This window comes from Oncorhynchus keta, unplaced genomic scaffold (genome assembly GCF_023373465.1).
Source record: "Oncorhynchus keta strain PuntledgeMale-10-30-2019 unplaced genomic scaffold, Oket_V2 Un_contig_6954_pilon_pilon, whole genome shotgun sequence".
Classification (NCBI taxonomy): domain Eukaryota; kingdom Metazoa; phylum Chordata; class Actinopteri; order Salmoniformes; family Salmonidae; genus Oncorhynchus; species Oncorhynchus keta.
The window spans coordinates 1-275,319 of record NW_026289165.1 but is presented as its reverse complement, the minus strand read 5'-3'; the positions used below and the strand labels follow the sequence as shown (position 1 = coordinate 275,319).

Below are 275,319 nucleotides of genomic sequence, written 5' to 3'. Positions count from 1 at the left end.
CAGAAGGTTATTGTGACAGGTATGAACAGAAGGTTATTGTGATGGGTATGAACAGAAGGTTATTGTGACAGGTATGAACAGAAGGTTATTGTGACAGGTATGAACAGAAGGTTATTGTGACAGGTATGAACAGAAGGTTATTGTGACAGGTATGAACAGAAGGTTATTGTGACAGGTATGAACAGAAGGTTATTGTGATGGGAACAGAAGGTTATTGAACAGAAGGTTATTGTGATGGGTATGAACAGTTATTGTGAACAGAAGGTTATTGTGAGGTATGAACAGAAGGTTATTGTGACAGGTTTGAACAGAAGGTTATTGTGAACATGAACAGAAGGTTATTGTGATGGGTATGAACAGAAGGTTATTGTGACGGGTTTGAACAGAAGGTTATTGTGACGGGTATGAACAGAAGGTTATTGTGACAGGTATGAACAGAAGGTTATTGTGACAGGTATGAACAGAAGGTTATTGTGACAGGTATGAACAGAAGGTTATTGTGACAGGGGTATGAACAGAAGGTTATTGTGATGGGTATGAACAGGGGGTTATTGTGACGGGTTTGAACAGAAGGTTATTGTGACGGGTTTGAACAGAACCTGACATACATGTTATTAGGGCTATGTTATTAAAGGGCCGTGACTGTGCTGTCAGTTACCTATACATGCTATTCACATTTTTAGGTTGTTCAGGTTCAATGATCCAGAGGGATATCAAAGAAAGACTAGATTTATTAACCACAATGGGTGTTGCAGCTTCAAGACAAGATACAACGTCACAAGCACATATATCTATAACCTCCGTCTAGGCCCCCTTTCCCAAACAGACTCCCCCCTTCTGTGTCTAGGATGAACAATCAATCTCTGTGTTGTAGACCCAATCAGAAGTGGGTCTACACCACATTTGGAGGGACAAGATGCTGATGTTCACGTCTTCCTTCCTCAGGACCAGCTGTCTGCTGACATGTATAACTTCTCCTCCAAGGAGGGCGACTACGCCCGATACTATGTTATTGTGAGTATCCTTCATCCTGACTATATCATAACATTGTCATTTCCTTCAGATCACATTTTACCCACATTAGCTCACCATTTGAAATGTTAATTTACAGTAGGGTAGTATTGGATTGAATAACTTTCTTGACCCCCAGGGAATTTAATGTGTGGCATTTGGAATAAATTAAATGTGATACAATATAAATGTGTGTGATGCCATGTGAATGTGTGTGATGCCATGTGAATGTGTGCGATGTCATGTGAATGTGTGTGATGCCATGTGAATGTGTGCGATGTCATGTGAATGTGTGTGATGCCATGTGAATGTGTGATGTCATGTGAATGTGTGCGATGTCATGTGAATGTGTGATGTCATGTGAATGTGTGCGATGTCATGTGAATGTGTGCGATGTCATGTGAATGTGTGTGATGTCATGTGAATGTGTGATGTCATGTGAATGTGTGTGATGCCATGTGAATGTGTGTGATGCCATGTGAATGTGTGTGATGTCATGTGAATGTGTGTGATGTCATGTGAATGTGTGATGCCATGTGAACATGTGATGTCATGTGAACGTGTGTGATGTCCTGTGAACGTGTGTGATGTCATGTGAATGTGTGTGATGTCATGTGAATGTGTGTGATGTCATGTGAATGTGTGTGATGTCATGTGAATGTGTGTGATGTCATGTGAATGTGTGTGATGTCATGTGAATGTGTGTGATGTCATGTGAATGTGTGTGATGCCATGTGAATGTGTGTGATGCCATGTGAATGTGTGTGATGCCATGTGAATGTGTGTGATGCCATGTGAATGTGTGTGATGTCATGTGAATGTGTGTGATGTCATGTGAATGTGTGTGATGTCATGTGAATGTGTGTGATGCCATGTGAATGTGTGTGATGTCATGTGAATGTGTGTGATGTCATGTGAATGTGTGTGATGTCATGTGAATGTGTGTGATGTCATGTGAATGTGTGTGATGTCATGTGAATGTGTGTGATGTCATGTGAATGTGTGTGATGCCATGTGAATGTGTGTGATGTCATGTGAATGTGTGTGATGTCATGTGAATGTGTGTGATGTCATGTGAATGTGTGTGATGTCATGTGAATGTGTGTGATGCCATGTGAATGTGTGTGATGTCATGTGAATGTGTGTGATGTCATGTGAATGTGTGTGATGTCATGTGAATGTGTGTGATGCCATGTGAATGTGTGTGATGCCATGTGAATGTGTGTGATGCCATGTGAATGTGTGTGATGTCATGTGAATGTGTGTGATGTCATGTGAATGTGTGTGATGCCATGTGAATGTGTGTGATGCCATGTGAATGTGTGTGATGTCATGTGAATGTGTGTGATGCCATGTGAATGTGTGTGATGTCATGTGAATGTGTGTGATGTCATGTGAATGTGTGTGATGCCATGTGAATGTGTGTGATGCCATGTGAATGTGTGTGATGTCATGTGAACGTGTGTGATGCCATGTGAATGTGTGCGGTGTCATGTGAACGTGTGTGATGCCATGTGAATGTGTGTGATGCCATGTGAATGTGTGTGATGCCATGTGAATGTGTGTGATGCCATGTGAATGTGTGTGATGCCATGTGAACGTGTGTGATGCCATGTGAATGTGTGTGATGCCATGTGAACGTGTGTGATGCCATGTGAACGTGTGTGATGCCATGTGAATGTGTGTGATGCCATGTGAATGTGTGTGATGCCATGTGAATGTGTGTGATGCCATGTGAATGTGTGTGATGCCATGTGAATGTGTGTGATGCCATGTGAACGTGTGTGATGCCATGTGAACGTGTGTGATGCCATGTGAACGTGTGTGATGCCATGTGAACGTGTGTGATGCCATGTGAATGTGTGTGATGTCATGTGAACGTGTGTGATGTCATGTGAACGTGTGTGATGTCATGTGAACGTGTGTGATGCCATGTGAATGTGTGTGATGCCATGTGAACGTGTGTGATGTCATGTGAACGTGTGTGATGCCATGTGAATGTGTGTGATGCCATGTGAATGTGTGTGATGCCATGTGAATGTGTGTGATGTCATGTGAACGTGTGTGATGCCATGTGAACGTGTGTGATGTCATGTGAACGTGTGTGATGTCATGTGAACGTGTGTGATGCCATGTGAACGTGTGTGATGTCATGTGAACGTGTGTGATGTCATGTGAATGTGTGTGATGTCATGTGAACGTGTGTGATGTCATGTGAACGTGTGTGATGTCATGTGAACGTGTGTGATGTCATGTGAACGTGTGTGATGTCATGTGAACGTGTGTGATGTCATGTGAACGTGTGCGATGTCATGTGAACGTGTGCGATGTCATGTGAACGTGTGTGATGTCATGTGAACGTGTGTGATGCCATGTGAACGTGTGTGATGTCATGTGAACGTGTGTGATGTCATGTGAATGTGTGTGATGTCATGTGAACGTGTGTGATGTCATGTGAACGTGTGTGATGTCATGTGAACGTGTGTGATGTCATGTGAACGTGTGTGATGTCATGTGAACGTGTGTGATGCCATGTGAACGTGTGTGATGTCATGTGAACGTGTGTGATGCCATGTGAACGTGTGTGATGTCATGTGAACGTGTGCGATGCCATGTGAATGTGTGCGTGTCATGTGAACGTGTGCGATGCCATGTGAATGTGTGTGATGCCATGTGAATGTGTGATGCCATGTGAATGTGTGTGATGCCATGTGAATGTGTGATGTCATGTGAATGTGTGATGTCATGTGAATGTGTGATGTCATGTGAATGTTTGTGATGCCATGTGAATGTGTGATGTCATGTGAATGTGTGATGCCATGTGAATGTGTGATGTCATGTGAATGTGTGTGATGTCATGTGAATGTGTGTGATGTCATGTGAATGTGTGTGATGTCATGTGAACGTGTGTGATGCCATGTGAACGTGTGTGATGCCATGTGAACGTGTGTGATGCCATGTGAACGTGTGTGATGTCATGTGAACGTGTGTGATGTCATGTGAATGTGTGATGTCATGTGAATGTGTGATGTCATGTGAATGTGTGATGCCATGTGAACGTGTGTGATGTCATGTGAACGTGTGTGATGTCATGTGAACGTGTGTGATGTCATGTGAACGTGTGTGATGCCATGTGAACGTGTGTGATGTCATGTGAACGTGTGTGATGTCATGTGAATGTGTGTGATGCCATGTGAACGTGTGTGATGTCATGTGAACGTGTGTGATGTCATGTGAACGTGTGTGATGCCATGTGAACGTGTGTGATGTCATGTGAACGTGTGTGATGCCATGTGAACGTGTGTGATGCCATGTGAATGTGTGATGTCATGTGAATGTGTGTGATGTCATGTGAATGTGTGTGATGTCATGTGAATGTGTGTGATGTCATGTGAACGTGTGTGATGCCATGTGAACGTGTGTGATGTCATGTGAACGTGTGTGATGCCATGTGAACGTGTGTGATGTCATGTGAACGTGTGTGATGTCATGTGAACGTGTGTGATGTCATGTGAATGTGTGTGATGTCATGTGAATGTGTGTGATGTCATGTGAATGTGTGTGATGTCATGTGAATGTGTGTGATGTCATGTGAATGTGTGTGATGTCATGTGAATGTGTGTGATGTCATGTGAATGTGTGTGATGCCATGTGAATGTGTGTGATGTCATGTGAATGTGTGTGATGTCATGTGAATGTGTGTGATGTCATGTGAATGTGTGTGATGTCATGTGAATGTGTGTGATGTCATGTGAATGTGTGTGGTGTCATGTGAATGTGTGTGATGTCATGTGAATGTGTGTGATGTCATGTGAATGTGTGTGATGTCATGTGAATGTGTGTGATGTCATGTGAATGTGGTCATGTGAACGTGTGTGATGTCATGTGAATGTGTGTGATGTCATGTGAATGTGTGTGATGCCATGTGAATGTGTGTGATGTCATGTGAATGTGTGTGATGCCATGTGAACGTGTGTGATGCCATGTGAACGTGTGTGATGCCATGTGAATGTGTGTGATGCCATGTGAATGTGTGTGATGCCATGTGAATGTGTGTGATGCCATGTGAATGTGTGTGATGTCATGTGAACGTGTGTGATGCCATGTGAACGTGTGTGATGTCATGTGAACGTGTGTGATGCCATGTGAACGTGTGTGATGTCATGTGAATGTGTGTGATGTCATGTGAATGTGTGCGATGTCATGTGAATGTGTGTGATGCCATGTGAATGTGTGTGATGCCATGTGAATGTGTGTGATGCCATGTGAACGTGTGTGATGTCATGTGAATGTGTGTGATGCCATGTGAACGTGTGTGATGTCATGTGAACGTGTGTGATGCCATGTGAACGTGTGTGATGTCATGTGAACGTGTGTGATGCCATGTGAACGTGTGCGATGTCATGTGAATGTGTGTGATGTCATGTGAATGTGTGTGATGCCATGTGAATGTGTGCGATGTCATGTGAATGTGTGTGATGTCATGTGAATGTGTGTGATGCCATGTGAATGTGTGCGATGTCATGTGAATGTGTGCGATGTCATGTGAATGTGTGTGATGTCATGTGAATGTGTGTGATGTCATGTGAATGTGTGTGATGTCATGTGAATGTGTGTGATGTCATGTGAACGTGTGTGATGCCATGTGAATGTGTGTGATGTCATGTGAATGTGTGTGATGTCATGTGAACGTGTGTGATGCCATGTGAATGTGTGTGATGTCATGTGAACGTGTGTGATGCCATGTGAACGTGTGTGATGTCATGTGAATGTGTGTGATGTCATGTGAACGTGTGTGATGTCATGTGAACGTGTGTGATGTCATGTGAATGTGTGTGATGTCATGTGAATGTGTGTGATGTCATGTGAATGTGTGTGATGCCATGTGAACGTGTGTGATGCCATGTGAACGTGTGTGATGTCATGTGAACGTGTGTGATGTCATGTGAACGTGTGTGATGCCATGTGAATGTGTGTGATGCCATGTGAATGTGTGTGATGTCATGTGAACGGGTGTGATGTCATGTGAACGTGTGTGATGCCATGTGAACGTGTGTGATGCCATGTGAACGTGTGTGATGTCATGTGAACGTGTGTGATGCCATGTGAATGTGTGTGATGCCATGTGAACGTGTGTGATGTCATGTGAACGTGTATCAGTTGGTAGAGGCCCAGGCTGACTACCACAGGAGGTCTCTGGCTGCTCTGGAAGGAGTCCTGCCGACCATACAGGCACAGAACGGTAAAGGAAACCTTAATGAATCAAAACCTGTTAACAATTTTCTTGATAAAATACAGAAAATTAATGTTTTTCCCCTGCAAGAATAAATTCAGCTGAATGTTGATTCAAAATGCTTTCTCACTTGATGCAATGAATGTTCTGACTGCATCACCTTGGTCAGATATGTTTTTCCTCTAACCAGTAGTCTCTTTAATTTCAAAGCCACTATTCACAAAGCACAGCCAACTGTTCATGTCATGTTAAGTAGGATACCGAGTCTGATAAAGGTTTGTTATAAAAAGAGAAAATCTTAAGTGACTTTACTGGTGTCGGTTTGTTAAGTCTTGGCTCTTCATTTCCTTAGCAGTAAAACAAAGAGGTGCTAATGAGCAGTTTTTCTCTGACTTAATGAAATAGGAATTAGATTGAATAAGGTTCAATTAGATTTGAGTGAAAATGGCTCTATTGTCTTAAAAACATCTACAGTCACATCTGGGCCGGTATCCGTCTGTCTGTATAAAGCTGATTCATTATGAACTGAAAGGCTCAACTGATCCTAGATCAGCAGTCCTACTCTGAGCGCTTTTTGAATAGAGGCCCTGGTCTCACTCTGGAACAGATCAATTAATGACATGTGCTAAAATGCAGTTGGTTATTAGTGAGCAATCGGTTCATCTGTTAGTCGTGCTCTAAAATGACAGGAATAACCTAGCAGTCAGAACAGAATCTTTGTTTCCTCACATACGGTTCATGATAATGAAACTGACCTACGCTGGCGGCCATGTTGTGCCCTGTGTACAGACTCATGGATGGAGAAGCCTGCGTACGGCACGGCTCTGGAAGAGCACCTGAAGAGGAGTAACCGTGAGATCGCCCTGCCCTTAGAGGCCTGTGTCATGATGCTGCTGGAGACTGGCATGAAGGAGGAGGTAACCATCACCATGACGATGATGAGGAAAAGAATGGACTAGCGCTGGGATCAACTGGATCTATTCTTGAGTGGATGGTCAGGGGGCCAGAATAGAATTACAAATCATTTGTAGACTGCAAATTGACCGCAAGAATTGCCATTTCACACACATGCTGAGTAAGAGCCTACGGTCTGGTACTGATGACATCTGTGGTCTGGTTCTTTGGTTGGTTAACCAGCCTCGTGCCTTGGAGGGAAGTTTTCAACTGGAACGCTTTCGTTTATTTTTATACAGTCAGAACTGTTGTTGCAAATATCTTTCGCTCAACCTCAGACTCGTATCTCTAGATGTGATATGATGGTATCTATTTTCTCCCTCCTTCCTTGTCTCAGTCATACCCAAACCAGACGGCCTTCTCTAATTTTAGAACAGAAAGTAGACATCCATTTCCCCCTCAAAGAGCTTCTCAATTCAATGCAAGTTGACTGTGGTTAGTTTGTTGAACCAGTTCTAATTTTCTATGAAGAAAAAAACATTTGTAAACTTTAATACTTTAAAAGTGTATCTCTCTCTTCTCAGGGTCTGTTCCGAATCGCTGCTGGGGCCTCCAAACTAAAGAAGCTGAAGGCAGCGCTGGACTGTTCCACCTCCCAGTTAGAGGAGTTTTACTCCGACCCCCATGCTGTAGCTGGTATGACCCATTTCCCTTACATAACTCATTAAAGTTGTTTTCGTTCCCCTTTACTCTCAGTCTATGCAGGGGTTGAATTTGGGGGTGCAGAGTGGAAGACAATACAATCTGCAATCTTTGGATTTGAGACCGTATTCAGTCCAGTGGGAATGGTGTATATTTGAGTTGAAAATTATCATGTATCCTGCTATGCCCTCCGACGAGCCATCAAACAGGCAAAGCGCTAACATCGGGCTAAGAATGAATCGTACTACACCGGCTCCGACACTCGTCTTATGTGGCAGGGCTTGCAAACTATTACAGACTACAAAGGGAAGCACAGCCGCTAGCTGCCCAGTGACATGAGCCTACCAGACGAGCGAAATCACTTCTATTCTCGCTTCGAGGCAAGCAATACTGAGGCATGCATGAGAGCATCAGCTGTTCCGGACAACTGTGTGATCACGCTCTCCGTAGCTGACGTGAGTAAGACCTTTAAACAGGTCAACATTCACAAGGCCGCGGGGCCAGACGGATTACTAGGATGTGTACTCCGGGCATGTGCTGACCAACTGGCAGGTGTCATTTTCAACATGTCCCTGATTGAGTCAGTAATACCAACATGTTTCAAGCAGACCACCATAGTCCCTGTGCCCAAGAACACTAAGGCAACCTGCCTAAATGACCACCAAGTCCGTAGCCATGAAGTGCTTTGAAAGGCTGGTAATGGCTCCCATCAACACCATTATCCCAGAAACCCTAGACCCACTGCAATTTGCATACCGCCCAAACAGATCCACAGATGATGCAATCTCTATTGCACGCCACACTGCCCTTTCCCACCTGGACAAAAGGAATACCTACGTGAGAATGCTATTCATTGACTACAGCTCAAGATTCAAAGCCATAGTGCCCACGAAGCTCTTCACTGAGCTAAGGATCCTGGGACTAAACACCTCCCTCTGCAACTGGATCCTGGACTTCCTCACGGGCCGCCCCCAGGTGGTGAGGGTAGGTAGCAACACATCTGCCACGCTGATCCTCAACACTGGAGTCCCTCAGGGGTGCGTGCTCAGTCCCCTCCTGTACTCCCTGTTCACCCACGACTGCGTGGCCAGGTACGACTCCAACACCATCATTAAGTTTACAGACGACACAACAGTGGTAGGCCTGATCACCGACAACGACGAGACAGCCTATAGGAAGGAGGTTAGAGACCTGGCTGGGTGGTGCCAGAATAATAACCTATCCCTCAACGTAACCAAGACTAAGGAGATGATTGTGGACTACAGGAAAAGGAGGAGGTTGAAAGCTTCAAGTTCCTTGGTGTCCAAATGGCTACCCGGTGTGTGTGTGTGTGTGTGTGTGTGTGTGTGTGTGTGTGTGTGTGTGTGTGTGTGTGTGTGTGTGTGTGTGTGTGTGTGTGTGTGTGTCCCAACCCCTCTTTACACTGCTGCTACTCTGTTTATCATATATGCATACTCACTTTAACCATACCTACATGTACATGCTACCTCAAAAGCCCGACTAACCAGTGTCTGTATATAACCTCACTAATGTTATTATTCACTGTCTGTTTACTGTTGTTTTTTATTTCCTTATCTATTGTTCAATTAATACCTCTTGTTTACTTGGAAATTGTACTGTTGGTTAGGGCCTGTAAGTAAGCATTTCACTGTTAAGGTCTACAGCTGTTGTATTTGGCGCACGTGACAAATACACTTTGATTTGATTTTAGGAGGACAGTCCCATTACTTCCAAAAGCACAATTGAACCCCATTCAGTTCATGTACTATAATGAACCATATTTGTGGTTGTGTTGTCTCTGTCTAGGAGCCCTGAAGTCCTACCTCAGAGAGCTGCCTGAACCCCATTCAGTTCATGTACTATAATGAACCATATTTGTGGTTGTGTTGTCTCTGTCTAGGAGCCCTGAAGTCCTACCTCAGAGAGCTGCCTGAACCCCTTTTGACCTTCTCACTGTATGATGAGTGGACACAAGCCTCCAAGTAAGAATACTACATATCCACCTGTACGCAATGATTCACTGTCCACAAATACACTGGAGAATATACTCATCACACTCTGCAGTGAAACACTTTTCAAGACCATTCACTAGGCACAAAACAGAAGAAAACGGACCGAAACGCGGATTTGGCAAATAATGAATCATTTTTTGCGTTTTCCGTTGCAAAGCGTTTTGCTATGGTGTGTCCTAATGAATACGACCCAAACCCAACAAGTGTTTATTATAGAGACTGTGAAACATTGTACCATCTTATTTGGGTATGTAATGTTGTGTTGTACAGTGTGTCTGACCCAGACAGGAGGCTTCAGGCTTTGTGGGTGGCATGTGACGGTTTGCCAAAGAACCACAAGGCCAACTTCAGGTGAGTGTCAATGTTGGAAACATAATCGTCCACCATTGGAATTCTATGCTCCCAAAAGTGATTTATTTATGAGATGCACACAAGATCTATGGTTCAATACCCCATTGGGATTTTGTTTGCAGGTATCTGGTAAAGTTCCTAGCCAAGCTGGCCCAGGACAGTGAGGTGAATAAGATGACTCCCAGTAACATTGCCATAGTGCTGGGACCCAACCTGCTCTGGTCCAAGACTGAGGGGTGAGGAATACACATCCATTCCATGCATCAAAAAGAAAGGACCAAGGCACTCTTCATATAATTCATAACACTTCCTGTATGGCATGTTCAATGGAAACAAAGATAACACATTTAAACTCTTTGTTTCCAAGTGCCTTGGTCCTCCTTTCTTTTTGATGACCCATTTACCCCTTTTACCAAAGAGCACCTTCTCTCTACAAAAAGCGACCATTGTGTACCTTAGCTGTGCTTCCCTGTCTACTTATTTCTACAAATCCATCCCTTCATTTGAGGTAAACAATTAGCATTGGTAGTGTTGTACAGTAGTTAATTTAGCTGGATGTTTCATTGATCTTGATGTCTGTCTCTCCCCCTCTGTCCTCAGGACTCTGGCAGAGATGGCTGCTGCTACCTCGGTCCATGTGGTGGCCATCATAGAACCCATCATCCAGCACGCTGACTGGTTCTTCCCAGATGGTAAGAGACCTCTACTTGAACCTGGGAGGGATTGTGTTACAGAAAGTCTTTATCTAAGTGACTATGTTACTCCTAAGTTACTCCTAAGTTACTCCTAAGTTACTCGACATAGAACAGGAAATTCCCGTTGTCTTGTTTGCTGACCTCTGTGTTTCACTTCTCACCAGACGTGGACTTTAACGTGTCGGGCATGTTCGTGGCCATGACCCCTGAACCTGACCCAGGCCCTTTCGAGAGGCGACGCCCCGGAAACCTGGTGGACGGGGACACTCCCCGCAAAGACAGGTACCTGTCCTACCCCCGTAGCAGCCCCCGTCCCAGCCCAGGTTTCAGCATCCATGCCCGGACACTGACCAGGCAGGAGTCCAGAGGGGCAGCGGCCGTCTCAGCCCTCTATGTAGTGGCTGACGAGTCCATCACAGTCAAGGAAACGCCCGCTGGGGAGCAGGAACAGCCAATACCACTGCCTTCTTAATAAAGTCCAAGCTATACCCTAGGAGACAGTTTGTGAATCCAGAATCCCAGTTTGTGAAAGTCCATTCCAATGTGTTTGTGTGTGTTTTAACACTACAGTATTACCGATATGTAAGATGATTGAAGAAACAAACCAATAAAACGTGTGTTTAAACCGAGGCCAGCGGTGAACGTGATGAATAAGCACACTTTTATTCACCTAAGAATTGTTCTTAAATTTAACACATTGTTTCAGGAGATATAAGGATTAACCCTCACTTGTCTTGAATTGAATCACACTTTTATCAAGCTGTGTCACCATTCTGAAATAGGAAACAATGTTTAACACTTTGAACCCCTTATATGCCACCTCTATTAAAGCCTAGGTTTTAGGTTACTGGTTGTGTGTTTTGTCACTCTATTCTGTTGTCAAGCTGTAAGAAATGGAAGGAGCTCAAAGTTCACTAGTTCAAAGCTCACTTGAACTAGAATCATGTGATCTCTGCTTCAGTAAAGGCCTTTGGTTAATACCTCATTCTTCTCTCTCTCTCTCTCTCTCTCTCTCTTTGGAGTGGTCTCTCTTTTAACTGTCTTTCTGTCAGTCCCTGTCTCTTTGTCTGTCTCTGTCATTCTGTCTCTCTCTCTCCTCTCTGTCTCTCTCTCTCTGTCTCTCTCTCTCTGTCTCTCCTCTCTGTCTCTGTCTCTGTGTCGGTCTCTCTCCTCTCTCTCTCTGTCTCTGTCATTCTGTCTCTCTCTGTCTCTGTGTCTGTCTCTCTCCTCTCGGTCTCTCTCTCTGTCTCTGTCTCTCACCTCTCTGATGTTGTCATCGGTGTGTCTTCACCCCTCACTCTCTCCCCTCTCCCCTCTGTATAGCCCCGCTCCTAACAAACTGGGCGACCCCACCCCCACCCCACGTAGAGCTGCCACTCTAAATAGAAAACAGCACCATCATGCTTCTTCGCCCGCCTTCCAGCCCCCTCTACCACCGCCAGAGGCTGGAGGAGTCACCCAGACCCAGCCTGTGGCTGAGCCCCAGACCCAGGAGCAAACTCTGTGTGGGAGTACGGAGGCTGGCCAGCCTGGCCTGGCTGGGGGGGGTGGGGGTCAGGGTGGGGCACCAGAGGTCCAGGTGGCCACAGGGCAGCAGCCTCTGCCTCTTACCCAGCACAGCGCTGAGGAGAATAGGTAAGGAGGAAGCAGAAACTGAGTCCCTCCCCTCCCGTCACCAATCAGCCAAACAGAAACCAGAAGGTTACGCGCCGCCCTGCTGTCGATCCTGATTGATCAACCTACTCACTCTGTCATTGACCTTTGTGTTTGCTTGTCCCATATTGTTCTATGCAGGCTGATACTGTGTGTTGTAATCACAACCAATGAAATCAAGTATGCTGTAAATCAAACCGACGTCCCAAAGCCAATGATTTAGCTGTTTGTTGAAAGGCCTCTCCTAGTGATCCAGGAAGCAGCTTTGTTATTGGTGCTTGTCTATTGTCCTATCCCTTCCCAGACAGGGTGCTGGTCCTGCTCCCTCAAGTGTCTGCCTTCCTACCAGCCTTCCTAAATATTTGTCTGTCCAGACCGTTCATGTGGCTGTCTGTTGGTCAGCCCTCCCCCAAGCATGCATACCTGTCTGCTTTGGCGTTTCATGTAGTTGTCTAATGTTTGCTTTGTGATTGTCCCAAACTCTTGACTCACAGCCCTCTGGTTTATCATGCTGGTATCATCCCAAGCAGGCCTGGTACTCCTGCTCTGGTTATCCTCAATGCAACTTTTACTTTCCTTGAATGAACTTCCTGTGTTTCCTTTAGTGTTTTTGCATCTGTTTTGTGTCAGTTGGAAACACACTGTGATTTGAGAGATGTAATTGTCTTTAATCTTTCCATGTTTTGATTTGACTCATATAACTGGCTAATTGTCACTGTAATTGTTCTTTATACATGATTGCCAAGGAAGTGACTAACCCTGACCTGTGATGCAGTTTTTGCATGTCATCACTTTGCATTGAGACCTGGTTTGTAGACTGACAGGTGACAGTGGGTTTGTCCTCTATCTCTACAGCCCTGGCCATGACCCCACCACCACCCCCACTCCCCTGAGGAACGGGGGCTCCCAGCTCACCGTGGGGACGCCCCACTCCCAGGCAGGATGCAGGGGTCCTAGCCCCCACATTGGACGCAGAGGTGAGAGAACACACTCTGACCACCCAACCACACCTCTCTACACCCTCTGGTAGTTTCCACTTAAGAGACTGACACAACGTACTACAAATAGTATATCCCATTTAGCAGACACTTTCATCCACAACGACTTACAGTCATGCATGCATACATGCCGGGAATCGAACCAACTTCCCTGGCGTTGCAAGCACCATTTTCTACCAAGTGAGCTACAGAGGACCACAATAGCATCAATCAAATCAGACAGAAAGCTCAGACCTTTTTAACTCACATACTTATCAGTGCTTTGATCAGTGTGATTTCATAGTTTAAAGCCATGGTTTTATTTTGTCTTCCCCAGGTACTAAGAAGCAAGCCCCTGCCCCACCCAAACAGGCCAACCCCTTTGTAGCTAAAGACTCCACCCTTGGCCACAGTCCCGCGCCTAACAACCCCTACCCCCTCATCGCTCCACGACGCCACTCTGGTAAAGAAACCCCCATCCACGCCCCCAGCCACCCTCCCCCACAGCCCCCTCAGTCTCAGGGGGAGTCAGACCCCTCTCCACCCCACACCCCCACACCCCCTAGCACCCCTCCTCACGATGGTCCAACCTCCACCCCCTTCACCCCTCTATCGTCCTTCCACTCTGGCTCCCTCCCTCGCCCCACCAGGCCGGCTCCGAAGCCACGCTCCCGACCTACAGTTCCCCCGCCCCGTCAGCCACCCACCAATGACGACAGCAACGGGCCCAGCGGCTCTGCCTCCAAGGTCATCACCGGTAAAGTTACAGTCCATCCTTTCCGAATCCAAACTACTCATGACTATAATGGATATTAAACTGTCATGACACAAACTTACTTGGGTACGCTTGTTGGCCAGTATACCTTACAACAGAGGACTCCATCCAGCTCTCAATATGTGCTGTGTGAGTCATAGGTGATAGTCACAGCCCATATCCTATCAGAGATATGATATATCGTGTGGTAAAGAAGGAAACATACTCTGGTGAGAAAGGACGTCTCTAGAAGGTATGACACACAGTCTAAAATGCAGCCAGAGAAAGGAAGGATGGAGGGATGACTAAAAGAAGGATAGAGTTTCAGTCTATTATTCACCAATCAGCTCCTTCATTAGCTTCACATAATAATCAGAGCTGGAAACTCATCTCAACAGAGGAGTGTGTGGGTGTGTGGGTGTGGGGATGTGTGGGGGTGGCAGTTTTCCTGGTAGGAACTCTCAAGGTTTCAAGCAGAGCAGGAGGCTCCCTGGCTGACTCAGACACGGTATTGCAGTAGCACATACTGATGTACTGTTGGCCCTATACACACACACACACACACACACACACATCCTGCACTAATGGAAATGTCCTTGTTTGCCAAACGTTCCATTATATGCTCAGAGTCTAAATCAGAAAAAAAGGTTGCTGTTCAACATTGTAGCCAGGAATTTGTCTCAGTGTATGATACTGTCTCTGGACCTGTGCTAACAGCATTCATTTACTTTCAAATCATTTAAAATATTACATGACATTTCATAACACTTTTCACAACACATTAAGTGTGTACCCTCAGGCCACTAATATTATATTATACTGTATGTTATCTATGCATTCTTTCTTTAGTCGAAGGACATTTTGAGAATCTCTTTTTTTCAAGCTCTGGCTAAGTCTGTTTCAGACATAGTTACACACAAAGCACTACATAAAAAGTGTATGCACAAATGTATTAGATATTAAACAGTGACACAAAGCAAACACAACAGGGCGTCTTCCTACTGTATTAACGCAGTTAACTGTCCAACTGCCAATGAAATCATATGCTGCTGACAATGCTAGCTAATCGAGCATTGTGTGATTTCATCAGGACTCTCACAGAGAGAGAAATGTAACAATGAAAGGTGTTTGTTCACTTGGATTCTGGTCTCACTGCCTTTAGTATTGCCTCACGCACACCATACACTGTAATTGTGGTGATTTAATTTAAAATGCATGATGGGTAAATATTGGAATATTGCAGATGTGTGAGCTGCCGCCCTGCCTGTGAGCTGAGATTGAGAGGCAGGTAATGGTAAGGATATGATTGGCTGACGCTCTGAGTTGCAGCCCCTTGCTCTCCGTGTGTGTGCGTACGTGCTCGTGTGTTTGTCTGCATGTGTGTGCGTGTCTGTGTGTGGTTGAGCCCAATGCATTAACCCTGCTTGCCAATAGTAAATAACATGCGTGTGATTCCCACCCCGTTGTGCCATGGCTGTGGTTGAAGGCTACTTACAGCTACCCTTGTTATTAACTAACCACTCTTAACACCCCTGGGATAGTCCAAGAGATGGTCCAGTCTGATACTGACGGTGCAGTCGGTACTCTACTTCCTATTTCTTATCTAAGTCAAATACACTGCTCAAAAAAATATAGGGAACACTAAAATAACACATCCTAGATCTGAATGAATGAAATATTCTGATTAAATACTTTTTTATTTACATAGTTGAATGTGCTGACAACAAAATCACACAAAAATGATCAATGGAAATCAAATTTATCAACCCATGGAGGTCTGGATTTGGAGTCACACTCAAAATTAAAGTGGAAAACCACACTACAGGCTGATCCAACTTTGATGTAATGTCCTTAAAACAACTCAAAATGAGGCTCCGTAGTGTGTGTGGCCTCCACGTGCCTGTATGACCTCCCTACAACGCCTGGGCATGCTCCTGATGAGGTGGCGGATGGTCTCCTGAGGGATCTCCTCCCAGACCTGGACTAAAGCATCCGCCAACTCCTGGACAGTCTGTTGGTGGATGGAGCGAGACATGATGTCCCAGATGTGCTCAATTGGATTCAGGTCTGTGGAACGGACAGGCCAGTCCATAGCATCAATGCCTTCCTCTTGCAGGAACTGCTGACACACTCCAGCCACATGAGGTCTAGCATTGTCTTGCATTAGGAGGAACCCAGGGCCAACCGCACCATCATATGGTCTCACAAGGGGTCTGAGGATCTCATCTCGGTACCTAATGGCAGTCAGGCTACCTCTGGCGAGCACATGGAGGGCTGTGCGGCCCCCCCAAAGAAATGCCACCCCACACCATGACTGACCCAGCATTCAAAAGTGACCAAAACATCAGCCAGGAAGCATAGGAACTGAGAAGTGGTCTGTGGTACCACCTGCAGAACCACTCCTTTATTGGGGGTGTCTTGCTAATTGCCTATAATTTCCACCTGTTGTCTATTCCATTTGCACAACAGCATGTGACATTTATTGTCAATCAGTGTTGCTTCCTAAGTGGACAGTTTGATTTCACAGAAGTGTGATTGACTTGGACTTGGAGTTACATTGTGTTGTTTAAGTGTTCCCTTTATTTGTTTGAGCAGTGTAATAGAAGGCCTGGACATTAACTTTAGAATGAATCTGCATAAAAGCAAATAGTTGTGGGATATTTGAAAATTCATGTCCAGACCATCTAAATGACTGGATTTGGCTTCATTTCTTTGAAGCACTCCAGAACCCAGGTGATGCACTTCTAGCATTTCAGAGTAACATATCAACAATACTCTCCAAGTAACTCTGTTATTGAAATCACATTTCCCACATCGGAAAATGTACGAACTGTGACTAGAACGTGGCATTCAACTTCCCTGTCATAGTCAAATGTATTTCCTTTTTTATTATATATATATTTATTTTACAATATGACAAATCCTTGGTGTCTTTTCTCCAGTATGCAAAAGTGGCATTCACCTTTCCTGTCATAGTCAAATATATTTCCTTTTATTTGTATTTTTATATATATATTTTACAATATGACAAATCCTTGGTGTCTTTTCTCCAGTATGCAGAGTTTGTGTGCTTTCCTTAGGTTTGAGGTGTGGATCTGGTCTGTTCGGTGACTGATGGGTGTGCCTCTGTCTGTTCTGTAGAGCTTCTTGCTGCAGACTGATAGTGGTGTACTACAGGGTTAAGGTCAATTGCATCAATTCGGGAAGTGATCTGAAATGGAAAAATCATAATTGAAAACGATAAATACCACTTCTCAATTCTTGAACTGGAATTTTAATTTATCTCCTGAATTGGCTAATAAATACCACTTCTCAATTCTTAAACTGGAATTTTAATTTATCTCCTGAATTGGCTAATAAATACCACTTCTCAATTCTTAAACTGGAATTTAAATGTATCCCCTGAACTGAATTGCCTGAATTAAAATGTAATTAATCCTAACCCTAGTAGGCTGTGTTTTGCCTGATTGATCACTTACATGTCAATCTAAATGTCTTCTGTAGATGCCAGCCTGAACTTGAAGGGGATTGGCCGAGCCCTTATCCCTGAAATTATGGTGGACATACAAGGGGAGAGCTCTGCTGGTCATGAGCCCTCCCCCTATCCAACCCCACCCTTGGACCCTGAGATCCAATCAGAGAGCACCAGTCTGTGAAAGGGGAGGGATCACTCCAACTGACATCACCAAAAAACATTCTGCCTCTGCCCAATTGGCAATATGCTAGCCATTCAACCAATCGCCATAGTCGGAGTCAGCTCTGAGCCTCTACAGACTGGTCCATACAAACTCCCTGCTCATCAATCCAGTGAGAAATAATGTCTGCAACAAACAACCCCTAGCCAACATTACTCACTACAACAATACAGGGACTAGACAACCTTCTCTTACTCCATAATCCAAACTCAACACTGTTGGCACACACCACCCAACACCCTCAAAACCAACACCCTTCCATCCATAAACCATCAAAAGTATTGGAACTGGACCACAGGATCACCCCATGTTCATTGAACCTTCGTTCTGCTAAACATGATAGGAAGTTGGCCTGCAGCTAGAGATGCCACTGTAGCTTTCTATTGAATCAACCAAGCCTGTACTGGGACTGGACAATATATATATATATAACCACTGAACTCCAAGTCTGGCGAAGCTGTAATGTTATGACCCAGTACCTGGAAGCATCTGATCTGAATATACTGTTTCATCTTTGGATCCATTGTAGAATGTTGACATTGAATTGAGGCTGGGTGGGAGGCTAAGCTTGTAAACCTAAAAGCTCAGAACTTGTATGTTTGTATGATGTAACTTTCCTCCCTGTGGTACATTGTATGGTGGTTGTAGGAATATTTTTTTAATGGAAATTGCTCATTTGTATGTCCTCAATGCATTACCTAAGATTGTCTACAAAACTGCAATTTTGCCCCATTTGAGAACTTTCTTTAATGGTTTTTAATGGGCCAAGTAATACAAATGTAATGCAGAAAGTGCCATTGATGAGCAAATATACATGGTGAGCCCAAAGAATCCTATGAATTGCCATACTTCCTTTGATGAGAGCTCTCAAGGACCAAAGATGCCAGTTGATGAATAACTACATTTGGTGAGTGTGCTGCTTTGTGTTTGTAATATAAATGTTTTAATAGTTGCCAAGGACCAAATAAGTATCAATGAGGAGTGCAGTTGAATGAACTGCATTCGTGTCATACGGTGTCTTCTCCACTTCCAATATTCACCCTGTTTCATTTGTTGTTTTTAACCTGTCTTACCGCAATATACTATAGGACTGTGTTTTATTCAACAGAGCTGAATTCAAACAAAACAGTCACCCCTGCCAAAAATGTGTATACCAATCACAGGTTTCCCCTTTAAAAGAAACGTTATATAAGAAAAGTGATTGGATATTCCCTGCCACAGATTTTTTTAATTTGAGAAATGATTTGTTTTGATATCCGTTTTGATTTAATTTAGCTCAGGAAATGGACAAGCAACAGAACAATATCCCAGGTTTTATTTTATTTTATGGTTACTATTCAAATTTAGGATGTTATGTTGACAATCTTTAGTGGGTAACCTGGCTTCTCACTCTGCTTGTGATTATTGCCTTTTCCCCACTTCATTGCATGTTTTGAATGTGATTTGCATTGCTTTTTTTCTGCCCGTGTCTTTTCAACCTGAAAATGAACAAAGATTTTCGATAATGAGTGAATGGATCCTCCACTGTTTGTTCATATTAAAGGAAAATAGTTTTGGGTATTATTACTCTAAATAAACTAAACATGAATTAAAACAGTAATATCCCATGTTTATTCATGTCAGCTGAATACTGAATGTATACTGTATATTCTAATCTAATGGAATGTCTACTCTAAGAACTATAATAAATGTAGCATATTGAGAGGCATCATGCCCATTTAAACACTGCCAATCAAAACTATACATTGCTGCCATATAGTAAAGATACAAATTGGCTGAATGAACTGGCATAAATAGAATAATATACCAGTTTCATGAGGACAAAAATGTTGACAGCTGTGCCATACAGGGTGCAACATGAATAGGAGATTTTCGATGTACCAATTCCATGGCATAGGGTTTATGAACTGGTACAAAAAACTACACTTGAGTCAATACTTAGTTTTTCAATTTAAATTATTATATAAAATTCTTGCCACCAACAGAATGCCATATATATGGAGCATACAACAATCTCAGCTCTGTAGATTTTGTTGCGAAGAGGCAGAATCACTAGATCATTTGTTCTGGTATTGCCCCTATGTAGCTTGGTTCAGGAACGGTTAAAAAATCACAATATGCACTTAAAATGAACCTTACAACTAGCAGTGTTGGGTGATCTGGAAAGCCTTAGTCAGTCAATAAATAATATAATACTCGTAGGAAAGGTTTATCTTTAGCTCACAATCTGTGCATAATATACGATTAGAAAGATTCAGACATTTTGAAAAATAAATCACAGCACAATTGAAAAATATATGGCACATTGAAACCAAATGAGGGTGGTCTATGGTGATCGGTGGGATGGGCTGAGAGTGGCTGAGTGGTGGGATGGGCTGAGAGTGGCTGAGTGGTGGGATGGGCTGAGAGTGGCTGAGTGGTGGGATGGGCAGAGAGTGGCTGAGGGGTGGGATGGGCTGAGGGGTGGGATGGGCTGAGAGTGGCTGAGAGTGGCTGAGGGTTGGGATGGGATGGGCTGAGAGTGGCTGAGGGTTGGGATGGGCTGAGAGTGGCTGAGGGTTGGGATGGGCTGAGAGTGGCTGAGGGGTGGGATGGGCTGAGGGTTGGGATGGGCTGAGGGGCTGGGATGGGCTGAGAGTGGCTGAGGGATGGGATTGGGATGGGCTGAGAGTGGCTGAGGGTTGGGATGGGCTGAGAGTGGCTGAGGGTTGGGATGGGCTGAGAGTGGCTGAGGGTTGGGATGGGCTGAGAGTGGCTGAGGGTTGGGATGGGCTGAGGTGGCTGAGGGTGGGATGGGCTGAGGGAGGGGCTGGGACCTGAGGTGGCTGGGGGTTGGGATGGGCTGAGAGTGGCTGGGGGTGGATGGGCTGAGAGTGGCTGAGGGTGGGATGGGCTGATGGGCTGAGAGTGGCTGAGGGTGGGATGGGCTGAGAGTGGCTGAGGGTGGCTGAGGGTTGGGATGGGCTGAGAGTGGCTGAGGGTTGGGATGGGCTGAGAGTGGCTGAGGGGTGGGATGGGCTGAGAGTGGCTGAGGGTTGGGATGGGCTGAGAGTGGCTGAGGGGTGGGATGGGCTGAGAGTGGCTGAGGGGTGGGATGGGCTGAGGTGGCTGAGGGTTGGGATGGGCTGAGAGTGGCTGAGGGGTGGGATGGGCTGAGGGTTGGGATGGGCTGAGGGGTGGGATGGGCTGAGAGTGGCTGAGGGGTGGGATGGGCTGAGAGTGGCTGAGGGTGGGATGGGCTGAGAGTGGCTGAGGGGTGGGATGGGCTGAGAGTGGCTGAGGGGTGGGATTAAAGAGTGTGTGGTAATGTATTATTGTTATTGACTGCTTTATATGAAAGTAACATGTATGTCAAATGTAGGAGGGGTGGAGGGGTTTTAAAAAAATGATACATTGCTATTATACAATAATAAATAACAGCTTTGCTGTGACACTACAGCAGCTCTCCGATGATGCTGCAGCAATGGCCAAGCACCACCTGTCCCTGCCAATATCATTGGCTGTTGAGAATTCCTCACTAGGCCCAGTAGCCAATGATAAAGACGGCGATGGAGAGGCAGATGATGAGGTTGGCGTCGACCACGTGGCTAAGGCATGGGTCCTCTTCCAGAGAGCTAGCGGGGTGGAGAAGAAGAGGGGGTTGTGGGGCGCTGTCACCCTCCTTTTGCCGCTCCATCCCACACAGCCAGTAGAGGGCGGCCTTCAGCCTGGACTGGCTCCTCACACTGGCTTCTGAGGAGACTGGGGAGAGAGAAGTGTGGGTATATGCGTATGAGCAGTGTTTGACTTGGACTGGAACACACCTGTACTGGCGCCTCAGTTTTGAGTACCGGCATCTTATAGAATATTGCTGTCTTAAAAATATCCCTGCACCTAAATATAAACAGTACTGGCACCCAAAATGAGTGCTGGCACCTATTTCAGTCCACTTCAAGCACTGGGATTGTGAGTATTGTATGAATCATGGTCCATAGTATTGTTGAAGCAACATACCAGTATTAACCTACTGCTACCTAAAAAGGGACAACACTACCCACCTTTCCTCTGGAGGTGTGTCTCTCCGTTAGCCTTCTCCTGCTCTCTGACTTCTATCTCCTGCTCTGCACTCTCCTCGGTCTCTGTAGCACTAGTCACAGTCTCTACTGTCTCTAAAGCTCCACTGCTCTTCTCCACCTTATCAAATCTGGTGAACCAGGTGAGGCGGCTGATCTGTTCCGTAGCAACAACAACACAGACACAGCAACGGTTAGTGATAGGCCATATCGTGCTCACATTTATTACACTGTCTATCTCAAGTTTATATTTGATTTAGACAGTACTGTAGATGCAAATTCTTAATTTATCACAGTGTCGTTGAAATCAATAGGTTGATTTGTTCAAATACACAATTGCCATCACAATCACTATCAAGATACTGTATTTGAGCTCTGGTTTAGTAGCACTCCCCAGCCTCCCCTCACCTGCTCTGGGCGGGGTTTCTCCGTGGCCAGGCTGACCCCCACCACCACCACCAGGGTGAGCAGAGACAGCACGGTGGAGAAGTAGAGGTAGTGGACATGTTTCACCACATCAGGCCTGCTGTCCTCCTGGTAACACAGTGGTGAGGGATAGATAAAGTCTAGGGCCATCCTCACACCACCCACCAGTAGGCCCAGGAACAGGCCCCAGAAAGCCCCCTGCAGAACACAAAGGAGGGACATTTCATCTCTACATCATCTTTCAATACATCAGACTTTTACTGCAATCTGATTGCAAATTGAGTAGCATTTCATTCCTGTAGGTGAAAAACCAAGTATTTTCAGATGCAAACACTTACTTTCACTACAGACACCTTCACTTCACACACCTTCACTACAGACACCTTCACTTCACACACTTTCACTACAGACACCTTCACTCCACACACCTTCACTACAGACACCTTCACTTCACACACCTTCACTACAGACACTTTCACTACAGACACCTTCACTTCACACACCTTCACTAGACACCTTCACTTCACACTTCTTCACTACAGGTACCTTCACTACACATACAGTACCAAACGTTTGGACACACCTACTCATTCAAGGGTTTTTCTTTCTTTGTACTATTTCTTACATTGTAGAATAATATTGAAGACATAAACTATGAAATAACACATTGAATCGTGTAGTAACCAAAAAAGTGTTAAACAAGTCAAAATATATTTTATATTTGAGATTCTTCAAAGTAGCCACCCTTTGCCTTGATGACAGATTTGCACACTCATGGCATTCTGTCAAACAGCTCCATGAAGTCACCTGGAATGCATTTCAATTAACAGGTGTGCCTTGTTAAGTTAATTTGTGGAACAAGTGCTTAGCATATGTGGGAATCTCAAATATAAAATAGATTTGGATTTGTTTAACACTTTTTTGGTTACGACATGATTCCGTATGTGTTATTTCATAGTTTTGATGTTTGATGAAAGAAAAACCCTTGAATGAGTAGTTTGTGTCCAAACTTTTGTACCTTCACTAGAGACATTTTCACTACACACACCTTCACTACAAATCCCTACAGACACCTTCCCTACAGACACCTTCACTACACACAATTTCACTACACACACCTACATACCTTCACTACAGACACCTTCACTACACACATTTTCACTACAGACACCTTCACTACAGACACCTTCACTACAGACAGCTTCACTACACAAAACTTCACTACAGACAGCTTCACTACACATACTTTCACTATACATACCTCCACTACGCACATTTTCACTACGCAAATTCACTACACACTACATATACCTTCACTACACACATTTTCACTACACATACCTTCATTACACATACCTTCATTACACATACCATCACTGCACATACTTTCACTACAAATACCTTCACTACACACACTTTCACTTCACATACCATCACTGCACATACCATCACTGCACATACTTTCACTACAAATACCTTCACTACACACATTTTCACCAGACACCTTCACTACAAACCTTCACTATAGATAATTTCACTACAGACACCTTCACTACACTACAGACACCTTCACTACCTCACATACTGTACTCTGTATTCTTCCCCCCAACACACACACAAGCACACCTTCTCATTGGTCCTCTTCCAGAAGCATCCAGTCAGGAAGACGATGGAAACAGGGGGCTGGAGATAGGTACTGATGGACTGGATGTAGATAAACAGCTGTCCTCCCTGACTGGCCTGGACCACAGGGATCCAGAGCACTGACACCACCACCAGAACCAGCACAAACATCCTGAGGAGGATAGTGTATGTGTACCTTCCCACGAGCATGTGTATGCATGAGTATGCATGAGTATGTGTATGCATGAGTATGTGTATGCATGAGTATGTGTATGCATGAGTATGTATGAGTGCATGTGTATGTATACCTTCCCACGAGCATGAGTTCCCACTCGGTTGCTCGGGGCCGGACATGCCTCCACAGGTCCATGGTGAAGATGGTGCTGGAGCTGTTGAAGATGGAGGTGAGGGAGGACATGAGAGCAGCAATCATCACCGCCATCATCAGACCACGCAGACCTGGAGAGCAAGAGAGAGAGAGAGAGACAGGAGTATGGAGAGTGCACACATGGAGAGAGACAGGAGTATGGAGAGTGCAGAGAGAGAGAGACAGGAGTATGGAGAGTACACACAGAGAGGGAGAGAGAGACAGGAGTATGGCGAGTACACAGAGGGACAGAGACAGGAGTATGGCGAGTACACAGAGGGACAGAGACAGGAGTATGGAGAGTACAGAGAGAGAGAGTATGGAGAGTACACAGAGGGAGAGGGAGAGAGAGACAGGAATATGGAGAGTACACAGAGAGACAGGAGTATGGAGAGTACACAGAGGGAGAGGGAGAGAGAGGGAGTATGGAGAGTACACAGAGAGACAGGAGTATGGAGAGTACACAGAGGGAGAGGGAGAGAGAGACAGGAATATGGAGAGTACACAGAGAGACAGGAGTATGGAGAGTACACAGGGAGAGAGAGACAGGAGTATGGAGAGTACACAGAGGGGGAGAGAGAGACAGGAATATGGAGAGTACACAGAGAGACAGGAGTATGGAGAGTACACAGAGGGAGAGGGAGAGAGACAGGAGTATGGAGAGTACACAGAGAGACAGGAGTATGGAGAGTACACAGAGGGACAGGAGTATGGAGAGTACACAGAGAGACAGGAGTATGGAGAGTACACAGAGGGAGAGAGAGAGTATGGAGAGTACAGGAGTATGGATGGAGTACACAGAGAGAGTACAGGAGGAGTATGGAGAGTACACAGAGGGAGAGACCGGAGAGGAGAGACACAGAGAGACCGGAGTATGGAGAGTACACAGAGAGACAGGAGTATGGAGAGTACACAGAGGGAGAGGGAGAGAGACAGGAGTATGGAGAGTACACAGAGGAGAGGGAGAGAGACAGGAATATGGAGAGTACACAGAGGGACAGAGACAGGAGTATGGAGAGTACACAGAGGGATAGGGAGAGAGACAGGAGTATGGAGAGTACACAGAGGGACAGAGACAGGAGATGGCGAGAAACAGAGGGACAGGACAGGAGTATGGAGAGTACACAGAGGGAGAGAGAGAGTATGGAGAGTACAGAGAGAGAGAGAGTATGGAGAGTACAGAAAGGCAGGAGTATGGAGAGTACACAGAGGGAGAGGGAGAGAGAGACAGGAGTATGGAGAGTACACAGAGAGACAGGAGTATGGAGGGTACACAGAGGGAGAGGGAGAGAGAGACAGGAGTATGGAGAGTACACAGAGAGAGAGAGACAGGAGTATGGAGAGTACAGACAGAGAGAGAGAGAGACATGAAGAGTATACACAGAGAGAGAGAAAACGGGAGAGAGAAAGAGGGAGAATGTGCATGTGTGTTTGAAATTTCAACGACATTTTATTTTCCTGTCAAATCGTCAGTTGGCAACCCATCCCTTATGGGATTAATTGACACAAACAAATATTTCAATAATTCACTGTGATAATTCACTGATAATTGTTCTCTTCCATTGTTCTCTGCAGTACGCATCGCATGAAGTGTGTATGTGTATATTTAAAAGAGACAGAAGCCCTGTTTATACCTGCCTCTAACATGCGTCCTTCAATCTGATCTTGTCCTTATATTGTTTGTTTACACAATCAATACAATCAGATCTCAATGTAACTTTTAATCAGGCTGTGTCAGAACAGGAGTGATGGAAGTCCACAGAGGGCGGTGACAGGATTGTCCAGCGTCACAGAGGGGAGTTTTTGGTATGGGCTTTACTAAGTTCATCGAGATGAAGAGTATACACAGAGAGAGGGCCGGACGCCTGCAGGCTGACCTGGTCTTCAGTTGAACAGTATACACAGAGAGAGAGAGAAGGAGGGAGAATCATTCTCCTCCGACAGTTGGCAACCTGGTTTCTGGGATTAATTGGCAGGTGTTAACAAATGGTTTGGCAATCATGTTTGGAGGACACATGATAATTGTTCTCTTCCATTGTTCTCTGGAGCTGCAGCGATGAGACAAGATGAATTGGATAAGATGAAAATTTAAAAGAGACAAAAAACACAGAAGCAGGTCTAGACAGTGGAAGAAACAATCTGATCTTGTCTTATATTGTTTGTTTACACACAGCAGGTCAATCAGATCTCAAGAAACAATCAGGCAGGTCTAGAGAGTGGAAGAAACACACAGCAGGTCTAGAGAGTGGAAGAAACACACAGCAGGTCTAGAGATTGGAAGAAACACACAGCAGGTCTAGAGAGTGGAAGAAACACACAGCAGGTCTAGAGAGTGGAAGAAACACACAGCAGGTCTAGAGAGTGGAAGAAACACACAGCAGGTCTAGAGAGTGGAAGAAACACACAGCAGGTCTAGAGAGTGGAAGAAACACACAGCAGGTCTAGAGAGTGGAAGAAACACACAGCAGGTCTAGAGAGTGGAAGAAACACACAGCAGGTCTAGAGATTGGAAGAAACACACAGCAGGTCTAGAGAGTGGAAGAAACACAAAGCAGGTCTAGAGAGTGGAAGAAACACACAGCAGGTCTAGAGAGTGGAAGAAACACACAGCAGGTAAACTGCGGGGTGTTGGGTTGAGCGGGCAGAGAGTGACACAGAGACAGGGAGGCTTTAGTCCACAAAAACATCTATACTAAGACAGAAAATAAATATAACAAAGAAAATCACTTAGGTTTCGCTCGGTCCTTCTTTACTTTTGCTTGGTGTCGGTCTCTCCCCGTTCTCCCCCGTGGTGTGCCCCCGGGCTCCTTTTATTTGGCCTCCACGGCTGGTTGGCACGTTCCTCTAATTACCTCCACTTAGAGCTGTCTGTGTCGGGGTGCCCAGCTCTCGTATTCCCAGCAGAGGGACCCAACGTCGCCTCACGTACCTCCCCTCTATTACCACCCCCCGGGGTAGACGTCCTGGGATACCACAAGGTGTTTGTGTGTACAGGAAGTGACAAAGACAGATGGAGATATACAACATGTTACAGAGAGAAGAAAAGTTCCTCACCTGAGGGCAGTAGCTTCATGACCAGTTTTGCGTAGGCGATGTCTGAACAGCCCACTGGGTTCCCACACACCTCAGTACACACCTCAGGGTCACCACACGCCACCTCGTCTAGACGCAACAACAACGCTGCTGTAAATATACTGTCTCTCCTTTGTTTGATAGTGGTATCAGCAGGTTTTACCTAGGTACAGTATCCTCTCTAGAGTTACTGCCAAAGCCTTGCACTTAGGACATTGTACCTGGGTAGAGTATTCTGCTGATCATGCCGGGCAGGACCATCATGAAGAAGGGCAGGATCTTGAGGTAGGCAGCCAGCAGGGAGCCTCCTTTAGCATGGAGCAGGTTCTTAGCAGCCAGGGAGCGCTGCACTATCACCTGGATACAACACAACACAGAATCAGTGACTGGAACTGTTGACAGAGCAGCTGAATGTGTCTCCCAAGTGTATAGAGCACTTAAACAATCCATCTGTTTTATTATTAAGGTGAATCAAAACTCTCCTGCCAGTGATGCAACAATGCCAATACGGTGATTTACAGTTCAAGTTAGATGGTGTTCTGAAGCCTAGTGTTTCCATTCCCCTTTAAGGTGTATCAATGCTGATACCTCAGATCTTCTCCTCTTGGCCATCTAGTGACTGTCCCTAAGCAGTGTCACTGTTACCTGGTCTGAGCACCAGTACCACATGGAGGGTATGGACATGCCCAGGAGGATGCCCGGCCAGGGCAGGTCAGAGGTCACAGGGTCACGGAACAGGTGGAAGGCGTCGTCCCGGGGGATGCCACATGTGGTGTTAGGGTCGCGGACAGAGGGGATGGCCGTAGCATACCCCTCTAGGAGGGCGTTCCAGCCCCCCACCTCAGCGAAACCTCCACAGGAGTAGGGCAGAGTTAGACAGTTAGGCAAACTGTACTGCACTGCCCTGTATTGTAGTGCCCTGTACTGTACTGCCCTGTACTGTACTGCACTGCCCTGTATTGTACTGCCCTGCCCTGTACTGTACTGTACTGCCCTGTACTGTATTGTACTGCCCTGCCCTGTACTGTACTGCCCTGTATTGTACTGCACTGCCCTGTACTGCCCTGTATTGTACTGCACTGCCCTGTACTGCCCTGTATTGTACTGCACTGCCCTGTACTGCCCTGTACTGCCCTGTACTGTACTGCCCTGTAATGTATTGTACTGCCCTGCCTGCCCTGTACTGTACTGCCCTGTACTGCCCTGTACTGCCCTGTATTGTACTGCACTGCCCTGTACTGCCCTGTACTGCCCTGTACTGTACTGCCCTGTACTGTACTGCCCTGTACTGCACTGCCCTGTACTGTACTGTACTGTACTGTACTGCCCTGTATTGTACTGTACTGCCCTGTACTGCCCTGTATTGTACTGCACTGCCCTGTACTGTACTGCCCTGTATTGTACTGTCCTGTACTGTACTGTACTGTACTGCCCTGTACTGCCCTGTATTGTACTGCACTGCCCTGTACTGTACTGCCATGTACTGCCCTGTATTGTACTGTACTGTACTGCCCTGTACTGTATTGTACTGTACTGTACTGCACTGTATTGTACTGCACTGTCCTGTACTGTACTGCCCTGTACTGTACTGTACTGCCCTGTACTGTACTGTACTGCCCTGTATGTACTGTACTGCCCTGTACTGCCCTGTACTGTACTGTACTGCCCTGTACTGTACTGCCCTGTACTGTACTGCCCTGTATGCCCTGTACTGTGTATTGCCCTGTACTGCCCTGTATTGTACTGCTGTACTGCCCTGTACTGTGTACTGTACTGTACTGCCCTGTATTGTACTGTACTGCCCTGTACTGCCTGTATTGTATTGTACTGTACTGCCCTGTACTGCCCTGTATTGTACTGCACTGCCCTGTACTGTACTGTACTGCCCTGTACTGCCCTGTATTGTACTGCACTGCCCTGTACTGCACTGCCCTGTACTGTACTGCCCTGTACTGTACTGCCCTGTACTGCCTGCCCTGTACTGTACTGCCATGTACTGCCCTGTATTGTACTGCACTGCCCTGTACTGTACTGCCCTGTACTGCCCTGTATTGTACTGCACTGTATTGTACTGCACTGCCCTGTACTGTACTGCCCTGCCTGTACTGCCCTGTATTGTACTGTACTGCCCTGTACTGCACTGCCCTGTACTGTACTGCCCTGTACTGCCCTGTACTGCCCTGTACTGTACTGCCCTGTACTGCACTGCCCTGTACTGTACTGCCCTGTACTGTACTGCCCTGCCCTGTACTGTACTGTACTGTACTGCCCTGTATTGTACTGCACTGCCCTGTACTGCCCTGTATTGTACTGTACTGTACTGCCCTGTACTGCACTGCCCTGTATTGTACTGTACTGCACTGCCCTGTACTGTACTGCCCTGTACTGTACTGTACTGTACTGTACTGCCCTGTATTGTACTGTACTGCCCTGTACTGCCCTGTATTGTACTGCACTGCCCTGTACTGCCCTGTACTGTACTGCCCTGTACTGTACTGTACTGTACTGTACTGTACTGTCCTGTACTGTACTGCCCTGTACTGTACTGCCATGTACTGCCCTGTATTGTACTGTACTGCCCTGCCCTGTACTGTACTGTATTGTACTGTACTGCCCTGTATTGTACTGCACTGCCCTGTACTGCACTGTACTGCCCTGTACTGTACTGCCCTGTACTGCCCTGTATTGTACTGCCCTGTACTGTACTGCCCTGTACTGTACTGTACTGTACTGCCCTGTACTGTACTGCCCTGTACTGCCCTGTATTGTACTGTACTGCCCTGTACTGTACTGTACTGCCCTGTATTGTACTGTACTGTACTGCCACTGCCCTGTATTGTACTGCCCTGTATTGTACTGCACTGTACTGTACTGTACTGTACCTGTACTGCCCTGCCCTGTACTGTACTGCCCTGTACTGCCCTGTATTGTACTGTACTGCCCTGTACTGTACTGTACTGCCCTGTATTGTACTGTACTGTACTGCCCTGTACTGTACTGCCCTGTACTGCTGCCTGTATTGTACTGCCCTGTACTGCACTGCCCTGTACTGCACTGCCCTGTACTGTACTGCCCTGTATTGTACTGCACTGCCCTGTACTGTACTGCCATGTACTGCCCTGCCCTGTATTGTACTGTACTGTACTGCCCTGTACTGTACTGTACTGCCCTGTATTGTACTGCACTGCCCTGTACTGCCCTGTACTGCCCTGTACTGTACTGCCCTGTACTGCCCTGTATTGTACTGCACTGCCCTGTACTGTACTGCCCTGTACTGTACTGCACTGTACTGTACTGTACTGCCCTGTACTGCCCTGTATTGTACTGCACTGCCCTGTACTGTACTGCCCTGTATTGTACTGTACTGTACTGCCCTGTACTGTACTGCCCTGTACTGCCCTGTATTGTACTGCACTGCCCTGTACTGCCCTGTACTGTACTGCCCTGTACTGTACTGCCCTGTACTGCCCTGTATTGTACTGCACTGCACTGTACTGCCTGCCCTGTACTGCCTGCCCTGTACTGTACTGCCCTGTACTGCCCTGTACTGTACTGCCCTGTACTGTACTGCCCTGTACTGCCCTGTATTGTACTGCACTGTACTGTACTGCCCTGTACTGTACTGCCCTGTACTGTACTGTACTGTCCTGTACTGTACTGTCCTGTATTGTACTGTACTGCCCTGCCCTGTACTGCCCTGTACTGTACTGTACTGTCCTGTACTGTACTGTACTGCCCTGTATTGTACTGTACTGCCCTGCCCTGTACTGTACTGTACTGTACTGTACTGCCCTGTATTGTACTGCACTGCCCTGTATTGTACTGCCCTGTACTGTACTGCCCTGTACTGTACTGCCTTGTATTGTACTATACAGGGTGTAAACTATACAGAGAGTGAAAAACATGAAAATCAATAACTGAGGAAATCTCAAATGTAGTTGGAAAGTTTTTCTGATTAAAGACAAAGTATTTATCTTTGAATCATACACTGAGTATAAAAAACATTAGGAACACCTGCTCTTTCCATGACATAGTCTAACCAGGTGACAGCTATGATCCATTATTGATGGCACTTAAATCCACCTCAATCAGTGTAGATGGTAGTAGGTGTCAGGCGCACTGCTTTGTGTCAAGAACTGCTGGGTTTTTCACACTCAACAGTTTCCTATGTGTATCAAGAATGGTCCACTTCCCAAAGGACATCCAGACAACTTGACACAGCTGTGGGCAGCATTGGAGTCAACATGGGCCAGCATCCCTGTGGAAAGCTTTCAACACCTTGTAGAGTTCATGCCCCAACGAATTGAGGCTGTTCTAAGGCAACTCAATATTAGGGAGGTGTTCCTAATGTTTTGTATACTCAGTGTATACAGTAGCCACCGATCAACACAGCACCAAAGCAGAGACTTACTGAAGCCCATGAGGGTGAGTGCTCCTATCAACATGATGCCAGTCTGGGCAGCGTCTGTGTACATGACAGCAGCCAGACCACCTGAAACAACACAGCACAACACTGAACCAGGCTGTCTGTTTGAACTGGTAGACTTTAGGAAAAATATGATTGTTTTGGGTGTGAGAGAGAGAGTGAGAGAGAGAGAGAGAGAGAGAGAATAGCATGGTACCTGTTACAGTATAGAGAGCAGTGATGAGCAGAAGCACCACCACAGCTACATAGATGTTCCACTGCAGGGCCTGTTGAATAAACACAGCCCCAGCATACATATCCACCTGCACACACACACACATGACGCACACACAGCAGCGGAGCAAGCGGTCTCAATTCATTCAATAGATTCACGTCCAAAACAATGTTGTATTGAGAAAGTAAATAGCTGATGAGATACATAGACGTGTTTTGACTTTACTTACCGATATCTTTGTGAAGATGTAAATGAATAAATACAAAATAGCTATGAATAATTGTATTCGCTTCCCCCCGAATCGCTTCTGCAAGTATTCAGGCATGGTTGTCACCTGCATGTTAGGGATACAGGGAAACAGACAGAACATGAATGATTGAACAAGTTATCACCACTGTCATCTAAAGTATCTCAGTACACAGAGAGGGAAGTGTTGTGTCTCAGTACTCAGAGAGGGAAGTGTTATGTCTCAGTACACAGAGAGGGAAGTGTTATGTCTCAGTACACAGAGAGGGAAGTGTTATGTCTCAGTACACAGAGAGGGAAGTGGTGTGTCTCAGTACTCAGAGAGGGAAGTGTTGTGTCTCAGTACACAGAGAGGGAAGTGTTGTGTCTCAGTACTCAGAGAGGGAAGTGTTGTGTCTCAGTACACAGAGAGGGAAGTGTTGTGTCTCAGTACTCAGAGAGGGAAGTGTTGTGTCTCAGTACACAGAGAGGGTGTTGTGTCTCAACACAGTGTTGTGTCTCAGTACACAGAGAGGGAAGTGTTGTGTCTCAGTACACAGAGAGGGAAGTGTTGTGTCTCAGTACACAGAGAGGAAAGTGTTGTGTCTCAGTACACAGAGAGGGAAGTGTTGTGTCTCAGTACACAGAGAGGGAAGTGTTGTGTCTCAGTACACAGAGAGGGAAGTGTTGTGTCTCAGTACACAGAGAGGGAAGTGTTGTGTCTCAGTACACAGAGAGGGAAGTGTTGTGTCTCAGTACACAGAGAGGGAAGTGTTGTGTCTCAGTACACAGAGAGGGAAGTGTTGTGTCTCAGTACACAGAGAGGGAAGTGTTGTGTCTCAGTACACAGAGAGGGAAGTGTTGTGTCTCAGTACACAGAGAGGGAAGTGTTGTGTCTCAGTACACAGAGAGGGAAGTGTTGTGTCTCAGTACACAGAGAGGTGTTGTGTCTCAGTACAGTGTTGTGTCTCAGTACACAGAGAGGGAAGTGTTGTGTCTCAGTACACAGAGAGGGAAGTGTTGTGTCTCAGTACACAGAGAGGGAAGTGTTGTGTCTCAGTACACAGAGAGGGAAGTGTTGTGTCTCAGTACACAGAGAGGGAAGTGTTGTGTCTCAGTACACAGAGAGGGAAGTGTTGTGTCTCAGTACACAGAGAGGGAAGTGTTGTGTCTCAGTACACAGAGAGGGAAGTGTTGTGTCTCAGTACACAGAGAGGGAAGTGTTGTGTCTCAGTACTCAGAGAGGGAAGTGTTGTGTCTCAGTACTCAGAGAGGGAAGTGTTGTGTCTCAGTACACAGAGAGGGAAGTGTTGTGTCTCAGTACACAGAGAGGAAAGTGTTGTGTCTCAGTACACAGAGAGGAAAGTGTTGTGTCTCAGTACACAGAGAGGAAAGTGTCTTGTCTCAGTACACAGAGAAGAATATTCAAATAAACTCCTCGCCTGTAATGGGGTATTTGAGTGCTGAAATACTTGGCTCGATATTGCATATAATTTCAGTAGGCCTACTTGGGTGTGATATTTCAGTAGTACAGACAGTGGTCTGACAGAAAGGTGTGTGTTGACCTCTCACCCCGGAAGCGATATAGATGGGGAGGAAAAGCCAACCCAAGAGCAGCACCATCAGCATCCCCTGCCAACCAGAGACATCGATACTTGTGATTTATGCAAAGCTTAGTATGAAAAAAGTAATATTTTAAAGTTTGCATTAAACCATATGCCCTATCAAAAAACATGTGCAGATGTAGGGTCTTAATTAATCCTGTAGCAACACGAAATGTGAATTATTGTGTAGATTGTTATGTAGAGGTTGATACATTTTTTGTGATGGAAAAATCAAGTCTGAAATTTCTAAGTGGAAATTCCAAACTTCAGAAGCCTTTTTAAACCTAAATTGCCTGCATTGCAGGAACGTTCTCCTGCAACAGGGTGAGCAAATGAAGATCCTGCATCTGTAATAGAGATCCACATCCAGTTTCTAATGAATTCTAATGTCCAGATGTATAGTCTTACGTTCCACTCATATGCCACAGCACTGATGCCCGCTGCTGCTCCTGAGCCTGCCAGGCCCATGAAGTGGCCGCTACCCACATTACTGGCAAACAGAGAGGTGCCCACCTGCAGAGAGAGAGTGTCAGAGAGATAAAGAGAGAGAGAGAGAATGTGTGAGTGACAATACAACAATGTCTGACTTCAAGCCAACCCCATTGTAAAGTATTCATATCTTCCCATATAACATCTCAGTTCCACCCCAATAACATTACAAGGACTGCTTTGTTTCACCATCTGGTTTGGTCCTGGACTATTCAGAACAAGAGGAATAAATCAACACTGGTTCCTCTTGGTATCAAACATCTGGAATCAATTCAACATACTGAGTGGATGTCATTTGTGTGTCGTTTCCATAGCAACATCTCTGTTTCTTTTCACTCACCGGCCACCAGGACATGCTCTTTCCTGCCAGGAAGTATCCATCCACCGTGCTCCGCTTGGTTTTCCACATGGACTGGAAGGGAAGGACTGACTGTTACACACATTCTCTATTCAGACTTTAATGTGTGCTGAAGTAGAGTGCTGAATTAGTGTACTGAAGGAGTGTACTGAATCAGTGTGCTAAATTAGTGTACTGAAGGAGTGTGCTGAATTAGTGTACTGAAGGAGTAAAGGAGTGTGCTGAAGGAGTGTACTGAATTAGTGTACTGAAGTAGTGTACTGAAGGAGTGTACTGAATTAGTGTACTGAATTAGTGTACTGAATTAGTGTACTGAAGGAGTGTGCTGAAGGAGTGTGCTGAATTAGTGTACTGAAGGAGTGTGCTGAAGGAGTGTGCTGAATTAGTGTACTGAAGGAGTGTGCTGAATTAGTGTACTGAAGGAGTTTGCTGAAGGAGTGTGCTGAATTAGTGTACTGAAGGAGTGTGCTGAATTAGTGTACTGAAGGAGTAAAGGAGTGTACTGAAGTAGAACAATTCTACTTTTAAATTGAGATGCAAGAATATACTATAGAGCAACAACCAAACAAATCCCAATAGAACACATGCCATGTTTCAGTCAATCTCACCAGAGCTACTGATGTCTCTGGAATAAATCAAATCATTTACAAATGGAATCCGAATCCCTATATAGTGCACTACTTTTGGCCAGCTACATAGGAATAGGGTTCCATTTTGGATGCCATTAGGGTGCCTTTTCCCAAATTTGCTCCTACTTACCCAGAGGCCCACAGCCAGTACAAGGAGGAAGTAGACAACGAGCACCACAATGTCTATGGTGACCAGGGTGGGTACACCTAAACCTGGGGATTGGGAGGGGGGCACGGTGGTCCCCTGAGTGGTAGCCATACTTGGGTCAAAGGTCACTGGAATTCTCAGGGAGTGATTGCGTAGTCTGCTGGTGAGGGAAATGTAGTCATTGTTGATTCTAATCATAATAGAGCCTCCAAACACTACATTCACTAGATTCACAGAATTACCTTATTTACATAAGTATTCTGACCCTTTGCTATGAGACTCGAAATTGAGCTCAGGTGCATCCTGCTTCCATCGATCATCTTTGAGATGTTTCTACAACTTGATTGGAGTACACCTGTGGTCAATTCAATTGATTGGACATGATTTTGAAAGACACACACCTGTCTATATAAGGTCCCACAGTTGACAGTGCATGTCAGAGCAAAAACCAAGCCATGAGGTCGAAGGAATTGTCCGTAGAGCTCCCAGACAGGATTGTGTCGAGGCACAGATCTGGGGACGGGTAACAAAACATTTCTGCAGCACCAAATGTCCCCAAGAACACAGTGGCCTCCATCATTCTTAAATGAAATAAGTTTGGAACCACCATGACTCTTCCTAGAGCCAAACTGAGCAATCGGGGGAGAAGGGCCTTGGTCAGGTGACCAAGAATCATAGCTTTCACCTTGATTCACCAAAAAGGACAACCATCTCTGCAGCACTCCACCAATCAGGCCTTTATGGTAAAGAGGCCAGACGGAAGCCACTCCTCCTTCCAACAGGACAACCCTCAGCACACAGCCAAGACAACACAGGACTGGCTTCAGGACAAGTCTCTGAATGTCCTTGAGTGGCCCAGCCAGAGCTTGGACTTGAATCAGTTAAAACATCTCTGGAGAGACCTGAAAATGGCTGTGCAGGGACACTCCCCATCCAATCTGATAAAGTGTGAGAGGATTGGGAGGAACTCCCCAAATACAGGTGTACGAAGATTGTAGCTTCATACCTGAGAAGACCCGTTGCTGTAATCGCTGCCAAAAGTGCTTCAACAAAATACTGAGTAAAGGGTCTGAATACTTATGTAAATGTAATATTTCAGTTTATTTTATAATGTTGCAAAAAAAAGTAAAACCTTTTTTTGCTTTGTCATTATGGGATATTGTGTGTACATTGGGGAGAAAAAAAACATTTTAGAATAAGTCAAGGTGTCTGAATACTTTCCGAAAGCACTGTACACATACATATACAGGTTTTACGCTATACTCACTGGACCCTGACCGGATTTGATACATTATCCTCATTCATCGTCTCAATTTGTCGGGGCATGGATTCTACAAGGTGTTGAAAGCGTTCCACAGGGATGCTGGCCCATGTTGACTCCAATGCTTCCCACAGTTGTTTCATGTTGTCTGGATGTCCTTTGGGTGGTGGACCATTCTTGATACACATGGGAAACTGTTGACACAAGCCGGTGCTACTATACCTCGTTCAAAGGCACTTCAATGTTTTGTCTTGCCCATTCATTCTCTGAATGGCACACAAACACAATCCATGTCTCAAGGTTTAAAAAGCCTTATTTAAGTTGTCTCCTCCCTTTCATCTACACTGATTGAAGGGGATTAAACAAGTGACATCAATAAGGGATCATATCTTTCACCTGGATTCACCTGGTCAGTCTATGTCATGGAAAGAGCAGGTCAGTACAGGTGCATCAACGCTGGGACTGAGAGACTGAAGAACAGCTTCTATCTCAAGGCCATCAGACTGTTAAACAGCAAACACTAACTCAGAGAGGCTGCTGCCTACATGGAGACCCGATCCCTGGCCACTTTAACAAATGGATCACTAGTCACTTTAAACAATGACCCTTTAAATAATGTCACTTTAATCATGTTTACATGTCCTACATTACTCATATGTATATACTGTATTTTATACCATCTATTACACCTTGCCTATGCCGCTTGGCCATCGCTCATCCATATATTTATATGTACATATTCTCATTCACCCCTTTTAGATTTGTGTGTATTAGGTAGTTGTTGGGGAACAGTTAGATTGCTTGTTAGATATTATTGCACTGTCGGAACTAGAAGCACAAGCATTTTGAACACTCGCATTAACATCTGCTAACCATGAGTATGTGACAAATAAAAAGAGATTTTTGTATTTAGATTTTGTTAATATTTTGTATAGTCAGTGTATGCTGAGAAGCTCCACGGTGTAAAGTGTTATCCAAAGACCAACTAACTACAGTCCATGTTTTAATTCCCTCACACCATTCATATAATATCCTCACACCAAACATTAACTCAAGGACAATAGTCACCTTGCGTTTAAGTGTACTGAACCCTACAGTACTTACCTGTCAGCTTGTAGTCAGACTCAGGGTTTAATTCCAGTTGGCCGGTCCTATAGCAGTTCTCATGGTGGATGTTGGTCTCCTTTCTGACCAGGGGATCAAACTCCACTGTCTACTTATATAAGACAACACTAGCTGGTTAAAATGTAAACGTTTTATTACCAGTGAAGTAAGAGTGTGTGTGTGTGTGTGTGTGTGTGTGTGTGTGTGTGTGTGTGTGTGTGTGTGTGTGTGTGTGTGTGTGTGTGTGTGTGTACACTGAACTAGTAAACATACTCATGTGCAGATTTGACACTTTGTTCTGCTAAATTATAAGTTTAGTTAGATCTGTCACTACACTGACCACATCTCTTCAGACTCTACAGTACTAGCCTTTTGCTCACAATTCCTCATAGCACTCTTATCAATTCCTCATAGCACTCTTATCAATGCAATAGAGACAACAATCTCACTGATTGATCGCACAGACATTTCCACTACTAAATCACTTGCATATCTCAGGTTGTTAAAAACTGTTGTTGGGTCACTACACTGACCACATCTCTTCAGACTCTACAGTACTAGCCTTTTGCTCACAATTCCTCATAGCACTCTTATCAATTCCTCATAGCACTCTTATCAATGCAATAGAGACAACAATCTCACTGATTGATCGCACAGACATTTCCACTACTAAATCACTTGCATATCTCAGGTTGTTAAAAACTGTTGTTGGGTTCTAATTATCAGAATAAGAACTCGATGGACACTATGAAAGCTTAAACCAGGTTTATTCTTCCCAAAGGATCGAACAGCTGAACAGACAAAAACATATTCACACAAGCACTTTAACCCTTTCTCCTATGCTGAGTCTCCTCCTACACATCTGAACAGCCAGTGCATCTCTGTTGCAAGACAGAACCTTAGTGATATCTGTTCTTCCTCACTTCATCTGACCTGACCTCTGCCCCAAAATGTAAACATTGTGTCCGGATATTATACATTATACATTACCCTCTCTCCCTCAGTGACATATCCTGACATAATGTGAACGTTATACATTACCCTCTCTCCCTCAGTGACATATCCTGACATAATGTAAACGTTTTACATTACCCTCTCTCCCTCAGTGACATATCCTGACATAATGTAAACGTTTTACATTACCCTCTCTCCCTCAGTGACATATCCTGACATAATGTAAACGTTTTACATTACCCTCTCTCCCTCAGTGACATATCCTGACATAATGTAAACGTTTTACATTACCCTCTCTCCCTCAGTGACATATCCTGACATAATGTAAACCATATACATTACCCTCTCTCCCTCAGTGACATATCCTGACATCATGTAAACGTTATACATTACCCTCTCTCCCTCAGTGACATTTCCTGACATAATGTAAATGTTATACATTACCCTCTCTCCCTCAGTGACATATCCTGACATAATGTAAACATTATACTTTACCCTCTCTCCCTCAGTGACATATCCTGACATAATGTAAACATTTTACATTACCCTCTCTCCCTCAGTGACATATCCTGACATAATGTAAACGTTATACATTACCCTCTCTCCCTCAGTGACATATCCTGACATAATGTAAATGTTATACATTGCCCTCTCTCCCTCAGTGACCTATCCTGACATAATGTAAACGTTATATATTTCCCTCTCTCCCTCAGTGACATATCCTGACATAATGTAAATGTTTTACATTACCCTCTCTCCCTCAGTGACATATCCTGACATAATGTAAACGTTTTACATTACCCTCTCTCCCTCAGTGACATATCCTGACATAATGTAAATGTTATATATTTCCCTCTCTCCCTCAGTGACATATCCTGACATAATGTAAACGTTATATATTTCCCTCTCTCCCTCAGTGACATATCCTGACATAATGTAAACGTTATATATTTCCCTCTCTCCCTCAGTGACATATCCTGACATAATGTAAACGTTTTACATTACCCTCTCTCCCTCAGTGACATATCCTGACATAATGTAAACGTTTTACATTACCCTCTCTCCCTCAGTGACATATCCTGACATAATGTAAATGTTATACATTACCCTCTCTCCCTCAGTGACATGAATAAGTATATTTCATAAGTCAAGAAATCAGAACCCAACACTGTATTTAGGAAAAAGACAGTCATTCAGGGTAATGTTCTTATACCAGGCTTTTTATTTGTCAGCGTTGGCTGTTACAATACAAAACCTAGACTTATCCGAGAGCAACAACTTCCAGAACACATTGCTGAATATGTATAGCTATCCAGACGACAAAGTCAGACATTAAGATCATACCGTTAGAAAACAAATGATGGCAATAACTTATCGACATGTTCTGAATAACATTATAAGCACGTCTTCTTACATCTGCCTTATCTTATTCATTTAAAATGATCCACATTAGTTCTAAAGAATGTCCTATTTCTCTCATGTAACGAATGTCTGAAAAGCTGGAGACCAGTGTTGCTTTAATTGAATATGTAAAATGACAAAGATATGTTAAAACAAGGTTTGATGAAGTTAAGTATTAACATCCTATGACATTAAAGTCCCTAGAGTTAATGTTTAAGGGATGGTTCAGCCATATTACAAAATTACATATTGGTTTCCTTACCCTACAAGCAGTCTATGGGCAAAGTATGACAGCAATCCATACTTTAGTTTAGTTTCCCTGACACTACTAACATTTTAGCATTTGTGGCACAAATCCCAATCAAGTCACAGGACTGATGTTATAATTTTCACGCATCATGTTCATATCATCTACTGTATAAGTGACTTTGTTGAGCTTCACAATCAATTTAAGATACTTTTGGATTATTTGGACATGATGCATGAAAAATGCTAATATCGGTCACATGACTTGAATGGGATTTGAGTCACAAATCCTAAAACATTAGAATGTGGGAACAGTGCCAGGGAACAGTGCCAGGGAACAGTGCCAGGGAACAGTGCCAGGGAACAGTGCCAGGGAACAGTACCAGGGAACAGTGCCAGGGAACAGTGCCAGGGAACAGTGCCAGGGACCAGTGCCAGGGAACAGTGCCAGGGAACAGTGCCAGGGAACAGTGCCAGGGAACAGTGCCAGGGAACAGTGCCAGGGAACAGTGCCAGGGAACAGTGCCAGGGAACAGTGCCAGGGAACAGTGCCAGGGAACAGTACCAGGGAACAGTGCCAGGGAACAGTGCCAGGGAACAGTACCAGGGAACAGTGCCAGGGAACAGTGCCAGGGAACAGTGCCAGGGAACAGTGCCAGGGAACAGTACCAGGGAACAGTGCCAGGGAACAGTGCCAGGGAACAGTACCAGGGAACAGTACCAGGGAACAGTGCCAGGGAACAGTGCCAGGGAACAGTGCCAGGGAACAGTGCCAGGGAACAGTGCCAGGGAACAGTGCCAGGGAACAGTGCCAGGGAACAGTGCCAGGGAACAGTGCCAGGGAACAGTGCCAGGGAACAGTGCCAGGGAACAGTACCAGGGAACAGTGCCAGGGAACAGTGCCAGGGAACAGTGCCAGGGAAACGTAACCAAAGCTTGGATTGCCGTCGTACTTTGGCCATAGACTGCTTACAGGGTAAGGAAACCAAAATGTCATTTTTCTCATTTGTGTGAACAATCCCTTTAAGTAATGTGCTTCAAGAAAGTAGTGTGTCTGTCCCCTCATTGAATTCTAGAGGTTAAAGTGAAGGTGCAGTATGCAGAAATGATCATGAAAATGTAACAAATCCTCCTACTGTTCATAATAGAACACTGCCCGTTTACAGCAGGTCAGTATCAACACAATCAGAGACGAAGAGGAACAGATAGTTAACAGCACAAATGTGTTTTCATTTTCATAACAGTCCTTTTCTTTCGTAGTAATGAGTATCCACTGGATATGGTACAAGACACACTTCATTCAAAATGAATAACTTGTAAATACATTCAGTGTGGTGGGTGGCTTACAAAAATATGGAACAGGTAAATAATTTTAAAAATGTAAATTATTGGAAAGCATTTCATAATTGACTACTTAAATATGTATATCCTGTATTACATATATCATTACAGTTATATTTTAGTGGTACAATATATAATACACATTTAATTCTCAAATCAGACACATTGACACAGACATTCAGTCATCTCTTTTAACTGCTGAAGTATCAAATACATGTTTTTAGCAATAATAGTTTAAATCTGTATGTCTCTCAAAACGATCCAGTATTCTGTTTACCATTGCTGATCATGTTCTGTAGACTTAATCTTTCTAGCCTATAATTGTATCATACATTCATATACAGTATATCAGACAGCTGGGTTCAAATAGTTACTGATGTCAGTCTTTCCTATTCCATTTCATGAATCTTTGCATTTCTATAAATGGTATAACATTTCTATTTACAAATATATAAAAAGCAAAACCATTGATCCAGTATAGCTTAATTTGTCTGTTCCAGAGGAACACTCTATAGCCATGAAATATACAAAGTTTGAGGTGTTAAACTAGCTGGACATTCAAACTACACTGTCACGTATTAAAGCCCTGTATGCTCAACTCTGCAGACAACCTAATTCCCACAATATACATTTCTTGTATTACAAAAATTGAAATACTATGAGTGAGTTTGTGTGTTTGTGTGTGTGTGTTTGTGCATGTATGCGGATATTCGCATCCGCTCCTGTCCGTGTGTGTGTGAGCGAGAGATAGAGAGTGTGTGTGTGCCTGCCTGTATGCCTGCCTGCCTGTATGCCTGCCTGCCAACCCTTCTTCCTGTCTCTCTGATCACCAGGCCAGGGGTGAGGCCATTCTTGGGCTCCTGGGACTCCTAGGAGGGTTCTCATTGGTCTGGTTCTCACTAAGAGCTCTCTGAAAAACAACAATAAAACATTGTCAGACAAGACAAAAACATGCAGTACCATTATTACTACCGTCTTGATAACACTTCTTGATAGCACTACATACTTGTCTATTTCAGAGGTCTCTTTCAAACTCTAGGCGGTTCACCTCAAACTTGGCGAGGAACTCAGTGAATATCCCAAAGAACGACTCTGTGTTGGTGGCTTGGCTGTCCTCTCCGAAGAAGGAGGCTGTCTTGGACCACTCCTCCATGGCCCTCTGCTGCAGGGACTCCAGAGACTGTAGTGCTGGGTGGATGTTCTCCAGGAAGCCCTGCTCATAGGGAAGTCAAGGATACAACAGCCAGAGGTAGGAGCTACAGTACATATTGGTGGTGGATGGGGTGAGAGACCCCCATGTAAAAGGCTATTTTACAGTATGCATACTCTCACACCTGTAATGAATTATGTAACGAATCTCTCTCTCTCTCTCCTCCCCCCCCTTTCCCTCAGGTTAGTTGTGAAAGATACACTCATGACTGCAGCGAAGCGGTCATCTGCTGTAGCAGGCATTTTCTGGCAGGCAGATCGGATGTCCTGGATAGTGGTGTGAAGGTCGTTCAGGTCAGATGTGATGGTCCTCTGGTTCACTACAGAGAGTGAGAGAGTGAGATGGGAGAGAGAGAGAGAGAGAAAGAAAGAGAGAGCAGGGGGAAGAACAAAGGTGGAAGAGTGCTTATGGAAAACAGGATTACATATTTAATCTATTCATTTACACGCAATAGGTAAACATTACATGAAACACTACACCCGACACACAGAAGAAAATGCACACATGAAGAAACTGCTACTCAGTTTACCTTTGGCTGCCAGGGGAACCGTGGTGAGGTCCTTGGCAAAATCCAGGACGTTGGGAAAGTGAAGATACAGTGACTTGACAAGGATGTGCAGAAACGTAGATTTCCCATCCACTGTTTTTGTGGTGCCGAGCTCCAAGAAACAGTAGTGCATTAGTAACAGTGTCCGTGGGTTAACAACAGGGAAGTAACAACAGTTAAGTAAAGAAATGTCATAGGAATACAGGCCAATATCCATGAGGAGCTCACCTCAGTGAGGAAGTTGATCTTAAACCCGGTGGTTTTGTTGCCAGTCTTAGGCTGACCGTTGTTCAGATAGTTCCCCATTGCCAGCACAAACTAAGGAAACATTTGACACAGTTGGCATATAGCTTGTATTTAGTTTAGGATTGAAACTGCAACATTACCACTTTAAGGCTGAACATTACCCACAAAAACACTATATTTTCCACTCAGGGAATAAATCTGAAATTGCTGTTTAGGTGTTTGGGCTACTGCCGATCCTTAACCTTCCTGGTGTATCTGTGGCTCAAGCTAAAACGTTGGTAAAGCCAAACAAATGCATTTCCATTCTTAGCACCGAATGAGACTGTTGTTGGTTTTATCTTATCAGAATCATGCTGGCGGGTGACAAGTTGAAGACGTTGCATTGCTCTTCCTAGTGATTGTACATGTCAGAGTGCATAACTGTGTACCTCCAGTATCTTGGCCAGTTTCTTGCTGGTCTTGAGCTCCATGGAGGCGTTGTAGATGCAGTCGTAGCCGACCCTCATCTCCTCTGTCTTCTCCTGCAGGGTGCTTTTGAAGTGAAGGCTTCTCAGACGAGTCTTGTACTCTGGTACTGACAGCATCTATGACATTATATATATATATATATATATATATATATATATATACATACATACATACACACACACACACACACACACACACACACACACACACACACACACACACACACACACACACACACACACACACACACACACACACACACACACACACACACACACACACACAAAATTACAAATGAGGAAACAGAAAACCAGCAACAACACCTACACTTAACCAAACACTCATTCTATGACTGTGAGCAACCAACAAACCCTACTACTTCTATTACTACTACTTCTGCTGCTACTACTACTTCTATTACTACTACTACTACTTCTATCACTACTGCTACTTCTGCTGCCACTACTACTACTACTTCTATCACTACTACTACTGCTGCTGCTATTACTACAACAACATCTACTACAACAACTACTACTAATTATACTACTACTAATACCACTACTACTACTACTATTACTACTACTACCACTACTAATACTAGTACCCAATTTTCATACTTGGCTAAAAGTAAAGATACCTTAATAGAAAATCAGTTAAAGTCTAAAAGTATTTGGTTTTAAATGTACTTAAGTATCAAAAGTAAATGTTGTTGCTAAAATATACTTAAGTAACACAAATGCTTAGTTTGTAAATGATGAGTGTTGGAAGTGCCCCTGACTATCCGTAAACAAACAAAAACAAGAAAATGATGCCGACTGGTTTTTTAAATGTATTTATACTTTAACTTTGAATTTTGAGACTTGAGTATTGGTGGATTCTGGGTACTAACTCCTAAACTTTGGATAGGGTTAATTATCAGGTATCCTATTGAAATATTGAGTGCTTAGGTTTAGAGGGTCTACACCAGAAGTTAATGGTTGTCTGTAGGAGGAAGGTATATAGTGTGTGCGATTAAGCTTGGAATGTGCTGAGTGCAGGGAAAGTGATCATGTGGCAGGCATTGACAAGGGGAGAGAGCCATGGATTAGTGATGAAGGGGTTCGAGGTCAGGTGAGGTCACGTTAAGGGAGAAAGAAAAGTTTATCAGTAAAGATACAATGTTGGTTCAGATGTGTAGGAGGAGACTCAGCCAATGAGGAAGGGTTAAATATCAGTGCTTGTGTGAACAATGTCTTTGTCTAATGCAGCTGTATTGATCCTCTAGGAAGAATAAACTTAGTTTGCGCTTTCATAGTGTCCATTGTGTTTTTACTCTGAGAATTAGAACCTAACAGTATCAAAAGTAAATGTCATTGCTAAAATATACTTAAGTATCAAAATTCAAAGTAAAAGTGTAAAGACACTTCAAATTCCTTATATAAAGTAAACCAGACCAGAGGCAGTAGGGATGACCAGGGATGTTGTGTGTGTGAATTAGACTATTTTCCTGTACATAATTTTCTTTGGGAATGTAGTGAAGTAAAAGTAAAAGTAGTCAAAAATATAAAGAGTAAAGTAAAGTACAAATATACAAAAAACGACTTGTAGTACTTTCAAGTATTTTTACTTAAGTACTTTACACCACTGAGTACTACTACTCCTACTTTCACCCACAGTATACCACAACAAAACGACACAAATACATCCATAAAGATCCCCCAAACTTTGACTGTACGTTTGTCTATTCCTGGTGTAACTCTGTGTTGTTTGTGTCGCACTGCCTTGCTTTATCTTGCCCAGGTCGCAGTTGTAAATGAGAACGTGTTCTCAACTGGCCTATCTGGTTAAATAAAGGTGACATTTTTTAAATTTAAATTGCTGAGCCTTCTCCCTGCAGTCTAGGCCCAGTACCTGTAGTACAAACTGGTCAGGCTCGCTGAGTTTGGCTGGGTCCTCGCTGTACTGTTCATACTGCTTGACCTCCTCTGCATCGGGGGCGTACAGCAGCAACTGCTTAATGTGGGTCGGTTCCAGCCGCTCTGTGGCCATGGTCAGCAGCACCTGGCGTAGTTCGCCCGGGGAGAGCTTCAGGTGGGCAATCAGGATGGCTGGAGGTCAGGGGTCAAGAGATCAAAGGGACAAATATCCGAGGCCACGGTAACGGTGTAACATAGTCTCATGGTTTCAGTCAACACAGACTATATTAGAACAATAACATAAGATCTGAAGTGCAGTGTAACACAGCCTGGATCAATGTAGCGTCCTCCTCACGTTCTCCACTCTCATACTTACATGCATTGTAGGCCTTCTTATGGGACAGAATCTCAACTACGTCTTTCTTCTTGAAAGTCTCCGACTGAGGGGCTGGGTCTGGAAGAGAAACTGACACAGAACATCATGTGGGAAACATGAGGGAAACAGAGAAACATGAGAAGAGGCAGAAAGACAAAGTGATTGACACAGAGAGGGAGAGGCAGAAATGAAGAGGTGAAGACAAAGATCAAGGGAGAGAGAGACTGCTAAGGAGCAGAAAATGTCCATATCAGGATTTTCAATGTACTGTATTTCTAAATACATCATTTCAAGTATTGGGCTTAAATGGGTCAGTGAAGTGCCTATGGCGGTAACACTGCTGTCATTCGTCAGAGGGACCACTGATCAAAAGCAAATCAAAACCATGGTGGGCTTCACACACATTGCTATGAAGAAGTATTCATATTAGACACACTAGGCATGAACTGACTGGTGGTGGTATGTACATGGTTTTGTGGAAGGAACCTCCACACATACAGTATGTGCAAACATACTGTATGCACACTAACATATGCATTATGCATGTATACACACAAACAGCCACGTTCACATACACACGTGGGCACATTATACTCACTGGGGTTCTTTTGTGTCCCAAAGTGCAGTTCCAGATCCAGATACTTCACCATGTCATTCAGTTTGTCATAATCCGAATCCTCCCCCAACTGCAACATCCAGATTAAAAACAGGCATTATGTATATTATGCACCGTCTACTCATTAAGTTCGAGCTAATGCTTGTCATTTCAGAAATTGACTGCTTATTTTTTTTTTTACAGAACTGTTGTAAGTCAAAAAACCTGACCCAACCCTGACTAACTCACCTGTTCTAACCTTGACTACATACCTGTCCCAACCTTGACTAACTCAGCTGTCGCAACCCTGACCAACTCACCTGTCCAAACCCTGACTAACTCCAGTCCAAACTGTGGCTGACATACCTGTCCCGATCCTGACTAACTTACCTGTCCCCATCCAACTTCACCTAACAAAGTTCACCTTTCCCACCCTGACTAACACACCTGTCCAAACCCTGACTAACTCCAGTCCAAACTGTGGCTGACATACCTGTCCCAATCCTGACTAACTCACCTGTCTCAATGCTGACTAACTCCTCTATCCAATATGTGACTAACTCACCTGTCCCCAGATGGTGCCCTCAGAGTTCTCCACCTGTTCCCAGCGCAGCCTCTTTACACTCATATGATTGGAGTCCATCCTCGGAAGGCCTGGGCGAGGCAGCGGAGGAGGGGTTCCAGGAGGGGGCAGGGGCGGAGGAGGAGGGGGCTCCTGTTTCCCCAACTGGTCCAAGTTATTCTGGGACTGGGAATGCTGATTGGGCTGAGGTTGGGGCTGGGGTTGGTGGTGGGAGTGGGAGTGGTGGTGAGACTGGGATTGACTGAATAGCCGCTGAGAAGGCTGGGACTGAGGACGACCCTGGTTGGAGGGGTGGACCTGGTGGGTTTGGTGGGGCTGGTGTTGGGGCAGAGGCTGGAAGGTGGACAGGGTGGGCTGGTGGGGTGGAAGGGGCTGGAAGGTGGACAGGGTGGGCTGGGGGTGGTGGCGCTGCTGGATGGGCTGGTGGATTAGGTGGATCTGATGGAGCTCTGGCTGAGTGGGCTGGGGAGGGACCTGGTGGTGGATGTGCTGGATCTGGGGAGTGTGGTGGTAAGTCTGCTGGATGGAGTGGGGACGCTGGGGGGATGGCTGGTGAGTGCGATGAGACTTGAGAGATTGACGAGTCTGTTGACCCTGGTGGCTGGCCTGGGAAGATGGGTGAGTCTGATGGCTCTGAAGAGACTGGTGGATCTCCTGATCCAGATGTACGGGTAGTGATACAGGCTGATCTTGGTGGATCTGATGAGCTTGGTGAAGGAGCTCCGTGGATGAGAGGTGCTTCTGGATCTGATGAGCTTGGTGAAGGAGCTCTGTGGATGAGTGGTGAGGTTGGTGAAGAAGTTCCATGGAGGAGTGGTGCTGCTGGACCCGATGAGCTTGGTGAAGGAGCTCCATGGACGAGTGGTGCTGCTGGTCTTGTTGAGCTTGGTGAAGGAATTCCATGGAGGAGTGGTGCTGCTGGACCTGCTGAGCTTGGTGAAGGAATTCTATGGAGGAGTGGGGCTGCTGGACCTGCTGAGCTTGGTGAAGGAGCTCCATGGAGGAGTGGTGCTGCTGGACCTGCTGAGCTTGGTGAAGGAGCTCCATGGAGGAGTGGTGCTGCTGGACCTGATGAGCTTGGTGAAGGAGCTCCATGGAGGAGTGGTGCTGCTGGACCTGCTGAGCTTGGTGAAGGAGCTCCATGGAGGAGTGGTGCTGCTGGACCTGATGAGCTTGCTGAAGGCGCTCCATGGATGAGTGATGTGACTGTGTATGAATACTCTGATAGATTGCCTCCGAGTACTGACTCTGTTGATCTGGATGGACAGGGGAATGGGCTGGGGGATTGTGAGGTGATGTGGCTGAGTGAGACTGACGTCGGCTCTGACGACGAGTCTGTTGTTGAGCTTGGTGCATCTGGTAGAGTGAGGGTTCTGGGTGGTTTGGGAGGTCTGGATGGGTGTGGGCTGCCTCTGGAGAGGGGAGGGGGGGCAGGGACTGGTGAAGCTGCTGCAGAGGGTGTGCTTTGTGCGAGGACTGGGCAGGCAGTGACTGGTGCCCCTGGTAAATACTTTGCTCCTGGTACGCTTGTTGCTCCTGGTATGATTGATGCTTCTGTAACGCTTGTTGTTCTTGATGTGCTTGTTGCTCCTGGAATGCTTGTCGCTCCTGGTGCGCTTGATGTGCTTGTTGCTCCTGGTAAGCTTGTTGTTCCTGGTACGCTTGTCGCTCCTGGTGCGCTTGTTGTGCTTGTTGCTCCTGGTAAGCTTTTTGTTCCTGAAACGCTTGTTGCTTCTGGAATGCTCGTTGCTCCTGGTATACTTGTCGCTCCTGGTACGCTTGTTGCACTTGTTGGTCCTGGTAAGCTTGTTGGTCCTGGTAAGCTTGTTGGTCCTGGTAAGCTTGTTTCTCCTGGTACGCATTTTGTTCCTGCATTGCAGAGTGGGCTAGCAGGTCCTCCCGGGTGGGAAGCACTTTGTGAATGGACTGGCGTTTGGGCGGTGGGTTGGAGCGAGGAGGAGGGGGCGGAGGTGGCCCTTGGTGGCGGCGGAAAGGCAGTTGTATTCTGGGAGACTGTTCAGGGGTGGCGGTATAGCTTGGGGGTAGAGGAGGATCATTGAATTGGATGGGCGGAGGTGGCGGGGGAGTCATGGGGGGAGGTGGTATGTGTTCGGAGGAGGAGGAGTAGGTGAGGGAAGAGGCGTCCTCTCCGCTGCTGCCCTGGCACTCGCTGGGGCTGCTCAGCTCAGGGGGTATTATGAAACCCCCATCTCCATCTTCATCATCCACCTCCACCTCCTCATCCTCGTCCTCATCCTCATCATCTGGGAAGCTCATCTGGACAACATCCTGGCATTACCACCAATCACATAGATTCATTAAGGCTTGGGCCATTGATCCAGTGTAATTTATAGTCTTATGTGCTTTACGGTAGAGTTTCTTAATGGAAACACACAAATTATATATACTAAAAACAGAAAAACAAACTTTTAAGTGAGAAGTAGGCATTGGCCTGAAGCCGAAAAAGAAATGCACATGAGCACCACAATGCCTACTCCACCCATGCTCTACCAAGGTTTTCCAGCATATAGCTTTGACCTACCACAGTATCTACAGTATATTGGCCTATTGTAATTCAAACAATGTTTATGCAGGTTGCTTAGAAAAAAAACATTTCTCTGGTTTTTAAACCAGAAGGTAATTATAGAAAATTATACAGCATTTCCACACTCAAAAGGTGTCTTTCGAAAATGTAACTTGCAATTCAAATGATTAAAAAATAAGTGTTTTGTCTCACATAATTTGTTGTCCTGGGTCTGGTGTCAGTCAATCCAGAAAATTGCAAGAACTTTTAAACACGAGCAATGGCCATTGGACTGGTGGAAATCTGTCCTTTGGTCTGATGAGTCCAAATTTGAGATTTTTGGTTCTAACTGCCGTGTCTTTGTGAGAGGCAGAGTAGGTGAATGGATGATCTCCGCATGTGTGGTTCCCACCATGAAGCATGGAGGAGGAGGTGTGATGGTGCTTTGCTGGTGACACTGTCAGTGATTTTTTTTAGAATTCAAGGAACACTTGACCAGCATGGCTACCACAGTATTCTGCAGCGATACGCCATCCCATCTGGTTTGCGCTTACTGGGACTATCATTTGTTTTTCAACAGGACAATGACCCAACACACCTCCAGGCTATGTAAGAAGGAGAGTGATGGAGTGCTGCATCAGATGACCTTTTTCTTAAAAGTTCATTTGTGGAATTTCTTTCCTTCATAATGTGTTTGAGCCAATCAGTTGTGCTGTGACAAGGTAGGTGGGTGTGTGTGTGGGGAGGGGGGGTATACAGAAGATAGCCCTATTACAGAAGATAGCCCTATTACAGAAGATAGCCCTATTACAGAAGATAGCCCTATTACAGAAGATAGCCCCATTACAGAAGATAGCCCCATTACAGAAGATAGCCCCATTACAGAAGATAGCCCCATTACAGAAGAAAAACCCTTGAATGAGTAGGTGTTCAAAAACATTGGACCGGTAGTGTATGTGGGAACTCCTTCAAGACTGTTGGAAAAGCATTCCAGGTGTATCTGGTTGAGATAATGCCAATAGTGTGCAAAGCTGTCATCAAGGCAAAGGGTGACTACTTTGAAGAATCTCAAATATAAAATATATTTTGATTTAACACTTTTTTTGTTAATACATGATTCCATATGTGTTATTTCATAGTTGTGATGTCTTCACTATTCTACAATGTAGAAAAGATAAAAAATAAAGAAAAACCCTTGAACGAGTAGACATGTCCATACTTTTGACTGGTACTGTATATACACACACTGAGTATACCAAACATTAGGAACAGCCCCATTAGGGATGATAGCTTTCACCTGGATTCACCTGGTCAGTTTATGAAATTGAAAGAGCATGTGTTCTTAATGTTTTGTATACTCAGTATATTTACAGTATATCACAAAAGTGAGTACACCCCTCACATTTTTGTAAATATTTGAGTCTCCGGAGGGAGGGGATCATGCTCTGCTTCAGTATGTCACAGTACATGTTGGCATTCATGGTTCCCTCAATGAACTGTAGCTCCCCAGTGCCAACAGCACTCATGCAGCCCCAGACCATGACACTCCCAACACCATGCTTGACTGTAGGCAAGACACACTTGTCTTTGTACTCCTCACCTGGTTGCCGCCACACACGCTTGACACCATCTGAACCAAGTAAGTTTATCTTGGTCTCATCACACCACAGGACATGGTTCCAGTAATCCATGTCCTTAGTCTGCTTGTCTTCAGCAATCTGTTTGCGGGCTTTCTTGTGCATCATCTTTAGAAGAGGCTTCCTTCTGGGACGACAGCCATGCAGAGCAATTTTATGCAGTGTACGACGTATGGTCTGAGCACTGACAGGCTGACCCCCCACCCCTTCAACCTCTGCAGCAATGCTGGCAGCACTCATACATCTATTTCCCAAAGACAACCTCTGGATATGACGCTGAGGACGTGCACTCAACTTCTTTGGTCGACCATGGCGAGGCCTGTTCTGAGTGGAACCTGTCCAGTTAAACCGCTGTATGGTCTTGGCCACTGTGCTGCTGCTCAGTTTCAGGGTCTTGGCAATCTTCTTATAGCCCAGGCCATCTTTATGTAGAGCAACAATTATTTTTTTCAGATCCTCAGAGAGTTCTTTGCCATGAGGTGCCATGTTGAACTTTCAGTGACCAGTCAGTATGAGGGAGTGTGAGAGCGATGACACCAAATTTAACACACCTGCTCCCCATTCACACCTGAGACCTTGTAACACTAACAAGTCACATGACAAAATGTGTCATTCTCCCAATACTTTTGGACCTTAAAAAGGTAGTGGAGTGGGATTAGTGTGGTGTGTGAAGAATCCAATACTTTAACCTGTACATGGTACATATATATTTTTTAAGTATCTTTATTTAACTAGGCAAGTCAATTAAGAACAAATTCTTATTTTCAATGACGGCCTAGGAACAGTGGGTTAACTGCCTTGTTCAGGGGCAAAACAACAGATTATTACCTTGTCAGCTCAAGGATTCGATCTTACAACCTTTCGGTTACTAGTCCAACGCTCTAAGCACTAGACTACCTGCTGCCCCAAATCACATTATTGTGGGAGCACCTCCTCTAAGAGTATGAATTAGAATGTTTGAGAAGGTTTGAATACTAAGAAACCTGCAAACACGTTCTTTAAAGTACAATAGACTAGCTACAGTAGTAGGTCAAAGCTGTGTGCTGGAAAACCTTGGTAGAGCATGGGTGGAGTAGGCATTGTGGTGCTGGAAAACCTTGGTAGAGCATGGGTGGAGAAGACATTGTGGTGCTGGAAAACCTTGGTAGAGCAATGGGTGGAGTAGGCATTGTGGTGCTGGAAAACCTTGGTAGAGCATGGGTGGAGTAGGCCTTGTGGTGCTTGTGAATTTCCTTTCTTTTTCGGCCTCAAACCAATGCCTACTTCTCACTTAAAACAGATTTTTGTTTTTTTTATATATATATGCATTTTATTGCATGACATAAGTATTTGATCACCTACCAACCAGTAAGAATTCCGGCTCTCACAGACCTGTTAGTTTTTCTTTAAGAAGCCCTCCTGTTCTCCACTCATTACCTGTTTTAACTGCACCTGTTTGAACTCGTTACCTGTATAAAAGACACCTGTCCACTCACTCAATCAAACAGACTCCAACCTCTCCACAATGGCCAAGACCAGTGAGTTGTGTAAGGACATCAGGGATAAAATTGTAGACCTGCACAAGGCTGGGATGGGCTACAGGACAATAGGCAAGCAGCTTGGTGAGAAGGCAACAACTGTTGGCGCAATTATTAGAAAATGGAAGTTCAAGATGACGGTCAATCACCCTCGGTCTGGCCTCCCGGGTGGCGCAGTGGTTAAGTGCGCTGTACTGCAGCGCCAGCTGTGCCATCAGAGTCCCTGGGTTCGCGCCCAGGCTCTGTCGTAACCGGCCGCGACCGGGAGGTCCGTGGGGCGACGCACAATTTGGCCTAGCGTCGTCCGGGTTAGGGAGGACTTGGTCGGTAGGGTGTCTCATCGCGCACCAGCGACTCCAGTGGCGGGCCGGGCGCAGTGCGCGCTAACCAAGGTTGCCAGGTGCACGGTGTACCCTCCGACACATTGGTGCGGCTGGCTTCCGGGTTGGATGCGCGCTGTGTTAAGAAGCAGTACGGCTGGTTGGGTTGTGTATCGGATGACTTTCAACCTTTGTCTCTCCCGAGCCCGTACTGGAGTTGTAGCGATGAGACAAGATACTACAACAATTGGATACCACGAAATTGGGGAGAAAAAGGGGTAAAATTCAACAACAACAAAAACTTTTAAAAATCACCCTCGGTCTGGGGATTTCACCTCGTGGGGCATCAATGATCATGAGGAAGGTGAGGGATCAGCCCAGAACTACAGTTCTGGACAGTTCCAGGACCTGGTCAATGACCTGAAGAGAGCTGGGACCACAGTCTCAAAGAAAACCATTAGTAACACACTATGCCGTCATGGATCAAAATCCTGCAGCGCACGCAAGGTCCCCCTGCTCAAGCCAGCACAAGTCCAGGCCCTTCTGAAGTTGGGAGATGGTCATGTGGCGTGATGAGACACAAATAGAGCTTTTTGGTCTAAACTCCACTCGGCGTGTTTGGAGGAAGAAGAAGGATGAGTACAACCCCAAGAACATCATCCCAACCGTGAAGCATGGAGGTGGAAACATCATTCTTTGGGGATGCTTTTCTGCAAAGGGTACAGGACGACTGCACCGTATTGAGGGGAGGATTGATGGGGCCATGTATCGCAAGATCTTGGCCAACAACCTCCTTCCCTCAGTAAGAGCATTGAAGATGGGTCGTGGCTGGATCTTCCAGCATGACAACGACCCGAAACACACAGCCAGGGCAACTAAGGAGTGGCTCCATAAGAAGCATCTCAAGGTCCTGGAGTGGCCTAGCCAGTCTCCAGACCTGAACCCAATAGAAAATCTTTGGAGGGAGCTGAAAGTTCGTATTGCCCAGTGACAACCCCGAAACCTGAAGGATCTGGAGAAGGTCTGTATGGAGGAGTGGGCCAAAATCCCTGCTGCAGTGTGTGCAAACCTGGTCAAGAACTACAGGAAATGTATGGTCTCTGTAATTGCAAACAAAGGTTTCTATACCAAATATCAAGTTCTGCTTTTATGATGTATTAAATACTTATGTCATGCAATAAAATGCTAATTAATTACTTAAAAATCATACAATGTGATTTTCTGGATTTTTGTTTTAGATTCCGTCTCTCACAGTTGAAGTGTACCTATGATAAAAATGTACAGACCTCTACATGCTTTGTAAGTGGGAAAACCTGCAAAATCGGCAGTGTATCAAATACCTGTTCTCCCCACTGTATATACACACATATATATACACACACGTGTATAAATATATACATATAAATATATATATATATATATATATATACAGTAGAAGTCAGAAGTGTACATACACCTTGGCCAAATACATTTAAACTTTTTCACAATTCCTGACATTTAATCCTAGTAAAAATTCCCTGTTTTAGGTCAGTTAGGATCACCACTTTATTTTAAAAATGTGAAATGTCAGAATAATAGTAGAGAGAATGACTTATTTCAGCTTTTATTTCTTTCATCACGTTCCCAGTGGGTCAGAAGTTTACAAACACTCAATTAGTATATGGTAGCATTGCCTTTAAATTGTTTGACTTGGGTCAAACGTTTTGGGTAGCCTTCCACAAGCTTCCCACAATAAGCTGGGTGAATTTTGGCCCAGTCCTCCTGACAGGGATGATGTAACTGAGTCAGGTTTGTATGCCTCCTTGCTCGCACACGCTTTTTCAGTTCTGCCCACAAATTTTCTATGGGATTGAGGTCAGGGCTTTGTGATGGCCACTCCAATACCTTGACTTTGTTGTCCTTAAGCCATTTTGCCACATCTTTGGAAGTATGCTTGGGGTCATTGTCTTTTTGGAAGACCCATTTGCGACCAAGCTTTAATTTCCTAACTGATGTCTTGAGATGGTGCTTCAATATATCCACAAAATTTTCCTTCCACTTGATGCCATCTATTTTGTGAAGTGCACCAGTCCCTCCTGCAGCAATGCATCCACACAACATGATGCTGCCACCCCGTGCTTCACGGTTGGGATGGTGTTCTTCAGCTTGCAAGCCTCCCCCTTTTTCCTTCAATAACGATGGTCATTTTGGCAAACAGTTCTATTTTTGTTTCATCAGACCAGACGACATTTCTCCAAAAAGTATGATCTTTGTCCCCATTTGCAGTTACAAACCGTAGTCTGGCTTTTTTATGGCGGTTTTGGAGCAGTGGCTTCTTCCTTGCTGAGCGGACTTTCACGTTATGTCGATATAGTACTCATTTTACTGTGGATATAGATACTTTTGTACCTGTTTCCTCCAGCATCTTCACAAGTTTCTTTGCTGTTGTTCTGGGATTGATTGATTGCACTTTTTGCACCAAAGTACGTTCATCTCTAGGAGACAGAATGCGTCTAGTTCCTGAGCGGTATGACGGCTGCGTGGTCCCATGGTGTTTATACTTGCGTACTATTGTTTGTACAGATGAATGTGGTAACTTCAGGCGTTTGGAAATTGCTCTCAAGGATGAACCAGACTTATAGAGGTCTAGAATTTATTTTCTGAGGTCTTGACTGATTTCTATTGATTTTCCCATGATGTCAAGCAAAGAGGCACTGAGTTTGAAGGTAGGCCTTGAAATACATCCACAGGTACACCTCCAATTGACTCAAAGGATGTCAATTAGCCTATCAGAAACTTCTAAAGCCATGACATAATTTTCTGGAATTTTCCAAGCTGTTTAAAGGCACAGTGTATGTCAACTTAGTGTATGTAAACGTCTGACCCACTGGAATTGTGATACAGTGAATTATAAGTGAAATAATCTGTCTGTTAAAAACTGTTGGAAAAATTACTTGTGGCATGCACAAAGTAGATGTCCTAACCAACTTGCCAAAACTATAGTTTGTGAACAAGAAATTTGTGGAGTGGTTGAAAAACGAGTTTTAATGACTCCAACCTAAGTGTATGTAAACTTCTGACTTCAACTGTATACATATATATATAAGTAATCACTAAGTCATGCAAGACAAGCAGCTTGCTGTCTTTGTCAAACATATCATAATCAACCATATAATGCTCTATACAGATGTGCATCTATACGACCCTACCTCCTCGTAGTCGTTTTCGGGTGACAGGAAGTCGTCTACAATGGCGACCCTCTGACCCAGCTGTTCGCTCAGTGCGTCCAGGAACCGGTCGGTATCAGAGGAGCGCGGCGGATGAGAGAAAGTGTAGCGCCTCTTATTGAGACGGGCGTGGGAGGGTGGGCTGGCAGGGTAATCGGGGGGCGAGGGAGGGGGGCTGTCTAGGCTGATGTAGGGGTTGGACTCGGCACTGGTCTGGGAGGTGAGACCTGGGGGATAGAACTGGACCGGGGCAGGGGGGCTAGGGAGGGGCTCCTGCCAGGCGGAGGGAGGTGGTGGGGGGCCCTTACGGCTACCTGTGGAGAGGAACAATGACATCACTAGTCCTGTAGAGAAGAACATTACATTTACCATTACATTGATCTAACTATTCTATTGACCAAGGGTTGTAGATCACGCCAATTCACAATACATGGTCTATTCATTTCTGCTGTTCTAACTATTTGTTTGGATGTTTTTATACCCAGTAGCTACCTGTGTTTGTGAACATATTCACACTCCACTGACTAACAGAGAGATATAGGTGGACTCAACTCAAACTAGAAGACTACATGTGTCAGGCTGCAATTCACATTTCAACCTGTTTGTAATGATGTTATTTTAACCAGATTTCAACCTGTTTGTATTGACGTTATTTTAACCAGATTTCAACCTGTTTGTAGTGACGTTATTTTATCCAGATTTCAACCTGTTTGTAGTGACGTTATTTTAACCAGATTTCAACCTGTTTGTAGTGACGTTATTTTAACCAGATTTCAACCTGTTTGTAGTGACGTTATTTTAACCAGATTTCAACCTGTTTGTAGTGACGTTATTTTAACCAGATTTCAACCTGTTTGTAATAATGTAATATTTTTTTTACCCCTTTTTCTCCCAAATGTCCTGGTATCCAATTGGTAGTTACAGTCTTGTCTCATCGCTGCAACTCCCATACGGACTCGGGAGAGGCGAAGGTCGAGAGCCGTGCATCCTCCGAAACACAACCCAACCAAGCCGCACTGCTTCTTGACACAATGCCCACTTAACCCGGAAGCCAGTCGCACCAATGTGTCAGAGGTACAACTGGCGACCGTGTCAGCGTGCACTGCGCCAGCCCGCCACAGAAGTCGCTGGTGCGCAATGGTGACAAGGACTTCCCCTAACCCAGAAGACGCTGGGCCAATTGTGCCTCGCCCCACGGGTCTCCTGATCTCGGGCAGCTGCGACAGAGCCTGGACTCGAACCCAGAATCTCTAGTTGCACAGCCTTAGACCGCTGCACCACTTGAGAGGCCCTAATGACGTAATTTTAACCAAATTTTCCTGGATGCGTCATGATTAACAACACTTCAAGTAAAGTGTTACCGGTTGGAGTAGATACCTGTGTTAGCGTGCATGGACGGAGAGCCTGCGTGTTCGAGGACCTCCAGCTCTACCAGACTGTCCGCCGGAGGAGGAGCGCGAGCCTTCAGAGACTTGGACCTCTTCCCTGAGTACACGTTCTCCAGCTCAGCATACACCGCAGACAGCTAGACAGAGAGAAGATATGCCCTTTCATAACGACTCAGATAGACGAGATAAAAGCCAGAAGATAAGAGGAAGGAGGAAACAACCTAGATCAGTGGTCACTAGTCCTAGTTCCCAAGAGCCAATGAGTGTACAGGCTTTTGTTTCAGTCTGACAGTGACACACCTGCTTGAATTAATGAGCCACTCACTGGGTTCTTGAGTAATTGAAGCCAGTGTGTTTTATAGTGCTGGACCAGAGGAAAAAGATGCAGACCTGGACTAGTGAGCACTGTTTTAGTCATCCTTATTCTAATATATCCCATTTAGCAGACGCTTTTGTCCAAAGCGACTTACAAGTCGGCTGGGGCCACTACTTTTACATATGGGTGGCCCCAGCGGGAATCGAACCCACGACGCTTGGCGTTGCAAGCGCCATGCTCTACCGACTGAGCCACACAGGACCACTTCTCTCAGTCTCACTTGGGTACCCACGTTGGTGAGGTTGTTGGGGGTCTCTGGGAGGGACGTCCCGTCTCCTGACTGTCTCTCTCCTGGAGCCAGCCTCATCCCCATCTCCACTGGATCAGTACGGATCCCTACAGGAAACATGCTGCATTAGGTTTCAGGCATTCCAAAAAAAGATGTCTTTCTCCATACCCATTCACTTGACTGGGTAGGTTTAAGCAAAAGCTCCACCTAGTGTCAGAAATATACATTTCATGCTACTTCTGACAATACTGATGATGATGGTGATAATAATGACGATGATGATGACGATGATATTGCCACTGATAATAATGATGGTGCTACTTCTACTGGTGACGAAGATGATGATGAAGGACAAAGACAAACGCAAGTACCCATCCCCAGGTGAGTGCCGATGATGAGGTCGTCAGAGCTCCGCCCACGCATGCTGGCCCTGTAGGCGGTTCCTGTCACTCTCATGGAGCTGCTACGGCGATGGGGCTCGGGGGCGGGCTCTGGCTCAGGTGGGGGGGCTGGCGCTAGAATACACACAGCGTGTGTATGTCAGTGTACACACACACGCAGACATACTGGCACAATCACAAATTTATGTTGTCTTTCACATCTACACATACACCCACCAAAATCACAAATGTACACGTAGATATCACATTTACTCACATAAGCACACACACAACCACACTTCCCACAACCCACCTGCAGCCTTGTAACCGAGGAAACGTGAAATCTTGCTCTGGCAGTGCTCCTGCTCTTCGTAGGTCAGAAGCTGGTAGACAAACCGCCAGATCACCTGCTTGGCTGGCGTGTCCAACACCGGGAACACGTCCACAATCAGAGTGTCAACATTCCTGTCGCCACGTAGGAGGGGGCAGGGTTAGGGTATTCTGGCTGTCTAATAATTGGTCATGCTAATACAGTGGTCTTACAGAACATTGCATAAAGAGAAAATGATGGTAACTTACTCTAGACAGCGTAATTATAGGGCTGAAGTTTCTGTACCATGTTCTCTCAAACCAGTAGGTTATCTCTTCTTTCACTCTCAATCTCTTAACATATTTAGTTTCTTTCTCTGATTTCTCTCACTTTCTCTCACTCTACCTCCCTTCCTATCCTTCCCTCCCCCTCTATCTCCCTTCCTATCCTTGCCTCCCTCCCCCTCTATCTCCCTTCCTATCCTTCCCTCACTCCCCCTCTTCCTCACTTCCTATCCTTCCCACCCTCCCTCTCTACCTCCCTTCCTATCCTCCCCCTCTACCTCCCTTCCTATCCTTCCCACCCTCCACCTCTACCTCCCTTCCTATCCTTCCCTCCCTCCCTCTCTACCTCCCTTCCTATCCTTCCCACCTCTCCCCCTCCCCCTACCTCCCTCCCTTCCTATCCTTCCCTCCCTCCCCCTCTACCTCATTTCCTATCCTTCCCTCCCTCCTCCTCTACCTCCCTTCCTATCCTTCCCACTCTCCCCCTCTACCTCTCTTCCCCCTCCCCCTCTACCTCCCTCCCTTCCTATCCTTCCCTCCCTCCCCCACGACCTCCTGTCCTATCCTTCCCTCCCTCCCCCTCTACCTCCCTTCCTATCCTTCCCTCCCTCCCCCTCTACCTCATTTCCTATCCTTCCCTCCCTCCTACCTCCCTTCCTATCCTTCCCTCTCTCCCCCTCTACCTCCCTTCATATCCTTCCCTCCCTCCCCCCCTCTACCTCCCTTCCTATCCTTCCCTCCCTCCCTCCCCCTCACCTTCCTTCCCTCCCTCCCCCTCTACCTCCCTTCCTATCCTTCCCTCCCTCCCTCCCCCTCACCTTCCTTCCCTCCCTCCCCCTCTACCTCCCTTCCTATCCTTCCCACTCTCCCCCCCCCTACCTCTCTTCCCCCTCCCCCTCTACCTCCCTCCCTTCCTATCCTTCCCTCCCTCCCCCTCTACCTCCCTTCCTATCCTTCCCTCCCTCCCTCCCCCTCACCTATGCTGGAAGAAGCTCTCCAGGGCCTTGCAGATGGTGTATCTCTCCTGGATGGTGAGCAGGTGCTCCAGCTGCTGCCCGAAGGTGCGCCCCTGGACCCTGATAGAGGGAGGCAGGATCTCAGCCACCCACTGCAGGGAGTTGAGCACTGGGGAGCGGGGCACGCCTCCACCCGGGGACGCCCTACCTGGCCCTCCTGGCTGCTCTGGCTCAGGTAGCGTGAAGGTGGGGGGTCCTTCCTCCACGACCAGGGTGGGCATGGCACCGCTGCCCTGTAGCATGGAGACGACCTTCTCATGGGAACAACTCCTTCAGACACATATAGAGATACAGAGATAGTGTCATTAAACTACAGACTCTCGACCATGATCACTACTACGCTCTTAGAAAAAAAGATGCTATCTAGAACCTAAAATGGTTCTTCGGTTGTCCCCATAGGAGAACCCTTTGAAGAACCTGTTTTGGTTCCAGGTAGAACCCTATTGAGTTCCATGTAGAACCCTTTAAACAGAGGGTTCTATAATGAACCCAAAATAGTTCTACATAGAACCAAAAAGGGTTCTGCCTGGAACCAAAAAGGGGATTCTCCTATGGGGACAGCCAAAGAACCTTTTTGGGAAAAAAATTTCTAAGAGTGTACTATACATCCCTATACAGTAGCATGGACACCGCATTCTAATGGACACAATAAAACGCCCGGAAACAAAACCTTTTATTGAAGTCTCTATATAACAGTATCTAAGGCTCTGGTCCCTACCACAAACTACCACTGCAGAGGAAACTACTCTGCTGTTTATCCACACTCTAAGTTATTAACCCTTCAATACAACACAGCTGTCAGGTAATGTTTGTCCATTTATCTATTAAAGGACTACACTACAACAGTGTGAGATATGAACACTGGTTTCAAAATCCAAATCCACACAAAGCATGCAGTTAGCTACATGAGGTCAAAAAAGAGCTCTAGCCTGAATTAAATACAACAAGTGGAGGTTGGCTTGACAACATACATACAAACAAACATAAAGGAACCAGTATATCATTTGTTTCTATATAAAACGATTAAGCCTCATTTAGAATGCTGTCTAACCGCATGTCAAGTCCATTGAGGAACAGGATGCGGTCTCCAGGTTTGAGCCCCGCCTTATCTGCTGGACTCCCTAGAGAGAGAGAGAGAGAGAGAGAGAGAGAGAGAGAAAATATAGGCTACAGAGTCTGTGGTCTGTACTCAGGGATGGACCTCCAGAAAGCCAGTGAACCCTGTGGCAACACAATGTCTACACAGCAATATGACATTTTTTTTCTTTACCTTTACTTATAACTAGGCAAGTCAGTTAAGAACAAATTCTTATTTTCAATGACGGCCTAGAAACAGTGGGTTAACTGCCTGTTCAGGGGCAGAACGACAGATTTGTACCTTGTACCTTTCGGTTACTAACGCTCTAACCACTAGGCTACACACACTGCTCTAAGCAACCTACCTGGGATGACTGAGTCGATCCAGACAGGTGCATGGCCCCTGAGGGTGAATCCAAAACTTAGGTTCCCTTTGCAGACTCTCACCGTCCTGCAGTACAGATAGAAACACAACACACATGAATTGATATGGCCTTGGTAAGATGTCTCACTCACCCTAATCCTTGGTAAGATGTCTCACTCACCCTAACCCTTGGTAAGATGTCTCACTCACCCTAACCCTTGGTAAGATGTCTCACTCACCCTAACCCTTGGTAAGATGTCTCATTCACCCTAACCCTTGGTAAAGTGGTTCACTAACCCTAACCCTTGGCAAAGTGGTTCACTAACCCTCACCCTTGGTAAAGTGGTTCACTAACCCTAACCCTTGGTACGGTGGTTCACTAACCCTAACCCTTGGTAACTAACCCTAACCCTTGTGTAGTTCACTAACCCTAACCCTTGGTAAGGTGGTTCACTAACAACCCTTGGTAACCCTAACCCTTGGTAAAGTGGTTCACTAACCCTAACCCTTGGTAAAGTGGTTCACTAACCCTAACCCTTAAAGTGGTTCAATAACCCTTGGGTTCAAAGTGGTTCACTAACCCTCACCCTTGGTAAAGTGGTTCACTAACCCTAACCCTTGGTAAAGTGGTTCACTAACCCTTGGTAAAGTGGTTCACTAACCCTAACCCTTGGTAAAAAGTGGTTTCACTAACCCTAACCCTTGGTAAAGTGGTTCACTACCCTAACCCTAACCCCCTGGTAAAGTGGTTCACTAACCCTAACCCTTGGTAAAGTGGTTCACTAACCCTAACCCTTGGTAAAGTGGTTCACTAACCCTAACCCTTGGTAAAGTGGCTCACTTTGGTAAAGTGGTTCACTAACCCTAACCCTTGAAAGTGGTTCACTAACCCCCTTGGTAAAGTGGTTCACTAACCCTAACCCTTGTGGTTCACTAACCCTAACCCTTGTGGCTAAACCCTAACCCTTGGTGGTTCACTAACCCTAACCCTTGGTAAAGTGGTTCACTAACCCTAACCCTTGGTAAAGTGGTAAACCCTAACCCTTGTGGTTCACTAACCCTAACCCTTGGTAAAGTGGTTCACTAACCCCCTTGGTAAAGTGGTTCACTAACCCTAACCCTTGGTAAAGTGGCTCAAACCCTAACCCTTGGTGGTTCACTAACCCTAACCCTTGGTAAAGTGGTTCACTAACCCTAACCCTTGGTAAAGTGGTTAACCCTAACCCTTGGTACCACTAACCCTAACCCTTGGTAAAGTGGTTCACCCTAACCCTTGGTAAAGTGGTTCACTAACCCTAACCTAACCACTAACCCTAACCCTTGGTAAAGTGGTTCACTAACCCTAACCCTTGGTAAAGTGGTTCACTAACCCTAACCCTTGGTAAAGTGGTTCACTAACCCTAACCCTTGGTAAAACCCTAACCCTTGGTAAAGTGGTTCACTAACCCTAACCCTGGTGGTCTCACTAACCCTAACCCTTGGTAAAGTGGTTCACTAACCCTAACCCTTGATAACACTAACCCCTTGGTAAAGTGGTTCACTAACCCTAACCCTTGGTAAAGTGGTTCACTAACCCTAACCCTTGGTAAAGTGGTTCACTAACCCTAACCCTTGGTAAAGTGGTTCACTAACCCTAACCCTTGGTAAAGTGGTTCACTAACCCTAACCCTTGGTAAAGTGGTTAACCCTAACTAACCACTAACCCCCTTGGTAAAGTGGCTCACTAACCCTGGTTGGTTCACTAACCCTAACCCTAACCCTTAACCCTTGGTAAAGTGGTTCACTAACCCTAACCCTTGGTGGTTCAAACCCTAACCCTTGTGGTTCACTAACCCTAACCCTTGGTAAAGTGGTTCACTAACCCTAACCCTTGGTAAAGTGGCTCACTAACCTAACCCTTGGTAAAGTGGTTCACTAACCCTAACCCTTGGTAAAGTGGTTCACTAACCCTAACCCTAACCCCCTAACCCTTGGTAAAGTGGTTCACTAACCCTAACCCTTGGTAAAGTGGTTCACTAACCCTAACCCTTGGTAAAGTGGTCACTAACCCTAACCACTAACCCTAACCCTTGGTAAAACCCTAACCCTTGGTAAAGTGGTTCACTAACCCTAACCCTTGGTAAAGTGGTTCACTAACCCTAACCCTTGGTAAAGTGGTTCACTAACCCTAACCCTTGGTAAAGTGGTTCACTAACCCTAACCCTTGGTAAAGTGGTTCACTAAAGTGGTTCACTAACCCTAACCCTTGGTAAGTGGTTCACTAACCCTAACCCTTGGTAAAGTGGTTCACTAACCCTAACCCTTGGTAAAGTGGTTCACTAACCCTAACCCTTGGTAAAGTGGTTCACTAACCCTAACCCTTGGTAAAGTGGTTCACTAACCCTTGGTAAAGTGGTTCACTAACCCTAACCCTTGGTGGTTCACTAACCCTAAAAGTGGTCACTAACCCTAACCCTTGGTAAAGTGGTTCACTAACCCTAACCCTTGGTAAAGTGGTTTACTAACCCTAACCCTTGGTAACGTGGTTTACTAACCCTAACCCTTGGTAAAGTGGTTTACTAACCCTAACCCTTGGTAAAGTAGTTCACTAACCCTAACCCTTGATAAGGTGGTTCACTAACCCTAACCCTTGGTAAAGTGGTTTACTAACCCTAACCCTTGATAAGGTGGTTCACTAACCCCAAACCTTGGTAATGTGGTTCACTAACCCTAACCCTTGGTAAAGTGGTTCAATAACCCTTGGTAAAGTGGTTCACTAACCCTAACCCTTGATAAGGTGGTTCACTAACCCTTGGTAAAGTGGTTCACTAACCCTAACCCTTGGTAAAGTGGTTCACTAACCCTAACCCTTGGTAAAGTGGTTCACTAACCCTAACCCTTGGTAAAGTGGTTCACTAACCCTAACCCTTGGTAAAGTGGTTCACTAACCCTAACCCTTGGTAAAGTGGTCACTAACCCTAACCCTTGGTAAAGTGGTTCACTAACCCTAACCCTTGGTAAAGTGGTTCACTAACCCTAACCCTTGGTAAAGTGGTTCACTAACCCTAACCCTTGGTAAAGTGGTTCACTAACCCTTGGTAAAGTGGTTCACTAACCCTAACCCTTGGTAAAGTGGTTCACTAACCCTAACCCTTGGTAAAGTGGTTCACTAACCCTAACCCTTGGTAAAGTGGTTCACTAACCCTAACCCTTGGTAAAGTGGCTCACTAACCCTAACCCTTGGTAAAGTGGTTCACTAACCCTAACCCTTGGTAAAGTGGTTCACTAACCCTTGGTAAAGTGGTTCACTAACCCTAACCCTTGGTAAAGTGGTTCACTAACCCTAACCCTTGGTAAAGTGGTTCACTAACCCTAACCCTTGGTAAAGTGGTTCACTAACCCTAACCCTTGGTAAAGTGGTTCACTAACCCTAACCCTTGGTAAAGTGGCTCACTAACCCTAACCCTTGGTAAAGTGGTTCACTAACCCTAACCCTTGGTAAAGTGGTTCACTAACCCTAACCCTTGGTAAAGTGGTTCACTAACCCTAACCCTTGGTAAAGTGGTTCCCCTTGGTAAAGTGGTTCACTAACCCTAACCCTTGGTAAAACCCTAACCCTTGGTAAAGTGGTTCACTAACCCTAACCCTTGGTAAAGTGGTTCACTAACCCTAACCCTTGGTAAAGTGGCTCACTAACCCTAACCCTTGGTAAAGTGGCTCACTAACCCTAACCCTTGGTAAAGTGGTTCACTAACCCTAACCCTTGGTAAAGTGGTTCACTAACCCTTGGTAAAGTGGTTCACTAACCCTAACCCTTGGTAAAGTGGTTCACTAACCCTAACCCTTGGTAAAGTGGCTCACTAACCCTAACCCTTGTGTGGTTCACTAACCCTAACCCTTGGTAACACTAACCCTTGGTAAAGTGGTTCACTAACCCTAACCCTTGGTAAAGTGGCTCACTAACCCTTGGTAAAGTGGCTCACTAACCCTTGGTAAAGTGGTTCACTAACCCTAACCCTTGATAAGGTGGTTCACTAACCCTTGGTAAAGTGGTTCACTAACCCTAACCCTTGGTAAAGTGGTTCACTAACCCTAACCCTTGGTAAAGTGGTTCACTAACCCTAACCCTTGGTAAAGTGGTTCACTAACCCTAACCCTTGGTAAAGTGGTTCACTAACCCTAACCCTTGGTAAAGTGTCTCACGCTTTAGGGAACAGACTGGTGAAATGACATGGAACAGAACATGTGAAAGTGATTGAAAATGGACAGCTGTAGCCATGTGTCATTGTGTCCCCCAACCTGCACCCCCACCCTGCCTCAAAATATGGCTTGTTACCATAGAAACTCCTCTGGGTAATACTTGGGATTAGTATATCATCTAAAAATGAGGTTGAATTGTCTCATTTAAAACCCATTAGAGTTGATGGAGGGTCTGCAGTAAACACTCTCCATTTCAGGTGTAAACAAATTGCAGTTGGAAAGTAATAATGAGGTTACAACTACTCTACCTGCTGTACTGAAATAGATATATCACTTCAGTGATTGGATTCATATAAAAGGAACATTTTCAGAGATTGTGTCCCAAATTGCAGCCTATTCCCTATTTATTGCACTACTTTTGACCAGGGTCCATATGGCTATAGTCAAAAGTAGTCCACTACATAGGGAATAGGGTACCATTTGGTACACAATCAGAGTCTTGTACACTAGTTACTTTATATCCACAGCCAGAGTGAACAGCCCGCCCTGCATTCACATAAACATAGACCCTCCATCCCCCAGGGATAATGTTGCTTCATTACTTGTTTGGCTAAGTTTGGCCCACAGAAAAAGATGGGCATTCCGTGGAATTATTTGTATGATTTATTTATTTAGTCTGTTTGTTTCTCTCTCTAAGTATTTATAGTCTACCCTAGAGCATTAATATTCAGTGTTGTAGTGTTAGAGCAGGAAGCCAGCATCAAGGCACTTTCTATTCTTAAAAGAGTGACACTACCTAGAACTTTCAGGTATTCACCCTTACGGGAAACAGCACATCAATTTCACATGAACATGTGAAGTGTTCCAAAAACACGTGTTCATATAATGACATGTGAGAACATGTAAGGTAACATGTGATGACACAAATCTACTCGTGAAATAATGTGGTTTTTTTCTGTAAGGGCAGGTACAGTCAAAACAAGGCTTCAAATAGACAGTGATGTGTCTATTTGAATACACTCCTACACACATGCCATGCTAGTATAGAAATCCCTGTCAAAAGTGATACATTTAGCTGTTAATGTTAGCTAATTACGTAACTGACTGGACTGGAGAGGAGAATTATCTGAAGCAGAGCTGTTTCATTAATGGCTAGAAAGGACATGCCTTGAGAATAACATTTATGTGATGTATTTCTTCAAACACATTGAATCAACATACAGTACCAGTACATAGGCTGCAACATTATAACACAGAGACTCTGTCTGGGTCATTTCTCCAGATGACTAACTGATTCCTTCTATAATACCTGATCCAACATATCAATCATCAGCCAGCGAGGGCTTATCATTATAGTCAACTAAGACTCTGTACTATCATTGGCTAAGGCGGTCAACTAAAACTCTACTATCATTGGCTAAGGCGGTCAACTAAGACTCTGTACTATCATTGGCTAAGGCGGTCAACTAAATCTCTGTACTATCATTGGCTAAGGCGGTCAACTAAAACTCTGTACTATCATTGGCTAAGGCGGTCAACTAAAACTCTGTACTATCATTGGCTAAGGCGGTCAACTAAAACTCTGTACTATCATTGGCTAAGGCGGTCAACTAAAACTCTGTACTATCATTGGCTAAGGCGGTCAACTAAGACTCTGTACTATCATTGGCTAAGGCGGTCAACTAAAACTCTGTACTATCATTGGCTAAGGCGGTCAACTTTCTGGAACCATGCAATATGGTTCGGTACGGATCTGAAGTGTGAATCAGGCTAAAGACTCTTACCTGCGAAGGGCTGCAGCGTTGCCAGCGTGCCCTGCGGTGAGTGAGGTGGTCTTCCTGAGGCCACGGATGGGGGGCATCACGCCCTCCTCAGCATGCGTTCGGGGGACAGAGCTGGCCCGGGTGGACACCAGCAGTCGCTCCGGGTGGTCCTCGCTGCGGCTTCGGCGCAGGTGGTTGCGGCTGGGGTCGCTGAAGCTCCGCCCTTTGAGCCGGCCCATCAGGCTCTGGGACACAACGTCATCGAAGCGCTCCCGGTGCTTTTTGGGGATGAAGATTCTGGCAAACATAAATAATAACTTGAAACACTATTCTGTTACTGCCAATGGTCAGACCCACAGTCAGAGACAGCGAGGATGCTAGAGACTTAGAAGAACCAGCACTGTTTCAGAGGAGAGAGAGAGAGAGACAGCGAAGGAGAGAGAAAGAGAGAGACAGCGAAGGAGAGAGAGAGAGGAAGAGAGAGAGAGACAGCGAAGGAGAGAGAGAGACAGCAAAGGAGAGAGAGAGCGAGAGAGAGAGAGAGAGAGCGAAGGAGAGAGAGAGAGAGACAGCGAAGGAGAGAGAGAGAGAGGGAGAGAGAGAGAGAGAGCGAGAGAAGAGCTAAGGAGAGAGAGAGAGATAAGAGCGAAGGAGAGAGAGAGAGAGAGACAGCGAAGGAGAGAGAGAGAGACAGCGAAGGAGAGAGAGAGAGAGAGAGGGAGAGAGAGAGAGAGAGAGAGCGAGAGAAGAGCTAAGGAGAGAGAGAGAGAGAGAGAGAGAGAGAGAGGAGAGAGAGAGAGAGAGACAGTGAAGGAGAGAGAGAGAGAGAGAGAGAGAGAGAGAGAGAGAGCGAAGGAGAGAGAGAGAGAGAGAGAGAGAGAGAAGAGCGAAGGAGAGAGAGAGAGAAGGAGAGAGAGAGAGAGAGCGAGAGAAGAGCTAAGGAGAGAGAGAGAGATAAGAGCGAAGGAGAGAGAGAGAGAGAGACAGCGAAGGATAGAGAGAGAGAGACAGCGAAGGAGAGAGAGAGAGAGAGAGGGAGAGAGAGAGAGAGAGAGAGCGAAGAGAAGAGAGAGGAGAGAGAGAGAGAGAGAGAGAGAGAGACAGGAGAGAGAGAGAGAGAGACAGCGAAGGAGAGAGAGAGAGAGAGAGAGAGAGAGAGAGAGAGAGAGAGAGAGAGAGAGAGAGAGAAGAGCGAAGGAGAGAGAGAGAGAGAAGGAGAGAGAGAGAGCGAAGGAGAGATAGAGAGAGAAGGAGAGAGAGAGAGCGAAGGAGAGAGAGAGAGCAAAGGAGAGAGAGAGAGCGAAGGAGAGAGAGAGTGAAGGAGTGGTTCTTCCTTTTCTTTGGAATCCTGTTAGCTGTCAGTGGCTCCTCCCCCTAGGGTCCAGTCCACTCTAAAGCTAGATATTTGGGGCACCACAGGCTAACAACCAGGCAACCTGTGGTGGTTCAGTAGGTGCTCCTTGGAGAACACAACAGACTATAACAGGGTGGTGAACACAGACTCAAGAGACAGACACAGAGGGTTTCAATCCAAATCCTCCAGAAGCTAGTAAACACCATCCAGTACAGCAAGCCTTGATAGAACACAGAGAGCATCCAGGTTGAGAAAAGACGGCTCAGTTGATGGTGAAAAGCTTATAAATCCCATATAATGTTCTTTACAAACACATTTAGTCCAATCAGCATAAAGGAGAAACAGTTAGACTATCAGATGAGATGAGTTCTGTACGCAGCTTGGTATCCACATAACTGATGTGAAATCATCATCAGCAGCAACTCTCTATCCATAGAATCCCCTGGGAGAGAGTTGAGCGAGGTGAGACAGCAGATAGGGGAAGAGAGGAGGTAGGTGAACAGTAGCTCTACTGAGTGATTGTCTGTTGGTGGAGATGAGGATAGTGTAGACGCTTCCCTCAGTCTCTCTCACTAGCAGCTCCAGGTGTGAACGCCCCGAAGAAGTGACAGCAGCACACAGCTACTGTACGGGAATGAGAGCAGACACAATCCCTCTGTATACCACCTCTAGAGAGAAAACTCCCCCTCTCTCCTATATTGCTATTTCCCACTCCATCCCTGCTCTCTTTCTTGCTCCCTCCCTCTCTCACACACACACACACACACACACACACACACACACACACACACACACACACACACACACACACACACACACACACACACACACACACACACACACACACACACACACACACACACACACACACACACACACACTGTCTGTCTGTCTGTCTGTCTGTCTGTCTCTCTGTCTGTCTGTCCTCCGTCCGTCCCCGTCTGTCTGTCTCCGTCTGTCTGTCTGTCTCTCGCCTCCGTCCGTCCGTCCGTCTGTCCGTCCGTCTGTCTCGTCTCTCTCCGTCCGTCCGTCCGTCTCTCCGTCCGTCTCTCTCTCTCTCTCTCTCCGTCCGTCTCCGTCCGTCTCCGTCTCCGTCTCTCTCTCTGTCTGTCTGTCTGTCTGTCTCTCTCCCCCCGTCCGTCCGTCCGTCTCTTTCTCTCCACTCTCTCTCTCTCTCCCCTCTCTCTCTCTCTCTCTCTCTCGTAAGTATTGAATTGTTTCCATCAAATTGAGCTACAATACATTAGCAGAGGAAAAACTACACAGCTGACAAACTTCAAACACAACTGTATGAAGTTCCCTCTATAGCACACATCCCACTGTTGAGAATAGAGTGATTCAACCAAGCAGAGGAAAGATTTGTCTGTTTCCAAGTTACATTATAGTTTACATAATATGTCAATTATACAGTAGATGGTCTTCAAACACAGTAATGAAGACGCAAAGATGCAGTACGACCAGTCCTTGTAAACCTATAGTGAGTTTGTTTGTAGTCCACTGTTGTCCACTACTGTTGTAGTCCAAACATTGCCAATGTGGGTGCAGGAATGAAGCACAGGAGCAGCATACACTATCTTTTTGGCACTGGAATAGACATTTTGGGATATGCCTTTACACACTATCCTTAAATAATCAGCCGCCATAGTGGTTAGAGTGTCGGGCCAGTAACCGAAAGGTTGCTGGATCAAATCCCTGACAAGGTAAAAAAAAATCTGCCGTTCTGCCCCTGAGAAAGGCAGTTAATCCACTGTTCCCCGGGCACCGAAGATGTGGATTGTCGCAGCCCCCCGCACCTTTCTGATTCAGAGGGGTTGGGTTAAATGCGGAAGACACATTTCAGTTGAACGCATTCAGTTGTACAAGTGACTAGGTATCCCCATTTCCCATGTATTTAGAATAGCTTGTATTCAGTTTTCTTGATTGCTGAGACAATTGGGTTGACACAATCTGATATGCATTAGAGCAGGTAAATTATAGAAGGAGAAATTGGCACCTAGTGTATCACACCATTATACTAGTGGATTATAATAGTCAGATAGACAATACAGACACTATAATTACATGCTTCTCAGCCAGCCAGCAGTCATCCATCCAGACAGACAGCCAGGTAGTCCTGACCCCGCCACCTTGCGTCCTACGCACACCCTGCCATGCAGCCACCAGCCAACACTTCCCTCTTGACCTCTCCACATTGTTGTTTGTGTGTGTGTGTGTGTGTGTGTGTGTGTGTGTGTGTGTGTGTGTGTGTGTGTGTGTGTGTGTGTGTGTGTGTGTGTGTGTGTGTGTGTGTGTGTGTGTGTGTGTGTGTGTGTGTCAGCTGATGTCTCAAAGTGCTGTACAGAAACCCAGCCTAAAACCTCAAACAGCAAGCAATGCAGGTGTCGAAGCACGTTGGCTCGGAAAAAAGAGTGATTAACCAGCGAAGGGGCAGATGAGGGCGCTACAGCTGAATGTTATCCTTTGTGGAGAGCTCTCCAGTCACCTAAAGAGCAAAGCAATAGTGGAGCACAACAGACATTTAGCCAACATGGAATGCAGCCTGATTAGGATCATTGGAAATGTATTAAAATAAACAGCAGGCACTGTGACTGGGAGATGTGCGGCTGGTTGAGGACAGGTGTTTGTGTGTGTTTATATGTTTGTGTGTGTGTGTGTGTGTTTGTGTGCCCCAAACTGCTCCTTAAGTATCAACACATTTAGATACACAATATGTAACACAATCAACACCAAAACTGACCCTGTCATACTCCTCCATACCTTCCACCCTGGAGAATACAGTAGGCTGGATGAGGGGTGGGATTGCTAAACATTCTTCTACAAATGGGCCCTATTTGTAGTGTTCTCCATAGTCGTTAAAATGAAAAGAATGGGCATGTTGGTGGTTTTTAATTGAGGCTGTTGTAACATTTTCATATTTATCCACAGTATGGAGTCATCAGTCACTGTCCCTGGTTGCACCAGCAACACAGGTACAGACCCCTCTCTACTGCCTCCCAAAGGAACAACCTGGCACTGCAGCAGGATAACTGAAATATGAAAAGAGGCTGAGCCCTTGACAACCTTGTACCTAGCCGGTGGGGATTCCGTTGGGGTGCCCCCACCCAGGTAGTGGCAGTGCTGGCAACACTAGCTGCAGTAACCCATGGTGAGGGGATCACACTACAACATTCAGAGATGGGTCGTTGATGGGTATTCCAGCATGACAATGACCCAAAACACACGGCCAAGGCAACAAAGGAGTGGCTCAAGAAGAAGCACATTAAGGTCCTGGAGTGGCCTAGCAAGTCTCCAGACCTTAGTCCCATAGAAAATCCGTGGAGGGAGCTGAAGGTTTGAGTTTCCAAACGTCAGCCTCGAAAGCCTTAATGACTTGGAGAAGATCTGCAAAGAGGAGTGGTACAAAATCCCTCCTGAGATGTGTGCAAACCTGGTGGCCAACTACAAGAAACGTCTGATCTCTGTGATTGAGAACAAGGGTTTTGCCACCAAGTACTAAGTCATGTTTTGCAGAGGGGTCAAATACTTATTTCCCTCATTAAAATGCAAATCAATTGATAACATTTTTGACATGTGTTTTTCTGGATTTCTTTGTTGTTATTCTGTCTCTCACTGTTCAAATAAACTTACCATTAAAATTATAGTCTGATCATTTCTTTGTCAGTGGGCAAACGTACAAAATCAGCAGGGATCAAATACTTTTTTCCCTCACTGTATACTTGGCGGAGGCTTAATCAAGCTAGTCGTCTTGACTACTTACTTATATCATTCTCTCTGGCACCAAAAGTTTAAAAAGTGTTGATAGGGGACAGAATGTGATTGGATCATCACATAATTGGCATTCAATTACTCTTACAGAATTTCCACGTGGGTGAGGATATTGGAATTGAATCAAAGCCTACTAAATGATACATTGTTTAGAACTAGGACAGAATAATTTATAACTGACTTTTTCAGACATAACATAGGTACAGCAGATCCCCTTACTGTATGGGACACTTTTAAATGTGCCTTTAGAGGCCATGCAATTCAGTACTCATCTATAAAACAAAAGCAATTTAGATCAAAAGAGTCCATATTAACAAAGGAAATTGAAGGACTAACAGTACAGTTAGATAGCAATAAAAACTGTACCATAGAGGCACAGAATAAGTTAGAGGAAAAATGAAATGAAATGGAGGAACTTATTCAAGAAAGACCCAGTGTAATATATTATAAAAATAAAGCGAACTGGATGGAATATGGGGGAAATGCACCAAATTCAACATAGAAATGCTACCAAAAACAATGTATTGAAACTTGTTACAAATGATGGAGTCACGCATGATTCACCAAATTATATTTTGAAAGAGGAAGTAAAGTATTTAAAGAATATGTTTTAATTTCAGTATCCTCCATCTCCACTAACTGAAACTAATTGTGTGGATTTCTTCCTAATAATAATGTCAAATTAACATCTGTACAGAAAGACTCATGTGAAGGCCAACTTCTTGATGCAATTAAAGCCTTTAAGGCTGGGAAATCTCCAGGGCTGGATGGCATACCAGTGGGAGCATGCAAAACCTGCTTTTATATACACAGAGGACCATTATTAGCATGTTTTAACCACTCCTATATAAATGGTAGATTATCAGACACGCAACAAAATATATCAATATTACTGAAACAGGACCCAAGTGGTATATATAAAGATCCAGTCCATTTAAAAAATGGGAGACCTCTTACACTTTAGTGTTGTTATGCAAAAATCCTAGCAGAATGCTTGGCTCATAGAATGAAAAAAATATTGTCAGGTATTATTCATCCTAATCAGACAGTTTTTGATAAAGTACGACTGGAGTTTATATATAAATGCCTAGAATATTTCAATTTTGGGGAATCTCTTTTAAAATGGATTAAAGCTATGTATTGTAACCCAAGGTGTAAAATAGTAAATAATGGCTAAATCTCAGAAAGTTTTAAACTATCTAGAGGAGTAAAACAAGGTTGTCCACTTTCGGCATATCTATTTATTATTGCCATCGAAATGTTAGCTGTTAAAATTAGATCAAACAATAATATTAAGGGATTAGAAGTCCGTGGCTTAAAAACTAAGGTGTCATTGTAATGCTGATGATTCATGTTTTCTCTCCACTGCCTCATAGAGGATCTAGATACTTTTGCTATCCTCTCTGGATTAAAACCAAATTATTATTACATGTTGGATCACAAAAAAATGCTAATTTTACATTACCGTGTAGTTTACGAATGAAATGGTCTGTCGGAGATGTGGACATACTCGGTATACAAATCCCAAAAGAAAGCAATTATCTCACTACAATACATTTTTATAGAAAGTTAGCAAAAATAGATAAGATCTTGCTACCATGGAAAGGAAAATACCTGTCTATTTGTGGAAAAATCACCTTAATTAACTCTTTAATCATATCACAGTTCACCTATATGCTTATGGTTTTGCCTACACCTAGTGACCTGCTTTTAAATTATATGAACAAAAAATATTCCATTTGATTTGGAATGGCAAGCCAGACAAAATTAAAAGGGCCTATTGGTAGGAATGTCTCATCCTATGTTCAAGAATGGCCTTTCCCCCTTTATTCAGATTACACCTGCTCCCTTTTGGTTGTTTGAAAAGGAAATAATCTCCAAAATATTGCTATTTAAAAAACCTTTTGCTATTTAAAAATGTAAAAGACTAGCCTTAGAAAATTGGTTGCAATTTCAGTTTAATACACCTGAAAAGACAGAACAAATAATACAACAAATATTGTGGTTAAACTCAAATATACTAACAGATTTTAAAAAAAACATATCTTTTGAAGAAATGTTTAAAAAAGGTATAATTTTAGTGAATGATATCATAAATAGGACTAGTGGAGTTACACATTTTTTTTTTTTTTTTTTTTTTTTTTTCTACTGTGTTATTGACTTGCTAATTGTTTACTCCATGTGTAACTCTGTGTTGTCTGTTCAAACTGCTATGCTTTATCTTGGCCAGGTCGCAGTTGCAAATGAGAACTTGTTCTCAACTAGCCTACCTGGTTAAATAAAGGTGAAATAAAATAAAATAAAAAAAATAACACAGACATATGGAAATGTCTGCTCTACCCAAAATTACAACCAATTAATTGCAGGATTACCACAAAAATGGAAGAGGAAAGTAGAAGGGGAAAAAAGTAAGGAACTTGTATGTCGGCCCTGTATTAAAGAACATAAATGGTTAAAGAAAAGTGTGATAAATAAAAACATACCAATTTCATTTAAGGACCAAAAACTGACCGCTGTGCCATATAAATATCAAAATAGTTGGGAAGAGATTTTCGATGTACCCATTTCATGGCACATGGTTAATGAATTGATATGCAAAACAATGCCGGATTCAAAACTTTGGATTTTTCCATTTAAATTACTATACAAAATTCTTGCATCCAATTCTTGCATCCAATAGAATGTTATACAGTGCCTTGTGAAAGTATTCGGCCCAATTTTTCAGTTTTTGATTTGTTAAAAAAGTTTGAAATATACAATAAATGTCGTTCCACTTCATGATTGTGTCCCACTTGTTGTTGATTCTTCACAAAAAAATACAGTTTTATATCTTTATGTTTGAAGCCTGAAATGTGGCAAAAGGTCGCAAAGTTCAAGGGGGCCGAATACTTTCGCAAGGCACTGTATATATGGGGAATACAATCTTCCCAGCTCTGCAGATTTTGCTGTGAGGAGGCAGAGTCATTAGATCATTTATTTTGGTATTGTACATATGTAGCTCATTTTTGGTCACAGGTCCTGGAATGGCTGAATAATTGCAACATTTACCTAGTACTAACAGTGCAGATAGCAATACTGGGTGATTTGAAAAGCCATAGTCAATCCATCAATAACATAATAAGTATTTTAGCAACATTTTTAATTTACAATCTGTAGAAGCTATGATAATATAAAGGTTTGTGAAACATCCGAGCACAGTTGAAAAATACATGGCAAAAATAAATCTAAAATGGATGGTGTTGAGAGATAGATGGGATGGTTGAATGGAGCTGAAGGGTGGGACTAATAACAAGATAACCAATGTAAAACATACGGGGTCTGTAAAATGTATATAGGTTCAGAAATGTTGTGAAATAGCACAGTTTGAATTGGAAATCAAACTGGATGTGAATCAGAAATAGAGGAAGGACTAAAAACAAACAAAATATAACTATTGTGAAATAGATTGTGTCTGTAAAATGTGTATAAGATGTATAAACTGAAGGTTTATTGTTTATTAGTTGGGGGAAGGGTGGTAGGGTTTGCGGGGAATAATAAAGGTATATTAAAAAAAATGATGTCTATATATGTATGTGTATGTATATATGTGTATATGTATGCATATGTGTATGTATATATTTACCAAAAAATATATACAAATACAATTTTATAAAAGAGGCTGAGCACTACAGAGTTCCACATAATTTATTAGAAAGTGAAACTAAGCAAAGACAAAAACAAATAATCAATAAACTAACAACGAACCGTGACTACAGAGAACTATGTGCACTAACTCAAAGCAATATCCCACAAACACAGGTGGGAAAAACAGCTATTTAAATATGATCCCCAATTAGAGACAACGATTACCAGCTACCTCTAAATGGGAATCATACACAATCACCAACATAGAAAAACAAACCTAGAACCCCACATAGAAATAATAAACTAGACTAACCCCCAGTCACACCTTGACCTACTCTACCATAGAAAACAAGGACTCTCTATGGTCAGGACGTGACACTGTAGGCCTTTCAGCTTTTATCGAGAGGTCACACAAGACAAAATGGAGGATGAGAAATTTAGAAAAACGAAATCCAATCTACACTATAGGCCCAGGGCCCACTCCCAAGCACTTTGTCCTACCTCGATCCAACATCTTGTGCACAGGGTCTGAAAACTTTGGATAGGTGAAACAAGACAGCATCAGACCTTTCTGCTCTGAACCAAAGTTAAAGGAAACTTAAACGATTCTTCCACGTTGAGTAGGGATGTAGGCCTCTGTGATCAAGGCCTCGCTATGCCCTCAATTAAAAGCAGGTCGTGTCTATCTATAACTAAAGATGGAGGAGGGGTGGATCAAGGACGCGCCACTCTCAGGGATGAATGACAACCAGAATGTGGGAAACTTATTAAGGAAGAACAATGACAATTATCTCCTGTGAGACCCAGTTAGGAGAGATGATAAATCCGATTCACATGCTGATGTGTAGTGGGCTGTTACTGTCTACCAGGCTAGAGAGAGGAGAGCTTAGACACAGCAACTATAAATGCACAGAGTAATGGGGGGCCGTATCTTGTAATACCTTTAGCATAACACAGTGAAAAATAGGTCAATCTACAGTCAACATTATAAGGTACAGGGAGCTTTAACTATTACACATACAAGTGTTTCAATAATTGCAAACGGAATAATATCAAACTTTAATATGGACTTCAAGCAATAGAAACACTATTGTAAGCCAAGTGCACACGTTCTTAGTTGATGCTATTTTCACAATAAGGCAAAAAGTTTTGACAACAGAGAAATCACAGAAACTCTCATGTCCAAGCTTTAGTAATAACAACATCAACAAATACTTATCATCTCAGCGCTAAACAAGCTAAGAGCACAATGAAGATGAAAGCACACAGAGCACTGTACCGAAAGTGGCGGGAGATGCTCCTATCCCTCCCCATGCCTCTTCAGAGTACCAGGAAGTAGTGAAAGAGCTCTGAACGAGAAGGTAAGTAGGCGTCTCTACGTCCTTAACAAGAGTAATTAGTCCTCATGTGGTTTGAATAAAGAAAAGAACTCTCCAGGAGAAACAACGGGGAGAAGGACAGGAGAAGAGGAAGAAGGTGAGCTTGCTGCAGGGTAGGAAGCCAGCCGCCCCAAAAAGAGAGAGAGAAGAATAAAAAGCGTGGCTCTCTCTCTCAAAACATCCTCAGGACAGAGTCAGATGATACGCCTCTCTTTGTTTCACTCTACTCCTCCTCCTTTCCCTTTTCCTTGACTACTGGGCCACCCAGGGGTGGTCATGGCAACCGCTCAATTCCAAAATGCTCATGTGTGTCCAAAGTGTCACCCAAAGTGAGAATGGAAGAGACTTAGTCGTCTAGTCTCTCAGAGGACGGAGGGAGGAACGGGTGAGTAGGGAGAGAGGAGAGAAGAGTCCCTTCTGAATTACAGAGGCAGGTCAGCACAGACTGTGAGATACACTGATGAGCAAATTACGTAATGGAATGGAGAGAGAAGGATTGAGGTCTGTTAAATGAAGCAGAGAATCACACATCAATTGCAACAAGAGTAGCCAACAGCTCAGCGGTGGAATCCCCCCCAGAAAACCTACTCACAGGGGACTCTTTAAACACAATATATCAACTTTACCCACACTATTAGAGAGGACATGCAGCAAGAAAACGTCTCTGTAACTTTCCAGTTAACGAGACATATAAACAATGCTCCAATATTTTCTGACTTTCAACTTACTATTTGCCCACATAATGTCAAATAACTACCACAGAACATTGCAGGACTGTATGCAGGACTGTATGCTCTTCTCCAGAGCTGCATCGTTTGATATGTGTGACACTTGTCACCCATATGTTTTGCAGAACATTGAAGTGTTCCAGCACTTGCTAACCCATGGGTTGTTCGTCAGTTTAAGAAGTTCTGCTGGCGACTGCGTCAGAAATGGAAGAGAGAATTTATTAAAGGAAGTAGGCTGCTTAAAAATAGAACACATCCATGGGGAGAGATGGGGAGATTGGCTGGGACAGAAGCACAAGCTGGCTGGTCAAGTTTAGAAGAAGCTGGAGAGGACAGTGACTTCACCTATGAATCCGCAGGGCAAGTGCACACCAAGGCAGTGATAATCAAATAGAGAAGGAAAGATAATGAAAGATAGAGAGAGAGAGAGAGATACAGAGAGAGAGAGAGAGAGAGATAATAAAGTCTGTGATAACACCCAGTGACAGATCATCTGGGTCCACCCATTATAAACAGAGAGTTAATATTGATGAGAGGGACTGAGACAGTGGTGGAGGTGTGACGTACAGGCTGCTGTTCTCGCATGGTAATCTATGTAGGGAGGCAGTGGAGATGTAGCCTTGTACGAACCATCCTGATCTCGCAATCTCACATTCAGTTTCGTTACACAGATACTATATGAATCCGTGTAGCGAAACCGAATGTGAGCTTGCAAGATTAGAATGGTTCGTACGAGGCCAGTGGAAATACATATGTTAGTCAAATCTAGCTCATCACTGCCCAGCAAAGGTCAGAGGGATGAAAACAATAAAGTACAGCAAGCAACACAGGACAATCTACATTAGTCCAAATGGCAACAGCAGGAGCTGCAGGGTTTTAGACTATATTCCAGAGACTGAACCTCATCAGCAACCATTTACATCAATCAGGACCTCAATCTCCTCAAAACTGAGCAAAACTGTTTCACAACAAACTGGATGCTGTAGTACGATGCCATGTGAACTCAAACCTGTGCAAAGTACAGTTCAAAAGTACTATCATGACACAAGGAGAGACCCAGATGCAGACACAGGAGGCAGATGGTTGGAGTTTAAGCTGTTTAATAATCGAAAAAGGAATAGGCAAAGGCAGGCTGAATGGTCAGGCAGGCGGGTACAGAGTCCAGAACAGGCAATGGTCAAAACCGGGAGGACTAGAAAAAGGAGAATAGGCAAAGGCAGGCTGAATGGTCAGGCAGGCGGGTACAGAGTCCAGAACAGGCAATGGTCAAAACCGGGAGGACTAGAAAAAGGAGAATAGGCAAAGGCAGGCTGAATGGTCAGGCAGGCGGGTACAGAGTCCAGAACAGGCAATGGTCAAAACCGGGAGGACTAGAAAAAGGAATAGGCAAAGGCAGGCTGAATGGTCAGGCAGGCGGGTACAGAGTCCAGAACAGGCAATGGTCAAAACCGGGAGGACTAGAAAAAGGAGAATAGCAAAGGCAGGCTGAATGGTCAGGCAGGCGGGTACAGAGTCCAGAACAGGCAATGGTCAAAACCGGGAGGACTAGAAAAAGGAGAATAGCAAAGGCAGGCTGAATGGTCAGGCAGGCGGGTACAGAGTCCAGAACAGGCAATGGTCAAAACCGGGAGGACTAGAAAAAGGAGAATAGCAAAGGCAGGAGTATGGGACAAAAATGCTGGTTGACTTGAAACATACAAGAAGAACTGGCACAGAGAGACAGGAAACACTGGGATAAATACACAAGGGAAAACAACCAACACCTGGGTGGGGTGGAGACAATAACAAGGATAGGTGAAACAGATCAGGGTGTGACAGTCCCCCCCCCCCAGGGGTGCCTAGCTGGGTGCATGGTTGAACCCTCAGGAGTTCATACTGGGCATACTCCACCCAGACCAGTTGACGGCCCCAGGTAGTGGGGTTGGTTGCAACCAGGCATCTTAAGGTGGTCTCCAGGTCCTGATTAGCTCGCTCCGACTGGCCATTTGATTGGGGATGGAATCCAGAGGACAGCCTGGCTGATACCCCAATAAGGGTGCAGAATGCCTTCCAAAACTCAGATGAGAATTGAGGACCCTGGTCGGAAACCATATCCACCGGGAGACCATGGATCCAGAAGACGTGATGCACCATGAGATGGGCCGTTTCCTTGGCAGAGGGTAGTTTAGGGAGAGGGTTGTAATGAGCGACCTTAGAAAACCGATCCACCACTGTCAGAGTGACGGTGTTGCCATCAGACGGGGGAAGCCCAGTGACAAAGCCCAGAGAGATATAGGACCAGGGACGATGGTAGTGGCCGAAGAAGGCCAGAAGGAGCTTGCCGTGGAGTCTTGTTCTTGGCGCACATCGTGCATGCGGTGACGAAGGCAAAGACGTCAGGAACCATTGTGGGCCTCCAGAAACATTGTCAAAGGAAGGCTAGGGTAGGGTGGGAACCAGGATGACAGTTTAGTCTGGAGGAATGAGCCCGATCTGCACAGGACCAAAATGAGCTTTTGGTCCTGTACATATCGCTGGGACAGGATGGCCCCTACTCCAACATCAGCTGCATCCACCTCAACCACAAATTGATGCGGCGGGTCCGGATGGATGAGGATGGGTGCTGTTGTGAACCGATGCTTCAGGTCCACAAAGGCTTTGTTGACAGTAGGAGACCATTTGAACAGTACTTTGGTAGAATCCTAGGACATGTTACAACTGCACCCTGGACGCTGGTTGAGGCCAATCCACCACTGCTTTCACCTTTCCAGGATCCATCTGGACATTACCCTCAGCAATGACATATCCCAGAAAAGTGATTGTAGAGCGGTGGAACACACACTTCTCAGCTTTCACGAACAGTTGGTTCTCCAGGAGGCGCTGAAGGACCTGCCTGACATGAAGAACAAGTTCATGGGTAAGACCGGGAAAAAACAGGATGTCGTCAAGGTAGACGAACACAAAACCGTTGAGCGTGTCCTGGAGCACATTGTTTACCAAAGCCTGAAAAACAGCGGGGGCGTTGGTGAGTCCAAACGGCATTACCTGATACTCATGATGTCCGCTGGCTGTGTTGAAGGCTGTCTTCCTCTCATCCCCTTCGCATATCCAAACCAGGTGGTAGGCATTCCGAAGGTCCGACTTGGAAAAAATGGTGGCCCCCTGAAGGGGTTCAAAAGCCGAGAAGAGGAGAGGTAAGGGGTAACAATTCAAAAAAACAAAATTGAAAACAAGAAACACCTGGAGGGGTTGGAGATAATAACAAGGACAGGTGAAACAGGTCAGGGTGTGACAAGCACACATTTTAGTTGTCAACTAAACAAAATCAATCATATTTTCTTGTCCCTTTTTAAGGTAAATATACAATGTTATTTTCCATCTATCTGGTTAACAACAACCAGTAAATCTTACAGAGTGCAGACAGAGTCACAAACACAGGAAAAGTAATTATTATATCATGACAAGACAGGGAACAAGACAATCTCTGCCCAGGTCTGTGTCTACCCAGGTCTGTGTCGGCCCAGGTCTGTGTCTGCCCAGGTCTGTGTCTGCCCAGGTCTGTGTCTGTCCAGGTCTGTGTCTGTCCAGGTCTGTGTCTGCCCAGGTCTGTGTCTGCCCAGGTCTGTGTCTGCCCAGGTCTGTGTCTGCCCAGGTCTGTGCCTCTGCCCAGGTCTGTGTATGTCCAGGTCTGTGTCGGCCCAGGTCTGTGGCTGCCCAGGTCAGTGCCTGCCAAGTTCTGTGTCTGCCCAGGTCTGTGTCTGCCCAGGTCTGTGCCTGCCCAGGTCTGTGTCTGTCCAGGTCTGTGCCTGCCCAGGTCTGTGTCTGCCCAGGTCTGTGTCTGCCCAGGTCTGTGCCTGCCCAGGTCTGTGTCTGCCAATTACAGACTGGGTCACAGCTCTCTGACTAACACCTAATGAATAAAGGGATTATGGGCAATGAGAGTCACTTAATGTTAAAACAAAATATGTTTGTCTCATTTCAGTCTGATATGAGTTTCCATAACTACACGCCACTTGCGTTATGCAGTATAACATTTTTAAAGTTTTACTGGCAGATTGTAATTACAAAAATAAACAATACAATATACTGCGCTAGACAGTATCAGGCACTGCAAAAAGTACCTCAATGCAGTGGACCGCTCTCGTCCCTTGACCCCCCAGGACACGAACAATATTTCTCACATAACAATGTGGAGAATGGTCAGTGGGGAGCTATAGAAACTAATGTCATATTGTTTTTTATTTTGTGATGTCATTAAAACTGGTATAAAATAAATACTATAACTTGAAAAGTATTTACACTACAGCATGAAGTCTCCATCCTTAACGTTGTGCATATAATATGAAAACATATTAAAGTATTTTTGTTAAGATAGGAATGTGTGTGTTCGGAGGTATGAGAGAATCTATCTCCTATAAACTGTGCATAAGTAAGTAGCCATGCCCCGAGTTAGGTCGGAGAGCGTGTCAGACTGATGGAACCATCCCCTTTTGACGAGAGTGCATAAAAGGATTGCCCACAGAAATTAACATTAGACCAGGAAATGTGAGGCAGTAGCTACATGTTTGAAATGGTTGGAACTTTGAACCTCAACAAGAGATGAAGAAATAAACTCACCTTCCTTTAGACCAGAGAGACTGCAAGCTGCAGCTCATGTCCATTGTGTCCATATCCTGACTATCAACACGAAGAGGAAAACAAACTCCCCTCTCAGACATTCACTGGTACAGCTGATTAGCTGTCCTGAGTCAAACCATCCTCCTACTCTTGTCAAATCACCGTAGTACACTACTCTCATCATCCCACTGGAACCATCAGCACGGCTGACTCTTATCTTCAAATAAGCAGCTTCAGGAGAGAATGGATCAGAGTGAACTCTGCAGTTCTGTTCAGGAGAACACGATGAACAAAGGCACCCAAACGTAAATACATTCTTGATTTCTTATTCCAAACGGGTGGCGGTTCATGTGCAAACTATATGATTACTGTGAGAATAGTTCTGAAAATGTATTGACGATAAGTGTCTTTTCCTCTCTCCTTCTCCATGTCGTTGTGTAAAAACTATATTGTGTGTTAGTGTATATGTTTATTCTGTGTAAGTATTTAGTTAGCTAGTAAATAAATAATGAAACCAATTTGTGTCGTACTGAATCATAAGTACGGCTGTTTTTTTTGCAGAAGCATGAGGTTACGACTGTTCAGAATGATGATATGATACAAGGTAATGATAAATAAGATGACTGTTTATCGATGTAATATATACCTTATGGAGTTTAATTCAGGAGATGGAAACTCTTTAAACAACCTCTTCCATGATGCCCCAAATTCATAATGAGTCAGTCATTAAATTATTAATTTATTCGGGTAACAATTAAACGTAGTTAGTGGATTAAATAAATAACAGTCATCAGATCAATGAAAGTAAAGTCACGACAATGTCATCACTCAGCAAAACGCCTGTTACTCAGAGTCAGAGTCTGTAGCATAGCACAGAGCCAATATGGAACATCTTCCGAAAGAGAGGCAAAAAGAAGCAAGCAGGTTGAGCACAAGCAGGCAGCAGTGAATGATGTGGAGGGGGCAGAACAGCCAGAAAGTCGAAGTTCAGCAATAGCAGCTGAGTTAGCCACAGGTTTGTGCAGGGTTGGTGGTAGCTAACTAGCTAGTCTCCCTCAGCAGAAGGGTTGGCTAATGCTAGTAAGCTAACATTAGTGCTCAGCATCTTTAAGTGACAGAAGAGCACAGATGGAGCGAGAACAGAGGTGGGTTGAGCACACAGTAGACTGTATCACTTCAAGCTGCTCTGTAGATGATTTATTTGCACAAATTAAAACAGGTGAAATACAAACAATGAAAATGTAAAACATGGTTTACAAAGAATTTGCAGGTTAGGTGAAAAAGCCACTGAAATGACTATTAAAACATTTTTTTACAACTAGGACAGGAAAAGAGAGGAGGGTAGACAAGACACAGTAACATAAAAGACTAAGATACAGCAACAGAAGAGGGCAGACGACATTGAGAAAATGATAGAGAGCGGCAGAGGAGGGGTGAGCACACAATGGACTGTATCACTTAACCTCTCTTGGGTAGGGGGCAGTATTTTCACGGCCGGATGAAAAGCATACCCAAAGTAAACTGCCTGTTACTCAGGCCCAGAAGCTATGATACGCATATAATTGGTAGAGCTGGATGGAATACACTCTAAAGTTTCTATAACTGTTAAAATAATGTCTGTGAGTATAACAGAACTGATATGGCAGGCGAAACCCCAAGGACAAACCATCCCCCCCAAAAAATACTTCAGCCTACCACTATTTTCAATGGCGGTCTCTTTTATTAGAAGGCAAAGTCCTCCCTGATTGCAGTTCCTAGGGCTTCCACTAAATGTCAACAGTCTTTAGAAAGAGTTTCAGGCTGGTTTTTGGAAAAATGAGTTTTCTAGGTGGCTCCTATTTTGGCTGTAGTGTTTCCAAGCGCGTGGAAGAGAGTACGTTCTTTGGTATTTTTCTCCGCTAAAGACAATAACGATTCTCCGTCTTAAATTTTATTGTTTATTTACGTATTAGGGTACCTAAGGTTTGACTATAAACTTTGTTTGACTTGATTGGAAAAGTTTATTAGCAACGTTTGGGATTTATTTTGTATGCATTTTGATGGAGGGAAACTGGGTGGATTATTGACTGAAGCGCGCCAGCTAAACTGAGTTTTTATGGATATAGAGAATGACATTATCGAACAAAAGGACCATTTGTGATGTAACTGGGACCTTTTGGAGTGCCAACAGAAGAAGATCATCAAAGGTAAGGCAGTTATTATATCACTATTTCTGACTTTCGTGTCGCACCTGCCTGGTTGAAATGTTTTTCATGGTTTTGTGTGCGGGGCGCTGTCCTCAGCTAATCACATGGTTTGCTTTCGCCGTAAAGCCTTTGAAAATCTGACACAGCGGCTGGATTAACAAAAAGTTCAGCTTTATTTTGATGTATTACACTTGTGATTTTATGAAAGTTAAATATTTATAATTCTGCAGTTTGAATTTCACGCTCTGAAATTTCACAGGATGTTGGCTAGGTGGTATGCTAAACATCCCACCTGCCCATAAGAACTTGAAGCTGCTCTATGGATTCTAATTACTGCACAGCGTGCGTGCGTGCGTGCGTGCTTGTGTGAGTGAGAGAGATTGGGTACTGTGGGATTCTTTAATCAGTTTGGCTAATTGGACAGGCCAGAGTCTGTTTGAAGTTGTTGAGTGGTATGGAGGTTTTTGGCAATACATTGTAGATGTATTTGGTCCAGAGAAGAGAGTAGAGAGTGTTCCAGAGTAGAGACACAGTAGATTTGTAATTGAGTACGGGCAGTGTCTGCTGTGGGAGGTGGGAAGGTGCAAGTTATCTGTTTCTGGACCCAAGGAAGAGTTGCTGCCTTGGCAGCAGCTAATGGGGATCCATAATAAATTAAATCTCTCAATGTTCTAATCTCTCAATGTTCATCTCAAAGTGCACCAAATTAATGCATTTGGCTGTTGAAATACCTTTATTTTTTTTGGCTGGGGGAGAACGCCTCCGGACATCCCTACTGGCTTTGGGCTAAGCCCCAAATCCTACAAAACGCTCCTGATGAGGGCAGAGAAGAGAGAAGTTTTTGGGAGTAAGATTCTGCTGTGACACATACAAATGAGACCCAAACTACATTATCTTATCTGTCACATTATGTTACATTACCTCTTACCTCCCCTCCCACTGAGGGAGGGAGCAGACTAAACTCTCTCCAGTCTCCAGTCAACACTGGTTATGGAATAATAATATGAGCCTTCTGTTTTTGAAGTGGATGAGAGTGAGCTAGGAATATTCCTTGATGGTGAGAGAAACACATCGTCACTGCACAAAATGTATAAGAAGCAGAAAGCAACAAACAACGCCCATTGAGAAACAAACAACGCCCAAGCCAGGACATTCATTTATTTTGACAATTGATAACACGTAAACTAGAACCCCTACCGTTGGAAGCCTACAGTAGCTATCAACTAAGTATTAGTACCATTGTGTTCTGACAAAACAGTCCTCTCTACCAACCATCAATAGTACAGTTGTTGACAAATAGCAGCTATCTTCTAAACTCCAAACTCTATGACATTTCACCATCACAACTGGCCTCAGGGCATTATCAAGTACAGGAAGATGATAGGAACACAAAACTAATCAAACTGGCCAAAGGCTTAGTCAAACAAACCAAAATCCTACCCACACTATAAAAATAAATATATGTTTTATTGTCACATACACTAGACAGATGCAGTGAAATGTGTTTAACAGGGTCACTAATAATAGTACAGCGCCCCTGGATCAAATTAGCATAAAGTGCCTTGCTCAAGGGCACGTAGACAGATTTTTCACCTTGTCGGCTCAGGTTTTCGAACGAGCAACCGGCCCAATGCTCTAACCGCTAGGCTACCTGCCACCCCTCTACTGTATCTTATGGTGTACACAACACCTGCATAACTGTCTATTTCACAACACCTGCCCAAATCACAGTACTGACATCACTCAGATCACTAGGCAGCAGTACTCACCTGAAGCAGGTCATCATCAGCAGCATCGCTTTCTGCAGGGTTTATAAATCCAAACCAGAGGAAGGAACTGTGTGTGTGTGTGTGTGTGTGTGTGTGTGTGTGTGTGTGTGTGTGTGTGTGTGTGTGTGTGTGTGTGTGTGTGTGTGTGTGTGTGTGTGTGTGTGTGTGTGTGTGTGTGTGTGTGTGTGTGTGTGTGTGTGTGTGTGTGTGTGTGTGTGTGTGTGTGTGTGTGTGTGTGTGTGTGTGTGTGTGTGTGTGTGTGTGTGTGTGTGTGTGTGTGTGTGTGTGTGTGTGTGTGTGTGTGTCCAAAGCCTGTCACTGCAGTGTGCAGATGCAGCAGATGTGAGAGTGATTGCGTGTGCATCTCTCTACCACCAACAGCAAAGTGCCTGCAGAGAAGCTAAGAGCTGCATAGGGACTGAAAAAATGATCATAATCAACAATGAGATGCAAAAAATGTGTGTGTGTGTGTGTGTGTGTGTGTGTGTGTGTGTATAAGTCTCTCAGACACACAGAAAGTGCCTGCGCACACAAAAGTGTTTTTATTTTCTACTTCGCTATCAATGCTGAGAAGAAAGAAACGTGATATTCCCTGGGGACTTTGACAGTTTTCCTCTGTACCGGAGGGATAAATGGGCTGTGTCCCCAAATGCCATCCTATTACCTACATAGTGCACTAGTTTAGAGAAGAGCCTGGTCAAAAGTAGTGCACCTTATAGGGAACAGGGCGCCATTTGGGATGTTACCATGGAGTATGCAAACCAAACTGACATCTCCAGCCTGAGGAGGATTTCAAACAGGCAGTCCTCACCACGAGACAGCCCACTGGTGACATCTGATCAAAGTCATTGAGCTTCACCACATAACTGATTCTGTTCCTGCCACCATTCTGAGGAAAAAGTATGAGGAAAGCAGTTTTTCTATGAAATATTGATTGTTATGCAATTAAATTGCTCTTGTTCCTCCAATGCAGACCTATTGTTGTTGAAGACTACCATATCGATTAATACCTCAGCCAGGGCCTGTATTTATAAAGCATCTCTGAGTAGGAGTTCTGATCTAGAATCAGGTCCCCCCCTGTCCATATAATTCTATTCAATATGATCTAAAAGGCTAAACTAATCCTACATCAGCACACTTACTGGTCCTGGTCGATTAAACACACTAAGGTCTATTCGACTCTCCCCAAGCTCATTTCTGTGTAGTAGAACACTAAAACACAAAGGGTATTGGTAGACCACTTGAATATGATTAATTACAATGAACATTCAAAGCTCCCCCTGTGGGTAAAATCAATTGTTCTGATCCAATGCACAGTAAGTCATCCAGGTGAGCTGAACTGAACCGATCAATCTAAATGGACAAGGTGAATTATGGATTGCTCAAAGGGTTTCGTTTTCCAGGACTGCTCCATATGTTCTCACAATAGTATGAAAACATACAAATAAAAATGTGCAACTCAATCAGGTTCCATTCAATTCAATACAACGGTATTAGTCCCCTTGAGGGCAATTAGGAATACTACACCATGTGATGAAACTAATATTTTACCATAGATCATAAACATTATATACAGTATGTATATGGACATCATAGCATTTCACATGTCTGAGCCTTCCCAGTGAGCAACCTTGATGAAACCTATCCAATATCAAAGCACTAATCATATCACACATAAATACTAACACAAACTGCATCTTCAAACTCAGGTCTGACACCAAGGCTGTTCACGCACACTAAAATATGAATATGCTGTCCTGATTATATCAGATTGTTTGAAGGTCGCTGTAACTGAATATCTGTCCACCACTGTGTATGAGTCTGTACCAATGATACTGTCACTGGTAGTCTTTGTTGTATATTTTGCTATGGGTGGGTGGGTGTGATAAGGAAGTTTGTTTGAATCTGTTGTGCTCAAAGGTGTTTGTGCTTTGTGATGCTTGGCAGCTCCTTAAAAAACCCATCAGGGAGAAGAGTCGCTTGTCACTACGACAGGATGTGACTCAGAGACCTATATGACTCTCAAAGAGATTGTGTGTGCGTGCATTTGGTTTTTTTAGGGGGTGGATCAGTTTTAATATTGCATATATATTGTAGCTTCTATCAATGTAATTGTCTGCATCATTTCTAATCCACCTTATATATTTTTAGATAAATATATATATTATTTTAAATATAAACAGTACCAGTCAATAGTTTGGACACACCAACTCATTCAACTGTTTTTCTTTATTTTTACTATTTTCTACATTGTAGTTTAATAATTGAGTACATCAAAACTATGACATAACACATATGGAATCATATAGCAACCAAAAAAGAGTTAAACAAATCAAAATATATTTTAGATTCTTCAAAGTAGCCACCCTTTGCCTTCATGACAGCTTTGCACACGCTTGGCATTTTCTCTACCAGCTATTTGTATTTATTATGGATCCCCATTAGCTGCCAAAGCAGCAGCTACTCTTCCTTGCGGTCCAGGAAAATTAAGGCAGTTTATACCATTTTAAAAACATTACAATACATTCACAGATCTCTGTGTGCCCTCGGGCCCCTACTCCACCACATATACATATTAATAAGTAAGTAAGCAAGTAAGTAAGTAAGTGTTTGTGTGTGTGTGTGTGTGTGTGTGTGTGTGTGTGTGTGTGTGTGTGTGTGTGTGTGTGTGTGTGTGTGTGTGTGTGTGTGTGTGTGTGTGTGTGTGTGTGTGTGTGTGTGTGTGTGTGTGTGTGTGTGTGTGTGTGTGTGTGTGTGTGTGTGTGTGTGTGTGTGTGTGTGTGTGTGCGTGAGTGCATGCGCATGTCTGTGCCAGTATTGTGCTGCTTCTCAGTCCCTGCTGTTCCATAAGGTGTTTTTAAAATGTAATTTTACTGCTTGCGTCAGTTACTTGATGTGGAATAGAGTTCCATGTAGTCATGACTCTATGTAGTACTATGTGCCTCCCATAGTCTGTTCTGGACTTGGGGATTGGAAAGAGACCTCTTGTACATTTACATTTACATTTAAGTCATTTAGCAGACGCTCTTATCCAGAGCGACTTACAAATTGGTGCATTCACCTTATGACATCCAGTAGAACAGTCACTTTACAATAGTGCATCTAAATCTTAAAGGGGGGTGGGAAGGATTACTTATCCTATCCTAGGTATTCCTTAAAGAGGTGGGGTTTCAGGTGTCTCCGGAAGGTGGTGATTGACTCCGCTGTCCTGGCGTCGTGAGGGAGTTTGTTCCACCATTGGGGGGCCAGAGCAGCGAACAGTTTTGACTGGGCTGAGCGGGAACTGTACTTCCTCAGTGGTAGGGAGGCGAGCAGGCCAGAGGTGGATGAACGCAGTGCCCTTGTTTGGGTGTAGGGCCTGATCAGAGCCTGGAGGTACTGAGGTGCCGTTCCCCTCACAGCTCCGTAGGCAAGCACCATGGTCTTGTAGCGGATGCGAGCTTCAACTGGAAGCCAGTGGAGAGAGCGGAGGAGCGGGGTGACGTGAGAGAACTTGGGAAGGTTGAACACCAGACAGGCTGCGGCGTTCTGGATGAGTTGTAGGGGTTTAATGGCACAGGCAGGGAGCCCAGCCAACAGCGAGTTGCAGTAATCCAGACGGGAGATGACAAGTGCCTGGATTAGGACCTGCGCCGCTTCCTGTGTGAGGCAGGGTCGTACTCTGCGGATGTTGTAGAGCATGAACCTACAGGAACGGGCCACCGCCTTGATGTTAGTTGAGAACGACAGGGTGTTGTCCAGGATCACGCCAAGGTTCTTAGCGCTCTGGGAGGAGGACACAATGGAGTTGTCAACCGTGATGGCGAGATCATGTGGCATATCTTGTGGGGTATGCATGGGTGTCGGAGCTGTTGTGGGTATCCGAGGTAGTGATGAAGTCAATCTATCCTCCACTTTCAGCCAGGAGAGATTGACATGCATATTATCTGAGGCAATTGCAATTTGCAATTGCAAAGGCACCTGACCACACAACTGAACAGTAGTCAAGGTGCGACAGAACCAGGGCTTTTAGGACCTGCCTTGTTGATATTGTTGTTAAGAAGGCGGAGCATCGCTTTATTATAAACAGACTTCTCCCCATCTTAGCTACTACTGCATCAATATGTTTTGACCATGACAGTTTACAATCTAGGGTTTCTCCAAGCAGTTTAGTCATCTCAACCTGCTCAGTTTCCACATGATTTATTACAAGATTTAGTTGAGGTTTAGGGTTTAGTGAGTGTTTGGTTCCAAATACAATGATTTGACTTTTAGGAATATCCTATCCCTTGCCACCCACTCTGAAACTAACTGCAGCTCTTTGTTGAGTGTTGCAGTCATTTCAGTCACTGTAGTAGCTGACTTGTATTGTGTTGAGTCATCCTCATACATAGGCAGTCTGGCTTTACTCAAAAATGTAGATTCTTCAAAGTAGCAATATTTAGCCTTGATGACAGCTTTGCACACTCTTCTCTCAACCAGCTTCATGAGGTAGTTACCTGGAATGCATTTCAATTAACAGGTGTGCCTTGTTAAAAGTTCATTTGTGAAATGTATTTCCTTCTTAATGAGTTTGAGCCAATCAGTTGTGTTGAGACAAGGTAGGGGAGGTATACAGAAATAATCCCTATTTGGTAAAAGATCAAGTCCATATTATGGCAAGAACAGCTCAAATAAGCAAAAAGAAATTACAGCCCATTATTATTTTAAGACATGAAGATCAGTCAATGAGGAACATTTCAAGAACTTTGAAAGTCTCTTCAAGTGCAGTCGCAAAAACCATCAAGTGCAGTCGCAAAAACCATCAAGCGCTTGAAAATGGCCCTCATGATGACCACCACAGTGAACGGAAGACCCAGAATTAACTCTGCTACAGAGGATAAGTTCATTAGAGTTACCAGCCTCAAAAATTGCAGCCCAAACAAATGCTTCACAGAGCTCAAGTAACAGACAAATCTGAACATCAACTGTTCAGAGAAGAATCAAACCTTCATGGTCGAATTGCTGCAACAACAAAAACTACTAAAGGACACCAATAAGAAGAAGAGACTTGTTTGGGCCAAGAATGAGCAATGGACATTAGACCGGTGGAAATCTGTCCTTTGGTCTGATGAGCTCAAATTTGAGATTTTTGGTTCCAACCACCGTGTCTTTATGGGACGCAGAGTAGGTGAACGGATGATCTTCGCATGTGTGGTTCCCACCGTGAAGCATGGAGGAGGAGGAGGTGTGATGGTGCTTTGCTGGTGACACTGTCTATGATTTATTTAGAATTCAAGGCACACTTAACCAGCATGGCTACCACAGCATTCTGCAGTAATAGGCCATTTCATCTGGTTTGTGCTTAGTGGGACTATCATTTGTTTTTCAATAGTGCAATGGCCCAAAACACACCACCAGGCTGTGTAAGGGCTCCAAGAAGGAGATTGATTGAGTGCTGCATCAGATGACCTGGCTTCCACAATTACCAGACCTCAACCCAATTGAGATGGTTTGGGATGAGTTGGACCGCAGAGTGAAGGAAAAGCAGCCAACAAGTGCTCAGCATATGTTGGAACTCCTTCAAGACTGTTGGAAAAGCATTCCAGGTAAAGCTGGTTGAGAGAATGCCAAAAGGATGCAAAGTTTCCATCAAGGGAAAGGGTGGCTACTTTGAAGAATATAAAATATATTTTGATTTGTTAAACACTTTGTTGGTTACTACATCATTACATATGTGTTATTTCATAGTTTTGAATGAGTTGGTGTGTCCAAACTTTTGACTGGTACATTTTTAATAATATATGTTTTCCCCTAACCCTACCACCCCTCCCGTAATTTAAGTAAACTAATGGACAACACTTAGGCTTCTACTTCCAGCTCATATAGTACATACATATACATTTTACAGACACAGTATATTTTACATGAGTTATCTTTTGTTTGTTGTTATTCCCATCCTTCAGTTCCCCTCAACCCTTCCATCTCTGAACAGAATTCAATTTGGATCTATTTGCTATATATGATATTCTATTTGCCATATCTTTTTCAAATGTGCTGTGATGTTTCACAAAAAGTTTTGAACCTATATACATTTTACGGACATCCCCCCTCCCTTGTAGGGTAAGCATTAGAATAGTCTAAAGCGCCTCAATATTTGCAGCCATAGGTGACAATATCTCTCTAGGAGCTGATCTGTCGTCAGTATTGTGGAATCATTCTCTTTCTAATGACGCACTTAGTGAACGTGCTCTCTATGTGGTGTTTTGGGAAACGCATGTGACAACTTTGGCCGTTTTAGGAACAATGCATTGTTCAAATATTCGTAAGCTTATCTGGAAACCGGGCCCTTGTCTGACCCGACCATGACACAATGCCACAAAGTGGCGGCATGATAGCATGTTATAATCAGCTGATTGGTACCTGACGCTGTCAATCAGCTGCTGATGGTCCTCATTGATTAAGATGTCTGGGAGGGCTTCAGCTAGGTTCTCCACGTTCCGCTCGGCTGCGTACTGCTTCAGAACACCAAACAGCTGTTCCTTTACATCTGGCTCATCACCAAGCACCTCCTCCACCTGCAAGAAGAAGATAAACACAACTTGCTGTTGACCTCTGTGGGCTTCTGAGTGTGGAGACCTCCACAGATGGAGACGCAGACAGAGACAGAGTTGGAGACGGAAACAGACACAGGGGTGGAGACAGATGCAGAAGACAAAGATGCAGGCACACACCCCTGCCACCCTCACACCTTCTTGTTAAACTCCAGGGCCTTGTGTGCACGGTCCTGCCTGATACTGTCCCCGCTCAGTGACACCTCCCTCATACTGTGGCTGAGGCGCTTGATCCTCCGTCTCATACTGAGCACGCCCAGACGCAGTGGGCGTCCCTGTGCCACCTTGATCATGGCCGCCGCCGTTTCGTGATGCTTGACGGAGATCCCGTTGACCTCCATGACGTAGTCACCGGCCCGGAGGCCGCTGCGGCCCGCCGGGGAGTTGGGCAGGCAGTCATCCACCAAGAGGGGGCAGTCTCCCACGATGGTGAAGCCGAAACGGCCGTCGGGGCCTGGGTTGATTTCCATCTAGGAAAGGGGAAGCAACAGTCAGATTAGAATTAGATGTGAAGACAATAAACTGTCTATTTGATAACTATCTGCATGGAAAGTAATGGAGATTGTTTTGAAAGTACATGTCATTTTGCCCTAGACTTATGTGTTACCCAGCTCACAGTTCCAGATCAGTAGTAGTGATCACACTGAGGCTTAGGTAACATGCAACAACACTGTCACAACCAACTCCTATCTGCCTTTAAAAAATGTCTCTAGTGAAAAACCGAGGTCAAATGTCCACTATCTGCATCACTGAAGCCTAAATGATTTCCCAACTGTTCCAGACCTGTTCTATGCGTGACACCACTCCGATGCTGGGGGGTACAGTCTTCAGAGTCTGTGCCAGGGCCACCAGGGCCTGGGTGCTGAGAGAGGACACCTCCTGGCCCTCGATGTCCACCACCTGGTCCCCAGGCTGCAGGCCCGCCAGGTAGGCACTGCTGCCCTCAATCACAGACAGGATGTAGCTGGGGCCCGCGCCCCCCAGAGTGAACCCAAACTCCTCCGGCCAGTTCTGATTGGTAGCCGGGAGGGTCAGGTCTGGAGAGTAGTCAGGATTGGGTTGGTTACTTAAGCCTGTTATACATAGCCTGGGTGCCAGTCTGTTTCTGCTGTCTTGACAACTCCTTATGGAACATGTTTGACTTGGCAATGACAGCAATGTAGTTGACAAGAGCACAAACAGATCTGGGACCAGGATACTTCTAACACAAACACTGCTATTACGAGGGTCTAGAGTCCATGCCTTTCTCAAATACTATCCCCAAATATACCAGATTACAGACCCAGTCACATGCACGCCTCCTGCTGTGGTAGAATGGTAAAACCTCATGGGTCCTTATTTGTTTTTACACCAGTAGGAGGCGTGGCAGGAATTCAGGGACTATAATGAGAATCCAGGTTTCCCCAAATACACTGGTGGAGACCCAGGTAAGACCACGGTCAGACCTGCCTCTGGACCAGGGATCCAAAGCAGGGTCTGATAACCTGGGATGACCTGAACACACCAAAGACAGAGCCAGGTAAAACCAGGGTACCTTGATGTATTTGGGGTATAAGAGTGTAGATTATTTTAATAACAATGTCATGCAATGTCACATTATGATACCATTTAAATGGAGACTCAGCGATATGAGCAGCTGTGTGAAGAACCAAAGATACTGGAGAGTGAGTGCCATGCAAGAGGCTGCACTTGTGAGCATGCACACCACAGAGCATCTGCACATGTTCACGAGAGTTTGCGTCACTCTCCTGCAACATGATAGCTGCGTGACAACAACTGCGGAGGAGATTTGCCTCTTGCTTCGCGCTCTTTGATGTTTTGGAAGTCGTCCTGATCTGCTAATGGTACATTTGTATCGCTGAGTCTACCTTTAACTACATTGTAGTCCCTTTTCACAGTTGCTTGTCTCAGAGGCGGAGACAAGTGGCAGTGAAGACACTACTACAATGTAGCTGTACTTGACTGACCTGGGGTTGAAATACTTTATCTGGGCTTGATTGAGCTTGCCTGGCACAATGGAACCAATGGAATAGTTGCAAAACTACAAACCTTACCCATCTGGAACCCCAGGCAGGCTAAACCAAACGCTAAAAGTATTTGAACCCAGATCTGGGACTTGAAACTAGTTTAAAAGTCTTACTGATATTCATTGGATTATTCATTGGAGGACAGCCCATTTGTTGACGGAAAGCATCATCTGAATGGGCGAGAGAACCAGAGACTGAAGTGTCACAAGAATGAAATGGGTTGAGGAGGTTTTTCTGCTCTTAAGGGACATCCACAATGGTCGAACACAATGGTATCACTTTTTAACAGACACTATCATACCTCCATAGTATAACGCCCCGCTTGGAGGGTTCGAGAGTGGAACATCAACTATTGGAAAAAACTTGACTTTATTATATAATAGCAATCAATGAGAAATAACCCAATCAATAACAAATATAGTCAATGTTTCGAGAGATCAAATATTAGCACCACATAGTTTTGAGCCCACCTGTCCTCTCCGTCAAGAACACGTCAAACTGAATACGTTTCCACCATATTGATTTTACAGATCAACTTGCTTTAAGACCAGTGATCATGATGGACAGAACATGAGCAAATGATGCTGTTTTAGACTGTTGGGACTCAGCCTATGTCTGTCATAGCTTTCTGTTCTGAACTGCTGGCCCTCCCCTGGTCACTGGCCTCATTCTCATACTGCAGTCAGTGGGTGCCACTCAATACTCCACAAAATGGCTTCCTATTCTCGTCTCCTCACACTCATCTGCACTGATCTGAACAGACGCGATAGCTGAAGGCAAAGTGGCAGATCGAGGCCTATCAAAATGACTTGCTTTATCTTGTCAAGTTGTTTCAGATCAGTGCAGTTGAAGGAAAGCTGGATACAAGGAGAGGAAACATCTCTAGATTATTGAGATGTACCCATTCATTCTCCTCACTCTCTCCTGTACCAGATTGTTAACCTCCTAACACTGAAGTCTACAGCCTCAGCCTTATTCATTTAATAGGCCATATGATGATCCTATGAGGATTCATGTTTAATGAAAAGATGAATAGGTTCCATGACTAAAGCAGGCAGTTTATGCAATTTCAATGATTGAAGTGGCAATCTTTCTCTCATTCTGAAGGGGTGCATGAAGAGACACACACACACACTCTCTCTCTCTCTCTCTCTCTCTCTCTCTCTCTCTCTCTCTTTCTTTCGCCCTCTGTCTCTTTCTCTTTCTGTATCTCTCTCTTTCTGTCTCTATCTTTCTCTCTTAGAAACGAGTGCATGAAGACACACTCACGCACACACACTCTCTCTTTCTCTCTCTCTTTCTCTCACTCAGTACCAATGTGTAAAGGTAGCCTATTGTATGTGGATTTCTTAAAGTGAACAAGAAATGGATGGTCAGATCAGTTTGAGACAATTCAAAGGAGAAAAGCTGGCAACAGTGGCATCATTACATAGTTCTACACTGACTTTGCAGGGAAAATAAAAAATGATGTTATGAAAATGTACGAGCCCCGGATTATCTGAATAAAAGTTCAGAACACAGTGAGAACACGTCGTTCTATATTTCACTTTGTAAGTCTCCATGTATTGTGTTATAAAACAACTAAGTCTAAAGTAACGTGTCAAAATAAATTGGGACATATAGACCCGTGAGAAAGTACATTGGTTAAATCAAACATTTCTTTCTCCGATGTACCAGGACACGCAACCCCACCGTCGAGATTACATTTCCCACGGCCTTCTTCTCTCTTCTCCAAATCTGAAATACTTCTGAAGCCCGCGACCTAGATACACACACACAGCTTTAGTCCTTTTGTTCTCTTCTGTCTCTTCTCCTCCTCTCTTCAGAAGAGAGGGATGAAGCAGATAAGAGGAATAATGAAAATGAATGAAAGACTTACAGAAATCCTTGGAGGCACCGCGAGGTCCAGACTTGCTCTGGCGCAGCGAGAAGCGGCCTTTGCGGCTCAGAAAGCGCCTCATCTTGACGCTGGTGGTGTCTACTGAGATGTCAAAGTTTGCGAGGACACGTCCAGTCAACGGCCCAAAGTCCCCGTCTCTGGTGCCCAGTCACGCCCTTACCCTCTCTCTGGCTCCTGTACCCAGCTCCAGCACCCCCACCAAGTCCTACAACCCAAACCCTCTCTCTGGCTCCTGTACCCAGCTCCAGCTCCAGCACCCCCACCAAGACCTACAACCCAAACCCTCTCTCTGGCTCCTGTACCCAGCTCCAGCTCCAGCACCCCCACCAAGACCTACAACCCAAACCCTCTCTCTGGCTCCTGTACCCAGCTCCAGCTCCAGCACCCCCACCAAGACCTACAACCCAAACCCTCTCAAGAGGTCACATCAGCGTACAAGTAGGCTGATGTCTCCCTTTCACGGATCAAAGAACCAGAGATATGAGGCAAAAGAAGAGAAGGAGGCTGGGAGAGAGAGGAGACGGTCTGTAAGTCAGGCTCCCCATCGCAGGTAAAAATCTGCCGGCCCACAGCCCAAGCTAGCTGCTGTCGCGGAGCACCCATGCAAAAACTGGGACACTTTGTCCTCTAATGATTATTTCGTGAGAAAAGGTAGCACGAAGCCCCATTTTTCTATAAATACCTCTGCCTCTCTCTCTTTCTCACACACTCTCCTCCTACCCTCTCTCGCTCTGGTTCTTTCAGATGGGGCCCTCTCTAAGGGCTGAGGACTGACCCAGAAACAGTGAGGAGAGCCAGCCAGGGACACTTCTCACTGATTAGAGCGTGTCAACCTCAGTGTTGAGGCACTGTAGTCTATAGGCAGTAGGCACACAATGGCTCCTCAAGGTTCATCTAGGAAACTTGAGATTGAGGGAACAGGTTAAAGGTAACACCTTCCAGGTAGCATACCATCCTTACATTCCTGAGGCGAAGAAAAGGAGCAAGGCTGGTGAATGTCTATTATACCTGATGGTAACTTCCAGAACCTTGGCTGAGGATCAGCACGAGAGCAATCCTGGTTCCCTGTTAGACACTGACGTCAAGCATGCACCTCCCCCAAACTGGCTACCTGAAAGTGTGACCTGTTCAATTTCAAATCACCCGTTACAGTACTCTTGTAGATCTGAAATGATAGCAATATGGTGATAGCTCCACCTTGCACTGCAATAGGTTATGTGGACCAGCCATCACATATTGCTTACACTTATAACCTTTCCGATCTAGTGTCTAAGAGTAGGGGTGAGGTGTCAGTTTTAAATTCGGCAGTATCCCTCAGTATGAGCCCTAAGGAAACCATGTCCTATTGGTAAGTGTTTACCCCTCCGGGGCTGACTTGACCTCAATGGAATCGTGATCAGTGTGTTGCCAGTGGGAGATGCAGGCAGCAGCACTACAGGTGTGTTGTGTCCTCTGTTCTAACAGTGATCATGGCTCATGTGAAACTCTGCCAAATACATCTCTAGAGATGATCATGTTCAGCAACATACAGTATGAGGAAACTCACCAGGGAAACAAAGTGATTGTGATGTTTGAGTAGGTGTGTCTTCTATTGGACACAACGTCAGCAGAGTAAGGTTTAGTTATGAATGGCTGGATCACCATGCCAGTATGTACAATACAGCGGGCCAGAATCAATGCTTTGTTTAGTAGAGATGGGGACATCCTCATTAGGTGTCTAATAATTTACTGTATTTACTTTGCTAGCCACAGGCATGACAACAAATCCCCCATGGGGGGGACACACAATTATATGTCCTAATTCCACAACCAAAATATTTTGTACAAAATACTTCAAACGCAACACAATTGCAGAAAAATATACATCAATACACCATTGGCATTACATCATGTGAAAATGCCCTGTTCATCTTACAGTAGAAGACTATGGGGGATTTCGGACTTTGATAAGGAAAAAGCCAAAGACATGGTTATACGTTTTGTTTTATTCATATCAAGTAGCCTGATCCCATTGCATCTATGATAGTTCAAAGGACTCTCTCAGAGTAAAGGATTGTTTTATTCATATCAAGTAGCCTGATCCCATTGCATCTATGATATATCAAGTAGTCTATGATAGTTCAAAGGACTCTCTCAGAGTAAAGGATTGTTTTATTCATATCAAGTAGCCTGATCCCATTGCATCTATGATAGTTCAATCTATGGACTCTCTCAGAGTAAAGGATTGTTTTATTCATATCAAGTAGCCTGATCCCATTGCATCTATGATAGTTCAAAGGACTCTCTCAGAGTAAAGGATTGTTTTATTCATATCAAGTAGCCTGATCCCATTGCATCTATGATAGTTCAAAGGACTCTCTCAGAGTAAAGGATTGTTTTATTCATATCAAGTAGCCTGATCCCATTGCATCTATGATAGTTCAAAGGACTCTCTCAGAGTAAAGGATTGTTTTATTCATATCAAGTAGCCTGATCCCATTGCATCTATGATAGTTCAAAGGACTCTCTCAGAGTAAAGGATTGTTTTATTCATATCAAGTAGCCTGATCCCATTGTATCTATGATAGTTCAAAGGACTCTCTCAGAGTAAAGGATTGTTTTATTCATATCAAGTAGCCTGATCCCATTGCATCTATGATAGTTCAAAGGACTCTCTCAGAGTAAAGGATTGTTTTATTCATATCAAGTAGCCTGATCCCATTGCATCTATGATATATCAAGTAGCCTGATCCCATTGCATCTATGATAGTTCAAAGGACTCTCTCAGAGTAAAGGATTGTTTTATTCATATCAAGTAGCCTGATCCCATTGCATCTATGATAGTTCAAAGGACTCTCTCAGAGTAAAGGATTGTTTTATTCATATCAAGTAGCCTGATCCCATTGCATCTATGATAGTTCAAAGGACTCTCTCAGAGTAAAGGATTGTCAAGTAGCCTGATCCCATTGCATCTATGATAGTTCAAAGGACTCTCTCAGAGTAAAGGATTGTTTTATTCATATCAAGTAGCCTGATCCCATTGCATCTATGATAGTTCAAAGGACTCTCTCAGAGTAAAGGATTGTTTTATTCATATCAAGTAGCCTGATCCCATTGCATCTATGATAGTTCAAAGGACTCTCTCAGAGTAAAGGATTGTTTTATTCATATCAAGTAGCCTGATCCCATTGCATCTATGATATATCAAGTAGCCTGATCCCATTGCATCTATGATAGTTCAAAGGACTCTCTCAGAGTAAAGGATTGTTTTATTCATATCAAGTAGCCTGATCCCATTGCATCTATGATAGTTCAAAGGACTCTCTCAGAGTAAAGGATTGTTTTATTCATATCAAGTAGCCTGATCCCATTGCATCTATGATATATCAAGTAGCCTGATCCCATTGCATCTATGATAGTTCAAAGGACTCTCTCAGAGTAAAGGATTGTTTTATTCATATCAAGTAGCCTGATCCCATTGCATCTATGATAGTTCAAAGGACTCTCTCAGAGTAAAGGATTGTTTTATTCATATCAAGTAGCCTGATCCCATTGCATCTATGATAGTTCAAAGGACTCTCTCAGAGTAAAGGATTGTTTTATTCATATCAAGTAGCCTGATCCCATTGCATCTATGATAGTTCAAAGGACTCTCTCAGAGTAAAGGATTGTTTTATTCATATCAAGTAGCCTGATCCCATTGTATCTATGATAGTTGAAAGGACTCTCTCAGAGTAAAGGATTGTTTTATTCATATCAAGTAGCCTGATCCCATTGCATCTATGATAGTTCAAAGGACTCTCTCAGAGTAAAGGATTGTTTTATTCATATCAAGTAGCCTGATCTATGATATATCATTGCATCTATGATAGTTCAAAGGACTCTCTCAGAGTAAAGGATTGTTTTATTCATATCAAGTAGCCTGATCCCATTGCATCTATGATAGTTCAAAGGACTCTCTCAGAGTAAAGGATTGTTTTATTCATATCAAGTAGCCTGATCCCATTGCATCTATGATAGTTCAAAGGACTCTCTCAGAGTAAAGGATTGTTTTATTCATATCAAGTAGCCTGATCCCATTGCATCTATGATAGTTCAAAGGACTCTCTCAGAGTAAAGGATTGTTTTATTCATATCAAGTAGCCTGATCCCATTGTATCTATGATAGTTCAAAGGACTCTCTCAGAGTAAAGGGCAGCTGTACAAAAAACCCAGAGGGGTGAAAAGATGTCTTCATTCTGACAGTCTTGAGAGAATGTGAGTAAAAAGCATGGGAGTAAAAAGAGTGAATGAGAAAAGTAAAGAGAGAAGAGACAGAAGGCAACAACAACCACAGGCAAGGTGAGCAGCAAGGTGAGCAGCAAGGCTGCTTTGTCCTGAATCTGCCAGGCTGATGAATCCACTCCCGCTCCTCCATCTGGGACTCACTGAGAGCTGCTGGGTTGCCCACGGCAACTGTAAACACCAGACCCAATCAATCGATCAATAACTGAATCAACCGATCACTTCTCAACCTGCTTTTCAGTCAGGTATACAGTACACAGGAACCATTCATCCATAACAAGCACATTTTTCACATCCACAGGACAAAGAAATTAATTTTAGTTTTCTGCAGAAACTCAATTCTCAAAGATGACATACAAAGTTGTACTGAAAGTAGCATTTATTCATTCCACGCAAACGGAGCCAGTCAAGTAATAGATCACAGCATTTGGCAGTAGTGAGGCATCTGTCCGTCTACTGTAAGGGTGATGTGTAATGGAGACATATCAGCAGTAGTCCAACAGCATCAGATCACAGTCATATTCACTGGGCAACCAAGAGTAGAAATGGTCTAATAAGAAATGCTCATTTAGTTTTTTCTGTTGCCAAACGTTTTAATATGGTATGCCCTAATGAATACAATCCAGAGACTCTCACGAACAATCACTAAAGCATTTTAAGTCTATGGTCAAGCATAACAGAATATTTTATAATGAATCTGTCCAAGGTAAACAACTCCAGTCATTAGGTAGTATAATTGTTTTAATTAAGGGGGGGTATTTTATAAAGTTGACATCTCCTGGTGTAATGTCTAAGTGTAACAGAAACAGTGAACATTCTAGGGCTTTTAAGTACTTGAGCTCCTGTGACCTCACTATAAGCTTACTGTTCGTACCTTGTGATTGGTTGCGCAGTGTTGACAACCAATGACATTACAGTTAAGTGTACTAAAATGAAGGCAGCTCCACTCCTGTCCAAGTAAAACTTACACTTCAGTCCTCCTTACTTAAGACAGAATACTCTTCCAATAATTGATTGCAATCCTTACCCAATAGAAATGGACTAATACTGTCAAATAAAATGTCAAACTTTATACAAACAGAATCTTTCAACCTTATACAATGACAGTCCTCATGCAAACTGTCCATAATACAAGCTAACTCCTCAAACATAGACCAATGTTCCCATTCAAAGTCCTGAGTTCTCATAAGAAACTCTTCATAAGACATTCTGTTCTTATAAAAACACACCGTATTCATAACTCATGTAAAGTCCTGAGTTTTCATAAGACACTTCATAACACAAATCAATCATATAATGACTGTCTGGATCTCCACCTCCTCCGATGACGTAATAACAAACTCCTCCTCCTGCTGCTGTTCCATCACCTCCACCATGTCCTCGCCCCCCGATGTTGTTACCATGGTGACCGTGCCATCGGGCGTTTCCAGTGCGCCGCCTCCTGCCAGAAGGGTTCCGTCGCTGATGGCTGAGGCCAGGGTCATGGCGACCTGCGCGGTCAGGTTCTCAGGCGTCGCTATGGTGATGGTGTCGCCACAGTCGGAGATGGATGTGCCCTCCTCCATGGAGACATTGCGCACAATGATTTGGTGGCCGCCGATGCCACCACGTGATTGGTTGACGATCTGCTGCACCACCTTCATGATGTGGTTGCCCATCTGAAAGGTGGGTAGAGCGGGGATAAGTATTGAGATGCCTTAATGTCTACCTAATAGTTGATTTATCTATGTCAGGGATCATCAACTAGATTCAGCCGCAGCCCGATTTTGTCCTGAGCGGATGGTCGGGGGGCTGAAACGTAGACTGTAAATTGACCATAAAAAGTCCAAACATATGTTTAACTAAAACATAAGCATTTCAAGACCTGCTTATATTTGTATATGATGATCACGTGGGAATACTTGGGAACAGATTCCTTAAATTAAAATCACTTGGAGATGGTCTCCTGGTGTTTTTACAGTCTTATGTCTGACATTTTGAAGGGCCTCCCGGGTAGTGGTCTAAGGCAGTGCCACCAGAGACTCTGGGTTCGAGCCCAGGCTCTGTCTCGGCCGGCCGTAACCGGGAGGTCCATGGGACGACGCACAATTGGCCTAGCGATGTCCGGGTTAGGGAGGGTTTGGCCGGTAGGGATATCCTTGTCTCATCGCAGCACTAGCGACTCCTGTGGCGGGCCGGGCGCAGTGCACGCTGACCAGGTTGCTAGGTGTACGGTGTTGCGCTGTGTTAAGAAGCAGTGCGGCTTGGTTGGGTGTGTTTCGGAGGACGCATGGTTCTCGACCTCTCCCGAGCCCGTACGGGAGTTGTAGCGATGAGACAAGACAGTAACTACTAATAATTGGATACCACAAAATTGGGGAGAAAAAGGGGGTGAAAAAAAGGACGTGTCCACTGATATCAGCAACAAGTCAGTTTGGTGGAAACACCGGTGGATAATCTGCAGATTTTCTTTATGCAGATTTTATATTTGCATGAAAATCTGTCACCAATTGGATGGAAACTTGGCTTTGGTCGCATGTTAAATATATGTCTATGACCAAGCAAACCGTGAAAAGTGTTTATGTGTAGGGAGGCGAGCGTGTCGAAGCCATCAAGACATAAAACTACTAGAACACAATTTCTTGGCACCAGGAGAAATAGGAGAGCAGAGCACTGACCTGATTCTGGTTGTCTTGGATGAGAGTCACCTCCTCGCCCTGCCCCTCTTCCTCCTCCTCCTCCTCCTCCACTCCTGGGGCCTGGGGAGAAGAGACAGGACACGTGAACTACAGAACCTTCCATACATACTGACAGCATAATTTATGAATGTGATGATGCATCTAATTTCTGTGAGAAAAACAGATGAATATTCTATTAACAACTGCGTTTCCATCAGCACCTTGTCTATGTTGGTGCCTAAAGCTCTGCCAGGTCAAGTTGAAACTTTCAGTGAATTCAGCAAAAAGTCTGGACATATTACTTTCACATTTTCAGCAGTGTGAAATAGGTAATAGATCCATAAGGAGAATAACCCCCCCGCCCATCTATGAATGGTCTCACCCTAATGATGTATTCCTGGGTGTCAGCCACCACTGAGGAGAACTCCACCAGCACAGCGTGGGGGTCGTCTGACATGATGGCTGCTGTGGCCAGGCTGTCTGCAGAAACCTGCTCCTCTGAGACCAGCATGCCATCCTCCCCAGACCCCTCCTTCTGGCCAGCATAACAGCCACCTGGACCCACAAACACAATGTAATCCTGTGTAGTGCTATTTGGCTGTTTGCTTGTGTCAATTGTGGAATTGATAACATGTATCGGCTAATATGGAAAATCCATTACTTCATCAATTAAAAATCAGGGCCATTGTTAGCCTATCCAAAGTAATGTAAGTCGGGAGTACACGCATAAAGAATAGTAACACTAATATCACTGATAAGATCAATGCCAGATTCATAGAATCCGATGTATCTGACATTGATCTGAATGCTATACATGACCCAGGAGACAAGTGTTAATCATCCTGACCTTTGGCACGTAAATGGCGGTTGAGGGTGCCATGCTCGGCGAAGCCCCGCCCACACTTGTGGCACTTGAAGGGCTTCTCTCCGGTGTGATGGCGGATGTGGCGCACTAGAGAGCCCTTCTCCCTGAAGCCCCGCGAGCAGAACTGGCACACGTACGGCTTCTCCTGGGCGTGCGTCCGCTGGTGCACCTGCAAAGCATTCTGGGACAAAAGGGGATGGGGGAAAAATTATAAATTAATCGACATCTGTTAGTCAACCAATTCACTTCTGACATGCGAGAAAAATTACTGAGATAACCGTTCAAACGAAGAGGCACCCCGAAACTTGACTTATTATATTTTGCCTGCTCACGGCCTCCTTGGTTGAAATAAAAGTTGAGTATGAAAAAACCTTGGTCTTGTATCCCTTGTCACAGCTGTTGCAGTTGTACGGCCGTTCCTCCGAGTGGGCCCTCATGTGTTCCCGGACGTGTCCGATGGTCTTGTACAGCTTGCCGCACTCACCACACTTATACCGCCTCTCACTCAGGTGGACCTCCATGTGCTTCTTCAACAGGTAGCCTGTCAGGAACTCTTTCTGACACATCACACACTTGAAGGGCTTGCAGCCTGCAGAGAACACACAGATGAGCTACTGTAGGTCGTGTTCATCAGTGAACGCAACAGGTAGTCCCTCCCCTTCAGACCAGTTTCCTTGGAGACTAATGAACACGACTCAGGGAGAGAGAGAGAGACATTGGGGAGATTTGAGAAAATGTAAGAAACAGGGAATACATGATATAGACGTATCTGATTTTGAAACCTTGGCTGAATCCTCTTACCACCCGAATCATTTGATATCAATGGATTACCTATGGTGTGTGTGTTGACTAATGATGTAAAGAAACAATGGGTTATGCCGAGACTATCGTTAAAGGAAATCATTAAAAAGAAATGGAGACAGTGGTCTTACCGAGGTGACCTTTGACATGGAAGCGGAGGTAGTTGAGCGCCTTAAAGGAGCGACTGCAGTGAGGACACTTGTGACTTTTAGATGGCGGCAGATCCTCCTGCTTGTCAGATATGTCCTACATGGCAGGGCAAAGGACATACACCATGATTATCAACCTCCTGCTGTAGGTGAGAGTATACACCATGTTTATCAACCTCCTGCTGTAGGTGAGAGTATACATCACGTTTATCAACCTCCTGCTGTAGGTGAGAGTATACACCATGTTTATCAACCTCCTGCTGTAGGTGAGAGTATACACCATGTTTATCAACCTCCTGCTGTAGGTGAGAGTATACACCATGTTTATCAACCTCCTGCTGTAGGTGAGAGTATACACCATGTTTATCAACCTCCTGCTGTAGGTGAGAATATACACCATGTTAATCAACCTCCTGCTGTAGGTGAGAGTATACACCATGTTTATCAACCTCCTGCTGTAGGTGAGAGTATTCATCACGTTTATCAACCTCCTGCTGTAGGTGAGAGTATACATCATGTTTATCAACCTCCTGCTGTAGGTGAGAGTATACATCATGTTTATCAACCTCCTGCTGTAGGTGAGAGTATACACCATGTTTATCAGCCTCCTGCTGTAGGTGAGAATATACACCACGTTTATCAACCTCCTGCTGTAGGTGAGAGTATACACCATGTTAATCAACCTCCTGCTGTAGGTGAGAGTATACACCATGATTATCAACCTCCTGCTGTAGGTGAGAGTATACATCACGTTTATCAACCTCCTGCTGTAGGTGAGAGTATACACCATGTTTATCAACCTCCTGCTGTAGGTGAGAGTATACACCATGTTTATCAACCTCCTGCTGTAGGTGAGAGTATACACCATGTTTATCAACCTCCTGCTGTAGGTGAGAGTATACACCATGTTAATCAACCTCCTGCTGTAGGTGAGAGTATACATCACGTTTATCAACCTCCTGCTGTAGGTGAGAGTATACATCATGTTTATCAACCTCCTGCTGTAGGTGAGAGTATTCATCACGTTTATCAACCTCCTGCTGTAGGTGAGAGTATACACTATGTTTATCAACCTCCTGCTGTAGGTGAGAGTATACACCATGTTTATCAACCTCCTGCTGTAGGTGAGAGTATTCATCACGTTTATCAACCTCCTGCTGTAGGTGAGAGTATACATCATGTTTATCAACCTCCTGCTGTAGGTGAGAGTATACACCATGTTTATCAACCTCCTGCTGTAGGTGAGAGTATACATCACGTTTATCAACCTCCTGCTGTAGGTGAGAATATACACCATGTTTATCAACCTCCTGCTGTAGGTGAGAGTATACACCATGTTTATCAACCTCCTGCTGTAGGTGAGAGTATACATCACGTTTATCAACCTCCTGCTGTAGGTGAGAGTATACATCACGTTTATCAACCTCCTGCTGTAGGTGAGAGTATACACCATGTTTATCAACCTCCTGCTGTAGGTGAGAGTATACATCATGTTTATCAACCTCCTGCTGTAGGTGAGAGTATACACCATGTTTATCAACCTCCTGCTGTAGGTGAGAGTATACACCATGTTTATCAACCTCCTGCTGTAGGTGAGAGTATACACCATGTTTATCAACCTCCTGCTGTAGGTGAGAGTATACACCATGTTTATCAACCTCCTGCTGTAGGTGAGAGTATACACCATGTTTATCAACCTCCTGCTGTAGGTGAGAGTATACACCATGTTTATCAACCTCCTGCTGTAGGTGAGAGTATACACCATGTTTATCAACCTCCTGCTGTAGGTGAGAGTATACACCATGTTTATCAACCTCCTGCTGTAGGTGAGAGTATACACCATGTTTATCAACCTCCTGCTGTAGGTGAGAGTATACACCATGATTATCAACCTCCTGCTGTAGGTGAGAGTATACATCACGTTTATCAACCTCCTGCTGTAGGTGAGAGTATACACCATGATTATCAACCTCCTGCTGTAGGTGAGAGTATACATCACGTTTATCAACCTCCTGCTGTAGGTGAGAGTATACACCATGATTATCAACCTCCTGCTGTAGGTGAGAGTATACATCACGTTTATCAACCTCCTGCTGTAGGTGAGAGTATACACCATGTTTATCAACCTCCTGCTGTAGGTGAGAGTATACACCATGTTTATCAACCTCCTGCTGTAGGTGAGAGTATTCATCACGTTTATCAACCTCCTGCTGTAGGTGAGAGTATACACCATGTTTATCAACCTCCTGCTGTAGGTGAGAGTATACACCATGTTTATCAACCTCCTGCTGTAGGTGAGAGTATACACCATGTTTATCAACCTCCTGCTGTAGGTGAGAGTATACACCATGTTTATCAACCTCCTGCTGTAGGTGAGAGTATACATCATGTTTATCAACCTCCTGCTGTAGGTGAGAGTATACACCATGTTTATCAACCTCCTGCTGTAGGTGAGAGTATACACCATGATTATCAACCTCCTGCTGTAGGTGAGAGTATACACCATGTTTATCAACCTCCTGCTGTAGGTGAGAGTATACACCACGTTTATCAACCTCCTGCTGTTCCCAATTGACTAACTCACCACCATCTCCTCAGCCTCCATCTCCACACACTCCTCCATCACCTGGATCTCTGTCATCCTGCCCTCCATGTCCCTGACCTGCAGGACCTCTTTAGGCATCCCGTCCAGTGCCTGCTCCTCGGCCTCCTCCACCTCCTCAGTGACTGCCTCCAGGGCGATGCCAGAGTTGATGATGGCCTGGCAGATGAGGTTGTCCCCCTCGGCCACCAGGGCATCTGCCTGAGCCTGGTCCAAGATAACCTAGGGATGGGGAACCAGACAAGAAAAATGGGTCCAACGTGGCCCTAGGAAAAATGTGTAACATCCAAAGAGGTTATATTAAACATCAGAGATTTGAGATACAAAGGAAATGCTTGAGGGTGGGTTTCTCTATTTTCTTTCATCTGCACTGATGTGATAGAAATGGACAGGCATTCACAACATGGCCTTTACCTATCCTGTGATTTCAGATCACTACAAATTAACATGTGTGAGAGGAGACGAGTAAGATATTTTATAGTACTGGAATGCATCCAGATCTCCACACACCTGCTGTTCCTGCCCTTCTCCCTCTACCTCCATGTGGAAGTGGACCTCGTGGATGACTTCCTGTCCTCCACTGTCAGTCTCCACCACGCTGACCACTGCCGCCTGCGCTTCCTCTTTCTCCTGCTGCTCCACTTCCTGCTGAGCAGCCAATGAGGCGGCCTCTGCCTCTACTCCTGAAATACAAATATGACACCATCAATACCTATATATTACCTATATATTTCCCTGTCCAGCTACTTATCTACCGATAGATCCATATATTTAATCTTTCTATCCATATATTTATCTTTCCATATAGTAATCTCCCTCTTTCCATATAAACAAAAGTACACTACCGGTCAAAAGTTTTAGAACACCTATTCATTCAAGGGTTTTTCTTTATTTGTACTACTTTCTACATTGTAGAATAATAGTGAAGACATCAAAACTATGCAATAACACATATGGACTCATTTAGTAACTAAAAACAGTCTTAAACGAATCAAAATCTATTTTACATTTGAGATTCTTGAGGTTCATGCGGTAGTCACCTGGAATGCATTTCAATTAACAGGTGTGCCTGTATCCTACCATCTATCCATATATCTATCCATCCATGCATGATCCCTCAATATTTTGACAGACTGCTACCTTTCTGCTGTCCGTCCTTGCTGACGAGGATCTCCTTGTACTGGTTGAAGCGGATCTTCTCAGTGCATGGGGTGATGGACTTGAGATGTCTGGTCAGAGCCCCTGACTCCCTGAAGGAGAGCCCACACAGGTTACAGTGGTACGGGCGCTCGTCTGGGGGAAGAGAGGGAGAGAGACTGATGATGGAGATAGGAAACGAAGCTGCATGTCACATGCAGAAAAATCTCATTCTGAGCCCACCCCATTCCAGTCCACTGTACCTGTGTGACGGCGGTTGTGACGAATCAGGGAGCCTTTGGTGCGGAAGGCACTCCCACAGAGCTCACAGGGGAAATTCTTATTCTCACTGTGGGTGATCATATGGGTTCTCAGGATGTTTGTCTAGAAAAAAGGTAGACAGAAAAATAGGTTTGTTTGATTGAGCATAAACAAGGGAAGAACAAAATCGCTGACAGTCATGATTTCCAAACTTTCTTCCAGACTAGACAAGGTAGTGACAATCTGTACAGGTTCATTCTCAGATCTATATCAACAGGAAGCACAGGTGCAGTACAACTCACTGTTTTGAATGTCTTCTCACATGTTTGGCAAATGTAGCGTCCATCTTTGTTGACCCTGTAGACTGGCTTGTCTGCACCGTCAGGGCTGTGGGCCTCGGTCCCCTCTGTTTGGACAGTTGCCTTCCCTGTGCCACCCCTCTTCCTGCGACTTCGAGAGGAGTGGCCTTCAACTTCTACCTCACCTGAGAGAACTTAAGGCTGGTTAATTCAGTCCCCTCAAATAATTTAAACCATTTCAACTGGACATGAAAAGTCAAAACAGGAGGAAATTGGGTTTGACAGAATATAAAGTATTTGCCATGAGAAGAAACCATAAATCAATTAAATAATGTCTTATCAGTTACGGACAGATGATACTGGAGGGTGCCAGAGAGCAAAAAGTCAAGGAACATTGACTGACTGTTGTTGGACTTGTCTGGTTCATCTGAAGACAGTCCACTTCCATCCATTCTTGTCAAGGTAGCAGAGGTTCCATCTGGGGCAAACACCTGACCAAACAAACGTTTTGACATATCACCCCATTCATTTATGAATTCTATAATCTAAACCGAGTAGGCACCGGGTGTACAATTGCCCGGGCAAGCCTACCTTTTGGTTGTCATCTCGGGGTTTATTAACGGGCACCTGGGGTTCCTGTGCCCGCGTGCAGTTCTGCTGAAGCTTGTGCTGGATGAATGCCTCCAGCGTACAAAACTCGGACTGGCAGCGTCCGCACTTGTGGACATCTTCATCTGCAAGTGAAATGCGTGAAAAACATGCGTAGTCAAGAACAACACACTTAAAAATAAATTGTAAAACGTTCAATGTTGTTGACTGGCTAGCTAGATTGGAGGAAGATTGGACATTGACATAGGTAAGTTAGCTAGCTACTGTAACAAGTGCAGCCGCCAGCTAACTTAGCTAATGTTAGCATATTTAGCAAGCCTAGCTGGCTGGCAAGGCTAAAACCGATAAGTGTAAAGTTAAACTACAATCCGAGGATGCTAACTAACTAAATCTGACCAGCGCGACCTACACTAGTTGGCTAGCTAGGTGGATAGATAGATAGCATTGACCCGATACAGCGCAAGCAAAGATGTGGCGCAAGCTAGAGTGCACCGACCTTATTTTGTCGCCTACCAAGCAAGCTAGCTAGCAGCTAAATAAATTGAATCAATTGGAGTGGGCCTACATATATGACAATAAAAATATATGACTGTTTTTGCACGTAAACTGTCTTTACCTTCATCTCCGAGAGTTGTTTGAATTGTGACGATGTTGTTGCCGTGATCCGTTTGCTCGCTCACTGTTTCTGCCGTATTATTATTTTCTACATTCATGTCGTTTGAGTTCTCCGTCTCTGTCGCAACGCTACTAGAGAGAAAACATGGCGGATTTACGACCTCGTAGTCATAACAACAAAAGTGCAATGCGAGGGAAGGAGGGAGAAGAGACAAATCATAGGACGATTTGGATTTTGAATTATGCGTTTTACCAGATTTTGGTAAAAATTGGCCAACTCTGATGTCTGAAATTATCATGCGCAGGATTGAAATAAACATTATCAAGAATTTGCTAAATATTCCAGAATTAGAAATATTTCACGACATGTCTGCTCTACAATGTGAGTGTATTCGATAAAATATATGTCCCTGTCATTCTCTACACGAGGGCAAACTTGTCCACAGCATGGCATTGTTGCGATGCCTCATGATAGCTATTCCAACAAAGATTATGATAACAAGGCGCGTGCCTTATTTCCCACACGTCAAACAATACGTGGACAGATCAGATAAAAGTCCATTTACTAGCTTGGATGATTTAATTATGTGAGTATGGGTACAACTTCTCTCTACTCTAGTATATTCTTGCACAGAGCAGAGCGCTATCTTTTCGCAGTGCTTTTGTATTATTGCTGGGTGGGTGCGTTCATTTATAGCTCAGTGGGTAGTGTGTGTGACGAGATGACACTAGTGTAACGCGGAAGTTCGTTGAAAGTTGTCGTGCAGTTCGTGTACAGTAGACTTTCCACAACATTCGGTGTTGAAGTTCCTTTTTTTCCCGGGAATTGTAAGTGCGGAAACATTAGGACAACAAACTACATGCACGCTCTTCACGGGGTAAGGATTTATTGTAGCCTATCGCCATCTACGTGTTAATCTAAATCGTCATTGAGTTGATGCGTTGACACATGTGAAGTTGGATAGTCTACTGTTCATGCAATTCATTCATATTGAACAACAATGGCAGCGATGTAGTGGAGGCAATACGCAGGTATATGAAGTATATCCACTTTTTCCAAGTGGGAATTGCAAATAGGCTACCAATTTTTTATCCACACTGGGTGAATTTCAAAGTAGCCTAGTGTAGTGGCGGTATACACCGTAGCAATTATGTAGGCTAGTATAATATGAAATCATGCACAAAGTATACTACACAATCGCAAAGTACGTGAAGTATGTTCGCAGGGGCGCAGCACACATAGCCTAGTTATAACCGAATACAATATTTCAGGCAGGGGTGAAAGTGCAATTAATTTATTCCCGGTACGGGACCTCCTATTTCCACTCGCAACATATTGCCAGCCTCCAAACAAACAGTGGTGAATGGAAACATACATCTATTACACAAAACACCAACAATTGTAATGACATGTGGCAATTGTATTTAGGCTAGAATGTTTGCGCCCACCGCTGTCCACGCGACTCTCGTGTGTCGTCCACGCGACTCTCGTGTGTCGTCCACTCTTCTCTGCGTTGGCAAAATGTCAGTGTGCTCGTAGAACAGCAACGCATTTTGCAGAGTAGGCTGCTCACATATTCATGCCTCTGACATGCGGTTATGATAAAATGTGGTGTAATAGCCTACAGTTTCCTTGACATGTTGTTTTAGTTATTGTGATAGGCTCATGTTTGACCGGTACTGGTACGGGGTAACCCCTCTTTATTTTGCCTGGACACGGTACTGGACCGCATTACCTTCACCCCTCTTTCAGGCAGCAAGAGCGCGCAGCCGTTTGGAGCAGCTCACAGAATAACGACATCGGTAGCGGGCCATTTCCTGGTTGCAATTGATTTAATTGTGTTCAGTTAATGTGACAAAACAAGCAAGTATAGTGTACAGCATGGATGAGAAACTTTGATGGGGGTGGAAGCCACACAAAAACGGACCTCATCAAGAGGGGCCGCAGTGGCTCGTGGGTCTGCTTACCTACATCCATATTCCTTAAATTTAAGAACGGGAAATATAGCAAAAGTGCACATAGAACAGATCTATCACTCCTTAGACTTGCTTTTGATGAGAATGACAGATCTATAACACATATTTCTATGTGAATTTGGTGGGTCACCCAAAACATTATATATTGCAGCTTTAATAGAAAATGACTGAAAAGTGAAAATCACCCAGTAAAAAGATCAAATTTACTTAAGGACAGTGATGGAAACGGTACTAAACTGTCATACTTAAGTAAAAGTCAATGCTATAGGCCTACATCAAATTCCTTATAGAGCAGTGGTTCACAAACTTTTTATAGTCCCGTACGTACCCCTTCAAACATTCAACCTCCGGCTGTGAACCCCCTCTAGCACCAGGGTCAGCAGTACCCCCTCTAGCACCAGGGTCAGCTGTACCCCCTCCCCTCTAGTACCAGGGTCAGCTGTACCCCCTCTAGTACCAGGGTAAGCTGTACCCCCTCTAGCACCAGTGTCAGCTGTACCCCCTCTAGCACCAGGGTCAGCTGTACCCCCTCTAGCATCAGGGTCAGCTGTACCCCCTCTAGCATCAGGGTCAGCTGTACCCCCTCTAGCACCAGGGTCAGCTGTATCCCCTCTAGCACCAGGGTCAGCTGTACCCCCTCTAGCACCAGGGTCAGCTGTACCCCCTCTAGCACCAGGGTCAGCTGTATCCCCTCTAGCATCAGGGTCAGCTGTACCCCCTCTAGCACCAGGGTCAGCTGTATCCCCTCTAGCATCAGGGTCAGCTGTACCCCCTCTAGCATCAGGGTCAGCTGTACCCCCTCTAGCACCAGGGTCAGCTGTACCCCCTCTAGCACCAGGGTCAGCTCACTCTCAAATTGTGTTTTTTTGCCTTCCACTCACACGCTATACGATACATTTATTAAAAATAAGAATGAGTGTGAGTTTTTGTCACAACCCAGCTCATGGGAAGTGACAAAGAGCTCTTATAGAACCAGGGCACAAATAATAATATTATAATAATTAATCATTTTGCTCTTAAATTAGCCATCTTACATATAAAACCGTATTTGTTCATCAACAATTGTGAATAACTCACCACAGCTTGTTGCAATTTCGATGAGGCTCTCTTGTTCAGATATCGGTAAGTGGACTGGAGGCAGGGCATGAAAGGGATAGCTAATCCAGTTGTTTGTTTCGTCCGTTTCGGGAAAGTACCTGCATAAATGCTCTCACTCAGATGCTTCACTATATCACATTTGACATTGTCTGTAAACTTGAGTTCATTTTCACACAAAAAAATCCTATAATGATGGAAAGACCTGTGTGTTGTCCTTGTTAATGCAGACAGAAAAGACCTGTGTGTTGTCCTTGTTAATGCAGACAGAAAAGAGCTCCAACTTCTTAATCATAGCCTGAATTTTGTCCCGCACATTGAATATAGTTGGGGAGAGTCCCTGTAATCCTAGGTTCAGATCAATCAGGCAAGAAGAAAACATCACCCAGATTGGCCAGTCGTGTGAGAAACTCGTCATCATGCGGTCAGACAAATTAAAATGGTCAGTAAAGAAAACTTTAAGCTCATCTCGAAATGTAAAAAAACATGTCAATACATTGCCCCTTGATCACCAGCGTATGTTGTATAAGCGTTACATGGTCACAGCCCATATTTTTTAAATTTAAACTTTATTTAACTAATCAAGTCAGTTAAGGACAAATTCTTATTTACAATGATGGCATACCAGGGTTAACAGAGGGTTAACAGTGGGTTAACAGTGGGTTAACTGCCTTGTTCAGAAGCAGAACGACAGATTTCTATTTTGTCAGCTCGGGGATTCGATTCAGCAACCTTTCGGTTACTGGCCCAACGCTCTAACCACTAAGCTACCTGCCGCCCATAGTAATGCATAATGCATAAAATACATGATAGTTCAGGGGCCTTGCTTTAACAACGTTAACCATTTTCACTGTAGTGTCTAAAACGTCTTTCAAGCTGTCAGGCATTCCCTTGGCAGCAAGAGCCTCTCAGTGGATGCTGCAGTGTACCCAAGTGGTGTCGGGAGCAACTGCTTGCATGCGCGTTACCACTCCACTATGTCTCCCTGTCATGGCTTTTGCTTATTTGACTGCCATGTGGGTATTATTAAAAACTTGAACTTGAAAATGAACTTGAAATACTATTTTCTATTTCTTTCTGTCAGCTGAAGCACCATGGTAACAAAAAGGCTGGCCCTCAGAGCTGTTGTACTTTGTCTGGTGCTTGTTGCTGCTGTCAAACTTCTGCTTTCAGAATACAGGTGAGACATCCTACCATGGGCACAATCCTCATTCAGTGAGGTGTTTGTAGACTTAAATGATATAATATTGTGTTTTTCTTGGCCTCTTGGGTCAGCCGTTCGGTCTGTGTGCTGAGATTATTTTATTAAAACTTTCTCAAGCCTTTATTAGTCTTCAGAAGAAAATAAAAAAAGTTACTGTTTAAATCTGTCTTGTTCCAGAACTGAAAGGAAACAGAAGTTGGCCACCATGGATCCTGGCTCATTTTGGCACCAGGGGCCAAAGGTGAAGGAGGCTGTTACTGTACACAAGTCAGAGGATATAAACTCTTTGTTTAACTTGGCCCAGAAACCAGAGGTTCCAGAGCCTCCAGTAAAAAAAGAAGCAGGCACAGCACCTCTGGAAACCAGCAAAGGCCCTGCAAGAATAGTGCACCTGGATCTGAAAGGTGCTGCACCCAAAGTCAAATACATTAAGCAGGTGAGAAAAGTTCTCTCCTTGAGGTGGATCCCCCAAAAATGTTATTTGCAGGGCCTCACTCTGGATAAGACTGGTCTGCTAAATCTGCTAAATGACTGGTCTGCTAAATGACTGGTCTGCTAAATGACTAAAATGTAAATGTATTCTTTATAAGGTGTATCCCTTTCCTGCAGTCAAATGACCGAGTGACCTGATGGGTGGAATGTTGTTCATATCATTTAATAATTAATAAACATAAAAAATCCAGTGTTTCTATGTCAAACGGCTTTGTTATATTTCAGTGTTCTGTGATGTACGTATATAAAGTGTCACATTTGGATGCAAACTCCCAACGTAATACATTTCAACTCTATATCTGACGTGGTACAGGTGTCCTATTTTTTTGAAGTCCGTAACCATGTGTGTGAGGTGTATACTTTTGTTTCAAAGTAGAATTGTTTAAGACTACAAAGAAACACCCTGTGTAACCCTGATTTAGCCCACTGCAGTAAAAGGTTTTAAGATGTATATTTTAATGGAGATACTGGCATATGGGTAGTCTTGATTATATAGTATAGCATGAGAATTGAATTGAAAAGCATGCAGTATAACAGCTGTATCTACCAGAACCAAAGTCATTGTGACGGTTTCCATTCCAGATCTTCCCGCTCTTCTCCTCTCTGGGTGCTGATGGTGTTCTGCTAGAGTACGAGGACATGTTTCCCTATCATGGAAACCTGACGATTCTCAGGTCACCGTATGCCTACAGGTGAGCACCAGATGGTGATGTCTCAGTCAATTTATAATTGATAGGAAAAAACTAGGGCCTGGAGTTTTCCTTGTCAGATTGCATGTCACAAGAGAAACTCCTGACCCTAATGATAAAACTAAGTCAGAACTAGGATGGACAATTCATAGAGACCTGTATTACCGTTCTATTGGATTATTGGTGTTCTATTTAAATATGTGTCACAATGATGAACAGTCTGCTGTACAGTATATCTCTGTGTTCTCTGTTAAACAGTATGGAAGATATAGAGGAGATAAAGAGCCTAGCCAAACTCAACAAGCTGGAACTGATTCCTTTAGTGCAAGTGTTTGGACACCTCGAGGTAAGTCAGGGATAATGTGTCAGTGATGTAGTGGGGGAAGAAATAGGTGGTTACGCTGTTCACAGTGAGTAAGGTAATGCTCGTTATACTTTCAATGCATCTCGTTGGCTCATACTCGTCGCCAAACCCACTGGTTCCAGGTCATCTACAAGACCCTGCTAGGTAAAGTCCCCCCTTATCTCAGCTCGCTGGTCACCATAGCAGCACCCACCTGTAGCACGCGCTCCAGCAGGTATATCTCTGGTCACCCCCAAAACCAATTCTTCCTTTGGCCGCCTCTCCTTCCAGTTCTCTGCTGCTAATGACTGGAACAAACTACAAAAATCTCTAAAACTGGAAACACTTATCTCCCTCACTAGCTTTAAGCACCAGCTGTTAGAGCAGCTCACAGATTACTGCACCTGTACATAGCCTATCTATAATTTAGCCCAAACAACTACCTCTTCCCCTACTGTATTTATTTATTAAACAGCATTTACCCGACACTAAATGCTGCACTATTTAAACACTTGCCCCCCAACCCCCCTTCACCAAAACACGTGTAAATATTGGACTATAAGTTGTGCCTACCTGTATTATACTTATGGTAAAATGTTTATTCTACTGAGCCATTTACTTTATGTTCGTATTCTTGTATTTTATTATTTCTTATTGTTGTTGCATTGTCCAGAAGGAACCTGCTAGTAAGCATTCCATTGGACGATGTATACTATGTGTATCCCGTACATACGACTAATAAAACTTAAACTTGAAATACTACACAGCTGGTCTGTATGTATTATACTCATATTGGTTCCTCAGTCTATTATACTTATGGTAAAATGTTTATTCTACTGAGCCATTTATTTTACGTTCTTATTCTTATTTTATTTATTTTTATTTAACTCGGCAAGTCAGTTAACTCTTGGAACTACCCATCCTGGATCCGGGAGAATTGTCATCAACTACACTAATTAGCATAGCGCAACGGCCAAATAATCTTACTAGAAAATATTCATATTCATCAAATCACAAGTGAAATATAGCGAAACACAGCTTAAGCCTTTTGTTAATCACCATGTCGTCTCAGATTTTGAAATTATGTTTTACAGCCAAAGTAAGACAAGCGTTTGTGTAAGTTTATCGATAGCCTAGCATAGCATTATGTCCAGCTAGCAGCAGGAAGCTTGGTCACGAAAATCAGAAAAGCAATCAAATTAACCGTTTACCTTTGATGCTCTTCGGTTGTTTTCACTGACAAGACTCCCAGTTAGATAGCAAATGTTCCTTTTGTTCCATAAAGATGATTTTTATACCCAAAATACCTCAGTTTGTTTGTCACGTTATGTTGAGAAATCCACCGGAAATAGCGGTCCCGACAACTCCGAAAAAAATCCTAATTATATCCATAATATCGACAGAAACATGGCAAACGTATTTTATAATCAATCCTCAAGGTGTTTTTCAAATATCTATTCGATAATATATCAACCGGGACAATTGGCTTTTCAGTAGGAGCGAGAGGAAAAATGACTACCTCTGTCTTTTACTCAAGAATCTCTCTGAGCGCCCTCAGCTGGCCACTCATGCAATGTAGTCATTTACGCTCATTCTTCAACATAAAGGCATGAAACTACTTCAAAATGCTGTAGACACCTTAGGGAATACGTAGAAAAAGGAATCTGGTTGATATCCCGTTCAATGGTCAATCTTGGTGCATAGGAACACAACGGTTTCAAAATAAGAGGCACTTCCTGATTGGATTTTCCTCAGGGTTTCGCCTGCAATATCAGTTCTGTTATACTCACAGACAATATTTTGACAGTTTTGGAAACTTTAGAGTTTTCTATCCCAAGCTGTCAATTATATGCATATTCTAGCATCTGGTCCTGAGAAATAGGCGGTTTACTTTGGGAACGTTATTTTTTCCAAAAATAGGATTTATTAAGAACAAATTCTTATTTACAATGATGGCCTTCCCCGGACGATGTTGGGCCAATTGCACGCTGCCCTATTTGATACAGCCTGGATTCGAACCAGGGTCTGTAGTGACGCTTGTCACGAACCGGCTCGAAGCCCGTAACGAAAGGGAGACAACGTGGAGATAAAGAATAACAAAATATATTTATTAACTGAAGTAAAGTAAATACAATTAACAATGGTGTGTGTTTAGTCAGTAGTGTAAATGAGTGGTCGCGTGTATACATGTGATAGCGAGGGATGTTGAAAGGTGCCAACGCAAGCAAACCAAATGGCCACAAAAATGCCACAACCAAAATCTGTCTGTGTCTGCATAGAGAGTCTCCTCAATGAATGGGGAAGAGGTGCATTTATCCTGGGACACACCCGAGCCCAGGTGTGTCCCATTTCACTGACGACCCTCCCGGCTCCGCCCACTGACACCCTATTAAGGAAAACAAGAGCAAAGAGAAAGAATTGGGCAGACAGAGTGGGAGGGTCGTCACACGCCTCTAGCACTGAGATGCAGTGCCTTAGACCGCTACGCCACTTCCATACTGTTTTATTATTTCTTATTGTTGTTGCATTGTCTAGAAGGAACCTGCTAGTAAGCATTTCATTGGATGATATATACTATGTGTATTCCGTTCCTTACGACTAATAAAACTTAAACTTGAAACACTACACAGCTGGTCTGTTTGTATCTCCTGAGGCTATCGTGACCTTAAATAAGTGGATCACTTGTTTCATATTCTAACCATACCAGAAAAGCAAGAATAACTATACATTCCTTGGAATGCTCATTTTCAGTCATGACTGCACTAAGTGAGACCAGAGCCATGATCTATCTAAATATATGGCTCTGAGTGATACTATTCCATTGTATTGTGTAATGAAATTTAACGACTGTTGCCTGTGGGGTAAAAACTATGCCACAAATCTCCTCTTTAATCTGTCCTCCTCTTATTTCCTGTTGATAGTTTGTGTTGAAGCATGAGAGGTATTTCCACCTGAGGGAGGTGAGGGCTTTCCCTAACAGTCTGAACCCCCACCATCCTGGCTCTGTGGCTCTGGTCAAGGACATGGTCTCCCAGGTCATGGACTGTCACCCTGACGCACGCTGGTTCCACATGGGGGCTGATGAGGTTTGTGGGTGGGTGTGTGCGTGCGTGCATGATTTTGTGTGTGTGTGTACGCCGTGTGTTTGTATGTGTATGAACTAGAACACTACTAATGTATCTGTCTGTAGGACTTTCAGTTCAGCAGGATATTGAGATATGCAAATAAAGTACAAGTAGATTGTTATCATACCAATGAGATAGGCCTACATTTTTCATACCCCCTGGTTTGTATAGTTCCATTCATAATACAGTGTGTGTGTGTGTGTGTGTGTGTGTGTGTGTGTGTGTGTGTGTGTGTGTGTGTGTGTGTGTGTGTGTGTGTGTGTGTGTGTGTGTGTGTGTGTGTGTGTGTGTGTGTGTGTGTGTGTGTGTGTGTGTGTGTGTGTGTGTGTGTGTGTGTGTGTGTGTGTGTGTGTGTGTCTCCATGTTCCTCAGGTGAGGGGTCTGGGAGAGAGCCAGGACTCTAAAAACTGGTTACATAGCAATAAGGGGGATGTTGGGAAAATGTTCCTGAACCATGCAGTGTCATTGGCCCGTTTCATCACAGAGAGAAGGTCAGGGGTCAGAGTGATTCTGTGGGATGACATGTTGAGGAAGATCAGCCCTGCCACTATTAAAGGTGTGATGATGAGATCTCCTAGCAGTCCTATTGTACTGTGGATTGATTAAATGAATGTATGTTTTTCTAATTAGAACTGACTGACTTCAAGACACACAAGTGCTTCTATGTTATATCTTTATTTTAAAACTTTACACCATGTTTATTACAATGAATTATGCCATGTGCATTACAATGGAAATTGTTAAACCCCACTAAGTGTCTGACTAGTTGCTCTATAGCTGATTGTTCATCTGTTCATACCCCTAGAGTCAGGCCTGCAAGATCTTGCTTCCCCAACAATATGGAACTATTTGAAGAAAATGGATACAGATGGTATTGGTATGTTTATGTTTTCAGCCATTAATACTTTTTTTGTAATAATATCTTTTTTATTCAAAAATTCCACCCCAGATACAAACATACACATACGAACAACAATTTACGGACGCGCACAAGCATTGACTACAGTTAATCTGCCCAGATTCACATGCTCACACCCCAATCCCTAGTGCCTGCATCATTTTTTTCTCAAATGGCCTTAAATTGTACCAATTTGTTTTTTTCGGTCGCCCATGCTATTTAAATAATAAATCATGAGATTTTTCCATTGTGTTAATGATGGCGCATTGATTGATTCCCAAGTTTTTAGTATATGTTTTTCAAGATGAGTGATGACAGAATTGTCCAGCCCATTGTATCTCACTACACCCCCGTATGCCATATGTCTTGAGATATGCAAGCAGACGGGTTAAAAGTAAGTTGACATTGTAATACTTATAACATGCCAACTTTCTAGCTCCACCAATAACCTTTGGACTGTATAGCATTCCCAGAAAGCATTGATTATTGAGTCATATTTAGTTTTACACTTAAGACATGACTGTCGTTGCGCTGTAGAATTTGTGAATGTTGTCTCTTGTACAGTATAATACATTGTATACATTCATTTATACTGGGCTAAGTGTACATTTTAACTAAATTAACTAAATTCGTTAGGTATGCTCTGACATCCCCTCCATCTTGTGCAAACAAATCAAAAAAGGAAATGTTATTAGTCACATGTGCCGAATACAGCAGGTGTAGTAGACCTTACAGTGAAATGCTTACTTACGAGCCCCTAACCAACAATGCAGTTTCAAAAATACAGATAAGAAATAAGATAAGAAATAAAAGTAACAAGTAATTAAAGAGCAGCAGTAAAATAACAATAGTGAGACTATATACAGGGGGGTACCAGTACAGAGTCAATGTGCAGGGGCACTGGTTAGTTGAGGTAATATTTACATGTAAGTAGAGTTATTAAAGTGACTATCCGTAGATGATAACAACAGAGAGTTGCAGCGGTGTAAAGGGTGGGGGGGGCAATGCAAATAGTCTGGGCAACCATTTGATTAGATGTTCAGGAGTCTTATGGCTTGGGGTGTAGAAGCTGTTTAGAAGCCTCTTGGACCTAGACTTGGCACTCCGGTACCGCTTGTCGTGCAGTAGCAGAGAGAACAGTCTATGACTAGGGTGGCTGGAGTCTTTGACCATTTTTAGGGCCTTCTTCTGACACTGCCTGGTATTGAGGTCCTGGGTGGCAGGAAGCTTGGCCCCAGTGATGTACTGGGACGTTCGCACTACCCTCAGTAGTGCCTTGCGGTCGGAGGCCGAGCAGTTGCCATACCAGGCAGAGATGCAAATGCTCTCGATGGTGCAGCTGTAGAACCTTTTGAGGATCTGAGGACCCATGCCAAATCTTTTCAGTATCCTGAGGGTGAATAGGTTTTGTCGTGCCCTCTTCATGACTGTCTTGGTGTGCTTGGACCATGTTAGTTTGTTGGTGATGTGGACACCAAGGAACTTGAAGCTCCCAACTTGCTCCACTGCAGCCCCGTCGATGAGATTGGGGGCGTGCTCGGTCCTCTTTTTCCTGTAGTCCACAGTCATCTCCTTTGTCTTGATCACGTTAAGGGAAAGGTTGTCCTGGCACCACACGGCCAGTTCTCTGACCTCCTCCCTATAGGCTGTCTCATCGTTGTCGGTCATCAGGCCTACCACTGTTGTGTTATCTGCAAACTTAATGATGGTGTTGGAGTCGTGCCTGGCCGTGCAGTCATGAGTGAACAGGGAGTACAGGAGGGGACAGAGCACGCACCCCTGAGGGGCCCATGTGTTGAGGACGGATGTGTTGTTACCTACCCTTACCACCTGGGGCGGCCCTTCAGGAAGTCAAGGATCCAGTTGCAGAGGGAGGTGTTTAGTCCCAGGGTCCTTAGCTTGGTGATGAGCTTTGAGGGCACTATGGTGTTGAACGCTGAGCTGTAGTCAATGAATAGCATTCTCACATAGGTGTTCCTTTTGTTCAGTTGGGAAAGGGCAGTGTGGAGTGCAATAGAGGTTGCATCATCTGTGGATTTGTTGGGGTGGTATGCAAATTGAAGTGGGTCTAGGGTTTCATGGATAATGGTGTTGATGTGAGCCATGACCAGCCTTTCAAAGCACTTCATGACTATAGACCTGAGTGCTACGGGTCGGTAGTCATTTAGGCAGGTTACCTTAGTGTTCTTGGGCACAGGCACTATGGTGGTCTGCTTAAAACATGTTGGTATTACAAACTCGGCCAGGGAGAGGTTGAAAATGTCAGTGAAGACACCTGCCAGTCGGTCAGCGCATGCTTGCAGTACACATCCTGGTAATCTGTCTGGCCCTGTGGCCTTGTGAATGTTGACATGTTTAAAGGTCTTACTCACATCGGCTGCAGAGAGCGTGATCACACAGTCTTCCGGAACAGCTGGTGCTCTCATGCATGTTTCAGTGTTATTTGCCATGTAGCAGCATAGAAATAATTTAGCTCGCCTGGTAGGCTTGTGTCACTGGGAAGCTCTCGGCTGTGCTTCCCTTTTTAAGTCTGTAATGGTTTGCAAACCCTGTCACATCCGACGAGCTTCAGAGCCGGTGTAGTACGATTCGATCTTAGTCCTCTCTAGGTAGATAGTGTGGTCTACAGCGTATCACAAGATACTCTACCTCAGGCGAGCAATAGCTCGAGACTTCCTTAAATATTGTTCACCAGCTGTTATTTACAAAAATACATAGTCCGCCGCCTCTTGTCTTACCAGATGCAGCTGTTCTATCCTGCCTGTACAGCGTATAACCAGCCACTCCGTGAAGCATAAGATATTACAGTTTTGAATTTCAGTTCCTTTTAAGTCTTGGTTCCAACAGTTTAAAAATAATTCTAAGAGATTGTGAGTTGGATAGGCTCTCTGCAAGGTTTTCTATATCTTACCTATCATATGAACATCCATTTATGACTCAAATAAGATTCCCTCAAGGTTGCTCTGATGTCCAAAATATTTCAAATTGAAATTTTGTGATATGCAACTTTTAAAATGCATATATTTGAAAATATCTACATTGGTCAGTCCAAAATTGCTTTTTAATTCTGTCATGGAAATAAATGTATTTCTTGTTACCAAGTCATTTACAGTTTCTATGCCTTTAGTTTTCTATGTGGACCAATTTATTGGTGCATTCTGAAAAGCTATCCAAGGATGGTTCCATAGGGTTGAATTTTATGGCAGTGATATTGGTTCTTATAGAATCTGATTCATTTTCTTTCATATTGTTAAAGTGTTCTTAACTATGAAGTTGTTCATATTCTTAGCTTTATCCTTTGAAAATAGACACATGAAAAGATTCTGGGGATGAGCATGTGCATCTTCAATATGTACCCAGGGTACATACCCATTGTTCCTCTTTAGTAAGTTCAACTATATGTCACGAGTAAAAGCCTTGGGTAGCAAGTTGATACAGTTCCAATTCTGGAAGGTTAAACCACCCTCCGACTGAAAAAGATGTCACATTTTTATTTTATGAATTTTATTTGTCCATATAAAGCATGTTATGACCGAGTATACTTTTTTAAAGAATAGCTTCGGTGGGGCAAATGTTATTACCGATGACAGAGAATCTAGACCATTGTAAAACTGTTTACAGCTTTTGAATAAGAGAGGGAAAATATTATGTTTACCAATACCCCATTTTATTGTTTTTTATTTTGAACAGGAACATTGATATCTAGATACCTTGAGGCCGGTTTCAAGGGTATATGGTTCGCCAGTGCATTTAAAGGGGGCACAGGTATTGACCAGCGATGGACCCCTCTTGACTATCAGCTACAGAACCATCTGTCCTGGATAAAGGTCATGAACTCTATGACCAAATACCCCTCCATAACCCTCCATGGCATCCTGCTAACAGGATGGCAGAGGTAAGACATTGATTAGGGTTGCAACATTTCTGTTACTTTTCCAAAATTCCAAGGTTTTCCAGAAATCCTGGTTGGAGGGTTCCGGATTTCATGCTTATTCCTTTCTGATTCCAGGAATCTTTCAACAGGGATTTCTGGAAAACCTGGTAATTTGGGAGAAATGACCAGAATTTTGCAACCCTGACACTAATCAACCACAATTGACTCTGATACTGATGTAATGTTCAAAGTGTGTGTACTAAACCAGAGCATGCGGAAGATATACTGTATAAGGCATGATGTTATATAGTTGAACTAGATGAATTGTTGGCCCAGTAATCTAAACCAACAGGATGATCCTGTCTTTTACTGTGTGTCTGTGTTATGAAGTTCTGCACCTAAGTGTTTGAAATATTTTACCCTCCAGGTTTGAGCACCATACCGTGTTGTGTGAACTCCTCCCAGTTGGCATTCCCTCCCTGGCTATGTGTCTACAGAGCTTAAAGCATGGTAAGTGTCAGGGGAACTGTAAAATAGTAACCTTCTCGCAGTCATAAGGACAAAGATTCATCAGGAGGCAGGCAAGTAGAGGTGCAAATTTGTGTTATTTATTCTATTTGCACAGTGCTGTTGATGATGGTGATACATGTACATGTTGATATATTTGCAAATGTCTGACTTCAAAATGTCAGTATTCAAAAATAAAAAGCCTCCTAACAGGCAAAAACTAGCCTAAGCATAAAGGCACAGGTGGTAGAACCCTGCACGGGCATGAATTTTAAGCCCGAGCCCTACCCATGCCCATGATGTTCAGGACCTACCCTACCCAGGCCTGATTGCTTCTGCCAAATTTAAGGCCCGGCCTTGCCCGAAACCAGAAATCCAAAATAACTGTGAATATCCATCGCAACAGCTCCGCTTGGGCTTCTCTGCTCAATGAAGAGACATGAGACAGCAGTTAGCTGTAAGCTACTTTTCATCACTCTAACAATGACAAAACTCTAGGAACATTATTATTTCCTGTGAAATAATCTCCTGGCTTATATTTGATGAGGTTGAAGCACTTCTTACACCTTGTTATGATCTTAGTCAGATATGACTGTGCTGCGCAGCAAAGCACACGCAAATGGCTCAGCTTGAAAATGATAGTGGTCGGTTTAGTTATACCCAAGTCCTGCCTATACCCTAGCTATTGATGAAAGAACAGGCCCTATCCGGCCCTAACCAGATGTATAATGTTGGGTCCATCCAGGCTTGGGTTGGGTAGCAGAGCTCTAACAGGTGGGGTCTGCTAGGCTCAGTTGCAGCCTCCCCAAACAAATCCTCAACCAGAACTCATGAGAACATACCCAAATGGACACTTAAAGGAAGAATCCACTCAAAAACTATATTTTGGAAAATGCATCATATGATTCAAAACGTATCATCATCATGATGATGTGGCAAGTGACACTGCTTCTTGAAAATCCTATATCTTGAAAACTTGACTGCTGACAAAAAAACGTAGGGACTGTATCAACAGTAGAGTAGTGAAAAAAATACCAAAAGATAGTTGTTGAGTCGATTTCTTTCTTTAAATACAATAAACCACACCTATCCTGGCACTATGTGAGCGTGGGTGCACTCAACATTTACAAGACTGAGAAACCAGACATGTGCTCCAAACAAAAGACAATAAAGCAATTGACAGAAAACTAGTGAATATAATGACATTAACCAAAGCTTCTTACTCAGAAGTGTTGCGCAGTTTGTGAGCTCTCCAAAGAACGTGTCCACTACGGACATGAGATCGGTAAAGTATCACAGTACACCGGTCTTGTAACTAACATTATACATGCATCTGTTGGACAGGTGCATTTGATGAAAATGCAAAGATGGAGGCTCACCACATACTGGGCTGCAACATCAAGGTGGAGAAAGATATCTGGTTAGTAGTGGTCTCAGATAGTAGTAGAACAGTACTATTTAATCAAATGTGAGTCAACTGAAATACTGTTTTGTATTATGAGAAAGACCAATTGCAATTTTCTAGAGAAAGGAAAACGTACACCTGAAAATTGGTGAGGAGGTGGAATTTGGTGATTTCTCTTTTGTGTCAGAGCAAGAGTGTGGCTACATTCCTTTCTTAAGTCAACCTGTACTGTACCATGTCACATATGGTTTACTTGAAATGCCTTGCTTTGTGAACTTAACAAAACATATGTTGTTTGGTAAAGTGCTTGACCTTTCTCTCCTGTTGGTCTGCCTCTGTAGTGAGGGGAGTGGAGCCTTCTCAGGCTCTCAGATCTACCACATGGTGTTTTACATTCACACAAACCTGCAGAAGGAGGTGGATGCCCTCATGAAACACTAGTAAGCATCCATCGCTTCAATTTTTATTTGTGATTCCAGAGTATGAAGAATACAGCTTAAGTAATTAGAAGCAAAGAAGTAATTCAGATGCAAAGAAAATACCATATATTTTTCTGATGATGTCTATTCATCTGATGATTATCTCATACAGCCACATCAAAGGGGGTTTCAGTCGCTACCACAGAAAATATAATTTTGCAAATCCAAGAATTATAGGATTCTTCCAAGGTCAGCTGAAGAAGTAAGTATTGCTTTTTAAAATTCTTGATGGTTAGCCATTACCTTTCTCTTCATCATTAACGCCACAGAGCCATTATCTGGATGTATGAGAGATATTTAGCCACTTGGAGGACAATGGAATAAAAAGTGCCTCTTCTTCGTTAGTTAAACCCTTGTCTCCTCTTCCAGACTGTTGGATAATTGGGAGACGTACATAGAGAACTTCCGTATGGAGATGGAGGCGATCTACTTCCCAGACACAGTGGAGGAGTGGATGGAGGAGAATGTCAATGCCAACATGGATCTACTGAGAGAGAACGCCCGCGATGCCGAGCGAATCCTAAAGCTGAACGGACAGCCCAAGTCACTGAAGACCTTATAGTGACTGGTCTTGTACAGTCTCCAGACCTGATGCCGTTGGGTTGTAACTTTGCACATAGTACCTGTTGATGGCATGTCTAAAGGAGTTTTTCAAGACTGTGCGACTTGACCAGGAAATACTCTGGACCATAGTTATGCCCGGTGCTAGTTGTAGCTAGGCTCATATTTACATTGCAAATCATGCTCTTTGTATACAGTATGGTAGCAGCATCTGCACTGAATCTGTTTCTTTGTATGTTTGTTTTCCTGTTTGTTTATTTGTAGAGGGGAGTTCTGATGAGACTGATATTCTGTTATAACACTGTCTGTATTGCATTATCATTATAGGTTTCCTGTTTATGTTTTTTCTAGATCCTCCCTGTTGCCACATAATGATGCAACTAAGGGTTTTGCCAGTAACCATGGCATAATATGTTTTTACTGCTTGGAATTTTAGCATGAGGGCCTTGGATGGTCTATGAGTTATGAGCAGATATAAATGAATTATTAAGTGTATGCTTGAATATGAAGACTACAGAAAGGAACACTGATCCTGTTATGATCAAATTGCACTGTAAGATTCATGCAGTCTATATTATACTGCAATGTTAACATGCCTTTACATGCCTTTAGAGCGTAGATCTTTATGTTCTATTGATATGCTGCTGCACAGTCTCAGGTTTAAACACTGTCTGATTGTACAACATTGTTGAACATTGGTCATTACAAATGAATTGTGCAGTCATTACAAATTGAAGATTGTGTGTTTTGCACATATTAGTTGATTATGCTTGATTATCAAGTTTTTAACTTGATTATTGTTATTTTATTGTTAATACTTGATATTTTCTTTAAAGAGGAGCTCTGACAGTTCCCTGGATGTGTAGGTTATGGTATCATATTTCAAGTTTTGGTCACCTCTGGTTACCTTTATCATAGCCTAAAAAGTACATTGATTCATAGATTTATATGATTTGATTCTGGTATGTGAATTCTGAGAGCTTAAATAAATGGGGTTCATACGCACATGATTTATTTTCATTTAATCGCTTCGGTAAACGTGGGTACTGTTTAAAAATACCAAGTATTACATCTGATTGGTATGAGAGAAGCACATTCTCTGACGAAACATCTTTACGACACTCAAAGTAAACACAAACTGCTTTACAGCAGCACTAAACATGGTGTCCCAATTTAGCGGTGTTTTGCAGTTGACAGATCTAGATGATTTTATCACTCCTTCCCAGGTAAATAACACTTAACCATACAACAATCATGCTATTAAACACGTTTTACATAATTTTAGCATAGGTATAATGTGGTTATTTTAATGTTAATGACTCACTGGTCGCCACTCTCAGTAGCTAGTTAGCTAGCTAGCTACTGTAGTTAGCTAACCTCTAAAGTACTGGCTAGTTGTCAAATAGAGTATGATCTGTCCAACTCCAAATGCGTATATTGCGTTATTGGCATTGCTGTGTAAATTGATTGAAGCAATGGTGGTTTTCAATTGAACCCGCTTTTGTTCTTTTTTTAACCTAGTTAACTCGTAGCGGATGCTGGTGGGGGAGTTTTAGGAGGACAGGCTCATTGTAATGAATGGAATGAGATCATTAGAATGGATTCAAAGATGTTGTTTCCTTCCAGCCTCCTCTACTACCTAGTTGGTTTGCGCTCTCGCTAGGTCATCGAAATGACATGTGACTCATTTGACTAGCTAACGTTAACTAGTTAACTTCCTAGGTTGAATAACTTAGCCAAAGATGTCCACTTTTATCTGTCATCAGACACACCATTAGTTCCTTTTACTTTAATTTAATTGGTCCTTGTACTGTAAGCACGATGTGACTAAGCTAGCTAGTATTGTTTGCTATTGTACTTTCCCCCATAAACTGATTGCTACTTGCTCCCCTTGTCCTTTCTTAGGAATGTGTGAAACCAGTCAAGGTGGAGAAGAAGCAAGGCAGATCTGTGGCTAAAATTCAAATAGAAGATGATGGGAGCTATTTCCAGGTTACACAGGTGCATATGCTTCAATGTTTCCCACATAGTGACCACAGCTGGAGCTGTGATGATGTTACATTGACTAACATGTCAACTGGCATGAGCCTACTTCACTGAGGGTGAATCTCAAAACGTTCTTGTTGCTCTTCTCATCTCTCCTTCACCTGAACTTGTTCTGAAGACAGGATCGGTAAAAGCAATATGGCTGCCTTATGGGATTTGTTTTGTCAAGTACTTTCTCAAATTCATTTAAGTAGCAGATGCTACTTTTTGAGACAAACATTTTCTTTCTCACTGTTAACCTACAGTAAAATATTACTCCAACTTGTTCTTTGTGTCTCCAGGATGGTGGAAAGCAGAAGCTGGAGAAAGCTAAGATCACTCTGAATGACTGCCTGGCCTGCAGTGGCTGCATCACCTCAGCTGAGAGTGTCCTTATCACACAGCAGAGTCATGAAGAGATTTACAGGGTGCTACGCAACAACAAGGTAGTGTGTGTGTGTGTGTTGGCATCCATCTGAAGACCCACAAACAGGACCCACCAGTCATACTCAACCCAGCGTGTTTAGGGATGATGATGGTGTCTGTATCTGTCTCTTCTGTGTGTAACTAGTCTCCCTTCATCTCCCCAGCAGGCAGGTGTAGCAGAGCAGAAGGTGGTGGTGGTGTCTGTGTCCCCACAGTCCAGAGCCTCCCTGGCAGCACGCTACGGCCTGAGCAGCAGTGAGGCAGGCAGGAGACTCACCGCCTTCTTCAAGGGTCTGGGTGAGTGCGAAGGTTAAAAGATAAACCTTTGTGTATCTGTGTAATATAGGACATCGGTTTATCTGACACATTAGTGAGACACATTATATTTAAATAAAATATACTGACTGTTGTGTTTCAGGGGTTCACCACGTGTTTGACACCAGCTTCAGCAGGACCTTCAGCCTGTTGGAGAGTCAGAGAGAGTTTGTGGAGCGTTTCCATCGGAAGGAGCAAGACAAGCAGGCCCTGCCCATGCTGGCCTCTGCCTGCCCAGGTAACCAGCTGTACCTCAACACCTTAACTAGCCTCTATCTCCAGGTCAGAATCCTTCCAAATATATAATATATAAAATATATGCCATTTAGCAGACGCTTTTATCCAAAGCGACTTACAGTCATGTGTGCATACATTCTACGTATGGGTGGTCCCGGGAATCGAACCCACTACCCTGGCGTTACAAGCGCCATGCTCTACCAACTGTGCTACAGAAGGTTCCAATAGAACTTCAGAAACCAGGCCCCAATTTCACAAAGTTCATCAGATTAGAAGTGGTGGGTACTTATATTTGTCCTGTTTCACACATGTACAAGTGTGTTTTAATTTGAAATGTGTTTTTTTGCATATGCCAACTCCCTCTGAGACACCCTAGGAGAGTGTGGTCACGGCCAGAAGAGGGAATAAGAGGGGGGACAGATCATCTCCTACTCTGAGACACTTTATAAATACAGGCCCTGGTCTCTTCCAGGTTCCAGTAATAATACAGGCTTGTCTTCAGGTTCATGAATAATACAGGCTTGTGTTGTCTTCAGGTTCATTAATAATACAGGCTTGTCTTCAGGTTCATTAATAATACAGGCTTTTGTTGTCTTCAGGTTCATTAATAATACAGGCTTGTCTTCAGGTTCATTAATAATACAGGCTTGTGTTGTCTTCAGGTTCATTAATAATACAGGCTTGTGTTGTCTTCAGGTCCATTAATAATACAGGCTTGTGTTGTCTTCAGGTCCATTAATAATACAGGCTTGTGTTGTCTTCAGGTCCAGTAATAATACAGGCTTGTGTTGTCTTCAGGTCCATTAATAATACAGGCTTGTGTTGTCTTCAGGTCCAGTAATAATACAGGCTTGTCTTCAGGTCCATTAATAATACAGGCTTGTGTTGTCTTCAGGTCCATTAATAATACAGGCTTGTGTTGTCTTCAGGTCCAGTAATAATACAGGCTTGTCTTCAGGTTCATTAATAATACAGGCTTGTGTTGTCTTCAGGTCCATTAATAATACAGGCTTGTGTTGTCTTCAGGTTCATTAATAATACAGGCTTGTGTTGTCTTCAGGTCCATTAATAATACAGGCTTGTGTTGTCTTCAGGTCCAGTAATAATACAGGCTTGTCTTCAGGTTCATTAATAATACAGGCTTGTGTTGTCTGCAGGTTCATTAATAATACAGGCTTGTGTTGTCTTCAGGTCCAGTAATAATACAGGCTTGTCTTCAGGTTTATTAATAATACAGGCTTGTGTTGTCTTCAGGTCCATTAATAATACAGGCTTGTGTTGTCTTCAGGTCCAGTAATAATACAGGCTTGTCTTCAGGTTCATGAATAATACAGGCTTGTGTTGTCTTCAGGTTCATTAATAATACAGGCTTGTCTTCAGGTTCATTAATAATACAGGCTTTTGTTGTCTTCAGGTTCATTAATAATACAGGCTTGTCTTCAGGTTCATTAATAATACAGGCTTGTGTTGTCTTCAGGTTCATTAATAATACAGGCTTGTGTTGTCTTCAGGTCCATTAATAATACAGGCTTGTGTTGTCTTCAGGTCCATTAATAATACAGGCTTGTGTTGTCTTCAGGTCCAGTAATAATACAGGCTTGTGTTGTCTTCAGGTCCATTAATAATACAGGCTTGTGTTGTCTTCAGGTCCAGTAATAATACAGGCTTGTGTTGTCTTCAGGTTCATTAATAATACAGGCTTGTGTTGTCTTCAGGTCCATTAATAATACAGGCTTGTGTTGTCTTCAGGTCCAGTAATAATACAGGCTTGTGTTGTCTTCAGGTTCATTAATAATACAGGCTTGTGTTGTCTTCAGGTCCATTAATAATACAGGCTTGTGTTGTCTTCAGGTCCATTAATAATACAGGCTTGTGTTGTCTTCAGGTCCATTAATAATACAGGCTTGTGTTGTCTTCAGGTTCATTAATAATACAGGCTTGTGTTGTCTTCAGGTCCATTAATAATACAGGCTTGTGTTGTCTTCAGGTCCATTAATAATACAGGCTTGTGTTGTCTTCAGGTCCAGTAATAATACAGGCTTGTCTTCAGGTTCATTAATAATACAGGCTTGTGTTGTCTTCAGGTTCATTAATAATACAGGCTTGTGTTGTCTTCAGGTCCATTAATAATACAGGCTTGTGTTGTCTTCAGGTCCATTAATAATACAGGCTTGTGTTGTCTTCAGGTCCATTAATAATACAGGCTTGTGTTGTCTTCAGGTCCATTAATAATACAGGCTTGTCTTCAGGTTCATTAATAATACAGGCTTGTGTTGTCTTCAGGTCCATTAATAATACAGGCTTGTGTTGTCTTCAGGTTCATTAATAATACAGGCTTGTGTTGTCTTCAGGTCCATTAATAATACAGGCTTGTGTTGTCTTCAGGTCCAGTAATAATACAGGCTTGTCTTCAGGTTCATTAATAATACAGGCTTGTGTTGTCTTCAGGTTCATTAATAATACAGGCTTGTGTTGTCTTCAGGTCCAGTAATAATACAGGCTTGTCTTCAGGTTCATTAATAATACAGGCTTGTGTTGTCTTCAGGTCCATTAATAATACAGGCTTGTGTTGTCTTCAGGTCCAGTAATAATACAGGCTTGTCTTCAGGTTCATTAATAATACAGGCTTGTGTTGTCTTCAGGTTCATTAATAATACAGGCTTGTGTTGTCTTCAGGTTCATTAATAATACAGGCTTGTGTTGTCTTCAGGTCCTGTAATAATACAGGCTTGTGTTGTCTTCAGGTTCATTAATAATACAGGCTTGTGTTGTCTTCAGGTCCATTAATAATACAGGCTTGTGTTGTCTTCAGGTCCATTAATAATACAGGCTTGTGTTGTCTTCAGGTCCATTAATAATACAGGCTTGTGTTGTCTTCAGGTTCATTAATAATACAGGCTTGTGTTGTCTTCAGGTCCATTAATAATACAGGCTTGTGTTGTCTTCAGGTCCATTAATAATACAGGCTTGTGTTGTCTTCAGGTCCTGTAATAATACAGGCTTGTGTTGTCTTCAGGTCCATTAATAATACAGGCTTGTGTTGTCTTCAGGTCCATTAATAATACAGGCTTGTGTTGTCTTCAGGTTCATTAATAATACAGGCTTGTCTTCAGGTTCATTAATAATACAGGCTTGTGTTGTCTTCAGGTCCATTAATAATACAGGCTTGTGTTGTCCGCTAATACAGGCTTGTCTTCAGGTTCATTAATAATACAGGCTTGTGTTGTCTTCAGGTTCATTAATAATACAGGCTTGTGTTGTTCTTCAGGCTTGTGTCCAGGTCCTGTAATAATACAGGCTTGTGTTGTCTTCAGGTCCATTAATAATACAGGCTTGTGTTGTCTTCAGGTTCATTAATAATACAGGCTTGTCTTCAGGTTCATTAATAATACAGGCTTGTGTTGTCTTCAGGTCCAGTAATAATACAGGCTTGTGTTGTCTTCAGGTCCATTAATAATACAGGCTTGTGTTGTCTTCAGGTCCATTAATAATACAGGCTTGTGTTGTCTTCAGGTCCATTAATAATACAGGCTTGTGTTGTCTTCAGGTCCATTAATAATACAGGCTTGTGTTGTCTTCAGGTCCAGTAATAATACAGGCTTGTGTTGTCTTCAGGTCCATTAATAATACAGGCTTGTGTTGTCTTCAGGTCCAAATAATACAGGCTGTGTTGTCTTCAGGTCCATTAATAATCAGGCTTGTGTTGTCTTCAGGTCCATTAATAATACAGGCTTGTGTTGTCTTCAGGTCCATTAATAATACAGGCTTGTGTTGTCTTCAGGTCCATTAATAATACAGGCTTGTGTTGTCTTCAGGTCCTGTAATAATACAGGCTTGTGTTGTCTTCAGGTTGGATCTGCTATGCAGAGAAAACCCATGGAGAGTTCATCCTGCCCTACGTCAGCTCCACCCGCTCCCCACAGCAGATGATGGGCTCTCTGGTGAAGGGCTTCTTCGCTGGCCAGCAGGTTGGTAGGGGCTCATTGACACTAGAGTCCTGCATAGGTCTGTTTTTTGGAGCCGCACCCACCCCGCTCCAGCCACATAAAGTCTGAGCCTACCCGACATCAAGAGAGATCTTTCTGTGCAATCCGACCGAGCCGCATAAAGTCTGAGCCTACCCGACATCAAGAGAGATCTTTCTGTGCAATCCGACCGAGCCGCATAAAGTCTGAGCCTACCCGACATCAAGAGAGATCTTTCTGTGCAATCCGACCGAGCCGCATAAAGTCTGAGCCTACCCGACATCAAGAGAGATCTTTCTGTGCAATCCGACCGAGCCGCATAAAGTCTGAGCCTACCCGACATCAAGAGAGATCTTCTGTGCAATCCGACCGAGCCGCATAAAGTCTGAGCCTACCCGACATCAAGAGAGATCTTTCTGTGCAATCCGACCGAGCCGCATAAAGTCTGAGCCTACCCGACATCAAGAAAGATCTTCTGTGCAATCCGACCGAGCCGCATAAAGTCTGAGCCTACCCGACATCAAGAGAGATCTTTCTGTGCAATCCGACCGAGCCGCATAAAGTCTGAGCCTACCCGACATCAAGAGAGATCTTTCTGTGCAATCCGACCGAGCCGCATAAAGTCTGAGCCTACCCGACATCAAGAGAGATCTTTCTGTGCAATCCGACCGAGCCGCATAAAGTCTGAGCCTACCCGACATCAAGAGAGATCTTTCTGTGCAATCCGACCGAGCCGCATAAAGTCTGAGCCTACCCGACATCAAGAGAGATCTTTCTGTGCAATCCGACCGAGCCGCCTAAAGTCTGAGCCTACCCGACATCAAGAGAGATCTTTCTGTGCAATCCGACCGAGCCGCATAAAGTCTGAGCCTACCCGACATCAAGAGAGATCTTTCTGTGCAATCCGACCGAGCCGCCTAAAGTCTGAGCCTACCCGACATCAAGAGAGATCTTTCTGTGCAATCCGACCGAGCCGCATAAAGTCTGAGCCTACCCGACATCAAGAGAGATCTTTCTGTGCAATCCGACCGAGCCGCCTAAAGTCTGAGCCTACCCGACATCAAGAGAGATCTTCTGTGCAATCCGACCGAGCCGCATAAAATTGTTCCGCGAGCTGATCCGTCAACCCTGCCAAATAACATCTATTTATTTAGTGTTTGTGACTCCTGTGTAGTAGGCTAATATTCTTCTTCCCTGCATGAATGAATTTGTCTGCATGTCTATTCAACATGAATTAAGAAGAATATATATATTTTCTTCACTATGCAATGCGTCACATTGACAACTCAAATCGCTTTGTAAAAAGGAGCCTTCCAATTAACCTTCTTACCTCATGCAAGCCTGTAGCCGACATAACGAAACAAGACCTTTAAATTCAATATTGTTTAGATAATCAAATAATTGAATTGAAACTTAAAGGGATTCCCTGGTACTTTTGTATACTTTGTAGCCAGTAGTTCTGAAAGTAGCATCCACGAGCTAAAAGTGGTCCCCGATAATGGTGTACTACATCACATATTTGCAGATATGTGCTCCACGTCATTGCTCTCTCTCTTGCTCTGCTGTGTGTGATTCTTGCTAGTTGTCACTCAAATAGCGATGGGCTGGAACTTGAATTGCTAGAGGGCTGGCACCAGTGGGGGACGTTAGGGAAAATGGCACAACACAGCCTACAGAAAACAGTCGCTTTTAAACTAGGGATTTTGTGGTTAATTGAGGTAAGACAGTAATTCTGCTCATAGATTATCCATATATAAACTACACATTGACACATCCAGCCCAAAGCGGGAGGTTTAAAAAATATTGACAAGTCACTAAAGTACTTATTCCCAGAATAACTAATTTACTCGGCTGCACTTTTACCAGCAGCACTGGTTTAAACGTTATATACGAAAGTCTGAATTAACACAATAATTCACTAATAATTAACTGAATTATCATAAACATAAACAAATACCTGCTTGCACTTGTTGCAGGCTGAGCATCCATCTACCGAGTTGTTGACTGTGTCCATAATGACTCGCGCAGCACCTGTTTCCACCATTGTGTATTCCTCCATCATAACTTTCCTTTATTTGTCCTGTTACTTCAGCCATTTTCGCATGAGATAGGCTAGCCAGGGGAAGTAAACTTGGCAATGTATTCTTACGTGGGGGAAGGGAACATAAGCTCTACATATTTTTATCTACAAATAAAAATGTTTCAGCACAACACAAATAATGGACAGTTCCCTGCTGGTAGCCTTCTGTCTGCCTCACCGCTCACAGAATGGAATTCACATAATGCAAAACGACCAGCTCCTGGGTTTGTAAAAAAAAAAAGTGTTTTCTTGATTTAAAAAGCTTCTGACCTGCAATATAATTGTTCTGAACCGGAAGCCCCCCCCAAAAAAAAAAAAAAATACAATAATTCCGCCAGCTGATGATGCAGGAGTCTGACATTCAGCGATGCAGACTGCAGGGTTAAATATCTAGATGTTAGTTTTGGAATAGACTAAATGGAGTCAGGTGATGTAGAGTAACGTTTAATAGATGATGAGAATATGTGTTCATGTTGGATGAGGATTCTATCATGTCTGTATAGTAGGATGAGATCTTCTAAAGGATATGACTGACAGGTGTGTGTTGTTGTTGTTGCAGGGCCTGAACCCACAGCAGATCTACCATGTGACTGTGATGCCCTGCTATGATAAGAAACTGGAGGCCTCCAGGCCTGACTTCTACCTGGAGGAGGCTGACACCAGAGAGGTGGACTGTGTCATCACTTCAGGTAGGGAGGACATTAAACCACTATGGCAGATAGTATTCAAAGTGTCTGTGGGTTTTCTGTTTTGAATCCCATTTTTAAATGTACATTTTCTGATGTCTGTTTCTGTTTATTTCATGACAGGAGAAGTTCTGAAGATGCTAGAGGAAGAGAAAGTGTTGCTCAGCGATGTGGAGCCAGCCCCATTAGATACAATGTAAGGGTTTGAACCTCATCTTTTACGTATAAATTAATACATACTTGTGTGTCAGGAGAACTCCAGAAGGTGTGTGTGTGTGCAGCGTGCGTCAGAAGAACTCTACACTTGCTGATGTCTGCATGCACTTGTGTGCCTGCAGGTTCAGCAGTGTGTGTGGTGATGAGTTGCTGGGCCATGCAGGGAGCGGTTCAGGAGGATACCTCCATCACGTGTTCACACACGCTGCCAGACAGCTGTTTGGAGAGGAGGTGAAGGAGCTCACCTACAAGACACTCAAGTAAGTCAGTCTGGCCCTGCAGTATTAAAGCCCTGTTAGGAGCTCACCTCTGCTAATTGGTTAGCTTTCACTTAGTTGTGTCAACTGTGAAATAGTGCAGGCAAAATACTCAGTCTCTCTTCATTTCCATGAGATGTGCAGGGAAGTCTGTCTCTGCTTCCTATCAGCCATGGATGTATAGATTTGTTGAGAAGAATAACCCTGAGATTAGAGCATGTTTAAGAAACAGCGTTTCTGATTGGACAAATCCAAGTTGTCCTTCCCTGTTTGTCTGATTTCTTGCATTTGGTGCCTAATGAACACAACCCTGATTAACCTGTCCCCTTTAGGAACAAGGACTTCCAGGAGGTGACCCTGGAAAGGGACGGTGTGGTCGTGCTGCGTTTCGCCGCAACCTACGGTTTCCGCAACATCCAGAACCTGGTGCAGAAACTCAAGAGGGGAAAGTCACCCTACCACTTCGTAGAGGTCATGGCCTGTCCGTCAGGTGAGGAAAGAGGAGGCTTTGTTTGTTGGTTTACATTTGCGTTTAATATAAACACAAGATACTATATAAAAATGCATGTTTTTTTTCATCCCACATTCAAGTGGGTGGAATTGAATTATGTCTTGTCCATTGATTTATTTACTGCTATGGTTGAAGTCTCTATTCTACATCTGCACAGAAGCTACCACAGGCATCAGCTAGTGTTAGAAAGCACACTGCGTGAATTCCCCTGGGGAATGGTTCCTGTTTGTAATCACATTTTTGTGGTTCGAGTCAAAGTGAACTTGTAAAACCAGTTGTGTGTTGTCTTTCCTCACTGTGTGTGTATACAGGTTGTCTGAATGGGGGAGGCCAGGTGAAGCCCTTACCAGATCAGAACAACAAGGAGTTGCTGCAGCAGGTGGAGGATCTGTACAAGGAGGAGCGCCCTCTAGTGCCAGAGGAGGACCAGCACGTGGCAGAGCTTTACCAGTCCTGGCTACAGAGTGTAGGAGAGGAGAGAGCCAGGGAGCTGCTGCACACACAGTACCATGCAGTGGACAAGGCCACCAACGGACTCCTTGTCAAATGGTGAAGAAGAGGGTGAAAGGATGTTGAAGGGTTTCTGTAAGTGAATGGTCTGTCCTCAAGTGTCAGGGTGCATCTCAAGTGTCTAAAGTAGCCCTCTCTGTTTCATCTCCATTGAGTTTAACACAGGTTAGGTGGAAGCAACATGGCCGGTTCTTGTTGGGTATTTTCTGTCACCTGTCTTAGTTCTTTAATATCAGTAGAAATAAAGAAAAAGGCATGATGCCCATACATTTTGTCTATTGAGATGCATCCCTATTCTAGGATTATTTGAACCATTGAGTGAAATCATACAACTTGACCTTGGGTTAATGTTTATGCTCCATCTGTACTGGATGACTGAATGTAGCACTTTCCTTCACCGTCTCTTTGTCTCTCTCCTCTCTGCTTTTAAGGACCCCCCATTTCTTTTCTCTGTCTATCCATCCCTCTCATCCATCCTTCTGTCTGTGCTTAAAGGACTGTCTGTCAGATCAAATAGAGCATTATCGCCAAGTCCTTAATTACTGTGGTGGCCTGTCATTTATTTATTTGAAAATAAAAGAGAGCCGCACACTCTAGGAGCTCAGATGCAAAAATTTGATGAAGACAGCTTGGTTGTCGAAACGTTGGTAATTCAATTTTTGCATCTGAGCTCCTAGTGTGCGGCTCTCTTTTATTTTCAAGTTTTCAACTCCGCTAGCCAGCACGCTAGCCAGCACGCTAGCCAGTACGCTAGCCAGCACGCTAGCCCCAGCACGCTAGCCAGTACGCTAGCCAGCACGCTAGCCAGTACGCTAGCCAGCACGCTAGCCAGCCCAGCACGCTAGCCAGTACGCTAGCCAGCACCTTGCCTAAATAGGTGTGCGTTTATTTTTCTTCTAGATCTGTCATTTATTTATACCAACATAAAGCCTGTATACATTCAGGCTATAGATTATATACGCACAAGCTCATTCATACCAGACCACTGGCATGGTTGGACAATTATTACTACATTTAAGTGTGCACTAATTATGAATACGGCAGCAAATTCTGTTATTTCTCTTGTATGCACTGAAAAGTATTTGGACTCTTGAAATGTTTTCTAATGGAATATTTTAGAAAGATTTGAGTTTAAATGTATATCATTTCTGCCTTATTTATAATAAATCTAGGATACATATTTTGCATATTAAAATGTTAGTGTAACTTTCAAGTACGTTATTCACCATGTACCAGCACTCATTGATATACATACTGACACGATACTAAGGAACAGTTTTAGCTGTAGAAATTAGAATACACTTTCAATATTTACATTCATGTTTTCAGTGTTTTCTTCCTTTGTATGGCATGGTGAGAACAAGAGGCACATACCTTCATACGGTATGCTCTGTCAGTTAAGCAGCTAGGTTCAACCATTTAATATGGACTAAGTAATATTAGCAATGTCAAAATATATTGCTTATATATTAAACTAAATGTTTAGCAGCTCTTTTGTTATAGATATGTGGTGAAATGTTTAATACAGAATGTCAAGCAAACATCATCGTTTTACCCTAAGAATTCTGCAAGCGGGTAATAGTCATTAGGGATATGAATAGAAACAATCTGCTTTATTGCTTTTTCTGTGAAGGAGACAATGGAGCTTTTAATAAAACCTATGCATCACGAACTTCACATTGGCACTCAAAGCCTGATATGTGTGTATGTGTATATATATATGGAGCTTTTGATTAACAAAGAGCATAAGTTGTCTTATTTTCTATATTGTGAGAGATGTTAGGAAGCGCTTCAGTCTTGATTTTCTATATGTCCAGCAATCACACTAAGGTAGCCCTGGCTTCTCTAAAGGGACTATACCCCAAACCTCTGAAATATTGTCTTGAGTGAATATACCATAGTAAAGTAAAACACTTGATAAGAAACCTTTATACAGAGACAAAGTCTAAATTAATTTACAAACATTGCACATTAAGACAATCTACTTATTCAAGCTTCACCCTGCTCTTTATAGTTTGGTTTTGCTTCTGCAGATAAGAATTGTTGGGGTTTATTAAAATATTATTTTTCACATGACAGAATATCAATACTGTATTCACTCTACATCAAACTGTACATTTCAGTAATCAAACCTGATTAAAAGCTAAATGAAAACTTAATTCAAGTCAAGATTCTTGAATCAATCTTCTGCAATACACATCAAATTGTATTCTGTAAATCCAGTTTATACTCAATCTCTAGTCTTCCTCGTGACGAGACTACAATGTTTTGCTTGATGCTTGCATTAGGTCTACAAGCTAATGTACAGAATGTTGAAATGTAGTAAATACAGTATTTTATGTAGTGTAGGAAATATTTTGCCATAGTTGTTAGTAACAAGTCCAGTGCACTGGTACGCATGTAGTGGAACGGATTTCACTAGACTCCATTCTGCAGTCAGTCCTTGGGGACCCGGAAGCCATCTTTCTCCTTACGGAGACTCCTCATGGTTTCAACAGGGTCATTCTGCCCAGCATGCTCTTGCACAGACTTCTCTCTGGAATAGAAAGGAAAGAATGTCACTTCAATTATTTCACTACATACAGAGTGAGCATTGGCACTTTCATTTCCATGCTAAAAATCCTCTCCCTCATCTTCCCTGCATTCCTCTATGACACAAAGCTGAAGAGGGTACTTGTGGATTGTCTGATGCTCGTATAAGAGATCAGTGCTGTTTGTGCCCACTTGAGCAAGTGCTTTATAAAAATGTCCATCATTAGTTGTACTTACTTCACTCTCATAAAGGGGTTGAATTTGAATTCTTCAGCCACAGTGGAGGGGATGGTTGGTTCTCCATTACTGACTTTCTCCTACGGATTTAATAAAAAGCAGATTCTACATTTTCTTGATTAAAGATCACCATGGCCATGTGTTCACACACAAAATGTCCAATGCAGCTGTTTATCTCAATATCATTTCTGGGTAACAATTCAATAAATTAATGTGATTTTAATTTAAAACAATGGTCAAAAATAGCTTAGCAAAAGGGACATTTCTAAATATTTAGCTATGACTGTCTTGGAGTGATCTGAGTGGGAGGGGAAAACTGAACATTTGTTATTGGCAGAGAGGTTTGGAACCCTTTCTTATTGGTCTATTAACCAATTTACCACATGGTGATTTCACCATGGAAGGCCAAAACTCCATCCTACCAAAAACAGCAGAAATTTCAGACAATCTTTTAAAAGCAGCTCTTACACTAAGGGCATTAATCATACTTTTTTTTTTTTTTTTACAATTTCACAGTATTATTCCAACCTCAGTGAGGAAATGTATAAAACCCAGGGAAATCATGTGTTTGACTGCACTGGGCCTTTAATGAAATGTATCAAGATATACCTTTGCCCATGCTAGTTTTTTCTTGATGACCTCGTTGTCGGGCTCCACATGTCGAGCGAACTTCAGATTGTTGATGGTGTACTCATGACCACAGTAAACACGCTGGAACACAAACACACTATTGTTCCCATCTGCTGCGTGACTGTCATGTTAACACGACAGAGTTTGTCAGCACACGTGCTTGGTCACATATAATGTAATAATAACTGACCGTTTCTAACCTAGAAAAGACAGACACTGAATAGTGTTAATCCAGTAGCTGTCATTACATGTAAAGAAAGTGATCATATGTAGAAGTTAATTTAACACAGTGTGATAGAGGTATATTTACTGTTTCAGGGGGCAGACGTCCCAGCACGTCTATCAATGCCCTGTACATCTGTTCAGCTGTACCCTCAAAAAACTTCCCACAGCCAGCAACAAACAGTGTGTCCCCTAAACAGGAAGATAACAGGAAGATAACAAGGGTCAAAGGGCTGCCATGAAAACCTGCTGTTATTGTGAAGTGGAAACGTCCAGAAGCAACAACGGCTCAGCCGTGAAGTGGTAGGTAGACCACACAAGCTCACAGAACGGGACCACAGAGAAGCACATAAAAATCATCTGTAACACTCACTACCAAGTTCTTAACTGCCTCTGGAAGCAACGTCAACACAAGAACCGTTTGTCAGGCGCTTCATGAATCGGTTTCCATGGCCTAACAGCCACACACAAGCCTAAGATCGCCATGCGCAATGCCAAGCATTGGCTGGAGTGGTGTAAAGCTCGTCGCCATTAGACTCTGGAGCAGTGGAAACGGGTTCTCTGGAGTGATGAATCACGCTTCACCATCTGGCAGTCCGACGGGCAAATCTGGGTTTGGTAGATAACAGGAGAACGCTACCTGCCCCAATACATAGTGTCAACTGTAAAGTTTGGTGGAAGAGAAATAATGGTGTGGGGCTGTTTCTCATGGTTCAGGCTAGGCCCCATAGTTTCAGTGAAGGGAAATCGTAACACTACAGCATACAATAACATTCTAGACAATTAAATGTTTCCAACTTTGTAGCAACAGTTTGGGAAAGGCCCTTTCCTGTTCCAGCATGACAACGCCCAGTGCACAAAGAGGTCCATACAGAAATGGTTTGTCGAGACCGGTGTCAAAGACCTTGACTGGTCTGCAGAGCCGTGACTTCAACCCCATCGAACACCTTTGGGATGAATTGGAACGCCGGCCTCGTCGCCCAACATCAGTTCCCGACCTCACGTCATGGCTGAATGGAAGCAAGTCCCCGCAACAATGTTCCAACATCTAGTGGAAAGCCTTACCAGAAGACTGGAGGCTGTTATAGCAACAAAAGGAGGACCAACTCTATATTAATGCCCATGATTTTGGAATGAGATGTTCGACGAGCAGGTGTCCACACACTTTTGGTCATGTAGTGTACCTCAGGAATGGCTGAAAGAACCAATTTGGAAAGAATGGGGTTTTAGGATAAATGCAGAAAATAAGGTCTGAGGTTAACACAGGCTCAGGAGAGCTTATACATTTTGTTCTATGACAATATCAGTCAGTTAACATGACCTTTATGAATTATGAATTCTTTATGTGCTGTTTTGATTACTAAATGCTTTAAAATTCACAAAGGGACCTTAGCTGACATATATTATCTCATAGAACAAATCGTATAAGATCTCATAAGGCTGTGTTTACCACAGTTCTTATTTTCGGCTTTTATCCAAAACCCCTTTTAATTTCCCACGGGCTTTAGCCAACATGCCATTACTATTGCTCTCTATTACAGTAGGTGATACAGTCAAATTGGAAAGATACCAGTAGCTTACCTGTGAAGACAGCTGGAGGCTCAGTGCTGTTGTCTTTGGTCACAAGGTAGCAAATGTGGCCAGTGGTGTGGCATGGCGTAAACAAACACTTGACTGTAAGTGAACCAACCTGGCAATGAAATAGACAGGTGTTTTGTTTGAGGTCTGTTATGGTTATTCTTCTGGTAGTTACTCAGGTATAAGGCCTTACTTTGAATGTGTTGGAGTGTTTGACTTTCTTAGTGAGGGCATCCACCCGGTCATCTCCTCCGTACACAGTGAGACCAGGCACCAGCCTCACCATCTTCTCATTGCCTCCCGCATGGTCCCTGTAGAGAGAAGGAGACAACGCATGGTAGAATGGAAATCCTATAATGTCGGTATATCTAATCTCAGTGTTATTGGACTGCTCACAATGGTAATTTTGCTGAGTCATTTGCACTGAGTGATATTCAAAACAATGATTGACATCTGGACTTACCAATGGTGATGGGTGGTCAGAACTGTTGTAAGTCTCACACCGTGCTTTCTGATAGCTTCTACAACCTGAAGAGACAATCAAATTATTATAAAATTGTATATACATAATATCCTACTGTTGATCCATCAAAACAAACCTACAGCAGGCTATATTTCATTTCATACCTTCACTGGTTCAACTGGGTCTATGATGGCAGCTTCCTTTGACTCCTCATCAATGAGAAGGTACATGTAGTTGTCAGTGAGGGCTGGCAGCAGTTCTACCTTCATGTCGCTCTGCTCCACCAGTAAAGACTTCCTTATCGGGATATCAGGAGCTTCCTTGTGTAGAAGGGCTGCTTGGACGTGCGCAGGGGCTACACAATATTTACAAAAATATAAATAGTTGACATAATATTAACCAATCCATTTTCGTGAAAAATACAGTTCACATACAGGGTAAACAGACGGTAAACGTGCTTACAATGCACACAAGGGCTACGTGGTTCTTGGATAACAGCCAAGTAAAGTTTAGCTATTGTAACCCTGTCAGAGACAGCTTGTTCTCAATTTATTCAAGCTGTCATTCACATGAAAGTAAACAAGTAAGCCAGAGAACACAAAACCAAAGTACTATGGAGTAAGATCAGAATAATACATTCAAATAACTGGAATCCCATGGTTTGCAAATATTTCGATGCTGCCAAATTCTATGCATAGTAGCTAAGCCTTCAGTTCAGTCTGTGTGTGAGAGAATTGTAAGAGGAAATGCCAGACAAGGAAGGGGATGATGTAATAGCATCAGGGGCTTGCTAAGCGCTAATCAACACCAGTTAGCTAGCCCGGGACAGCTGCTTCAAAGATATATGGCTGCTTTGACAGTAGCTAGCTAGCATTTGAATATGCTGTGTAAATTACAAATATGAAAGCTAGCTAACCTTACGTTGGCGTGCCATTAGTGACAGCTCGTTTAGAAACTTTCAGGGTTGTTATGTAGCTGTGTAAAGAACCTAAAAGATCGGGATGTGAGCGAAACATACCAATTTTATACGTTGCAGCGGCTCCAAGAACGCCAAGAGTGCAGGCACTCGCTACCAGTGACCGGTAAAACATAGCCAGCAACACTGTAGCTGTTTGCTAATATCGCAATCGCATGTACAGGAACCAAACACGTTTGGTTTAAAGAGTTCCGCCTTCTTTAACGTTGACCTCCACAGATACGCCAATCGAATGCGAGGGGAGTAGCTCGTGAATATCAGCTGATAGGCTGGAGAAAGCGAACCCACGGGACCTTACGATGTCATATTTGTAATCAGGATCGAGTTTGTAATATACATGCACTGATTTAGCTTCATTGTAATATTTATATATTGCATTTCATTCGTATCGAAATATCTCATATTTTTGAATGAACTTTTATTATGTAACACGTCACCTTTTTTGTCCACTCTGGGATACCGTACGTTTGACGGGTTTGTTCAAGGAAGCTGCAGCGGGCAAAGGTCGTTTTGATGGTAAGAACTGCTTCGGAGAAGCTGTAGACTTGACAATATTTCTTTACAATGACTTCACGGAATATATCTCGATTTTGGGAGTGGGGAAAGAAGATCATCTGTGTTGGGAGGAACTACGCCGACCATGCAAAGGAGCTGAATAACATCGTCCCAACAGAGCCCGTGTTGTTCCTGAAGACTCCATCTGCATATCTGACAGAGGGCTCACCTATCCTCATTCCCAAATACTCCAACAGTGTAGACCATGAAATCGAGTTGGGGGTGGTCATCGGGAAAGGTGGCACCGCTATCCCCCAATCCTCCGCGATGCAACACGTCGCAGGGTACGCCCTGTGTTTGGATATGACAGCTCGGGACGTCCAGGATGACTGCAAGTCTAAAGGTCTTCCGTGGACTCTGGCCAAAGCGTTCAACACATCTTGTCCCGTCAGTGAATTCATCCCCAAAGAGCGTATACCCGACCCGGGAAACGTGAAGATCTGGCTCAATGTGAACGGCCAGATGCGCCAGAATGGCTGCACCTCTCAGATGATTTTCTCCATTCCCTTTCTCATCAGCTACATCAGTGAGATCATCACCCTAGAAGAGGGGGATCTGATTCTCACAGGGACTCCCAAGGGTGTATCCGCTGTGCAGGTGCACGATGAATTACATGCTGGCATAGATGATGTTGTCAGCATGACTTTTAAAGTTGGCAGACTTTGACAGATCATTAGCAAACTCTTAAAATCTCTGTTTTATGGTACATTTCTGTAATTTGCTTTTAATCAGAGCAGAGAGCTGGATGAAATGTATGGAATTACACTGGAGTCATTAGGCAGGCCTATTTCATGCAGAATGGCCACACTGATCAAGTACATTGTTGCAGTTCTGAAACCAGCAGAGGGCAGTGCTTACTCAAAGATTCGAATACAGAATTACAATGTAGCCTATTAGACAAAAAAAATGTATTGATTTTACAATGGGAAATATGATAGATACAAAACCTGAAGTGTTGTTTTGAATTTCTGGTCCAGTAGATTTCACTAAATCAGATGCTCAACAAGTGGGCCAGGTGCTGATCTTAATCTTATCCGGACCAATTGTTGTTTTCTGCTCTAGACAACAGCCTCTGCCACAGCACATCACTGTGATCACAGTTAGAATGTTCGCCTTCAAATGTCTTTTTCTCCTGTTTGTGAGGAACATTGCCCATGGTATTTTGAACTCCTGTCTACTCTGAATGAATAGGAAAAACAATCATGGGATTTTTCTCTGACAGATCCAATCGTCTTCATAGCCAAATCAGCCTGAAGAAGTAGTCACATTAAACATTTACAGCCTGTTAATTTACTTTTATCATCTCCAACATTTCACAGATGAAATTGAGTCTTCACTACAGTGTCACAGATGAGTGATGTTTGAGATGTGACTTATTGAGGGAGTTTAGGGAGGTTTTTGCTCTAGTTGTGTTGTGAGCCTGCTGCATGTTATCCCATTATAACAGTGGAGAGGAGACTGTCTTCATCCACTGGCTTTATGAGACAGCATATTACACCTGTGTTTTTTTTGGAAGTGATCAGAGTATCAGACTTCTGGCCTGAGGTAACTCCTTGTCACCCTCCATCTCCACTTGAATCTCTATCTTTTGAAGAGGAACAGACTAATGAGCTTTTCACATAACTGAGTCAAACTAACCTGAGCTTTTCTGTACTGAGCTTGCCTAATTATGTGTCCACCATAGTGACTAGTTGATATTGATATCGGAGCCAGCAAAGCTTGATTCGGGTCGGCAGGGTAGTGTGAAAATGGTATGATTTCTTTCAACCTGCAACAACTCTCAACTGGAATGTTTCTTATCATAGGATCAAACAAGCCTTTTTCATTTACAGTGGGGCAAAAAAATATTTAGTCAGCTACCAATTGTGCAAGTTCTCCCACTTAAAAAGATAAGAGAGGCCTGCGATTTTCATCATAGGTACACTTCAACTATGACAGACAAAATTAGGAGAAAAAATCCAGAAAATCACATTGTAGGATTTTTTATGAATTTATTTGCAAATTATGGTGGGAAATAAGTATTTGGTCACCTACAAACAACCAAGATTTCTGGCTCTCACAGACCTGTAACTTCTTCTTTAAGAGGCTCCTCTGTCCTCCACTCGTTACCTGTATTAATGGCACCTGTTTGAACTTGTTATCAGTATAAAAGACACCTGTCCACAACCTCAAACAGTCACACTCCAAACTCCACTATGGCCAAGACCAAAGAGCTGTCAAAGGACACTAGAAACCAAATTGTAGACCTGCACCAGGCTGGGAAGACTGAATCTGCAATAGGTAAGCAGCTTGGTTTGAAGAAATCAACTGTGGGAGCAATTATTAGGAAATGGAAGACATAAAAGACCACTGATAATCTCCCTCGATCTGGGGCTCCACGCAAGATCTCACCCCGTGGGGTCAAAATGTTCACAAGAACGATGAGCAAAAATCCCAGAACCACACGGGGGGACCTAGTGAATGACCTGCAGAGAGCTGGGACCAAAGTAACAAAGCCTACCATCAGTAACACACCACGCCACCAGGGACTCAAATCCTGCAGTGCCAGACGTGTCCCCCTGCTTAAGCCAGTACATGTCCAGGCCCGTCTGAAGTTCGCTAGAGAGCATTTGGATGATCCAGAAGAAGATTGGGAGAATGTCATATGGTCAGATGAAAACAAAATATAACTTTTTGGTAAAAACTCAACTCGTCGTGTTTGGAGGACAAAGAATGCTGAGTTGCATCCAAAGAACACCATACCTACTGTGAAGCATGGGGGTGGAAACATCATGCTTTGGGGCTGTTTTTCTGCAAAGGGACCAGGACGACTGGTCCGTGTAAAGGAAAGAATGAATGGGGCAATGTATCGTGAGATTTTGAGTGAAAACCTCCTTCCATCAGCAAGGGCATTGAAGATGAAACGTGGCTGGGTCTTTCAGCATGACAATGATCCCAAACACACCGCCCGGGCAACGAAGGAGTGGCTTCGTAATAAGCATTTCATGGTCCTGGAGTGGCCTAGCCAGTCTCCAGATCTCAAACCCATAGAAAATCTTTGGAGGGAGTTGAAAGTCTGTGTTGCCCAGCAACAGCCCCAAAACATCACTGCTCTAGAGGAGATCTGCATGGAGGAATGGGCCAAAATATCAGCAACAGTGTGTGAAAACCTTGTGAAGACTTACAGAAATCGTTTGACCTCTGTCATTGCCAACAAAGGGTATATAACAAAGTATTGAGATAAACTTTTGCTATTGACCAAATACTTATTTTCCACCATAATTTGCAAATAAATTCATTAAAAATCCTACAATGTGATTTTCTGGATTTTTTTCTCTCATTTTGTCTGTCATAGTTGAAGTGTACCTATGATGAACATTACAGGCCTCTCTCATCTTTTTAAGTGGGAGAACTTGCACAATTGGTGGCTGACTAAATACTTTTTTGCCCCACTGTAGCTTTTTTTCAGGAAAGGACTCCAGATTTTCAGGCTTTTGTAAATTCTGTCTGACTTGATTACAGTCCGTCATTTCTCAGTTTCTCAAATCCACAGTCAAATGTATCTTCTCATCTGTAACTGGCTCGCGCTGTGCGGCTCAACTGTTGTCTATAATGGCGGTAAATAAGGGCAGCGTGGGTCTGCCAGCTCTGCCCTCTCCGTAACCACGCTGTTCCAGGGGTTTTAACATCTGTTCCAGGTTGAATTACACTTCTCCCACAGGCCTCTGCTATCATGATCAATCACAGTCTCAGCCTGTCTCTCCCTGTAACCTGAGTCTGTGTGTAGTATACACCATCATCATCCCACACCTCAGAGGCATTCTATCACCCAGCCTCACAACTATATGTCCCAGCAGCCTCCAGGGGACTAGAGTTATGTCCAACTTGTTCATCATCATGGCAACTATGAAAGGTTCCGTTTTAATATGTCTTAAGAATCTCACTGTAGCTATAACTGTACCCAACTATCGTCTACGATACAGTCTGGTGAACTATGATTGGGTTATAGCATATGCATATAGGTTATAGCATATGCATGTGTACTCTTTCAGGTGCTCCTTTTTACGAGATATGATTAGCGTCATCTTAGCTTATATGTGTCTGTGGGTATTATCCTCTAGTCTCCTCTCTTAGGCTTGAACAATAGGTTCAAAGCCAAGTGTGGAGCCATGGCTTAGCATTCAGCACAGTGAAATGGCATGTTGTCATCGAGCGAGAGGCCTGAGAAGGTACACTTAACATTCTCAGGGAGTGGATTACCTGCAGTTAGACCACAGCGTGTTTTAAACCAACCCAACACTCACACACTAACACACTTCCCGGGGAAGGACTGCCCGTTCCATGATCTCGCCATCACGGTTGACAACTCCATTGTGTCCTCCTCCCAGAGCGCTAAGAACCTTGGCGTGATCCTGGACAACACCCTGTCGTTCTCAACTAACATCAAGGCGGTGGCCCGTTCCTGTAGGTTCATGCTCTACAACATCCGCAGAGTACGACCCTGCCTCACACAGGAAGCGGCGCAGGTCCTAATCCAGGCACTTGTCATCTCCCGTCTGGATTACTGCAACTCGCTGTTGGCTGGGCTCCCTGCCTGTGCCATTAAACCCTACAACTCATCCAGAACGCCGCAGCCCGTCTGGTGTTCAACCTTCCCAAGTTCTCTCACGTCACCCCGCTCCTCCGCTCTCTCCACTGGCTTCCAGTTGAAGCTCGCATCCGCTACAAGACCATGGTGCTTGCCTACGGAGCTGTGAGGGGAACGGCACCTCAGTACCTCCAGGCTCTGATCAGGCCCTACACCCAAACAAGGGCACTGCGTTCATCCACCTCTGGCCTGCTCGCCTCCCTACCACTGAGGAAGTACAGTTCCCGCTCAGCCCAGTCAAAACTGTTCGCTGCTCTGGCCCCCAATGGTGGAACAAACTCCCCACGACGCCAGGACAGCGGAGTCAATCACCACCTTCCGGAGACACCTGAAACCCCACCTCTTTAAGGAATACCTAGGATAGGATAAAGTAATCCTTCTCACCCCCCCCCCTTAAAAGATTTAGATGCACTATTGTAAAGTGGCTGTTCCACTGGATGTCATAAGAGTAACACCAATTTGTAAGTCGCTCTGGATAAGAGCGTCTGCTAAATGACTTAAATGTAAATGTAAATGTAACAATGATGTCATTCATTGCAGGGCATCAAGCCAGTGGGGTAAAAGTGAGCCAGAGAGTGAAGTCGCTCTTTGAAGAAAGGGAATACCATTGTGAAAAGAAAACACATCATTCTTTCTTTTGAGTGGAGAAACAAAAGCAATTCTGCTGTAGGGTATAGCTTCTGCATTTCTACACAAAAATAAGCCCCAAGTTAACATGACCAAATACTGACACTCACTCAGTCACACAAGAAAGGTATCAGTTACCATTTAACTTGTCTGAAATGCTCCCCCTGCGTGTGAATGCAGAGGTGAGTGTGGTGGATCTTTAAAAGATGACAGGGCTGGTAGCTGTCATTCCAGGAGCAGGCAGAGGTGAGGCACACAGGCAGGAAGGAAGGCAGATGAGTTTTGGAGGTTCATTTTACACAGACACACTACAACACCTTCATCCATCCTCAGCACTCATCAGCAACTCATGACTGGGTGGTAGGGGTAGTAGCAGGTAGTTATCTCTCCTCTCTTGGCTTGAGGACACTGAGTTCCTGCATTTGGGTTCATACAGACAGCAGCTCCCACCTTTTTTGTCGATTTCTCACCCCAAGCTCAAGCTCATCTGTAGGCTGGCGGTGATTGGTAAACAGTAGACAACTTAATTATTTTTATTGTGTCTGTTCATGTGAAGTCATTTTTCAAGTACTATTGAGAAGGTCCTATAGACTTGACTTTGAGAGTCCTATAGAGTTTTTTCATAGTCTTGCCATGTCTGCGTTTAGGAAATGACAGTTCGTGATGTTCTACTTGCGTGCTGTGCTGTGCTGTATGTATGTCACCAGACTGTACTGTGGTGTGGCCATCCTAAGAAAGCAGACGCCACAGGCACACACAGCTCGTGGAAAGAGTGAGGGAGGATTCAATATCACATGCATGACAACAAGGCACAGATATGTCCACATGGCAACGAATAGGAAACTACCGAGGAATAGATAGTATGGGATTTCATTGCTGGCAATTTGCTGAGAAAAATATTGTGTGTAAGTTTGGATTGTTTGTGTGTGTAAGTTTGGATTGTTTGTGTGTGTAAGTTTGGATTGTTTGTGTGTGTAAGTTTGGATTGTTTGTGTGTGTGTACGTCTGTATGTCTGTCAGTCTAGGAAACCAATAGTTACATAGTTTATCTTCTTGTCCGCTTCATAAATGTCCTAATTAATGATGGAATCTTTGACTATAGTTGATCTCACACATGGAAGTAATTACTTTGTGTTCAAGTCAATCCATCATAAATAATGTATAAGTGGGTGGTTGGGTTTAATAAAACCATGGAACATATCAAGAACCAATTAGTGCTTTATATAGACATGGCAAAGCTTTACCATAGACTTATATAAAACTTGTCCTATACCATGGTACTTATATACTGACTTATGGCAGAATGGAGTCCTTGGCAGCTGAAATTGAACCGTGTAACATAACAGGTGTGCACTTCATTAAGGCTTAGCACGGTAGCACCTGAAAGGGGGGTACAATGTGGTGGATCTTTCTGTAGAAAGAGTTCTACATGGAACCCAAAAGGGTTCTATCTGGAATCAAAAATGGTTCTTCTATAGAACCCTTTTGGGTTCTAGATAGCACCTTTTTTTCTAAGAGTGTAGGGCTCATCGTCTCTGAAGGTACTATGCTATCAATTGAAGACATATTCAACGGTGCACTAGGTAGTAGATGTATATTTTGAGGCAATCTCTAGTCTTAAATAATTCGGTGATATCATTGTGCTTTTTAGATGTTAAGTGATATAGATTCAGTTGTTAGTGAAAACAGAATGCCTGGAAAGTGGTGACTGTCGACAGTACTGTAGAAAATAATTTATTTAAAACCCTGTCATAGTTTCAAGTGTGAAGTTTTCTCCTCCAATTGATAATAGCAATTTAGCTCTGCACCTTGCCATTTCTGGGTGTCTGCCATCCAATGAAATGTAATTGTGTGATTTTTCCAAAAAAGACCCAATAAGCTAATTATAAATGACTGGCAACTTGGATGCTAAGTGGTATTGAAGCAAGAGTTTTGTCCTGAAATAGTATGAAGTCCCATTGTAAAAATTCCTAATCCCCATCTCTAAAAAACATTTCCTGAAACAGGCTTACTCACCACCGGTTTAAAGTTAAACCATTTTGACCCAAATGACTCTGAACAATTAAAGCCAGAGTCACTCTTTTAACAAGATACAGTGTACCACCCTAACCACAGAGTGAGTGGAGTCTTGTAGAACGGACTGTCTTCATTTATGAGTAATCAAAAGAAACCTCTTTTACACTGTAACCCTGCTTTTATCTGGTGTGGACAAATCAGCCTTTTTTCTTCAAACTGAGAACCCTCAAAATCGTTCAACCCTCCTTCGTGACTGGTTCTGATTAGTCTGCCTTATGCCCATATACGTCTCATCCGTCCCTTATGCAAAATATATAGGTCCCTCATCACGGTTCATCTCCAATAATTACAGGGCTGTAACCGTATCCACGTCAGGTGATTTTCATAAGGATAAACAAATCCACAATGCTAGGAAGTGATGGCATGCATCACATTTGGGCCTCATTCTTAAGAGCTGCATACCACTAGGGCCACAACAAATGACCTAGTTGGGGAACGGAAGACATTACGGTCTATGAACCTGTAATTGAATTGATGTTCCCCTTCAGTCATGTACGGGTTTTATAGGTCTACATTGTTAAAACCTCCATCCTCTTCAATGTAAACAAATCAGTCAGAACAACTGGATCACAGTTTCCCTCTGGGTTTATCTGTGGAATTATCTGTGTATGGAAACTGAAGTGCAATGATTGATTATTGTACACTACAGTAATACTACAGTCATAGCATCACAGTTTGTCATTTCTGTTGGATAACTTAGTAGAGTCTTCTAAACTACAAAATCCCCCTTTTGGCTCGCGTATGAGAAATGATGTCTTGGTACTACTGTTTTCACGATGGGGCGCAATGATGTCAGGGTTGTTTTACGATGGCATGTTCAATGTAACCAGGATGGAGTCTTTGACTGTCTACATGATCTGTCACATTACCAGACTTATTAAAGGGCTGAATCATATCTAGCAGATACATAGATCTTCAGTACATAGAGCCGTCAATTCGGATGCCGACAGTGGATATCAATGAGAGTTATTTTATGCATGCCCATAGAATGGAATGATTCAAATACATAGCCATTCCTCCGGGTCCCATTGTGCAGTGTTTTGGGACAGCTTTGCCCAGAGCATCCACTCATACCATGCTGTGGTTGCAGTCCCATTAGAGCCACAGTAGTTCAGCCCAGTGTATAATAAACATGTAGCCAATGATTCATGTTCCTCTGATTTCATTAAGTTTACTGTTAGGCTGGTACCGAAGACATTGGTGCTAACGACTTGCCCAGATGGAGGGGGAATATGAAAAAATGGACACACGCGCAGGCACAGGCACAGGCAAAAGCACACACACACACACACACACACACACACACACACACACACACACACACACACACACACACACACACACACTCCTACCACTGGGCTGGCACTCAGAAAAGGCAGCTATCAGCAAGACAGCTAAATAAAATGTAATAAAATGTGGGACAGATGAAGTGAGCCAGGGACATTAAATGGTACTGAGGGCACTACTAGCCTGTGACCAGACATATTTAAGTGAGGCGGATAGGTGGGAATGTGTGACAGGCATAGCCTACTGGGTGGAGGTACTGTATCCTACTGGGTGGAGGTACTGTTTTCTACTGGGTGGAGGTACTGTATCCTACTGGGTGGAGGTACTGTTTTCTACTGGGTGGAGATACTGTATCTTACTGGGTGGAGGTACTGTTTTCTACTGGGTGGAGGTACTGTATCCTACTGGGTGGAGGTACTGTAGACTACTTGGTGGAGGTACTGTATCCTACTGGGTGGAGGTACTGTAGACTACTTGTTGGAGGTACTGTATCCTACTGGGTGGAGGTACTGTTTTCTACTGGGTGGAGGTACTTACCTATTTACTGTTTTCTACTGGGTGGAGGTACTGTATCCTACTGGGTGGAGGTACTGTTTTCTCTGGGTGGAGATACTGTATCTTACTGGGTGGAGGTACTGTTTTCTACTGGGTGGAGGTACTGTATCCTACTGGGTGGAGGTAAATTACTGGGTGGATACACTACTTGTTGACACTGTATCCTACTGTGGAGTGGAGTGGAGGTACTGTATCCTACTCGGTGGAGGTATTGTAGACTACTGGGTGGAGGTACTGCATCCTACTGGGTGGAGGTACTGTATCCTACTGGGTGGAGGCACTGTAGACTACTGGGTAGAGGTACTGTAGACTACTGGGTGGAGGTATTGTAGACTACTGAGTGGAGGTACTGTAGTCTCCTGGGTGGAGGTACTGTATACTACTGGGTGGAGGCACTGTAGACTACTGGGTGGAGGCACTGTAGACTACTGGGTGGAGGTAGGCAGGAGGCAGAAAGTAGTGCTACTGCCAAGGTAACTGGGTACTAAACCTAAACTGAGCCCATTCATTAACTGTTAATCCTGGAGCTGTTCTGCATCCATCCCAGTCTACATTTCAGGGGGAAAGTTGGCTTCCTTTTTAAAAAAGTAGTTCCACCAGAGCAGATGTGTTTTTCCCTTTTGAAAGAAAGGAGTGTTGCTAATTCTGCCCAGAGAGGGAAGGATGGGGTCTTTTTAAGACAGCTGACATATTTCATCATTTAAGGCCACAGCACACATAGCTCTCAGGCTGTACATGTGGTCTCACTATGTGGAGGGAGAGAAAGAGGGAGAGCGAAGGGGGGCGAGAGGGAAGGGGCAAAGAGAGGGAGAGAGAAGATGAAGAGGAAGAGAGGAAAGAGAGGAGAGGGAAAGAGGGAAGTGGAGGTCTGTGTATGTTTTCTACTGAGGAGTTAGACAGAGTTTAGCCTCTTATTCGAGTCTTCTGAGTTCTCAGAGAATACACAGAACACAATAATATAAGGTCTGGCTATGCTAAACGAGGTAGAGTTGGGTCTACAGACCTCCAAGGGTCTGCTGATGGTGGGTCTCAATGAGACCTGTTGTAGCTAGTAGAACACTGACAGATCACAATAATATAAGGTCTGGCTATGCTAAACGAGGTAGAGTTGGGTCTACAGACCTCCAAGGGTCTGCTGATGGTGGGTCTCAATGAGACTTGTTGTAGCTAGTAGAACACTGACAGATCACAAGAGCATAACCGCACCACTGTGTGTTTCAGTAAAAAAAAACTAACATTATGTGTTCATTTCAAATGAAGCTTTACTAAACATCTCAACATATTCTCATTTCAGTATGTACAATAGTGTTATAAACTTCAGTATGGTTTAATAGAACATTTTTACAGAGTAATATGAATTGAAAGGAAATAAACTTTGACAAACATAATCTTTAAGTATGACATTTACAAATGAACTGGTAGAGTTAAGTGAACTGGTAACGTCAAGATAATGATACTCATTGTACATTGCATTTCATCATTGAAGGGTAAACTATACATACAAATCTGTTTCGGTTGCAAAATGGTGTTTCTGTACCCTAAGTGAGGTATCATTGTTGGATGCATCAAAGGTTTGCAAGTAAGAACATCATTTTAAATGAGGCTTAAATAACTTTGAGTTAAAAGGTGAAATAAGTATCACATCATAATTAGCTCTTTACCTAAGGAGAAGAAAAAGGATTCTGTGTACAAAGTCTTTATAATAGAGGTTCATCATCCAATGTAATACTGTCCCAATGGAAATGCTGTCCCAATGGAATACTGTCCCAATGTAATACTGTCCCAATGGAAATGCTGTCCCAATGGAATACTGTCCCAATGTAATACTGTCCCAATGAAAATGCTGTCCCAATGGAATACTGTCCCAATGGAATACTGTCCCAATGGAAATGCTGTCCCAATGGAATACTGTCCCAATGGAATACTGTCCCAATGGAAATGCTGTCCCAATGGAATACTGTCCCAATGGAATACTGTCCCAATGGAAATGCCGTCCCAATGGAATACTGTCCCAATGGAAATGCTGTAAACAGGGTCTGGTATTAGATTGACTTGACAGATAATGATAGATAGTTACACATTTGGTTTTTAGATCTACAGTACCATTGAAAACACAAGTCAAAGTTCAAAAGAAAAGGATTGTCAACCCTGATAAAGAAATGTTTTGTTGCTTAGTTGGGTGATCACAAGAATAATTAAAGCTACGTAAACTTATTGCAATAAATACACTTTTCTTACAGTATCTTAAGCATACACACACACAAACACACACACACACACACACACACACACACACACACACACACACACACACACACACACACACACACACACACACACACACACACACACACACACACACACACACACACACACACACACGCTGGTCAGAAACAGGTTGGCTATAAATCCTTTGTATAATCCATTGTAATATGGGTCTCCTCACACAGAGGTATCAAGTCATCAACTTCCTTTGGTCTACTTACTGTGTGACATGTATCATGATCTCCTGGTTCATGTACTTTACACTGGCAAAACAATGAGTTCTTACATTATTCTTACATGTAGCAACATGCACATACTGTAACTGAAACTATAAACGACAGCTTTATATCATTGTTCCATAAAATACAAAAAATGCCAACATTTTGTATAATGCATACCATGTCACAAGTCAAAGTGGTAACCTAGAACCCCTGTTCCCTCATTGACAAATGTAATGTCAGTCTTGTGTTTCCTGTCTTGATGAAAGCAGTATCCTCTACACATGTTTTAAAGTAATCATTTTCATCCTTTAGCTTGATTTCCATGTAACATTGGTGGACGGCTCAGTCCCATCCAAAGTCTTGTCCAGTCATCCGGTAGAACCTGCGGTTGAATGGCCTGTAGAAGTCCCTGAGCCTCTGCAGTACCTCTGGTGAGATCTGTGGATGAGGCCTTCCTTTGGACTTCCCCAGACACCGGGGCCTGCTGCTTCCCTCTGGCTTCTTCAGACAGGGGAATCCCTTAGTCTGGTTGAAGTAAAAGTGCTTGTCACTCACCACCCTCTTCAGACCCAGGAAGTCCTGCACCCGGCCCATCTCCCCCGCCGGGTCGGACACCAGCCGCTCGCCGCTGACGAACAGGAAGTGAGATAAGGGGAAGTGCTGGAGCCAGTTCTCCAGGTGCTTGGCGTACAGGCCGATGCGCACGGCGCTCCACGAGGTGTCGACCAATCCCGTAGAGGTATTCTTGAGGGCCAGGCTCTGGAAAGAGGGGAGGCCGGGTTGTTTGGACAGCGTCTGGGTATAGTCGGAGATTGCCCGGGTCACGGGGTCGCGGACGACTACAATGAGCTTGGTGTGGCAGTTCATGGTGCAGAGGCGACGAGGAGCCTCCTTGGTCACAAAGTAGCTGGGCGTCTTCTCCATGGTGATCTGACCTTCTAGGGTCCGAGGCATCAGGTTCCTGTCAACAGACATGGAGAATAATCAGTTACTGTCCTTCACTCAACAACATGACAAACTTCACACTATGCAGTGTCATAAAGAGCTGGAACACTGATTCATAATATACTGTACATTGGATATGATTCTTACATCTGTGTGTTTTTACAGAAATAGAGAACACATTACAGATATACCATTTTAGATACACATCTTTGTCTGAGCCAGATATACATCCTTCAAGTTCAAAACCTTTAGTGGAACTATTTCATTTCCAAAAAATACTATTTTCCTCTACAAGCTCAGGTATGAAAAATTGCATTCTTAACTGCCACAAATCCAGCACTGTATACCTAAATTAAACCTTCTCCAAAACAGTAATGATTAAAAGAGTACAGTCTATGTTTATGAACCAGTCCCCAGCCCATCCCAGTCCTGGTATAGGAGCCATGGGAAACTGGGAGGCCGCAGAGCCAATATGGATCTGATGAGCCAAAGCCACAAGAACCACTTAACAGCAATTTCCTTAAGACTTCCTTCTCCAGCCCCCTGTCCTCCCCCTTTCCTGCACCGCAGAGTGATGTGTTCCCCCCGCAGGCAGGCTCTGTGAAGAATCTAGCAATACCAGACGAAACAAATTTAGGACGACTATGAAACACAAGGCTAGCTAAGCTGCTTAGCTCAGATACACCACCTTTCTCACAGCTACTTTTAGTCTTAGATAATAGACATCCTCTGGTGAGAGATACTGAATACTGGAAAGAGATACAACACATAGAGTCCCAACGCTGTCCTGTAGGCAAAGATGTAACTGAGGTGTCATAAGAAACTGTTCCATAAGAAACAGTCTAGATTGAGTTCAGTCAGAAGAATAAGCCTCTGTCACCTCTCTCAGCATCTGTTCTCCTATCTGTTATGTGAATGTTCTGACATGGCTGTTTGCCTCAACAACAACACCAAAATCAAGTTCAGTGAAGTTTACTATCAAGCTAAAGTATAAATCTGTCGGTGTTCCCTTGTGCAAGGCACTTAACCCTAATTGCTCCAGGGTTGCCATTGATAATGGCTGATCTCTGGCTCTGACTCCACTCTCAGAGGGTGTCTCAGGGGGGTGGGATATGCAAACAAACAAACTTGTATACTACAAATGTAAGTACCCACCTAATTATTAATTATATTATCTACTGTACTGTACTGTACTGTACAGACCAGGGAAAACTCCTAGCTCTATTGTCTATAATTCTGCTTCATCTAAATTCAGATGAATAAATTCTGTTAAATGCCTTGTGTGTCTGGTCTCGGGATTTGTGGGTAATGTATGGAGGCTCTCCAATCCTGAGGCCGCTGTTTTGTGGTGAGAATGAATTCAGGGAACAAATTGTTTTACTTAACAAAGGATGAGAAGAAATGTTAGTTTATAGCAATTACTTTTCCATCCATCCATTCATTCATCCATCCACAAGCCTACAGATGTAGGATCTTAATTTGAGTCAGTTTGGTACAGCAGGAAAATAATCCTGCAGCAACAGTATGTGAATTATTATGTGGAATATAACTAATGGACATTTTTGCTGGGGTTCATCCATTTTTCATAAGGGAAAATCAAGTCTGAGTTTATCAGAAGCTTCAGAAGTCTTTTTAAACCTTAAATATACACTAAGTTTTACATTTCCTGCATTGTAGGAAAGTTATCCTGCAACAAGGTGACCAAATTAAGATCCTACATCTGAATCGTCTGTTATTCTTAAGGAGACCATATTGTGGCTTTACTGAAAATAAACAACTTCAACACATACTCTATGGACAGCCAGCACTTGAAAAAGTATGTTTGTTTTTTATGAAAAGTCTTGAAGATTCGCCAAAACAATAATGCAGAATGACAGGAGTCCTTTCAATTGCTTCTATGATTGACAACAGATGAAGCGCTCATCAAATGAAGTTCAAAGAGTTCGTCCAAACAATGTGGGATCCTAGTTTAATTTGGCCAGTTATTCACCAGCAGGACTCTGGCAGTGGTTGCTGACTGACTTTGACGATGGTTCAGAGACTTTGACGACAGTTCAGAGATGTTTCTGGGTAAATCAAACTGTTCATTAGGCCTTGTGTCTGCTGCCAGACATGACATGGCACTCAAACAGACTGGTTTAGCTTAACTATAGTTGGATTGAAAACCAAACCAAGAAAGGAGGGAAGCGAATCAAACTAATAAGTAATTATAGATTACAAACAGATTATAGTCATGATAAGCACAGATAGTGATCTCTGTACATTTAATATTTTATTTAAAAGACTTTTCAAAATGCTATTATATTTAAGTAATTGATAGCATGGGCATCATCTTGGTTGGTTTTTGAGGACTAACAGTGATTTAACTCCTCTCAATAATCTCTCTATAACATATTTTGACTTTAACGTAGTTGATTTACTAGGTGGACCAATACCTTCAGCCCTGTTGACATTCTAGAGAGCTTCATGAATTCAACAATCTCTAAAGGCTCAAATCATACAGACAACAGAGTGGAGCAACAACATGACCCCCTATTAGCCCTGAGCTAAGCACTGGTTTACAATAGTTCAAAGAGTCATCTGTAGTCAAAGTACAGGGGTATTGTAGACTAGGTCTCCTGTAATTGCAGGTGGACAGACTAGAGCAGTGGTACTGTAACACCAGTGGAGGCTGCTGAGGGGAGGACGGCTCATAATAATGTCTGGAACGGAGCAAACACTGCAGCATTATACTCAGCTAATGTCTTTTCTGTTTACATGTAGCAAATAAACACGTCCCATTTATGATTAACATCCCAAAATGTTCATCACCTGTCCTGTCTGTCTGTCCCCAGTCCTGCTCTGCCAGATCGATGTGTCTGTCTCTGTATATCTGTGATGACAACAGATACGGCAGGACAGTGACAACAGATATGGAGGTGATTATGTTGGTTGGGTGGCTCTTCTGTCTGTCTCCTGTCTGGCCTTGGGTGTCTCCCCTCGTAACTGATGTTTGTCATTGCTGTAATTGGCCATAAGGACATCTCCTTCCATAGTTATAAATATTTAATGTGATGCCCCTTCTCGCCACCTTCCAACTGGAAGCCAGTGGAGAGAGCGGAGGAGCGGGGTGACGTGAGAGAACTTGGGAAGGTTGAACACCAGACGGGCTGCGGCGTTCTGGATGAGTTGTAGGGGTTTAATGGCTGGTCCCTATCTATCCCCCCTCACAATCTGCCTCATCATTACACAATCAATAAGAGCCACTCTCTCCCTATTATCAATGTCTTTGTGTGCCTTAAGTGTCAAGCACAATCAATATGAATCTGTAGAATATTGGGTCATGTGCTTCAAAGGACATTCTTCTAAATTAAAAACAAGGAACAGCAATTGTCCAGCTAACTATAACATAGTGTAGTTTAAGAGCTAGCTGAAACATAGCGTAGCCCGAGAGCTAGTTAAAAGTGAAGCCCAGGAGCTAACTAAAACTGTACCCCAAGAGCTAGCTAAAACATAGCGTAGCCCGAGAGCTAGTTAAAAGTGAAGCCCAGGAGCTAACTAAAACTGTACCCCAAGAGCTAGCTAAAACATAGCGTAGCCCGAGAGCTAGTTAAAAGTGAAGCCCAGGAGCTAACTAAAACTGTACCCCAAGAGCTAGCTAAAACATAGCGTAGCCCGAGAGCTAGCTAAAACATCCATGTCTGACTGTTACAGGAAAGGGAGCAACAGGGCGAGGTAAAGTTCTCTATTTGGGGCTTTCTTGGAGAGCTTTGCTGAGCTAGCCACATTAGCTAGTTGGTCCCCGCTGTTGTAGGATGTGGGTATTTTACCCTGAAGTGATATGCTTCTGATTATACGACTGATATGTAGCAACCAATCCGGAGCGGAGCGTAAAACCCCCCGCGGCTACTAGGATGTGGCTGACACATTTCCTGCCTTCACGATCATAACCCTGTAAAGTACTGGTACTACTACGACTACACAACATACTGTGCCTTCCTGTAATAAAAACATGGGACGTTTTCTGTCTATGGAAACGTGAATTGCTAAGACTTCACTGAATTAAGAATCATGACTGTACCAAAATATTTATAATATCAATAGTCAAGAAACACTATTTATTTGTATAAACCTCACACCATTCTGCTTTAGAAGTGTAAAGTAATCATAATGCCTCCACTTTACTCAGAGGCAGAAGAGAAGCTGATTGAAATGGACATTGGAGGATCTGCTCACTAGGCATATAGAGCACAGAGCTTGTTGGAAATAGTCTCTAAGTATTCAGGGCCCATATTCACAGAATCTCAGGGTAGGAGTGCTGATCTAGGATCAGATCCCCCCTGCCCATAAAATCTTATTCATTAAGATCTGAAAGCCAAAACTTATCCTCGATCAGCATTCCTTCTCTGAGACGCTTTTTGAATACGGACTCAGAACTGTGAGATCCAATTAGACTGAAAATCAGCCCCATAAAAGAGGCAGGAGAGCAAACAGCAAGCTGAAGAAAACTCCCAGCAGCCCTGCTGTGCACAGAGGGTGTCGGACAGAGACAGACGGCCTAGGGGACAGGCAGGGCAGGACTGTCTGGCTGACTGTGGAAACCGTTCCCACCATGCAGTGCTTCCTGCCTCTCTGGATAGCTTGATAGCATGTTGTGTACTGTATTCTCATTGACATGACACAATATCAGGCTAAAACCTGGAACATTTTAGGTTTAATGACTGTTATGTGATGTTATGTAAATGACATTGACATTCTAATGTTTTGACTCTAACTCTGTATAGATACTATCCAAACATTCTTCCAGTTTAACTGTATTTCACCTACAGAATGTAAACATGTCAAAAGAGCATTTGTAGGCTTCCATTTCCCCAAAGAGAAAACACTAACTGGTCTCTGATGATGTGATTGGATGTACAGATGAAACACTACAACAGGAAACGGGACTCACTGTACAAGAAGAGAGCCACCGAGCCTTTGACGTGTGTACGTGTGACAATGAAAAAATATATATATTTAACCTTTATTTAACTAGACCTAGCTATGACACCCTACTGAAGCCATGGCCGGGCCAACACTATGACACTATCAAGGATCATGGCAGGCCGACATGCTGGCGAACTGTCTCTGATGTCAGGTCTTTGTGACAGCTTCTTAAGGGACAGCTGAGCTGACCAGTCATAGTGTTGGCCTGGCTGTGGTGCCAGTAGGGTGTCATGGCTCGGGCTGTGGTGGTCATAACATTTTGTCAGACGGTGATTGTCATACAAATGACTGTTGGTCTCACGGTAAATGACCATTAATTAACATAAACACTTTTAGTATTTTCTGGCTTCCACACATAGCCTGATGCAGACCTTTGGAAGATCTACATTTTAAACAGTCTAATAAATTCATGTAATATAGCCTACACCATCACAATAAATCCATTCAATATTTTAGACAGGTCTAAAGAAACATGATGTGAAGAAAATGTAGTCTAGTTCAGAAGAACAGAAGGGCATACTCTAAGTTGTCTTTATGTTAGTCCCTGATCTGGTTATGCCATATGGCTCTGGGCTAAATGGCTCTGGGCTCTGGGCTAGTTCATTTAGCAGACAAGACTCTAATGTTGCATGAAAGGCATGAGCTCTGCTGTACACACTTCATCAAGGCTGTAAACACTTCATCAGTCTCTCATTCACAATTTGACAAGCACTTGATAATGCCTCGAATTTCCCGGCTGCATCCCCTTTGTGTGGCCGTAATGCCCCCTAAAAAATACATGCCTTTTGTGGCCAGTGGCCGCAGTGCTGAATATAATCATTATAATTCCATTCTCCCTGCAGAAGCACCTCTCACAGTAAGTAATTTAATTTTTAATTTTACCTTTATTTAACCAGGCAAGTCAGTTAAGAACATATTCTTATTTTCAATGACGGCCTGGGAACAGTGGGTTAACTGCCAGTTCAGGGGCAGAACGACAGATTTGTACCTCGTCAGCTCGGGGGTTTGAACTCACAACCTCTAACCACTAGGCTACGCTGCCGCGAAGTAAGGTGGTCGGGTCTTTCTCACAGGCTACAAGTCAAGACCGGCACATCGGGGACGGAACTGCATGGGTCCTTATTCAATTCTGATGCGCATATTGAAGATATCTGAAGAACTGTCCACATTTACTTTTCATCAGCCAACAAGATGAGTAGGCCTAACGAACAGCAAAAGCACTAGTCAATCTACTATCCCCCATAGTACAAAAGTTGACCTATTCTATTCTGTGCGACAAAATAAATATTCCAAACATAGTCTGGGACAGTTGTCAGATGCGATTGATAACAAATTAATAGAACCACTACCATAAAAAAAAAGTTTAGCTTAAAATGTTGATAAACTATTAGGCTATTTCTTCACATTATAAGCAGGTCTGCTGAGGTTGAACACCAACACTAGCCAAGCAATAAACAACACTCTGGACCAGTCTCAGTAAAGACCAGAACCCACAGAGCTGTAGCGATGGAGCCAAGAGTTGGGGATGCCCCCATGATTGCACGACTGAGAATTAACCATGAACCCATCCACACATCCGTACCATATCACTCTACCCTCTCTGTCCCTCTCCCTCCAACCACTCTATCAAATGACTATCAAATGCTATGGAGCCAGAGACCAGGGGTGCCAATGTTTGATATCCCCATACCACACACACATCCACATCACTGCACCCCCCCCCCTTTCCCCTCCCCCATTACATTCTATGATGCTGGGGGTGCAATGTCTGAGTAATCTGAATCACAGCAACATCACCCCCTCCACATGCATCCACACCACTGGTGCCTTGACTCCCCCTGCCCCCTCACCCCCCATGACACTCTATCAAACACTATGGGGTCAGAGACAGTCTCAGAGATACAGTAACACTACCCACACACCCCAGACACAGCCTCACATCCACACCACTTCTCCACCCCCCCCTCCCTCCCAGCCTACCTCCCTCCCTCCACACACACACACACACACACACACACACACACACACACACACACACACACACACACACACACACACACACACACACACACACACACACACACACACACACACACACACACACACACACACACACTATGAAGCACCAGAAAGGCCAGGACACCAGGATCTGGTGTGTCTCAGAGACGTAGTTAGTGTCACACGGGAGGTGGATGCCTGTGGATTCACAGTGTGCCTCCCATCAGGCTCCACTGCCCACATCCACCCATTCATACTCAGACAGGAAGAGGAAAATAATGGTTATACATAATATATAGTAGAGTAGGGGGAAGTATCTACACCAGAGCTTGGGACTAAAAGGTTCTATTTTCAAAAACATGATTCTGAGGTAATTACAACATTAATTGGGGGTATTTAGAGCATTATATAGGAAGAGAACATTGAACATGTCAATAACTCCATTTTGAACCGTATAGTCCCAAGCTCTTGTAACAGGCTCCTTAAACAAGAGTAGGATACCATTATCATTGGTGTGATAGAGAGGAGATGGACTTGCCGCATCTGTAAAAAAAAAAAAATGAAATGTGTGCGTGTGTGTCGGGCACATGCGTAGGCTTCTCTTTTAGAGATGAAGTGCAGTGGAGCTCATTACTAATTAGTGACTAGAATAGAAGAGCCCAATCATGATGAAGTATCATCACAGGGTCTGAGGTCAATGATGTGTCGCCGGAGAGTTTTCTGGGGAACGGCTAATGGCTTCAACATTTACACACATTAAAGTACATAGGCCAAGCAGTCAAAAACCATGTAGCCGCTGTCAGACCTGGGCTCAAATACTATTGGAAATCTTTCAAATAGTTTAAGCGTTTGTTTTAGCCTGCCCACGATTGCCAGGTGGGCGGGGCTTAGACTTTTGGGACCTTTCTATTGGTTCAATTGCAACAGGCAAGGTTAATGAGGCACAAATAAAGTATTTCAAATGATTTTGAGTAGCATTTGCACCCAGGTTTGACCTCTGTTTTTGTAGGACACCAACGGTCAAGTCCATGACATGCTGCTGCCATTCTATATTCAACTGTACATACATATGAAAGTTAACTTTAGAAACATACACTTACCAGATTTGTACGTTACTGCATTTAGCTCTCATATGATTGAGAACTTGAAACAGTTTGATTACGTGTGACAAAGCCATTGGCCCGTGAGCCCTCAGGGTAATTTCAGCTTATTTCCATTAAACGTTTTTCATCGTTTTTAACCTAACATTATTCTTTGTGGGGATGGCAGAGAAACCATGCATGACAACCCAAGGCATCTGAAATATTTTATTTTGGCCTGTCGAAGCGAGCTATTATTTCTCCTCACAAACACGCTTCTCCTTCCTACTCCTGACTGACTGACTGACTTCTTTTTACTGCTGGGAGTGCAGCTAAAACAGCTAAACGTGCTGATGTCTCCTCAGTACTTTCTGGGATCGCTTAAAATGGACCACAATGCATCTCAAATGATTATAATTCCCACCATATGGGGTGTGAGTATAGGGCCTAGTAGTCTACCGTATCCCAATGGCGCCACCCCTCCCCCACCTCCACCTTACCTCCAACCCACCCAGGCCCAACACTATTAAAACACTATGCAACTGAACGCTACAGCCACTTCCTGTTCTGTTTGCAACTGAACGCCACAGCCACTCCTGGTCTGTTAGACAACTCAACACGGCATTCAGTCTCTACTTATCATTAATGGCCCAAGGGCAGGACAGTGAGGGAATGAGGTGTGGGGAAAATCCCCTTTACTCTAATGGAAAATCAGGCTTGCGTACTGTACTGTAATAATGGGTTACTTTTATAGTCCGTTTTATACATTGTCTGGACTGAGAGTGATGCTGTGAGATTTTGTGTTCTACCTTAAAATACAGTAATAGTATGTTTTTATAAGTTTAGCAGTTAAATCATTGTTGTGTAATATTTAAATAAGAAAAAACCCTTAATTGATTTGGAATTTGTATTTAATTCAAATGTTTTCAGATTTTATAAACAATACAAAACATACACATACAATCGACAACATAATACAAACATCAACTACATGACATCTGCCCAGACCCACTAGCACACACCCTCATCTCCATCAACTACATGACATCTGCCCAGACCCACTAGCACACACCCTCATCTCCATCAACTACTACATGACATCTGCCCAGACCCACTAGCACACACCCTCATCTCCATCAACTACATGACATCTGCCCAGACCCACTAGCACACACCCCCATCTCCATCAACTACATGACATCTGCCCAGACCCACTAGCACACACCCCCATCTCCATCACTACATGACATCTGCCCAGACCCACTAGCACCTCTCCATCTAGCACCTACATCTCCATCAACTGACATCTGCCCAGACCCACTCACACACCCCCTCCATCAACTACATGACATCTGCCCAGACCCACTAGCACTGCCCACCTGCCCAGACCCACTAGCACACCCCCCATCTCCATCAACATGACATCTGCCCAGACCCACTAGCACACACCCCCATCTCCAGCACCTACATGACATCTGCCCAGACCCACTAGCACACACCCCCATCTCCAGCACCTACATGAGCCCAGACCCACTAGCATGCACACATGACATCTGCCCAGACCCACTAGCACACACCCCATCTCCATGACATCTGCAGACCCACTCACACACCCCCATCTCCAGCACCTACATGACATCTGCCCAGACCCACTAGCACACACCCCATCTCCAGCAACTACATGACATCTGCCCAGACCCACTAGCACACACCCCATCTCCAGCACCTACATGACATCTGCCCAGACCCACTAGCACACACCCCATCTCCATCACCTATCATCTGCCCAGACCCACCACACACCCCACATGACATCCATCACCTACATGACATCTGCCCAGACCCACTAGCACACACCCCATCTCCATCTACATGACAGCCCAGACCTAGCACACACCCCATCTCCAGCACCTACATGACCTGCCCAGACCCACTAGCACACACCCCCATCTCCAGCACCTACATGACATCTGCCCAGACCCACTAGCAGCACCTACATGACATCTGCCCAGACCCACTCACACACCCCATCTCCAGCACCTACATGACATCTGCCCAGACCCACTAGCACACACCCCAGACCCATCTCCACCCCCATCTCTCCTACATGACATCTGCCCAGACCCACTAGCACACACCCTCATCTCCAGCACCTACATGACATCTGCCCAGACCCACTAGCACACACCCCCATCTCCAGCACCTACATGACATCTGCCCAGACCCACTAGCACACACCCCCATCTCCAGCACCTACATGACATCTGCCCAGACCCACTGACATCTGCCCAGACCCACTAGCACACACCCCCATCTCCAGCACCTACATGACATCTGCCCAGACCCACTAGCACACACCCCCATCTCCAGCACCTACATGACATCTGCCCAGACCCACTAGCACACACCCCCATCTCCAGCACCTACATGACATCTGCCCAGACCCACTAGCACACACCCCCATCTCCAGCACCTACATGACATCTGCCCAGACCCACTAGCACATCTCCAGCACCTACATGACATCTGCCCAGACCCACTAGCACACACCCCCATCTCCAGCACCTACATGACATCTGCCCATCTCCAGCCCAGACCCACTAGCACACACCCCATCTCCAGCACCTACATGACATCTGCCCAGACCCACTGCACACCACCTACCCACTAGCACACACCCCCATCTCCATCAACTACATGACATCTGCCCATCTGACATCTGCCCAGACCCACTAGCACACACCCCCTCCATCTCCAGCACCTACATGACATCTGCCCAGACCCACTAGCACACACCCCATCTCCATCAACTACATGACATCTGCCCAGACCCCATCTCCAGCACCTACATGACATCTGCCCAGACCCAGACCCACTCCAGCACACATCCCCAGACCCATCTCTCCAGCACCTACATGACATCTGCCCAGACCCACTAGCACACACCTCCATCCCATCTCCATCACCTATCATGACATCTGCCCAGACCCACTCTCCAGCACCCCCCATCTCCAGCATCTGCCCAGACCCACTAGCACACACCCCCATCTCCAGCACCTACATGACATCTGCCCAGACCCACGAGCACACGCCCCCATCTCCAGCACCCGCATCACTTTCCGCCACATGGCCTCAAACTGCACCATTTTGTTTCTCTCCGGAGCCCACGCACTTTCAATATTTAAATAATAAATCATTACATTTTTACATTGTGTTAATGATGGCGGATTGATTGATTCCCACGTTTTTAGCCCACGTGCCATATGTCTTGAGATATGCAGACAGACGAATTAAAAGTAAGTTTACATTGTACTACTTCTGACAGACAACTTTTTACCTCTGCTCCCAACTTCTGGATTTTATAGTATTCCCAGAAAACATGGATTACTGAGTCATTATTAGTTTTACACACAGAGTTTCTTATTCAGTACTAATGCTATGATCAAGCCTCATGGATTGATGCAGTAAGTGGCCTACAGTACCTTTTTTTCATGTGTAGAGAGAGAGTATGGTGTAGCTGTGTGCTAAACAGCCCATTTAAACTGTGTTTGGCTTCCATAATGGTCACTGCAATAGATATTTTAACATGTGGTTGATAACACCAATGAGCATATCACTGATAACAACAATGACCAACAAGGACAGTGAAAATCCACCTGTTGTAATCATCACATCCATATTGTTGTGAATTGTTAGATACTACTTCACTGTTGGAGCTAGGAACACAAGCATTTCGCTACATCCGCAATAACATCTGCTAAATATGTGTATGTGACCAATACAATTTGATTTGATTTGATTACTACATGACTTAATTGATGGCACTTAGTGAGCCTATGGGATTTCCAGTGGTATTGACGTTTTCCCGTGCCCATATGCCATTGCCCTGAAATGATTTATACTATCATTTAATTGCAATCCGATTGGCTGAGGCCTTCGGTGTCAGGGTAAAGGTCAGCCAATTGACAAGCTGTCAAAATATTGATGACATCACTTGCGTATTGGAGTTTTCCTGAAATTGAAATGCAGTAATGATCTTTTCATGAATCACGCAGTATCATCATTGCGCACATTCACTGACTGGCTGAGTACTGTATGCTTGTTTGTATTCATACACAGTACAAATCATGATAAGAGGACATGCACATTCAACAACTAGCCTACTGTATGTTTTTAGAATATCTTTCTGTATGAAAGTGAGGAGTGGAACAAGAGAACAGCATCTTATTCATAATTCTTTCATCTTTATGAAAGCAATATGAAAAATAAGTGGAGATCCATTTTGTCTAGTTAAAACCTCTTTGGGCTGAGATCCCACTAACGGGATCGATATGACAACAGCCAGTGAAAGTGCAGGACGCCAAATTCAAAACAACAGAAATCCCATAATTAAAATTCCTCAAACATACAGTATTGTACACCATTTTAAAGATACACTTCTTGTTAATCTCATCACAGTGTTCAATTTCAAAAAGGCTTTACAGCGAAAGCAAACCAAACGATTGTGTTAGATCAGAGCCAAGTCACAGAAAAACACAGCCATTTTTCCAGCCAAAGACAGGAGTCACAAAAAGCAGAAATATTAATTAATTAATCACTAACCTTTGAGGATCTTCATCAGATGACACTCATAGGACTTCATGTTACACAATACATGTATGTTTTGTTCGATAAATTTCATATTTATATAAAAAAATCTTAGTAGTTCCAAAACATCCGGTGATATTGCAGAGAGCCATATCAATTTACAGAAATACTCATAATACTCATAATAAACATTGATAAAAGATACAACTATTATGCACGGAACTATAGATACACTTCTCCTTAATAGAAACGCTGTGTCAGATTTCCCAAAAACTTTACGAAAAAAGAACACCATGCTATAATCTGAGTACGAGACCAAAACAACCCAAACAGATATCCGCCATGTTGGAGTCAACAGAAATCAGAAATAGCATTATAAATATTCACTTACCTTTGAGGATCTTTATCAGAATGCACCCAGTTCCACAACAAATGTTTGTTTTGTTCGATATGTCCAAATACCTCCTTTTGTTAGCTTGTTCAGTTCACAAATCCAAATTCATGACGTGCACCTGGCAACCTTGGTTAGTGTGCACTGCGCCCGGCCCACCACAGGAGTCACTGGTGCACGATGATACAAGGACATCCCTACCGGCCAAACCCTTCCTAACCCGAATGACGCTGGGCCAATTGTGCGTCGCCCCACAGACCTCCCGGTCGCGGCCGGTTACGACAGAGCCTGGGCGCGAACCCAGAGTCTCTGGTGGCACAGCTGGCGCCCTTAACACAGTACAGCGCCCTTAACCACTGCACCACCCAGGAGGCCTCACAGAGCTTACTCTCACGTGAACGAGTGTGGCTAGCTCTTGGCTCTCTGGCAGACCTCTGACTCATTCCCCTCTACTTCACAGTAGAAGCATCAAACAAGGTTCTAAAGACTGTTGACATCTAGTGGAAGCCTTAGGAAGTGCAATTTGACCAATACCCCACTGTATCTTCAATAGGAAATGAGTTGAAAACCTACAAACCTCAGATTTCCCACTTCCTGGTTGGATTTTCTCTCAGGTTTTTGCCTGCCATTTGAGTGCTGTTATACTCACAAACATCATTCAAACAGTTTTAGAAACTTCAGAGTATTTTCTATCCAAATAATATGCATATCTTAGCATCTGGGACTGAGTAGCAGGCAGTTTACTCTGGGCACCTTATTAATCCAAGCTACTCAATACTGCCCCCCCCCCCAGCCATAAGAAGTTATTAAGATACTAAGGCTGAGTTTACACAGGCAGCACAATTCTGATCTTTTGTCCAATTATTGGTCTTTTGACTCTTTTATGGTCCAGATGTCCGACTGGATTGTAGCTCTTCTGATGTGATGTCTGACTGGGTTTGATCCCAACATAAATAAATCTCCTCTCTGCCTCAGAGGCATACATGATGAAGCTACTCTCATATAATTCACTGTCTGGGTGAAACATGTCAGAAGGCACTGGCTTACGGATGGACTTTGTCAGCGACGTCACACATCTTGAGGCCAGCTTGCAGGTTTTGAAACATGGCACTAATTTACACTGTATGAAATTTCACTTCATATTCAGTGGTCCTATTCACAAGAGGGTCCTCTTTTGGAGGAATATGTGTGACTTTCTTGCTGGGATTTGAGAAGTTAGGAGGTGTGTGTGTGTGTGTGTGTGTGTGTGTGTGTGTGTGTGTGTGTGTGTGTGTGTGTGTGTGTGTGTGTGTGTGTGTGTGTGTGTGTGTGTGTGTGTGTGTGTGTGTGTGTGTGTGTGCGTGTGTGTTGGGGAGGGGAGGGGAGGTTAGCAGGAGAAAGCACAAATGTAGAAAAGCATGTTTCATACACTTTGGTTTATTTATACAGTATAACTCAATAGGACTGGATATAATTCCATGATCTCTCTTGATCCATCTGTCTTAAATCAAGTCTTTAAGGCGGTGTCACACTGGTATACACAATGATTTAGTGGTTTGTAATATTTGTAATATTTGTTAGTCATCAATCCATTAATCAAATTGAAAAGTGAATAGGAGTATTTTCTACCATCAGCCTTTCCAAGAAGTCTGTTTTCTCCCAGTCCCTCCCTGCTTTTGCTGTAGAGGTGTTTACATGCCATCTAAATGACAAATGTTTTCCCCCAGAATGAGCCAACGAGACATTTTGTCATTTCCATACAATAAAGATCCAAAACGTTCATAAGAAAGTAGAAAAACAAATGAGTTCATTATAAAGTCTTCAACAACAGGAGGCCGATCTATAAAAACAGTGACAACTCATGTACTTCATTGTGCCCATGTCGCGGTGACATAAGCATAACAATCCATACCATTGTGCCACGGAAAGTTGAGGTTTGCCGGTTTTCCTGTTTCAACTGTGTCTGGTGTGGCTCTCACAGGGCCCATATGAAAAACATTGGACCTAAGTCTATTTAAACCCATGAAACAACACAGAAAGTCATTAAATCCCCCTTTTGATTCTGATGGGACCATTCTGTGGCTTTTTCTAGTTTAGTAATGTCCGTAGGCACACATGCAAACTACACAGACACACACACGCAAGCAATCACACACTCACAAGCATAGAAGCACGCATGGATGTACCGTTCACACACACACACACGCCCACCCACTCTCTCTCTCTCTCTCTCTCGCACACACACACACACGCACGCACACACACACGCACGCACGCACACACGCACGCACGCACGCACGCACGCACACACACACACACACACACACACACACACACACACACACACACACACACACACACACACACACACACACACACACACACACACACACACACACACACACACACACACACACACACACACACACACACTAAAGCTCCGGAAAGCTGAGGAAAAAAGCTGGCAAGAATCACAGAGAAGTCAGTGGAAAACACTTAAAAGAGGTCTGAGCAGTTTTGTCTCATAGCAGACAATGGTTTTTGGAAGACAATGCGTGGGATGGGATTGTGTGTGTGTGTATTAAGTCTCTCCAGTATGCATATTGCCCCTGTATGTCCCTGTGGTTGACATTCATAAATGATAAGGTTTTTATGACAGTGCACGAGCAGTCTCTCTCCCATTCTATTAGAATCAGATGCAGTCATCATATTTCACTGTCCAGGACACATGGCTCCAGACATATTATCACACTGCACTGTTGTCAGCTCCCCCAACTGTCTTTCTCTGTCCACAATGTAGATAAGTTACAGTTGTAGATAAAACATTTATACAGTCTTTTACACTCCCTTTGGCACTAATTTCAGAACCTTGTGGTCATTTTTCAAAACTCCAGACACAAAACTCAAAATGGTCATCACTTGTAACACAGGCTGTCCAATGTTCAGAACATTGCATTGTGAATTCATATCTTTAAAGAAACCTTGCAGTTGCAGAATCATTGTTTCAAATAACTAATTTATCATGAAATACCATAGGAACATTAATTTAGATCATCCTCACACAAGATACCGATAGTTTCACTGTGTAGTTGTTCGTACAATCATTAAATATTGTAGTACAAAATATGTGATACATGTTTCATTATGGTACTACACGTAAGTACATCACTGTAAAAGGACTGGTAAAGAGAATAGTACAGACACAGTGGAATCATTGAACAAAATCTGAAATTTATTGATGAAATACAATAAAATCACTCAGGTTTCTTTGAATCAAAGCAAAAATAATTAGCTACAACAAAAGAAAAAAACTACAGTAAAACATCACCTGCAGTGTTCCTCACTTGGCTTACTGTAAAACATCACTGCAGTGTTCCTCACCTGGCTTACTGTAAAACATCACTGCAGTGTTCCTCACCTGGCTTACTGTAAAACATCACTGCAGTGTTCCTCACCTGGCTTACTGTAAAACATCACTGCAGTGTTCCTCACCTGACTTACTGTAAAACATCACTGCAGTGTTCCTCACCAGGCTTACTGTAAAACATCACTGCAGTGTTCCTCACCTGGCTTACTGTAAAACATCACTGCAGTGTTCCTCACCTGGCTTACTGTAAAACATCACTGCAGTGTTCCTCACCTGGCTTACTGTAAAACATCACTGCAGTGTTCCTCACCTGGCTTACTGTAAAACATCACTGCAGTGTTCCTCACCTGACTTACTGTAAAACATCACTGCAGTGTTCCTCACCTGGCTTACTGTAAAACATCACTGCAGTGTTCCTCACCTGGCTTACTGTAAAACATCACTGCAGTGTTCCTCACCTGGCTTACTGTAAAACATCACTGCAGTGTTCCTCACCTGGCTTACTGTAAAACATCACTGCAGTGTTCCTCACCTGGCTTACTGTAAAACATCACTGCAGTGTTCCTCACCTGGCTTACTGTAAAACATCACTGCAGTGTTCCTCACCTGGCTTACTGTAAAACATCACTGCAGTGTTCCTCACCTGGATTACTGTAAAACATCACTGCAGTGTTCCTCACCTGACGTACTGTAAAACATCACTGCAGTGTTCCTCACCTGGCTTACTGTAAAACATCACTGCAGTGTTCCTCACCTGGCATACTGTAAAACATCACTGCAGTGTTCCTCACCTGGCTTACTGTAAAACATCACTGCAGTGTTCCTCACCTGGCTTACTGTAAAACATCACTGCAGTGTTCCTCACCTGGCTTACTGTAAAACATCACTGCAGTGTTCCTCACCTGGCTTACTGTAAAACATCACTGCAGTGTTCCTCACCTGGCTTACTGTAAAAAGCAAATCAAAAGATTGATTACTGTACTTCTATATTTCCCTCAATCCTGTCTTGTGGGTTTGGCCACAGGTTCTCATCCACATCACAATGGATGTTTTCATTGGCCAAACATCTTGGGAAGAATCTTCAGGCCTGACACTGGTCTGCCGTGACGTCATTGCATGAGTCATCCATGGCCTGGAGAAGGGTGGCTTGTTCGTGAGGGCGCCTATCATATACCTTCCACCTCCATGTGGAGAAAAATTCCTCAATCTGGTTTTAGGAAAGGAGAGTATAGGGTGGTAACTACTCCTTTCCCTGTACTTACAGGGTGGTAAATTGTGGATGGGCCTGAAACCATGCTTGCACCCATTGAGCATGGTGAAACCTGACATTATCCCACACAATGACATAGGCCATGCCATCAGCTCTACATACCTTTAGCACATTTAGCCCATCAAGGAAGGTTACATTCGAACAGCAAATCATGTGGCTGCCTGCAATGACATAGGCCATGCCATCAGCTCTACAATATATAGAGTAGAGAGCTTAAGTTGTTGTTCGACCTAACATTAGAATGGGCAAGATGCGTAATCTAAGCAACTTTGGCCGTGGTATGATTGTTGATGCCACACATGATGATTCCAGCATCTCAGAAACAGCTGCCTTCCTGGGACTTTTATGCACTACAGTCTCTAGAGTTTACAGAGAATGGTGCGATAAACAGAACACATTCAGTGAGGGGCATTTCTGTGGGCAAAAACACCTTGTTAATGAGAGAGGGGTCCTATCCACTACTAGATAGGTGTACCTAATAAAGTGATGTCAAATCTGAAAACATGGTCTGGAAAAGTGGTACATGGGACCATAGAAACAGTGTCTAATAAAGAATGATGATGAAATATTACATCCATAGATAATGTAGTCCAATTGGTTCATGTTCCACGGTAATTGGTGTCAATGGATCTCGTTATCCTGAAACATTCATGATCTAAACATGGAATATTGTTTGTCAGTTTCCATACAACTATGCATTTAGAGTAATGCAACATTTTGAGCAGTTGTATCAATTGATAGTTAGATCATTGTAATGAAATGAATAGACATTTCAGATGTGTGAATTGCATTTGAAATGGTAATACTTTGATGCTAAGTTGTGTCATTTTGAACAGGCAGGTGATTTTAGTTCAATGAGCAAATGATCTTAGCTTTATGTGTATTGTATCCAAGCAATTGGAAAAAGTGTTAGAGCTTTGAAAAATTTGCATTTTGATCATTGGTTGTGAGTTTTGTGTCTGGAGTTTTGAAAAATGACATCAAGGTTCCGAAATTAGTGCCAAAGTGATTGTAAAAAACTAATATTGTTCTAGTTTTAAAGCATTTAAAAGCTATATTTTTAGTTTATTATATTCCAATACAATAAGCGAGATTCACAGGCCATTTGGCGGGTAGCTAAAGCTCTGTTGACGGTGTGCAGCTCTCATGTGTTCTGAGAGGAAGACAGAAGTTCACACACACTGACATGGCAAAGCAAAGGGCTCAAGAGGAGGCTGTCACAGTGTGTGTGTGTGTGTGTGTGTGTGTGTGTGTGTGTGTGTGTGTGTGTGTGTGTGTGTGTGTGTGTGTGTGTGTGTGTGTGTGTGTGTGTGTGTGTGTGTGTGTGTGTGTGTGTGTGTGTGTGTGTGTGTGCACCCAGACGTGACAGTGTGTTGAGTTTCTGCTAACTAAGCATGGCGGGCACAGAGGGGTCAGGTGTGTTACTCCCATGGGGACCCCCAGTCAGTGACACCCAGGTGAGAGGGTTCCAATTGTTCCAAATGGATGGGTTCCCACCACCAAACTGTCACTGTCCTCTCTCTGTGATCTAATGTGAATGCAAACAGATTCACTGTCTTTCACACTCTTCAAGATTCAGTGACAATAATTTCATAGCCTGGTCGCAGATCTGTTTGTACTGTCTTGCCAACTCCTATGGTCACAGACAGATCTGGGTCCAGGCTTTTTGTTTCTCTATATCTGCCATTGTACTGTATATGATAACAATAACTGTTCTGCGATAGGAAAACAATGCACCGTGAAGTAGAAAGGAATAACTCTTGTTTAATCTTATGTTCCTTCCCTGCTGTCCTATCACCTTGTTTTCACCTTCCATCTTACTTTCACTGGCCCCAAAGTGTTGCCCTGTTAGTCTATTCAGCAACATCTTCTGACAAAACACTGAATAGCAAGCAATGATTATGATCTTATTACATCCCACATAACTGATGTAGCTGAGCATTACAGAATGGTTCTGGTAACATACGTACCGTAGCTGAGCACTACAGAATGGTTCTGGTAACATACGTACCGTAGCTGAGCACTAAAGAATGGTTCTGGTAACATACGTACTGTAGCTGAACACTACAGAATGGTTCTGGTAACATACGTACCGTAGCTGAGCATCACAGAATGGTTCTGGTAACATACGTACCGTAGCTGAGCACTACAGAATGGTTCTGGTAACATACGTACCGTAGCTGAGCATCACAGAATGGTTCTGGTAACATACGTACCGTAGCTGAGCATCACAGAATGGTTCTGGTAACATACGTACCGTAACTGAGCATTACAGAATGGTTCTGGTAACATATGTACTGTAGCTGAGCACTACAGAATGGTTCTGGTAACATACGTACTGTAGCTGAGCACTACAGAATGGTTCTGGTAACATATGTACCGTAGCTGAGCACTACAGAATGGTTCTGGTAACATACGTACTGTAGCTGAGCACTACAGAATGGTTCTGGTAACATACGTACCGTAGCTGAGCACTACAGAATGGTTCTGGTAACATACGTACCGTAGCTGAGCATCACAGAATGGTTCTGGTAACATACGTACCGTAGCTGAGCACTACAGAATGGTTCTGGTAACATACGTACTGTAGCTGAGCACTACAGAATGGTTCTGGTAACATACGTACTGTAGCTGAGCACTACAGAATGGTTCTGGTAACATACGTACCGTAGCTGAGCATCACAGAATGGTTCTGGTAACATACGTACTGTAGCTGAGCACTACAGAATGGTTCTGGTAACATACGTACTGTAGCTGAGCATCACAGAATGGTTCTGGTAACATACGTACTGTAGCTGAGCATCACAGAATGGTTCTGGTAACATACGTACCGTAGCTGAGCACTACAGAATGGTTCTGGTAACATACGTACCGTAGCTGAGCATCACAGAATGGTTCTGGTAACATACGTACCGTAGCTGAGCACTACAGAATGGTTCTGGTAACATACGTACTGTAGCTGAGCATCAGAATGGTAACTGGTAACATACGTACTGTAGCTGAGCATCAGAATGGTAACATAATGGTTCTGGTAACATACGTACCGTAGCTGAGCATCACAGAATGGTTCTGGTAACATCACAGAATATACGTACCGTAGCTGAGCATCACAGAATGGTAACATACGTGGCTACAGAATGGTAACATACGTACCGTAGCTGAGCACTACAGAATGGTTCTGGTAACATACGTACCGTAGCTGAGCACTACAGAATGGTAGCTGAGCACTCACAGAATGGTTCTGGTAACATACGTACTGTAGCTGAGCACTACAGAATGGTAACATACGTACCGTAGCTGAGCATCACAGAATGGTTCTGGTAACATACGTACTGTAGCTGAGCACTCAGAATGGTTCTGGTAACATACGTACTGTAGCTGAGCACTGGTGGTTCTGGTAACATACGTACTGTAGCTGAGCACTACAGAATGGTAAAATAATGGTTACAGAATGGTAACATACGTACTGTAGCTGAGCACTACAGAATGGTTCTGGTAACATACGTACAGCTGAGCACTGGAATGGTTCTGGTAACATACGTACCGTAGCTGAGCACTACAGAATGGTTCTGGTAACATACGTACTGTAGCTGAGCACTACAGAATGGTTCTGGTAACATACGTACTGTAGCTGAGCATCACAGAATGGTTCTGGTAACATACGTACTGTAGCTGAACACTACAGAATGGTTCTGGTAACATACGTACTGTAGCTGAGCACTACAGAATGGTTCTGGTAACATACGTACCGTAGAGCACTACAGAATGGTTCTGGTAACATACGTACTGTAGCTGAGCATCTACAGAATGGTTCTGGCTGAACTACAGAATGGTAACATACGTGTAGCTGAACACTACAGAATGGTTCTGGTAACATACGTACTGTAGCTGAGCACTACAGAATGGTTCTGGTAACATACGTACTGTAGCTGAGCACTACAGAATGGTAACATACGTACCGTAGCTGAGCACTACAGAATGGTAACATACGTACTGTAGCTGAGCACTACAGAATGGTAACATACGTACTGTAGCTGAGCACTACAGAATGGTAACATACGTACTGTAGCTGAGCACTACAGAATGGTAACATACGTACTGTAGCTGAGCACTACAGAATGGTAACATACGTACTGTAGCTGAGCACTACAGAATGGTAACATACGTACTGTAGCTGAGCACTACAGAATGGTTCTGGTAACATACGTACTGTAGCTGAGCACTACAGAATGGTTCTGGTAACATACGTACTGTAGCTGAGCACTACAGAATGGTTCTGGTAACATACGTACTGTAGCTGAGCACTACAGAATGGTTCTGGTAACATACGTACTGTAGCTGAGCACTACAGAATGGTTCTGGTAACATACGTACTGTAGCTGAGCACTACAGAATGGTTCTGGTAACATATGTACCGTAGATGAGCACTACAGAATGGTTCTGGTAACATACGTACCGTAGCTAAACACTACAGAATGGTTCTGGTAACATACGTACTGTAGCTGAGCATCACAGAATGGTTCTGGTAACATACATACTGTAGCTGAGCACTACAGAATGGTTCTGGTAACATACGTACTGTAGCTGAGCACTACAGAATGGTTCTGGTAACATACATACTGTAGCTGAGCACTACAGAATGGTTCTGGTAACATACGTACTGTAGCTGAGCACTACAGAATGGTTCTGGTAACATACGCACTACATCACAGAATGGTTCTGGTAACATACGTACTGTAGCTGAGCACTACAGAATGGTTCTGGTAACATACGTACTGTAGCTGAGCACTACAGAATGGTTCTGGTAACATACGTACTGTAGCTGAGCACTACAGAATGGTTCTGGTAACATACGTACCGTAGCTGAGCACTACAGAATGGTTCTGGTAACATATGTACCGTAGATTAGCACTACAGAATGGTTCTGGTAACATACGTACCGTTGCTAAACACTACAGAATGGTTCTGGTAACATACGTACTGTAGCTGAGCATCACAGAATGGTTCTGGTAACATACGTACTGCTGAGCACTACAGAATGGTTCTGGTAACATACGTACCGTAGCTGAGCACTACAGAATGGTTCTGGTAACATACGTACCGTAGTTGAGCACTACAGAATGGTTCTGGTAACATACGTACTGTAGCTGAGCATCACAGAATGGTTCTGGTAACATACGTACCGTAGCTGAGCACTACAGAATGGTAACATACGTACTGTAGCTAAACACTACAGAATGGTTCTGGTAACATACGTACTGTAGCTGAGCATCACAGAATGGTTCTGGTAACATACGTACCGTAGCTGAGCACTACAGAATGGTAACATACGTACCGTAGCTGAGCATCACAGAATGGTAACATACATACTGTAGCTGAGCACTACAGAATGGTAACATACATACTGTAGCTGAGCATCACAGAATGGTAACATACGTACCGTAGCTGAGCACTACAGAATGGTAACATACATACTGTAGCTGAGCACTACAGAATGGTAACATACATACTGTAGCTGAGCACTACAGAATGGTAACATACATACTGTAGCTGAGCACTACAGAATGGTTCTGGTAACATACATACTGTAGCTGAGCACTACAGAATGGTTCTGGTAACATACGTACTGTAGCTGAGCACTACAGAATGGTTCTGGTAACATACGTACTGTAGCTGAGCACTACAGAATGGTCCTGGTAACATACGTACTGTAGCTGAGCACTACAGAATGGTTCTGGTAACATACGTACCGTAGCTGAGCACTACAGAATGGTTCTGGTAACATCTGCTAGATTAGCACTACAGAATGGTTCTGGTAACTACGTACACGTAGCTGAACACTACAGAATGGTTCTGGTAACATACGTACTGTAGCTGAGCATCACAGAATGGTTCTGGTAACATACGTACTGTAGCTGAGCACTACAGAATGGTTCTGGTAACATACGTTGTAGCTGAGCACTACAGAATGGTTCTGGTAACATACATACTGTAGCTGAGCACTACAGAATGGTTCTGGTAACATACGTACTGTAGCTGAGCACTACAGAATGGTTCTGGTAACATACGTACCGTAGCTGAGCATCACAGAATGGTTCTGGTAACATACATACTGTAGCTGAGCACTACAGAATGGTAACATACGTCTGGTACAGAATGGTCCTGGTAACATACGTACTGTAGCTGAGCACTACAGAATGGTTCTGGTAACATACGTACCGTAGCTGAGCACTACAGAATGGTTCTGGTAACATATGTACCGTAGATTAGCACTACAGAATGGTTCTGGTAACATACGTACCGTAGCTAAACACTACAGAATGGTTCTGGTAACATACGTACTGTAGCTGAGCATCACAGAATGGTTCTGGTAACATACGTACCGTAGCTGAGCACTACAGAATGGTTCTGGTAACATACGTACCGTAGCTGAGCACTACAGAATGGTTCTGGTAACATACGTACATTAGTTGAGCACTACAGAATGGTTCTGGTAACATACGTACTGTAGCTGAGCATCACAGAATGGTTCTGGTAACATACGTACCGTAGCTGAGCACTACAGAATGGTAACATACGTACTGTAGCTAAACACTACAGAATGGTTCTGGTAACATACGTACTGTAGCTGAGCATCACAGAATGGTTCTGGTAACATACGTACCGTAGCTGAGCACTACAGAATGGTAACATACGTACCGTAGCTGAGCATCACAGAATGGTAACATACATACTGTAGCTGAGCACTACAGAATGGTAACATACATACTGTAGCTGAGCATCACAGAATGGTAACATACGTACCGTAGCTGAGCACTACAGAATGGTAACATACATACTGTAGCTGAGCACTACAGAATGGTAACATACATACTGTAGCTGAGCACTACAGAATGGTAACATACATACATACTGTAGCTGAGCACTACAGAATGGTTCTGGTAACATACATACTGTAGCTGAGCACTACAGAATGGTTCTGGTAACATACGTACTGTAGCTGAGCACTACAGAATGGTTCTGGTAACATACGTACTGTAGCTGAGCACTACAGAATGGTCCTGGTAACATACGTACTGTAGCTGAGCACTACAGAATGGTTCTGGTAACATACGTACCGTGCTGAGCACTACAGAATGGTTCTGCATATGTACCGTAGATTAGCACTACAGAATGGTTCTGGTAACATACGTACCGTAGCTAAACACTACAGAATGGTTCTGGTAACATACGTACTGTAGCTGAGCATCACAGAATGGTTCTGGTAACATACATACTGTAGCTGAGCACTACAGAATGGTTCTGGTAACATACGTACTGTAGCTGAGCACTACAGAATGGTTCTGGTAACATACATACTGTAGCTGAGCACTACAGAATGGTTCTGGTAACATACGTACTGTAGCTGAGCACTACAGAATGGTTCTGGTAACATACGTACCGTAGCTGAGCATCACAGAATGGTTCTGGTAACATACATACTGTAGCTGAGCACTACAGAATGGTTCTGGTAACATACGTACTGTAGCTGAGCACTACAGAATGGTCCTGGTAACATACGTACTGTAGCTGAGCACTACAGAATGGTTCTGGTAACATACGTACCGTAGCTGAGCACTACAGAATGGTTCTGGTAACATATGTACCGTAGATTAGCACTACAGAATGGTTCTGGTAACATACGTACCGTAGCTAAACACTACAGAATGGTTCTGGTAACATACGTACTGTAGCTGAGCATCACAGAATGGTTCTGGTAACATACGTACCGTAGCTGAGCACTACAGAATGGTTCTGGTAACATACGTACCGTAGCTGAGCACTACAGAATGGTTCTGGTAACATACGTACCGTAGCTGAGCACTACAAAATGGTTCTGGTAACATACGTACTGTAGCTGAGCATCACAGAATGGTTCTGGTAACGTAGCTAAACACTACAGAATGGTTCTGGTAACATACGTACTGTAGCTGAGCATCACAGAATGGTTCTGGTAACATACGTACTGTAGCTGAGCATCACAGAATGGTTCTGGTAACGTAGCTAAACACTACAGAATGGTTCTGGTAACATACGTACCGTAGCTGAGCACTACAGAATGGTAACATACGTACTGTAGTGTTTTTATAATTTCATCAACTGTCTGTTCAAACAATGTGCTGCTCATGACATCACTTATGTGACTGAACACTGTTTCTAGTTGCCGTGGCCACATCTGCATGTGATTGTGATGGTATTGTGCCTGCTACAGCCCCGGCAATTAAAACACACATAGTACCACACTACCCTGCCTCCTGGAAACCACTGCTGTCACAGATATTATACATAAACACTTCATCTCCTTCATCTGCCACTCTTAATGAACAGAGAGAGAGAGAGAGAGAGAGAGAGAGAGAGAGAGAGAGAGAGAGAGAGAGAGAGAGAGAGAGAGAGAGAGAGAGAGAGAGAGAGAGAGAGAGAGAGAGAGAGAGAGAGAGAGAGAGAGAGAGAGAGAGAGAGAGAGAGAGAGAGAGAGAGAGAGAGAGAGAGAGAGAGAGAGAGAAATGGAGAGAGCAGCATGCTACAATGATCAGTGGCAGAAGTGTTTCCATGTGTTCGTATGTTTTAAGTTTAAATGCTGCTAAAAAGATTAAGAAAAAATAATTTAAATATTAAATTACAGATGAGAATTTCACTTTATTTTTCAAACTCAAACTATCTGTCAAATTCTCTCCCACTTCATCTTCCTCCATGTTGTTTCTAAATGAGAGAAAGGCTTATCTACAATAGCCTGATCCTAGATCAGTATGTTCTGTAGCTACAATAGCCTGATCCTATATCAGTATGTGCTGTAGTTACAATAGCCTGATCCGATATCAGTATGTGCTGTGGCTACAATAGCCTGATCTTGGATCAGTATGTGCTGTAGTTACAAAATCCTGATCCTAGATCAGTATGTGCTGTATGTAGCCCAATCCTCTGACTATCATTGTCATCCTAAACATGTCAAACACAGTCAGAGGAATCGGCCAAACTAAAGAACGTGGAGCCTTTTCACACTTACTACACTTTTCATCAAAATACCGTCAGCTACAGTACATGTATTACTCAAATATAAACTGACATACTTGCAGTGGTGGGAAAAGTACCAAATTGTCATACTTGATTAAAAGAAAGATACCTTAATAGAAAATGACCTAAATAAAAGTGAAATTCACCCACTAAAATACTACTTGTGTCACGCCCTGACCTTAGAGAGCCTTTTTATTCTCTATTTGGTTAGGTCAGGGTGTGACTTGGGTGGGCAAATCTATGTTTCTATTTCTTTGTTGGCCTAGTATGGTTCCCAATCAGAGGCAGCTGTTTATCGTTGTCTCTGATCTGGGATCATACTTAGGAAGCCATTTTTCCCACCTTAGATTGTGGGATCTTGGTTTTTGTATAGTTACTGTGTAGCCTGCAGAACATTACAGTTGTTTATAATATATATATATATATTTTGGTGTTCATCAAATAAAGACAGATGGACGCTTACCACGGTGCACCTTGGTCTACTCATTTCGACGAATATGACAACTTGAGTATAAGTCCAAAAGTATTTGGTTTTAAATATACTTAAGTATCAAAATTACATGTAATTGCTAAAATATACTTAAGCATCAAAAGTAAAAGTATACAATTCCTTACATAAAGCAAACCAGATGGCACCATTTTCTTGTTTTTTAGTCAGGGGCAAACTCCAACACTCAGACATCATTTACAAATGAAGCATGTGTATTTAGTGAATCTGCCAAATCGAAGGCAGTAGGGATGACCAGTGATGTTCTCTTGATAAGTGTGTGAATTTAACAATTTTTCTGTCCTGCAAAGCATTCAAAATGTAATGAGTATTTTTGGATGTCAGGGGAAATATGAAATATTTTCTTTAGGAATGTAGTGAAGTAAAAGTAAAAGTAGTCAAAAATATAAATAGTAAAGTAAAGTACAGATATATTTAGAGCACATGACACGCTCCCAACAGTTGTCCCCCTTGAAGCAGGGCAGTGTGAACAGAATTGTCTTGTTGAGCCAACACTCCTACAGTATAATTCCACGCATTTCACTGTTGGATTCCACGCATGTGACAGATAAAAATATATTTGATTTAAATGGTAATAGCAGAGCAATGTTTTTGAAACAGCTGAAATGTGTAGACATTTTCCTAATATTTGAAACTTGTTTTATTGAGTTTTTACCTGACAGCCTGAAATAGTTTTCCTGGGGCCCTGAGTTTTTCCTGAGCAAACTTCAGGCCCTAGTTGTAGTAATAAATCAGCTGTAAACAAAATATTTATATAGGTTATGATGGGACCAGATCATTTTTCTAATCAGGTCATATGGTTTTTAAAAGAAAACTTCTGGACAAACTCCTGACCCTGGGGAGGATGAAAACATCAAAACCCTATTCATAAAATGTCTCAGAGTAGGAGTGCTGATCTATGATCAGTTTAGCTTTTTAGATCATAATGAATAATATTACATGGACAGAGGGAACATGGTCCTAGATCAGCGCTTCTAGGCGCGGTCAAACAGTCTTTCTCCTCAGCTATGACATTCTCCAGCAGGATCCTCCAGTCCAGACATCTGAAGGTAATCAGAACCTCCAGCCTTCTCTAGCTTCATAGGCCTGCAGTAAGGCAGGTAAAGGGCCATCAACATCCATATCCCTGCAATAGGGTTGGTAGAGCCATAATTACACCCCAATTACAGCTATGGTCAGCTGCGTCATCTATTACCAGCAGATCCTATCACCTCCAAAGTAGCTACAGTGCCTGGGTGGAGATTTCTCATGTATATGCCAAGACATTATATGTTTCAGCCTGTATCACACTGTGGCTGTATTCACTCTTGGCAAAATCCAAAATCAAACTACTGCAAAGAAATATGTATCTTCTATTGAGACCAATTCCTGCTGTATATGAAGTATAGACGATGAGTTAGGCCTGCTTATTATTGATTCCACCCTCTTTTCCTACAAAGATGAGACTAACATTTAAGTTAACATTTAACATTTTAGTCATTTAGCAGATGCTCTTATCCATAGCGACTTACAGTTAAACTTACAATACCGTAGCTAGGTGGGACAACCACATATCTCAGTCATAGTAAGTACATTATTCCTCAATAAATCAGCAAGGTCAGAGCTAGTAAGGAGGAAAAAGTCAGGGTAAAGCCTATGATCATTCAAGAGGACATGGGCTTTTAATGGGAGTGCACCATTCCATTCCAATAGAATAGACATGGATTGTATGTTAATATGGGAAGTCATGTTGAACTGAAGAAATGGTGTTTAAAACACTGTCATGAGGATTAACAACACCCCAGGGACTTATAACCTCTTCATCTACATCAAGTCAGGCAGGGTTGTATTGACACATACACACGCTCACACACGCTCACACACAGACACACACACACACACACACACACACACACACACACACACACACACACACACACACACACACACACACACACACACACACACACACACACACACACACACACACACACACACACACACACACACACACACACACACACACACACACACACAGACACAGACACAGACACACACACACACACACAGTACTTGATATCTGACTGTCAATGTGCAAATATCTATGTATGTTATTGACAAGACCTTCAGCAGAGTTCTTCACAGGGAATAGCTTCCCCGGGGAGAACAGTGCTCCTCATCTACCTGTCATCTCCATTCATCATCCTACAGTGGCTGAGGTGTCATCTTTCTCCAAGGCTCAACATGCAGCTTCAACTGGAACTGTTGTGAACAGTACAAATACTACTAAATGATATGTTAGATGTTTGTATTGCAAAATATTTGATATATATGAAAAGCAGCCCCGGCCCCCAATTCACAGATTCGATTCAAGATATCGCAATATCAGAGTAGGCTAGAATGTTTTTTACTGGCGCTGATAAACACTCCATGGACATTGTAAAGTAGCAGAATATGTACCTTACCTGTACCACTCAAGTCCTTTCTCGTAGAACCTGTCGAAAAAGTGAGGTTCTGCCCCGACAGCTCTCACGTCCGGATGAATCCGTAGGAACTCCAGCAGAGCGCGCGTTCCGCCTTTCTTCACACCGATTATGATGGCTTGTGGGAACTTCTTACTCTCAAATGTGTTGGACACCGGGATGCCGTTAGCAGCTAGATTTTCCTTGGTGCTCTCCGGTATTTCTTGTGGGAGCAGTCCGCCTTCAACCCACTGTAGCTTGGCGACCTGTTCGTCTGCACTGTGGAGCGCGGCGCCCGTTGAAGTGTCTGTCCTGTTCCAGGGAGTCGGTGCGCCCGGCTGGTGAGGATAGAGTCGAGCTGACGGTCGCAGGTTGTCGTACGTACGGTCCGATATATCATAGTCTCTGTTTACAGTGTGATGGTCGAACATCTGTCTCGGCGCGGAGTCACATAATCCGGTAAAACAGTAGAAGAAATAGGTGAAAATCACGACCATGGTAAAACACACGGATACTTTGGACAGCGCCTTTCCAAAGTTGAGCCTTGTTCTACAGCCCACACTACATCCCATGAGTCGCTGTCCTGTTCGGTGAGCAAGGAGCAAAATATTGTCAGCATACTGCTTTTCCTTACGTTGAGTAGCCTAACTGTTCTCTATAAACCTATTTCCTGAATGCTGAAAAGTGTAGCAGTTTCATAATCATAACACCCCAAAATTGGAGCATTGTCGTCGAACTTATCAAGGTTATCCTCATACCGTTGTCACGCATCATTACACAAGACAGAAAACGGGTCTTTAACCTTTTTAAACAAGCATTTGTCATTCTGCATGGCTCAATACTTCAATGTTCATTGAGTAATGATTCCACTGCCTTGCTGTGCGCTCAAGTCAGCTCTGGTGATCTCCCATGCACGGTTTCCCCTCTCCTTCAAAGATTGCTGACACACCCAACAATCTCTACCCTTCCCTTCTCCAGCAATGGACAACATGACGTTTAGCAGCATTCAATGGTGTAAGCTATTGTCAACTACTGGTTCTTTATTCTACTGTACTTGTTAAACACCTCACTTCATCCTTCCAGACATGGGTGTGTAACAAGCATACATTTGAATCAATCTACAGCCCACAGAAAATAATACCATCACAATTTAACACGGTGTATCAACTTTTAAAATCAAAAAGGCAATGTATTTTTATGGTGCATGCTGACTCAGGAAAAGGACCCAAAACGGATAACAACCTTTCCGCCTTTGAACCTCATGATAGATGAAACGTTCCTCTTATGAATGAGAAAGGCCCTCAGGACATCCATCCAAACCCTTGTACTTTATCTGCACCTTGAGACTCCTTGTCATAAGAACAAGTGGTGCGGCAGTCCTTTCATATCTACTGACACAAGTCTCACAACAAAGACTTGAAAAGCAGAGCCCTGCCCCAAACTCCTTCCCAAGCATACCTGTTGTAGATACAGTGTTATGGTTTGATGTAACCTAGTAGGACACAAGTGTAAAGGGATAAGAATATGTACATAAAGATGTATGAATGAGTGATGGTACAGAACGGCATAGGCAAGATGCAGTAGATGGTATCAAGTACAGTATATACATATGAGATGAGTAATGTAGGGTATGTAAACATATAAAAGTGGCATTGTTTAAAGTGGCTGGTGATACATGTATTGCATAAAGATGACAAGATGCAGTAGATGGTATAGAGTACAGTATATACATATGAGATGAGTAATGTAGGGTATGTAAACATATAAAAGTGGCATTGTTTAAAGTGGCTGGTGATACATGTATTGCATAAAGATGACAAGATGCAGTAGATGGTATAAAGTACAGTGTGAGATGAGTAATGTAGAGTATGTAAACATTATATTAAGAGGCATTGTTTAAAGTGGCTGGTGATACATTTTTAAAGATGAAATTAATTTTTCATTATTAAGATGACTAGATTTTTTAGTCCAGTATGGTATAAAGTACACTGTGAGATGTTAGTGGTGGCTGTTTAACAGTCTGATGGCCTTGAAATATAAGCTATTTTTCAGTCTCTCGGTCCCTGCTTTGATGCACCTGTACTGAGGTATATGTGTGTGTGTGTGAAGGTTCTTTGAACCTGACCAATATCAGCATTTCCAGTTTGAATCAACTGGATGAGAGATCATCTGTCTGGGAACCACATGCACACAGACACCCCCCTGGGGGAAGAAGCTTTGGTACAAGACAAGAGAACTGAGGGGGGGAAGAAAGCGGGGTGAAGTAGAGAGAGAGAGTGGCTCTTCTGTGGCTCAGTTGGTAGAGCATGGCGCTTGTAACGCCAGGGTAGTGGGTTCGATTCCCGGGACCACCCATACGTAGAATGTATGCACACATGACTGTAAGTCGCTTTGGATAAAAGCGTCAGCTAAATGGCATATATTATTATTATTATATTAGAGAGGCAGAGAAGGTGTGAGAAAGAGCGAGAGAAGGAGAGAAGGAGAGAGGGGGAGACAAGGGGGTAGAGGGAGAGATGCCAAGAGAATGGAGGGCGAGAGGGTAGCAAGAGGGGATGGAGATAAGAGAGAGAGAGGGAGAGGTGGCAAGGTAATAAAGGGAGAGGGAGGATAGCAATAGAGAGGAGGAGAAAAGGTGTGTGGTGTATAAAGGCATCAGCATGCTTCAGTTCAGCTAGGTGAAGTCAGCTAGCCCAAGTCAGCTAGGAGAAGTCAGCTAGCCCAAGTCAGTTAGGTGAAGTCAGCTAGCCCAAGTCAGCTAGGTGAAGTCAGCTAGCCCAAGTCAGCTAGGTGAAGTCAGCTAGCCCAAGTCAGCTAGGTGAAGTCAGCTAGCCCAAGTCAGCTAGGTGAAGTCAGCTAGCCCAAGTCAGCTAGGTGAAATCAGCTAGCCCAAGTCAGCTAGGTGAAGTCAGCTAGCCCAAGTCAGCTAGGTGAAGTCAGCTAGCCCAAGTCAGCTAGGTGAAGTCAGCTAGCCCAAGTCAGCTAGGTGAAGTCAGCTAGCCCAAGTCAGCTAGGTGAAGTCAGCTAGCCCAAGTCAGCTAGGTGAAGTCAGCTAGCCCAAGTCAGCTAGGTGAAGTCAGCTAGCCCAAGTCAGCTAGGTGAAATCAGCTAGCCCAAGTCAGCTAGGTGAAGTCAGCTAGCCCAAGTCAGCTAGCCCAAGTCAGCTAGGTGAAGTCAACTAGCCCAAGTCAGCTAGGTGAAGTCAGCTAGCCCAAGTCAGCTAGTGAAGTCAGCTAGCCCAAGTCAGCTAGGTGAAGTCAGCTAGCCCAAGTTAGCTAGATGAAGTCAGCTAGCCCAAGTCAACTAGGTGAAGTCAGCTAGCCCAAGTCAGCTAGGTGAAGTGAGATAGGTGAAGTCAGCTAGCCCAAGTCAGCGAGGTGAAGTGAGATAGGTGAAGTCAGCTAGCCCAAGTCAGCGAGGTGAAGTGAGATAGGTGAAGTCAGCTAGCCCAAGTCAGCGAGGTGAAGTGAGATAGGTGAAGTCAGCTAGCCCAAGTCAGCGAGGTGAAGTGAGATAGGTGAAGTCAGATAGCCCAAGTCAGCTAGTTGAAGTCAGATAGTCCAAGTCAGCTAGTTGAAGTCAGATAGCCCAAGTCAGCTAGGTGAAGTCAGCTAGTCCAAGTCAGCTAGGTGAAGTCAGATAGCCCAAGATAGCTAGTTGAAGTCAGATAGCCCAAGTCAGCTAGTTGAAGTCAGATAACCCAAGTCAGCTAGTTGAAGTCAGATAGCCCAAGTCAGCTAGTTGAAGTCAGATAGCCCAAGTCAGCTAGTTGAAGTCAGATAGCCCAAGATAGCTAGTTGAAGTCAGATAGCCCAAGTCAGCTAGGTGAAGTCAGATAGCCCAAGTCAGCTAGTTGAAGTCAGATAGCCCAAGATAGCTAGTTGAAGTCAGATAGCCCAAGATAGCTAGTTGAAGTCAGATAGCCCAAGATAGCTAGTTGAAGTCAGATAGCCCAAGATAGCTAGTTGAAGTCAGATAGCCCAAGTCAGCTAGGTGAAGTCAGCTAGCCCAAGTCAGCTAGTTGAAGTCAGATAGCCCAAGTCAGCTAGTTGAAGTCAGATAGCCCAAGTCAGCTAGGTGAAGTCAGCTAGCCCAAGTCAGCTAGTTGAAGTGAGAAAGCTGAAATCAGCTAGGTGAAAGTATTTAGTAAAATAAACTGAAGTAAAAATGTTAATAACATTTTAATAAAATAAATAAAAATAATATATATGCACAAACTCTTCTGAACTGTTTTGGCTGGGAAGCATGCAGACGCCTTAAGAGAGAGATGAAGGCGGAGAACATCGAAAGATAGTTTTGAAACAGTCAAAATGAATCATGAACAAACATTTGGCACACATCTCTCAGCTTGTCTTTCCTATTTGTTACACGCCATTAACATTCCCCTATTCATTTTCTATGAAGAATAGTTTTGCTGCAGGCTCCATGCATAGTCCATTCAGAGACCAATTAACAGCAAAACAAAGTAAAAGTTGACGTGACATACATGACTCAAACGGCCGCCTGTCGAAAAAGACGTGTTTGAAACGGTGCTTAAACAATGGTCGCTATGGATACTGGCATCTGCAGAGCAAATATAGAATAATGATAGGTTTTTAAGCATAAACAGCCATTGTAAATCCATGTAAGGAGAGGGCAGACTGGCACTGTGGAATTCACAGCTCTGCAAATGACTTCCCGGCTGCGTTCAAAATGACACCCTATTCCCTATGTAGTGCACTACGTTCGACCGGGGCCCATAGGGCATATATAGGGTGCCATTTCAGACGCAACCTTCTGTGATTTAGGAATAGGAAAAACGGACATAGAGTCACAATGAGGTCAACATGCAGCCTTTCTTTCATCAGACGTTTTTTTGGCTCTTCTTCCGTACTAATTGCTCTATCTGGGCCTGTATGCTGACAGTTCTGGATCCAGAAATGTAAACGTAAAAAATGTAGAAACAAACAGTCTTTTCTGGTGGTGATGTTGAAAACACATGTATGAAGAGAGAATGTGTGTGTCTGGCGGTGGGGAGGAACGGAGTATACGTGTGTGTGAGTGCTGGTGTTCATGTGTGTGTCTATATGTCTACGTGTGTGTGCTACTGATACATTTCCATAGCTAGCGGCCGGCAGATGGTGTGTACATGTGTCAGCCATTATGGCAAATTACAAGTCCTCCCCACCGAAAAGGAGAACGTTCCGCTCTCATTTAGTCATTTCCAGGACTGGAGAAGAGGAGCTCTGGGCTATAGTTGTGAGAGCCACAAGATTCCCAGCAGAGATGGTTGAAAACCATTATGACAGATCCCTCTACCACCACCCATGAGAGGGTAGTTAGCGTCTGTCTACATTGATATCTGGAGTCCTTTAGAAAATCTTACCCGATGCCTATATTGTGGTTGCCTCCCAAATGACAACCTGTTCCCAATAGAGTGCACTACTTCTGACCGGGTAAAAAGTAGTGACCATATAGAGAAGAGTGTGCAATTTGGGACAAACATATTTTGTCTGAATGTTACTATGTCCTCTTCATCAAGATATTTAGTAATAATATTGGAATATTTAGTAATAATAATGGAACTTCTATTGTGATGTGTATCTCTTCTTTTGTAGTGATCTAAAGTAGACCACCCCTCTCTCCAATCACCAGAGATCTAGTGTAGTACAAGGCAGTGTCTGAAGTTTGTCTTGTGTGAAAAGAGAATAGAAATCTCCCTTACCCCCAGGTGCGCTAAGTCCATCTCTCCATTCCCCCACACACACACACACACACACACACACACACACACACACGCACACACACACACACACACACACACACACACACACACACACACACACACACACACACACACACACACACACACACACACACACACACACACACACACACACCTCTGATTGTAAAAGGATATCCCCTGGGTCTACAGTCAGAAAGGATCACAGAATTCAAAGAGATACAACAAAGTCGATGGTGACACAGTTCTATACAGTGAAAGCACCACCCCTCCTCTCTTCCTCCCTCCCTTTTTTTCATTCCCTCTTTCATCTGAATGCCACAGGTGAATGATAGATGGATGGAGAGATGGAGGGTTGGGTGAGGTGACTGATCTCTCCATTTAACCCATCCTCCAGGGTCCCTAAACCAGTGTATATCCTACCCCCAGGCCTCCCCTCCCCTCTTCCATCCCCCCAGCCTAAAGCACTACCCAGACCCATACAAGTGCATCCATGCAGCTGGCCTCCAGGTTGGCTGTCATAGCATAGCAGACCCTAAGGCTTGTAGGGACACCACTAATAAGGTGGTCTTTTGGAATAGAAAGTTATTGGAACTTACTCTAAAAACCTCAAAGGCTGTTTGGATCAACAGACTGTTGCACACATGATGCTGCTGGGCTTAGATATGGCGTAGATGGTGTATGATGTGTGATTGGAAACATTGGTTTACACACCTGTTGTTGACTTGTGGTTGAAGTCTGGTTACAATATGCATATGTTTTGTGAATCCAACAGAAAACAATCTCTATATATGATCAGTATTTTTTAAATATTTTTTGAATTGATGTAATGTATTTTTGCCTGGTGGGAGGTTTGTTCATTATGAAAGATCAATATAACAATGTGTTCCTATTTAATACATGTATAGTTACAGTATCCACTGTGATAGGACTGTGAACAAGATCTATGCAGGTCTTTGTCACACATCCAGAAGCCAGCTGAGGAGAAACCGTTTGTTTTCTGTTTTTATCACATCGGCTCTAAAGAGCTTTTCAAAGTCTTTGAAAGGGACAAGTCCATACAGGAGTCTTTCATCTAGTTGTATTTACCTTCACAGGAGTCTCTATTGTACCGAGGGAGGGAATCAGGTACAGAGCTCTGACAGTAAGGCTGGGAATGACTCTGTATGACAGTTATGTCATCACATAAAGCCACACAGCGTTTGGGAAACGCCTGCTCTACTAATCCAAAACACTGTGGTGAAAGGGGTTCAGAATGTCAAAGTGTGTGTGTACATGTGTATAGAGTGTGTGTACATGTGTAGCGTGTGTGTGTTTGTGTGAGAGAGCGTGAGAGAGAGAAAGAGTGTGAGAGAGAGGGAGAGAGAGAGAGAGATAGAGAGAGTAAAATGAGTGAGAAGGAGAAAAGGTAGAAAGAGGGAGAGAGAGCTCTGATTAGCTCAGTATACAGTTTCCTGCCTTGGAGCTCGCTTGAGGGATTAACCAAGACTTGTGGCTGCAAAGCTGACAGCCCCGTAAAGGTGTGTGTGTGTGCATGTCCGCGTGTGCCTGTGAAGTGTGAGTGCATATGTGCACACGCATGAGGAAATGTGTGTGGGAGGGGAAAGATGCCCTTTAATCTTTGTCTGTATTCCATATTCACGTGCACAACCGTCTCTGCAGTACCACACACACACACACACACACACACACACACACACACACACACACACACACACACACACACACACACACACACACACACACACACACACACACACACACACACACACACACACACACTGAGGTGTTGTCTAAATGCTTTTGGGAGAGTCCCTGTGGCTTTCTTTCATTCAACATGAAACCACAACCCCTTGTTTTATGTGTTACTGTCACATTCATTTCCACCCAGCTCTCTTTCCATTGAACGATTCACGGGAAAGGAAGACTGGATCCTGGGCTGGGTGGCTTGAAGCCTCATAGTCTTAACCTCTACTGCAATGACGTCAACATGAAACCACAACCCCCTTGTTTTATGTGTTACTGTCACCATTCATTTCCACCCAGCTCTCTCTTCCATTGAACGATTCACGTACCGGAAAGGGAAGACTGGATCCTGGGCTGGGTGGCTTGACCACACCAGAATCACTCTCCAGCTGGATTTCCTCCTTAACACTTAAAGCCGATCCACAACACTATATCAATCCACAATACCACGTGGCTGTGGAAACAGAAATAGAGAGAGCATGAGAGAGAGTTGGTTGTGTTGGTTTTCTGGAGTCAGTAATTATTGATTGGTCAAGAATGCGCCTTTTGAAATTCCCCTGTCACCAAAGGAATGTGGCATGCCACCCTGACATCACCTGAGATGTCACAGAGGCACAATAGGTGAGACACTGCCCTCTTGATTGATTGATTGACTTATTTTATTTGTCAGTTATCTATATATATATATATGCATATATACGTAGTACATAGCTGTCCTCTTAGACCATGTATCCTCTTAGACCATGGTGTCCTCTTAGACCATGGTGTCCTCTTAGACCATGTGTCCTCTTAGACCATGGTGTCCTCTTAGACCATGGTGTCCTCTTAGACCATGGTGTCCTCTTAGACCATGGTGTCCTCTTAGACCATGATGTGTCCTCTTAGACCATGATGTCCTCTTAGACCATGTGTCCTCTTAGACCATGGTGTCCTCTTAGACCATGGTGTCCTCTTAGACCATGGTGTCCTCTTAGACCATGGTGTCCTCTTAGACCATGATGTCCTCTTAGACCATGGTGTCCTCTTAGACCATGGTGTCCTCTTAGACCATGATGTCCTCTTAGACCATGGTGTCCTCTTAGACCATGATGTCCTCTTAGACCATGGTGTCCTCTTAGACCATGGTGTTCTCTTAGACCATGGTGTCCTCTTAGACCATGGTGTCCTCTTAGACCATGGGTCCTCTTAAATGGTGGTGTCCTCTTAGACCATGGTGTCCTCTTAGACCATGTGTCCTCTTAAATTAGTGGTGTCCTCTTAGACCATGGTGTCCTCTTAGACCATGGTGTCCTCTTCTGCTAAATGACTTAAATGTAATGTAAATGTAAATGTGTCCTCTTAAATGATGGTGTCCTCTTAAATTATGGTGTCCTCTTAGACGATGGTGTCCTCTTAGACCATGGTGTCCTCTTAGACCATGGTGTCCTCTTCTACCGTGGTGTCCTCTTAGACCATGGTTCCTCTTCTACCATGGTGTCCTCTTAGACCATGGTGTCCTCTTAGACCATGGTGTCCTCTTAAACCATGTGTCCTCTTAGACCATGGTGACCTCTTAGACCATGGTGTCCTCTTCTACCATGGTGTCCTCTTAGACCATGGTGTCCTCTTAGACCATGGTGTCCTCTTCTACCATGAAGCACATCATGTCCACTGCCTCACTGTTGAGTCACGTCCAGTAGAACACATATCACATGGCTTGTGAGAACACCCACACCCCAGACAGAGCATTGGCTGGTGATGATATCTTCAACCGGAGGGGACAGGAGTGTACCTAGATATGTGCATGTCTGATGTCTTCCTTCAGTGAGTGAGGGGGAGAGCCATTGTGGATGGCCAATGCTCCTGAGGGGACACTGAGTATTAGGTTAAGAATGTCTTTCCTCTGTAACAAGACACAGTTATGAGAGTGGAACTTCAAGGGGGGTGAGGGGGTTTCCTTCAAAAGTCACTCCCTTAGGGAAGTATGGGTACCTATTCACTCTTAGGGAACTCTGGGTACCTCTACCTCAGTCTTGTGTAGAGGAGAGGGTTGGAGTTGGACGTCTGTGTTCCCCCAGTGGATGGAGGGGGTTTGGTCTCTCTCTCTCTCTCTCTCTCTCTCTCTCTCTCTCTCTCTCTCTCTCTCTCTCTCTCTCTCTCTCTCTCTCTCTCTCTCTGTCTCTCTCTCTCTCTCTCTCTCTCTCTCTCTCTCTCTCTCTCTCTCAACCTCATTCGCATAATCCGTTTCTACAGTTGATAGGTTGCTTGTCACAGATTGCTGTAACAAAATGATTTACAACTGAGTGAAGTTTAAAACCCCCAGCCTGAAAGCAAAGTGAAGATGCTGTAACAGTTCCAACATCCAGTACATTTGAAAGAGCCGCTGCACTGTGGCTGAACCTGCGCTCCTCTAAAATGTATGGGGGTGGAGAGAGGAGCAGAAGACCAGTTTCTCATTGACGTAACAGTTGGTTTAATAAAAAGTTGTATTGTTGAATTGAAGTAACGTTTATCCATAGAGCAGTGGTTCCCCAACTTTATTAAACCACAAGCATAAAGCACAGAATATGAGGATTTTACAGCATTTCATTTCACCATCCATATTTAGAGCGGACTAATCTAACCCTCTCTCATGTCTTTGATGAATATGGACCACACAACACGCATTCCTAACCAAGTCTTAATACCTGTCAGTCTGGTCCACAGTTACACTCACGGTACACTCCGTACATGGCTACAAAGACATTGAACCCAGTGGAAAGAAGCTGACGAATAGACAGAATAAATAAATGTCAGTTGAATGATTTGGAGGATTAGGAGGTATTTGCCTCCTTGGCACGCCATTCAAAGAGCAACATGTGAAGGCAGATGTGTGAATATTAAAACTGAACTGGCCAATTTTAGATACTAAATCAACGTTTTTTCAATGGTGAAATAATAATCATGTTTGAATGTATTATTTTTGTTATTTCAAAAAGTGATAGTCCGGATCTGGTGAAGTTGATGGTCTTGGCGTTGTTCATATACAGTATAAAGTAATGTCAATGAATCCCTCAACATCTCTTTCATGTCAGGATATTATACACTTTTTTAAAAAAGGGTTCCAAAAGGGTTCTTCGGCTGTCCCCATAGGAGAACCCTTTTTGGTTCCGTGTGTGTGTGTGTGTGTGTGTGTGTGTGTGTGTGTGTGTGTGCGTGCGTGCGTGTGTGTGTGTGTGTGTGTGTGTGTGTGTGTGTGTGTGTGTGTGTGTGTGTGTGTGTGTGTGTGTGTGTGTGTGTGTGTGTGTGTGTGTGTGTGTGTGTGTGTGTGTGTGTGTGTGTGTGTGTGTGTGTGTGTGAAGCAGGTTAGGGAGGTGTGTTCACACAGGAGGAGCTGAAGGGCAGAAAGCTGTAGAAATACGGAATTCCCCTCAATCAGGTGATGAGGGGGATCCAGATGTTAATAGAAATGAACCCACATGTTCACACGTGCACACACACACACACACACACACACACACACACACACACACACACACACACACACACACACACACACACACACACACACACACACACACACACACACACACACACACCATGTCTCCTCCACGGTGTAAATTTGGAACAATCCCGTCTCTCCTCCTCTCTTCCTCCAACTCTGGTGTTTATCCACACTAAAGAAAGACAGCCCTTCTCCATATCTCCCATCTATTTCATCACAGTATCTCCTGTTCTCATCCAAACACACACATCCTCTCTCTCGTCTCTGGTTAGGGCTTCTAGTGTTATATGAGATGCAGATCATGTTGTGCACGTTTGTGTGTGCATGTTTGTGTGTGTGTATGTGTGCATTGCATGCATAGGTCTGCATGTGTGTGTGTTTGTGTGTGTGTCTGCAAGTTAGGACCCCCCAGGACCCAGATGGTAGTCCTGATTGCTAACTTCTGTGGTATAAATTCAGGGTGTCTTAGGAGATCCAGATCCCCTTTCTTCTCCTGAATTTAAGAGGACACCATGGTCTAAGAGGACACCATTATTTAAGTGGACACCATGGTCTAAGAGGACACCATGGTCTAAGAGGACACCATGGTCTAAGTGGACACCATGGTCTAAGAGGACACCATGGTCTAAGAGGACACCATAATTTAAGTGGACACCATGGTCTAAGAGGACACCATGGTCTAAGAGGACACCATAATTTAAGTGGACACCATGGTCTAAGAAGACACCATGGTCTAAGAGGACACCATCATTTAAGTGGACACCATGGTCTAAGAAGACACCATGGTCTAAGTGGACACCATGGTCTAAGAGGACACCATGGTCTAAGTGGACACCATGATCTAAGAGGACACCATAATTTAAGTGGACACCATAATTTAAGTGGACACCATGATCTAAGAGGACACCATAATTTAAGTGGACACCATAATTTAAGTGGACACCATGGTCTAAGAGGACACCATCATTTAAGTGGACACCATGATCTAAGAGGACACCATGGCAATTACCCATAATTCAAATTATCCCCCAGCATATGAGGAGGGTTATGGAGCCATGTGGATGTGTGTGTTTGGATTTTACGTTTGAATCTGAACACATCCTCAATACCATAAACACATTATAACCTGAACACAGCCTCAACACCATAAACACATTAGAACCTGAACACAGCCTCAACACCATAAACACATTATAACCTGAACACAGCCTCAACACCATAAACACATTATAACCTGAACACAGCCTCAACACCATAAACACATTATAACCTGAACACCATAAACACATTATAACCTGAACAACCTCAACACCATAAACACATTATAACCTGAACACAACCTCAACACCATAAACACATTATAACCTGAACACATCCTCAACACCATAAACACATTATAACCTGAACACAGCCTCAACACCATAAACACATTATAACCTGAACACATCCTCAACACCATAAACACATTATAACCTGAACACATCCTCAACACCATAAACACATTATAACCTATAACCTGACCACAACCTCAATACCATAAACACATTATAACCTGAACACATCCTCAACACCATAAACACATTATAACCTGAACACATCCTCAACACCATAAACACATTATAACCTATAACCTGACCACAACCTCAATACCATAAACACATTATAACCTGAACACATCCTCAACACCATAAACACATTATAACCTGTAACAGGACCACAACCTCAATACCACAAACACATTATAACCTGAACACATCCTCAACACCATAAACACATTATAACCTGAACACATCCTCAACACCATAAACACATTATAACCTGACCACAACCTCAACACCATAAACACATTATAACCTGAACACAACCTCAATACCACAAACACATTATAACCTGAACACATCCTCAACACCATAAACACATTATAACCTGAAAACAGCCTCAATACCATAAACACATTATAACCTGAACACAGCCTCAACACCATAAACACATTATAACCTGAACACAGCCTCAACACCATAAACACATTATAACCTGAACACAGCCTCAACACCATAAACACATTATAACCTGAACACAGCCTCAACACCATAAACACATTATAACCTGAACACAGCCTCAACACCATAAACACATTAGAACCTGAACACAGCCTCAACACCATAAACACATTATAACCTATAACCTGAACACAACCTCAACACCATAAACACATTATAACCTGAACACAGCCTCAACACCATAAACACATTATAACCTGAACACAGCCTCAACACCATAAACACATTATAACCTGAACACAGCCTCAACACCATAAACACATTATAACCTATAACCTGAACACAACCTCAACACCATAAACACATTATAACCTGAACACAGCCTCAACACCATAAACACATTATAACCTGAACACAGCCTCAACACCATAAACACATTATAACCTGAACACAGCCTCAACACCATAAACACATTATAACCTGAACACAGCCTCAACACCATAAACACATTATAACCTGAACACAGCCTCAACACCATAAACACATTATAACCTGAACACAGCCTCAACACCATAAACACATTATAACCTGAACACAGCCTCAACACCATAAACACATTATAACCTGAACACAGCCTCAACACCATAAACACATTATAACCTGAACACAGCCTCAACACCATAAACACATTATAACCTGAACACAGCCTCTGTTCATATAGTGTTGCTATGCATTTCCTTTCTTATTCTGTTGCTTTGGTCTACTGTACCATCATGTTTGATGATAAAAGCAGACAAAGGTAAACAATCAGAGACATAATTAACCTTCTCTCTCTCTCTTCCCCCCCAGTCCTCCCTCCGTCCCTCTACAAAAAGGAAACTTGTCTCTGATCCAAGAGACACCCAGTACAATACCAGCAGCGTGGTTGGTTGGTGTATAGTGTAATATTCACTTTGAGGCTCTCAGAGCCAGCCGGTTCTGTCTGGCGGTTCCATCTCCAAAGACAACGATGACAGCCCAGATAAGAGGTTGTTTTTCCAAACACCTGCTATTCATCCAACATCCAACTGACCCTTAGAGCAGGGAGGTTACAGGAATGTCAACTTTACGCCTGGTACAGTAGATGGTGTGATAAAGTCTGCTATAAAGGAGCTTAGGCCATTTGAAGACCTATATCATTTCTCAGATGTTTCATGTTGTTTATGTTCTCAGTAGAGACCCACATAGAGACCCTCTTGCTCGGCAGTTCACGTAGAGTACCTCACATTTTACTGTACTTGTCGTCCAATTTCACAACATACCCTCTCACTATAAATGAACTGACCAAAATGAACTAAGTAAGAGAGGCTAGTAAGAGAAAGACTGAGTTAGCTTTAAATCATATTGTTACAATGTCTGTTTCTCACAAGTTCTAAAACACCAAAGGCCTTTACTGTACAATGTTGCAATGTTTATAGTCTGTATGTTGTGACAGACATGTTGCCAATAGATACCATTCATCTTATGCAGTCTGTAAACTACACGTTACACTTCACCTCTATCTGAGAGGCAGAGACCTAATAACCTCATTATTTCCCAGGTTCTCCTCTACACTTGAATCGCCGTCTATAACACATGTTCACCTGACAGAGTGGAATTAGAACAATGCCCAGCCTGGAGCAGTGCCACGGGACCCGGATGTTCTGAACAATCCCTTTGATCCTCAGTAGAAAATCACTTTCCCATTCCATTTATAAAACACTGTTTATGCTTTCATTCATCACGTAGGGACTGGGAGAGAGACAGATGTTTGGCTAGGCTATGTATGCCCCTCGGAACCTGGGTTCAAATACTATTTGAAACCTTTTCAAATACTTTGAGCAATTGCTTTAGCCAGTATGGAATGCCAGGTTGGTGGGGTTTGGACTTCTGGGACTATTCTATTGGTTCCATTGCAACAGGCAAGCTCAATTAAGAGCTTGATCAAGTATTTGAAAGGTTAGCAAAGAGGATTTGAAACCAGGTCTGGCATGCCCCTGAGAAACACATGGATGGCAGCCTCCTTATGTAGGACCAGGCAGCCGTCCTATAGCACCATGTGTAAGATGGTGAGGTGGTGGTGGTAACATACATCTTGTAGATATTATTCCATGATGAAAGGATGGTTGTGTATTAGTGTTAAGGACAGGAAATAAAAGCTTTGTTCTCTGTATACACAGTGCAGTACGTGCAGGGGCCTTCGACATCTGACCAAGGCCTCTGTGGTGTGCAAAGCAAACCACCAAACCAGTGTAATTGCTGATGGATGCCTTGAGTATGTGTTTACCTTGATGAGGCTGTATAAAGGCCTATATACTGTATGTAACATACTACTGCCACTGGTCACTGTAATAGGCCTATATATGTACAGTACAACTGCCACTGGTCACAGGAAGTGGTCATTTACCGTGTGGTTCCAAATAAAAACAGGTGCCTCTATGAAAAACATCTACCGACAAGTGTCTGTGGTATCATCAGATCAAGATGTGCTATGAATGAGTCAGTGGATATGTGTGTGTGATCTGAGGAGTGTTTAGACTTGATGCTGGGGGTGCTTTAATCTGATTAAGGCTTTTCTGTCCTTTATTATCAGAATGGGGCCCCAAAGGTCAGGGGAGGAAAAGCCCCAAAGGTCAGGGGAGGAAAAGCCCCAAAGGTCAGGGGAGGAAAAGCCCCAAAGCTCAGGGGAGGAAAAGCCCCAAAGGTCAGGAGAAGAAAAGCCCCAAAGGTCAGGGGAGGAAAAGCCCCAATGCTCAGGGGAGGAAAAGCCCCAAAGCTCAGGGGAGGAAAAGCCCCAAAGGTCAGGAGAAGAAAAGCCCCAAAGGTCAGGGGAGGAAAAGCCCCAAAGGTCAGGGGAAGAAAACAAGAGTTAGAGCCTCACTCTGTCCCACCATATTCTATCTGAAGGTTACTACTTCCTTGCTGTGTCGCTTCCTCTGAGGCTTCCTCTGGACATACAGCTGTGATGTTCCTCGCAGCTCGTACCCCTGTCTGCTTCTAATGGGCACTCACTATGCCATCTGCATCCTCTGGTATGCCCATTACAGCTCTGTTTTCAGACAATATAGTCTCCAGATGACTACCTCAGATTACTACAGAGACAGTACACAGCACAGCTTCCCAACAGGTTTACAGAGACAGCACAGCTTCCCAACAGGTTTACAGAGACAGCAAAGGTTTCCAAGCAGCCATCTCTATGAGGGGGCATGACATGAGGAAAGTAATACCCTACCACATTAATTCGAGACTGGGGGTGAGGGCTGCTTCCTAAATTATTGTCACGACTTCCTCCGAAGTTGGTCCCTCTCCTTGTTCGGGCGGCGTTCGGCGGTCGACGTCACCGGCTTTCTTGTCGCTACCGATCCATGTTTCGTTTTCGTTTGGTTTTGTCTTCATTATACACACCTGATTTCTATTACATTAATTATGTTCCTTATTTAACCCTCTGGCTTCCCTCTCTGTTTTGTGCGTTATTGTTGTCATGTGGGTTCGTGTTCTTGTGCTTTTGATTTTTGTGTTTTCCATGTTGGAATATTAATCTTCATTTTTGAGTAAACTGTCGGACTATACTCATCTCTGTGTCTACCTTTCACCATTCACCAACACCCTCACAATTATACCCTTTTCCCTATTTAGTGCACTACTTTTGACCAAAGCCCTATCTTTGAACAGAGCCCTAGGGACCCTGGATGGTCAAAAGTGATGTACTATATAGGGAATAGGATGCCATTTGGGACTCAGGCAAGGTCAATGCTGCTGGTCATCAGGCTTGTATCAGAGGAAGAGGAACATGTCATTAATTAACCAGTAAGGGGATTAGACACGGTTTCAGCAGAGCCCCATTTGTTTCCTCCATTATGATATCAAGACTCGGTTCCCAAATGTCTACAAATGGCTGAACTTGGCTTGGAGATACAAATACACTACCCTCCAGTGGTGGAAAAATACCCAATTGTCATACTTGAGTAAAAGTAAAGATACCTTAATAGAATATGACTGAAGCAAAAGTGAAAGTCACCGAGTAAAATAGTACTTGAGTAAAAGTTTAAATGTTTTCGGATTTAAATATACTCAGAAGTGAATGTAATTTCTAAAATGTACTTTAGTATCAAAAGTAAAAGTATAAATCATTTAAAATTCCTTATATAAAGCAAACCAGATGGCACCCTTTTCTAGTTGTTTGATTAATTCAAGGATAGCAAGAAGGCACACTTCATCACTCAGGCATAATTTACAAATGAAGCATGTGTGTTTAGTGAGTCTGCCAGATCAGAGGCAGTAGGGATGACCAGGGATGCACTCTGTTTAGTGAGTCTGCCAGATCAGAGGCAGTAGGGATGACCAGGGATGCTCTCTGTTTAGTGAGTCTGCCAGATCAGAGGCAGTAGGGATGACCAGGGATGCTCTCTGTTTAGTGAGTCTGCCAGATCAGAGGCAGTAGGGATGACCAGGGATGCTCTCTGTTTAGTGAGTCTGCCAGATCAGAGGCAGTAGGGATGACCAGGGATGCTCTCTGTTTAGTGAGTCTGCCAGATCAGAGGCAGTAGGGATGACCAGGGATGCTCTCTGTTTAGTGAGTCTGCCAGATCAGAGGCAGTAGGGAGGACCAGGGATGCTCTCTTTATACGTATGTGAATTGAACCATTTTACTCTCTTGCTAAGCATTCAAAATGTAACGACTACTTTTGGGAGTAAAGGAAAAAGTCAAAGTAAATCATTTTCATTAAGAATGTAATGAAGTAAAAGTAAATGTTGTCAAAAATATAAATAGTAAAGTAAAATACAGATACACAAAAAAACGACTTAAATAGTACTTTAAAGTATTTGTACTTAAGTACACCACTGGTAGTACCTATGGTGTTAAAGTTTATGGTGTAGGTATATATATAAACAAGTATTTGCAATAAATGAATGTGAACCCCCAGAGGACATGCCTGAAACTCAATATGCTATCAAATCAAATCAAAGTTGATTTATTTCACTTGACCATTTGTGATTGACCACAACTCTCTCTTGACTAAAGACCCTAGAGATCAAACCAACACATTATTCTGATGGTATTTATTGTAATGTTGACAAACAAACAACACCAGTCATATTGAGGAATTAGTTGACAACCTGCTTCAAAAGCACTAGGACAATGCATGTTTGCGTTCCCTGTCCCCTAATCCCATACCTTACACTGCCACCTTTGAACTCTCCCTCTCTGATCCTCTGTCCTTTGAAATGAGCTACTCCACACCTGCTCCACAGAAATATAAAGAACGAGATACCTTGAACGTGCCCCCAATCCTTCCTTTGTTTGGGATTCCTCTGGAGCAGTGGCTGTAGGTGTTTAACACACATCTGCTCAGCAGTGTTGTTTAGGGTTTGGTACTGTACTGTACTGTACTAATCTACCATGCTGGTGTTGGTACTGTACTATACTATACTGTACTACTCTACTATCCTAGTGTTGGTGCTATACTGTACTGTACAACTCTACCATGCTGGTGTTGGTACTATACTATACTGTACTACTCTACTATCCTAGTGTTGGTACTATACTGTACTGTACAACTCTACCATGCTGGTGTTGGTACTATACTGTACTGTACTACTCTACCATGCTGGTGTTGGTACTGTACTATACTGTACTACTGTACCATGCTGTTGTTGGTACTATACTATACTGTACTACTCTACCATGCTGGTGTTGGTACTATACTATACTGTACTACTCTACCATGCTGGTGTTGGTACTATACTATACTGTACTACTCTACCATGCTGTTGTTGGTACTATACTGTACTGTACTACTCTACCATGCTCTTGTTGGTACTGTACTATACTGTACTACTCTACCATGCTGGTGTTGGTACTATACTGTACTGTACTACTCTACCATGCTGTTGTTGGTACTGTACTATACTGTACTACTCTACCATGCTGGTGTTGGTACTATACTATACTGTTCTACTCTACCATGCTGGTGTTGGTACTATACTATACTGTACTACTCTACCATGCTGGTGTTGGTACTGTACTAGTCTACCATGTTGGTGTTGGTACTATACTATACTGTACTACTCTACCATGCTGGTGTTGGTACTGTACTGTACTGTACTGTACTGTGCTGGTGTTGGTACTATACTGTACTTATGCTGGTGTTGGTACTATACTATACTGTACTACTCTACCATGCTGGTGTTGGTACTGTATACTGTACTGTACTACTCTACTATGCTGGTGTTGGTACTATACTGTACTGTACTGTACTGTACTACTACTATGCTGGTGTTGGTACTATACTGTACTGTACTACTCTACCATGCTGGTGTTGGTACTATACTGTACTGTACTACTCTACCATGCTGGTGTTGGTACTGTACTGTACTGTACTGTACTGTACTGTACTACTCTACTATGCTGGTGTTGGTACTATACTATACTGTACTACTCTACCATGCTGGTGTTGGTACTATACTATACTGTACTACTCTACCATGCTGGTGTTGGTACTATACTGTACTGTACTACTCTACCATGCTGGTGTTGGTACTATACTGTACTGTACTACTCTACCATGCTGGTGTTGGTACTATACTATACTGTACTACTCTACCATGCTGGTGTTGGTACTATACTATACTGTACTACTCTACCATGCTGGTGTTGGTACTATACTATACTGTACTACTCTACCATGCTGGTGTTGGTACTATACTGTACTGTACTACTCTACCATGCTGGTGTTGGTACTATACTGTACTGTACTACTCTACCATGCTGGTGTTGGTACTATACTGTACTGTACTACTCTACCATGCTGGTGTTGGTACTGTACTGTACTGTACTGTACTGTACTACTCTACTATGCTGGTGTTGGTACTATACTGTACTGTACTACTCTACCATGCTGTTGTTGGTACTATACTGTACTGTACTACTCTACCATGCTGGTGTTGGTACTATACTATACTGTACTACTCTACCATGCTGTTGTTGGTACTATACTATACTGTACTACTCTACCATGCTGGTGTTGGTACTATACTATACTGTACTACTCTACCATGCTGGTGTTGGTACTGTACTGTACTGTACTGTACTACTCTACCATGCTGGTGTTGGTACTATACTATACTGTACTACTCTACCATGCTGGTGTTGGTACTATACTGTACTGTACTACTCTACCATGCTGGTGTTGGTACTATACTATACTGTACTACTCTACCATGCTGGTGTTGGTACTATACTATACTGTACTACTCTACCATGCTGGTGTTGGTACTATACTATACTGTACTACTCTACCATGCTGGTGTTGGTACTATACTGTACTGTACTACTCTACCATGCTGGTGTTGGTACTATACTGTACTGTACTACTCTACCATGCTGGTGTTGGTACTATACTGTACTGTACTACTCTACTATGCTGGTGTTGGTACTATACTATACTGTACTACTCTACCATGCTGGTGTTGGTACTATACTATACTGTACTACTCTACCATGCTGGTGTTGGTACTATACTGTACTGTACTACTCTACCATGCTGGTGTTGGTACTATACTATACTGTACTACTCTACCATGCTGGTGTTGGTACTATACTGTACTGTACTACTCTACTATGCTGGTGTTGGTACTATACTGTACTGTACTACTCTACTATGCTGGTGTTGGTACTATACTATACTGTACTACTCTACCATGCTGGTGTTGGTACTATACTGTACTGTACTGTACTGTACTACTCTACCATGCTGGTGTTGGTACTGTACTGTACTGTACTGTACTGTACTACTACTATGCTGGTGTTGGTACTATACTATACTGTACTACTCTACCATGCTGGTGTTGGTACTATACTGTACTGTACTGTACTGTACTGTACTACTCTACTATGCTGGTGTTGGTACTATACTATACTGTACTACTCTACCATGCTGGTGTTGGTACTATACTGTACTGTACTGTACTACTCTACTATGCTGGTGTTGGTACTATACTATACTGTACTACTCTACCATGCTGGTGTTGGTACTATACTATACTGTACTACTCTACTATGCTGGTGTTGGTACTATACTGTACTGTACTACTGTACTACTACTATGCTGGTGTTGGTACTATACTGTACTGTACTGTACTGTACTATACTGTACTGTACTACTGTACCATGCTGGTGTTGGTACTGTACTATACTGTACTGTACTGTACTGTACTGTACTACTCTACTATGCTGGTGTTGGTACTGTACTGTACTGTACTGTACTGTACTGTACTGTACTACTCTACTATGCTGGTGTTGGTACTATACTATACTGTACTACTCTACCATGCTGGTGTTGGTACTGTACTGTACTGTACTACTCTACTATGCTGGTGTTGGTACTATACTATACTGTACTACTCTACCATGCTGGTGTTGGTACTATACTATACTGTACTACTCTACCATGCTGGTGTTGGTACTATACTATACTGTACTACTCTACCATGCTGGTGTTGGTACTGTATTGTACTGTACTACTCTACTATGCTGGTGTTGGTACTATACTGTACTGTACTACTCTACCATGCTGGTGTTGGTACTATACTGTACTGTACTACTCTACTATGCTGGTGTTGGTACTGTACTATACTGTACTACTCTACCATGCTGGTGTTGGTACTGTACTATACTGTACTACTCTACCATGCTGGTGTTGGTACTATACTATACTGTACTACTCTACCATGCTGGTGTTGGTACTGTACTATACTGTACTACTCTACCATGCTGGTGTTGGTACTATACTGTACTGTACTACTCTACCATGCTGGTGTTGGTACTATACTATACTGTACTAATCTACCATGCTGGTGTTGGTACTGTACTGTACTGTACTACTCTACCATGCTGGTGTTGGTACTATACTGTACTACTCTACCATACTGGTGTTGGTACTATACTGTACTACTCTACCATGCTGTTGTTGTTAGTATACTGTACTGTACTACTCTACCATGCTGGTGTTGGTACTATACTATACTGTACTACTCTACCATGCTGGTGTTGGTACTGTATTGTACTGTACTACTCTACCATGCTGGTGTTGGTGCTATACTGTACTGTACTACTCTACCATGCTGGTGTTGTTATTGTACTGTACTACTGTACCATGCTGGTGTTGGTACTATACTATACTGTACTACTCTACCATGCTGGTGTTGGTACTATACTATACTGTACTACTCTACCATGCTGGTGTTGGTACTGTACTGTACTGTACTACTCTACCATGCTGGTGTTGGTACTATACTGTACTGTACTACTCTACCATGCTGGTGTTGGTACTATACTGTACTGTACTACTCTACCATGCTGGTGTTGGTACTATACTATACTGTACTACTCTACCATGCTGGTGTTGGTACTGTACTATACTGTACTACTCTACCATGCTGGTGTTGGTACTATACTGTACTGTACTACTCTACCATGCTGGTGTTGTTACTTGTACTGTACTACTGCTGGTGTTGGTACTATACTATACTGTACTACTCTACCATGCTGGTGTTGGTACTATACTATACTGTACTACTCTACCATGCTGGTGTTGGTACTATACTATACTGTACTACTCTACTATGCTGGTGTTGGTACTATACTGTACTGTACTACTCTACCATGCTGGTGTTGGTACTATACTATACTGTACTACTCTACCATGCTGGTGTTGTTATTGTACTGTACTACTGTACCATGCTGGTGTTGGTACTGTACTATACTGTACTACTCTACCATGCTGGTGTTGGTACTATACTATACTGTACTACTCTACCATGCTGGTGTTGGTACTATACTATACTGTACTACTCTACTATGTTGGTGTTGGTGCTATACTGTACTGTACTACTCTACCATGCTGGTGTTGTTACTGTACTGTACTACTGTACCATGCTGGTGTTGGTACTATACTATACTGTACTACTCTACCATGCTGGTGTTGGTACTGTATTGTACTGTACTACTGTACCATGCTGGTGTTGTTATTGTACTGTACTACTGTACCATGCTGGTGTTGGTACTATACCATACTGTACTACTGTACCATGCTGGTGTTGGTACTATACTATACTGTACTACTCTACCATGCTGGTGTTGGTACTATACTGTACTGTACTACTCTACCATGCTGGTGTTGGTACTGTACTATACTGTACTACTCTACCATGCTGGTGTTGGTACTATACTATACTGTACTACTCTACCATGCTGGTGTTGGTACTATACTGTACTGTACTACTCTACCATGCTGGTGTTGGTACTATACTATACTGTACTACTCTACCATGCTGGTGTTGGTACTATACTATACTGTACTACTCTACCATGCTGGTGTTGGTACTATACTGTACTGTACTACTCTACCATGCTGGTGTTGGTACTATACTGTACTGTACTACTCTACCATGCTGGTGTTGGTACTATACTGTACTGTACTACTCTACCATGCTGGTGTTGGTACTATACTGTACTGTACTACTCTACCATGCTGGTGTTGGTACTATACTATACTGTACTACTCTACCATGCTGGTGTTGGTACTATACTGTACTGTACTACTCTACCATGCTGGTGTTGGTACTATACTATACTGTACTACTCTACCATGCTGGTGTTGGTACTATACTGTACTGTACTACTCTACCATGCTGGTGTTGGTACTATACTGTACTGTACTACTCTACCATGCTGGTGTTGGTACTATACTATACTGTACTACTCTACCATGCTGGTGTTGGTACTATACTATACTGTACTACTCTACCATGCTGGTGTTGGTACTATACTGTACTGTACTACTCTACCATGCTGGTGTTGGTACTATACTGTACTGTACTACTCTACCATGCTGGTGTTGGTACTATACTATACTGTACTACTCTACTATGCTGGTGTTGGTACTGTACTATACTATACTGTACTACTCTACCATGCTGGTGTTGGTACTATACTATACTGTACTACTCTACCATGCTGGTGTTGGTACTATACTATACTGTACTACTCTACCATGCTGGTGTTGGTACTATACTATACTGTACTACTCTACCATGCTGGTGTTGGTACTATACTATACTGTACTACTCTACCATGCTGGTGTTGGTACTATACTATACTGTACTACTCTACCATGCTGGTGTTGGTACTATACTGTACTGTACTACTCTACCATGCTGGTGTTGGTACTATACTATACTGTACTACTCTACCATGCTGGTGTTGGTACTATACTATACTGTACTACTCTACCATGCTGGTGTTGGTACTATACTATACTGTACTACTCTACCATGCTGGTGTTGGTACTATACTATACTGTACTACTCTACCATGCTGGTGTTGGTACTATACTGTACTGTACTACTCTACCATGCTGGTGTTGGTACTATACTATACTGTACTACTCTACCATGCTGGTGTTGGTACTATACTATACTGTACTACTCTACCATGCTGGTGTTGGTACTATACTATACTGTACTACTCTACCATGCTGGTGTTGGTACTATACTGTACTGTACTACTCTACCATGCTGGTGTTGGTACTATACTGTACTGTACTACTCTACCATGCTGGTGTTGGTACTATACTATACTGTACTACTCTACCATGCTGGTGTTGGTACTATACTATACTGTACTACTCTACCATGCTGGTGTTGGTACTATACTATACTGTACTACTCTACCATGCTGGTGTTGGTACTATACTATACTGTACTACTCTACCATGCTGGTGTTGGTACTGTACTGTACTGTACTGTACTACTCTACCATGCTGGTGTTGGTACTATACTATACTGTACTACTCTACCATGCTGGTGTTGGTACTATACTATACTGTACTACTCTACCATGCTGGTGTTGGTACTATACTGTACTGTACTGTGCTGGTGTTGGTACTATACTATACTGTACTACTCTACCATGCTGGTGTTGGTACTATACTATACTGTACTACTCTACCATGCTGGTGTTGGTACTATACTATACTGTACTACTCTACCATGCTGGTGTTGGTACTATACTGTACTGTACTGTGTTGGTACTATACTATACTACTACACCATGCTGGTGTTGGTACTATACTATACTGTACTACTCTACCATGCTGGTGTTGGTACTATACTATACTGTACTACTCTACCATGCTGGTGTTGGTACTATACTATACTGTACTACTCTACCATGCTGGTGTTGGTACTATACTATACTGTACTACTCTACCATGCTGGTGTTGGTACTATACTGTACTGTACTACTCTACCATGCTGGTGTTGGTACTATACTATACTGTACTACTCTACCATGCTGGTGTTGGTACTATACTGTACTGTACTACTCTACCATGCTGGTGTTGGTGCTATACTATACTGTACTACTCTACCATGCTGGTGTTGGTACTATACTATACTGTACTACTCTACCATGCTGGTGTTGGTACTATACTGTACTGTACTACTCTACCATGCTGGTGTTGGTACTATACTATACTGTACTACTCTACCATGCTGGTGTTGGTACTATACTGTACTGTACTACTCTACCATGCTGGTGTTGGTACTATACTATACTGTACTACTCTACCATGCTGGTGTTGGTACTATACTATACTGTACTACTCTACCATGCTGGTGTTGGTGCTATACTATACTGTACTACTCTACCATGCTGGTGTTGGTACTATACTATACTGTACTACTCTACCATGCTGGTGTTGGTACTATACTATACTGTACTACTCTACCATGCTGGTGTTGGTACTATACTATACTGTACTACTCTACCATGCTGGTGTTGGTACTATACTGTACTGTACTACTCTACCATGCTGGTGTTGGTACTATACTGTACTGTACTACTCTACCATGCTGGTGTTGGTACTATACTATACTGTACTACTCTACCATGCTGGTGTTGGTACTATACTATACTGTACTACTCTACCATGCTGGTGTTGGTACTATACTATACTGTACTACTCTACCATGCTGGTGTTGGTGCTATACTATACTGTACTACTCTACCATGCTGGTGTTGGTACTATACTGTACTGTACTACTCTACCATGCTGGTGTTGGTACTATACTATACTGTACTACTCTACCATGCTGGTGTTGGTACTATACTATACTGTACTACTCTACCATGCTGGTGTTGGTACTATACTATACTGTACTACTCTACCATGCTGGTGTTGGTACTATACTGTACTGTACTACTCTACCATGCTGGTGTTGGTGCTATACTATACTGTACTACTCTACCATGCTGGTGTTGGTACTATACTATACTGTACTACTCTACCATGCTGGTGTTGGTACTATACTATACTGTACTACTCTACCATGCTGGTGTTGGTACTATACTATACTGTACTACTCTACCATGCTGGTGTTGGTACTATACTGTACTGTACTACTCTACCATGCTGGTGTTGGTACTATACTATACTGTACTACTCTACCATGCTGGTGTTGGTGCTATACTATACTGTACTACTCTACCATGCTGGTGTTGGTACTATACTATACTGTACTACTCTACCATGCTGGTGTTGGTACTATACTATACTGTACTACTCTACCATGCTGGTGTTGGTGCTATACTATACTGTACTACTCTACCATGCTGGTGTTGGTACTATACTATACTGTACTACTCTACCATGCTGGTGTTGGTACTATACTATACTGTACTACTCTACCATGCTGGTGTTGGTACTATACTGTACTGTACTACTCTACCATGCTGGTGTTGGTACTATACTATACTGTACTACTCTACCATGCTGGTGTTGGTACTATACTATACTGTACTACTCTACCATGCTGGTGTTGGTACTATACTGTACTGTACTACTCTACCATGCTGGTGTTGGTACTATACTATACTGTACTACTCTACCATGCTGGTGTTGGTACTATACTATACTGTACTACTCTACCATGCTGGTGTTGGTACTATACTATACTGTACTACTCTACCATGCTGGTGTTGGTACTATACTGTACTGTACTACTCTACCATGCTGGTGTTGGTACTATACTGTACTGTACTACTCTACCATGCTGGTGTTGGTACTATACTATACTGTACTACTCTACCATGCTGGTGTTGGTACTATACTATACTGTACTACTCTACCATGCTGGTGTTGGTACTATACTGTACTGTACTACTGTACCATGCTGGTGTTGGTACTATACTGTACTGTACTACTCTACCATGCTGGTGTTGGTACTATACTGTACTGTACTACTCTACTATGCTGGTGTTGGTACTATACTATACTGTACTACTCTACCATGCTGGTGTTGATAAGGTGAATGCACCAATTTGTAAGTCGCTCTGGATAAGAGCGTCTGCTAAATGACTTAAATGTAATGTAATGGTACTATACTGTACTACTCTATGGTGGTGCTGCCCACTCTATCAAAGTGGGCAGCACCATCAACAGGTGAAAACCTGTAACTGCACTCTTCATGGAAGGTGGAAGGTTTGGGATAGTTACAGTATGCAGAGCTGGTAAGAGCTTGCCTGCCTGTCCTCCTGACCACTGTATTCTGTCCAGTCGCGGTCAGAAAGCTTTTTCCATCCGCTTAGTTCTTGAAATGTTTAGATTACTAGAGTACTACAGTTAATATTTTATTACAATATATCTCAATCCCGTACAAGCATTGTTGTTCATAACAAGAATCCACAAGAAACAGAACTTTGTGGGCTTTTGCAAAACAGTAAATGCGTTTTCAAGGTGAAGTTGCCTTCTCAAAACATAAGTAAATTCATCAAAAGAACATGACTGCCTGCAAGAACATTAACACAACCATACTTATCTCTCGAGTCCAAGAACATTAACACAACCATAATTATCTCTCGAGTCCAAGAACATTAACACAACCATACTTATCTCTCGAGTCCAAGAACATTAACACAACCATACTTATCTCTCGAGTCCAAGAACATTAACACAACCATAATTATCTCTCGAGTCCAAGAACATTAACACAACCATAATTATCTCTCGAGTCCAAGAACATTAACACAACCATACTTATCTCTCGAGTCCAAGAACATTAACACAACCATACTTATCTCTCGAGTCCAAGAACATTAACACAACCATAATTGTCTCTCGAGTCCAAGAACATTAACACAACCATAATTGTCTCTCGAGTCCAAGAACATTAACACAACCATAATTATCTCTCGAGTCCAAGCAGACAAAACAGGAAGTTAAAGTATTTTAAAAATCTCAGTAGATCAACACATTTTATTTCTATTTCTATTTTTTTGGTCACTAAATCCTGATGATTAAAATTGGAAGCAGAACTATCTAAAGGTGTGGAATGATGGGAAAATACTATTTCACCAAACAATTTCATACACAGGAAATCAAATATAATTCCTGGTAAAAACATTGATAAGCACATTGTGTGCAGGACTCATTCATCAGTATCATCACAATCCAATTCCATGTATTCAATTCAAAAGTTGGTTCGCTGATTGTTTTAAAAAAACTTTCCATAGCTACACAGAAACACAATTCACAATAGAACATGGAAAAGTGAATACAATGGAGAAACACAACTGATATGAACATATAAGTCTAAATCCACACCAAAGCAAAGCTCTATACTGGAAGGTCACAATGTGGGAGATGAAAAGGAACCCATCTTAATTGTTTGCGTCTCTGCATGTCCGCAATACTGCAAAAAAAAAATCATAACAATTAGACAATCCCCATTGTCTAGATCTTCCCATATATTGTACATAGTATGACACTGATGGGATGATTTAGAATTTTGCCCAGTAGTATTTACTGATTGCCGGGAAATTTCACACATTTCTCTTCTGATGAAAACAATGTGTTCATAGTCCATGAACGGGTACTAAGGCAAGAAAATGATCAGAAGTTCTGTAAATGTACACTGAACAAAAATGTGAACGCAACATGTAAAGTGTTGGTCCCATGTTTCATGAGCTGAAATAAAAGATCCCAGAAGTGTTCCACACACAAGGTTATTTCTCTCAAATGTTGAGCACATATCTTTTTACAACCCTATTAGTGAGCATTTCTCCTTTGCCAAGATAATCCATCCACCTGACAGGTGTGACATATGTAGAAGCTGATTAAACATCAATACTTTGATTAAACATCATTACACAGGTGCACCTTGTGCTGTGAACAATAAAAGGCCACTCTAAAATTAAAATAAATTGTCATACAACACAATGCCACGAATGTTAAAGTTTTGAGGGAGCGTGCAATTGCCATGCTGACTGCAGGAATGTCCACCAGAGCTTTGCCAGAGAATTTAATGTTAATTTCTTTACCATCAAATCAAATGTTATTTGTCACATGCACCGAATACAACAGGTGTAGATGTTACCGTGAAATTCTAACTTACAAGCCCTTCACCAACAATGCAGTTCAATAAATAGAGTTAAGAAAATATTTACTAAATAAACTAAAGGAAAAAATGTAATAAAAGTAACAATAAAATAACAATAACGAGGCTATATACAGGGGGTACCGTTACCAAGTCAATGTGCGGGGGTACAGGTTAGTCGAGGTAATTTGTACATGTAGGTAGGGGTAACGTGACTATGCATAGATAACAAACAGTGAGTAGCAGCAGTGTAAAAACAAAGGGGGTGTCAATGTAAATAGTCTGGGTGACCATTTGATTAATTGTTCAGCAGTCTTATGGCTTGGGGGTAGAAGCTGTTAATTAAGGAGCCTTTTGGACCTAGACTTGGAGCTCCGGGAACCGCTTGCCGTGCCGTAGCAGAGAGAACAGTCTATGACTTGGAGCTCCGGAACCGCTTGCCGTGCCGTAGCAGAGAAAACAGTCTATGACTTGGGTGACTGGAGTCTTTGACAATTTTTTGCGCCTTCCTCAGACACGCCTAGTATATAGGTCTTGGATGGCAGGAAGCTTGGTCCCAGTGATGTACTGGGCGTACGCACTACCCCCTGTAGCGCCTTATGGTCGGAGGCCGAGCAGTTGCCATACCAGGATGTGATAGAACCGGTCAGGATGCTCACGATGGTGTAGCTGTAGAACTTTTTGAGGATCTGGGACCCATGACAAATCTTTTCAGTTTCCTGAGGGGGAAAGGTTTTGTTGTGCCCTCTTCAGGACTGTGTTGATGTGTTTGGACCATGTTAGGTGGTGGTGATGTGGACACCAAGGAACTTGAAACTCTCGACCTGCTCCACTACAGCCCATTCGATGTGAATGGTGGCGTGTTCGGCCCTCCTTTTCCTGTAGTCCACAATCATCTCCTCTGTCTTGCTCACATTGAGGGAGAGTTTGTTGTCCTGGCCTCCCTATAGGCTGTCTCATCATTGTTCGGTGATCAGACCTACCACTGTTGTGCAAACTTAATGATGGTGTTGGAGTCGGGTGTGAACATGGAGTACAGGAGGCGACTACCACAAGCCGCCGTCAACGTGGTTTTAGAGGATTGGGCACTACGTCCAACTGACCTCACAACCGCAGACCACGTGTATGGCGTCATGTGTGCGAGTGGTTTGCTGATGTCAACAGTATGAACAGAGTGCCCCATGGTGGCAGTGGGGTTATGGTATGTCAGGCATAAACTATGGACAACGAACACAATTGCATTTTATCAATGGCAATTTGAATGCACAGAAATAAGGCCTATTGTGAGGCCCATTTTTAAAGGTATCTTTGACCAACAGATACAAATCTGTATTCTCAGTCATTTAAAATCCATAGATTAGGGCCTAATGAATTTATTTCAATTGACTGATTTCCTCATATGAACTGTAACTCAGAAAAATCTTAGAAATTGTTTATATTTACATGTATATTTTTGTTCAGTATATTTGAGCATTTCATTATTGCTGTTCTGGGATAGATAGGCCTACTTTTCAACACAGATCCAATTAAGAAAAACAATATATTGTATGGCCTATTACATATGATTTGGGTAGTATTAATTTAACAATGGCTGCACAGCCTTCCATTTGTGTAAAAGTGGAAAATCTGGAAATGTATACATTTTGCAGGAAGTCTATACATTTACCAATGTGGTCAATATGAAGACCTCCAGATAAATGTAGATTAGAAAGAGACTTTAAACAGTGATAAGCTTCAAGAGACTATTTAACGTAAGCAGATTGGCTCCACTAGCACACTGCTGCACATAATCATATCAAATCAAATAAAAGTGTATTTGTCACGTGCGCCAAATACAACAGGTGTAGTAGACCTTACAGTGAAATGCTTACTTAGAGGCTCTAACCAATGGTGTGGGGAAAAAAGGTATGTGTGTGTGCGTGTGTGTGTGTGTGTGTGTGTGTGTGTGTGTGTGTGTGTGTGTGTGTGTGTGTGTGTGTGTGTGTGTGTGTGTGTGTGTGTGTGTGTGTGTGTGCGTGCGTGCGTGCGTGCGTGCGTGCGTGCGTGCGTGCGTGCGTGCGTGCGTGCGTGTGTGTGTGTGTGTGTGTGTGTGTGGACCCAGACGTGACAGTGTGTTGAGTTTCTGCTAACTGAGCACGGCGGGCACAGAGGGGTCAGGTGTGTTACCCTCACGGGGACCCCCAGTCAGTGACACCCAGGTGAGAGGGTTACAATTGTGTGTAGGTAAGTAAGTAAAGAAATAAAACAACAGTAAAAATACATTTGAAAAAAGAGTAGCAAGGCTATGTACAGACAGACACCTGTTAGTCAGGCTTATTGAGGTAGTATGTACATGTATGCATCGTTAAAGTGACTATACATATATGATGAACAGAGAGTAGCAGAAGCGTAAAAAGAGGGGTTGGCAGGACACAATGCAAATAGTCCAGATAACCATTTGGTTACCTGTTCAGGAGTCTTATGGCTTGGGGGTAAAGCTGTTGAGAAGCTTTTTGTCCTAGACTTGGCATTCCGGCACTGCTTGCCATGCGGTAGTAGAGAGACCAGTCTATGACTGGGGTGGCTGGGGTCTGTGACAATTTCTAGGGCCTTCCTCTGACACCGCCTGGTGTAGAGGTCCTGGATGGCAGGCAGCTTTGCCCCAGTGATGTACTAGGCCATTTGCACTACCCTCTGAAGTGCCTTGCGGTCGGAGGCCGAGCAATTGCCGTACCAGGCAGTGATGTAACCGGTCAGGATGCTCTCGATGTTGCAGCTGTAGAACCTTTTGAGGATCTCAGGAAACTAAATATTTTTAGTTTCCTGAGGGGGAATAGGCTTTGTCGTGCCCTCTTCACGACTGTCTTGGTGTGTTTGGACCATGATAGTTTGTTGGTTATGTGGACACCCAAGAACTTGAAGCTCTCAACCTGCTCCACTACAGCCCCGTCGATGAGAATGGGGGCGTGCTCGGTCCTCCTTTTCATGTAGTCCACAATCATCTCCTTAGTCTTGGTTACGTTGAAGGATAGGTTGTTATTCTGGCACCACCCGGCCAGGTCTCTGACCTCCTCCCTCTACAACACTGTTGTGTTGTCAGCAAACTAAATGATGGTGTTGGAGTCGTTCCTGGCCATGCAGTCGTGGGTGAACAGGGAGTACAGGAGGGGACTGAGCACGCACCCCTGAGGAGCTCCAGTGTTGAGGATCACCGTGGCAGATGTGTTGCTACCTACCCTCACCACCTGGGGGCGGCCTGTCAGGAAGTCCAGGATCCAGTTTCAGATGGAGTTGTTTAGTTCCAGGATCCTTAGCTTGGTGATGAGCTTTGAGGGTACTATGGTGTTGAACGCTGAGCTGTAGTCAATGAACAGCATTCTCACATAGATGTTCCTTTCATCCAGGTGGGAAAGGGCAGTGTGGAGTGCAATAGAGATTGCAACATCTGTGGATCAACCAATCATGTTGTAAAGCAAAACATTATAATTATAAGATGAGTTTATCAACATGAAATTCATGAAATTGTAGGCTACTCCAAAATATGATCGATAAGTGATGGAAGGTATACTTTTGATTCTTTCCCCTTGGATACTGCTGTAAGAGTAAGCCTACAACATATGAAAACAGTCATAGAAATCATTAATGTCTTCAAGGATCTCCTTATACTCTGCGGTATCCCGGTCCAGGTGCATCTCTCTTTTCACCCATATTTTGAGGTCTTTTGCTTGACCATCGTTGATTATCCCCTTGTAGAGATATTCATCGACCAGGTCAGTGTAGCCATATCTGTAGTAGCTCCTTGTGCCTTCATCAGACATGTCAACTTTACCCTCGGTACGTAGTGCGGCGTCAACAAATCCTACAATAAGAGTGCATATTTTCACATTTACAAGGGATTTTTACACGTTGAGAGAATGAATGTTAGTGATTCAAACACTAGTCCTTCTCAACTACACATTTTGTCTAGGCAGCCAATAGTGCACGGGCGCTAGATCTGCACTATCAATCATCTAGCTAGGCTTGATGTGCATATCCGGTAATACACTCATGTCTCCTGTAGACGGCTCGTATATAAAAGCCTCCTCCATTCAGGCTGCAAATGCATAGTTTACCTCGTTAACTAGCTGTAATGGGGAGAAGGCAGAAAATAACAGGGAAAATATGCATACTATCTTTATGAAACACATTTTTCCACCACCATTTTCATATTTTCAGACCATTTAGGATGCTGCACACAGCGTTCAGCCAATTAAAGGAGTCCAACATCCTAAATGATCAGAAAAGACCAAAATGGTGGTGGAAATGGTGTTTCATAAAGAAAGTATGCATATTTTCCTTGTTTCCACCCCCCGCCCACCTTCTCGCCACTAAAGTGAGGAAAATGATGCCTTTACAGCCTGAATGGAGGATGGTTTATGTATGAGCTGGTCCATGGGGGACATGAATGTATTACCTGGGAATGCACATCAAGCCTAAATGACATAGCAGCAGGACATAGAGGTGCTGAGGATGCTGCACACCCACTGAAAAATCATAGTAAAACAAAAATTACACACAAAACAAATAATTGGGCCTTTTTCTATGTCAAATCACAGCACCTTCACCCCAAACATCTTCCCGCAGCTATGCTAAATGATAGTGCAGATCTAGTGCCGGGTGCGCTATCGGGTGCCTAGGCTACTACAAGTTCATAAAACAATCTAAAACATTGACGGAAAAACATATACTGGATACCTTTGTAAGATTTATGTTTAACACTAAATATCCATATGATGAGGGGAAAATATACACTGCCGGTCAAAAGTTTTAGAACACCTACTCATTGAAGATTTTTCTTTATCACTTTAACACTTTTTTGGTTACTACATGATACCATATGTGTTATTTCATAGTGTTGATGTCTTCACTATTATTCTATTAACACCCTTGAAGGAGCAGGTTTTCTAAAACGTTTGACCGGTAGTGTATATACTGTATGAATATATATATTTTTACCAGCATCATGTCTCAACATCTGGGAAGCTATAGGATGACCCATGATAAAAGCTTGCTCCAGCATTTTTACTGCACAATCATCTTTTCCACTTAGCATTGTTTGTGTCAGAGTCCACCTGTGAACAGGAGGGGTAAGCATTAAAGATAACACACAGAGCAGGGGAGCTGCACAGGCAATGTCCAGAAACAACCTCTAACACTTACCCCCGTGGAATTTGTGGTTTTATGAAAATATGGGATAGGTATCATAGGATTGTAAAGAAAAATAATATGCCATTCAAAATCCTCAATGGAAACGTTTTTTTTTTAACAGTTACTTTCAGGAATTTTGTTAATTTATAATTTGTAACCAGAAAAGTCTGTCATTGTAAGGGTAAGAGGTTGTTTCTGTTTTTTTCCCCAATTTCCAATTAAGTTTACACTTGTTCAGTCCCACTCAAGCAGGGTTAGGGTCAATTCTGAATTGAGAATTGCTCTTTCATTTTTAATTTAACTCTGGAATTAGGAAGCAGAATTTGAATTCATTTTGAATTAGATTTAAAGTATAATTTAATTCCATGAAATTCAATGAAATTCAAATGGCTTATTTATTCAATCACCATAGAAATGTTTATTTTGACATCATGTACAACCTGGTCTCAGAGCATATTGTATTAATCTGTTTGTATCCATTTAATATGATAGGATACGTTTCGCATGATATGCCTTAAATTGTGGATGTCCATCACCCATTTCGTATGATATGGTACAAATTACAATTCATAATATATTACAAATTTGCAAAACTCACAATATGTTACAAAATGTACAATAATACTAGCTAGGTGGCTAACATTAGCTAATGTTAGCTAGGCTAGGGGTTAGGTTTAGAAATTAAGGTTAGGGTTAAGATTAGGAGTTAGATTAAAGGGTTAGGGGAACGTATTAGCTAAAATGGTTAAGGTTTAGATTAGGGAAGAGTTAGTTAAAAGGGTTAAGGTTAGGATTAGGGGAAGAAGAAGGGTTAGCTAATATTCTAAGTAGTTGCAAAGTAGATAAAAAGTAGTAAGTTGAAAAGTTGCTTATTAGCTCAAATACGAAACACCCACCCATCCACCCCAACCAACCACCCTACTTTCATTTTTTGCCTTAAGTTACCATCTGTCTTATGTAACCATACCAAACGTAACATGTTATACTAAATTGTGTCCCGGATTTACATTCACTATGTTACATCTAGACTATGAGACCAGGCTGTCATGTATGGTTACCAACACCATGTAGCATACATTTAATTTAAAAAATGCATTCTCCTAAAACAATTTTAAATAATTACAGTGGTCTGCAAATATTCTAAGATCATATTGTGGGTTGTCTATAATAATGAATAAATCCCTCAATATTTTTTAATATCAGATCATTTTTGGCAAGAATGCATTACATCAAACACTACAGTATGGAAGGGAACAATCTAACATCTCGTATAATAAAAATAATATTTGGAATGGTATGTGTATTTATTGCATTAATAAGTGGCATATCCTTTGGATAAAACATTTGTTTCATGTCTCAGTTGATTTGGCTTGAATTGCTTTGAATTAAATTATACTTCCTGCAATTGAAATTCAATTTGAATGATGCTTCCTGAATTGACCCCAACCCTGCGCTCAAGGATGAATAACTATTTACAATCGTTAAGGGGAGGGAACTTGTACACATATCGGGGGAAAGCCTTGAGCATTTCTAAAGCATTCACCTGCATATTTTAGATTCTTTGCTGCTACCAGTGGTCAGAGCATCTCTGTGATCCTGGTAAAGAACCCTCATGGTTAACAGTTTCTGTCCAGTTGGGTCATTAACAAGGCTCATGATCATCTCATGAAGCCTTGGATTCACTTGTAGGAGACGATCCTGTCGTACATTGTTTAAGGCCTTCTTCAGAGAATCTTTAGGTGGAATATGGTCTGCCTCTGTAATGCCTTCATTCTCCTTATCACACCAAGATGGTCGAAATTTTTTGTCACTTATGAGGAGAGAAGAAGAATTAGTAGGTCAGGTTTACATCATTTGTTTAACCTCGTCTCCAGTCTCGAAATGCTGGCGTGTAGAGCCTGGTAACAGTGTGGGACTAATTGGAATTCTGGGGGTGTGAATTTACTGAGTGAAATGCTAATCAATTTAAATTCTGAGTGAATCACACGATTATGAGGCGTGGCTCTAAATCGAGACGGGAATGGAGAGCGAGCCTGTGACAGTGGATGGGACTATAAAAAAATTGGCGAAGAAAATGTATGTTAAATCACATTGACTATTTCTAAGATGCGTACTTTCCAATTCTCTAAGCTCACTTTAAATCACTTGTGGTGCTGGCGTTTGAAGTCCACAATGTAGGGGGGAGGTTCTAAGGATTATGCTAGAGGATGGACTGAGAGATCATTCAATTAAAACCAGAGGTTGTTTCATCCGCTTCTGCCATAGACAACTATTCAACTTCCATTCTGAGGCCCTGTGAAACCATATGGTTCGACAGAGAGCCAGCTGGTGGACGAGATTATTAGTTTGTCAATGCAGTTGGAATTATATACATGCTGTCATGAACATTATGTCCTAGGCCTATCCATAACAAGGCCTATTGTATTCAGCTATCAAAGTAGACTTTAATCTAACCCCTTTTAAACATTGTGTGTTTGTTGTTCATCTATTTCTTCTGCGTCCATTGATAATAACCATTAATTAGTCTGTATGATTAACGGTAGCAATGTTTGCGGATCCCGAAGGGGTTCACGAGCGTTTTTTCTCACAAAAACGTTGGTCCGAGTTCGAATGATTTGAGCTACAAACTATTGAGACTCTCACAAACATGTACTTGTAATCTGTTTTGCTCTATAACGCTCACGAGCTACACAATAGTAGTTCGAAGGTAAAGAGTTATTCTACATAGAAGATAGAAGGAAATCAATAGGGTCTATAATACTCTAATAAGTTCACATAGTTGCTGTTGCAAACTCCAAACTCCACACAGTTGTCACTGACTAGTTACATATTAATTTCCCAATGAGCAAACACTTTCTATACTTACTACATTCTTATAAATTGTTTTTAATCAGGTTCTTGTTTGGTGGACCTTATTTTTCTGATTGACATCCATCAATAAAACTAATTTCGCTACACTCGCATTAACATCTGCTAACCATGTGTATGTGACAAATAAAATTTGATTTGATTTTGATTTGATTTGAATGCTACTGTTTTTGTAATTTACTTGTAGCCCTGGTTGTCCTGAAAATCAACTGCTGAAATGCTTCACTGTGAGGCTAAATATAAGGGTTGGACATGCAGATAAATGTAGTGATTTCTATTTTTTTTTTACACATATTTAACACCTTATTTTTGGGGGCACAAAACTACCTCTCTACTTCCATTAGCTTGTATGGGTTACCATCAGACTTCCATTGTTTGTATTGGTTAACTTCAGACGAGTACTGGGACACTTGTGTGGGTCAAAGAGAAAACAGAGAACACCATCGTGTTTATTCTCCACTTTCTATAAGTTTGTAGGCCAAACCTTCTGGACGCTACAGACATTTTCGTGAGAAGACCGAGTTTTGGGATGTCTCATGGTCTGTAGTTCGGCCACCTTCCACTACAGATGTGGAACGCTGACATAGGCGGATGCTGTGGGTTGAGATGCAGCCCACGCCAAAATATATGTTATCTTCACTTTAAACTGACAGATTTTGATGGGGATATTTTTATTATGTTACTTAGACTGACACACAGGTCCGTCAATAGACTCGGATTAAGTTTAAGGTCAGAAATCACACTGAAGGAAAGTGAGGTGGACTTGTCTGCAACCAAAAATGGATCCACCATGGTTCTGCTTTTCACACTAGTCATCCACCCAGAACCCAGAACATCGAGTAGATGGCTGAAGTATTCCGCTCAAACAGTAATTGATTCTGGGTTGATGAGATTAGGCCTTGGTCTACCTGTAACTCCACACAAAAATGTTCCCAAATGAAGGACTTACTCTTTATATTTGTGAACATGTCCAAGGCCGTAACCTTTTATTATGTCATCCTCATGTTCGTCATGACGGCACGGTTCTACTCTCTTCTTCCTAGAGTTTCCAGTTCTTCCAGAAGCTTCATTAGACTTTTTCTCCTTCAACCGTGTTCTCTCGTCACCAAAACACTTGTGAGTTCCTGGAGAAATAGAATGTTTCTCCTCTCTGTTCTTTTTAACCACTTGAATCAATATAAGCACCCCTACCAGCGCTGCTGCCCCCCACCCTACTGGCCCCAAGAACTCTAACAGCCCGGCTGGAAGACCCATTTCAACTCCTGCTAGTCTGCAATGTCTTGTAGCCCAACTCTTGGTTCTCAGCAAATGTGTCCTCTCTGATCTTAACGCTGAAAAGTTATAATCTTGACACACAGGTTTGTCATGCGGCTTGTGGGATGGGCGGAGTTGTGCAATATATGACCAATGAGTCCAAATTCTAAGTGTGTGTGTGTGTGCGTGTTTCTAAGTCAAAGAGAAAGAGATATTTTAGCATGTATTTTATACATTACTGGGTGAGGAGTGCCTGGATACATACACACATGCACACACCCACATACTGTACACACACATTCCAACAGAAATATGCTATGTGGAACAAACATATCTCTCTGACATGGAGATCAAGGAATCATGTCGTCTCTTTTCATAGCCTTTCTATCTGCAATTCAATATTTGGTTGTGTGTTGCTACGCTTCGGCCTAGGTCTACCTGTACTTCCACACAAAGATTAAGCTAAATTAAGCACTCCCTTTGGTTTCTTCACCAGGGATCATTGTTGTTTCATGTCGGTGCGCTGTTAGGATGACACACAGCTGTACATTTCAATGAAACATGGTGAAGCCCCAAAATTGCCCTCGCTAGAAGCATGTGTTTCAGACATAAGGAAGTGGATGGCTGCAAACTTTCTACTATTAAACTCGGACAAAACAGATATGCTTGTTCTAGGTCCCAAGAAACAAAGAGATCTTCTGTTGAATCTGACAATTAATCTTAATGGTTGTACAGTCGTCTCAAATAAAACTGTGAAGGACCTCGGCGTTACTCTGGACCCTGATCTCTCTTTTGAAGAACATATCAAGACCATTTCGAGGACAGCTTTTTTCCATCTACGTAACATTGCAAAAATCAGAAACTTTCTGTCCAAAAATGATGCAGAAAAATTAATCCATGCTTTTGTCACTTCTAGGTTAGACTACTGCAATGCTCTATTTTCCGGCTACCCGGATAAAGCACTAAATAAACTTCAGTTAGTGCTAAATACGGCTGCTAGAATCCTGACTAGAACCAAAAAAATTGATCATATTACTCCAGTGCTAGCCTCTCTACACTGGCTTCCTGTCAAAGCAAGGGCTGATTTCAAGGTTTTACTGCTAACCTACAAAGCATTACATGGGCTTGCTCCTACCTACCTCTCTGATTTGGTCCTGCCGTACATACCTACACGTACGCTACGGTCACAAGACGCAGGCCTCCTAATTGTCCCTAGAATTTCTAAGCAAACAGCTGGAGGCAGGGCTTTCTCCTATAGAGCTCCATTTTTATGGAACGGTCTGCCTACCCATGTCAGAGACGTAAACTCGGTCTCAACCTTTAAGTCTTTACTGAAGACTCATCTCTTCAGTGGGTCATATGATTGAGTGTAGTCTGGCCCAGGAGTGGGAAGGTGAACGGAAAGGCTCTGGAGCAACGAACCGCCCTTGCTGTCTCTGCCTGGCCGGTTCCCCTCTTTCCACTGGGATTCTCTGCCTCTAACCCTGTTACGGGGCTGAGTCACTGGCTTGCTGGGGCTCTCTCGTGCCGTCCCTGGGGGGTGCGTCACCTGGGTGGGTTGATTCACTGTTGTGGTCGGCCTGTCTGGGTTGGCGCCCCCTTGGGTTGTACCATGGCGGAGATCTTTGTGGGCTATACTCGGCCTTGTCTCAGGATGGTAAGTTGGTGGTTGAAGATATCCCTCTAGTGGTGTGGGGGCTGTGCTTTGGCAAAGTGGGTGGGGTTATATCCTTCCTGTTTGGCCCTGTCCGGGGTGTCCTCGGATGGGGCCACAGTGTCTCCTGACCCCTCCTGTCTCAGCCTCCAGTATTTATGCTGCAGTAGTTTATGTGTCGGGGGCTAGGGTCAGTTTGTTATATCTGGAGTACTTCTCCTGTCCTATTCGGTGTCCTGTGTGAATCTAAGTGTGCGTTCTCTAATTCTCTCCTTCTCTCTTTCTTTCTCTCTCTCAGAGGACATGAGCCCTAGGACCATGCCCCAGGACTACCTGACATGATGACTCTTTGCTGTCCCCAGTCCACCTGGCCATGCTGCTGCTCCAGTTTCAACTGGCCTGGGCCCTAGGACCATGTCCCAGGACTACCTGACATGATGACTCCTTGCTGTCCCCAGTCCACCTGGCCATGCTGCTGCTCCAGTTTCAACTGTTCTGCCTTACTATTATTCAACCATGCTGGTCATTTATGAACATTTGAACATCTTGGCCACGTTCTGTTATAATCTCCACCTGGCACAGCCAGAAGAGGACTGGCCACCCCACATATGCTCTCTCTAATTCTCTCTTTCTTTCTCTCTCTCGGAGGACCTGAGCCCTAGGACCGTGCCCCAGGACTACCTGACATGATGGCTCCTTGCTGTCCCCAGTCCACCTGACTGTGCTGCTGCTCCAGTTTCAACTGTTCTGCCTTATTATTATTCGACCATGCTGGTCATTTATGAACATTTGAACATCTTGGTCATGTTCTGTTATGATCTCTACCCGGCACAGCCAGAAGAGGACTGGCCACCCCACATAGCCTGGTTCCTCTCTAGGTTTCTTCCTAGGTTTTGGCCTTTCTAGGGAGTTTTTCCTAGCCACCGTGCTTTTACACCTGCATTGTTTGCTGTTTGGGGTTTTAGGCTGGGTTTCTGTACAGCACTTTGAGATATCAGCTGATGTACGAAGGGCTATATAAATACATTTGATTTGATTTGATTTGATTTAGGGTTTCTTGTTTTGTTCATTAAATGTATTCACTCCCTGAACTTGCTTCCCGACTCTCAGCGTAAATCGTTACAGTTGTCCATTGGTGTGCCATAATGATGGACAAAACACACGGCAGCGTTGATCCCATTTATTTACCAGGACCTCAGAGTTGTTTTATCAAAGAGGACGGCACCATCAACAGGTGGACACCTGCTACTGCACTCTTCAGGTAGATGAAGGATCTGTGGAAGTAGAGGGTTTTACACACAGCTAAACTTTACACACAACAAACAGAAGATTTAATACAAATAAGAAAGTAATGTCCACTCACTGTCTGCTGCTTCCAAAATAGATGATATTTAATGACAGTTTTCCCAGACATTGAGCTAGTGCGCACTGCATAATGTTACAATAACTGCAGAGAATCAGGAAATCTAAACATTTAGCAGAGAATCTATAGGCTGTACATTTACCAAATACAACAGGCAGACAGGATCTACTACTAGTACACTGTTGAACATAATCAACCAGGCACACAGTACATACAGTAGGCCAAAAAAACTTTGCAACAATTATCAACAATAAATTATACTCCTCATGATATTTATACTGTTAGATTCTGAACAAACGGAGAAAAATCAAACGGACGACTACACAAAGCTCAAACCAAGTTTACATTTACATTACATTTAAGTCATTTAGCAGACGCTCTTATCCAGAGCGACTTACAAATTGGTGCATTCACCTTATGACATCCAGTGGAACAGCCACTTTACAATAGTGCATCTAAATCTACCTATCCTAGGTATTCCTTAAAGAGGTGGGGTTTCAGGTGTCTCCGGAAGGTGGTGATTGACTCCGCTGTCCTGGCGTCGTGAGGGAGTATGTTCCACCATTGGGGGGCCAGAGCAGCGAACAGTTTTGACTGGGCTGAGCGGGAACTGTACTTCCTCAGTGGTAGGGAGGCGAGCAGGCCAGAGGTGGATGAACGCAGTGCCCTTGTTTGGGTGTAGGGCCTGATCAGAGCCTGGAGGTACTGAAGTGCCGTTCCCCTCACAGCTCCGTAGGCAAGCACCATGGTCTTGTAGCGGATGCTAGCTTCAACTGGAAGCCAGTGGAGAGAGCGGAGGAGCGGGGTGACGTGAGAGAACTTGGGAAGGTTGAACACCAGACGGGCTGCGGCGTTCTGGATGAGTTGTAGGGGTTTAATGGCACAGGCAGGGAGCCCAGCCAACAGCGAGTTGCAGTAATCCAGACGGGAGATGACAAGTGCCTGGATTAGGACCTGCGCCGCTTCCTGTGTGAGGCAGGGTCGTACTCTGCGGATGTTGTAGAGCATGAACCTACAGGAACGGGCCACCGCCTTGATGTTAGTTGAGAACGACAGGGTGTTGTCCAGGATCACGCCAAGGTTCTTAGCGCTCTGGGAGGAGGACACAATGGAGTTGTCAACCGTGATGGCGAGATCATGGAACGGGCAGTCCTTCCCCGGGAGGAAGAGCAGCTCCATCTTGCCGAGGTTCAGCTTGAGGTGGTGATCCGTCATCCACACTGATATGTCTGCCAGACATGCAGAGATGCGATTCGCCACCTGGTCATCAGAAGGGGGAAAGGAGAAGATTAATTGTGTGTCGTCTGCATAGCAATGATAGGAGAGACCATGTGAGGTTATGACAGAGCCAAGTGACTTGGTGTATAGCGAGAATAGGAGAGGGCCTAGAACAGAGCCCTGGGGGACACCAGTGGTGAGAGCGCGTGGTGAGGAGACAGATTCTCGCCACGCCACCTGGTAGGAGCGACCTGTCAGGTAGGACGCAATCCAAGCGTGGGCCGCGCCGGAGATGCCCAACTCGGAGAGGGTGGAGAGGAGGATCTGATGGTTCACAGTATCGAAGGCAGCCGATAGGTCTAGAAGGATGAGAGCAGAGGAGAGAGAGTTAGCTTTAGCAGTGCGGAGCGCCTCCGTGATACAGAGAAGAGCAGTCTCAGTTGAATGACTAGTCTTGAAACCTGACTGATTTGGATCAAGAAGGTCATTCTGAGAGAGATAGCGGGAGAGCTGGTCAAGGACGGCACGTTCAAGAGTTTTGGAGAGAAAAGAAAGAAGGATACTGGTCTGTAGTTGTTGACATCGGAGGGATCGAGTGTAGGTTTTTTCAGAAGGGGTGCAACTCTCGCTCTCTTGAAGACGGAAGGGACGTAGCCAGCGGTCAGGGATGAGTTGATGAGCGAGGTGAGGTAAGGGAGAAGGTCTCCGGAAATGGTCTGGAGAAGAGAGGAGGGGATAGGGTCAAGCGGGCAGGTTGTTGGGCGGCCGGCCGTCACAAGACGCGAGATTTCATCTGGAGAGAGAGGGGAGAAAGAGGTCAGAGCACAGGGTAGGGCAGTGTGAGCAGAACCAGCGGTGTCGTTTGACTTAGCAAACGAGGATCGGATGTCGTCGACCTTCTTTTCAAAATGGTTGACGAAGTCATCTGCAGAGAGGGAGGGGGGGGGGGGGATTCAGGAGGGAGGAGAAGGTGGCAAAGAGCTTCCTAGGGTTAGAGGCAGATGCTTGGAATTTAGAGTGGTAGAAAGTGGCTTTAGCAGCAGAGACAGAGGAGGAAAATGTAGAGAGGAGGGAGTGAAAGGATGCCAGGTCCGCAGGGAGGCGAGTTTTCCTCCATTTCCGCTCGGCTGCCCGGAGCCCTGTTCTGTGAGCTCGCAATGAGTCGTCGATTTTTTGTTGTTATTCTTTGTAAGCTAGCTAGCTTCTTCCAGGAGAGTCCCTAGCAACTGCCTTGCAACAAGTAAACAATTCTGCTAGCAATTCAGCTAGCTAAGATAACTGTACAATTTTATGAAAAATAGTTACTTTTTCAAAAGCCTGTCTTTTTTGGTTTGTTCCTTGTTTTGTCTTCTATTGAGTCTTGCAGTTTTCTCTTGATTTTTTTCGATGTACTTCACTCTAAAAAAACATTTAAATCTCAATATATACAGGAACTCATTTTTCAGCAGCTGCTCAATTTAGAACTCCGGAATTCACCCACTGGGTCATACAGCTGCAAAGACAAGGCATGATTACACAAGCATTTATTTATTACCTTCTAATATGTGGGATCATGTCCTTACACATCTAGACAGCCAATACATTGCTGTTGCTAGGCAGAAACGTAATTGGTTCCTCTCACTGCTGTAGTTATAGCACTGCCTGATACTAAAACCTTCATGCATGGAAGTATATGTGTGAAATAGGACGGCAGTATGTTAGAGTTGCATCAATTCGAATCTGATATCAGGATAAATATGACAATGAGTCACCGATTGTATACTATGTATTTTTTATTAGCTAAGCAATAAATGGTAAATGCAATTTTCGTATATACGGGCTCTCTGTCCCACCTCGCAGGGCAAAACAGAGAACTGACTTGTTCCTGACAAAGATATTATAATATACCCTGATGACAGTAGTAGTTCCGGCTTCGGAGCCGTCCTGTCAGAGTAGAGACTGGGCGTGGTTTAAACTCACCCAGCCTATCGTTGATTGTTGTCTTACGAGCTGTTACCAGCCCCCGGGCGCTCCAGTTGATAGATGTAACTTGCTGTGTCGAGTATCTATGCGCTCATTCCCTAGATACCGTTATCACATATCTGGTTTCTGTTATTGTTAAGTTTGAGTTCTAACAAAAACAGTCTGTGGTTTGCTACACTACGTTCTGTATGTGTCCGTTTTTATTCTGTATTTTTCCATCATGAGAAAGGCCCATGGCCCTGAAACTGTTAACAATGTTTCAAGTCAGCTATGTTACATAACACATACATCCACACAAGCCAACAGCAGATAATATTCAATCACATATATGGTAACAGGCTATAGTGCATAACACAGAATCCTCATAAGTAGGAGAGTCGTTGTGGTGGGTCTCTCTGGCCTGCCTCCCAGAGGTTTCTTATCACTTCATTTGTTGACTTGACCTCGAGATGCATTCCTCGCCCCTCCCTAGTTCCTCAGCTGGCCTGCCTTATCAGAGACTAACTATTGCCCTTCGACTCCCTCCTTAGAAACATGGAGCAGAATATGAACTTTCTACACTGTAACTTTCCATAAGTCCCTATCTACCCTTCCTTGACCCCAGCATATGCATTCCTTATACATGCAAATTAATCAACAAGTTCTAGAATGGCAACGTGAATTAGTATATTTCAAACTAGAATCCAACTATACTGAATTCCATCATTTGCATATCATAGAAACGTTTTTAACTTGGGAACTCCCGTTACACGGACCCAAACATCTATGCACGTGCGCTATCGTACATAAATGTATTTAAAATGTATTTTGTGACGTTCGCTCGCGGCGTGTCCGGTCTGGTCAGCATGTTAGATTACACAATCTGTATTTACTCTGTGTTGTCTGAGTTTGTTTGCCATTTCTACCACCGGAAAACACAAAAATGACGTTTAATGTAATCAAGGATCTCCTTATACTCTTGGGTATCCCGGTCCAGGTGCATCTCTCTTTCCACCCATGAAATGAGCTTTTTTGCTTGATTCTCGTTGATTATCCCCTTCCTGTGGTATGCTTCGACCAGCTCAATGTAGCCATATCTGTAGTAGTGCCTTGTTCCTTCATCAGACATGTCAATGTTACCATCGGTATATGACGCGGCCAATCCTAGAATAAGTATATAGTTTCAAAAAAAGGGAAAATTTGAACTTTAAAGTGGCATTTTACTCAAAAAGCAATTATGCATTTTTATTTTTATGTTTAAAAAATATGTTTTTCATTAGTCCATTTTTGATGAAATCCCAAATTGTCCCACACATTCAAGGCATTTAGCTTCAAGTCGCCAGGAAAGCAAGAGCAAGTGTTGATAACAGTATTCTAGGAACTAAACAAGTTTACTTTTGGTCTAGCTCTGATGCTCCATTATTCAAAATTATGATATTCTGAGACCATATCAATGGTGGACTGGTGAGAAATAGACTGTATGCATATCTTAGTTTTTTTGTTGTAAAATACTCCTAAAATAACATACAGGCAAACTCAGCGACTAAGACAAACTTAGTGAAAATGTTACTTTTGTAAGCGACACTAAAGATCTACAGTGTCTACTGTAAGATGAGGGAACAGGGAAATAATCCATGTCTTTACCTGCGTCTTCTCTGAGCTGCCGGGAAGATATAGGATGACCCATGATAAAAGCCTTCCTCAGCATAAGTGCAGCATCTCCGTCTACGATTGTCTCTGCCAGCAGACGACTAGAACACAGAAAACATGACAACGGAAAAGGTGATGACCACACCTATGTTTTGATGGCTGAGAATAACTACGGTGCCATGTACGACGTCACACATCATCATCATGGTGGCCCTTTTGCTATTCTGCCTTAACTGGACAATGTATTTTCCTTCACATCTGCTAAACCATACAGGATAACACAGAAAAGGTGTTGCCTACTCTAAAGCATTCACCTGGATACTTGAGATTCCCTGCTGTTTCCAGTAGTCAGCGCATCTCTGTGATCCTGGTAAAGGACCCTCATGGTTAACAGGTTCTGTCCAGTTGGGTCATAATCAAGGCTCATGATCATCTCATGAAGCCTTGGATTCACATGTCGGAGACGATCCAGTCGTTCATGGTTTCGGGCTATCCTCAGAGAAGCCAATGGTGGAATATGGTCTGCCTCTGCCATGCGAAAGTTACCCGGACCAAACTGAGATGGTCTACCTTTTTTAACACTTATGAGGATAGAACAGGAAGTATCAGTGGGCTAACATCATTCTTGTGTCAATTCAAAAGGAATTATACAATGTAATAGGAATTATATCATGAAAATAATGGCCTAGGTTAGGCCTATCCATGCTCTTATGAATAAAAAGGCACATTGTACTCAGTAAAGAAGACTTGATAGAAATATGTAAAAAATGATAGACCTACTTTTTATAAGTGTCAACCTCTCCAAGGCCGTAAGCAATTATGATGGTAGTTTCATCGCAGCTCTGCTGTCCTTCTGTCTTCTTGCTGGCAGCATTTCCAGTGGGTTCATTTCCAGAAGCTTTATTTGACTTTACCTTCACGGAACGTGTTATTATGGGACTTCCTGGATGATATGAAGGTTTCTTATGAATCGCCTTAATCAATATAAAGCCCCCTACTGCGACTGTTCCCAATGCTACTGGAAATGCAAGGGGCCCCAAAAACGGTATCAAACCCAAAGCTGGAAGACCCATTTCAACTCTTGGTAGCCTACAATGTCTTGTAGCCCAACTCTGGTTTCTCAGCAAATGTCCTGTCTGAGCTGAGCTCTTATACTCTTGACGCAGTTAGAAATGTTTGCCAGACGGCACAGAACAGTGGTGGTGCTGTAGAGCAGCACATGACCAATGAGTCATGAAGTTTATAAATAGGCTTCTTTGTTTGTGTTGGAAAAGGCAGGCCATGGGGAGGAATGCTCAAACTTGGAATTGCCGGAGAAGAGCTCATATCCACATTCTGAACTTATGTAATATATAATAATAATAATATATGCCATTTAGCAGCCTATTATGTACTTTAAGGGAGAACTTGTAGGATAGCAAGGGTTTGAACAGGGGTTTATTAAGTGGGTGGGGCGATGTTCTGAGTGTTCCATATAGAAATGCAATGTATAGAGCAGCTCACATGATGCCCTACTGTTTATGACTGAGAACCATGCCTGTTCCACACTTTCTATCTAAATGTTCTAGAATGGCGCACCCTCCCAAACAGCCCAAGGTGTATAGTTATGAAGTGGTTGATTTATAAATGCTACAGTAGAATAAAGTGCTTCAAGCAAACACTGTTGTTGAAGAATCACTAACATAATGACAACATCCTTCCCTGACAACATCCTTTCCTTCCCTAACATCCTTCCTTGACCAAACGTTTGGACCTGTGTTATTTACATACAAGTCAGACACGCAGCTGATCTACATGTATATCTATCTACTAGGTCTATATACAGTATTTATATTTAATGAACGTGTTTTTAAAAGGTTGGTACAAACCTTTACATTTCCTTGGTTAATAACCTCTTAAAGTTTTAAAGCCTTTGGAAGGAAGGGGGGTCTCTGGATCCACTACTGGTACACTGCTGTGCATTATCAACCAAACACCTAAAACATCATCTGTGGTACAGAAGGTGCAATTTTGAAATTTGGTTGTGCATCAGCAGTCACCTACAATTAGCCAATGTCAGCTACATGAGTCTAGGGCCAGCTGTCTAAACTTGTAGTCAGCATGGTAAAGGTTTGTAAGGTTTGAAATGTAAAGGTTTATTCCAACCTTTTAAAAACACGTTCATAAAATATCAATTCCTACCTTTTTAAAGGTATAGATTAGGGCCTAATTTATTTATTTAAATTGGCTGATTTCCTTATATGAACGGTAAGTAAGTACAAACTTTGAAATTGTTGCAAGTTGAGTTTCTATTTATTTTCAGTATACATAAAGAGACTATTGGGGGTCGGGGTAACAGAATGTTTTTGAACGAGGCAAGGTCACAGGATTCACAACCATTGGATGACTCCATGGAGGGGTTGTCGTGATTGGCCCAAGTCCTGGTGACCTAATGACTCCTCCAGTCCCCCAGCAGGACTCTGCTGGTCATAAAACAAAGAATCAGAAGGAGAAAAATCATCAGCAGCAGAAGAAGAGCCAGCCTCGAGCAGCTGGAATACAGCATGACCCATTAAAAGTACAGATATTCTGCTGCAGGAGGGTGGAAGTTCACCTTATATGGAAGCAACCTGTTGAACTCAAGCCCTGGGTCAGAGCTGATAGAGCTGTAGAACAGCAGGTGGGAGGAGACATCACCGTGGGTCGTCGTCATGTGTGAAGGGGAAAAGGTGTCATCTAACTTTGTTTAATGAACAGCATGACGTGAAGGAAATGATGTGTTGTATACCTCTATTTGAGGAAGGCAGGGGCTTAATTGCCAGAAGAGTGCAGAATGTGGGGCATTGACACCTTGAAGTGCTGTAATGAGGAAAGCTATAGGGTAAGATAGAACTATTAAAAGTCATTGTAAAGGTTTTGTGAAATAGAGTTAAAGAAGCAAACAACCTCTTCTGAAAGAACCAAATTGTATTGAAAACAAATATATATATATCACTTGTGAAGCCAAACATGAAGTCTTACTGGTTTTCCCTAACTAGTTACTCTATTGGTTGAATAAAGTGTTCAGGAGAAAAGGGAACACTGATAACAACCTTAGCTTAAGGGGCTCTACCATAGGTAGCCCGTTACCAGACCATTATTGTGGGCTCAAGCAGGAAACCAAAAGGGGCTTGGTGTTTCAGGCAAACATAAAGGACACTGGGAGTCTAGCCTGTTGAGCATTAGTCCTTAGGCCAGACAAGGTGCTGAACCCCTGCCTTTGACCAGAGAAAACTGTTGGAAGCCTGATACGCAGGACTTATCGAGTGTGACCCACCCGTGAGCGTATTCTCCGGTCAGGTAAACAGGGAGGACCAGCCATTAGCAAGAGAGTCTGAGATTATAACATGCCAGCAGCTCCTTGTCAACAGAAGGGGGAGGAATTAGACAGAACACAGAGCTGGGGAACATCGCAGAAAAGTCCAATATACTGATTGACACATCTCTACCACCTGTATCACAGAAAACATCACAGAAAAGTCCAATATACTGATTGACACATCTCTACCACCTGTATCACAGAAAACATCACAGAAAAGTCCAATATACTGATTGACACATCTCTACCACCTGTATCACAGAAAACATCACAGAAAAGTCCAATATACTGATTGACACATCTCTACCACCTGTATCACAGAAAACATCACAGAAAAGTCCAATATACCGATTGACACATCTCTACCACCTGTATCACAGAAAACATCACAGAAAAGTCCAATATACCGATTGACACATCTCTACCACCTGTATCACAGAAAACATCACAGAAAAGTCCAATATACCGATTGACACATCTCTACCACCTGTATCACAGAAAACATCACAGAAAAGTCCAATATACCGATTGACACATCTCTACCACCTGTATCACAGAAAACATCACAGAAAAGTCCAATATACCGATTGACACATCTCTACCACCTGTATCACAGAAAACATCACAGAAAAGTCCAATATACTGATTGACACATCTCTACCACCTGTATCACAGAAAACATCACAGAAAAGTCCAATATACCGATTGACACATCTCTACCACCTGTATCACAGAAAACATCACAGAAAAGTCCAATATACCGATTGACACATCTCTACCACCTGTATCACAGAAAACATCACAGAAAAGTCCAATATACCGATTGACACATCTCTACCACCTGTATCACAGAAAACATCACAGAAAAGTCCAATATACCGATTGACACATCTCTGCCACCTGTAACACAGAAAACATCACAGAAAAGTCCAATATACTGATTGACACATCTCTGCCACCTGTAACACAGAAAACATCACAGAAAAGTCCAATATACCGATTGACACATCTCTACCACCTGTATCACAAAAACATCACAGAAAAGCTGCCCCCCCCCCTCTTTGCCCTCAGAACAGCGTCAATTTAATCGGGGCATGCTCTCTGCAAGGTGTTGAAAGCATTCATGTTAACTCCAATGCTTCCCACAGTTGTGTCAAGTTGGCTGGATGTCCTATGGGTGGTGGACCATTCTTGATACATGCCGGAAACTGTTGAGCGTGAAAAACCCACCCCCTGGCACCTACTACCATATCCCGTTCAAAGCCACTTCAATATTTTGTCTTGGCCATTCACCTGATGGTTTATTATGGACCCTTAAAATAAAGTGTTACCCATCAGATCCTACTTGTAAATGAATAAACATTTATATTTGACAAAGAAGAAAATCACTGAATAAATGCCTTATAGATGACAATTGGCTTATATAATACCTTATAACAGCCTAACTACATATTTCAAATGATTCCCTGTCATGTGTTCCCCCCTGCCCACTTAGCTAAGGGATTACATATTAGGCTACCAATAACTGAATAGAAGAAAACAGAGAGAGAGAAGGAGATAGAGAGATTGTCAGTCCCTTGATGTTTGGGCTGTATAATACAGCCAATGGATACATTAAGGAACTGGCTGTTTCTCACTCTGTCTCTGTTTTCTCCTATTGAATTCAATATGAAACCTTCTGTGTTTGTCATAGAACGATGCCAGGACTAGTTTAAGTGGATGTAGATCGTTTTCCAGCATTGTGCTTCGTCTGAGTATCTGTCTGCCAAGAAGTGACGGGCCTTTCAGCGAATGAAATAGGTGGGACTTTCCAGTCTCCAGTGGAAGTGGCTATGTAATGTAATTCAACACCAAAGTCTCTCTTTACCAGAGGTCATAAACTAAGACCCACTCGCTGGCTGAAGAGACTGAGATTCAGAAGTGAATAAACATTGATAAAACAATTGAAATACACACAGTTCCCGAATTAACTTTAACAGAGGATTATTTGGCAATTATTATTCATTAATTTTGTGTTTCTTGTCATACGTGGTGACCTGTATTTAATAAAAAGCAGTAGCACTGTATTTAATGTCTAATAGATGGCTATTGGCTTATGTGTTATAAAAGCCAATCTAACTACTTTTTAGGCTATTAATCCCAGGACACTTCATGCACTGTCCTGCACACCTTCAGCAGCACAGAGACTCCAGACAATCCTACTGCTCTACCATTACTGTGACTCCCTACCCCTGCTGCTCACCTTACTGTATATATATATATATATCTCTACCTTAACATTGGAGAGGGGAGCTGGGTCAGAGTATATTCTATACTACTCTATATCAGAGAATACAAAAAGACCCTCCTTAACCCTCCATTAGTGTCTTTGTGTTGTTTTTCAAATGAGTTATATTCTACTCAGGATAACTCTTTCTGCTCACAGAGGTCAAACACACTGAATTCCCACCTTGAGGGATGAATTTGAGTGAGCTGCTGAATATTCAGGAGTAGCAGAGTCCCTCTCTTGCTCCGTCGTATCAGAACTCATGACCCAGTCCATTTCCACACAACAGACCTGAAACAAACCACATCCAGGAAGGATTCCCTCTGTTTTAACATTCTGTATCCTTGTTAAAAGGGGACACATAAAACATGTTAAATACCTTCTGTTGTAAAATGAGTTGGTGGAAAACTAAAACCTCCATTGACAACAATCACACGAAGTCACAAACAACCCCTACACACGTTAGGCCTCCTATAGGTCATACGGGTGAATCAGTCCGTCTCTGACTGCACACACAACACACCTTCACTGGTCCCCAATTCTCAGGGGATTTGGACACACTGTCCTGGTGGATGGTCTGAGAGAAGGCAGGCCATGTTGAGGAATGCTCAATCTTGGACATGCTGGAGAAGAGCTCATATCCCCATTCTGAACATAGTGAGCTCTACATGTATTGGGACAGTGAGCTCTACATGTATTGGGACAGTGAGCTCTACATGTATTGGGACAGTGAGCTCTACATGTATTGGGACAGTGAGCTCTACGTGTATTGGGACAGTGAGCTCTACATGTATTGGGACAGTGAGCTCTACATGTATTGGGACAGTGAGCTCTACATGTATTGGGACAGTGAGCTCTACATGTATTGGGACAGTGAGCTCTACATGTATTGGGACAGTGAGCTCTACATGTATTGGGACAGTGAGCTCTACATGTATTGGGACAGTGAGCTCTACATGTATTGGGACAGTGAGCTCTGTATTGGGACAGTGAGCTATTGGGACAGTGAGCTCTACATGTATTGGGACAGTGAGCTCTACATGTATTGGGACAGTGAGCTCTACATGTATTGGGACAGTGAGCTCTACATGTATTGGGACAGTGAGCTCTACATGTATTGGGACAGTGAGCTCTACATGTATTGGGACAGTGAGCTCTACATGTATTGGGACAGTGAGCTCTACATGTATTGGGACAGTGAGCTCTACATGTATTGGGACAGTGAGCTCTACGTGTATTGGGACAGTGAGCTCTACATGTATTGGGACAGTGAGCTCTACATGTATTGGGACAGTGAGCTCTACATGTATTGGGACAGTGAGCTCTACAGTGAGCTATGTGGGACAGTGAGCTCTACATGTATTGGGACAGTGAGCTCTACATGTATTGGGACAGTGAGCTCTACATGTATTGGGACAGTGAGCTCTACATGTATTGGGACAGTGAGCTCTACATGTATTGGGACAGTGAGCTCTACATGTATTGGGACAGTGAGCTCTACATGTATTGGGACAGTGAGCTCTACATGTATTGGGACAGTGAGCTCTACATGTATTGGGACAGTGAGCTCTACATGTATTGGGACAGTGAGCTCTACATGTATTGGGACAGTGAGCTCTACATGTATTGGGACAGTGAGCTCTGTACAGTGAGCTCTATGTATTGGGACAGTGAGCTCTACATGTATTGGGACAGTGAGCTCTACATGTATTGGGACAGTGAGCTCTGTATTGGGACAGTGAGCTCTACATGTATTGGGACAGTGAGCTCTACATGTGGGACAGTGAGCTCTACATGTATTGGGACAGTGAGCTCTACATGTATTGGGACAGTGAGCTCTACATGTATTGGGACAGTGAGCTCTACATGTATTGGGACAGTGAGCTCTACGTGTATTGGGACAGTGAGCTCTACATGTATTGGGACAGTGAGCTCTACATGTATTGGGACAGTGAGCTCTACATGTATTGGGACAGTGAGCTCTACATGTATTGGGACAGTGAGCTCTACATGTATTGGGACAGTGACACGTGTTGTTGTTTTGGCTCTGTACTCCAGCACTTTGGATTTGAAGTGATTCAATGGCTTTGAGGGTATTTCAATCCATATTGGGTGAACCGTTTAGAAATTATAGCAGTGTCTGTACATAGTCCCCCCATTTTAGGAGACCAGAAGTATTGGGACAAATTCACTTATATGTGTATTAAACTAGTCAGAAGTTTAGTAATTGGTCCCATATTCCTAGCATACAATTTATTATTTTACCTTTATTTAACCAGGTAGGCCAGTTGAGAACAAGTTCTCATTTACAACTGCGACCTGGCCAAGATAAAGCAAAGCAGTGAGACACAAACAACAACACAGAGTTACACATGGAATAAACAAATGTACAGTCAATAACACAATAGAAAAGTCTATATACAATGTGTGAAAATGAGGTAAGATTAGGGAGTTAAGGCAATAAATAGGCCGTAGTGGTGAAGTAATTATAATTTAGCAAATAAACACTGATAGATGTGCAGAAGATGAATGTGCAAGTAGAGATACTGAGGTGCAAAGTAGCAAAAAAATAAATAACAACAATATGGGGATGAGGTAGTTGGATGGGGTATTGACAGGTGGGCTATGTGCAGGTGCAACGATCTGTAAGCTGCTCTGACAGCTGATGCTTAAAGTTAATGAGGGAGATATGAGTCTCCCTCATTCAGGTTAGCAATTATTTCATCAAGCTTGTGACTCAACTAACTTGTTGGATGCATTGTGTTTGTTTTGGTTGTGTTTCAGATTATTTTGTGCCCAATAGAAATGAATGGTAAATGGTCATTTTTAAGTCACATTTATTGTAAATAAGAATATAATATATTTCTAAACAATTCTACATTAATGTGGATGCTACCATGATTACAGATAGTCCTTAATGAATTGCGAATAATGATGAGTGATAAAGTTAGAGGCACAAATATCAGGTTAGCATTTTTGAAGGGTTTTGTGAGTCTCGCCCACATTCATTGCCAGACCAACTGACAAGCCCGTCCTGATGCGTGGTCTCATGTCTGCCACAAGGTGGGAGTATAATGCATTTTTTTTAACTCACTGTGAAAGATGTGGAACAAGATTAGTTGTATAATGATTGAGTATATACTAACAATTTAGTATTTTCAGGTCTGCTAATCTCTTGAGGTGAGTACAGAAAAATACTGGCATGATTGATGTGTTTGTCATAAAGATGGCAGAAATACTATTTTCATAATTTAATTTCAAATATAAACCAACAAATAATGTAATCTTCTATAAAAGTACATCTTTATTTCTCAGTTTAATTTCTCTTTTTGTTTGCATATTATACATTGTGACCGTTAAGACCATTGAGATTTTATTTACATCACTGTCTATCTTTAAGAGGCTCATAACATCATTGATAGAACTGATTAACATACATTGGTAGATTGAGCCACTTTTGTTTGCTTTCACTACTATATATAAATGAGGACATCTTGAAGTTACATTCACCACTATGAAGGCTACATAGTGATCCCCCATTTGACTGACAATGTTAAGATAAAAAATAAGACAATGATTAAGTGACAGACTATCTTTGTGTAATGGTGTAACTCCTTGTACTTGTCTGTGTTATGATTGTGTATCATTGTTATATTATGATGGTGTATTATTGCATAATGTAGCTGACTATTTGGGAGGAGTTTCTCTGTCCTTGTCCAGCGAAGACATTGACCATCAGTGTCCTGGAGGTCCCAAAGTGGGCTTTATCCCAGGAAACTTCATCCACTGTCCTGCACACCTTCAGCAGCACAGAGACTCCAGACAATCCTACTGTTCTACCATCACTGTGACTCCATACCCCTGCTGCTCACCTTACTGTCCATCTACCTTATCTGTGGAGAGAGAAAGGACGACATTTTAATGAAAGTTTTTAAGTGTAACATTAACTATCCAGTGGTTAACGTGTGCTCAGTCAGATTGGTTAGGTATCAACCAGAGACATTGACATGTTTTGACTATAATCTAATCAAATTGGCTTGACATTCCGTGACAACATCATTTAAGTGAACCCGTACCTTTAGGGACGAACTTCAGTGAGCTGCTGAATATTCAGAAACGTGAGAGTCCTTTCTTTGGCCCGTCTCCCACAAACTCATGACCCAGTCCGTTCCCACACTTCCCACATCGGACCTGAAACACACAACTATCACATTCCATCTTTCCGTACAATAGTAAAGTCAATTCTATGTGTCAAATTTTTATCAAGAAAAAGGTGTTTTCCTTCATAAAAACTCTGTTCACAACGTTGACATTGGCAAACCGCTCCCCCAAACAACACCATACACATGGTCTGCGGTTGTGAGGCTGGTTGGGCGTACAACATATTATAAAATTACGTTGAGGTGGCTTATGGTAGAGAATTAACATTAAATTATCTGGCAACAGCTCTGGTGAACAGTCCTGCAGTCAGCATGCCAATTGCAAAAATAAGCTTTTTGTGCCTATGGAAAAAGTCGGGGATATTTTATTTCAGCTCATGAAACATGGGACCAACACTTTACAAAGTTGCGTTTCGATTTTTGTTCAATGCACAATCAACATATCAAACATGATTATTAGGACCCTCCCAAGTTCAAAATGAAACACTGCTTACAAATGCAGAAATTGAATGCAATACCCTACACACATCCTGTTAAAATGAACATGGGCTCATCAGTGTATTGACTACAAGCAGACAACTACTTAGCAATGAACAGTCAACAGAGGGACACCACTATGGAGTAGGGATAAGTTGTCACCCATATTTTCTGTCACGATCACTTTCGCAGTCAAAAAGCAAGCCAAAATGTACCGCTCAGATTATTTAAAAAATATGACTTAACTTTATACGTTTCTGTGCAGTAAACCTAATACATTATCACAGCATATTTGGCTATATGCTTGGCCTGCCAATATTGTTCTTCTCAGACCATATTATACTTCAAAACTCAAGCTTTGATAACAAAATAGATCAGTTGCGAGGCATAGTTGAGCATTAATTGAAATAATCAGATGTTTTATCTTACTGGACTAATTAATGGTACCTGCATCTGATGGTCAGTCTCAGCGGAGGAAAGGAGAGAGCAGCAGAGCATCCATCTGTCACGGTCCCTGCTCTCTACCTTCCTCCAGTGACACTGACCAGAGGGTACACAGTCTCAGCGGAGGAAAGGAGAGAGCAGCAGAGCATCCATCTGTCACGGTCCCTGCTCTCTACCTTCCTCCAGTGACACTGACCAGAGGGTACACAGTCTCAGCGGAGGAAAGGAGAGAGCAGCAGAGCATCCATCTGTCACGGTCCCTGCTCTCTACCTTCCTCCAGTGACACTGACCAGAGGGTACACAGTCTCAGCGGAGGAAAGGAGAGAGCAGCAGAGCATCCATCTGTCACGGTCCCTGCTCTCTACCTTCCTCCAGTGACACTGACCAGAGGGTACACAGTCTCAGCGGAGGAAAGGAGAGAGCAGCAGAGCATCCATCTGTCACGGTCCCTGCTCTCTACCTTCCTCCAGTGACACTGACCAGAGGGTACACAGTCTCAGCGGAGGAAAGGAGAGAGCAGCAGAGCATCCATCTGTCACGGTCCCTGCTCTCTACCTTCCTCCAGTGACACTGACCAGAGGGTACACAGTCTCAGCGGAGGAAAGGAGAGAGCAGCAGAGCATCCATCTGTCACGGTCCCTGCTCTCTACCTTCCTCCAGTGACACTGACCAGAGGGTACACAGTCTCAGCGGAGGAAAGGAGAGAGCAGCAGAGCATCCATCTGTCACGGTCCCTGCTCTCTACCTTCCTCCAGTGACACTGACCAGAGGGTACACAGTCTCAGCGGAGGAAAGGAGAGAGCAGCAGAGCATCCGTCTGTCACGGTCCCTGCTCTCTACCTTCCCCCAGTGACACTGACCAGAGGGTACACATCATTTCTGCCTCATGCACAAACTCACGCTGTTCTTATGACCAGAGAAAGTGAAATATTCATCGATATTAAAATAGACATGAGCTGCTAATAATAAAGACGCAGGCCTAGCGACACACTTGGCTACTAACTCATTGCAGCTGCAGCGCGAGTGGAATGAAGGAGAAGAGTATTTATGTTTTGTAAAAGTGTTGAATAAAAACTTCAACAATGAAGTCAATCATAAAAACAGCAGCTCTGCTGTATTCCCTGACAATTAAATAAAGGAGCCCAAGCCTTTATCGTTGGCTTTTCTACAGAAATGTTTGGTGATCGACTACGAATGCCTAGAAGATCGACCAGTCAATCGGTTGGTGACCACTGCCATAGACAATAATCTTGGGTTAGTTTTGAATTTCCCCCACTAATGGATAAGATTGGGGAAGGGGAAGCTTAGCCGATCTTAGATCTGTACCGAAGGTAAACTTCACAACTCTGGTCCAATGCAACTCCACACCCAAACTGAGAGGATCTCACCTTGAATGCCCCAGGTCTCTCCTCGTGCTTGGACACACTGTCCTGGAGGACGGTCTCAGTGAAGGCAGGCCAGGGGGAGGAATGCTCGTACTTAGATCTGCTGGAGAACAGCTGGTGTCCACACTGGGCACACACATACAACCCTGGGGAGATAGAAGATTACAGTGAGATTAGCCAAAAGTAGATCTAGGATGTATGTTCAACACATTCTCTTTGAGTGAAGTTACAGGATGATTTGACCAGTGAAAACGTCATTAATCCACCAGGAACAATCCTCAATGAGAGGATAAAAGTGCAGTTGACTCACATTATTTCCTTAACCAAACCGGTTTGTCATCTATTAACCCTGGAGAGGGACCCATGTTCAACACATTCTCTTTGAGTGATGTTACAGGAGGACATGTCAAAACCTACATTTAGGAGAAATGATGACATAAGTGGCCACATTAAAATCTAAATATACTTGTATTGGCGCTACATTGTATACTTATAAATAATACAATTAGTATTTTCAATTATACTTTATAGTTACTGCAACTACTAATGTTTGGTTTACATTTGTTTTCTTGGCCCAGTGGAGTAAGTTGCTACAGTTTAACTGGCTGGTGGTTCAATCTTCCATCACGGTTTGGTAAGAGCCAGAGGGTGATCGGAAGTAATGGAACGTTTTGGAACGTTCAGACAGAAACATGTTAGCCATGCAGAGCAAACATGGCTCTCTGACATGTAGAATAAGGACTCACGACGGCTCTATTCATGGTATTTCTATCTGCAACGTTCGAAAACGTTATGCAATTTAACGTGGCCCTTGTGTAATCAGTGAAACAAGAGCATGCTACTTTTAGTTAGCTACTGATTGAGCATAAGTTAGGTCATAGCATAAGTTAGGTCATAGTCCAACACAGTTGGGCTAACGTTACTGTAAAATATACCAGACGTTATAGTTATGTGCCACAACGTCCCAAATCAAATGTATTTATAAAATCCTTTTTACATTAATGTCACAAAGTGCTTATACAGAAACCCAGCCTAAAACCCCAAACAGCAAGCAAAGCAGATGTAGAAGTTACTTTTACTGACTAATCTCATGTTTACAAGTTAGTTTAGCTACTGTAACTGACTAACTTTAATGCTATCTTAGCTAGCTGAGGAGCCTCTTACCAGTTTTAAAGTGGTCTTTAAAGACCTCACCACCGAAGAAGGAACAAAATGACATTACTCCACTTGCAATTAACCTTAATGAGAGTATAAAAGTGCAGTTGACTCGCACTCTTTCCTTAATCAACCCGGTTTGTTATCTATCGGCTTTGAGAAAAGTTCAGACTTGTGCTTGCTTTGGGACAGCAGCAGTGGGCTGGTACTGCTGAATGACGTCGATTGTTCAATGCTCCAATTAAAGTGTACTTCCGGTTGCTTTTACAGGGAGGTTTCAAAATAAAAGCCTCGACTCTAACGGTTCGTGCTTTCATGGGACGTCCCTACTGTAAACCCTAACCTTGGGAGCAGTTAGGCTTTTTTTTACAACCAAATCTCTAATTTTGATGTAAATGGTATCTCTGAGAAATATATTCTGAGAAACCTAATGCAACCAGTGATTCATTGATTTGATATTTTTGCGGTCTCTATGCACACTTACAGGGCCCTACACACGCCCACTCACATAGGCCTACAATCATCATATACGCACGCTGCTGCTAATCTGTTTACCATAAATCCTGATGCCTAGTCGCGTTATCCCTATACGTGGGCTCCTGAGTGGCCCAGCAGTTTAATGCACTGCAGTGCGAGAGGTGTCACTGGTTCAATCCCGGGCTGTATCACAACCAGCTGTGATTGGGAGACCTACAGGGCGGCACACAATTGGCCCAGCGTCGTCTAGTTTGGCTGGGGTAGGCTGTCATTGTACATAACAATTTGCTCTTAATTGACTTGCCTAGTTCAATAAATAATAAATACATACTGTAACAACCCTGGCTTTATAAGCGCGGATATAAGTCTTCATAAGAGCTGGACTTCGGGCTAGAAGGTTGAGGGTTCGAGACCTTCTCCCTGCTTGTTTCATTACATTGTTGACAGAATTGAGATCGGTCCTTGCATCCACGAACTTGCGTGTGCTTGCCCAGTGAGCGCGTTCCTATAAGACGTTGAGTCACAAGCTAAAACGAGTACGTGCTCTTCAAATGGAGGGAGTTGTGTAACAACCCTGGATTTATATGCGCGGATATCCACGCTCCCACTTGAGCATGCTGCTCAGTTAATAGCACGCTGGACTTCGGGCTAGAAGGTTGAGGGTTCGAGGCCTGTTTCAAAACAATACTTTATCTACCTCTGTCACTCCAGTACCCCTGCACATTGACCCTGTATATAGTATTCTTACTTACTTTCTCATTTTTTTTATTTATTGTGTTTTTGTTTTACATTGTTATTTTTGTATTATTCTTATTGATTACTGCATTATTGGGATTAGACCTGGCAAGAAAGGCATTTCACTGTACTTGTGCATTTGACATTAACACTTCATCAAATCAAATCAAATTGTATTAGTCACATGCGCCAAATACAACAGGTGTAGTGTAGACCTTACAGTGAAAAGTTTACTTACGAGCCTCTAACCAACAATGCAGTAAAATAACAATAGCAAGACTATATACAGGGGGTACCGGAACAGAGTCCATGTGTGGGGGCACCGGTTAGTTGAGGTAATATGTACATGTAGGTAGAGTTATTAAAGGGACTATCCATAGATTATAACAGAGAGTAGCAGCGGTGTAAAATAGGGGGAGGGGCAATGCAAATAGTCTGTGAAGCCATTTGATTAGATGTTCAGGAGTCTTATGGCTTGGGGGCAGATGCTGTTAAGAAGCCTCTTGGACCTAGACTTGGCGCTCCAGTACCGCTTGCCGTGCGGTAGCAGAGAATACAGCCTAGCTGGAGTCTTTGACCATTTTTAGGGCCTTCCTCCGACACCGCCTGGTATAGAGGTCCTGGATGGCAGGAAGCTTGGCCCCAGTGATGTACTGGGCCGTTCGCAGTACCCTCTGTACTGCCTTGCGGTCGGAGGCTGAGCAGTTGCCATACCAGGCAGTGATGCATGCAAGCCTTTTGAGGATCTGAGGACCCATGGCAAATCTTTTCAGTCTCCTGAGGAGGAATAGGTTTTGCCGTGCCCTCGTCACGACTGTCTTGGTGTGCTTGGACTATGTTAGTTTGTTGGTGATGTGGACGCCAAGGAACTTTACGCTCTCATACCTCCTCATCCTTGTTTTGCAGTACGGTGGACGCCAAGGAACTTTACGCTCTCATACCTCCTCATCCTTGTTTTGCAGCACGGTGGACGCCAAGGAACTTTACACTCTCATACCTCCTCATCCTTGTTTTGCAGTACGGTGGCACTGAAAAAACATGAACAAATGCTCCAAAAACACCCAAATACATCCTTTTAGAAACAAAAACGCTGTTAGTATAGCATGAAATTGTGTCATTCCAGACTTTATATTCCATTTATTGCGACTCGAGCTGCTTCCCCAATCCAGCTGTTCCATTCTCTGTGTAGCCTGCTGCTACAGGTAACTGAGGAAATAAAAGAAACACCAACTTAAAGTGTCTTAATAGGGTGTTGGGCCACAATGAGCCAGAACAGCTTCACTGTGCCTTGGCATAGATTCTACAAGTGTCTGGAACTTCCTGTGTGATAGCACCTGCTTTCAATATACTTTGTATTCCTCATTTACTCGTGTTTCTTTTGTTTTGGCAGTTACATGTAGAATGGACGGAGAGGTATCACTCGAGTCTCAACAAAATGGAATATAACGTTGCGGAAGTTAGAAATAACACAATTTAATGTGTACAACACGTGACGACTTGCATTACTATACTTAAAGCTTTTCTGTTTCTAAAAGTGTTTTTCCTGCCTTTGTTCATGTTGTTTCAGAGCCCCCAAAGTGCACAACTAGGATGAGGAAATGAATCATTGGTTGGGGGTAAGTTTCTCAAAAACAAGTGAAATCACACAAAAAAAGTGTCTGGACCCTTCCACAACATGCTATTTACAGAAACAATGTAGGTTGGTTGTAAAAAAGCTATAGCAAGGACCCTACCCCCAACGTACAATAAGCATCCAGTGACTGCAAGTCACAAGTTGACCCTCCTAACCTAACCCATGTGTCACTTCAGTTTAATAAACTAAACAAGAAACTGATGAACTACAGATATCACAATTCCCCCACGTATTGTCATTTCGTTTATATGAATGACACCAGATGTTTGAGCAATATTTAATTTATTGATTTGCTATAAAACACAACAACAACATGATTGCAAATTCATGACTTAAATCATCCCTGAAAGCCAAATCACAACATTGATCAGATGTTTTGTCCTGTCGTAGTCTGTAACAAGCAAAGGAAAAGCCCCACAGCGTATAGAAGACAGACATTTCAAAGGTACATTTTCTCCCCAGTTTAAAAGAAAAGCTGGATATTCAGACCATGCATTTTTCTATATGTCTTTTAAAGGGCACCATGGCCAACAAAACTATACCAACAGAATTCAGATTCAGAAAGAGAACGCCTCCACTTTAGAGGTCTACACAGACCTCTTTTTCTCTCTCCAATGCAGAGATTACAGCAATTCCATAGCATTGAAAGACATCAATGAGTTCAGCATTTTTACAATAGATAACTCTTAAATATACATATTTACAAAACACAGGATAAAATAACACTCTCCTGAAATCCACCGTTTTACACAGCGACCTACAACAAACCATGAATAACAACCAACACACAATTACATCTGAAATGACATGGCGTCAATTTCCAACCAATAAGAGGGCTTGACTGCAAGGAGAGAGGAGGAAATGAGTTTGATCATCCCACACATTTATATCCATATGAAGAAAGATTGAGTGTGCTGATTGAAGAGTCTATTTATCAGATCTCTGTGTATCTAGGTAACAAACCCTGAGATACAGTATCAACTGAGATGAAAGAGGACTGAGACACCGAAGAGAAGCAAAGTATTCAGAGGAATGTGAACTAAATTAAATCAGACTATAATTGACCTCCACATGAGCTTTCTGGCTGGTAGATGGTGCTGGTTGCTGTGTTTTGATGGGACCAATGGAGAGGTTCAAGAGGTTTTTAAAAGACACTCAGTGTGTGTGTGTGTGTGTGTGTGTGTATGTGTATGTGCGTGAGTGTGTGTTTGCACGTACATGTATTTTGTGTGTGCCTTGAGACTCCTCTCCAAGTGTTGCGTGGTGATCAGACTGACTCTCTCTCTGCAAAAGCAGACCAAGACACAGTTAGTTGGTGACAGTAGCTGGCTTCAGGGTGATACCAGCAACTGTCTGTGGAGAGGCGTTTACCACACCACCAAGTTACAGGAGGTCTGTGAACAACACTCCCTTTTACATAAATTGTCTAGGGGACAAAATGGCCACTCCCTGAATGTAGATAGGTGTATACCACACCTATGGGTCCCCCTCTCATTCAGGCTGGGGGCTAGGGGTTGAGCCCCAGGAGAAGATGCTAGCCAGCCTGAAACCTGAGTCCCTGCGATTTGGGTCGGGGAGGGTCAAGGTCTCTGGGGCTGACTTCTTCCTGGGTCGGTCCTTGGGCACGGAGAGGTACTCTGGAGGCTCCGTGGAGAGGGGGGTGGAGGGGGCGCTGGAGGGCCCGTTGCGGGCCACTGAGGCCAAGGGGGTCTCGGTGATGGAGATGGATGGGGGGAAGGGGCCGATCTTACGGTTGGTGGCCTCCTGGGTGGCCCGCTCGTACTCTCTCACCTCGTCCATGGTCATTTCTTCAGGGGGGGAGAGAGAGGGATATATTTCAACCCCATGACATCTACTGTATGTCTTAGCATTGTAGTGTAATAACACAATTACATTATACAGTAAGTACGTATCTGACTTCACCTGTTGCATTTAAAATAGCTTCCATTTCAAAGGCTCTTGGAGATGAATACAAGCAATACATGAAAGGATGTTCCCTGCTCTGAACACAAATCTGAATTCATAATCAGTTGTGTGTGTTCCAAAGGAGACACAGTAACACAGTCATCATCCTCGTTCACAAGTGTGTGTGTGTGTGTGTACGTGTGTGAGTGTGCCAAATAAAATCAAATTCATCACATACTTTGTAAAAAACATGTGTAGACTAACAGTGAAATTCTAACAGTGACTTGCTCACTTGTGTGTGTGTGTGTGTGTGTGTGTGTGTGTGTGTGTGTGTGTGTGTGTGTGTGTGTGTGTGTGTGTGTGTGTGTGTGTGTGTGTGTGTGTGTGTGTGTGTGTGTGTGTGTGTGTGTGTGTGTGTGTGTGTTGTTCCGGTAGGACAAACAAAGTATGAAGTTTGATTCAGTCAATGACAATGCATGAACGTTTGAGTGCGTTTGAATGGATGACATGAAATGAGTCAGAGAGGAAGAGGGAGATGAGTCACCAGGAGACAGAGAAACAGTGAAGGAAGAGTGAAGACATACGGCTGGCTGTCACAAGGCTCTCTACCATGTCCAGTGATGGCGGTGGGTGGCAGGTGAGTTTATGCTGTGCTATGCTGTGGTTGTTGGATATGGCCAACTCTAATGTACGTGTTTCTGGTACTCCTGCACATCATCCCAAGTTATATCTGTGGAGATGTTCCAGACCACCACCACGCCACCTGTTAGCTAGCTTGGGCACTTGGTGCAGGAGGAGGTCTTGTGGGAAGGGTCGGCAAGAGGTCAGGTGGTCACAACCATAAAGAGCTGAGGAAGTTGGCGTAGTCTGCGGGTAGTTAACCATTAGTGACAAACACTTGCACTTTCAATTGAGATTCTCAATTGAGAAGTATTTAAATCAAAGACTTTACCTGGCTCTGGGAAACCAGTCCCTTGGTGAGATTACGTACTGGGCAGGTATGGATATAGGTTAAAGGCCCAATGCAGACATTTTTTATCTTAATATCAAATCATTTTGGGGGAACAATTAAGTACCTTACTGTGATTGATTTAAATTAAAATGGTAAAATAGAAACAAACATTGTATCTTAGCAAAGAACAATTTCTCAAGCAATAATTTTTATAGGACTGTCTGGGAGTGGTCTGAGATGGGAGAAAAAACAGCTGTTATTGGCAGAGAGGTTTTGAACTCTCTTTCTTATCAGTCTATGAACTAATGAACTAGTCACCAGGCAGGCCAAAACTCCACCCCATCAAAACAGGCTGACATTTTAGATAGCTCTTACAAAAGGGAATCATTTTTGATAGCTCTTACAAAAGGGAATCATTTTTGATAGCTTACAAAAGGGAATCATTTTAGATAGCTCTTACAAAAGGGAATCATTTTAGATAGCTCTTACAAAAGGGAATCATTTTAGATAGCTCTTACAAAAGGGAATCATTTTAGATAGCTCTTACAAAAGGGAATCATTTTTGATAGCTCCAACACTAAAAGGGAATTATCATAATGTTCAGAATTTAACAGTATTATTTCAACCTCACACACTCTTGGAAAAAAAGATGCTATATAAAACCTTACAGGGTTCTTCGGCTGTCCGCATAGGAGAACCCTTTGAAGAACACTTTTTGGTTGCAGGTAAAACTCTTTTGGTTCCTTTCTACATGTATTCAAAAATGGTTCTATCTAGAACCAAAACAGGTTGTACCTGGAACCAAAAATGGTTCTCCTATGGGGACAACTGAAGAACCCTTTTGGAACCATTTTTTGGTAAGAGTGTAGTGTGGAAATAAATATAAAACACAGAAAATCACATTTTTGACTGCACTGGGCCTTTAATGTGAAGTGGAGCAGCGCATTAGTGGGTGGACACAGGGTGGTTTGATATAGTGGTGGTTTATGGTATAAGATACACGCTCTCGGGAATATTATTTGACAAGCCTTAGTAATGTAGGCTGTGGAAAACCACAATGCAAGGATGGAGGGAAGGACCACTGCTGGACAGCAGGGTCATGTTCGTTTAGGGCACACAACGTTTGAAAATGTTTTGCAACAGAAAATCAAAACTTGTTTTTCTTATTGGACAGGTAGTCCCTCTGATTCAGTTGATTTTCTTCTGTTTGGTGCTAAATTAATATGACCCAGATGATATACAGCCCACAGGAGGTTGGTGCCACCTTAATTGGGGAGGACAGGCTCGAGGTAATGACTGGAGTAGAATTGGTGGTATTGTATCAAATGTGTTTGATGCATTCCATTCACTCCGTTCCAGCCACTATTATGAGCCGTCCTCCCCTCAGTGGCCTCCAGTGATACAGCCAATTTCACTGAATCTCCCACAGCTCTTGGAGGAAGGGGAACAATGCAATCTAGATTGACCTAAGGCTATATTGTATCTACTGTGCTAATTATGTACTGTATACTAGTTCATGTTGTATGTGAATAGGGATAAAGAGCAGGCTCGTGTGGTCTTAAATGTTCCTCTATCGTTAAAGCCAGGCTCCGTAAGTCCCAAATAAAATAGCTACTGACTCTTGGCATACTGTCACGTTCTCTCATCTTATAACCCATACAGTAGTCAAGTGCTCTCTGTACCTGTGTGCAGACTCAATGAATCATTATCTTGCAGTGGATACATCTCAAGTGGGAGCTTCTCTGATGAAGGTCAGTGAGAAAGCGTATTGGTTGTGAGAAATGGGCTTTATATATATATTTTTAATTAACCTTTATTTAACTAGGCAAGCCAGTTAAGAACAAATTCTTATTTACATTGACGGGGCCTGGGATTAAAAATAACATTTATAAATACTGAATCAATCAATAATGAATCATTATTGTTATAATTAAGAATGTTTATGTTCCTTCTCCATGACAATCGTGATGCGTCAGCTTTTCACAAACACAAAGTTAAGTACATAATTCAAAATGTACAAAAGAGTGGTCTGGCCTATCAATTGTCTTTTTTCCTAAAATAAAAGGCTGCTAACAAATGTAACAACAGGGTGAGAAGTGTAGTTTCAGTCAGAACTGCATTCAAATACTGTTAGAAATGATTTGAAATAGTGAAGCTGTGGTTGATTGGGCTGGCCTGTTGCATTGGAACGAATAAAAAAGTATTGGAAATACAAACCCCGCCCACCTGGCCCTCCAGGCAGGTTAAAGCAACCGCTTAAGCTATTTGAAATACTGTAGTGTTAATCCTGGCCCCAGCATTAGTCTGCATCTCCCCCCTCTCCATCTCCGTACTCACTAAAATACAAATACTATGAAATATACATTTAAAAAATGTAATAATAATAATAATATATATATACACACAGTATAAACAAGCTAGCTCACATCTGAGCGTACATGTCAACTAACTGGGACAGAGACAAGATGCAAACTCACCAATCCACTCATCCACCCAGGCAAAGGCTTGTCTGTGTCCTAGGAGCAGGACGTCACGGATAACCTGAGGATGGAGAGAGAAGGACAAGGAAGGTAAAGAGGGAGAGTGAGAAAAAGAGTGAGGAGAGGGAGAAGGGAGAGAGAGAGAGAGAGAGAGAGAGAGAGAGAGAAAGAAAGAAGTGTGGACAGGAAAGGAGGTTAGAAGACTTAGTGAGAGGACAGGTGAGTCAGAGAAGAAAGGAAGCTAGAAGACTTAGTGAGAGGACAGGTGAGTCAGAGAGGAAAGGAAGCTAGAAGACTTAGTGAGTGGACAGGCGAGTCAGAGAGGAAAGTAAGCTAGAAGACTTAGTGAGAGGACAGACGAGTCAGAGAGGAAAGGAAGCTAGAAGACTTAGTGAGAGGACAGGTGAGTCAGAGAGGAAAGGAGGTTAGAAGACTTAGTGAGAGGACATGTGAGTCAGAGAAGAAAGGAAGCTAGAAGACTTAGTGAGAGGACAGGTGAGTCAGAGAGGAAAGGAGTTTAGAAGACTTAGTGAGTCAGAGAGGAAAGGAGGTTAGAAGACTTAGTGAGAGGACAGGTGAGTCAGAGAGGAAAGGAGGTTAGAAGACTTAGTGAGTCAGAGAGGAAAGGAGGTTAGAAGACTTAGTGAGTCAGAGAGGAAAGGAGGTTAGAAGACTTAGTGAGTCAGAGAGGAGAGGAGTTTAGAAGACTTAGTGAGTCAGAGAGGATGAGTCAGAGAGGAAAGGGGGTTAGAAGACTTAGTGAGTCAGAGAGGAAAGGAGGTTAGAAGACTTAGTGAGACAGAGAGGAAAGGAGGTTAGAAGACTTAGTGAGTCAGAGAGGAAAGGAGGTTAGAAGACTTAGTGAGTCAGAGAGGAAAGGAGGTTAGAAGACTTAGTGAGTCAGAGAGGAAAGAAGGTTAGAAGACTTAGTGAGTCAGAGAGGAAAGGAGGTTAGAAGACTTAGTGAGTCAGAGAGGAAAGGAGGTTAGAAGACTTAGTGAGACAGAGAGGAAAGGAGGTTAGAAGACTTAGTGAGTCACAGAGGAAAGGAGGTTAGAAGACTTAGTGAGTCAGAGAGGAAAGGAGGTTAGAAGACTTAGTGAGTCAGAGAGGAAAGGAGGTTAGAAGACTTAGTGAGTCAGAGAGGAAAGGAGGTTAGACTTAGTGAGACAGAGAGGAAAGGAGGTTAGAAGACTTAGTGAGTCAGAGAGGAAATGAGGTTAGAAGACTTAGTGAGTCAGAGAGGATGAGTCAGAGAGGAAAGGAGGTTAGAAGACTTAGTGAGTCAGAGAGGAAAGGAGGTTAGAAGACTTAGTGAGTCAGAGAGGAAAGGAGGTTAGAAGACTTAGTGAGTCAGAGAGGAAAGGAGGTTAGAAGACTTAGTGAGTCAGAGAGGAAAGGAGGTTAGAAGACTTAGTGAGTCAGAGAGGAAAGGAGGTTAGAAGACTTAGTGAGTCAGAGAGGAAAGGAGGTTAGAAGACTTAGTGAGTCAGAGAGGAAAGGAGGTTAGAAGACTTAGTGAGTCAGAGAGGAAAGGAGGTTAGACTTAGTGAGACAGAGAGGAAAGGAGGTTAGAAGACTTAGTGAGTCAGAGAGGAAATGAGGTTAGAAGACTTAGTGAGTCAGAGAGGATGAGTCAGAGAGGAAAGGAGGTTAGAAGACTTAGTGAGTCAGAGAGAAAGGAGGTTAGAAGACTTAGTGAGTCAGAGAGGAAAGGAGGTTAGAAGACTTAGTGAGTCAGAGAGGAAAGGAGGTTAGAAGACTTAGTGAGTCAGAGAGGAAAGGAGGTTAGAAGACTTAGTGAGTCAGAGAGGAAAGGAGGTTAGAAGACTTAGTGAGTCAGAGAGGAAAGGAGGTTAGAAGACTTAGTGAGTCAGAGAGGAAAGGAGGTTAGAAGACTTAGTGAGTCAGAGAGGAAAGGAGGTTAGAAGACTTAGTGAGTCAGAGAGGAAAGGAGGTTAGAACATGGCTAACATTAACTGTTGGAGGAGTGGAAGAAAGACAGAGAACAACTCTTAAAGTTCATGCTCTCTGACTCATCCTCTCTGACTCATCCTCTCTGACTCACTAAGTCTTCTAACCTCCGTTCCTCTCTGACTCACTAAGTCTTCTAACCTCCTTTCCTCTCTGACTCACTAAGTCTTCTAACCTCCTTTCCTCTCTGACTCACTAAGTCAGAGAGTGCTGTGTGTGTGATGTTAGGAAAAGAGACCCTTAGGCAAGGAGAGGGACAGCTCAGAGGGGGAACAGGGGTATAGGTAGGGGTGGAGGGGCTAAATTGAATTGTGTGTGTGAATACAGAAATGGTGGGTGGACATAACTGGACTGACCTTGTGTACAAACTGCTCCACCCGTGTCTGAAGACCCCACACCTCGAACTTGACTGTCACCAGTTTGTAGGAGCACATGATGGGTTCATGGTTGTCAATCCAGCCCTCCTGCAGAACACCCCGGTCTGTCTTCTCTGATTTAAAGTACCGCAAGTCCTACAGGGAACCATGGAAACACAGTATGGACAGTATTAAAGCTACAGACCGGGATTGGTACATCCAATGTTGGACATCTTTTGACATAGTGACATAGAAGAATATAACTTTCGCATACCTCATGAACTTCGTGCCACTGTCTCACCTCATTGTTTTGTCTCTATACAGGAATGCAATTAAATTCCTGACCCAATGAGTTTTGCAGTAAACATCCTGACAAGTATAAATGAACCATGTTTCTTTGTCCAGCAGTCCAGCAGAATGGATGGTAGGTACCAGGTGGGTACAAGTCTCATGGAGAGCTCAGCCTGGAGCAGCCCGCTGGGGGGACTCATTATACTGTAATGCTCATTAGCAAGGTCAGGTGTCTCAGTGTTGGGATGGTGAGAAGGGATGCGTCTCACACGCATGCACACAGAAACACACACGCACGCACGCACGCACGCACGCACACACACACACACGCACACACACAGGAAGCCTGGAGGCACTTTACGTGATTGCAGATGAGACGCGTTATAACGTTTGGTTAGGTTGGGTCAGAGGTGAGTGTGTGTGCGTGTGGGGGTGTATAAGCTATTTTATGTGCACAGTCTGCTTTTCAGGTGCTTCTTGATCGTGTGACCTTACCAGGAGAGAACTCTGGGCCCTTGTTATGGAGTAAGGACTAGATGGTATACAGTTATGAACAGAATTGACTTTATGTAGCAGGTTAGGATAACTTACACAGCAGGATAGGATAATTAACCTAGCAGGTTAGGAGAACTTACACAGCAGTATACAATAATTAACCTAGCAGGTTAGGATAACTTACGCAGCAGGATAGGATAATTAACCTAGCAGGTTAGGAGAACTTACACAGCAGGATATGATAATTAACCTAGCAGGTTAGGAGAACTTACACAGCAGGATACGATAATTAACTTAGCAGGTTAGGAGAATTTACACAGCAGGATACCATAATTAACCTAGCAGGTTAGGAGAATTTACACAGCAGTATACGATAATTAACCTAGCAGGTTAGGATAACTTACGCAGCAGTATACGATAATTAACCTAGCAGGTTAGGATAACTTACGCAGCAGGATAGGATAATTAACCTAGCAGGTTAGGATAACTTACGCAGCAGGATAGGATAATTAACCTAGCAGGTTAGGATAACTTACGCAGCAGTATACGATAATTAACCTAGCAGGTTAGGATAACTTACGCAGCAGTATACGATAATTAACCTAGCAGGTTAGGAGAACTTACACAGCAGGATAGGATAATTAACCTAGCAGGTTAGGATAACTTACGCAGCAGTATACGATAATTAACCTAGCAGGTTAGGAGAACTTGCACAGCAGGATACGATAATTAACCTAGCAGGTTAGGATAACTTACGCAGCAGTATACGATAATTAACCTAGCAGGTTAGGAGAACTTACACAGCAGTATACGATAATTAACCTAGCAGGTTAGGATAACTTACGCAGCAGGATAGGATAATTAACCTAGCAGGTTAGGATAACTTACGCAGCAGTATACGATAATTAACCTAGCAGGTTAGGAGAACTTACACAGCAGTATACGATAATTAACCTAGCAGGTTAGGATAACTTACGCAGCAGGATAGGATAATTAACCTAGCAGGTTAGGAGAACTTACACATCAGTATACGATAATTAACCTAGCAGGTTAGGATAACTTACACAGCAGGATAGGATAATTAACCTAGCAGGTTAGGAGAACTTACACAGCAGGATAGGATAATTAACCTAGCAGGTTAGGATAACTTACACAGCAGGATAGGATAATTAACCTAGCAGGTTAGGAGAACTTACGCAGCAGTATACGATAATTAACCTAGCAGGTTAGGAGAACTTACACAGCAGTATACGATAATTAACCTAGCAGGTTAGGAGAACTTACGCAGCAGGATAGGATAATTAACCTAGCAGGTTAGGAGAACTTACACAGCAGGATAGGATAATTAACCTAGCAGGTTAGGAGAACTTACACAGCAGGATACGATAATTAACCTAGCAGGTTAGGAGAACTTACACAGCAGGATAGGATAATTAACCTAGCAGGTTAGGAGAACTTACACAGCAGGATAGGATAATTAACCTAGCAGGTTAGGAGAACTTACACAGCAGGATAGGATAATTAACCTAGCAGGTTAGGAGAACTTACGCAGCAGGATACGATAATTAACCTAGCAGGTTAGGATAACTTACGCAGCAGGATAGGATAATTAACCTAGCAGGTTAGGAGAACTTACACAGCAGGATAGGATAATTAACCTAGCAGGTTAGGAGAACTTACACAGCAGGATAGGATAATTAACCTAGCAGGTTAGGAGAACTTACACAGCAGGATAGGATAATTAACCTAGTAGGTTAGGAGAACTTACACAGCAGGATACGATAATTAACCTAGCAGGTTAGGATAACTTACGCAGCAGTATACGATAATTAACCTAGCAGGTTAGGATAACTTACGCAGCAGGATACGATAATTAACCTAGCAGGTTAGGAGAATTTACACAGCAGGATACGATAATTAACCTAGCAGGTTAGGAGAATTTACACAGCAGGATACCATAATTAATCCAGATAGGTTAGGAGAACTTAAGTAGCAGTATAGGACAATTGTCACGCCCTGACCTTAGAGATCCCTGTTTATTCTCTATATTTTGAATAGGTCAGGGTGTGACTAGGGTGGGTACTCTAGTTTTTGTATATCTATGTTTTCTTTTTCTTTGCTGGCCTAGTATGGTTCCCAATCAGAGGCAGCTGTCTATCATTGTCTCTGGTTGGGGATCATACTTAGGCAGCCTTTTTTCCTACCTTCAGTTGTGGGATCTTGTCTTTGTTTGTTGCATGGGTTGCACTCCTAAGATTTTCGATCGTTGTATTGTTTATTGGTTTATTTTTCTGGTTCACATTTTAATAAAATATGATGAACTCAAATCACGCTGCGCCTTGGTCTCTACCCTTAACAATGAACGTTACAACAATTAACCTAGCAGGTTAGGAGAACTTACGGAGCAGGATAGGACAATTAACCTAGCATGTTAGGAGAATTTATGGAGCAGGATAGGACAATTAACCTATCAGGTTAGGAGAACTTACGGAGCAGGATAGGACAATTAACCTAGCAGGTTAGGAGAATTTATGGAGCAGGATAGGACAATTAACCTAGCAGGTTAGGAGAACTTATGGAGCAGGATAGGACAATTAACCTAGCAGGTTAGGAGAACTTACGGAGCAGGATAGGACAATTAACCTAGCAGGTTAGGAGAATTTATGGAGCAGGATAGGATAATAACCTAGCAGGTTAGGAGCATTAGGTTAAGGTTAGGACAATGGTCTTAGGGTTAGTTGAAATGCTACAATTCTCCCCCAAACCACCAACAAATTTACATTTTGACGATTTATGTGTCACTTTTGGCTTTAGACGCTTATAATAGGCTAATTTACATAATTTGAGTCAATTGGAGGTGTGCCTGTGGATGTATTGAAAGGCCTACCTTCAAAATCAGTGCCTCTTTGCTTGACATCATGGGAAAAAATCAAAAGAAATCAGCCAAGACCTCAGAAAAATAATTATAGACCCCCACAAGTCTGGTTCATCCTTGGGAGCAATTTCCAAACACCTGACGGTACCACGTTCATCTGTACAAACAATTGTACGCAAGTATAAACACCATGGGACGACGCAGGCGTCAGGAAGGAGACGCGTTCTGTTTCCTAGAGATGAATGTACTTTGGTGCCAAAAGTGCAAATCAATCCCAGAACAGCAGCAAAGGACCTTGTGAAGATGCTGGAGGAAACAGGTACAAAAGTAGCTATATCCACAGTATAACGAGTCCTATATCGACATAACCTGAAAGGCAGCTCAGCAAGAAAGAAGCCACTGCTCCAAACCCGCCATAAAAAAGCCAGACTACGGTTTGCAACTGAACATGGTGACAAAGATTGTACTTTTTGGAGAAATGTCCTCTGGTCTGATGAAACAAAAATAGAAGAACACCATCCCAACCGTGAAGCATGGGGGTGGCAGCATCATGTTGTGGAGGTGCATTGCTGCAGGAGGGACTGATGCACTTCACAAAATAGATGTCATCATGAGAAAGGAAATTTATGTGGATATATTGAAGCAACATCTCAAGACATCAGTCAAGAAGTTAAAGCTTGGTCGCAAATGGGTCTTCCAAATGGACAATGACCCCAAGTATACTTCCAAAGTTGTGGCAAAATGGCTTAAGGACAACAAAGTCAAGGTATTGGAGTGGCCATCACAAAGCCCTGAACTCAATCCTACATAAAATCTGTGAGCAGAACTGAAAAAGTGTGTCCGAGCAAGAAGGCCTACAAACCTGACTCACTTACACCAGCTCTGTCAGGAGGAATGGGCCAAAATTCACCCAACATATTGTGGGAAGCTTGTGGAAGGCTACCTGAAATGTTTGACCAAAGTTAAACAATTTAAAGGCAATACTACCAAATACTAATGGAGTGTATGTAAACTTCTGACCCACTGGGAATGTGATGAAATAAATCATTCTCTCTACTATTATTCTGACATTTCACATTCTTAAAATCAAATGATGATCCTATCTGACCTAAGACAGGGAATTTTTATTAGGATTAAATGTCATTGTGAAAAACTGAGTTTAAATGTATTTGGCTAAGGTGTATGTAAACTTCCGACTTCAACTGTATATCATTGTTCTGGTATAATGTGAATTTGGGTTGCAAAATTCCAGCAACTTTCCCAAAATTCCCAGGTTTATGTAAATCCTGGTTGGAATATTCCAATTTATTTGTTTATTCCCTCCTGATTCCAGGAATATTCCAACCTGGATTTCTGGAAAATATGAGAATTTGGGGAAATTTACCAGAATTTTGCAGCCTTAGCTTAATGTAATAGTATGACCATTTGTCAAAATGATCTCTTTGTACTTACATTTGAACAATGACAGGTGAAACGTTACTGCAGTTGGCAACATATAAGACTAAGTCTATGCTCTCCTGAACACAGCAGGTATCAGGGATCTAAAAATGGCTCAGATCAAATCAAATATACTTAAATAGTCTGGTTGACATTGTATTGTATTCCAGGAAAAAGCATCTGGTGGCATCAATCCCCATCCTCTGGTAAAACATAAAAGACAGATCCATTGCTGACTCTAATAACAGACATGGTATAAGGATGGTATAACCCCCCTACATCAACCCTCCCTGAGGCTTATTAAGAGAAAAGAATGGAACGTGTAGGAGAGCAGGGACACAGCAGTGAACATGGTTAATGGCAGCCAAGACCAGCTAGAGGGGAGATATGACCAGCTAGAGGTGTCTCTCTCTGATGAAACTAGCAGCTAGCTGACCCTCAGGGCTGAGAGGGGAGATATGACCAGCTAGAGGTGTCTCTCTCTGATGAAACTAGCAGCTAGCTGACCCTCAGGGCTGAGAGGGGAGATATGACCAGCTAGAGGTCTCTCTCTCTGATGAAACTAGCAGCAAGCTGACCCTCAGGGCTGAGAGGGGAGATATGACCAGCTAGAGGTCTCTCTCTCTGATGAAACTAGCAGCTAGCTGACCCTCAGGGCTGAGAGGGGAGATATGACCAGCTAGAGGTCTCTCTCTCTGATGAAACTAGCAGCTAGCTGACCCTCAGGGCTGAGAGGGGAGATATGACCAGCTAGAGGTCTCTCTCTCTGATGAAACTAGCATCTAGCTGACCCTCAGGGCTGAGAGGGGTGATATGACCAGCTAGAGGTCTCTCTATCTGATGAAACTAGCAGCTAGCTGACCCTCAGGGCTGAGAGGGGAGATATGACCAGCTAGAGGTCTCTCTATCTGATGAAACTAGCAGCAAGCTGACCCTCAGGGCTGAGAGGGGAGAAATGACCAGCTAGAGGTCTCTCTCTCTGATGAAACTAGCAGCTAGCTGACCCTGGGGCTGAGAGGGGAGATATGACCAGCTAGGGGTCTCTCTCTCTGATGAAACTAGCAGCTAGCTGACCCTCAGGGCTGAGAGGGGTGATATGACCAGCTAGAGGTCTCTCTATCTGATGAAACTAGCAGCTAGCTGACCCTCAGGGCTGAGAGGGGAGATATGACCAGCTAGAGGTCTCTCTATCTGATGAAACTAGCAGCAAGCTGACCCTCAGGGCTGAGAGGGGAGATATGACCAGCTAGAGGTCTCTCTCTCTGATGAAACTAGCAGCTAGCTGACCCTCAGGGCTGAGAGGGGAGATATGACCAGCTAGAGGTCTCTCTCTTTGATTAAACTAGCAGCTAGCTGACCCTCAGGGCTGAGAGGAGAAATGAGCAAATGAGATATGAGAGAAATGGGGATTTGTATACACTCTTAGAAAAAAGGGGTCCAAAAGGGTTTTCGGCTGACCCCATAGGAAAACCCTTTTTGGTTCCAGGTACAAGGGTTCAACCTAGAACCAAAGTAGTTCTACCTGGAACCAAAAAAAGGGTTCTTCAAAGGGTTCTCCTATGGGGTCAGCCAAAGAACCCTTTTAGGTTCTAGATGTGCAGTGCAGTTTTTCTAAGACCTTATTCTCTTCGATATTTTGTTATCACCCTCTTACACTTTTTCTGACTTTTTGAAACGACCAGGTTGCTAGCACCCAGAGCTCACTCCCCCACTCCTCCCAAAAAGTGCACTTCCACAATTTCTAACATGGGTTTAACAATGGTAGAAACTCACGCCAGCCAATGCTTTTACACCATATGGTTTTAAATCCATGCCGGTGAGTGTACAAGTACACACTTGTACTGGAAAACGATGGAGAATTGTGACTGTCGAAGTCCACTGCTGCTGAAACAGTGACTTGGGATTCCTAACCCTTGACTTCTAACCTTTGACCTCCTCACCTCAGACTCCTTGTAGTAGCGCTCTGGGATCTCGTCGTAGGCGATATCCACTAAGCACACTTCTATCTCCTCCTCCCCTTTGGGCTCGCTGTCAAAGATCTGAGGGATAGAGAAAAAGAGATGGGCATGTCATTTTAGAGAGAAAGAGAGAGAACATAATCAACTGTTTTCCATGATGAGGATGTTGTATTTCAGCAACACCTTATCTATGTAGATGTATATCAGTGATCTTAGGAGTGAAGCTTAATCAACGGTCATTCCCACAGCAGCCACTAGGTGGAGCTCTGATGTTTGGGTAAGTTGAGCGAGCGAGCATTTCATGATACTGATCGGCCAGAGCTGCCAATCATATAGAGAATCACATTGTTTGAAGGAGGAAAGCGAGGCTTTTAACAGTTATGAATGCTTTACTCCTTTCCCCATTAAAGCCATTAGACCTCGTCAGGTGACAGGTGCTTTCGCCCGGAGGATACATTTAGCTCATTTAGCAGGGAGAAAGAAACAGGAGAGACAGAGACAGAGCTGGTGCAGTAATAACCTCCTTGAAATAGTTGAATAATCCAGACAAAAATCCATCCATTACTGACATCAATGTATATTCATCTACCAACCTTTGCATGATAAGTAGACTGAGAGGATGAAAAACTGAACTGAATAATGATGTCTTTGAGAGTAGAGGAAGTAAGCCTTGGGAAATTGAGGCATTGATGGGATGAATTTAAAATTCAGCAAATACATACTTTAGTCTCAGGAATGAAGTCAGGGTCGTGTTTGTTTTGCACCAAACACAAGAAAATCAGCTGAAACAGGGAGGGATTACCTGGAAATGTCCAATAAGAAACGTTTCTTTTGTCTATAGCAAAACGTTTTGAAATGGTTTCCGTTATGTCCTAATGAACACGACCCAGGACAGACAAGATCAGTTTTATGATATGACATCATGTAAATGTTGTGGAATGGTAATGTGAATGTGTCCCCCACCAGGAAATGAGGATCAGTGGTGAGAGGAACAAGAAGCAACAGTCTTTGTTTAAAGGACTGGATCAGACATGCAAACAGATACACACAATATCTCCCTATATCTTATTTCCTTTCTATCTTACTCCCCCTTCTCTCAACTCTGGTTGTCTGGATATCAGTCCTTCATACTGTAGGGAATTCAAATATGTAGCCAAGGAGCTGTAGGCAAACATCCATTTCTCCCTGACATACCAACTCTCACAAAGAGAAGATGCAGCAGGCGAACGCGGCTGAAAACAACTGTTGTCTACATCTCAAATGGCACCCTATTGCCTATGCAGTGCAGGGCTCTGGTCAAAAGAAGTGCACTACATAGGGAATAGATTGTCATTTGAGATGCAGATATGTGACAGAGTAAGACCTTGGTGTACTAAGGATGTTCTTGACATGTCCTTCAAACCAGAAGAAGGGGGATGAGTTATGAGGAAACCCATTGTGTCACATGAAGCAATGGGCATCTGATAGCAAACCCAACCAAAATAATGCATTATTGAAACTCTCCTAACACAGAGGTATACGATATAAACTCTCCTATCACAGAGGTATACGATATAAACTCTCCTATCACAGAGGTATACGATATAAACTCTCCTATCACAGAGGTATACAATATAAACTCTCCTATCACAGAGGTATACGATATAGACTCTCCTATCACAGAGGTATACGATATAAACTCTCCTATCACAGAGGTATACGATATAAACTCTCCTATCACAGAGGTATACGATATAGACTCTCCTATCACAGAGGTATACGATATAGACTCTCACAGAGGTATCTCTCCTATCACAGAGGTATACGATATAAACTCTCCTATCACAGAGGTATACGATATAAACTCTCCTATCACAGAGGTATACGATATAAACTCTCCTATCACAGAGGTATACGATATAAACTCTCCTATCACAGAGGTATACGATATAGACTCTCCTATCACAGAGGTATACGATATAAACTCTCCTATCACAGAGGTATACGATATAGACTCTCCTATCACAGAGGTATACGATATAGACTCTCCTATCACAGAGGTATACGATATAAACTCTCCTATCACAGAGGTATACGATATAGACTCTCCTATCACAGAGGTATACGATATAGACTCTCCTATCACAGAGGTATACGATATAGACTCTCCTATCACAGAGGTATACGATATAGACTCTCCTATCACAGAGGTATACGATATAGACTCTCCTATCACAGAGGTATACGATATAGACTCTCCTATCACAGAGGTATACGATATAAACTCTCCTATCACAGAGGTATACGATATAGACTCTCCTATCACAGAGGTATACGATATAGACTCTCCTATCACAGAGGTATACGATATAGACTCTCCTATCACAGAGGTATACGATATAGACTCTCCTATCACAGAGGTATACGATATAGACTCTCCTATCACAGAGGTATACGATATAGACTCTCCTATCACAGAGGTATACGATATAAACTCTCCTATCACAGAGGTATACGATATAAACTCTCCTATCACAGAGGTATACGATATAAACTCTCCTATCACAGAGGTATACGATATAGACTCTCCTATCACAGAGGTATACGATATAGACTCTCCTATCACAGAGGTATACGATATAGACTCTCCTATCACAGAGGTATACGATATAAACTCTCCTATCACAGAGGTATACGATATAGACTCTCCTATCACAGAGGTATACGATATAGACTCTCCTATCACAGAGGTATACGATATAGACTCTCCTATCACAGAGGTATACGATATAAACTCTCCTATCACAGAGGTCTCCTATACAGATATAAACTCTCCTATCACAGAGGTATACGATATAAACTCTCCTATCACAGAGGTATACGATATAAACTCTCCTATCACAGAGGTATACGATATAGACTCTCCTATCACAGAGGTATACGACATAGACTCTCCTATCACAGAGGTATACGATATAGACTCTCCTATCACAGAGGTATACGATATAGACTCTCCTATCACAGAGGTATACGATATAGACTCTCCTATCACAGAGAGTATACGATATAAACTCTCCTATCACAGAGGTATACGATATAGACTCTCCTATCACAGAGGTATACGATATAAACTCTCCTATCACAGAGGTATACGATATAAACTCTCCTATCACAGAGGTATACGATATAGACTCTCCTATCACAGAGGTATACGATATAGACTCTCCTATCACAGAGGTATACGATATAGACTCTCCTATCACAGAGGTATATGATATAGACTCTCCTATCACAGAGGTATACGATATAGACTCTCCTATCACAGAGGTATATGATATAGACTCTCCTATCACAGAGGTATACGATATAGACTCTCCTATCACAGAGGTATACGATATAGACTCTCCTATCACAGAGGTATACGATATAGACTCTCCTATCACAGAGGTATACGATATAGACTCTCACAGAGGTATCACTCTCCTATCACAGAGGTATACGATATAGACTCTCCTATCACAGAGGTATACGATATAGACTCTCCTATCACAGAGGTATACGATATAGACTCTCCTATCATCACAGAGGTATACGATATAGACTCTCCTATCACAGAGGTATACGATATAAACTCTCCTATCACAGAGGTATACGATATAGACTCTCCTATCACAGAGGTATACGATATAGACTCTCCTATCACAGAGGTATATGATATAGACTCTCCTATCACAGAGGTATACGATATAGACTCTCCTATCACAGAGGTATACGATATAGACTCTCCTATCACAGAGGTATACACAGAGGTATAGACTCTCCTATCACAGAGGTATACGATATAAACTCTCCTATCACAGAGGTATACGATATAGACTCTCCTATCACAGAGGTATACGATATAGACTCTCCTATCACAGAGGTATACGATATAGACTCTCCTATCACAGAGGTATACGATATAAACTCTCCTATCACAGAGGTATACGATATAAACTCTCCTATCACAGAGGTATACGATATAAACTCTCCTATCACAGAGGTATACGATATAAACTCTCCTATCACAGAGGTATACGATATAGACTCTCCCTATCACAGAGGTATACGATATAGACTCTCCTATCACAGAGGTATACGATATAGACTCTCCTATCACAGAGGTATACGATATAGACTCTCCTATCACAGAGGTATACGATATAGACTCTCCTATCACAGAGGTATACGATATAGACTCTCCTATCACAGAGGTATACGATATAGACTCTCCTATCACAGAGGTATACGATATAAACTCTCCTATCACAGAGGTATACGATATAGACTCTCCTATCACAGAGGTATACGATATAGACTCTCCTATCACAGAGGTATACGATATAAACTCTCCTATCACAGAGGTATACGATATAGACTCTCCTATCACAGAGGTATACGATATAGACTCTCCTATCACAGAGGTATACGATATAGACTCTCCTATCACAGAGGTATACGATATAAACTCTCCTATCACAGAGGTATACGATATAGACTCTCCTATCACAGAGGTATACGATATAGACTCTCCTATCACAGAGGTATACGATATAGACTCTCCTATCACAGAGGTATACGATATAGACTCTCCTATCACAGAGGTATATGATATAGACTCTCCTATCACAGAGGTATACGATATAGACTCTCCTATCACAGAGGTATACGATATAGACTCTCCTATCACAGAGGTATACGATATAAACTCTCCTATCACAGAGGTATACGATATAGACTCTCCTATCACAGAGGTATACGATATAAACTCTCCTATCACAGAGGTATACGATATAAACTCTCCTATCACAGAGGTATACGATATAGACTCTCCTATCACAGAGGTATACGATATAGACTCTCCTATCACAGAGGTATACGATATAGACTCTCCTATCACAGAGGTATACGATATAGACTCTCCTATCACAGAGGTATACGATATAGACTCTCTCTATCACAGAGGTATACATATAGACTCTCCTATCACAGAGGTATACGATATAGACTCTCCTATCACAGAGGTATACGATATAGACTCTCCTATCACAGAGGTATACGATATAGACTCTCCTATCACAGAGGTATACGATATAGACTCTCCTATCACAGATGTATACGATATAGACTCTCCTATCACCCTCTCCTAACACACAGCCTTTACCCCACATTTATCCATATTTTATTTAACTAGGCAAGTCAGTTAAGAACAAATTCTTATTTAGAATGACAGCCTAGGAACAGTGGGTTAACTACCTTGTTTAGGGGCAGAATGACCGATTTTTACCTTGTCAGCTCAGTGATTTGATCTAGCAACCTTTCGGTTCCTGGCCCAATGCTCTAACCACTAGGCTACCTGCCACCCCAACGGATTAACCCATATCCAACTTGATTTGATATGCTCCACATTGAAAGGCTGGAGAAAGAACCACTTCCACTTGACTCGGAGGCCTGGGCCCATATTAATAAAGCCTCTCAGAGTTGGAGTGCTGATCTAGGACCAGTTTTGACTTGAACAAGGGGAACCTGATCCTAGATCAGCACTCCTAATAAAGATGTTTTATGAATATGGGCCATGAAGCCCACAGACTGAATGGTAATCTCACTGATTTTAGTGAGGGAGAGGCTAGCCAATGAAATAAACGTGCATTCTGATTAGTTGGTTGGGGCATCGTGAATATATTAGACCAGTGTTCTTATTCATCCCAGAATCCCCCTGTTCTGACTCCATCCACTCGTTTAGAAGTGAGAGAAAAAGATGGGACTGAATGTTGTATGTGGCATTCAAGTGCACACACCATGACCACTCACAGACACACACCATGACCACTCACAGACACGCACCATGACCACTCACAGACACGCACCATGACCACTCACAGACACGCACCATGACCACTCACAGACACGCACCATGACCACTCACAGACACACACCATGACCACTCACAGACACACACCATGACCACTCACAGACACACACCATGACCACTCACAGACACACACCATGACCACTCACAGACACACACCATGACCACTCACAGACACATGACCACTGACCACAGACACACACCATGACCACTCACAGACACACACCATGACCACTCACAGACACACACCATGACCACTCACAGACACACACCATGACCACTCACAGACACACACCATGACCACTCACAGACACACACCATGACCACTCACAGACACGCACCATGACCACTCACAGACACGCACCATGACCACTCACAGACACGCACCATGACCACTCACAGACACACACCATGACCACTCACAGACACACACCATGACCACTCACAGACACGCACCATGACCACTCACAGACACGCACCATGACCACTCACAGACACGCACCATGACCACTCACAGACACGCACCATGACCACTCACAGACACGCACCATGACCACTCACAGACACGCACCATGACCACTCACAGACACACATGACCACTGACCACACCATGACCACAGACACACACCATGACCACTCACAGACACACACCATGACCACTGACCACTCACAGACACACACCATGACCACTCACAGACACACCATGACCATGACCACTCACAGACACACACCATGACCACTCACAGACACACACCATGACCACTCACAGACACACACCATGACCACTCACAGACACACACCATGACCACTCACAGACACACACCATGACCACTCACAGACACACACCATGACCACTCACTCAGACACGCACCATGACCACTCACAGACACGCACCATGACCACTCACAGACACGCACATGACCACCATGACCACTCACAGACACACACCATGACCACTCACAGACACACACCATGACCACTCACAGACACGCACCATGACCACTCACAGACACGCACCATGACCACTGACACAGACACGCACCATGACCACTCACAGACACGCACCATGACCACTCACAGACACGCACCATGACCACTGACACAGACACACACCATGACCACTGACACAGACACACACCATGACCACTCACAGACACGCACCATGACCACTCACAGACACGCACCATGACCACTCACAGACACGCACCATGACCACTCACAGACACACACCATGACCACTCACAGAGACACACACCATGACCACTCACAGACACGCACCATGACCACTCACAGACACGCACCATGACCACTCACAGACACGCACCATGACCACTCACAGACACACACCATGACCACTCACAGACACACACCATGACCACTCACAGACACGCACCATGACCACTCACAGACACACATGACCATGACCACCATGACCACTCAGACACGCACCATGACCACTCACAGACACGCACCATGACCACTCACAGACACGCACCATGACCACTCACAGACACACACCATGACCACTCACAGACACGCACCATGACCACTCACAGACACGCACCATGACCACTCACAGACACACACCATGACCACTCACAGACACGCACCATGACCACTCACAGACACGCACCATGACCACTCACAGACACGCACCATGACCACTCACAGACACGCACCATGACCACTCACAGACACGCACCATGACCACTCACAGACACGCACCATGACCACTCACAGACACGCACCATGACCACTCACAGACACACACCATGACCACTCACAGACACACACCATGACCACTCACAGACACGCACCATGACCACTCACAGACACACACCATGACCACTCACAGACACGCACCATGACCACTCAAAGACACGCACCATGACCACTCACAGACACACACCATGACCACTCACAGACACACACCATGACCACTCAAAGACACACCATGCCCACTCACAGACACACCATGACCACTCAAAGACACACCATGACCACTCACAGACACACACCATGACCACTCACAGACACACACCATGACCACTCACAGACACACACCATGACCACTCAAAGACACACACCATGCCCACTCACAGACACACACCATGACCACTCAAAGACACACACCATGCCCACTCACAGACACACACCATGACCACTCAAAGACACACACCATGACCATGACCACTCAGACACACACACATGCCCACTCACAGACACACACCATGCCCACTCACAGACACACACCATGCCCAC

General features: G+C 43.4%; 14 protein-coding genes, 3 long non-coding RNA genes and 1 other non-coding gene across 52 annotated transcripts; 7 read left to right on the top strand and 11 right to left on the bottom strand.

Annotated features, from left to right (window-relative positions):
* The first annotated feature begins 944 nt into the window (after positions 1-944).
* arhgap17b (Rho GTPase activating protein 17b) lies at positions 945-19,571 on the top strand. Of its 3 annotated transcripts, none has more exons than XM_052511530.1 (14): positions 945-1,014; positions 6,172-6,253; positions 7,034-7,161; positions 7,723-7,834; positions 9,741-9,822; positions 10,123-10,203; positions 10,326-10,439; positions 10,804-10,895; positions 11,063-11,180; positions 12,222-12,533; positions 13,407-13,528; positions 13,866-14,285; positions 15,526-15,576; positions 17,787-17,936. In XM_052511530.1, the coding sequence occupies exons 1-13, from the start codon at positions 964-966 to the stop codon at positions 15,531-15,533; spliced, it is 1,722 nt and encodes a 573-aa protein (XP_052367490.1). In that variant the 5' UTR covers positions 945-963; the 3' UTR covers positions 15,534-15,576; positions 17,787-17,936. The 3 variants fall into 3 exon arrangements, with proteins under 3 accessions (XP_052367490.1, XP_052367491.1, XP_052367489.1); XM_052511531.1 differs by having other exon boundaries at positions 15,526-15,570; positions 17,787-17,931; XM_052511529.1 differs by lacking the exon at positions 15,526-15,576 and having other exon boundaries at positions 17,787-19,571.
* Positions 19,572-20,162: 591 nt separating this feature from the next.
* LOC127926129 (uncharacterized) lies at positions 20,163-21,343 on the top strand. Of its 11 annotated transcripts, none has more exons than XR_008123354.1 (4): positions 20,163-20,563; positions 20,649-20,738; positions 20,894-21,081; positions 21,249-21,343. It is a non-coding gene; the product is annotated as an uncharacterized LOC127926129 (long non-coding RNA). The 11 variants fall into 11 exon arrangements; XR_008123360.1 differs by having other exon boundaries at positions 20,703-20,738; positions 21,222-21,340; XR_008123353.1 differs by having other exon boundaries at positions 20,676-20,738; positions 21,222-21,340.
* Positions 21,237-38,072, bottom strand: slc5a11 (solute carrier family 5 member 11). 5 transcript variants are annotated; one of them, XM_052511527.1, is made up of 17 exons: positions 37,976-38,036; positions 36,012-36,123; positions 35,593-35,767; positions 34,816-34,887; positions 34,395-34,499; positions 33,955-34,014; positions 32,387-32,491; positions 32,140-32,245; positions 31,929-32,009; positions 28,163-28,368; positions 27,739-27,874; positions 27,500-27,607; positions 24,387-24,537; positions 24,082-24,250; positions 22,438-22,653; positions 22,015-22,186; positions 21,237-21,718 (listed from the first exon to the last, which is right to left on the bottom strand). In XM_052511527.1, exons 3-17 carry the CDS (start codon positions 35,719-35,721, stop codon positions 21,495-21,497), a joined length of 2,040 nt encoding a protein of 679 aa, XP_052367487.1. In that variant the 5' UTR covers positions 35,722-35,767; positions 36,012-36,123; positions 37,976-38,036; the 3' UTR covers positions 21,237-21,494. The 5 variants fall into 5 exon arrangements, with proteins under 5 accessions (XP_052367487.1, XP_052367486.1, XP_052367485.1 ...); XM_052511526.1 differs by lacking the exon at positions 36,012-36,123 and having other exon boundaries at positions 37,976-38,072; XM_052511525.1 differs by lacking the exon at positions 36,012-36,123 and having other exon boundaries at positions 35,593-35,770; positions 37,976-38,060.
* Positions 38,073-40,131: 2,059 nt separating this feature from the next.
* grid2ipa (glutamate receptor, ionotropic, delta 2 (Grid2) interacting protein, a) lies at positions 40,132-98,918 on the bottom strand. Of its 8 annotated transcripts, none has more exons than XM_052511515.1 (24): positions 98,290-98,914; positions 96,524-96,580; positions 95,167-95,420; positions 94,521-94,853; positions 94,193-94,347; positions 68,432-68,707; positions 62,470-62,555; positions 62,079-62,148; positions 60,989-61,297; positions 59,731-59,882; positions 59,409-59,552; positions 59,041-59,144; positions 58,422-58,569; positions 57,027-57,358; positions 47,823-50,129; positions 47,261-47,348; positions 46,663-46,752; positions 46,282-46,478; positions 44,349-44,504; positions 43,903-43,992; positions 43,657-43,786; positions 43,328-43,446; positions 42,924-43,130; positions 40,132-42,827 (listed from the first exon to the last, which is right to left on the bottom strand). In XM_052511515.1, the coding sequence occupies exons 1-23, from the start codon at positions 98,369-98,371 to the stop codon at positions 42,933-42,935; spliced, it is 5,877 nt and encodes a 1,958-aa protein (XP_052367475.1). In that variant the 5' UTR covers positions 98,372-98,914; the 3' UTR covers positions 40,132-42,827; positions 42,924-42,932. The 8 variants fall into 8 exon arrangements, with proteins under 8 accessions (XP_052367475.1, XP_052367473.1, XP_052367472.1 ...); XM_052511513.1 differs by having other exon boundaries at positions 42,966-43,130; positions 46,663-46,740; XM_052511512.1 differs by lacking the exon at positions 96,524-96,580 and adding an exon at positions 96,712-96,759 and having other exon boundaries at positions 42,966-43,130; positions 98,290-98,913.
* Positions 58,936-59,011, bottom strand: trnaa-ugc (transfer RNA alanine (anticodon UGC)). The gene has a single exon. It is a non-coding gene; the product is annotated as a tRNA-Ala (tRNA).
* A 4,016-nt stretch (positions 98,919-102,934) lies between the features above and the next one.
* e4f1 (E4F transcription factor 1) lies at positions 102,935-112,738 on the bottom strand. Of its 3 annotated transcripts, none has more exons than XM_052511533.1 (14): positions 112,570-112,738; positions 111,936-112,078; positions 111,748-111,835; positions 111,348-111,538; positions 111,048-111,168; positions 110,788-110,940; positions 110,158-110,330; positions 109,630-109,869; positions 107,028-107,142; positions 106,467-106,684; positions 106,078-106,276; positions 105,613-105,785; positions 105,231-105,311; positions 102,935-104,231 (listed from the first exon to the last, which is right to left on the bottom strand). In XM_052511533.1, exons 1-14 carry the CDS (start codon positions 112,664-112,666, stop codon positions 103,863-103,865), a joined length of 2,361 nt encoding a protein of 786 aa, XP_052367493.1. In that variant the 5' UTR covers positions 112,667-112,738; the 3' UTR covers positions 102,935-103,862. The 3 variants fall into 3 exon arrangements, with proteins under 3 accessions (XP_052367493.1, XP_052367495.1, XP_052367494.1); XM_052511535.1 differs by having other exon boundaries at positions 109,672-109,869; XM_052511534.1 differs by having other exon boundaries at positions 111,348-111,529.
* On the top strand, positions 107,215-109,588 carry LOC127926131 (uncharacterized). Of its 2 annotated transcripts, none has more exons than XR_008123367.1 (5): positions 107,215-107,272; positions 107,741-107,779; positions 108,521-108,559; positions 108,911-109,027; positions 109,496-109,588. It is a non-coding gene; the product is annotated as an uncharacterized LOC127926131 (long non-coding RNA). The 2 variants fall into 2 exon arrangements; XR_008123366.1 differs by lacking the exon at positions 108,521-108,559 and adding an exon at positions 108,209-108,247.
* Positions 112,739-112,822: 84 nt separating the features above from the next.
* Positions 112,823-130,222, top strand: zgc:113333 (beta-N-acetylhexosaminidase). 2 transcript variants are annotated; one of them, XM_052511537.1, is made up of 14 exons: positions 112,823-113,155; positions 116,725-116,820; positions 117,022-117,280; positions 117,919-118,028; positions 118,284-118,371; positions 121,290-121,454; positions 121,866-122,049; positions 122,299-122,370; positions 126,082-126,286; positions 126,693-126,775; positions 128,117-128,192; positions 128,519-128,617; positions 128,769-128,858; positions 129,026-130,222. In XM_052511537.1, the coding sequence occupies exons 2-14, from the start codon at positions 116,735-116,737 to the stop codon at positions 129,216-129,218; spliced, it is 1,710 nt and encodes a 569-aa protein (XP_052367497.1). In that variant the 5' UTR covers positions 112,823-113,155; positions 116,725-116,734; the 3' UTR covers positions 129,219-130,222. The 2 variants fall into 2 exon arrangements, with proteins under 2 accessions (XP_052367497.1, XP_052367496.1); XM_052511536.1 differs by lacking the exon at positions 112,823-113,155 and adding an exon at positions 113,274-113,446.
* A 57-nt stretch (positions 130,223-130,279) lies between these two features.
* narfl (nuclear prelamin A recognition factor-like) lies at positions 130,280-142,122 on the top strand. 3 transcript variants are annotated; one of them, XM_052511540.1, is made up of 11 exons: positions 130,280-130,443; positions 131,123-131,218; positions 131,545-131,688; positions 131,836-131,965; positions 132,087-132,221; positions 136,070-136,188; positions 138,825-138,954; positions 139,075-139,147; positions 139,290-139,427; positions 139,757-139,914; positions 140,247-142,122. In XM_052511540.1, exons 1-11 carry the CDS (start codon positions 130,378-130,380, stop codon positions 140,486-140,488), a joined length of 1,431 nt encoding a protein of 476 aa, XP_052367500.1. In that variant the 5' UTR covers positions 130,280-130,377; the 3' UTR covers positions 140,489-142,122. The 3 variants fall into 3 exon arrangements, with proteins under 3 accessions (XP_052367500.1, XP_052367499.1, XP_052367501.1); XM_052511539.1 differs by having other exon boundaries at positions 131,833-131,965; XM_052511541.1 differs by lacking the exon at positions 130,280-130,443 and adding an exon at positions 130,812-130,859 and having other exon boundaries at positions 131,833-131,965.
* On the top strand, positions 132,234-136,070 carry LOC127926130 (uncharacterized). Of its 5 annotated transcripts, none has more exons than XR_008123363.1 (4): positions 132,234-133,081; positions 134,470-134,964; positions 135,501-135,869; positions 135,934-136,044. It is a non-coding gene; the product is annotated as an uncharacterized LOC127926130 (long non-coding RNA). The 5 variants fall into 5 exon arrangements; XR_008123362.1 differs by having other exon boundaries at positions 132,234-133,343; XR_008123361.1 differs by having other exon boundaries at positions 132,234-133,440.
* Positions 142,038-147,293, bottom strand: hagh (hydroxyacylglutathione hydrolase). The gene is made up of 9 exons (XM_035758875.2): positions 147,126-147,293; positions 146,272-146,462; positions 146,108-146,172; positions 145,838-145,955; positions 145,648-145,756; positions 144,155-144,258; positions 143,824-143,925; positions 143,215-143,294; positions 142,038-142,981 (listed from the first exon to the last, which is right to left on the bottom strand). Exons 1-9 carry the CDS (start codon positions 147,196-147,198, stop codon positions 142,882-142,884), a joined length of 942 nt encoding a protein of 313 aa, XP_035614768.2. The 5' UTR covers positions 147,199-147,293; the 3' UTR covers positions 142,038-142,881.
* Positions 147,294-147,375: 82 nt separating this feature from the next.
* On the top strand, positions 147,376-148,927 carry fahd1 (fumarylacetoacetate hydrolase domain containing 1). Its single transcript, XM_035758878.2, has one exon. The coding sequence runs from the start codon at positions 147,648-147,650 to the stop codon at positions 148,302-148,304; it is 657 nt and encodes a 218-aa protein (XP_035614771.2). The 5' UTR covers positions 147,376-147,647; the 3' UTR covers positions 148,305-148,927.
* Positions 148,928-159,107: 10,180 nt separating this feature from the next.
* On the bottom strand, positions 159,108-191,759 carry LOC127926127 (heparan sulfate glucosamine 3-O-sulfotransferase 6-like). Its single transcript, XM_052511510.1, has 2 exons — positions 189,881-191,759; positions 159,108-160,257 (listed from the first exon to the last, which is right to left on the bottom strand). Exons 1-2 carry the CDS (start codon positions 190,447-190,449, stop codon positions 159,639-159,641), a joined length of 1,188 nt encoding a protein of 395 aa, XP_052367470.1. The 5' UTR covers positions 190,450-191,759; the 3' UTR covers positions 159,108-159,638.
* A 7,357-nt stretch (positions 191,760-199,116) lies between these two features.
* Positions 199,117-203,508, bottom strand: LOC127926132 (uncharacterized). The gene is made up of 5 exons (XM_052511543.1): positions 203,181-203,508; positions 203,066-203,137; positions 202,771-202,914; positions 201,918-202,078; positions 199,117-199,227 (listed from the first exon to the last, which is right to left on the bottom strand). The coding sequence occupies exons 1-5, from the start codon at positions 203,488-203,490 to the stop codon at positions 199,117-199,119; spliced, it is 798 nt and encodes a 265-aa protein (XP_052367503.1). The 5' UTR covers positions 203,491-203,508.
* A 14,007-nt stretch (positions 203,509-217,515) lies between these two features.
* LOC118380310 (uncharacterized) lies at positions 217,516-228,637 on the bottom strand. Of its 2 annotated transcripts, XM_052511521.1 has the most exons (5): positions 228,247-228,637; positions 225,973-226,239; positions 224,238-224,353; positions 222,811-223,101; positions 217,516-222,687 (listed from the first exon to the last, which is right to left on the bottom strand). In XM_052511521.1, exons 1-4 carry the CDS (start codon positions 228,549-228,551, stop codon positions 222,851-222,853), a joined length of 939 nt encoding a protein of 312 aa, XP_052367481.1. In that variant the 5' UTR covers positions 228,552-228,637; the 3' UTR covers positions 217,516-222,687; positions 222,811-222,850. The 2 variants fall into 2 exon arrangements, with proteins under 2 accessions (XP_052367481.1, XP_052367480.1); XM_052511520.1 differs by having other exon boundaries at positions 217,516-223,101.
* Positions 228,638-234,540: 5,903 nt separating this feature from the next.
* Positions 234,541-237,558, bottom strand: LOC118377902 (uncharacterized). The gene is made up of 4 exons (XM_035764838.2): positions 237,158-237,558; positions 236,692-236,958; positions 236,372-236,478; positions 234,541-235,891 (listed from the first exon to the last, which is right to left on the bottom strand). Exons 1-4 carry the CDS (start codon positions 237,448-237,450, stop codon positions 235,650-235,652), a joined length of 909 nt encoding a protein of 302 aa, XP_035620731.1. The 5' UTR covers positions 237,451-237,558; the 3' UTR covers positions 234,541-235,649.
* A 7,703-nt stretch (positions 237,559-245,261) lies between these two features.
* msrb1a (methionine sulfoxide reductase B1a) lies at positions 245,262-249,827 on the bottom strand. The gene is made up of 4 exons (XM_052511509.1): positions 249,612-249,827; positions 248,451-248,593; positions 246,057-246,171; positions 245,262-245,873 (listed from the first exon to the last, which is right to left on the bottom strand). The coding sequence occupies exons 1-4, from the start codon at positions 249,664-249,666 to the stop codon at positions 245,854-245,856; spliced, it is 333 nt and encodes a 110-aa protein (XP_052367469.1). The 5' UTR covers positions 249,667-249,827; the 3' UTR covers positions 245,262-245,853.
* A 2,891-nt stretch (positions 249,828-252,718) lies between these two features.
* pitpnc1a (phosphatidylinositol transfer protein cytoplasmic 1a) lies at positions 252,719-267,266 on the bottom strand (the record flags this gene model as incomplete). Its single annotated transcript, XM_052511522.1, has 4 exons — positions 252,719-254,255; positions 257,782-257,845; positions 260,115-260,270; positions 267,153-267,266. Coding segments are annotated over 4 exons (651 nt in total), but the record flags the coding sequence as incomplete, so codon positions are not given.
* Between the last annotated feature and the right edge of the window lie 8,053 nt (positions 267,267-275,319).

Bases quoted from the DNA above. Each gene is read 5' to 3' on its own strand.
- fahd1 (XM_035758878.2), top strand. From the start codon at position 147,648: ATGACTTCACGGAATATATCTCGATTTTGGGAGTGGGGAAAGAAGATC.
- LOC127926127 (XM_052511510.1), bottom strand. From the start codon at position 190,449: ATGGGATGTAGTGTGGGCTGTAGAACAAGGCTCAACTTTGGAAAGGCG. The intron at 160,258-189,880 runs GTAAGGTACATA...GTCTGTTGACAG, and splicing joins AAAGGACTTGAGTGGTACAG to GAACCTGATGCCTCGGACCC.
- arhgap17b (XM_052511529.1), top strand. From the start codon at position 964: ATGTATAACTTCTCCTCCAAGGAGGGCGACTACGCCCGATACTATGTT. The intron at 10,440-10,803 runs GTGAGGAATACA...CTCTGTCCTCAG, and splicing joins CTCTGGTCCAAGACTGAGGG to GACTCTGGCAGAGATGGCTG. The intron at 11,181-12,221 runs GTACCTGTCCTA...CCCTCTGTATAG, and splicing joins GACACTCCCCGCAAAGACAG to CCCCGCTCCTAACAAACTGG.
- grid2ipa (XM_052511511.1), bottom strand. From the start codon at position 98,371: ATGAGGCGCTTTCTGAGCCGCAAAGGCCGCTTCTCGCTGCGCCAGAGC. The intron at 59,145-59,408 runs GTACTTGCGTTT...TGTTTCCTGTAG, and splicing joins CGGCACTCACCTGGGGATGG to GGATCCGTACTGATCCAGTG. The intron at 43,131-43,327 runs GTATCTTTCACA...CCCTATGAGCAG, and splicing joins GCTTCGCTGCAGTCATGAGT to GGCTTCCTGGAGAACATCCA.
- slc5a11 (XM_052511523.1), bottom strand. From the start codon at position 37,059: ATGTGTATCAAGAATGGTCCACCACCCAAAGGACATCCAGACAACATG. The intron at 34,015-34,394 runs GTAAGACTATAC...TCTGGTTGGCAG, and splicing joins CTGTGGCATATGAGTGGAAC to GGGATGCTGATGGTGCTGCT. The intron at 22,654-24,081 runs GTGTGCTTGTGT...TGTGTTCTGCAG, and splicing joins GGAAGAGGACCAATGAGAAG to GGGGCTTTCTGGGGCCTGTT.
- LOC118380310 (XM_052511520.1), bottom strand. From the start codon at position 228,551: ATGGGTCTTCCAGCCGGGCTGTTAGAGTTCTTGGGGCCAGTAGGGTGG. The intron at 224,354-225,972 runs GTGAATGCTTTA...TCCTGTTCACAG, and splicing joins AAAGAATCTAAAATATGCAG to GTGGACTCTGACACAAACAA. The intron at 223,102-224,237 runs GTAAAAATATAT...CTCTTATTGTAG, and splicing joins GATGTTGAGACATGATGCTG to GATTTGTTGACGCCGCACTA.
- zgc:113333 (XM_052511537.1), top strand. From the start codon at position 116,735: ATGGTAACAAAAAGGCTGGCCCTCAGAGCTGTTGTACTTTGTCTGGTG. The intron at 121,455-121,865 runs GTTTGTGGGTGG...CATGTTCCTCAG, and splicing joins TCCACATGGGGGCTGATGAG to GTGAGGGGTCTGGGAGAGAG. The intron at 122,371-126,081 runs GTATGTTTATGT...TATTTTGAACAG, and splicing joins AATGGATACAGATGGTATTG to GAACATTGATATCTAGATAC.
- narfl (XM_052511539.1), top strand. From the start codon at position 130,378: ATGGTGTCCCAATTTAGCGGTGTTTTGCAGTTGACAGATCTAGATGAT. The intron at 131,966-132,086 runs GTGAGTGCGAAG...GTTGTGTTTCAG, and splicing joins CGCCTTCTTCAAGGGTCTGG to GGGTTCACCACGTGTTTGAC. The intron at 138,955-139,074 runs GTAGGGAGGACA...ATTTCATGACAG, and splicing joins GGACTGTGTCATCACTTCAG to GAGAAGTTCTGAAGATGCTA.
- e4f1 (XM_052511533.1), bottom strand. From the start codon at position 112,666: ATGAATGTAGAAAATAATAATACGGCAGAAACAGTGAGCGAGCAAACG. The intron at 110,331-110,787 runs GTAGCAGTCTGT...TTTGTATTTCAG, and splicing joins CAAGGACGGACAGCAGAAAG to GAGTAGAGGCAGAGGCCGCC. The intron at 105,312-105,612 runs GTGAGACCATTC...TCTTCTCCCCAG, and splicing joins CCCAGGAATACATCATTAGG to GCCCCAGGAGTGGAGGAGGA.
- hagh (XM_035758875.2), bottom strand. From the start codon at position 147,198: ATGTTTTACCGGTCACTGGTAGCGAGTGCCTGCACTCTTGGCGTTCTT. The intron at 145,956-146,107 runs GTAAGTCCAGAT...TTCTCTCTACAG, and splicing joins CTGACCACCCATCACCATTG to GGACCATGCGGGAGGCAATG. The intron at 142,982-143,214 runs GTAAGTACAACT...TTTCTATTCCAG, and splicing joins AACCCCTTTATGAGAGTGAA to AGAGAAGTCTGTGCAAGAGC.
- LOC118377902 (XM_035764838.2), bottom strand. From the start codon at position 237,450: ATGGGTCTTCCAGCTTTGGGTTTGATACCGTTTTTGGGGCCCCTTGCA. The intron at 236,959-237,157 runs GTAGGTCTATCA...TATCCTCATAAG, and splicing joins GAGGTTGACACTTATAAAAA to TGTTAAAAAAGGTAGACCAT. The intron at 235,892-236,371 runs GTAAAGACATGG...TACTTATTCTAG, and splicing joins GCAGCTCAGAGAAGACGCAG to GATTGGCCGCGTCATATACC.
- LOC127926132 (XM_052511543.1), bottom strand. From the start codon at position 203,490: ATGGTGTTGAGGCTGTGTTCAGGTTATAATGTGTTTATGGTGTTGAGG. The intron at 203,138-203,180 runs GTTATAATGTGT...TTCAGGTTATAG, and splicing joins GGTGTTGAGGCTGTGTTCAG to GTTATAATGTGTTTATGGTG. The intron at 202,915-203,065 runs GTTATAATGTGT...GGCTGTGTTCAG, and splicing joins GGTGTTGAGGCTGTGTTCAG to GTTATAATGTGTTTATGGTG.